The 288358-nt window shown below is 39.0% G+C and overlaps 1 long non-coding RNA gene and 1 pseudogene across 2 annotated transcripts; both read right to left on the bottom strand.

Moving 5' to 3' along the window:
* Positions 1-51496: 51496 nt before the first annotated feature.
* LOC122454919 lies at positions 51497-52481 on the bottom strand (annotated as a pseudogene).
* A 7134-nt stretch (positions 52482-59615) lies between these two features.
* Positions 59616-266857, bottom strand: LOC122455197. 2 transcript variants are annotated; one of them, XR_006273611.1, is made up of 6 exons: positions 266790-266857; positions 161609-161767; positions 118287-118433; positions 62562-62638; positions 60636-60719; positions 59616-59894 (listed from the first exon to the last, which is right to left on the bottom strand). It is a non-coding gene; the product is annotated as an uncharacterized LOC122455197 (long non-coding RNA). The 2 variants fall into 2 exon arrangements; XR_006273610.1 differs by lacking the exon at positions 266790-266857 and adding an exon at positions 162653-162732.
* Positions 266858-288358: the final 21501 nt, after the last annotated feature.

Below are 288358 nucleotides of genomic sequence, written 5' to 3'. Positions count from 1 at the left end.
AACTGGAGATATCAAGGGAACATTTCAAGCAAGTATAAAGGACATTTCAAGTACAATAAAGGACAGAAGCTGCAAGGACCTAACAGAAGCAGAAGAGATTCAGAAGAAGTGGCAAGAATACACAGAAGAACAATACCATAAAGGTCTTAATGACCCAGATAACCACGATGGTGTGATCACTCTCCTAGAGCCAGATATCCTGAAGCGTGAAGTCAGGTGGGCCATAGGAAGTATTACTACAAACAAAGCTAGTGGAGGTGATGGAATTCCAGCTGAGCTATTTAAAACCCTAAAATACTATGTGTTAAAGTGCTACAATCAATATATCAGCAAATATGGAAAACTCAATAGTGGCCACAGGACTGGAAAAGATCAGTTTTCATTCCACTCCCAAAGAAGGGCAATGCCAAAGAATGTTCAAACTACCATACAATTGTGCTCATTTCCCATGCTAACAAGCTAATGCTCAAAATCCTTCAAGCTAGGCTTTAGCAATATGTGAACCAAGAGCTTCCTTTTTTAAGTTGGGTTTAAAAAAGGCAAAAGAACCAGAGATCAAATGCCAACATTCATTGGATCATGGAGAAAGCAAGGGAATTCCAGAAAAATACCTATTTCTGCTTCACTGACTTTTGTGTGGATCACAATCAACTGTGGAAAATTCTTAAGAGATGGAACCAGCCTACCTTACCTGTCTCCTGAGAAACCTGTATAGCAGTCAAGAAGCAACAGTTAGAACTAGACGATGAACAACTGACTGGCTCAAAATTGGGAAAGGAGTACAAGGCTGTGTATTGTCGCCCTGCTTATTTAACTTCTAGGCAGAGCACATCATGTGAAATACTGAGCTGAATGAATCACAAGCTGGAGTTGAGACTGCCAGGAGAAATATCAACAATCTCAGACATGCGGATGATATCACTCTAATGGCAGCAAGTGATGAGGAACTACAGAGTCTCTTGATGAGGGTGAAAGAGAAGAGTGTAAAAGCTAGCTTGAAACACAACATTCAAAAACGTAAGATCATGGCATCTTGTCTCATCACTTCATGGCAAATAAAAGGGGGAAAAAGTGGAAGCAGTGACAGATTTTATTTTCTTGGGCTCCAAAATCATGGCGGATGGTGACTACTGTCATGAAATTAGAAGATGCTTACTCATTGGGAAAAAAAAGCTATGAAAAACCTGGACAGCATATTTAAATGCAGAGACATCACTTTGATGACAAATGTCCATATAGTCAAAGCTACAGTTTTTCCAGTACATGTATGGATGTGAGAGTTGGACCATGAAGAAGGCTGAACACTGAAGAATCTATGCTTTTGAACTGTGGTGTTGGAGAAGACTTGAGAGTTCCTTGGACTGTAAGAAGATCAAATCAGTCATTCCTAAAGGAAATCAGCCCTGAATATTCACTGGAAGGATTGATGCCAAAGCTCAAATATTTTGGTCATCTGAGGTGAAGAGCTGACTCATTGAAAAAAACCCTGATGCCGGGAAAGGCTGAAGGCAAGAGGAGAAGGGGGCAACAGAGGATGAGATTGTTAGATAGCATCACTAACTCAATGGTGATGAATTTGAGCGACTCCAGGAGACAGGCGAGGAGAGAGGAGCCTGGTGTGCTGCAGTCCATGGGGTCGCAAAGATTTGGACACAACTCAGCGAATGAACAACACAACAACATGGCCAATAATGTTGAGCACTTCTCATATGATTCTTAGCCTCTGTGTATCTTCTCTGGTGAAATATTTTGCCACCTTTTAAATTGGGTTGTCTGTGTTCCTATTAATGAGCTGTAAGAGCTTCTATATATTTCAGATTATTAAGTATATTATTTTCAAATATTTTTCTCAGTCTATAGTTCACCGTTTTGTTTTTAGTGGTGTCTTTTAAAGAGTAAAAGTTTTCCAGTTTTTTCTTTATGGAATGTGCCTTGTATATCATACCTAAGAAACCTTTGCTGCATCCAAGATCACAAAGAATTTTCTCCATTTTTCTCTGAAAATTTTATAATTTTAGCTTTGTATTTATGTCTACAACATTTTTATTTGACTTTTATGTACAATAAGAAGAAAGGGTCTAATTTATATTTTTGCATATGAATATTTAATTGTCCTAGCATCATTTGTTGAAAAGACTATATTCTTTCACCAGTGAATTGCCTTGACATCTTTGTCAAAAATCAACTGATCATAATTTAAGGGTTTATGTCTGGATTTTGCATGCTATTTCACCGATGTATTTGTCTATTACTATGCCAACTGCACAGTTTTGATTACTGAATCTTTACAGTAAGCTTTGAAAGTGGATGGTGTAAGTTATATGTTCTTCTCCTTTTAAGGATTTCTTTGTTCCAGGACTTCTGTGTTGAATCCATAGACAAATTTGTGGAGAACAGCTATCTTAACCCTCCTACACTGTTAATGGGAATATAAACTGTAAAGTGTAAATAACAACTATGGAGAACAGTATGGAAGTTCCTTAAAAAACTAAAAATAAAATGATTATGATCCTGCAAATCCACTCCTGTGCATATACCCAGAGAAAACCATAATTTGCAAAGATACATGCACCTCAATGTCCATTTCAGCACTATTTACAATATCGAAAACATGTAAGCAATCTAGATATCCATTGACAGAATTATGGACAAAAAGATGTGACACATTTATTTATGCAATGGAATATTACTCAGCCATAAAAAAGAATTAAATAAGCTTATTTGCAGCAACATGGACCTAGAGATTGCCACACTGAGTAAAGTAAGCCAGACAGAGAGCAATAAGTATCATATATATCACTTATATGTGGAATCTATAAAATGCTACAAATAGGTCTATTTACAAAACAGAAATAGAGTCACAAATGTAGAAAATAACCTTATGGTCACCTGGGGAGAAAAGTAAAGGTAGGGATAAGCTGAGAGATTGGGATTAACATATACACACTACTATATATAAAATAGATAACTAATAAAAACCTACTGTATTATGATAAGAATTACTAATAACTAATAAGAACCTATAGGGAACTCTTCTCAATACTCTGTAATGACCTATATAGGAAAATAACTTAAAAAGAGTGGATATATGTATAACTGATTCATTTTGCTGTAGAGCAGAAACTAACACAACATCATAAATCAACTATATTCCAATAAAAATGTAAAACAAAACAATATTGAGTCTTCCAATCTATGAATCTGGAATGTCTCTCTATGGATCTTCTTTAATTTCTCTTAGCAATATTTTGTAGTTTACAGTGCACAGGTCTTGCTCTTCTTTTGTTAAATGTATTCTTAAGTGCCTTGTTTTTTATTTGAGTATGAATAACACAGTTTTCTCAATTTGAAATTCATACTGTTCATTGCTAGTATACAGAAAAAGTATTGATTGTTTTATACACTAATCTTTCATCATATGAATCAAAAAATAAAAGCTTACTAGATCAAGGTCTTTTTCCCTTTTTGGTTCTTTTTTAAGGATCTTCTACTTTGAGGATTATGCTCTTTGAATAAAGAGTGTTCGTTATTTCTTTGCATCTTGAATTTGCAGCTTTCATAGCCATACCCTTAACTCCTTCAATCTGCCTTTTGCTCTGAACCCTCAATAGCAATTGTCACAAGGATCTGTCCTTTGCCTTGTGACTTTTAATAGCCTTAACTCTGGCCTAAATGATGCTGTAGAAAGAAAACTTTCTAGAGAACCAAAAGTCTGAAGTGAAAACTAGTGATACCAAAGACAAAGATCAGGAATCAAAGAACTGGTAGAAAAACAGTAAGGAAGAGCAAACACAAAGACAAACATTTAGTTTCTGAAGACTAATTGCACAAGCTTCAGGGTGTGGATTCCAGCCTCTCTGCATTGCTTTTCTTCCCTTTTGCATCTTCCCAAGTACCCCACCGGGGGGATTTATGTAATGCCTAGGTGCAAGTTCACATCCTCTCTCTCATGTTTTAGCTCTTCTATCAGATGATATTCATGGGTGTGTGTATGGCAGTGCTTGTCATAGATTACACTCAACAAACGGACTCTTCTTTATTTCAAACCAGCTGTTCTCTGAGGGCTCTCCTGACTCCTTCCTATGCTTTCTTACTAAAAATTGTAAGCTTCTGTCTGTGGAATCACGATTTTTCCTTACTGTGAAAGAAACCCAGGAAAAATGTTGGTTCCTCCTTATTTTTCAACCTCATACCCAGCCATTTATCCATCTTTTGGTATTAGTCAGATCAGGCTGGTATAATACATTTCATAGACTGACTTAGACAACAAACACCTATTTCTCACATTTCTGGAGCTCAGACAGTCCAAGATGAAGGTACCAGCATATTGGGTATCTTATGACTTTTTCCCTGTTCTTAACATGCCCATTCTCTGTGTCACAGAGAACACAAACTCAGGTCTCTTTTCTCATAAAGACACTAATCTCATCTTGAGGACTTTTCCTTCATGACCTCAGCTAAACTTAATTACCTCCTGAAGGCCCACCTCTTAACACCATCCCACTGAGAGCTAGAATTTCAACGTATGAATTTAAGGAGACATTTGGTCAAAAGCAAGTTATGTTAATTACTCTATCTCCAAAATCTTATCTTTTTAATTTCTGCTTCCACTACCCTGACCAGGCTTATAGTACCTTATGTCTGTATTATCACAATAGCCTTTACTACTTACCTGAAACCAGAACATAGGCTTCATAGTTTTATATTGAAGAATAGGCAAGAATGAGCAGTTCAAGTTCTTTATTTCATCTTACTGTTGAGGTATTTATAAAGCAGTGCAAAGTGTATTAAAAGGAAAACAATATGAATATGTGTTTTACCAGCTTTCTTTTGTATCTTCTGGAGGCATGAACTTGGCAGCCCACATTGATCTGAGATGTTCATTAGGTGAAAGAGGCCAAGGATGATGATATAACTGTCATTTACATCCCAGTCACATCTGTATCCAGAAGCAACTTACTTCATCATGTAAATTATTTCTGCTACTCTAACATTTAAGCACAGGGCTTTGAAATTCTTGCTGGGCTCTGGAGGAGTTGTTCCTAGCCTGCCCTCAATTTTTTCCCATTTACTCTTCAATTTACTCTAATCTAGCTTTTGTCCCCAATGTTTTATCAGAACTCCACTTTTCATGTTCTGCAGGGGACTCCACATTGCTAAACCCTATAACAGATCTCTGTCCTCATCTTATCTGTGGTACTTGCAGATTTTGGCACAACGTATCACTCCATCCCCCTAGATACACCGTCTTCATTCAGCTTCCAGGATATGGATACCATTTACATTTCATTTGCCCTTCAAGAGCCCCTCTTTTCTCCACAACTCCTTTTGATGCAATGAGGCTGACCTGCATGGATAACATTGATAGATTGTGCCCCCTGCCTTCTAGTGGCATCTAGTGAGAAGGGAAGGATCAGAGGAGAATGAGGTCAAAGTATGGATGCTCTGGCTTCCTGTCTTCAAGGCTACCTGAACTGGCTGTGTGCCTTCTCTTACAGAATAGACTTTACAATAAACACTCCCCTGATTGTCTCATCAAGTCCAGAGACTATATTAGCACCTGGTCACCCCACTATCTCCAGAGGCTTCCAAACACACACATTTGGGAACAATTCTGATTACTTCTCTCCACTTCCACTACGCCAGGCTGCATGACTCACAGGGATGTTTGCAACAGTCTCATAATTTATTTCAACCTGTACCTTCCCAACATCACTCATCATCTATCCTCAACACAGCAGTCCAAGCAACTCTTTTAAGATCTAAGGTAATGCCACATATTAATCTGTTTGAAACTGTTTAGTGTGTTAGTCATTCAGTCATGTCTGACTCTTTTTGGCCCCTTGGACTGTAGCTCACCAGGCTCCTCTGTCCATGGGATTCTCCAGGCCAGAATACTGGAGTGGGTTGCCATGCCCTCCTCCAGGGGATCCTCATGACCCAGGGATCGAACCCAAGTCGCTGGCATTGCAGGCAGATTCTTTACCGCCTGAGTTACCTACAAGGCCCTACATGGTCTGGCCCCTTTACTTTGGTGATCCCATCTTCTATTAGTGTCCACTGGCTGGATCCATCCCAGACTCACTTCCCCAGGTGGATTTCTTGCTGTTTCTCCTCCAAGTTGTTCTTCCCTTGCTCTAGGGCCACTGTGTTGACTGTTCTGCCTGAAGCACTCATCCCCCAGACGTCCGCAAGTCTTTGCTCACCTGACACTTTATTAACAAAGCCTATCCTACTTAACTTTTAAATTTAAAACCCACTCTCTCCCCTTTATTGTCAACCCCCCCTATTGAGCTCTATTTTTTTCCATATCTCATCACTTCTAAACTACTTGATTATCAAACCATGTACTTAATGTTATATTTACTGACTGTAACTTTGTTTCTCTTTGTTAGAAAGTAAGTTCCAGGAGGTCAGGGATCTTTGCCTACTACACTGCCTGGTACACAATATAAGTATGATAAGTAATTGTTGAATGAACATCTAAGCCCTGGGGCAAACTCCTTTTATCCTTGCCTTTGGTTCGGGCACAGGGGCATTTTCATTTAGGCCCTCTGGGGCTTTGTACTCTTCCTAGAGATGTTTTCATTCAAGCTTCCCACAACGTAATTTACTTTCACATTGTTATTACTCTTCCCTGCTCAGGAGCCTTAAAGTGATGTAAAGTAAAGTAGTAGTTGTTCAGTCACGTCCAACACTTTGTGACCCCATGGATTGGAGCCCACCAGGCTCCTTTGTCCTTGGAATTCTCCAGGCAAGAATATGGGATTGGGTTGCCATGCCGTTCTCCAGGTGATTTTCCTAACCCAGTGATTAAACCCTGGTCTCTTGCATTGCAGGCCAGACTCTTTACCATTTGAGCTACCCAGGGGCCTTACTGCCTTTTATATAATACTTCAGTCTTCTATCAAGATTTCCATTCTGGTCAAATGGAAATCTCTCTCATTTTTACCAAAATACATTCTAACACTAGACAAAATATCACATTATACTTTTATGGTATTTGCACTATTATAGTCCTAGATCCAGTCTTTCCAACAAGCTTATAAGCTTTTTGATAATAGTCATACCATGCCTTTTTTTGTAATCTCCAATTGTCATATAGACAATATCTAAACTATGCTGTCAAATTTAATTGGAAATTTAACAATACTTGATAAATCCTTGATTCATCCACACAAAATATTTCTCTCAAATATAAGATGAAATTTTGCTAAATTTATATGGCTTGTTAATATGAAACTCTCATAATATGCTTTTCTAAGAAAGTTGATTTCTTACAACCATGCTTTGAAACATATTTTATAAAATTTGCCAAACATTTTTTGAGGTGTGTACAAAATGCATACATTTAATTTGAATTCTGAAGGTTAAAGCCCTTAGAATATATGTTGTGTGCATGTTCTGGGTCAATCACATAATGGCAAACTACATAAAGATGCAGAATAACATCTAAGAATTCTTGTCTTGAATAAATTACACGCTCATTAATGTTGCATAAGTGATTCCACATATGTGTCTTGGGACATGGAGTCACTTTTCCAATTTGTGTTTATTACCTAAAAGTGTTAATGTATTATTAATTCCACACAGGATTTGGGAGGTCTGGGACTTCATTGTAACATCCAGTTTAGTTAAATTAATAATATATCTTTCTTTAATGATAAAATATCAATTAATAAACTTATACATATGAGTCTTAGAGGCCCTGGTGAGAGTCTCAGATAAGTTAACTCCAAGATGTACTGCCTAAGAAATTAAATTCTTTACCAGCATTGTTTCTAAAGCAGAAAGGAACAGAAGTGTGGGGAGAGATGGAAGGACAGAATTGCAGTTTGGACATATAGACCAGCACTTTGGAGCATATATCTCTTTTTTGTAATTAGATTTCTTCACTTCTCTTGATTAATAATTCGTTCATCATATAATCACCCCAGAATTGGTCACTTAGTTTTATTAATTTCCTTCAGTTTTCATTCTAATGCTTAAGATCATTAGAGTGACTTAATCTCCTGTTTAAAAAAATTAATGTGGTTGTATTAATTTTTAATATTTTAATATTCATTCTAATGATCTGATAGCCAAGCAAAGATTTAATATCTGTGTTGTTGTGGAAACAGTAAATATTTTAGATTAGATTATTAATAATTATGCAATTTTCACACTCCTTCTTCTGGGAGGTACGCTCAGAATTATTTTCTTACTGCTGGGGCCAGTAGCCAGAGTCACAGTTTGTGAGACACTTACCTGGCTTATCTGCACTCCCCATTTCCTTCACCTGCCTTCCAAGCCAACTCGGAGGTATCTGCCTGTCCTTCATCTTTCCTCTTCTCTCTGCCCCTCTTCCAGAGTTTTTATACATCATCTGCCAGGATTCCACGAGGTTCACATGAAAGAGACATGTGGTTAGGAGAATCCTGTTGAAGTCCTCTCATAAAAAGCTAGACACCAATGAGAAAAATCTTGCTTTAGTTTAATCAGCAGCAGAATAGCATAGTGGTTAAAACCATAGAATCTAAAGTTTGGATTCATATTCTGGCTCTGCCTCTAGTATATGATTTTATTTATTAATTTCTAAGAGGTTCAGTTTTCTTAATTGTAAAATGGAGATAAAGTTCCTACCTCATAGGGCTATATAGGATTAAATATGTCAATCTTTAAGCTAATATATAAATACTTAATTTTAACATACAGTGTATAAAGTACTTAGAGTTATCCTTGGCACATAGTGAGTACTAGTTATGCTATTATTTTGTAATCATTAGCATGCTATTATGCTATTGCTATTACTATATCTAAGTTATAGCTATATACATTTTAGTCAACACTACTATTAAACTTACAATAATGAAGAGAATGGGTTTTCATGGCAATCATGCTAGACTGTGTTCTCTATTATAGAAAAATGAAAACTTATAAACAATGTCTCCATGATCTTTAAGCCCATATATAGCTTCTACTAAGACAAAACAAACTATAATTATTTTTAGTAATTACAGTCACTGTAAAATCTTGATTAGCTTTTGTGTTCTTTGCTTAAATTTATAAAATTTGCTTTTATCTTTGAGAAACATGATATCAAAATTCCCAAATCTATAATTTGATTGTGGTCTACAGTTGTAACTAAGGAAACTTTATCCAAAAAAAAAAAAAAAATGCAGGTACAAGTACATTGGTAAAAAGAAACTGTAGAAAATTCAGTCCTTCTGTAACATTCATTCCTTCTTACAATTTGATATTAGAAATCAGAGTATCTTCCTTCCCTATCACATCATCACTATGTGCCTTTCATCACTTAATACTATTTTCAGAGTCTTGGTTGAAAAACTAAGAATCTTCTCTCTCAATAAAAGCTAAATAAAGAAAAACAGGCATGTATACAGATTATATACTAAAGATTGGCATTTATGGATTGAGATGTCAGTAGCAGTATTAGAGATATAAGTTAATATTTAAAATAAATTTGCCATCTAAGAATCAACACACATTTATAATGGGCTGATAAAAGGCAGGCTTTGTAGAAGTCAGTCCTATGGTGGATAAAGAGATGGCACTATTTCATCATGATCTTAGGCATTGCACCAGGTGCTGGGGAGACAAAGATGAATAAAACACAGTCTGGGCCCTTGCAGCCAAGCGGGAAACAAAGCCATAGCTGTCAAGGGTCTTCAGCTTAATTTTCAAAAAATCCCATGGCTTGCAGAATCTCACAAACAAAGTGCTGCATGAGAGAAACGTGGCCCCAACTTTGGGTTTGCATTTGAGCAAGGTTCAAAAAGAGGCAAGACCAAGCTATGGTGTTAAAAATAAATGACTACCCTTGTAGGAATCAGAAGGGAGCACAAAGCAGGCTTCTGTGATGCTAGTGAGACTCATTTTTTAAAAATATGAGTACTGATTATAAAAGGTTCCTCACTTTATGAATGTACACCTAGGATTTGTATACTTTTTGGTTATGAATATTATGGGGCTTCCCTGGTGACTCAGATGGTAAAGAATCTGCCTGCAATACAAGAGACCCGGTTTTGATCCCTGGGTCAAGAAGATCCACTGGAGAAGGGAATGGCAACCCACTCTAGTATTCTTACCTGGAGAATTCCATGGACAGAGGAGCCTGGTGGTCTACAGTTAACAGGGTCACAAAAGAGTCAGACAGGACTGAGAAGCTAACACTTTCACTTAAAAAAAAGAAAATCCCATTACTTAGAATTCTAAAATATTCTTCTGATATTTCTCCAATTTCTGGGGAGAGGCATGATAAGATTCTCTTGATTTTCACTTCCCCTAGGCCTTCTGCCTTTGTGCTTTTAGAGATTTGGGAAGTATATGGGAAACTACTTTATACCGTAGGAGTGTACTAAACATTCAATGTAATAAGATCACTGTCCAAGAACAAGTTCTTTGTGTACCCCGCCATTATGGAATCCAGCTCCAGATTCCCCACAGACTCTCCCCACCAGATTCCCCACCAGACTCTCATCTGGTCTTTTTCCTGTGTATTCTCTTCCTTTCCTCTGGATTGGCTCTCCCTGTGCGCCTTCTCCAGTCTCTACAATGTGCCTGACTCCAGGTATGGAGGTCCGAGTTTGTTTTGACTCACTTCATTCTGACAGCATCTCCCTCAGTCACACATCAAAAGTTCTATGAGGCCCTTCCCAGCCATGGGGTGGGAGGCAGAGAAGCTGATGCACTGGAATAGGCCAAGTGTGTGTGTTGGGGGGGAAGTAGAAGGCAAAGCGCTGGGCTATTCCGTGGTTCTGACACATCAGTGGACAATGTTGAGTTTATGATTATGAAGTTGGCTGATGTTTTGCACTTTGGAAGACCTGAGCCAAGAAAATGACATCATTAGATCAGACAACTATCATCTCAGGACATGCTATGAAAGACAGAAGGTCTTCCAAGGCAGCGCCTAGAAAGACACTCACTTCCTGCAGCTACTGGGCAGATTTTGCTCAAAATCAGTCTCAGGAGTTTCAAAAGAAAGTATAAGTCTAGCCTTGAAAGGTTTCCCATGCTCTATCTTGTGGAGCTATAGCTTTTCTCTCTAGTCATTGCAGTGCTTACACAGTAGGCCATGGAAGAAAAGGCAAAGCGGCAGAGTGCAAATGATACACGGTTTGAGAAATATGAACCCTCTTCTCAAGACTGATCTACCTACTACACATCTGAATACATGACTGTCAGCATCAAAGATTAATGGTGACCTCTCTCTCTGGTGTTATCCTGGAGAAAACCAGCCAGCCATTTGGGTGGCTTGCAGATTTTGCCAAAACCTATCCACCTTGGAAGTGGCAGCAAGAGTTTATAGAGGGACTGACATCTATTCCAGATTTGTTTTTACCTTTTCTGCCCATGTTCCTCCACCCCGCCATCACATAAGATGCCTTATTGACTGGGATGGTTTTTTGTACAATGTTGTCTTCAAATAAGGGACCCAATTTATAGCAATCACTTTGTTGAGCATGGAGCAGACTAGTGCTAGCATAAATACATGTATTCCACAGAAGCAGTCAGTCAGGATGACAATAGCCTATTCAAATATCATTTGGGTGCTAGTCTAGAAACAAAACCCTGAGTGTTGAAGTGCTAAATCAACAGTCAATATACGGTACTGTGTCCTCAAAATTTGCAATACCCAGGTTGAAAATAAGCCTTGGATGTAAGATTGGCCCTCTCACCACCATTTCCAGGGATCCATTTGCAGAATTTGTGTTTTCAACTTTAAGTTATGTAGATCTAGAGGTCTTCATTCCCAGAGGTGACTCCTATCAAAGAACACAGAACTGACAAGGGGTAACATCCCTACTTTCCCTGTTGGTTGAAGATTGTGCTAATTTTCCTGCACTTATGGGCTTTGCATGTGTGTGGGTCTAGTGAGCTTCCTCTGCAATCTCATGCCACGGTTTAGGTTTTCTGCTAGATTTAAGATTTCTACTGACCCTGATTCTATGGTTATTTCCAGGTCACTTTAGGATGGCCATGCTAGTGTCCATGCCAGCAGACAAAGAAAGAAGATCCTGATTGCCATGAGATGCTAGGAATGCTACATATAAGGGCAGGAAGGAGACTATCTGGAATCCAAGGCACTAACTGGAACATTCCCTGATACTTTTTATCCCTCAGTTCAGTTGCTCAGTCGTGTCTGACTCTTCGTGACCTCCTGGACTGCAGCACACCAGGCCTCCCTGTCCATCACCAACTCCTGGAGCTTGCTCAAACTCATGTCCATCGAGTCGGTGATGCCATCCAACCATCTCATCCTCTATTGTCCCCTTCTCCTCCCACCTAGTAACACTGGTAAATGGCAACTGCCATTCAACAATGGAAAAACCACTGAGGCATCATACCTTTCAGGGGTAAAGGTTTATGTCGCCCTATAGGCAAGTAGCCAGACTAGATGAAACTATGGTTCAGCTTGAGAAAATTTCGAATAGGTTATGGAATTAAGGTGATGGATCTGCTTATGATCCATATAGCAGAAAAAGGGGATCTTATTTCAGAAATCCTTCCCCTACCAAGTCCTTTGAAAGACTGGACTTAATGAAAGGCAGGAACATTACAATGGGTGAATTGTGTCAGATGACTCTTATTCACCAACCACACTTTCTTGGCCTCCCTTATCTGTGATATCAGTCATGTCCAGAGCAAATTCATTCTGTGTAGGCTTCAATTTACCTTCAGCTGACAGTATCTTATCTCAAAAGCATGCACCATACTCTTTCAAGCCCTTTGTGACACGGTCTCATGGGGATGCTGATGGGGGTTCATTCAGGGGAGAGGCAGGCACAACCTGAACAGTGAGGGAGCTGAGTCTGTGCCCACTGGGGCAAACCAGAGCTAATGGGGTCTGGGAAATAATCAGGAAATTCTTATCATTTTTTCCCAATTCTCAGGTAGAAGTTTCTTTGAAGTTTCTTCTTCCTTCCCTAACTAAGCAGAATTTCAGGCACTTCTTTCCTTTCTTTATTGATTGATTTTCTTTAGCCTATAAATGGGCTCAATTTAATCCCAACTAAAACATTCATATACCCATATACACAGACACATCCATTCACACAAATTCCAAGACAAAACAAAGTCACAAAGGACAGAAAAACTACTCACACTTGACTTTCTTCTTCTCAAACTAAATGTGTTAGTAGCTTAGTCGTGTCTGACTCTTTGCGACCCCATGGTCTATAACCCGCCAGGCTCCTCTGCAAGAATTCTCCAGGCAAGAATACTGGAGTGAGTTGCCATTTCCTTCTCCATCTCAAAATAAGGGCTGACATTTATTGAGTACTTACCATACGCCAGGTGTCATTCTAGCAGATTATATGTAATATCTCATTTTATTTTCACAAAACTCTAGGTGGTACTATTATTATCCCCAAATATACAGAGAGAAATCTGTAGCTGTTTGATGTTAACTCACTTGCTCAAGGCCTACCTTCAATGTTTGAGGAGGGATTAAAACCTATATCTCTCCATCCCAGGAGTATGCATTCCAGGGCTAAGTATCATGGTTACTATTTTCAACTCCTCACTTCTTATTCTTTTCAATTTATTACCATGACTTCCCATCAAAACAGTATGTTCTAGGGTCACCAATATTGTCGATATTCAATGGATACAATTTATTCTTATATTACTCAAAAGTCTTCCTATTTGATAAATAATAAGTCTCTTATCTCTATCTGAGTTTCTCCTAACTGATGACTCTTACTACTTGTTCATCGTCTTTTTTTATAAGCTCCCCACTCCTCTCCTCGAAGTTAAATACTATGATTATGCATTTTAGTTCCCAACTTTCTTTTTACTTTATCATTTCTTTTTGGGTGGCTGCAACTACTATCTAATGTTGACCTCTTAACAAGCATTTTCAAGAACCAAAATTTTACCTGAATTTCCTACTAACAATTTGCATTTAAAATTTAAATAATTAATGTTTTCTAAAATCGCCATTTTGTCTTTTAACTCGGTCATCTACCTACCCAATGTAGAAACATGGAATCTTCACTGAGGCATGTAGGAAAGCTCATTTCACATTGTTCATGTTCTTAAAAGATTATCAGCATTAGGAGAAAGGTGGGGAATCATCAGAGAAATCTAAGTTTATTCAGACTCTTAATTGCAAGAACTGGGATGTAAGTACTTCATGCTCAGTGAGAAGTAGGAGTAACTTCAGTGGGTAATGACTAGCTGTCTCAGATTTCTTTTGCAGGTGATTCTGAAAATACAGTTAGTCTAAAGAGTGAGGAAAACTCCATATAGGGAGAAGGGACTTTCTGTTTAGATAGCTTTTGATTGCTTGCTGCTATTACCATTTTTACTAAATAGTGGTGCTGTTTATTAAAATGTTTTCTCATAATCTATTTCCACCTAAAAGCTTTGAACTGTGGGAATATATGAAAAATCTCTTCTGATTTGCCTCAGCTCTGGGACTAGCCTTAATAGAATATGCAGCAGTGTTTATTTGCAAGCTGATTATGAAACTTGTTTTCATATTAACTCTTCTTGATTTATTAACCTCATTTAGAATTTTAGAGTTTCAGATCCTTCGCAAGTGATTAAAACAAAATACTGTTGTCCTTCCAAGAATAGAAACGGTGCCTTCCTTCCATTCTATGTAAAGTCAGCTTTACAAAAGCAGGTTTGTTTTTTTGTTTTGACCCTTGTATCTTGTGAACAGTTGTCCTTTGCCAACTACTAAAGTAAACACTGGAAATAAAGATATTGGAGATAGTTAGGAGAGCTTTCTGGAATTATTAAATGCAAGTCCCCTCCTGGCTTGCTTTTTCAACCAAGTCTACTTGCTAATCGTATATTAAAAAAAAAAAAAAAATCCTACCTAATAAGGAAAGAAGAACTTTAAGTTCTTATGAGTAGAATCAGGTGAATCTAACTATTTGTACTGCTTTCATAAGCTGCAATGGACCTCTTCTTGGGGCACATCAGACCATTGGGAAACCCAAGACGCTATGATTAGGTCACCTATGGGCTCTGTGTGTTTGAACTCAGTATAGACCTTGTGTTGATCTACATGTTCCTCGCTTGATATCTACTACAAAAAGCATTTCACTTACTTCATTAATAGTATTATTAGTATTCTGTATTCTTTTTCAAAGAATAAAACTGGGAACCTCATTGACTTAATGATATGCTAACACTTGCTTATTTCATCACTGTTTCTTAAAAAAAAAAAAGACTGCTTTATGACTGAGGCTAAGAGTATCAGAAAAAAGTCATCTGAAATTATTTTCAAAATTCATAGTCTTATTGAAACCAGTGCTAAGAATTTTGGTTCTTATTTTACCCTTCTTCCATATTACACTGCTGTTTTCAAATGTCATTCTCATAGACCAGTGATTGGTTTTTAAATCTTTTCTCTCCCCATTAAAAGCAAAAGCTTTTAAATGTAGACCAGAAATATCTTTTTAAGCAAAGATTATTTAATCTGACTGAATTTTTTTAAAAAGAATTTAAATTATAAAATTTTCCTGTTGACTACCTAATCAACACTTTGTGCTTTAGTTGTGGAAGAAAAAGACTCACTTTATCTGTGTTTGGTAAATATTTTAAAATGCAATGCCCATACACACAGTTTGGTTCTTCAATTACTTTTCCTCCACACTGACAAACCATCTAACGCTATTTAATGGCCTTTCCTAGAGCGCTTCATGATTCAGAGTCTTCCAGCTGTGACAAATCAAAAGGCACCTATGTATTCTTTGGGGTTTTTATTTGCAAAAATGTCAAAAATTCAATTTAGTTTTGATTTTGATGTACATTAATCTTCACAACCTTTTATGCATCAATTAACTGGTAAAAGTTATGAGGGCATCTTTTCACGGAATGTGTCATGAAGGCCTTTTAGTCTATTTTTTTTTAGTATATATTCTTTGCTATTTTTGCAGTGAGCTACACTTTTAAAGGGCCCATTCTTGCCTTCTCTTTTTGGAAGTCTGCTTTATATGAAAACAAGTTCAGTTGGAGTTCCCTAAAAGTGCACGCTCTCTATCTAGAATGGTTCTAGTGAAGCAGGATCATAGCAAGGACACTCATAACTAACTGAGCTTAAAGATGTTGATTTACATTTTACTTTTTATAATTTTGAAGTATTATTAATGTATATTATAGAACTGTAAGAACTTTAGAAAGCATTGAGCCCAACTCATTTTTACAGATGAGAAAAAAGGGACAGAGTTAAGCTGGACATCTTGTATATTCAAGACAAAACCTCAGGTCCTTTTAGCTTCTCTAGAGTATCACTCTGCTCGTGTCAGCCTGAAACAGATTTTGAGAGTAAGAGATTACAATCCTTTCTTGCCCACTTTCTTACAGTTAACTGAGCTTCCGAAACTGAGCAGGACCCTATGGGGCTCCTAGGCATGGAAACCTTTCCGTGTCCCTCATTTCTTGTGGAGAACAGACTCCAGCCTCCATGGCCTTCTCAAAGGGTAAATTCCAAAGGGTAGATCTGAACAGTTGCTAATCGGGGAATGGAAGGGATGCAAAGTTAAGAGAGAAATAGCCAAGAAACAATGGTGCAGCCTTGGGGGGCACAGTCATATAACCATGTCTTTAAGTACTTTATAGAATTAAAACCCAGCAAATGGAAGATGTCAACCTTCTTCATACCAGAAAGACCACCTGAGCCAGTCTAAAGGAATCAGAGAAGTTCAAAAACCATCATGATATTGTAAAGTAATTATCCTCCAATTAAAATAAATAAATTAAAAAAAAAAAAAAGGATTACCTGAGACCAGATTAGAGGAGCACAGGCCCTGTACACACCATAATCTTATCGGCAACCTCACCTTTGAAGCACCTAAAACCCCTCACCAAAGAGCCCTGGGTTGGAATACACAGGGCAGGAGCCTGCTGTGTCCCTTTTTGCCTTGCAGAGCAGTAAAGCTATTGTTTTCTGCTTCATCTAAAACACTGTCTCCAAGATTCAATTTGGCACCTGTGTACAGAGGCCAAGCTTTTCAGCATCACTTCCACATTGATCTCCATTAAGAACTGTGAGCTCCTCAGAACAAAAGCTGTTCACACTGCCTAGGATGTCTCCAGCACACTCAATAAGACATTCTGACTTTAGCCTAACTAGCAAGAATGAGAGAACTTCTAAGTGTGAGCAAAATGTGGAGCTGCCCCTTAAAAATGAATGCCCTTTTAATTTGATACCATTCCTTCGGCCTAACCCCTGTAGCATAGAAGCCTGGTGTGGTTACTTGGCTTTCTTCCCTCAAATTCATCAGTAGGACATAAATCACTTCTGGATACTTCTTGCTTCTTCCCATTCTTTAACTTTTGAAGCCAACTTTCCACTTAATCTATTATTCCTGGACCCTAGACATGGTAATTAACCTCAGAGATGGAATTTAGTCAAAAATGCACTTTGCAAACTGCTTTACATTAGAAAAACTTTAATTGTGTTCAGCAACATTTCTTAATTTAATCTGAAAGGTTACAGTATCTTCCATATCAATCAATAACCATTTAATTTCTGGATGAAGGTTGAAATGATTTTCTCTGACTTAGTAGCTTGGCATAAGGTTGTGTTTTGGGCTGTTAATTCACCTTGCAAAGGCTTCACCTGAATTCCTCTGGGTTCTGAGAGAGTGGGGCACCTTTTAAAAAGTGGGTCATCTTATTATCATAAGTCATAAGACAAACTCAAGAGCGTCTCTCTTTGAGGAACATTAAGTATAAGATGGTGGGCTTTAAAAGTATGTATAACACTTGGAATGGGAGGATCCAGGGCTTGGGGGAAAGGCTCTGGGATTTATTATCTCTCTCCCTCATTGCAGAGCCAGAGACTGAGTGATTTTAGATCGTTTTTGGAAGACTGTTGTTGTAAGATTTTACATTGTTGTAAGAATTCAATGTTCAGATGTTATATCCTACTTAGAACATAAGCTCTTCAAATAATGAAGAAAATTTTACATTCTGTATCATCTCTGATCACAGACACTATTAATGATGACCGTTATGTCACTAAATTAAAATGACAATTTGAGGAAACTTCCACCTAGACAAATTTTCTTGTATTCCCAGTGTGTCACATCATCTTTCTAGTCTGTAGAATTTGTTCTCTATAACGGGAGAAATAGAGAGAAATGCCAAGGTCTAATTACTGATGACTTTGAGGTGCAAAAGTCTGAAACTTCTATAGTCATGAAGTTGGGATCATCATTAAAATGTTTTTTCCCATCACTAACATTTGGGAAGCACATGGCACAATGTATCACAAAGCCTATGATATGCTTCAATTAAAATTCTCTAATCAAAGAAACAAATCCAATGAGAATCACTGCATTTGAAAGCAGGAAACGGAGACCTTGGAGATCTAGTTTCACAGATGAGGATGCCAAGTCTGACTTACATTAAAGTGATGTGCCAAAGGTCACATAATTAATTAGTGGCAAATTTGGCACTGAAATCTTACTACGTCAGAACTCTTTCCATTAAAACCTTACATTTCTTGAATATTCAGAGCATTTATTTTAAGGGAAAAAATATCTTCAAGTCTGAGTGAAGACATGCCAAGAGTTCCATTATACTAAAGATTTTAAATGTTGCTCTTCTTTTGGCCTCTGCTCCTTGGCTAGCTTCTCTTCTGCCTGTATACAGTTTTCCCTGAATGATCTTATACGAACACTGATGACCGCACTGAGGCTGTGTCTCAATTTCCTGTAATGTTTACAGTCATCCCAATCCACCCATCTTGCAAAATAAGGACCTAATCATACACTTTGTTATCTTGTCAATAAAGGTCTTGTATAGTTAAAGCTATGGTTTTTCCAGCAGTCATGTATGACTGTGAGAGTTGGACCATAAAGAAGGCTGAGTGATGAAGAACTGATGCTTTTGTACTACGGTGTTAGGGAAGACTCTTAAGAGTTCCCTGGACTGCAAGGAGATCAAGCCAGTCAATCCTAAAGGAAGTCAATGCTGAATATTCATTGGAAGGACTGATGCTGAAGCTGAAGTTCCAATACTTTGGGCACCTGATGTGAAGAGCTGACTCATTAGAAAAGACCCTGATGCTGAGAAAGACTGAAGGCAGGAGGAAAAGGGGATGACAGAGGATGAGATGGTTGGATGGCTTCACTGACTCAATGGACATGAGTTTGAGTAAGCTCTGGGAGATGGTGAAGGACAGAAAAGGCTGGCGTGCTGCAGTCCACGGGGTTACAAAGAGCTGGACATGACTGAGTGACTAAACAACAACAATACACTCATCTGCCTCCAAACATACCATTTGCCACCAGTTTCTGCTAATTTTACTTCAAGAGCGACTCCAAAATCTGTGCCTTGACCTCTATGGCCTTAGCATGTTTCTCCCAGATCTTTGCAGAGCAACCCTGCCCCCAGCTTGTGTCTTCCCATCGCATGTCTATCTCCCTGAGCCTATACTCCATTTTCCCTTAAGTTAATTCCTCTTTAACACAAATCTGATCACAAGCATTTCTGTACGTACAGAACTGCATGACTCTGCAATGCCTTCACATCCTGGCTCAACCCACCTCCCCAGGGTAGCCCTGCTCCCTGGCAGACCCATGCTGTGGTTAGATAATCCAGCTTCTCAACCTCCTCTGCACAAGCCACAACCTTTCATAACCCCCAGGCTTGCTTTCTGACTTCCTTCTCCTGGAACACCTTTCTTCCCTCCCATTCATTGATTCCAAAACGCTTATCCTAGTTCAAACGCAGCTTTAAAAAAAAAAAAAAATACTTTTCAGTATGACATTTCCTGAGACCTTTGGCAGTAGTGAGTCCCTGCTCCTATCTCATTCTGTTCATGCATTTCTTATGACACTTATGGAACTATTTACTGCAATTTAATACCACTCTCATATTATTCTATTTAAAACATATTGTGTATTCATGTTGTGTATTCAGTCACTCAGTCATGTCCAACTCTTTGAGACCCCATGGACTATAGACCACCAGGCTTCTCTTGTCCACGTGATTTCCCAGGCAAGAATACTAGAGTGGGTTGCCATTTCCTTCTCCAGAGGATCTCCCGACCCAGGGATTGAACCCAGGCCTCCTGCATTGCAGGCAGATTCTATACCATCTGATCCTCCGGGGAAACCCTTAAAGCATATCAGTTCAGTTCAGTTGCTCAGTCATCTCTGACTCTGCGACCCCATGAATCGCAGCACGCCAGGCCTCCTTGTCTATCACCAACTCCCAGAGTTTACTCAAACTCATGCCCATTGAGTCGGTGATGCCATCCAGCCATCTCATCCTCTGTCGTCCCCTTCTCCTCCTGCCCCCAATCCCTTCCAGCATCAGGGTCTTTTCCAATGAGTCAACTCTTTGCATGAGGTGGCCAAAGTACTGGAGTTTCAGCTTCAGCATCAGTCTTTCCAATGAACACCCAGGACTGATCTCTTTTAGGATGCACTGGTTGGATCTCCTTGCAGTCCAAGGGACTCTCAAGAGTCTTCTCCAACACCACAGTTCAAAAGCATCAATTCTTCGGCGCTCAGCTTTTTTCACAGTCCAACTCACATCCATGCATGACCACTGGAAAAACCATAGCCTTGACCAGATGGACCTTTGTTGGCAAAGCAGTGTCTCTGCTTTTTAATATCAGGGCCTAACAAATAAAAAGCAGTTACTTGGCTTTTTTAGAGGCAAATAGATCTGAGTTTGATATCTACTCACCAGCCACTAACAATGACTTGATACAATCTTAACAATCCTGTTCATTGACTTGCTGAAGGTTGATGATATTATTAATGTCCACCTGTGAGTCTGATGTAAGAAACGGCAATGACGTATGCAGCGTGCTTCATCCTGCATCAGCCCCATTTGTCAATTAATAAACAGAGATGTTCATCCTTGTTTTCTCAGCCTTTAATTAAGTGCCAAGTTTATTTCCTGAAAATAACATATGTATTTACTCTTTACAAACTTAACTTATGTGAAAATATATATCATATTTGTTCCTTTACGCCTGGCTAAAGTTTAGCCTCCAGTTCTCATTTCTGCTGATGGTGACTCAGTGTTGAGATGACGCTGTTTCTTGTATGAGAACTAGTTTTTTGGAAACTACACATTCTATTCAGGATTTTCTCCCTGATCCACTTTCCTTCCCCCAGGGGCAGAGTGGAAGGACTTATGTACTCTCCAGGCATCTGAGAGATACCGAATTTGTACGCATTTCGTGCTGCTGTCTGCCTTTAGTTGAGGTGTGGCGCTTCTCACCTGGTCTTGGACTTTAGTCTCTGGCCCTGTTATTTTCACTACTATCAGATGACAGAAAGATCAGTGGAAACCCTGAGTAAATTTGAGAGGATCTCAGAACAGAAAGAATCATAGTCTGACTTTCCAGGCTGTATTTCCCCTGGAAGACTGCAAACTAAGTCCCATTTCCACTTGATATTGGAGGCTAGAAGTCGGAAATCAAGGTGTCAGCAGAACTGGTTCCTTTTGAGGGCTGTGAGGAAAGGATTTATTTTGGATCTTTCTGCTTGGCTTAGAGATAGCTGTTTTCTCTTTGTGTTCCTTCACATTGTTTTCCTGCTATGTTTGTCTCTCTCTGCATACAAATTTCTCATTTTTTAAAAGGACAACAATTATATTGGATCAGTGCCCACTCTAATAACTTCATTTTAACTTGAGTGCCTTTGTAAAGACTCTATCTACAAGTCAGGTCTGTCTACAAGTGAAGTCCTAACTAGGGTTTAAGGTTCCAATATATCTTTTAGAGAAGGGGCAGCACAGTTCAACTCTGACCATTTGGTTATTCTAACTGCAAGATCTTCATATTGGTTGCCCACCCTCTCAGGCACCATTACACCCTCTGAAGGTGCCCCTGGTATACACAGGACTGTGAGGCTTTCTAAGGCACATCCCTATCTGTGCCTTCACTGGCTATTGCTCTTCTATTACTCTGGAGTGATGGTGAAGTGGGTTTTCCAATGAGGTCTGTGGCATCCTGGAGGTGAAACAATCAGGAAATCAACTCATGGTTTGATCCTGTCTGCTTTGGAACTTTCCCAAAGGCACCCAGGTTTCCAGGGGTGTTTCTGTTATCCTACCATCTCCCCTGGTTAGCCCAGGTGGAGTTCTATACCTTGCTCAAAGACCCCAAATCGCTCTACACCAGTCATGTGCTTCCAATAGTCTGTTTTCTGGTGGGCCTACTCTTATCTCTATTTGAGTGGGAAAAAAATGACTACTTTATTGTGTCTTTTCTGTAATAAAAGCAGAACTACTCAAAATTTATTACAGGTAAAAATAATTAAGCTACTTGAATTCACATTCCTGTCCTTGTCCTTGTAGACTCAGCGTAGGGCTTTATAACCTGCATTTTTATGACATACCCTAGATGTTTCTGAGATGCAGATCATGCTTTGAGAAACACTGGTTTTAGTTATAAACTCACGCTCTGCAATTTGTTTGTCTCTTAGTATATAAAACTAAGTGTTTGAAATAAGAATGTGAAAAAAAAAGAAACATTTTCTTTCTTAAGTACTTGGCTCTTGAAAATAAAAACCATGACTATAAAGATCATTACTTTAGCTAGAGATTTTCAAAATCTATCTAAAAAATCTAAATCTAATAAATTGACCCTTTGTTCTTTCACATGAGCTCTTCTTTCACATTAGATCATGCCCTATATGGGCATGAGAGAGAAAGAGCAAAAAATGGAATATGGGAAAGAATGTGACGTACAATGGAGAAAAAGAATTGTACATGCAACCAGTCACAACTTATTTGAAATTCTGGCTCTTATATTTCTCATCTGGGTCAAGAGAGAAAATAATTTGATTTATTTTAGTTTCAGTCAGTTTCCTTCTATATATACAAGATTCTTTCAGAATACAAGTACATTTTACTTTAATTTATATTCTTTAATCTGGCACACTATAAATTGTCATTATTTGTTGAATGAATAAATGGGTGATGTTATTTCTAATGAAAGGCAATAGAAGAGTTCATTTTACTCCCAATTTAGTTCTATTCAGTCCGAATACTGTGTTTAAGGAATAAGCCTCATCATGGCCTTATTTTCATTTCAAAAGCCACATGACAGTCTTTAGGAACGTGTTGACGTTCTGGCTACTCCAGTGAATGTATTTTTCCTCCTTTGAATGTCAGTAGAACTTACTTTTTTCACTCATGACTTAACGTGTCATGAGTGCAAAGAAGGGGTCATTGTCTCTCCTGGAAGAGATATCCCCTGGGAATGCAAACCCTGAGGTGATTCAACTATTGGAACCGATCTGGCGGTGCTAGGCCTAATTGGGTCTTGCAGCTAGGGGTGAAGCGAGGAAAAAGAAAGGATCCTCCATGGGTTAAGGTTACCTTTCCAGATGGTCCAACAACTAAGTTGCCAGTTTCCAAGGACATTTGCACCACCTATGGAAAACATCAGATCAGTGCACACCGGACCTATCCTTGGCAACTCATCCCACCATCCCCGTGCACAAGAGTTACTACACCTGCGGACAAAGAAGGCGACCACTGAGTTTCTTTTCATTACCAAATAGATATAATATCCCTGCCAAAAACAACAAAAAAAGTACATCAAGTGTCTCTTCATGATATTGCAACCAGTTGAGACCATGCTAAGAAAATCAGCTTGTCTAAATGATGACCCCTGCTTTTCTTCGGTAGCCCGGATTTGAAGGAGAGACTCTGACCTGTGTCACTGGAGGCTATTGGAGGATGTGCTTCATTAAAACAAAGGAGTAATCTAAGTAAGAAAGCATGGTGTCCTGAAAATATAAGATCTCACAAAGGAAAGCAATGAAAGAAAGTCCCACGATGACTACTGTGTCAACCGCTATAGGTTCAAATTGGAGAAGGAAATGGTAACCCACTCTAGTATTCTTGCCTGGAGAATCCCCCAGACAGAGGAGCCTGGCAGGCTACAGTCCATGGGGGTCGCAAAGTGTCTGACACAACCAAAGCGACTTAGCACAAGCATGTCCTCTCTCTACTAAGCACTCAGCTTCTTGGCAGAGACCATAAAGACCTGTTATTCACATTAGCGAGCAAACGGCCCTTTACTTAGTAGGTATTGAGCGGGTTATTGTCCTTGATGGTGATAGTGATGACAGTAAATTTAAACAAGTAAATACGCTTCTTTAACAAATAATGCTGATATAATTCTTCTCTCAGAAGAAGAAATCCAGACTCACATGAGTTCAGTGGCTTGAAACAGGCCCACAGTTAGGAAGAAACAATTCATTACAGCATGATAATAAGGTCTGTTTTGTTTGTTTGTTTTTTTTAATTAGGATATTCGATACGAAATTGTTAGGTCTGACAAGATTTTCTTCTAATAGGAACGACTGAGATATCCTTGAACAGGTCATCAAAATATTTTGTGTTATTTACCTTCTCTTTCTGATTTTTACAAGGAAAATTGATTTCTGCCTTTCAGGCATGGTCTAGGCATTGCTCTGCAGAAGTAGAGAAATTAACTAAATGTTTCTCACATTCATTTTGGCTCTGTACTCTTTTAAATTGAATTCTATTCAAAACACTTTTTAAACTCTGAGTTCTATCTTTTCCTGGGCATTTTGTAAATAATATGCAAGTAACAAAGTGAAAATAGTATGGATGAGTCAAAGTTAGGAGGTCAGGGAAAACAGAACAGTTACTAGCCAGTGGAGTTTAGTATACATGCACCACTATTAATGGATTGAAAAGGAATAAAAATACACAATATTGCTCTTCATGCCTGGGCACAGGATTTTGAAAGTGCTCTGGCATATTCCAGATATTAAACCCCAAAGTGGAGGAGTTTGTGGAGGTCCCAGGAACTTGGAAAAGTCTTGGTTGTTTGCTTTTGTCAATCTCCAATCCAAACTGTGCTTTCCCCACTCTGAATGTAACTTCATTTTAAAATCTCTACCTCTTTTGCAGCTATTTTTACTCATTTGTTGTATTGCAGACTACAGTGGTCAGTGTTCATAAAGGGTGAGATCAGCTGAACAGTTACTATTCTATGCAGCCATCACAGGAGTTTTGAAAAGCAAAGCACATGGAGCCCCATTAGCAAATAAAGAACACAGGACTGAAAGAGCCAAAGAACAAATATTAATAGTTTATTTCAGTACATCTTGTATAGCAACGCATTACCGGAGGCAATGGGTATGAAAATTCAGATCGGCACTGGAAGTGCTAAATGATATTCATTTGCCACCATCACCAAAATAATAAGATTGCCTGGGAATATTTTTTGATTGTCAAAGATAATTTAAATAATGTGATTTTTTGTGACCCACAATCTAAGTCAAAGCCTTATCCCACCAGGTAATAGAGATGAGATGAATTAGAGGACTATAGCCAGACACAGAAATGGAAAAAAAAAAAAAAGGAAGAACCTTTTAAATTCTAATAGATGAAACAGGTAGTTCAATACAGATAAAAGTAGAATAATGATGCTTTTGATGGGTCTTTATCACAGAAGACCATGTTATTCAGAAATTATGAACCATAAAAAAAGGAATTTTAGTCAAAAGACAAGTCTGTTTGTATTATAAATGAATGATATGAAATAGAAAAAAAACACATAGGAAAACATGATAACTGCTTGATAACTCTATCAGCTGTCTCTACGCATTAAAAAATACAGAAGAATGAAAGATTACTCAGAATAAAATTCCAAAGACTATCCAAAATGGCCCAAGTACTTTCACTTTGGAAAAACAAAGAAAGAATGGTTTTTGTGTAAAAAAATGGTCTGTCTAGCTTCTACTGAAGTCAATTTCACATGTAGATTTTCATAATACTGTCTTATCTCAGAGGCCATATGAAATATACTCAAAGTTATATTCTTTAACGTGGACTGGTGTTGATTTTTTTAAAATATGAAAATACTTCAATTTATACCCAGATGTGCTCCTAAATATTTTGTCAGTAATTATCACATAAAAAGTTTGATAGTGATTTTCTTTAATGTAAAACTAACTTGAGTCTCTGGTAGATATCTATATAAATTGGAGCTTTGCTATATATTTTTATTAATATACCATGATGAATCTTTGACAGGTAAGTAACCACTCTTATATATTAAGAAACAATATTATTTGGAGAAAGATTTTTTAAAAGCTATGTAAACTTCTTAGTCAAAAGGGCCACGGTTTAAGAAACAAGAGTCCTAATTCCTGCCTTAGCAGGATAGCTATATAATCCTGGGAAAGTTCTAGTTCTCTGTGCCTCATTATTTTCAGGCTTAAAATAATGTGGCTGGAAAAAAAAACAAAAACACTAAACTGTTTTTTAAAGCTTATTACCCTATGTTTTCCTGCTGGTATATTTTTTGTCTTTTTTTTTTTTAAATCAGTGCTTAATCCTACTTTCCAAATTTATTCCAACTTGTCTCCTAACATCAAAAGCAGCTGTCTTTTAAAGTTGACAGGTGTGGGGGAAGAGAAGATTTCCAATCACCCAAAGGGCTTTTCCAGCCCCCTCACCCTTTCTGATCTGCCTCCAGAACTCAGAATCACTGCTGCCAGGGGACGTCAGTGTTGATGAGTCTCTTTCTCCTCCCCATGGTGTGCTGGGGTGGAAAAAGATTGAGGACCATCGGTCTAAGTCCTTCACAGAGAGTGTTCTCTGAGGACAGAAGTGCTTGTCAGGCATAGGCATTAAGGAAAGCATCCCTGTAGGGGGATGTTGTCTTCTCAGCATCACTTTTACCTCCCACGACTCCTGTAGTAAGTGTGAGGACCGACATACAGCAGCTTTCTTTATTTAATGGTCTGATTTAAAATTCTGTGTTACTGACATTGATCCTTTCTTTTCCACTCCACATTTTATGTCCTCTCAGTTCCTAAGCTGCCTTAAAGATTCCATATGTCATAATTCTTTTGTTGAAAGCAACAGAAATGGACTCTGGCTAACTTTAGCAAAAGGAAATTTATGGGACAGATATAGTAAGCTCAGAGAATGTATAGGAGCCTGAAGACCTGGGCTTGAGGGTGAACAGGTACCAGTGCAGTGGTAGAAAAAAAGCAGGAAACACAAAACTTCATCATCATGGGGACTGGTTCTAGGACCCCTGTGGGTACCAAAATCCAAGGATACTCAAATCCCTTATATGAAACAGCACAGTACAGTTGGTCCTCCACATCCACTACCGGAAAAACTGTGGACATAGAAGGCCAACTATAATAGCAAGAGATTCTGACCAGGAGACTGACTCTCAGTAGAGAACTCCAGGCAATTTCTGTCTCTTTATCATGTTGTTCCTGTTAGATTCCAGGGAGTGAACATCCTTTTGGCTTAGCAAGGCTCATATCACCTAATATGTAAAGGGAAAGAGGTTCTTCTAGAATTCATTGGGAAAAAGATAATTCCCAGGAAGGATCCAGGAATTTTCTGTCGGGAAAGGCATGCAAATGCTGAGCAGATACTAAAAGGACAAACGTTCATGTGTGTTCATATATCTTTCTCCTAGTTAAGGCAAAGCTATTTCTAAGAATAGGCACCTAGTCCACATTTTCTGTTGACAAACTGGGTTAATTTCTCTACTCATCACTTCTTTTCTAAAAGCATGATTTATCTTCATTTATGATTCCAATTTCATCTAATAGTGTTTTTCTTAGGAAAGTACAGGTGTACCCCCAATGAGAAAACTGCTATGTAACCATGCTTAAAATCTGTTCTACATTAGTAGTCAAGAGAGATTTAAAAAGTTCAAAAGTTAGATGGTGCAAGCTTTCTTTAAAAATAGAAATTATTTGATAACTCTTTTTTTTTTAATCACCTCTAAGGATATTACTGTCTACATTGATACGTAAGGTGGTCTCAAACTCTAAGTAGCATAAAAGAACACGGCATGTAGGTAACATGTAATAGGAGTGTTCTGCAATATGTCCAGATGGGGTCATACATTATCCCACATCTAACACTTTCACAAAGTGATAGTGTTTCTCACGTGTTTTCTGATATACCTTTGATAGAAATACCGTGGCATATTTTTCCCTCATTACTTATGTTCACCTATTGGACTTTATGGTATTTTTTCCTCCCACTACTACAAACAATCTCCATGGGATTTAGCTACTTTTAAAAAAGGCTTCTGTGTTTTTTATGGTACTCTATTATTTTCTTTGATCATTCAGTCCTTTTTCTTACCTTTGAGATAACTTCTTCTGTAAAGACCAATCTAGATTGTACTCGGCGCAAATCCAGTCACATAGAAAACCCTATTCAAGTGAATCCAACCACTAAGTAATTTCTGTCAGGATTCTGGATAACCTTAAGATTGGAATTTGCTAACTATTGGTATGAGTCTGATGAAAATGAGAATATGAATTCACCCATACTAGATTCTTCAAGGATTGATTATTTATTCGGTGGGGTTTTCAGGCCTTTTGCTTCTATGCTTTGACCACTTCCATTGATCAGACTCTTTTCGGGATGAAAAAAGGAGGTGAGATGAAATTCAAGCTGATTTGTTTCGTTGTTTAGCTACAGCTCTGGTTAGGGAGAATAAAAAAGATGTTTTGTTGAAGAGAGATGATGAAATGTAGAAATTATTGGCTCAACTTAAATTAGGAAAATCACTTTGGAAGCTGTTGATTTATGCAACCCCTGCTTGTATTTGCATAGATAACTGAGTTAGCTTTATAAGAGTTTAGAGTTCCCTCACTCACAGATATTTTATTCATGGGTTATTGCCCTTAAAAACACTTAACTATGAAGGAAGTCCTCTAAAGGAAATTCAGCCTCTGCAATGAGGCTTACAACTATTACACTGAAGATCTGACAGGCACAACTTGCCTCCTTCGGTTTAATGATGATGATGTTGCCTTGGTCACAATCTTTCTTTTGTTCATTTAAATGGCACAGGAACAAAAAACGCCACTTGCCATAGTGGTTTGCACGTTAAGAAGTGCAACATAAGGGGCTTCCCAGGTGGCGCAGTGGTAAAGAAGCCACTTGCCAATGCAAGAGATCAGAGTTCAATTCGGGGTCCAGAAGATTCCCTGGAGAAGGAAATGGCAACCTGCTCCAGTATTCCTGCCTGGAAAATGGAACGGACAGAGAAGCCTGGTGGGCTACAGTCCACTGGGGAGCAAAGAGTCAGCCATCACTGAGCACGCATGTATTCATAAGACCAAATTACAAGGCTGTACTCTTCCTTAAGCTGTTAGCTCGCTCTAATGTTTTTCCGTGGCAATGACAGATGCCCTGATACCTATATAACCTCCAGAATAGGAGTTCAGTAAATGTAGTATCTATACAACTTTGGAAGCCTTGAAATCAGTGAAATTCATTTCTGTGATTCCTTAAAGTGAAAAATTAACGTTTTTGCAAACAATAACTTTCTAACATTTTACCTCATATCTTAAAAAAAAGACAGTTCAAACCGAGAAATGTAAAGGAAAAGAACAAAATAAAAACCACTTTTAATGAACCACACCACTGCACTCTCTGATGAATAGGGAAGTCTCAGCTTCTAGGTGCCTTTAATCCCCTATCCTGTCACTGCCCTGTTTGTCAAACAAAGCAAGCACCTGTTGAGATGGAGGCTCTGCTGGGAGTCTCCACAAGTTCCACGATCCAAATGATGGAACATCATGAGCCGCAACTGCACTGGCAGAACATTATCATAATAGCCCGACCTCCTGAGTTTTTCCTGATTACCTGGATCTTACCTCCCAAAGGGAAAATGACTTCAAAGACTGAACCTCTTGCCTGAGTTTTTCAAGGATTCAGCAACTTGAAGCTACAGATTCTCCCAGCTTGTTTTCAACATGCACAATAATGCCAGAAAATGAGCTGAGTCCCCTTAAGAGTCCAGGAGGATGTGGCAGCAACGCCCTCACCACTGGCCAAGTCTTTTTACACAGAACTGCATACTGGCCTCTGTCATTCTAGGTGCAGGAAGAGGAAGGCTACAGACTCCTTTGTATTTCCTTCGCCGGTTGTTTTTACTTTAACATATTTAAAAGGGAGCTGTAGCTTCCAAAGTCCATTTGGAAAGCCTAACAGATTAAAAAGAGTTTCAAAAGAGTGCTAGCCCAAATCCTGTTGAAACTTTTAATTAGTCTGATGTTATTTTTAGACTCTCTCAAAGCTCCATAATTGAGCCCTTTGCAGTTGTACAAACAAACAGAAACCTTGTAAGATCTTGAAATTCATGATAGTTTACTAATGAAGTCAGCTTGGAAAACTCGTCATTGAATATTGTAATTTGATTGCCATCTTATTCTGATTGGACCCTGGTTTTGCATTCAAATGAGTATATATTATTTGAAATGCAAAACAGCATGTTATCTGGGGTATTTTGCAGGAACAGACAAGATTAAAAACATCTAATGTTCCATTTTATAAAAACATTACAAAATGGAAGTGTAGAGCTGACTTTTAAAATTTATTAGTTACAGCTTACAATAATTGGACATTAATTAATCCTAAATTGCAAGACATTTCTGCGGAAATGCATATTACATCCTTCTCATCAGTACTTAGCAGATACATTAGTATATTATTTTTGTTTGGGATACTGAAGGCACGAAGGGCAATTTCTTCCTAAAGCATTTGCTGCTACAGAATTGACTGTTGCTCGTGTGAGTTTAACACAATAGATCACCAATTACTGATTTGCAACAACTGACCTTGAGTATCCAATTAAAAAAAAAAAAAAAAAAAAGCTGCAGCCGGAGCTGAGGCAAGCTGAATTCATGAATTAGGTTATGTGTCGGCTTGTTCCAAGCTTTGATTTTTGTCCGCCTTTGTGTTTTGAGATGGCTTGGAAAGAAATTTTCTGATGCTGTAACCCTTTATTATTCTTCTCAACTGTGGCTTTTGTGTCTTACATAGAAAATTGTTTTCAATCACATCGTCCAAAAAAGAAGGTCTCTGCTTGAGAAGAGCATGGAGGTCTCTGGCAGCTATCTCTTTATTTGATTGTTCGGCTGTCAGAAGTTTCCACGACATCTATTCTCAGACACATGTAGTTATTCATAACCTATTATGCTGATTTTTTTCCTCTCTTCAAGATCTTGCTGACAAAAGATTGTCAAAATAGGACCCGGGATTTATAAGTATGTTATCCAGGTCTGTGATATAATTTTTAATTATTTAGATATTATATAGAGTGAATTGTAATCTGTGAAAGAAAACTGTATGTGGAATTTAGACAAAGACATTCCTTCCCCTCTTTCATATTCCTGAGCTCAAATCTAGGGATAGAGGAAGAACAGTTCCTAGTGGCTTCAAGAGTAAGTAAGATGGCGGCAACGACAATGTCTACAACAGTGGTGGAAATAGCAGAGAAATGGCAGGACTCTACACCTGCATTTTTGTCAGGCCTGTGCCAGCATGATGTCAACTCAACCTCAGGTCAGCCCTAATGGGCAGTTCTAAGATTTTTCACGAAATTTTCTGCCATCTGTAAAGTGCACACAAGTACCACTGTCATATAATCCATTTGGAGAACTCTGCTGAAGTAATTTTGATTTCTGAGATTCTAAGACTAGGAAAGTCTGCACTTAATCCTTCACTTTCAACCCAGTGGCCAAAATGCATGAAATACCAATTTTTTAAACTAGGATAAGTCGAATTTTCTGAACTCAAATAAAGCTTAAAATCAAACTGTCCTAGTTTAAATAAAAGATGCTTAAATGTTGAGAGAAAATCTAAATGATCTTTCTATTAGATAGGGATCATGTACTCGATCTGGACAGATGTGGGCTTGAGCGAGGTACTACATAGGCCCACATCTTATGAAACTTATTATAAGTGAATGAGAGCTGCCAGCTTCCTATATGGCCCTATATGCCCAACCAAGCAAAATGATATGAGGATTAACATATTAGCTGGTCCATCAAAGTCTCTCCTAGTTTTTTTTTTTTTTTTAAAACTGGAACGGAGGAAAATATCCTCTTTTCTCTGTTGGAAAAAGTGAGGATATGTGAACCCAGGTTTCCAGTTGCTATGACTCAAGCATCATCAATAAAGGTGACCAAAGAGAATATAATTGAAGCGAAAGAGAAGTATGGGCCAGGGATAAGGAGCCATGCCATCTGAGTCAGTTGTTCCGCTTGTCCCAGAGTCACTGCTTTTCTTCCCCAGGTTTACTTATTCTTGCCAACAAATCCCCCATTTTAGCCTAAGCTTGTTTGAGTTGTGTTTATCTCACTTGCAAGGAAGAACTATCCTCTTTCATACATTGAATGCATTTCTCCTTTCTCTGCCCTCTGTGGAAAAGAAGTGAAGGGAAGACTGGTCATACAGTATGAGTTTTCTCTGAACTAAATCCCCACCCAAAAGTAGAGGTAGAAGATAAATATGCTTAAGTATTATCTCACTTGTCATATGTCAAATACAAAACTGCTTTTCTGTTTTTCAGATTCAGCTGCATTCTTGATTTTAATTTCTTATTTATTTGAGGTTTTCCAGAGTATGCACCTTGGACATCTCAGGCTTCTAAGAAGAGACTGAAATGTTCAAATTGAGTAATACATGGCAACACAACCAGCTAAATGTGTATCTTGCCCCCTAAAAAAACACTTTAAGACTTGGTCATTATGGCACAAGGGGTACAAAGGCAAGGGAAGAATCAAAGTTCATTATGAATCTGTGTGATTAACAGTGTAGGACAAGAAGCCAAAAATGGGATTTTGGTAAGAAGTAATTGAAAAAGTAATGGAATCAAAATGTGATGGTATCCTAAAAGTTATTGTTAAAAAGGATTTAAAAATAAAGTGATAAACAAGGTGCTAAAATGCAAATGTTTAAGAGAAATACAATTTTAAAAAGGCTTGGCTTTGACAGTTGTGACATTATTAACCTTCAAAAGAGCTACTTTTGACATGTGAAGCAGATGAAATCAAACTACAACAGACAAACAACAAACAAAAACCCAAGAGAAAAATGGGAAGAGGAAAAAAAAGGGGGACACACAGAAGAAAGAGTCAGAAAAAGGTTCTTGAGATTATGGGATAGAAAGGAACCAATGGGTAAGTGTATCAATTAGCTGACAAAGAAGGACAAACAGAAAAATAAAGAGAAGTAATCACACAGTGATGTTATGAAAAGGGAAACAGGGAACTAAGGGAACTTGAGTTGGGTCATCTAATGTGCCTGAGGAGGACGAGTATGGAGTGCTGGGGAAGCTGAAGATCAGGAACATTTGGAGGACATACCCTATGGCAGAGTCAATAAGAATCAACTGAATACTATCATTACTATATGCTTATGAAACATCAGTTACTATTTTATAATGTATGTTTCTTTAGAAGTAATAAATATGCCTTTAAATTTTTTTTCCCACCAACTATTGACAGTCTAGGAACTTGGTCAAGGGAGACGGAAGACAGGGAAATGTAAGAATTCACCAACATGGCTGACCGTAGGGCTCAGGTTTGGTAGTGAGGCAAACGGAACAAGAAGGAGGCTGGCATCTTGGAATTAGAGATAGGGCGTGAGGGACTGGAGAAGGCAATGGCACCCCACTCCAGTGCTCTGGCCTGGAAAATCCCATGGATGGAGGAGCCTGGTGGGCTGCAGTCCATGGGGTCGCTAAGAGTCGGACACGACTGAGCGACTTCACTTTCACTTTTCACTCTCATGCACTGGAGAAGGAAATGGCAACCCACTCCAGCGTTCTTGCCTGGAGAATCCCAGGGACGGGAGCCTGATGGGCTGCCGTCTGTGGGGCTGCACTGAGTCGGACACGACTGAAGTGACTTAGCAGCAGCAGCAGCTTGAGGGACTGGAGGTCACCAATTATTTATGTAACTACAAATAGGTTTTGAGCTCCTACAGTGTTCAAGTAGTGTGCAGAGGACCTGGGGTAACAATGATGAACAAGATGGGTTTCCCCTCTGGCAGCCACAGTTTAGTTAAAGAGATAGCTACGTACAGGCAGATTCAGTAGAAGTGAGGAACTGAGAAATAAGGAAAGAAATGGTGGTCAGAGAGGAGAAGCTCCGAATTAGGTATGTAGGGGAAGAAGGCTAAATAACAAGGAGATTTTAGGTGTCCATTTTAATTGTATATACTGTATTTGTGCAGTTTGTATACGTATCAAAAGAGAGTTGAGGGCAGGAGTGGAGGGAGGAGGGGCTTTGACTTAGAAACCAACACTCTCTTTTTATTGTTGTTCTTGTTGTGACCACAAAAGGAATTGGCTCCAAGTCATTTTTGGCATTCTCATTCCTTCTACTCTAAACTGAATTATGATCCAATGTCAATTTCTTAATCCATAAATCTGGCTTGACATTTCATGTGCTTCTAATAGACGGTACTAGAAAAGCTATTTCTGATTTAAGCTCCATAAAGGAAATGAGGAAAATGCAGAGAAGGCTTCAGGCTAATCTATAAAGTAATTTGAGTTCTTTGCCAGAAAACTCTTCTTCATCTCAGTAGGTGATCTGAAGAACTGTCGCTTCTTTCTGACACAAAGAGGTCTAAGACCATAAGTTCAAAATACAATCAACCACATTTCTGTGTCTATAGAGCATCACTGGAGATTTCTGGAAAGTAAAACAGTTAAACCAGTTGCATGGCACCATGTAGCCAATACTCCTCACCCCTACTCACTGTACCATCTACTTTTGTTCAATTTTTAAAAAACTGAATTCAGGTGTTATCAGTTTGGATGTGGACAAAGTTTAAAGGCAAGCTAAGGTTGCAAATGTAAGTATCTACAAGGGTCAGGCAGTTGATAGAAGTGAGTGAAGCTTAAAAAGCAAAAGCTGGACAATAAATACCGCCAGCTTCCGTGTTCAGCTGATGTTAGGTAGGGTGGGGACTGCAGCAAACTGGGGAAGTCCTGGGGAAGTTGCCAGTCCATAATAGCCTATTATTGCTATGGAGAAATGTCAGCCCAGTGTCCCCAGATCTTCCAACTTTTTCCACAGAGTCCAGAAAATGGAATTTTTACTTGCAAAGTGATTTAAAAAGTTTGCTTCTAATTCAATTCAAAGTAAATTATAGGCTGAACTAAACCCACTTGTCAGCCTCATTAAAGTTTTAAGTGGTTTGTATTCTCTGCTTCAGAATTCAGTTCTCACATGAATGTTTGGGAATTGCATGGCCATGGTCTAAAACCCTGATGTGCACACTCAGGTTACCACAGCCAATCTTGGATGAGCTGCATGGGAGGTAACCAGATGCAAGGGACAGTTTATTTTAGAATGTTGCTTCAACATCTGCTCTATTTAAGAAACTATCTCAGTGTTGTGTATGCAGGCTCTTAAGATACACAGATCAATTGTAGAATGGCTCTGTTCCAAACGTGTAACAAAGACAGGTAATTTCTGTGTTCATCACTACCACTCTGGAACTGTTTTCTCCTGTTGCCTTGGTTTCCATTCTGAAAATCAGAAGCATTGAACATCTCCTTCCTATTCATCCTCAGGGACAGAGTGGAAACTAACTTTTGAAAAGAAAGAAAAGCTTGTGTGCAAGTCACTCCAAAGTTTGGTCCACTAATGCTCTTATCCTAAGAGTTAATTTAGCCCCTGGCTTCCAGGAAATAATAAAAACATGGGCTCCTTAAGTCTGATTATCCTTCAAGTTCTAGTTCAGCCTCCTCATTTCTTAGAAAAATAAAACTGAGTGAAAAGTCAACTGTCGTGTAGTTGTAGTTGCTAAATCATGTACAACTATTTGTGACCCCATCAACTGCAGCATGCCAGGCTTCCCAGTCCTTCACTATCTCCTGGAGCTTGCCCAAGTTCATGTCCATTGAGTCAGTGATGCTATCTAACCATCTCATCCTCTGCCACCCTCTTCTGCTTCCTTCAGTCTTTCCCAGCATCAGGGTCTTTTCCAGTGAGTCTGCTCTTCACATCAGGTGGCCAGGGTATTGGAGCTTCAGCTGGTAGGTTATCAGATGTCAATTCCACAGACTCTCATATGCTATAAAATTAGTGCTGCAAAGCCTTCTGAAATCAATGCTCCTTAGGTAAAGTAGCACTCGGAGTCAGAATTCATTTAAGTCACAGCCTGATGGTGTTTCTATAGTATCCACGCACTACCCACAGGCTTCTCAGCCTCACCTAAGAATTTGCAAATAATAGGAAAAATGAACACAAAAAGGCTTTAAAAATAGAACCAGTTTGTTGGCTCTTTACTACTAAAATTTCAGAGGTAGGGTGGACTTCAAACACAATTTAATCAACCATTTCATTCCCTCCATCATGGTGATGACCATCTTTATCACCATCATAACAAATTGTTAAATTACATTTATATGTGCTAACTACTGTTTTAAATATTTCACAAATATTGACTCATATAATTTTCACCATACTCCCATGAGATGGGTACTGTTATAATCTGATTTTTATCCTTGAGAAAACTGAGGCACTGAGAGCTTAAACACCCCAAATTTGCATTGTAGGGCCAGGATACAAACTCGGGCTACTGATTTCAGAGCCGTTGCTCTTAGCCTCTGTACAAAGATTCAGACTGAACTAGTCAAGGATAATCCTTAGGGGTCAGTGGTTTTAAAAATATCTCTCAGGTAGACTGTGATATGCTCCCAAGATGGAAAACTAGTGCTGTTAACAGCGGGTTAAAAGGTGAAACTGATGTAGAGTAGGCAATCTGAAGGTCCACGGCAAGGAACACCATGTTGGAATTTAGGCCTAACTGCTGCTCTGCGATGCTTACATCCCAATGGAAGAGAGGAGTAAACACTATCCACTGATGGAAGAAACTTCTGGATGGAACTGCTGAGCACTGCTGAGCACAATGACTGCCCCTGCAGGGATCCTTTGCCCGAAGAACTCAGATATTACAGCCACAGTGTGTTTGCAGGGTGTCCATTACCTGGGTATTACAATTTTTATATTATGGCAGTCAGAGACTGATTATAATTAGGAAAGAGAGAAAAACTTCCCAGGGACATGGTGCTTCACTATAGATCCCCTGCCTCTAACTCTCGATGCAGAAATCTTTGCAAGAGTACTTTCATGGATCTCAATGACAACAATTAAGCTTGAAGAGCATGAGAAGACATTTTAATCAGAAGCTAATTAAGAACAATGGGGGCATATGTATCACTGATGTGTCTCGAGTACTCTGACTGATCCGGGAGATTATTCCATTAATATCTGGATGTAAACAGACACCGACATTTTCTCAGGATGAAGCAACTGCACTCTGAAGTTTCCACCTCCAAATCTGGTTTTTACTTATTAGATGACAAATAAAAATGAGCAACATTTACCTTTCTGGGGAAGATGGCAGGTGCTGATTCCACATTTTAGGACAGCATCAAGTGTAATACATGAAAAAACAGTAGTCAAGAAACCAGTGCTAATCATATTTAACTGTTGCTCCATTATAAAATAAGACTAAGAATATATCTGGCCATAAACACAGAGGGATAGATTCTGTGAGTAATAGAAATAAAAATAAATAAATAAGCTAAAGTAACCATGGTAGTATTATGCGTAGGTTTTACCTTCTGTTAGCGTTGGCCACAGTACAAACACAATATGGTATTTTTAGGGAGGAGGAAGTTCTCCTTGGCATACGGTCTCTGCTTCAATCCAGCAATCAGTCCACAGTGTCTCCCCTTACCATAACAATTGGGTTGTCTCCCTCTAAATTAGCTTGGCATTTTTTAGTTCACGCTCTCTCAGGAACCATGCTTGCTAATCAATGGTACTTGCTTTGTGACCCCAGTTTCCTTGGTCATGCTTCTCAAAGAGGCTGTCCAGGAAATTTCATTCTAACCTTGTTTACACTGCTGGTAACAGATAAGAGAGATCCTCATTATGTAAGGAGTGAATTTTGCGTATGGAGAATTCCACCAAATGACTTCTGACTGACTTCCCAGCATTTCCTTCCAGTCCGTTCTCAAGTGAGCATTGAAATATGCGTCAGGCAATCTGGGTTGTAGTCTCACCGGTGCCAATGTCTACCACTGTAAGTTATTTAAACTCCTCTGAGCTTCACTTTTCTTGCTTCATGAAACAAAATACAGATGAGATGATTTTAGCGTCTTCTGAAATTAAAGGTGTTTGGATGCTATTTATTTTTCCTTCTGGTTTTCCTGTCTCCTCGTTAGTCCCTGTCATACTCATTTTGGTTTCCATGTTTTACCAGGTCTTTTTGTTCAAGGAGTACTTTTTTTCTCATATTCATTGATGAATTAATATTCTATCCATTCTTTTAAAAAAAGTTATTTTTTTAAATTTTTTATTTTATTTATTTATTTTTTTTTATTAGTTGGAGGCTAATTACTTCACAACATTTCAGTGGGTTTTGTCATACATTGATATGAATGTGCTGGTTACAGTATTTTCTTCTGAACACGAGATCTTTTTGTTTTTTTAATTCATGGCTCTGCTGGCTCTGCGTTGTGGTGCACAGGCTCTGCGTTCTGGTACACGGGTTCTTCGTTGTGGTGTATGGGCTCTTGTTGCAGTGAGTGGGCTTTTTCTAGTTGCGGTGAGCAGGGGCTACTCTCTAGTTCCGGTGGGCGAGCTTCTCACCGCCGTGGCTTCTCCTGTTGTAGGGCACAGGCTCCAGGGTGCACACGCTTCAAGAGCTGCAGCTCGCAGGCTCCAGAGCACAGGCTCAGCAACTGTGGTGCAGGGGCTCAGCTGTCCTGCAGCGTGTGAGACCTTAGTTCCCAGACAAGAAACAGAATCCATGGTCCCTGCCCTGGCAGGTGGATTCTCAACCACTGACAACCAGGGACGTCTCCATATTCTACCTATTCTCCAAAGTTCTTCTCAAGTCCCAATTCCCTCAAAGAATTTCTCCAATGTGTGTGTGTGTGTAAAGGCAGGTGGGCAGGGCAGCTACTTGTTGGGCCACGTGCCAGGGTTATAAAGATGAATGAGAGACATGTGATTCTTTCATGGAATTTAATTGAATGAGATAATAGCGTCACTGGTAAATCCCATTAATAATTCTTGGGAAATAAAAACAGGATCTAGGTAGCCTAACTTTCTTTTCCTTTGTGCTCATTCTAGTTTCTCTTGCTCATAGAGCACAGCATGCATAGGCCCTGCACTTGGCATTTCAGATCAAGTTTTTACTGTGAAATGGCTGTGTCCATCACTTCAGCTCATGGACCATGACACCTCAATTCAAGATGGTGAAGGCAGACTATGTGCACTTCAATCTGGAGTGCCATGGGCAGTACAGCTATAACTGACCAGTAAGAATTCTGCCTCCTCCCCACTGACAAAAACCCTATGAAAAGAGCCTTGCTGATGGCCTTTTGGGGAGAGCAAGTACTCCAGCATATAAGCTTGCAGCTCTCTATTCTTTGATTAAAGAATAAAGCTTTCCTTTGCTTCTGAATTGAATTCTATTGATTTGAATCACACTAGGCAGAAGGACCCATGTTTAGGACCAACCCAGGAGGGGAGGTAACAAAATTCTGGTGACCCAGATGCGATGGATCATGGCCTTTTCCATCTGCATGTACCCACTAGGCTCTTGACTCACCCCAACTCCAGAGATAGCATGGCAGAGGCTTTGGTAGGTTTACATGAGGATGACCGACTCTGGTCTTTGAGTTCACTCTGATGGGGTAGAAGAGTGGCACCCTTTGGCCAAATCCAGAGCAACTTGGACCAGCACCCTGATATCCAAGTGGTGCAGCACAGCCCCCAGAGTATCCTCTTGAATGGACCATACTGCGGCATCACTGAGGATCAGAGACTGAATCTCATGTGTGCCTGCCTGCTGCATCTGGCCGGTCTTCCCGAGGTGCCAGACACCTGGGGATGGTGAGGATGTGTGGATAAGAGAGAGCCGCAGCAGTCTTGCCTACTGTTTCACCAGTAGCTCTGAACTCTTGACTCCTGTGCAAGGCAGCAGTGGCTACACCCAGGGCTTTACAGTTCTCACCAATGCCCAGGAGTCAACAGTAGCATTCTCCATGGGCCCTTTCAGTTTGGTAAAGAAAAGTAGCCAACCTCATGAGCCAAGAGGCAAGGCTGGGAAAGGGCTCAGGTAATGAGGACTGCCTAACAATATGGAATGAGAACACACAATCTGAGTTCAAGAAAAGGCGCAAGGGATGCCTGAGTGTGAGAAAGTCCCAGGGTAGGTCCGCAACCCGTAACCTGACCTTTTCTAGTCAGGGCTGGGGAACCCTGTGAGCCACTCACAAGATCAGGAACCCCATTATTGCGACGCCCCAGGAGCTACTGGCAAGAACAGGAAACACCCACCACCCAACCTCTCCTCCTCACACTGCTTATGAGATGAACCTTGGGTGATTCTTTACTGATCGAGATTCCACAGGCTCTCCTCCCAGTATCAGTACAGGATACCAGCTGCCTCAGCGATCTGTTGAGCACCCCCCTGGGAATCCTTTCTAGCCTTCACTTTGTGTGAACTCTGAAAACTCCTTTTCAGCTGAAAGGAGGAAGAAAACCTCTGTCTCAGACAGACAGGATACTCCCCAACAGACCAAACCAGTCAGGGATTAATGTTGCTAAGCTGCTTTGTCTAGATGTGGCCTCATCTAATCTCCCATGGGACATCTTCACTGGGGAGGGATTGACACTCTCAAGCAAGTTCAAACTACAAATCCAAACTACAAGGGGAGCCCCAGTTATATCAGGTGTACTATTTGGATACCTCCTACTGTGGTCTTTTGAGGAATCCAGTTAAGAGTCTGGTGCTGGTTCCAAATCTCCTGAACCAGACAATCTTATTTGGGTCAAATCTTTTGGCATTTGCATGTCAACAAATCACTCCCTCGACAGTTGGAAACAAATTCATAATAGAACACCTAAGAGACAGAGAAACAAATGTCCACCAAATTGAAGGACTGACCATTAGGGTACATCCTGAAGAACTTCAAGTTTTTTGGTTATTACTCCCTGACTCCAAAACATGTAATCTTGAGTAATATAGCCTGGCCCCAGTACTGCTAGGAGATGGGGAAAGGTGGCCTGTTCATGGGTCTCTAAATTACAACACCAATAATTTTATAATTGGACCTGCTATGTCAGAGACAAAAGAAATGGGATGAAATTCCCCATGTCTAGTTTGTTATGGTTTTATATCAGAACAAAGAACTTCAAAAGAGATGTGGGCTCTTCCCCACTGAGGAAATACCGAAAGAGACTGAAAGCTTCCTACCAGTCCCTTGACCTTCCGCATGAGGACCTTCTTGATCTCTTCCCTAACCCTCTCACCCACCCTCTTCCCACCCTTCCCTCTTCCTTTTTATGTCACAATTTGGGCCATATACCCAAGAGGCTCCCTCCATAACAAGCCCTCTCCCTTAGAACCCAGCCTAGCAAGTCCACAAAGTGGTACTAATTACCAGTCAGGGTCCACAACCCTCTAGGAAAAGTACTCCTTTTTAGGCAGGTCCCTGATGGAGAAGCAGGGCTCATTCAGGTATACATCCCATTGACCACTTCTGATCTGTATAACTGGACAAGTCCTAGTGAGGGATTGAGGGAGGAGCCAGAGACGTTCCTGAATCTGAGTGGGAGAATCTTTCAGATCCATGACCCAACCTGGGCTGACATCTAGAGCCTCCTCAAAGTATTCCTAAGAAAGAAAGAAAACCCTATGGTATTTTCAAAAGCATGAGATGAAGCAGACACAGAGAACAGAAACAATGCAGGTCATAATATTTTCAGACTGAGGAATCAAGAGGTCCCAGATAATAAACCTAACTGGGACCACTGAGACAATGGAGAAAGGGGGTGAAAGATGCACTATAAAAGTATGATCCTGAGATCCTAAAAAGAATCCAGACAGCAGGAGAGAAACTTGTCCACTGGAATAAGATAAAGGAAATCAATCAGGAGCCAACAGAAACCCTTCGGCATTCCTAGAGTGCCTTGGGGAATGCCTCTGAATCTATACTTCCACTGACCCTGAGTCCTTGCAAGGGAATGCAATCCTGAGATCATATTTTATTTAACAAACTGCCCCTGACATTAGGCATAAACTTCAGAAATTGGGAATAGAACCAGATAACCCCTACTTCTTGCCTAGCCAAGGCTGCCTCAGTTCAGTTCAGTTCAGTTGCTCAGTCATGTCCAACTCTTTGCGAACCCATGAATCTCAGCACGCCAGGCCTCCCTGTCCATCACCAACTCCCAGAGTTTACTCAAACTCATGTCCACTGAGTCAGTGATGCCATCCAGCCATCTCATCCTCTCTCGTCCCCTTCTCCTCCTGTCCCCAATCCCTCCCAGCATCAGGGTCTTGCCTACCAGGTGTTTAATAATGAAGATATACAGAAAGAAAAGTCAGAAGATGAAAAGTCTGGAGACCAGCTCACATACCAGTTGCCCTCCAATGTCAACTGGTTGGCACGGGAATCTGGACTAACCACCTACTGGGACTCGATTCCAGTGAGTGACCCCCAGTCTCCACCAAGGGCTAGCAAGCCACAGAAACTGGAACCCAAACAGGGCACCATCTGTAAACAAGGAGGACCTGGAAGAGAGAATGTTTTTGCCACCCTCAAAGGGGACAGAAATGGCAAATCCTGGCCACCGCTCTTCAAGGTAGATGGTCCAGATGTAGAATGAAGGGGCCAAGGGCTCCTAACCTGGAACTCCAATTGATCCCTAAAGAGCCTCAGCTGACATTGAACACAGGAGTAAAGCCTGTCAAATTCTTAGTTGACACCAGTGCCATTTATTCCATTATGCATACTAAATCAGGCAAACTCAGTCACAGGGGTTGTAAAATTATGGGGCTATCAGGGAAATCCCAAGAACAGGCATTCATAGAGTCATCAGAATGTAAACTGGACAAACACATTCTTATATGCCCCCCAAGGTCCTATATCCCTGCCAGGAAGAGATAAATCAGGGGCTACTATTCACTTAATGGGAGACTAATTAGAGACTGGCGTCCCCTTAGACAAAGGGCACAGTACAACAATGCTAATGTCCGAGGACAAAGCTCCCAGACAGAGCAAGTCAATCTCTCTGGGATAAATCCCAAGGTCTGGGCCCAAGAACAGGTAGAATGAGCTGCAGGCACCAGGCCTGTGTTAGCCCATCTAAACCTGGACACACATGACCCAAAGGAAAGCAGTACCCTCTCCACTGAGAGGCCTTATTGGGCACCACCCTGTTATACAAGACCTAATTGACCAGGGACTTAGACCATGTCAGTCAGTCTGTAACATCCCCATTCTTCCTGTTAAGAAAACCCAATGGGGAATACTAGATGGTATGGAGCTCTAGGCAGTCAATGAAACCACTGAGGATATATACCCAGTAGTATCTAATCCCTACACTCTGCTGGCTACTTTACTGTCCACCAGGACCTGATTTTCTTTATTAGAAACCAGAGTCACAGGAAAGTTTTGCTTTTGAGTGGCAACACCCAAACACATGACAAAAACAACAATACAGGGATTTCCTTGGTGACCTAGTGGTTAAGACTCTGCGTTCCTAATCCAGGGGACTTGGGTTTGATCCCTGCTCAGGGAACTAGATCCTGCATGTCTCAACTAAGACCTCCACAGCTAAATAAATAAAAAATGAAAAATACTGCTGCTCCGAGGGTTCAAAAATTCCCCCACCATCTTTGGGGAAACTTTTGCTAAAGACCTAAAGGATTTGGAGAAGAGAATCCAGAATATAGACAACATCCTGATTGCCAGTTCTAACTTACAGAGATCTCTGAAAAAAATTGCTAACCACCCTGAACAACCTAGTCAATACAGGATAAAAGGTGTCCAAGACAATGCTTCATTCTCACAGGTCAGAAAAGCCTGTCCCAGGAAAGAAGACTGTTTGTAGCTCTGCCCTCCTAAAGCTGTAAGACAGTTTAAGGGTTCCTTGGGGATAGCCAGATTTTGCGGCATCTGGGTCTCTATCTATGGTCTAATAGGTAAGCCTCTATATGAAAAGTCAAAGGAAAAGATAATAATCCCTTTATAGAATTGAAAATACAAAGGATTCATTCAAGAATTGATCAACCAACTACTTTATGCCCCTGTTTGGTTCTCCTAGATTTAGCTAAATTTTTTGACCTATATATTCATGACAGAAGGGGAACTGCCCTTAGGGTATTAGCTCAAAAACTGGGACCCCTTACTGGAGTGGGTGCCTATTTCTCCAGTTATATCTAACTGCTAAGGGATGACTTCCTTGCCTATGGGCAGTAGCAGCTACTTAACTCTGCTTAAGAAGATTGAAAAGTTAATGCTTGGTCAGCCAATCACTATATGGCCCCCACATCAGGTTCAGGCTTCACTGAAGCTCTAAGGGAACACAATGGCTATACTCCAGAAGTTTGGTTCAAGTTCAGTCTATGCTTTTAGACAACCCAGGGACAACCATAACCCTGTCACCCACTAAATCCTCTCACCCTGCTACCCACAGAAACAGGACCCCTGGAGCATCACTGTATAGAAATCATTGACACGATCTATTCCTGTCATCCTAACCTGGGAAGTGAGCCTCTCCCAAACACCTAAGAGCAATGGTTCACAGATGGAAGCAGCTTTATGAGAGAGCAAAAAAAAAAAAGAAAAAATGGAGCAATATGTAGTGACCTTCCAGAGTCAAGTCACAGAAGCAAGAAGTCTACCCCGGGAACTTTTGCACAAAAGGTGGAGTTGAGAGCCCACACCTGAGCCCTGGAATCAGGCCAGGGAGAATCTTTAATATTTACATAGATTCTTGGTATGCTTATACATACCATCCTACACATACACGAGACTATTTAGAAGGAAAGCAGTATGCTTACTGCAGAGAATAAACAAGTAAAACATGGTTTAAGCATATTAAAGCTCTTCAAAGCAGTATAGCTTCCAAAAAAGTAGCAGCGATTCACCATCAGGGTCACCAAAAAGAGGATGCAGAGGTGACAGAGGGAAATAATGAGGCAGACGCAACTCCTGAAAGGGTAGCCCCAGAACTAGTAACTTGGCAACTATCCCTCATGCCTTAAAGACAGATCCATCCAATCGTTCTCCCATCTACACAGAGGAAGAATTAGACAAAGCGTGAAGATGGAGCTTCAGTAGACATCTATCTAGGAGGCCATGTGTGGCTCGTTAATGAACATGGGCGATACTTCTTTCCTCAAACTGCAGCTTGTCAAGCCTTCAGGGAGGCTTATCAAGGAACTCACTATAAGAGGGAAGTCCTAGGTAATTGGTTAGTTGAGGTCATGGTAACTTCTCGCATGAAAAGCATAGTCAGTTGGTTACATGAGACAGGCCTCATCTGTATTATGAACAACCCCAACACCAGACCCCCGCCTCAGAAGCCCCCAGGTAAGACCTATGCAACCAGAGGGTCACATGCTAGAGAAGACTGGCAGATTTTCACTGTCATGCCAAGAGTATTGGGCAATTTCAGGTATCTCTTGGTGCTAGTAGACTTACTTTTCTAGGTGGACAGAAGTATTCCCTGCTAGGACTGAAATGGTGGCTGCAATGGCTAAGACATTACCTAAAGAAATAATCCCCAGGTTTGGGCTCCCAGGATTTCTACAAAGTCATCATAGTCCAGCAGTTTTGTCTCAAGTGACAAAGGGCATGATAACGAGTGCCCTGGGTGTAAAATGGAGCTACCATTCAGCCTGGAGACCCCAATTGACAGGGAAAGTAGAGAGATCCAATCAGACTTTGAAACAACCAGCCTTAGTCAAGCTAAAGAAAACTGGACTAAGTTGGTTCCGACTGCCCTACTTTCACAGCAGTTAGCTCCAAGCTGTAAGTTAAAGCTAAGTGCATTTGAACTCATGTATGGTAGACCCATTTCCCAACCTGAGACAGGACACCTTAGCCCCCCTGAAATGAAACCACTCAAGTATGCCTTCAAGGTAAGGAGAAACCATGAAATCTCACACACCATAATGGTAACTGAGGGCTGCCAGCACCCTCCCAACCAGGCCTTCCACCTCTTCTGGCCAGAGTCTGGGTGAATCTGAAAACCTGGAAAACCAGCAGCCCTCAAGGTCAGCTCACTCCTAAACGGAATGGGCCTGCCTTAGGCCTGCCACACACTCAGTCCTGAAGCTGCAGGGATCACTCTGGGGACATCACACTTGAGTGAAGACGGCCCCAAAGCCCCAACCTCCAGAGAGACAACCTGAGGCAATAAACCCCTTGACTACTCTAGTGAACCCCTCTCTGACCTGAAGTTCTTATCTTTCAAAAAGCAACACAACTCCTGCAGCTCAATTCCAGAAAAATAAATGACCCAATCAAAAAATGGGCCAAAGAACTAAACAGACATTTCTCCAAAGAAGACATACAGATGGCTAACAAACACATGAAAAGATGCTCAACATCACTCATTATCAGAGAAATGCAAATCAAAACCACAATGAGGTACCATTACACGCCAGTCAGGATGGCTGCTATCCAAAAGTCTAACAAGCAATAAATGCTGGAGAGGGTGTGGAGAAGGGAACCCTCTTACACTGTTGGTGGGAATGCAAACTAGTACAGCCACTATGGAAAACAGTGTGGAGATTTCTTAAAAAACTGGAAATAGAACTGCCATATGACCCAGCAATCCCACTTCTGGGCATACACACTGAGGAAACCAGATCTGAAAGAGACACGTGCACCCCAATGTTCATCGCAGCACTGTTTATAATAGCCAGGACATGGAAGCAACCTAGATGCCCATCAGCAGATGAATGGATAAGGAAGCTGTGGTACATATACACCATGGAATATTACTCAGCCGTTAAAAAGAATTCATTTGAATCATCCTAATGAGAGGATGAAACTGGAGCCCATTATACAGAGAGGAAGTAAGCCCAGAAAGATAAAGAACATTACAGCATACTAACACATATTTATGGAATTTAGAAAGATGCAAACATAACCCTATAATGCAAACAGAAAAAAGAGACCAAAAAAGAAACAGAACTTTGAACTTTGGGGAAATGTGAGGTGGGATATTCAAAAGAAACAGCATGTATACTATCTACGGTGAAACAGATCACCAGCCCAGGTGGGCATGCATGAGAAAAGTGCTCGGGCCTGGTAAACTGGGAAGACCCAGAGGAATCGGGTGGAAGAGGGAGGTGGGAGGGGGGATCGGGATGGGGAATACGTGTAAATCTATGGCTGATTCATATCAATGTATGACAAAACCCACTGAAATGTTGTGAAGTAATTAGCCTCCAACTAATTAAAAAAAAAAAAACAAAAAACAAACACCACAAGGGAGACCTGGGATATTCAACCACGACATTGAGCCTCACCAACAGGGCACACTTGTGCCTACAGGCAAAAGATCTAGGCACTGTCATTTTTAGGAAAAATGTGACATGTGACCATAATTCTCTTGCTAATATCTGAACCATATATCTTAAATATATCTTGGCATCCTTTGTCTCCAAAAGGTGGTCACCAGGGATACAAATGGTCAGGGGTGAGGCCTGGTCACAATCAAACAGACGTAAAGGCAGCTGGGGAGAAGCTCTATTCATTCACCCGGGGTTACGATGACACCTCAAATTAGCAGGAAGTAATTATAGGAGATGAGAGGAGGAATAAGGAGCAGGACAAAAGACAGAGGAGGGATTTGTCACTGGCAAAGCCCATTAACAATTCCTGGGGAATAAAATTAGAATCTGGATAATAAAGTCTAACCTTTCTCTTTTCCTTTATGCTTCATTTGGTGTCACTTGCTCATAGGTTCCTGCAGGCAGCGGCCTTGCGCCTGCCTGTTCAGACCAGAGTTTCTCCTGAAACTGTACCTAGAATCTCAGTTTGGGGGTCTATGAGCAGAAACTCTGTGCCCCTGCCACCTTAATTCAAGATGGAGGCGGAGTCGCTATGCTGGGCACTGGCATCTGAAGCCACGGGTAGTGAGCACCTACACACAACCCATGAGAACCTGACCCTCTCCCTGCGGACAAAAACCAAACAAAGCAGCCCTGCAGGCCACCGTCTTTTAGGGAGAGCATGTACTCTGGAGTGCAACCTTGCAAATCTCCATTCTTTGATTAAAGAATAAAGCGTTCCCTTTGCTTCTGAACCAAATGTAGTCTCCTATTGGCACAAATGGCACCAGCCAGAGAGACCCTTGCTAGGGACCGACCTGGGAGAGTCGGTAAACAACAGTACCCTCCACTTTCCATTTAAAAAAATTGAGACTCAGACAAGTTAAATAAATTGCCCAAGGCCACAGAGTTAGCCTGGCGTGCTGTAGTCCATGGGGTCGCAAAAAGTTGGAGATGACTGGGTGACTGAACAACGGAGTTAGCAAAGAGCAGAAGTCAGGTCTTTTAGACTGCAGAATCTTTTCTTAACCATCCTGCTATGATGTAGCTTACTATGGAGACAGCTGTTGTGCCATGCTGAGTCCTGTCTGACTCTTTGTGACCCTATGGACTGGTAGCCCTCAGGTTCCTCAATCCATGTAATTTTCCAGGCAAGAATACTGGAGTGGGTTGCCATTTCCTACTCCAGGGGATCTTCCTTACCCAGGGATTGAACCCATGTCTCTTGCATCTGCTGCACTGGCAGGTAATTCTTTACCACTGAACCACCTGGGAAGCCCACATAGCTGGCACATCATGGCAAAGATGCGGCAAGTGCTCACACTTCCCATTCCTGTGGCATGATGAAGATGAGTCTCGAAGTTACTTCTTTCTGAGTCTGGCAAAGTAAGATAATCACTGGCTACACAGTTTTCCAGCTATTTACTTCCAGCTGGTAGGACATGGCGCTTGAGATGAAACTTTCAGTATTTGCTATCTTAACTGATATCTGTTCCAGAACATCAAGAATCACTGATAGAATAATTCACTGAGAATTAATTATGTTTCATTTCATTGTTACTTAACTATTTCTGTTGTAGGATACATCTTATCTTTCAACAACCTTTAATTTCCACATGAACAGAGACACAATGTCTTTTATTAATATAAACTCCATTTTACCTAACGTTATTGACACGGATTGTGTGTGTTCAGTAAGCACTTTGCAGGAGGCACAGTGAAGAGAAGTGAATGCATGAATGCACTCATGCTGTTTTCACAGTGTAAGTAATGCCTGAAGGAAAGTTTTCCTTCCTGTGACCCAAGTCCCCAATATGTGAGGTAGGGAAACATTAGATTTCCGCTCCCCTGTCCTTTGAGCACTGTAAAAGTGTGGAGGGATATAGTTCCAGGATTTTTAGACAGAAGAGAAAGAAGACTTTGTCCTCTAACTAGTTAGATGAAACTGATGCTATCATTAAGTAATCCTAGGAATTCTGCATTGACAGATGAAGAGGAGCCTTTCCTGCCACCATCTCCTCCCCTACAGCAGACTGGGTTCAATTCCCCGTCCTGCTGTTCTCACGCTCCCCAGTAAGTACTGAGCATTCCCCTGCCTTGTTATCTTCGCCCTCTCTGAACATCCAGGAGTCTCTGACACATAGAACACTTCAATAAATATCTGTTGCATAAATGAACGTATATTGCTGTGACTTCAGAGGCTTTAGGTATGGGCTGGGATAATAGGCCTCCCATTTGATTAGTAACATTGTGAATTCCCTAATTATTAAAAAAAAAAAAAGCACTTTTCTTCCTACAGTAAGAAATAAAAGGTAAATAAAAAGGTTTCTGTTGGGGCAACATTTTCTGAGGACACAATTACACAAACATAAATGACTCAAACTCTTGCTGGACATGAGAAGAAGGAAGATATAGGGGAGCATCAGAAATATGCAATGAGGGAGTCTGGAAGTATGAGCGGATAGTTACTGAATTAGTGAGGTAGAGACCCTGGAGACTATGAGAATGGCTAATAGTTATTAAGCTCTTACTGTGTGTCAGCATTATTCCAAGCAATATTTCCTGGATTAACTTTCCATAGCTTTATGGATTAACTAATATTATAATCTCTGCTTTATAGAGGATGAGCCTGAAGCATAAAAGATTGAACAATGCAACCAAAATCACAAAGCTAGGAAGTCTTCAAGTAAGGTTTGGAATCCAAGTAGCTTACCTCCAGCCCGTGCCCTTGACCTCTGCATTCTCCTCTCTCCGTAGAAAATCAGCTTTTGCCTTCTTTCGCATTCTGCCTAGAGCCAGCCCTTAAATGATTCCATCTGATAAATTCAAGGTTTCTATTCCTAATATAATACGAAGGCAAGATCTACTTACAATTGTTCTCTTACAGTTGTTCCTAATTCTATTCTATTTGTGTTTACTTGGAACGCCTGGGGGATTTAATAAAGGTATTCCAATACATGTGCACAATCCTGAAAAAAAAAATCAATAGATGGAATGGAAACGAAGTGAGATGTAAGCAAAACTTCTGTATTGAAATCATATCATTCACTGGAGACTACCACTCTGCTTCTGTGGGGAAAGAAGCAACCCCACGCTTCTGCGTGTTTAAGACGTCCTAGCCTAGAAAGCTGTTCTAATCAACTAGTAGCTGCAAGCTATATTACTGAACTTTGTGTTACAAGCCATGGTGGATGCAATGCTGACACACCATAGTTTTCATCTGATGATCTCAATCTGCTTAGAGTATAATAGCGTCTCTCAACCTTTACCATCTTAAGCGCCACTCAGAGATTGAATCATCACAGGGAGGCCAAATGGAAGGCATGCAATGGGTCGTATAATGGGATGGTTGTTTTGTTACATAACGTAACAATCATTCCAAATAAAAAATGCTGGGTGTCTCAGGAGTATATTTATGCTGGAGCAAATCTGTAGGCTGGGGTCACCGCAGGACAAGCAGAATAGGCAACTATGGGATCTAGCTATGCAATAGTATTTAAGGCCTTTAATCCTACTGCAAGAAACTCTCTCCCTGTAACACTTAGACATTTATTCTGCCAACAACAATTCACTGAGTTCTTGTTATGGGTCAGACATTTGCAGCTGAGGTACAGAGTCATGTTTGAGCTAATACATAATTATGATAATGCGTGATGAGATCTGTAATAGGAGGGAGGTGTTGTCCGTCCCAGGAACTCAGCACAGCATATGAGATCTTTCCCTTCTGGGTGCCGCCAGCTTCATCTTCCTCCTCTTCTCCCAATCTGACCTAATTCTAGACACACTGGAATTCTGGAAATGTCATTAAAAGGCCACTGTTTTTCACAATATCATGGTGTCTACAGCTGTTACTTCTGCTTTAAATGACACTCTTCATCTTCTCTGCCTGCTGAACTTTTACTTATCTTTTAAGGTTTAGTTCAAATGCAAACTCCTTGTTGAAGATGTCCCTTATTTCTCCATCTTTCTCATTCTTCCATCCCTCCGTTAACCTTTCCTTCTATCAACTCCAGAGCATTTTGTTTCTACCTCTCTCATGACATTTATTATTCGACGTATATTCTATTTTAGCAATTTATAGACATTTTGATTTTACTCTTATTGGTTTACAAACTCTTTAGGTCAGAAAACATGCATTTCTTTCCCTCTGACACTATTGGAAATTGCATATTGTTCAAAATACTTTTTGATTAAAAAATGTCATTTACTTAAAAGCTATTATCAAATTTACATGTTACATCATTTAATTTTCAGAATCATCCTGCAAGATAATTTTTTTTTTTCTGGCTTCATTCACTTTATTTTTCTCATAAAACTAGGTAGTGGCTACCAGCTAGAGCCTGGGCTATCTGCATGAAAAGTCTGAAAGTTCGCCAGTGAACTCCTGATATGGAGACTTGGTGAACACTTGATAACAAGGTCAGGGGTGAACTGCCTATAGATCTTGGAAATGGCATCAAAAGAGGCTTCAATGAAGTTTCCAGGCTGGTGGTGCAGCCCTCATGAGAAGTGTAGCAGTTGTCAATTCCGGCCATCAGCAGTAGCTTCTTGGGCACAGGGCCTGAGATGATGCCAGTACCCCTGGGGCAGGGATGAGAGGTACCAGCACACAGCCACAGCGGGCAGTCACCTTGCAGGGGACGGTATGGGGTTTGCTGATCTTGTTACTACAGGAGCCTCATCCAACAGGGTCAATGGAGAGCTGGCCAGGATGATGGCCCCACAGATGGCAATGGCTACCTCCTTAGAGGACTTGACACCTAATGCAATATGTCTGTTGTAATCCCCGGGGGGGACAAATGCCTTTAACCTGGTTCGCTAGCCAGCACAGGTCTGCTTCTGCACAGCCACAGTCTTCAAATGCTGGGAAAGATTGAGGGCAGGAGGAGAAGGGGACAACAGAGGATGAGATGACTGAATGGCATCACCGACTCAATGGACATGAGTTTGAGCAAACTCCAGGAGATGGTGAAGGACAGGGAAGCCTGGAGTGCTGCAGTCCATGGGGTCATAAGGAGTTGGACACAACTAAGCCACTGAAAAACAATCTTCAAAACTCTGTCCTTGAGAGATGCCCCCAGGAAAAAGTCAATGATTCCTTGATGAGCAAAGAAAAGAGACAGATCTCCAAAGACGCAATTTCCTGTCCTTAACCAGGTAGAACAGCTTGGTAACAGGGAGCCACTCTTTGTCCTTGCCTCCATAAACTCTCCAGCTGAAACCTAGGTCCCAGATGCCATCACAGAAGCCTCCACAGAAGCTATTGTGGCTTCCCATTCCAGGGATCCCAGAGCCTCAAGCCCTCCTGCAGCACCAGCATCATCTACCATTTTTTATTTTTATGGAGAAGAGCAAGAGAAATATCATCATCATTTTACAAATGAGGAAGCTAAATGGGTTAAACGAGTTGCTCAAAGCCACACAGATCAGAAATGGTGACCTGATCTGGTTTTAATGGTCATTTTTATTCACCAGCCTACAAAGAATTAATGAGACTGGTTGTCGAGCTGCACCTTCATTTTTATATCCTTGCTACTCAAAATGTTATTGACAGATGATCAATCATAATGGCATCACGTGGAAGACTCTAAGAATGCAGTCTCAGGCCCATCTTACACCTAAGAAATCAGAACTTACATTATGAGCACTCACCCCAAATATTCTTACAGACATTAATGATTCAGAAGCACCAATCACTTTCAGTTTTAATCCTAGGTTCATTATGCTTCCTGTTTTTTTCAAAACTTCCTAGTTTATACAATTTACCTCAGACACACAGAAAATTGATGCTCATTATGACATGCAACTGATAAGCAGATGAAAGCCTACAATTATGGATTTGGGCATATCTATCCCAGAAGAATAGTAGAATCTTCCCTAACTTTCTTCTTGTTTTTCCATCTCCTCCAATCATTCTTCGAAAGAAGAGGGTTGGTTAAAAGTCTGAGTGATTCACAGATGTGAAAATATTTTGAGTGCCTCTCATTAGGATTCTTAGATTGTAAGGAATAAAGTATGACTCAAGCTAGTGACAAAGAGGGGCAGCTTAAGAACACATCTGGAATGGTTTAAGTAGTGGGCTAAGTACATCATTGTACTAAACACAGTCCTCTGGAAGTGCTTCTGAACTCCGTATCCTTTACAGACCTCAGGGGCAGGGGTTTGGGGGTCTTCTCCTAGTGATCTACCATTAATGAAGTTTAGCCACTCCATCTCCTCTCTCCCCATCACTAAAGTTACCATTGTCTGTTCCTGTGTCATGACTTTAAACCCAACTCTGACCTTGATCAAAGCACACGCTTTCAAAGTATTATCACACACTCACGGTGGTGGTTCTAAGTAAAGTGACTGAAATGGGCTGTTCTACTCATTCAATATCTATTTTCTAGCATGGTTAGAACTTGGTAAAGGTTGAACTAGAGTGAATATTAAAGATTATGCTAATTATACTATTATTATCAGATTATTATGCTGCATACATTTGCAGGGAAAGTATTTTTAAAAGCACTTTTAAAAAAGAGCAAGTGGGAAAACTGGGTAATAGGTGGGAGAAAATGTCTAAAAAGGTCATTTCTAAGATTCATCTTGGTGTCCTCTATCTTGGAGGAGAACTGAGCTTATAGTAAATATACAGCAAGGAGTTGTTCTTATTTTTGCTTTCTCTTTGATTCAGTTGATTAGGAACAATTAACCAGCACAGAATATTCACCACAGGGCTCTGGAGGAAACATAGGGAAAGCACAAGAGTCAGCTCTTGACTTCTTTTTCTGAATGATGGAATTCTTTTTCCCTCTTCTATCTGTTGGGTGGCTTTGTAAGGAAGAATGTTCACCCTCATGGCACCTCAACACTGACAAGAAATTCATGTAGCTAGAAATTCAATAGCTAGTTTTTAGTTTGTTCTTCCTTTCAAAGAAATCTTATGCAATATGCCTTCTCCTATATCAGCAGCAGATGACATATCTATAGCAAATTTGCTCAACATGCTTACTACTTTCTGGGTCCATCACAAATGGCAATCCATTTTGGCAGACAGACCCAGAAAATGAAAGCTTCTTTGGGAATTAGACTTAATAGAACTAATTTAGATCTCATGGAGGGAACTGGAGCAAAAGCCACTAGTACAAATAAATACTTTGGTTTGTTTTCATCAGGTAGGTTACTTTGATCCACACTTGCTTAGGCTATTTCTCTTTCAAATGAACAGTCCTTCTAGAACCTATATTTTTTTTCTCTAAATGTTACATATCATGAAATAGAAAAATGATCAAAGAGTAAACTTCCAAAATGGTCACCAAACTAGCAGTGGATTTTAGAAGTGACAAAGGGTAAGAGTGGGAGACTTTTGCAACTGTCTATAATCCCCTTTAGGCCAACCGGTGTTATCCCCTCATAGACATACAGTCTTACTATTAAAACAGTAGGATCACACAATTTCTCTGCTATCTCTTTTGATCAGACTGCCACCTACAATCCGCTACAAAACAGAAATGTTAGAAGTACCATTGTTGCTCTTCCATCAACATTAGCTGGAATAGTCAATTGTTAATAGTCAACTGTCACAAATACGTTCCTAATGGTTTGTTATCCTTGACTCTCTTGCTCAGGACAAAAAAGAAAATAGTAAAAGATCTCTGACAAGTTCCTCTAGTGCAGACTTAGTCAAAGATGTTTCTCTCTTTTTTTAGCCATGTTGTGGACTTTTCCAAATATAAGAAAAGCAACCATCAGAAGCCAGAAGAATCTTCAGATTCAGGGATGTTGTTATAACTGGGTCAGTTGAGCCTGCTTTCAGCTCATTCCACACTGCAAAGCTGTCATAAGACCAACAGTTTCTTTGGAGTGAATACATTCAAATACCACCAGGTTGCAAGCCTAGGGCTGCAAAAGGTAATCTAGTGTCAGTGAGCACATCGTGTTGAAGAAGCGTCATAATAATTGTATAGACAGCAAAAGATTGCTTTTCACTACCATGCAGCAGCCAATATATAAGGCAAATGCAAACAAGCTATTGTCACCTACTAGGATTGAAACCCAAGAGTAAAAACTCCTAAGCTGTTCATTACAAGCTTAAGTGAACCCATTAGACTTACATTAGACTTAAGAGAAAAGAGAAAATAGTGCTACTGAACTGTCAGGGATATAAAATTTCCAAATGCAAGAGAAAGATCACCACAAATTCAAAAGCTGAGCCTTATTGTATTATCTATCGTATTTTCAATTTGGAAAATTCATAAAGCCAACACGGGTATTGCTTTTATGAACTTGTTAAAAGAGATGACAGAAGAAATATCTTAGCATCATTTCCATATTTGTCTTTGCTTTTTATTTTTTTCCTGCTAGGAGTACTGCTGAGACAAAATGGGATTCAGAAGGAACTTGTTTGTTTCTAGTGTATCTGGTGCTGATCAAAAAGAATCAAACAGAAAAGAAACCCATGGTAAAATTTTGAAACCTCATTTTTGTCAGAAGTTTATTTTGATTTTATTATGTTTGATGCTAGTGAGGGATAAGACAGACATGAAAGGTTTTGAGTATAGATTTTTAGAACTGAGTGATGAGCAAAACTGACAATTCATATTCTTATCAAATCCTTTTGAGTCTTACAAAATAGAAGTTTTCTTGAATTTTCTGACATTTTCACATCTCATCCTGCCCCAAACTTGGAGACTCTGACAAACATAAGAGTTGAAAAATATTAGTAAAAAAAAATTTTCAGCAACAGACTTGTTTAGGAAAAAAAAAAATTCTTATTTAGTTGAGGTTGAAGTCTCTCTTTATTGTAAGGTGTTTGGCTTCACAAGGGTATTTGACCTAAAATCTAACTATCATAAATAAAGAATTGAAGCAGAACGTAAATTACAATGCTGAGACAGAGTTTTATATTGCTAGTTTCAGGTTAAAATACAAACCCAAATCAAGAGAAAGTTATCTATGTTGTCTGGGAACTGGTTGCATTTTTGCATAGCCAGGTAATCCCAGGAAATCTTCAAGATGATTACTCTTAGATTTAAAAAAAAAATTATAAAGCAAAGAAACAACTAAATAATCTTTCTGTGTTCTGCACATAGCTCTCGGAAGTCCTCTAAGCTCTTTTGACTTTCTTTGGCAAAATGAAAACTTTCCAGTTCAAGGATGCTTTCTTCTTCATCATGTCATCATTGGGCTATCATTACCACTATTATGACTACCACAATTATCTGAATATTTAATAAGTGTACATCTAATGAGCTCCATTAGGCAGTGGAAGCATGAAAGACCTCCACGTCATTAGGCAGGGTAAGTTATCAGAGTTAATCAACAACTGTGGCTGTGGTATCTTCCTATTCCTATTGCATCAGCTCCACGGATGCCACATGATTCAGGAAGACAGCTCCCAATTCAGAGAGCTCCGAGGATATTATGGTTTCTGAGAACTGAGCAAGCATTCTCTCATGAAATTCTATGCTCCTTCTCAAAAGCACTCCCTCTCTTCCGGATACAATCTCAGAAAACAACTGAACAGTTTGTGAGTTGGAATCATGAGACAAATAGTGGAGGGAATTATATGCAGCAACCAACAGGATTGTTTCTTATACTGTGCAGTCTGGAAGGGGACTATAATTTTAACCATATTCCCAATGCAAGAACAGATCTAAAGAGTGTTAACACCACTGCTGTTAAGTGTGTGGCCTGCCTTTTGAATGCATCACACCATTTAGAGAACTATTTGGAACACTACAGGAGAAATGTATGAGGAAAGCAGGCTTGAAGGGGTACTGGCTTTAATTTTCATTTCTTCTGAATTAGACTGCATTCTAACATCTCAAGTGTACAGATTAGTCTACAAAGAGGGAAATAATTACGAAAGTGTTCCAGTCACCACTGCATATGGCCAGGCTGCTCGCCAGAAGCAAGGATAGGCGGCAGTGCAGAGTGGCAAGAACATGTTGTCCTGCATTAAGCCCTGCTTCCCTCAGAGGTGGTGTGTCAGACGCCTGGTACCCTGGTTCTTCGAGCGGGCGAGCCAATTAGCACATTCCCTAGTCTGGAACTGTGGTTGCTGTGTATGTGATCTGCATACTGATTCAGCTGAGATTTGACCTTCTGGGTGGAGAAAACAAGAATCCCAGGTGAGAGAGAACATTGGCCTAGATTTTCCTATCCTTCTCCCCTGTTCTTTATTTCCAGGCATACCAAGTAATTTTTTTCTGACTACTTTAGAAACTAGAAAGCAGTTCTATTTCAATTGAAATTTTAGATCAATGTATACGCTAAAAACTATTAAAAATCATGATTTTGACTTCCCTCTGCAAATGTCAAGAACGGAAAGCAGGTAGTTCCCTGTAATAGTGACACCCTTGGCCCACATGAGGGCAGTACTAGGTAGTCAAAAGTCTCCAGGAGCTTCCAGGGTATGCGAAGAGTCTGGCTGGAGATGAAATGTGAATGCATAAGGCAGAATCAGGTTAGTTTTTCATAAGCACGAGATTCCTTAAAGCCAATCATTACACTCTTCTAAATGTTCCTGCTGAAGGAATTAGGAAGGAAAAATGTCTACCAAATTTTCCACCTGCTGGTGCAATCACTTGCCAAGAGATGTTGGAGAAAGTTGTTGATTATTCTATTTAATGCTACTCTTAACATGCAAAATATGAAACAGACAAACAGACCATTTTTTTAAATTACATTATCAAATGCTATTCTACATTTGTTTGGAACAGTAAAGGTATATCTTAGGTACAGATTTTCAGTTTCTTATTGTCTGATATGATGAGTTGTTTTTTTTTGATAAATTTTCGAATAAAGAATTCTAGGGAAGATGGAAATATAAGTGCACATCCATTGCCAGTGGAATTATACCAGTATATTTAGTGCATGGAGGTTATAAGTGGCTTAATGACATTGAACAAGTCTTCTTCAGACAGGTCTCTTTAAACAGTTACATAAATGAACATTGGTGTAATTATGCATTCATGTGATCTGAAGAGTTTTCAACGTTGGGAGGAGAAATCTTTTCTACCAAGACTGTTAGGATAGATAATCTTGGTTATCTGTTAGGCATTCTTTAGAAATTCAAGCAAAGACCCACTTTTTAGATGGTAATGTCCCATTCCAACCTCCAGACCACAGACTTGGAATTAGCTGATGGGCTCCTGATAACCTGAGGTCACGTCAAAGCAGTGGCAAAAGACTCTACTAGCCTGGGGCACAACATTACAGTGCAAGCTGGCCAACTTCTTAGAGAGGACTCAATAGGCTCCCCTGGTGATAGTTTGCACTGACCTGAAGAGAAGAGCATTTGCCTCTGATGTCATTAACATTGGCTCTTGAAGTCCTTCTCCCTCTCTGAACGTCCTTCCTTCTCTTCCTTTCCTAGTCTCTGATCTCTGGGATAAAAATGAAACACTGAACTCTCTCCAACTTTTCCCTTAACTTTATGCCCCATTCTGCTGATACACACACCGGAACATTCACTCACACCCGTGGAAACTGTTTATCCCTGAGGGGGTCATTTGGTACTCAAATGGTTACTCATCTTGTGCCAGAACAATAAGATTATTGGAGAAAACTCAGCGTCTGCCTTTACATTCATTTTCAAAATCTCGTTAGTACAAAGGTTATTTCTCCCATTAAATGGCTACTTAGAATAAGGTATATTAAGAAGTACATCTTTTTGCTTGCTTTAAAATGGTAGCTTGGAATAGCATGATAGGAACTGTCTTCCTGTTCCATGAATGCTTTAAACATGGGAAGGATCTATTTGCTTTGCCTCCGTCTGGGATTTGGCAAGTAAAATTTCCCTGACTGATTTTTCCCTTCTAGTTTAGAAAATGACTAAAATGACTATGAATTTGAACCCTGCCATAAGGTTACCTTAGTGTCATCTGGCAAGTTGTGATAAGCCAGTGTTATGTAAAAATTGCTGCCCCTACCCCAGCCCTTCTGGAAGTCAGTACACAAGCTCCATTAACACTTGAGCATTATTATACAATCGCTTTGTCTGTGTGGCTATACTATTTTAATGAGCATACAGGGAAGTGAATTGCATAGAAGATGTAGTGATAAACAACAGATTAATCTTTTTAATAACTTGGGACTTTGGCTGGCTGGATTTTAATTTTCCCCTCTTCTAAAATACTAAGTAGAATCTATAACATGGTAAAATGGTTTCCTATTGCTTTTGGGGTAGAGAAGATGGGATTAAGTTTAACCTATCTCTTTTCACTTGTCAGGTCCCTTAGGGCACCCACATTAAAGCACGGGCTCCTTTGTGTTTTCTGCTCTCGCAGCACCAGACTCCCACCTCCCACTTCTTCCCACCCCACTTACTTCTTCCTCTTCCTAGTTCTAAGTTGATCATTAGCAAGAGAGAGGAATGAATAAAAAGAGAAAGACAAAAAGTAATTAATTCACTGAAGTGCAGCTGCAAATGAATTTTTGATATAAATTATTAATTTTCTCTTTAATATTTCTGCATTGATACTGCTCTGTATCTGGGGATCGGGAGCGAGAGACTCTTCGCTTCACAGCAACAGTGCCTTGGGTAGAGACAGCAGCGCCTCACAGTAACTAGAGGGCCTTGGGCTAACATGATATGACTCCCGTTCATCAACACCATGCTCTTAGCCAGCAGCATTTCAAACACGCGTGGGTTTTAAAGTCTACGGTGGGGAGAGCAGGCACGAAGGATCGGAAGAGTTGCAATAAAAGAGGTTGAATGCCTTATCTTCCGTGTCTTCTGGTGTCAGCTTCCTAAAATACTGAGACCAAGACAAAAGCTTAACATGTATGATGATTATTAAGGAAAAAGGTGGCAGCGCAAATTTTGCTCACGTAGGAGGGAGGAAAAAAAATGCTGGATTGTGAAGCAGAAGTTAGAGTAGGTAGGGCTGGGTGTCAAAGGCATGATAAAGAGCTATAACTCTTTGCGCTTGCTGACCAAGCCTGCACAGAGGTCTGGGAATGGTTGTGGGGTGACAAGACCACAGGGCTCCTGGACTACCTCCTCTGGGGTCCACATCTTCAGTCGGCTCTAAACCCAGATTACAGAGCGCACCTTTTATCATTCCCTTTGCTCAAATCAAATGTTATCAGGAAATCTGCTTTTCTGGACCTCGGCAGCATGTGGATGGAATGTAAACCTAAGCATGCTATGGAAAAACTAAAAATAGTAACAGAAAGCAATAGTACTGTTTCTGTGTTCAAAGATGTTGGCTCTAAATGGCAGAGGAACGATTGTTTCCACTTAAAGTGATTGATATGTCTACATACACTTGAGAGATAGAATTTCATTACCTATTCTTTCTGCGGGGACTGACTGAACACAGTTTCAAAGGAAATAGGGAGCATATTTGTATAACAGAGTACCACTTTCTTCCACAAAATGGGGGAAAAAAAAAAGGCCACCATATAAAGGGAAAAATTGTGGATGTTAAATAAAGAAAATAAAGATATTGAAAGAGTGAAGAAATTACTACCACAGAAGAACGTTCAATACATACAGTAATTAGGCTTTTAGCTTTCTGTTCAGTGACAGTGAAATATTTCTATTGGTTCACTTGCAGAAGTATTTATTTTTAAATTACCTGTAATGATTAAGCACAGAAAAAAATAAGGATTACAAAAGGCAACCTAACAAAATTCAATTTATTCCATAATAATACTTAAGAACTAATGCTTTCATTTTGTGTGAGGCATTTTGAAGACTTGGAAACTCAAGTTTCCCAATATCTTGCAGATGATTTTAGAAGAGAAAATTAAGAAATCCAAACTCTAATTTGGGGTCAAACATAAGGGAAAACAACTTAATGAGCTCCTAAAAATGCAATGTTCTTTTATAAAATGAGAAATCCTCCTGTAACCTAAAAAATCTGTTTTTTCTCAAATATTTTTCTCTAATGCTGTTTGGTTACCTCCTAAAGTCATTATTTCCAGCAGTCACAGAAATCCTCAGCTGTGTAGGCGGTCCCAGTAAATTTAGCAGCCAAGCCACACTGTGACATGTTAAGAATAGGCGTCCATAAATCTTCTCCAGCTTCTCTTGAAAAGATTAAATCTTTCTTTTCAAGAATTTGCTAAATTTCTGGAAATGCTGTAATATAATAAATGACTTGTAGACAAGTCTGAAGAGAGAGTAGAAGATAATGGAATCCCTTTTCTCACAAACCAAAGCAGAAGCGGAGGAAACTTCTGGACCTTTCACTTTACCCAGTAGTAAAAGGGGGAGCAGCTGCTTGCAGTAGCTCTTGGACATGAGCAGAGCCCTGTCAACACCTCCGAAGAAGCCCCTCTGTTGTGAAGACAGGTTCAGGGATCGAACCCAGGTCTCCTGCATTGCAGGCGGATTCTTTACCAGCCGAGCCACCAGGAAGCACTTCAAACAAAAGAGAGCTTCAAGAATCTGAATTTCATTGTTCTTCCTTATACATATTTGAGGAAGATGATTTAGGATCATTTGCTCTGTCCCCCCAAATATACTTCAAATATATTTCCTAAGCTTCCTCTGAATAGGAGGGCTTCCCTTGTGGCTCAGATGGTAAAGAATCCGCCTGCAATGCAGGAGACCTGGGTTCAGTCCCTGGGTTGGGAAGATCCCCTGCAGAAGGGAAAGGCTACCCACTCCAGTATTCTGGCCTGGAGAAATTGGAGAATACTTCAAATATATTTCTTAACCTTCCTCTGAATAGGAAAGGCTCACTGCATTGAGCTATACATGGAGAAGGCTTTATCTACTTAATATGTGTCTCTGTTAGTTTGGGCTGCCTTAACAAAATGCCATAGACTGGTGGCTTAATACCAACAGAATTTTATTTTTCCCAGTGCTAGAGGCTGGAAGTCTGATATTAATAGTGCCAGTATGAATGGGCTCTGATGAAAGCCTTCTTCTGATGTGCATACTTCTCACTGCATCCTCCCAGGGTGGAAAGAGGCTAGAGAGCTGTCCAGAGTCTCTTTTATAAGAGTGTTAATCCCATTGGTGAGGGTTCCAACCCTCATGATCAAATCACCTCCCAAAGGTCCCACTTCCTAATACCATCCCACTGGAAGTTAGCATTTTAACATATGAATTTTGAGAGGACAGAAACATCTAATCTATAACAATGTGAGTAGGAGAAGCCTAGACCGTCTAGCATAAGCAGATGAGGAATTTACTCATCTGAAAGAGAGAGTCTGAAGAGAGAGTAGAAGATAATGGAATCCCTTTTCTCACAAACCAAAGCAGAAGCGGAGGAAGAGACAGGTAAGAGAACTGAAGAGAGGGACTGAAGGGGCTCTGGGAAAGGGGGATGCAAAGCTGCTTCAACGTAGTCAAAAGAAGGACATTCTCACTGGGGTTTGCAACATGGACGCCTACATCAGCTGTTTTCAAAGCATGTATTTTGAAACTTTGATACTTCTAAATGCCAAGGAAATACAGTCTAACTTACCAGGAGTCATGGGTTCTCTCACCGGCTGAGGAGGGCACAGCCATCAGGGTCATGTGGAATGATGAAGGCAGAGTTCCCTGGAAGAAAAAAAAAAATACTCCTCTTACTGAAAGAAGAAAGTGGGGATTTTGAACAGCAAGAAATGAACATATAGGAAAAAAGAAATAATGCCATAAGAAAGCAAGTTGAACCACTCAGTCAGATAATTCTGGTTTAAAAAGCTAATCTTCAACTCTCATTAGCACTTGCTCCTTTCCCCTATACTGCATTTTTCCTAAAATAAGTAAAGTTGCTCTTATAACTCATAGAAACTTATATCTCATTTGATGGAACAGTGGAGAAGAGTCTGAGAAAGAATAGGAATGCTCGAGCAGGTACACACTGGCTCAAGATACCATGTGAAACCATATCAACTAGACAGATCCATACATATTAGACACTTTAATCTAGACATAGCTCCAAACCCACTGAAAGACCCTAAAACCACATGGTTATTCTTCTCTCAAACCTCTGAGTATCTTCTGACTCTTACCTTAAGAGGTAGAGTCTTGCTATTTTATTTTAGATCATTCTGTTACCAGGATGTCTATTTAACTGCAATCTATTGGCACTACTCTTTTGTTAAAAGTCCCCTGAAGTGTGGTTATGTTGTGACCCTCAGCATCTACAGTTTCAAGATTAGTTTCTCAGGACATCACTTTGGACAATAAATGTTTTTTCTCCTCTCCAGCAACCTCCAACCCCACATGCCAAGTCTGACTCATAAAAAAAGGACCTACAACCTGAAGAAATGGTTCTTGAGAAAATACATTTTCACCTAGGGAAAAATATATATCTCAGTTCCACTAGTCTCGGAGCTCCTTATTTATCCCTGTATCCTTGAAGCACCTAATGTGTGCTTAGCGTCATCATTAAACAAATAACTGAAGAATCAAGTTAGCATATGAATAAACATTTACATGTGGCTGGCTATCAACTAACTTTCATCCAGAAATGTTTAGAGAAGAAATCTTAGAGATTATCTCATATAACTCTATCACTTATTATAAGCTTAGACATAGAGGCCTAGGAAAGGAAAATGACTGTAGTAGGACAGAAAATTAGAGTGAGATTTTCTGATTTTAAGTTCAATACTTTTGCCACTATAACATCCAGGTAATTCATAATATGTTCTCAAAGTGTGGCATCTCCCAGGTATACATTTTTTTTTTAAATAGATACCTCTGTAGACTAAAAACCAGGTTATATTTAAAAGAAGAGTGTTAGAATAATAAAGAAGCAGCCTTTGAGACTGAGGTTTGGGACAGAGACTGCCTAATTTTAGTCTTAGCCCTATACATGGTCAGTATGAGCTGCTCCATTCGTATAGAAGGGACGAGCACTTCCCTGACTTCTCAATCTACCCATAATCTTCACTGTTCAGGCCCTTCTAGACTAGGGACACCTGACTCAGGGGGATCTTTCCTTGGGATGCCATGATAACCAGAACCTCTATTTATTGACAAGCTTAAGTGATTTCTGAGGGAAGGGGGTTGCATTTCTACAGTCTCTGTCTTATATTTTTGCCCCCTTCAAAGAAGAGGGCTGCTGCCTGTGCCTCAGTTGTGAGAACGAATGCCTGGAGACAAGAGAACCACTCCAGCAAACACCTCTGATCTGCCATTGATCACCTTCACAGTAGGGTGCTATCTTCAGCTCTGTACCTTCCCTCCTCCCTACAATTAAAGTGTCTCTTCTGGCCCCATCACATTTAATCTGCTAAACACCCTTCAATTTAGGCTATATGCTAATGACTCACAATTATCTATTTCAGAACCAGACCTCATTTTTTAGTTCTAGACCCATTTATAATATATCCTAATAGACTTCTCATAGACATCCCAAGTTTGATCTACCTAAAATGAAATTCATGATCAAATCTACTTTTTATATCCTATTCCCAAGTCAGAAATCTGAGTTTCATCCTAAAATCCTCCTTTTACTTATCAATCACATCCAATTTATTGATAAGTCTTACTGACTCATCGGAAAAGACCCTGATGCTGGGAAAGATTGAAGGTAGGAGGAGAAGGGGATGACAGAGGATGAGACGGCTGGATGGCATCACTGACTCGGATGGACATGAGTTTGAGCAGTCTCCGGGAATTGGTGATGGACAGGGAAGTCTGGCGTGCTGCAGCCCATGGGGTCGCAAAGAGTTGGACAGGACTGAGCAACTGAACTGAACTGAACTGACTGATTCCAGTGGTTTGAGGAACTGATTTCAATGCCTGGTCTCTCTTGTCTAACTGTACAGTGGTTTTCTCAGAGTGTGGATATTGGCATGATTAATACATAAAGCTATTCTGAAAAGAGATCTGGTGAAAAGTAACTCTAGCTTTGAAAAAATTCTCGGGCCAGTTAATCACCTACCCAAATGGGTTTCAACCTATCTTCCTTTCAACCTACCCAAAATGGGTTACCTAAATAATTTTTTTCACTTTGAACAAATTTATATGAACAGTATGGAAGAAAAAATGTTATCAAATATTCAAAGCAGAAAAAAAGAAAAACTTTTCCTCCTCTGATCCTTCTGGGTTAATCATGTTGCACGGGTTTGATATCACTGAATCTATTCCAACACAAACAGGCAACACGAGAGTCACCTGCCTGATCTAAGAGGAAGGGTTATTTTGAATCTTAAGCCAAACTCTGTGTCTTCACCAAACACCAGGAGGGTAGAAATCAAATCTATTTAACTTTTCTGTTTACAGGAACCACAATGATACAGGTAAGTTACATTAAAAACTCATTTTGGTGATTATATATAACTTCATTTAAAGGTACAAGAGCCACACAAAAAAATCAAGTGATAAAACACCTAGGTTACTACTGGCATTATAATGTCCACCATTTTTATATAGGCTCTAAACTAAGAAAAATGAAAAGTCAAATTACATTTGTCTATACTGCCCATGAAGGGCTCTGGTAATGCTTCTCTAAAGCAGAGACCTATGACCTAATCTGCCAATACAGAGAAAATGACATGGATATGAACCTCCACTCTTAATAGTCTAGGAGCTGCTTGGATATACTTTATTCTCATATTCACTTTTGAAAATTGGGGTCTGGTTAAAAAAAAAGACAGTCTCCAAAGACTTTTCATCACACCTACAATTTAGAAAATATTTTCAAGGCAATTTTCAGTACAACCTTCTGATACAAGAAACAATTCCAGACCCATTCCCAGCCCATGAAGGGAAAGTATGTCACCACTATTTGAGCCTGAACTGGAGGATCATTTTAAATCTAATCCATTCTTTGTCACTGAAATAGTTGTCTGAAGCTCTTTCTCCTCATCTGCTAAACGTGATCATCTTCACCCACTTAAGACTTCTTGATGAAGTGTGATGGCTTTTAAGGAAATTTAAATATAGCAAATATGTTTTTAAGAATACTCTGAGTATGATTTTGTGCTTTCTACCCAAAAATGTAAAATGATATTTAATTTTAGATTTGTGTTTCCTCCAAAAAGCATTCCTTTTCCAAAATAATGTTTGCTGGCTTGAATGGTAAGGTTATGGATGATTTTGGTCCCTCTACGTTATAAACTCTGTAATACTGTGTCAACTTAAGAATTAAAATAAATTTTAAAAATGAAAAGGCTTCCCTGGTGGCTCAGATGGTAACGAATCTGCCTGTAATGTAGGAGACCCAGATTCGATCCCCTGGGTTGGGAAGATCCACTGGAGAAAGGAATGGCTACCCATTCCAGTACTCTTGCCTGGAGAATTACATGGACAGAGGAGCCTGGCAGGCTATAGTCCATGGGGTTTCAAAGAGTCAGATATGACTGAGCAAAGTATGTATTCAACACTCATATGTTGGACATATTTTCTAAATCATGCCCCATATAATAAAGTTGTAACAAATAATGAGTAAAAGGGAGGGAGGACCAGTAAAGAGATGGTAAGTATAGAATGGGGTAAGCATAAGAATTATATGGAGAGAGGGACAGGCTGTCCTAGAGGAAAGAAAAAGCTAAACATTGCAAAGTTCAGATGAAGGATAGTTTTTTTCATTTAGCATCTGCTACAATTCTACCTTGCACAGCACTGTGATTAAAAGAGTTAATTTAATTTCTCTCATGACAGGAAATATTTTCCTCCCAGGAAGAGTTAACCTCAGTTCTCATAAGGACATAATTCCAAAGAATACATCTCAAGGAAATGTTCTCAACAATGGACGTCCCTTCCTCAAATAAACACAGCTATTTAGTGTCTATAGTCTTTCAGTGTTTGCTCATCTTTTTCTAACCCTCTCACATAAAAGGCACTGCAGCAAGGGCCCAGAATCTGACGTTCAGCTCTATCTGTGTTCCCATCTACCTTTCTGTAAGTAAGCTTCAAAGAGAGGTCTAATTTAAGACGTACGGTGTGTTCAAACCTGTAGTTCCAGATAAGGATTCTCCCTCTTACATAATGCATTTTAAAATGAGAGCAAAAAGCCCATGTCAGTGTTGGATTTTCACTGCTTGGCTCTGAATATTCTTGAGGGCTTAAAGTGAAGGAGATCAGGGTTTGTGAGCCACAGTAATTAGTGCTGGTGGCAGTAAGACTCATAGCAATGTTGATGAAAAGAAACCATAATTTCTGTTAAACTCCTTAGGGTCTTTTTTCTGAAAGGGAGCCTTGCTATATTTCTTTTTAAAGCTTGGATCAAATAACTTAAGCAGATGCTATGACAATACTATTTGAAGGAAAGAAATCTATGGTATGACTCACTCACCCACCAAAAGAGACTCACTCTATACACCTACTTTTTCCTTGGCTTTACTTTCTGAGTCCTCTGAGTCAAAGCCTTTGAAAATCAGTTTGCATGTCAAATCCCCGTGAAAATCTACTTGCACACATCTTTCCTGTTCATCCTTGTCCATTTCACCTTTTTCACTGTAGCCTGAGTTATTAACAATTTAGTGATTCATTAATAAGGTTTACATTTACCAGAAATCTCATTTTTCTCTCCAAGTTACCACTGCTTTAGTGCCCCATCACTTCATTTGCTGAACACTAAGAGAAAATTCCTTTATCCTCAGAATTTTACAAATCCTCCAGTTCATCTCAACTCTCCTCCCTGAGAGCCTTGGTTACTGAAGAGACAAACTTGCATATCAAGGTCAGAAAACTGTCCTTAGCAGCTTCTACTCAATTATACAAAATCACCTGATTTCACTTGCCCTTGAGAGTACTGGGAAATTTTTTAATTGAGTAGAGGGTACTCTTAAAGAGTTAAATTTGGTGCTCATATCATATCCAAATACTACTGCAAATAACAGACATACTGCCTGCCACAGAATAGGTTTGCTGAATGAGTGCTTGAAAAGATTGTAGAGCTACTATCTGAAATTGTCTGGTTTTGCAATATCTTATTCAAAAAAGTCTTATTGAACATTTGCATGGCAGGCATAGATGCAATGTGTACTGTGACCTCGAATCCATCATTCTGCCTCCAAACTGAAAAGTAGCTTCGTCATTTTTAGATAGGTGAAAATTTGTATTTCAGACATACTTCATCTTGCAAAGTATGTCTGATTCTAAATTTAAAAAAGTATGAAAATATCCCTTTATTTTGTAATTCTAGAGATATCTTAAATCAGAAAGAAACCAACTGCTTAAAAATTATCCTAAAATAAGGTAATTCAACAATCCCACTTATATACAAGGAGACTGAGGACTAAACTAAATTTATCTAAGGTAAAGAGGGCAGTTATAATACCCTTTCTTGGGAGGTAAGGTGAAAAGGAAAGTTACAAGATAATAACTCTTATCCTTTCCTCTCAATATTAGGCTATCTCTGTGAGTCCTTTCTTCTTATTAATAGTTTTCTAGTTAATCAAATAATTCCCCATACTTGTCATATATTATTTTAGGAATGTTAGTGTAACTGCAGGTTCTCATTGATTCTGCTGCCCTAAAATGGAACTATTCCTGTCTTTCCATAAACCTCTGGGCATTCTCTCCAAGAAAAATATTCTAGATTTTAACCATTATTACTATTAGGTTTTTCTTTATACATTACTTGATTCTAAACACATTTCATTGTGTCTTTCAGCAGAGGTGAAAACTAATAAGAAACCATAATTTATTGAATGAAAGCAGTTCATTTATTTGAGGACAATTAACTAACCCCTTTTTAGCATTCCATTTTTCCAGTTAATTTATCTCAATTACCTTGCTTCTTTATGAGATAACTTGTTGATACATTTTTGACCCAGAGTGAATGCTTATTAAATGGGGCTAATGTATTAACATTATTTCCCTTTACCAAATATTTCCAAGACATTTCATTCATGAATATCAACAAAGAATGAGAGAAACAGGGCATGCACTGGGAGTCCGTTATACAACAGCAACATTTTAGTTATGTCCTCACATTTAACCCTCATGGTATCACAGTGAAAATTGCTTCTGGAAGCTTTAAATTTTGAAACATGAGAACAGTGGGGCCCAGCAAGGTTCAACAGCTGGTCCAACGACACACAGTTAATGAGGGGTGGGGACAAGATACAAGTCCAAGTCTGACGATAACAAAGCCTATTATCTTTCCAACACAGTACTCTGACTCACAGGCAAATGAGAAAACAAATCCCCTCTAGAGATGAGATCCGGTGTCTGGAAAGATTAAATGACATACAGCAGAGGGACACTTTGAGTCATGGAGAGCCAGGTGCCATTCCTGTGTTCTGGACTGAGGTCTGCCTTGAATGTGTCCTTAAAGCCCAATCCTCCGCAGGGAACCGTGTTTTCCATCTGCGTGTTGAGAGCTTCCCGCTCAGGAAAGGTTCCAGATTGACATCTGGCAATTTAAAGTTCCCCTAGAGTTATATAGGATGAGAATCTGGCTTATATTTTCTTTTCCCAACATAGCGGCTCATCATGACTCGGCTGTCACTGGCTGTTCCAGTGGCTGGCAGGCCTGGTGTTTGCAGGAAGTCGGGGTGACAGAGCCAGGAAGCCTCAGTGGTTAAGGATGAGAGCAGAGGGCCCAAGCACTGCCGCTGAGTCCAGCCCGTGCTTTAGGCAGTCGCTTAACCTCTCTCTGCCCAGTCCTCCCATCTGTAAAATGGAAAGAGGAATACTGACAAAAATCCTCAGAGAAGCTATGAGGCAGAACCCCTCCACAATTAACACACAAAAAGGACAATGGAAAAGTTTAAAACCATTTCAGTGTGAGATCATTTGGTATAAATGTCATTAAAATGATTACTGCTTGGCAATACTGGTCCTGCAAGTCTTCAATATAGCATTGGCTGTTGTGTGTAGCCAGCCTTTTAGGAACTGCTGAGGCAAGAACTGCTTTATGGAGATTTTGAAGGACAATAATAGAAACATATCAAATAAAAAAAAATGTGCATTAGATCCTCTGTTCTCCCGCTTTCCAAAGGCTTCTTGATGCCATTTACTATGTCTTCTTCAAGTTTTGCGTGATCCATAGTATCTACATTAGAGTTTGCATCAAAGAAACTACCGGTTGAGAGTCATTAGTTCAATGAATCAACGGTTCAAGGCCAAGAGAAACTATAATGAAAGGTCCTTGGGACTTTAACTTTTGGGTAGAATGGCTAATGGCTTTGACTTTCCTTGTATTACATAGAAATAATTCCTAAGTGCCAAATTGTTAAGAGGTTTCATATTTCTATTTTCCAGTTTCTTTGGGCTCTCTAAATATGCAGTCAGTTGCACAGGTGTATAGCTTGGACAAACACCCAATAAAGCTTTGCTGGACCCTCAAGCTCATAAGAAAGTGACCATCCACACCTGTTCATGCCTGGGTGGAGTCGTCCTTTACAGCTTTGCTTCTCCCATCTATGTGAGAAATGAGACTTGCTCTCTCCATAAGATGTGGTTCATATGCTATGACTGCAATTCGGACCCTCTATTTTTTTTTTAAGTCAAGGTAATGAAAGAAAGAAAATGTGAAGGCTTTTTAATAAATGCCGCCATGGCCCAAAAATGTGTTATGCAGTACTGTGCTACTGACAAGGGTTGGGGGTTGCAGGCCACTTGCATAGGTATCACCTGGAAGTTGTATTCAGTCCCACCAAGAGCTTCAGAATCAGAATCCTTGGTCTAACAAGATCTCCAGGTCATTTGTATGTACATTAAGAGTGAGAAGCACTGGTCTAGGACCTGGGTTTTAGGATAACTAGGAAAGGTTAAGATTACAATTAAAAACCAACTACTTTTACACTTAGCAGTTAGTACTGAGCCCCATCATTACTACTGAGCATGTGTGCATGCGTGCTCACTCGTGACCAACTCTTTGCGACCACATGGACTATAGCCTGCCAGTTCCCACTATCCATCGGATTCTCCAGGCAAGAATACTAGAGTGCATTACCATTTCCTTCTCTACGGGATCGTCCCAACGCAGGGATCAAACTGTTGTCTCCTGCACCTCCTGCATTGGCAGGCAGATTCTTTACCACTGAGCCACCTGGGAAGCCCCATTACTCCGGGAGCTTTGTCTTATATATAAAAATTGTTCACTCTTGTCTGAGACATTGTGAAGAGCCTGAAAACTAATAAGGCATAAAGACCATCTTTCCTCCTGTGCAGTTTTGATGACCCCCCTCTACTCTTCCTATTTCTTTGATACTTGAGGATTTCTCCATATATACCTGATCCTACTCTCCCCTCTTTTCTAGGTAAATAAGAGGCCAGAGTGTCTTCCTAGCTTCCAATCCTCTCTTCTGTCTCACCTGCATCAGACTGACAACTCTCTGAAGAGCTCAGACTAGTTTGCTTTATAAATAACCCTGAGTCCTTTAGACTTGTCATAAGAGGAGGGAGAGAGAAGCAGTGGAACTCTCTAACTAGCTTACTTTGGCTCCTGGATGCCGAGGCAGATGTTACAAATGACACAACATCTCTGCTCAGGGCCTCAGTGTGGAAATTACTCAGCAGAGCAGACACGGGCCTTTCTGTTTTACTGCCAGTTATGAGCTTGTGAATAGCACACCACACTGCCCTGATTAGTGGGTGCTTTCCCTCCCTCCTCGTAATCACAGGGACTGGAGCAGAATGATAAGAAGAGTCTCCATGACAGAGTTGGAGGTGTGGGGCTGCCCTCTCTCTTCTCTTTTGTTGTGCTTTTCTTAATGCAGACAACCCTTTGAAGTGTGATTTTTTTCTTCCTTTTTTTTTTTTTTTTTGATTTTGACCGACTCACCTGAGCCATCAGAAGCTCCATATTTCCAATATAGTTCCCTCGTCACTGTCCTGACTGAGGCTTGAAAGCGCCCGTGGGAGAGCTTCGATGTTAGTGCACAGCTGTTGGGTTGGACCATTCCCTGCTGCCTACCAGGAAATGGTGGTTCTCCTATTGTACTGCAATGAATAATCACCGTAATTTTTATTAGAGGTTTATCTGCAGACCTTGCCTAACTTTTCTGAAAAGCCTGAGGGAATTTGCCAGTTGATTAAGAGTCCTGTTAGTATAGCTGAGGGATTTCTTCTGGGAAGCTCATCCAAGATTTCAACTCTGTCCTTTTCTTTTTTTGAGTATGCAGGCAAGGGCAGATGAGTGAGCAAGAGAGGATGTCTGGGCTGGAGCTCACAGAACTCAGGTGTGTATGACTCATTTTCTTTGGATCCCGGTAGTATAGAGCTCTGACGCTAACCTTCCTTGACTTACTGAAGGGCACAGAAGAAAAACAAGTGGCAAGTGGCTGCATTAACGTTCTGAGAAGAGGGCACAGATGCTGTCTGGTAATGGACGATTTACCCTGTCTGTGTGATTAGGTACAGAGTTAACCTGTTAAGCAGTGTCGGACTATTTCTTTTACGATAATGAGCATCCATCTAATCTTAAACATGCACAGCTCAGAAATGTGATCTTTCAATATGTAATTCTAAAAGAGAAAATAGTTCTTGAGTCCTTTACAATGATGAAGACTTACTTTAAACCAGAGAAGAAAACTGCTTTCATCTTGAATTGCTAACTGTGATCAATTGGTAGTGGTACTTGGAGTTCTGTGTTGAAAAGAATATTGAAGCAACCTCAGGGCTCATGGAAAAGAAAACTACGGTAAACTACATAGAAGGGAACAGCATCATTGTACCTCATGCTTTCTCTATACCATTCATACATATTCTAACTCTTAATTCATTACTGTTTGGAAGAAAAAGAAAATCTCCCAACTGCTGAGAGACAGCTAGCTCTGATCAACTCATAGGTGTTTTATTATTTCAAGATACAGGGTTACTAGGGGAAAAAAAAAAAAGATACAGGGTTTACTGGATAGACCAAAGCAGCTTGTCTGGATAAATGTTACCAGCCTGTTCTAACTATACTATACTGTTTGAACAAAACTATGCAGTTTTCTTTTTTTTGTTCTGTTCTCATATTTCTCTGGATTTGGTGTTAGAAGTCTCAGGCTAAAACTCAGGCTAAAACTGCATGACTATGGGCTAGTCCCTCAACTTCTCTAAGCTTCAGTTTCTTCTTTTGAAGGCAGATGGAAAGTACAGATATGTCAATAAAGTCACAGTAGACGTCACTAGACATGAATTGTCTCAAAAGACTTGTGAGATGGCAAAGGAGAAAAACAGGATGGACTTAGCTTGAGCATAACATAGATACTGAGTAAATGGCAGTTTTATCTGAATCCTACTAGTCTCCTTATGAAATGGAAACATCAAAATATATGGAAAAGCAAACGATTTCAGCTGCAGAATGGGTGTTAAATATTTGGAAAGAATATGGGCATTTATGTGTGGACTAGGTCCCTCTAATGACGGGAACAGATGCACATAAATGGTTTATTCTCTAATATTTGTGAGTAAATATGTGACTCTCTGGAGTCACATAGAATTTCTTATATGGTATATCTTTTTTTTTTAATGTCTAGAGGCAAAGCCTCTCCTCTAGTTTATACTTAACAGACACATAAATGCACCTATATTTTTTACATATCTGAGTGAGTAGGCAGTGACTGTTGATAAAGTTCGTTGTAAAAGATCATCTGTAAAGAAAACTAAGAAAGCTAAAGCAATGGATTTGGTTAAGCTTCTTCAACCAAACTGAGATAAAATGAAAATGATGCAAGTAAGGAAACAGATGTTTATAGAACAGGTATTTTCTCCATTAAGAATAACTAAAATCCAAGTACTGTCAAGACAGGTTGATAGTGTTTATCCAGGCAAGCATAACCTTGATAGACAACTTTCCATTCACTATTCTTGCTGGTGGACCATCTCAGATGTCCCAGGCTTCAGTTCCTAGGTGATGCCTCTTCCCATTGCACACATCTCTCACTTACAGAAAAAGGTCTGAAGGATAATTCTTGCTTTGACACACACCAACTTTGTGATCTTGGGTGAGTGTCTTAACTTCTTTCTACCTCATATCCCTCACTTGTAAAATGGAGATAATAATAAGTATTATCACTCTCATCTTCTGGTGAGGCTTGAATGAAATATATTTGAAACTCAAAAAATTTGTGGCACAAAAATGTTAGCTTCTCTCTTCATGTTCAGTTCAGTTGCTCAGTCATGTCCAATTCTTTGAGACCCATTGACTGCAGCATGCCAGGCTTCCCTGTCCATCACCAACTGCCAGAGCTTGCTCACACTCATGTCCATGTCCACTGCGCTGGTGATGCCATCCAACCACCTCACCCTCTGTCATTCCCTTCTCCCCCTGCCTTCAATCTTTCCCTGCATCAGGGTATTTTTCAATGAGTCTTCATGGTAATAATAGCATTAACTTCAACCTGAACTCCTCAATACATGACCACTGGATGGGGTCCATCAGAGGTTCTCAAGGTACAGTCTGCAGACCCCTAGGTTTCCGATGCCCTTTCAGGTCTGTGAGGTCAAAATTTTTTTCAAAGTAATACTAAGGTGTTATTTGCCTTTTTCACTTTATTGGTTTTGCACAGATAATACAAAGGCAGTGACGGGGAACTTCCACTTTCTGTTTCCACATCACTGCTCATTCTACCACCACCAAAAAAGCTGAACAGACTGAAATATCAACTCTTATTGGATCTCAAAGAGCGGTCAGGACACAAGTCCCAAGACTGGAGAGACAGGCGAACACAAGGAGTCACAGAGCAGAGAACTCAGAGCAGAAAATGCAGCGGAGAGCAGTGCTGGAGTAGAAAAACCTGGACAGTAATTGATGAACTGCTGGAGGCTGAGTGTGAACAAGTTCTGAGAGCTAAAACTCTAGGAGGACCAAGTCATAGGGGCAACTTCACAGTTTTGTAAGTTCTACCTTAACCAGGTTCCCACAGTAAATAAAAATCTTTTTACACTTCTTATAGGGTACAGGTGGGGAAAAGGGATCATTTTGAAATAGAACACTCTTTGCTTAACAAGGCCTCAAGAGAAACTAGTTAACCAGGACCCACCTGATGGGGTTAGGTCATGAGAGCATGACTGATCTAGGGGCAAGGGAATACCCACTTCCAGCACACTGTAACCATCCTATCCCACCTAAAGGGGAGAGGAAAAAACTGAGAAACACTTGTGAAATTCACAGTCCACAGGCATAGTGTCACCAAAGGCAGTGGTGGGAAAAACTGCGATCATTTATGATGGATCAACATAGCACTGCCAAAATATACTAGTAGTTATTGTATTCTTTACCAACATAACCTCAAAGTTTTTTAAAAGTTTGTAAAAATTAGTAATTTCATTAAATCTCAATCTATGAATACACATCTGAAGATTATTTCTATCATGAAATGAGAAATAGGAATAAAGCATATTTACTGTACATGAAAGTAAAATGGCTGTCTCAAGAAAAAGTACCAGTTTTTGAGTTGCAAACTGAACTAGCTACCATTTTCATGGAATATTTATTTTTAAAACACTTCAAAGAATGACTGACAGATTTATGTATTTGTCATTCATTTTTCTAAAGTTAAGTGAATTTGTTTCTTCAAGAAAAATAACTTTCAGCATTTGTTGCAAGCTATAACGTTCAAGCTTTCACATAATAATTAGAACTGTGGGAAAAGTTTATCCATTATTACAAACTTGGCGGTTTCTCTATATGTTAAGACTTTTCTCCTAAGAACAGTGGTGAAATTAATAAATGTGGTATGACTGTTTGCTGTTGCATGATAAAAGTGTATCAATATTTAGAAGGTTTGTATAACTAAAAAATAAGATTTCACAAATAAATGCCTGCCATTACAACAATATGCATGGGTAAAGATACACACAAAGTATAAGACAAGCTAGTGTAATACCTCAGATGTGCAGATAACACCACCCTTAATGCAGAACGTGAAGAAGAACTAAAGAGCCTCTTGATGAAGGTGAGAGAGGAGAGTACAAAAGTTGGCTCAAAGCTCAACATTCAGAAAACTAAGATCATGGCATTTGGTCCCATCACTTCAAGGCAGATAGATGGGGAAAGTGGAAACAGTGGTTGACTTTATTTTTCTGGGCTCCAAAATCACTGCAGATGGTGACTGCAGCCATGAAATTAAAAGACGTTTACTCCTTGGAGGGAAAGTTACAACCAACCTAGACAGCATACTAAAAAGCAGAGACATTACTTTGCCAACAAAGGTCCATCTGGTCAAGGCTATGGTTTTTCCAGTGGTCATGTATGGATGTGAGAGTTGGACTATAAAGAAAGCTGAACGCCAAAGAATTGATGTTTTTGAACTGTGGTGTTGGAGAAGACTCTTGAGAGTCCCTTGGACTGCAAGGAGATCCAACCAGTCCATCCTAAAGGAGATCAGTCCTGGGTGTTCATTGGAAGGACTGATGTTGAAGCTGAAACTCCAATACTTTGGGCACCTGATGCGAAGAGCTGACTCACTGGAATAGACCCTGATGCTGGGAAAGATTGAAGGCAGGAGGAGAAGGGGACGACAGAGGATGAGATGGTTGGATGGCATCACTGACTCGATGGACATGGGTTTGGGTGGACTCCGGGAGTTGGTGATGGACAGGGAGGCCTGGTGTGCTGCAGTTAATGGGGTCACACAGAGTCTGAACTGAACTGAAAACAAAATTTCCCATTTTAACTTTCTTAAGCATACAGTTGTGTGGCATTAAGTACATTCACACTGTTGTACCACCATCACCACCATCCATTACCAGAATATTTTCATCTTCCCCAATTGAAACCCTACACTCATTAAACATTAACTCCCATTACCCCGTCTCCCAGGCCCTGGCAACCATTCTGAATTTCTTCTGTCTACCATTCAATGTGCAGGACAATTGTGGCAGATGGTAACTGGGATGAATCTACAAGAGAACACCTACATCAAAGTGATAGATATGAAGACCCCCCTGCCTTAGTAGATACATATTTTGGTTAAGTTCAGTTCAGTCACTCAGTTGTGTCTGACTCTTTGTGACTCCATGGACTGCAGCACACCAGACTTCCCTGTCCATCACCAACTCCCGGAGCTTGCTCAAACTCATGTCCCTCGAGTCAGTGATGCCATCCAACCATCTCATCCTCTGTCGTCCCTTCTCCTCTCACTTTCAATCTTTCCCAGCATCAGGGTCTTTTCCAATGTGTCAGTTCTTTGCATCAGGTGGCCAAAGTATTGGCATTTCAGCTTCAGCATCAGTTCTTCCAATGAATATTCAGTATTGATTTACTTTAGGATTGATTGGTTGGATCTCCTTGCAGTCCAAGGGACTCTCAAGAGTCTTCTCCAACACAACAGTTCAAAAGCATCAATTCTTCAGTGCTCAGCTTTCTTTATATTCCAACTCTCACATTTATACATGACTACTGGAAAAACCATAACTTTGGCTAGATGGACCTTTGTTGGCAAAGTAATGTCTCTGCTTTTTAATATGCTGTCTAGGTTGGTCATAGCTTTTCTTCCAAGGAGCAAGCGTGTTTTAATTTCATGGCTGCAGTCACCATATTTACAACTTATTAGATTAAGAAGGGTTTAATAAAAACCTGTTACACATGCTAGGCAGACAAACTTGAAGCTCTGGCATTCAACTGTCCAGATGCATTAGGGGTTTATGTTTTAATGTATCAGCCCATTATATATTTAATTACTTTGTGCCACAGATAACTACAGGTGTTCTGGAGCAAATTCTAGAATCACAGAATTATAAATGCAATTTGGAATTGACTTCAAAGGCTAAATAATTTAATTACCCATCTGAAAATTGGATCCAGCCATGGAGCACTCACTATCTACAGAAGCAGAACATTTCTCTTTGGAGTACTAAGACTATTTAAAAGTTTTTAATGTATTCCACAGGGACTTCATATCAATAACCTCAGATATGCAGATGACACCACTCTTATGGCAGAAAGTAAAGAAGACCTAAAAAGCCTCTTGATAAAAGTGAAAGAGGAGAGTGAAAAAGTTGGCTCAAAGCTCAACATTCAGAAAACTAAGATCATGGCATCCAGTCCCATCATTTCAAGGCAGATAGATGGGGAAACAGTGGAAACAGTGGTTGACTTTATTTTTCTGGGCTCCAAAATCACCACAGATGGTGACTGCAGCAATGAAATTAAAAGATGCTTACTTCTTGGAAGGAAAGTTATGGCCAACCAAGACAGCATACTAAAAAGCAGAGACATTACTTTGCCAACAAAGGTCCATCTGGTCAAGGCTATGGTTTTTCCAGTGGTCATGTATGGATGTGAGAGTTGGACTATAAAGAAAGCTGAACGCCAAAGAATTGATGCTTTTGAACTGTGGTGTTGGAGAAGACTCTTGAGAGTCCCTTGGACTGCAAGGAGATCCAACCAGTCCATCCTAAAGGAGATCAGTCCTGGGTGTTCCTTGGAAGGACTAATGTTGAAGCTGAAACTCCAATACTTTGGGCACCTGATGCGAAGAGCTGACTCAATTGAAAAGACTCTGATGCTGGGAAAGATTGAGGACAGGAGGAGTAGGGGACAACAGAGGATGAGATGGTTGGATGGCATCACCGACTTGATGGACGTGGGTTTGAGTAAACTCCGGGAGTTGGGGATGGACAGGGAGGCCTGGCGTGCTGCAATTCATGGGGTCGCAAAGAGTGAGACACGACCGAGCGACTGAACTGACTGACTGACAGGGACTTCCCTGGTAGTCCAGTGGTTAACACTCCATGTGCCCAATGCAGGTGGTCCAGGTTTGATCCCTCGTCAGGGAACTAGACACTACAAGCTACAACCAAGAGTTCAGATGCTGCAACTAAAGATCCTCCAAGACACAACTACAAAAGAAAAAAAAAGATCACACATGCTGCAACTAAGACCAAGCGCAGCCAAATACAGATAAAATTTTAAAAGTTATGTCACAAAAAACCTGGCCTCTGTAACTTCAAAACATCAGTCTTAATTTTTTCTCTGAAGAAATTGTGAGGACAACTATCAGTCTTCCCTTGGTCTCCTTTCTCTAGGCTGAGCATTACCAGCTCTATCAGATATTCACCATGGAATAGGCTTTAATTCCTCCTGAACCCTCCTCCCATTTCTGGTATAAACTCCTTTAATTTGTCTGAGTCTCTTGCCCAGGAGATGCTGTATCAAGAGGTGTAGGTGATTCTTAACATCAGTGGGGTGAGCCTATTAGAGAATGTTTGACCAGCTGGATTACAGACAAACCAACACTTTCTTTATTCAGAATATCATAATTATGCCCAAGACCATTTTCCTCTTTTTATCAGACACACCACCAGACTGTTATTCTTATTAAAATCTATAAAAAATAATATTTACATCTTCCCCTAGATGTTCTTTCACAGATGTTTCTATTTAAAAAAATAAATCAAAGATTAGGCACATACATTACTACTAAACTTAACTTTGTTGGCTGTAGCCACTGTCCCAAGATATTAATATCTTTTTGAAATCAGATGCTACTGTATAATATATTTTCAATTTCTTATAGCATAAAACATACCAGTTGAACATTTGATAATCATGCATTTAATACTCTAAGTAGCTAGAAAAATCTGTGAGCAGGACAAAGCCACAGAAACAGAATCTCTGGATACTTTGTAAAAACCTTTTTCCAAATTAATGGAGACGACACTATAATTTACATCCTTAAGATTTAATCAGTCAGATTTTGTTTTTCTATTTTACCTGTAAATAATTATAGACAATTTGACAAATGTCTTGATGGGGCTATTTTATATCTCTGGGTTTTATTTATCCCCAGCAATTTAATGGAAAATTAAAGTGTATCATCTCTCAGAAACAGGGTATCTGTGAGATAAGGTCAATTGGATGCTTCAAGTTTCTTAGAGGAAAAAGGACTATATGTCTATGATTATTAAGAATAACAAAATAAGTTACTTTGGAGAGTCCTACTAATCTTTCTGTAACAATTATCATTTATTGGGGAAGTGACTACACTGGACAAGGAGACTAAGTTACTATAACCCTGAAACTCACACTGTGATGAAAAGATTTTGAACTTAAGAGGTGTGTGTGTATGTGTCTGTATGTGTGTGTGTGCATGTACATGTATGTGTTTAGATCAAAGACATTCCATTTTCTTGTTAAAAAAAAAGACAGTAGGGAGCATCACTAACTTCATTTTCCCATTCATCTTTCACTTATCCTTTATACACACTTAGATCAATTATTGCTAGTATGTCTTCATGAAGGGGAAAGAACAGACACTTTGAGACAAGGACCTGATTTTCAGACTCAAGTGAATCATCTAGTTATAAAGACTGGGAAAGCAGGCCTTAGAGCAGAGAGCCCAACAGACCCTTTAGCTACTGGAGTGTGCTCTAGATTTGAAGGTCGAAGTTCTTAAGTATTTTTCCTGGTCCACTTAACTGCATCATCTAAACTTGATAAAAATGACCTGACAATGGCAGTCATTTTCTTGAAAATATTAGGAAGTGCTGGGAAGCAACTGAGAATAGTAGGAAGGCCAGCACTTAATGGGCTGGACTGTCATAAAGACTATTCGTTTGTTAGGGGTGGTGGGGAGTGCTCTGCTGAACAGAATCTGAATCAATTACAAACACACTCTCGCCTTCCAGGTCCAGGAGCCCAGAAACCCCTTCACACCAGAGTAAGGATGCCAGGGAAAATCAATAAGCTATTGAACTGGGTTCTCTTGGGGAGAACACAGTGTATTTTGTAATTTCAAAATAGCTCTTTTATTAGAGAGCTGAAGAGTGTATAGCAGACAGTACATTTATATGAAATATAAGCCAAGCAAGGTTCAGATCTGTTTTAAAATTAATAGAGCTTCAATCTTTTTTATTTTGCCAATAGATTGAGTTGTGATGCCTGCTAACTCTGTCCTCATTCTGATTTAGTAAGCATTTATTAAGAACAGTTTTATATTTCTCTAACTGCATCACCAAAGCCTCTCTCTGTCCCCTGGACATTAAATTAAATATAAAATGGATTGCACCAAAGCTAAATAAATAGATCCTTAATTTTCTCAAGCAACACATACACACATGTATAAAATAAAATAAACATTATAGTGTTGGGCGTTGGGAGTAGAGAAAAGATGGTTCACGTGTAGGTTTAGTTATCAAAATCCACAGCATATAGGCTGACAGCTTTTGAAATACATAAACTGTTTCTCTCTCTCCTGTTTCCATAGCAACAGAGTGCACAAAGCCTTCGTTTTTGCACATAGAGAGAAAAAAAAAATTGGGAATGGAGTCTGGAATTGTCTGAAACAAAAGAAAAATGTAGAAAATGGAAAATTAGGTATGTATCATCCTCAAGACCTTCATACTTGCTCATGCCTGCTTCACGTTTGTTATTTAAAATATGTAATTGAATACATGTTAGCATAGCTTTGAGGAGCTGGGTCAGGACCTAAAAGGTTAGAGCATCACACCTCCCCTCTGCAAGCCAGAAGTCATTGTTGTCTTTGTTTTGGGCAGTTTCATTATGACTACCTCCTACAAGGCATTCTCACCAGAGTTTTGTTGACCAGCTTTTGTCTGTTCACCACACTTCAGATTAAGATCTATTTTCCCATCTCCAGGGTATCTTCCCAACCCAGGGATCGAACCCAGGTCTCCCACATCACAGGTGGATTCTTTACCAGCTGAGTCACAAGGGAAGCCTGAGAATACTGGAGTGGGTAGCCTATCCCTTCTCCAGGGGATCTTCCTGACCCAGGAATCCAACCGGGTCTCCTACAATTCAGGCAGATTCTTTACCAAATGAGCTACAGAAGGAGTAACTAGAAAACAGATCTTAATCTGAAGTGTGGTGAACAGACAAAGATCTATTTTCTATTTACTCCTCCAGTTCATTCACTTTAAAGGGCCAATGACTATGCCCCAAAATTCAACAAATAATGGGAGATGTGACACAGCATTTAAAGAAGAGTGTCACAAAGCAAGGCATGGAGACCAGCAAAGCAGCCAAAACCTAAGGGGCCCCTCACTGGGGACACCCCTGAGAGGCAAGCGTTTAAACGGCTGCATCACCCTGAATGATTGCATCTTACTTACTGCCCCATAATCTACATATATCTGTTTGAAGGCTCCTTCATATGCATTCATAACCATTTTTTCTGAGTTTGCCTTAGATTTCACTTCCCACAGAGTGGTGATCTTGGGGATGTATATACAAAAAGGATTAACATATAGCCAATAAAATAAATATTTTACCAAAGTCTCCCTCCTTCAGCTACAAGAAAAAAAGTTCAATAAGGAATATCAGTGTTTTAAAAAAGAAACCACAACTTGTTTTTTATCTTTTAAACCTTTAAAAAAAATTTTTTTTAGCTGAAGGATAATTGCTTTACAGAATTTTGCTGTTTTCTGTCAAACCTCAATATGAATCAGCCATAGGTATACATATACACCCCCCTTTTGAACCTCCCTCCCATCTCCCTCCCCACCCCACCCCTCTAGGTTGATACAGAGCCCCTGTTTGAGTTTCCTGAGCCACACAGCAAATTCCCATGGGCTATCTACTTTACACATGGTAATGTAAGCTTCCATGTTACTATTTCCATACATCTCACCCTCTCCTCCCCTCTCCCCATGTCCATAAGTCTATTCTCTATGTCTGTTTCTCCATTGTTGCCCTGCAAATAAATTCTTCAGTACCATTTTGCTAGATTCCATATATATGCGTTAGAATATGGTATTTATCTTTCTCTTTCTGACTCACTTCACTCTGTATAATAGGTTCTAGGTTCAGCCACCTCACTAGAACTGACTCAAATGTGTTCCTTTTATGGCTGAGTATATTCCATTGTGTATATGTACCACAACTTTATCCATTCATCTGTCAATGGACATTTAAGTTGCTTCCATGTTCTAGCTATTGTAAATAGTGCTGCAATGAACAACGGGATACATGTGTCTCTTTCAAGTTTGGTTTCCTCAGGGTATACGCCTAAGAGTGGGATTGCTGGGTCATACAGTGGTTATGAAGGAAATAAAACTTAAAAGAATCTCTTATAAGAAGCCCAGTTGAGATTAAGTGGAAATGAGCACTACCCACTTCCTAAAATCTCTTCTCTGTCTGGGGACCCCAAAAGCAATGCACTTCACAGATACCAAATAGCTGATAGTTACTTTGGTAGTGACAAATTTGTGTCTGTATTCGCCCTTGACACCACTCAATGTCCAAAAGTCTCTACTATTACCTGTCCAGCTGGGGAAAAGTTCTGGACAGTTACTGAAAAGTAATTGAAACCAGGTATCTGAATTGTTTTTGCTTGAGTACTCCTGGAGCAAGAAGTGAATTGCTAATCTTTGCTTAGAGGAAAAAAAAAAAGACAACAATGCATGTAACACCGCAATCAGGAAATTTGATGAATACTATTGTGGTTCTTGGCACTCTGTACCGGGTTCTCACAGGGATTTTTTTCTGAATGCAGGACATGCCCTAAATATATAATGACATAATGAACTAGATTAGCTCAGATAAAGTCATTACTGTCTGTCTGTAAATAACAGACCTTTTAAAGAAGCATATGAATGAAACCATACTTAACCAACAGACTACAATGGTTCCTAAGGGGCTTTTTGGTTGGTTGAGAAAATAAATAAAACATGCTTTCTAAAACTTCCAAAGCATGTATTGACCTGCTAGACCACAAGGAAAATTACTGGGTTCAGAAAACCTGCTTTTAAACATAAACAAAGAAAGAAAGTAAACCCAAATACAAATCCTCCGTAACCAGCAGCTCTTGGAAAAGCAGCTTTAGAAGTTTTCAACTTTCACAACACTGAAGACATGTTACCTTTTGACTTGCTGAATGAATTTTTTTGCTGGAGATGGGAGAAATCTATAGTGGTCTGTCTTCAAACAGTCAATGCCTTCTCTGGCACTTCCTGCTATTTCTCTTGCCATGAGTTAACATGACCTGAGAAACAACTTTTTTTCTTTGCTAACCTCTTATTTTTAGATTCTTAACATAATGTTTTATCTCTGCTACTAAAAGCAAGACCAAAGGACTTTTTTCTTGGGAGTCGACGCTGCACCTAAACCCCAGCTACACACCTGGCCCTCATGTTTTAAAGCACTGAGAAGAAGTGAGACTGAGAGGTCATAGCCCCGATTTTGTGGGAGTCTCTTAGACCAACTGTGGTCCTGCAGCAGTATCTATTAACCCTGTGGCAGGCATATGACCTGTTCCTGTGAGGATGGGATAAGTCTAAAATTCTACCCACTTTCCTGCGGCCCAGACCCCACTTGTCATAGCTGACTCTCATTTTTGGCTGTATAAGAACCAATGCTCTTCTCTTTAGTCATCCTCTCCCTTTTTAGGCTCTCAAATCATACCTTTTAAAATCTTCTCTGGTTTTTCTTTGTATTCTTTAGTGCTTTTAAAACTGTTCACCTCCACGGGCCAGCATTATTCTCTCCTTGTCATTACATGCTCCTTCCGTTTGGTAACCTCTTTCACATTCTCAGTGAAGTGGCTCCAAAGAACTTGTGCTGAGAATCCAGAAGGTAACACTGCAATCTCAGTTCATCTGCATGCGGGTCAAGTAAGAAATTTAAATTTTGTTGTATGTTTCTCTCTGATTTTCAACATTGGATATACTATTCTCCAATAGGCTTCCTCAGCATTTTCTTTTCTTTCTTTCTTCCTGTTTTAGTAGCTTCTCTTAAAGCAGTGCTTGAACTTCCTGAAGAAGCCAGCTGCTCCTAAAGTCTCCCACATGTTCTTCTAAAAAGCAATTCACGAATGTGGTTCTTTTACTTGCGCACCTGTTTTTGGCTGAATGCTTCTATGTGGGCCAGTGTTTAATATGACCTGTACAATGCCTGTTCCCTCTCTAGAAATACAACCCTATTTTCAAGAAAATATTTTATAGAAATCAAATACTGGAGCCTGCGTTGCTGAGGCTGGGGTGGTGGCTGGAAACAACTCCTACCTGGTCTCGTCACAGCCTCACCAGCAAGGCTACTTGGCCACCCATACTGAACCCTAGGTCTTCCAGAACAGTGTTTTAAAAATGTTGCCATGAACCATAAAGTGACCATGGATGAGTCAAGTATGTTATTAGTCAAAGTGTAGGGTTACATAAACAATTCTACCAGTTGCTCCTAACTCACTCCTGCTGACACTGTTTTTAGCAGCTCTGATCATGACACTCTCACCATTCATTCCATGGTGAGTAGCACAAGATGGCTTCCAAGTTACTGGTCAATGAGATCCCTCTTACAAGCCTTGTATGGTTCATCAGCCACTGGCTGTCACATTTTAAGTTACTGCATTTGTATTCAACAAATGATATCTTAATGACCTGAAATACTGAATATCATTTCCAAATTGCCACAAGGAATTTATTGTTTTGGGAAAAGCTATCCTACTTAATCATAAAAATAATCATAATATCACCTTTTCACTAAATATTTTCTATGATGTCACTCTTTCTAAACTTAGTGAATGGTCAAGAAGAGAAATATAGCAGTGAGAGGGAAACAGTATATTAAAATCAAGACATCTATTTTCTGGATTTAGATTCTTATTCATTATTTTTCTTTCTTAATTTTAAATTATCTTTAATTATCATACAGGAAAATTACTCCTGATGTAAAAGAAGTGTTACAAATTTTTAACATATGTATACATTTGCTCCTAGATGGCACTAGTGGTAAAGAACCTGCCTGCCAATGCAGGAGAGGCAAGTTTGATCCCTGGGTCAGGAAGAGTCCCTGGAAGAAGAAAAGGCAACCCACTCCAGTAATCTTGCCTAGTGAATCCCATGGACAGAGGAGCCTGGCAGGCTACATTCCATAGGGTTACAAAGAGTCAGACACCATTAAAGTGATACACCACACATACATATGTGCAATCACCATCAGAATCAGGATACAGAACAGCTCCATCATCCAAAAAAAATTTCTCCATGCTATATCTTTATTCACCTTCATTCCTGATGTAGAATTCTGAGTTGACAGTTGCTTTCTGCTAGCACTTTAAAGCTATTTTGCCAGTTCCTTATCATCTCCATGGTTTCTGATGAGAAATTCATCTTCATGTGAATACTGTTCCCCTCCAGGAAATTCACCATTTTACTTCGGTTGCATTCAAGACTGTATTCATCTTCTTTAGTTTGCAACAGTTTGATTATACCATGTATAAACATAGATTTTGGGAGGTTTACACTGGGGTTTACGATTGATGTTTGTCATGTTCCCCCAAGATGGAGATCTTTATCTTTAACCAAAAATTTGAAGCTTTCAGTCATTATTTATTCAACTATTGTTTAAAACATCACACTCTTTCCCCTCTTCTTCTAGGACTCTTCATGACACAAATATTCGGTCTTTTATATTACCCCATAGGTTTAAGGCTTAGCTTATATTTAAAGCTCTTTTTCTCTGTACATCTCAGACTGGATAATTGTTATTAATCATTTAAGTTCACACTTCAGATTTAAGGTAGTCTCCAATCTGCAATTGAGTCCATTGTGAGATTTTTATTTATTGTATTTCCAGTTCTATAAATAACATTTGAGTCTTGTACATATCTTATACTTCTTTGCTGTGCTTAGTCACTCAGTTGTGTCCAACTCTTTGCAACCCCATGGACTGCAGACCACCAGGCTCTTCTGTCCATGGGGACTCTCCAGGCAAGAATACTGGAGTGGGTTGCTTATCCCTTCTTCAGGGGAACTTCCCGACCCAGAAATCGAACTGGGGTCTCTTGCACTGCAGGCAGATTCTTTACGAGCTGAGCTACTGAGGAAGCCTAATTCTTTGCTAAAACTTTCTATTTCTCCATCCATTTCAAGAATGTCTGTCATTATTTATTGGAGCACTTATATATATATGGGAATACCAGACCACCTGACCTGCCTCTTGAGAAATCTGTATGCAGGTCAGGAAGCAACAGTTAGAACTGGACATGGAACAACAAACCAGTTCCAAATCGGGAAAGGAGTATGTCAAGGCTGCATTTTGTCACTCTGCTATTTAACTTATATGCATCATGAGAAATGCTGGGCTGGATGAAGCACAAACTGGAATCAAGATTGCTGGGAGAAATATCAGTATCAGTAACCTCAGATATGCAGATGACACCACCCTTATGGCAGAAAGTGAAGAAGAACTAAAGAGCCTCTTGATGAAGGTGAAAGAGGAGAGTGAAAAAGTTGGCTTAAAGCTCAACATTCAGAAAACTAAGATCATGGCATCTGGTCCCATCACTTCATGGCAAATAGATGGGGAAACAATGGAAACAGTGGGAGACTTTATTTTTGGGGGCTCCAAAATCACTGCAGATGGTGACTGCAGTCATGAAATTAGAAGACAGTTACTCCTTGGAAGGAAAGTTATGGCCAACCTAAACAGCATATTAAAAAGCAGAGACATTACTTTGCCAACAAAGGTCCATCTAGCCAAAGTCATGGTTTTTTCCAGTAGTCATGTGTGGATGTGAGAGTTGGACTATAAAGAAAGCTGAGTGCCGAAGAATTGATGCTTTTGAACTGTGGTGTTGGAGAAGACTCTTGAGAGTCCCTTGGACTGCAAGGAGATCCAACCAGTCCATCCTAAAGGAGATCAGTCCTGAGTGTTCACTGGAAGGACTGATGTTGAAGCTGAAACTCCAATACTTTGGCCACCTAATGCGAAGAGCTGACTCATTTGAGAAGACCCTGATACTAGGAAAGATTGAAGGCAGGAGCAGAAGGTGACGACAGAGGATGAGATGGTTGGATGGCATCCCCAACTCAATGGACATGAGTTTGGGTAAACTCCGGGAGTTGATGATGGACAGGGAGGCCTGGCGTGCTGCGATTCATGGGGTCACAAAGAGTCGGACACGACTGAGTGACTGAACTGAACTGAACTGAACTAAACTGAGCTCTTTCCCCTTACAGTTTATCATAGGATAGGGCATTTAGTTCCTTATACTATACAGTGGGATCTTGTTGTTTCCCCGTTCTATATATACTAGTCTGCATCTGCTAACTCCAACCTCCCACTCTATTCCTACCCCACTGTCCCTTCCGTTTGTCAACCACAAATCTGTTCTCTGTGAGTCTGTTTTGTAGGTAAGCCCATACATGTCATATTTTAGATTCCACATATAAATGATATCATATGATATTTGTGTTTCTCTGATTTACTCCACTTAGTGTGATAATCTCTAGGTCCATCCATGTTGCTGCAGGTGGTATTAGTTCACTGTTTTCATGGTTTTGTAGTATTCCATTGTATATATGTACCATGTCTTCTTTATGCATTCACCTGTTGATGAACATTTAAGTAGTTGTCATGGCTATTGTAAATAGTGCTGTTGTAAACACAGGGGTGCATGTATCTTTCTGAACTACAGTTTTGTCTGGATACATGCCCAGGAGAGGGATATCTAGTTCATACGGCAATTCCATTTTTAGTTTTTTGGGAAATCTCCATACTATTCTCCAAAGTGGCTGCACCAGCTTACACTCCCACCAACAGTGTAGGAGGATTCCCTTTCTCCATACCCTCTCCAGTACTTGTAGACTTTTGATTGATGGCCATTCTGACCAGTGTGAGGTGGTATCTCATAGTTTTGATCTGCATTTCTCTGGTAATTAACAATGTTGAGCATCTTTTCATGGAAGCACTTATATATTAACTGCTTCAAAGTATCTGTCAGAAAATCCAGTACATGTGTCTTCTTATCACTAGTAACTACTGTCTTTTCCCATGAGAGTTGAGGTTTTGCCTGTTTTTTAAATATCTTGAGTAATAATGGATAGTGTCCTGGACATTCTGAATATTATGGGACTCTAGACCTATTTAAATTTTATGGAAAATATTAGGATTTTTGTCTTAGTAGGCAATTGGCATGGTTAAGTTCAATCTGCAGGTTCCAACCAGTTTTGCTTCTGTGGACTGTGGTTCCCATGGCAGCTCGATTTTCAAAAGCTTTGTAGTGTTATTCAGATCTGCCCTACATATGAACCACTGTTAGCAGCGATCTATTAGTTTGATTCTCAAAGTCTCTGGTATGCTGATTAGATCCATACATGCACAGCTTGAGTGAATGAAGGTGTTCATAAACAACATTATCTTGAGGCTCTCCTTCTCTGCCATCTCTCTGTGAGTTTCCTCTTCTCTAGGGCTCCCCTGTCTGGTCCTCCAGCCAAAAGTCTGAGCCTCTGGTTGCCTCATTTTCCCAAGTATTTCCATGACTGCATTGGGAGCCAAAAGGCAGACAGACAGAGACAGGACACAAAAGCAACAAAGGTTCATCTCACTTTTTTGGGACCACAGCTCCATCAGTTGAAGAGGCGGGGGGGGGGGGGTCCCTCCTCATCTTTTTGTTTCTGTGGCCACCCCCTAGATTTCAGACAAGATCTTGTTCAGTTGCTAAGTTGTGTTCAACTCTGTGACTCCACGAACTACAGCGCACCAGGGTACCCTGTCCTTCACTGTCTCTCAGAGTTCACTCAAATTAAGGGCCATTGAGTCAGTGATATTGTCCAACCATTTCATCTTCTGTTGCCCCCTTCTCCTCTTGACCTCAATCTTTCCCAGCTTCAGGCTCTTTTACAGTGAGTCAGCTTTTCGAATCAGTTGGCCAAAGGCCAATGTACTGGAACTTCATATTCAACATCAGTCCTTCCAATGAATATTCAGGGTTGATTTCCTTTAGGAATGACTGGTTTGATCTCTTTGCCATCCAAGGGACTTTTAAGAGTCTTCTCCAGCACCACAATTTGAAAGCACTAACTCTTTGGCGCTCATCCTTCTTTATGGTCCAACTCTCACATCTATACATAACTGGAAAAACCATAGTTTTGACTAGATAGACCACTGTCAGTAAAGTTATGTCTCTGCTTTTTAATATGCTGTCTAGGTTTGTCGTAGCTTTTCTTCCAAGGAGCAAGTGTCTTTTAATTTCATGGCTGCAGTCACTGTCTGCAGAGATTTTGGAGCCCAAGAAAATAAAATCTGCCACTGTTTCCACTTTTTCCCCATCTATTTGCCATGAAGTGATGGGACTAGATGCCATGATCTTAGTTTTCTGAATGTTGACAAAGTGGATGGTGCTTATTCCTCTATCATCTCCTAAACATGGGAAATCCTCAAACAGGACCATCTATGATTCTACAGAGGTGCACTGTCCCTCTATGTGAGAGTTTTATCATATTAACTATGCTTTGAATGGCAACACCCGAAACTTGCAGTAGATAATGTGTAATAAATGCACAAAGGAATCTTCTGTCCATGTTCTCCCATTTTTTTTATGTACCATCCCTTCAGTGATCACATCAGTTTTTAAGCTTTATTATGCACCTGCATCTCAGATATATTGTGTCTACATCTTCACACTGACTTCTAATTCCATATTTTCAATCACCTGATGAATATTTCTATTGGGATACCTCACTGTTTCCCTTACACACAACACAAAGCAAAACAGATCTTGTTATCTTGCCCATAACAGCTCTTTCTAACTTCATTATTTCCATCTGGAGCATCATCATTCTTCTTTCGTTCACCAAACTGAAAATCAGCACTGACTTATTTTCTCTCACTCTGCAGATATAACTAGTCATAAAGTACCATCCATCCTTAATTCTGCAGTTTTTATTCACCTGTTCACTTCCATTCTCTGAATATCAGCCTAAGCCCTTAATAGCCCAAGTCAAGATAACAGCAGTAAGCATTATGACTAAAATTACTACTCCTATTGCTGTTCACTATCACCATCACCATTGTAATCACCATCACTGTTACTCACTGGACATCTAATACAAGTCTCCTCCACAACCCCTGGGTATATGACTTAAGCACAATCCTGAAGGTAGGATCGATGGTCTCAATTCACAGATAAGTGAAACATGATTCCATACATGACTAAGTGGAGAGTGAGGGATAAAACTCAACCTGGGTTACACTCAACATGTTCCCCACACACATCACACTGCCAAAATCTATTCAGCGACCTGAAGGAAGTGTTTTCTTTGTACAAACATGCTGTATGGCTCTGCAGTGTGCTTCTGGGTGCTGCCTGACCCACACGGCTCCTTTTCTAATTCACACAAAGGTCTATTTATGTTGGTGGTAGGATAAATCCCACAAAGGAGAGGAAAAAACTTTTTTAGGGCAACATAAATAGTTTATTGAGATGGGCTTGGAATTTTGTCTGTCTCTTGTATAAACTTCCTAGATACAATTTCCCACAAAACTCTTTGGCACAGTATTATCGGAATCATCTTCCTAAAGTCTGACTTTGTGTCATTTTGCTCTTAAAGACCTTCAATGACTTCACATTCCCTCTAAGATTAGTTAAATACTTGGCCTTAAACTCAGGGTACTTGATGATTTGATCTGATCTCATCAAAATTCCTTGAGTTTTTCCCCCAAACTGTCCACTGTTGCAATCTAATCTAGGAGATTCCAATATTCCTATTGGAATGTAGCATAATTGAATGTAGCATAATTTTGTTTGCTACATTTGTTTTTTATAAATTTCTGTATCAGAAAATCTGTCCGCATTCTTGCCCATTTCACCTGTCCTACTCATTTTTCAGGCTACTTTCCACTGGAACCATTTTATTCTTGCTTCACCACAAGTCACCCACTCTGGTCTTTCATCAGTGTTTTTTTCTGTTTCCCTTATGATTACATTATTGCAGTCATGTTGCATTACATATGACTTAATTGTATTATCTCCTTTTGCTGCTGCTGCTGCTGCTAAGTCACTTCAGTCGTGTCTGACTCTGTGCGACCCCATAGACGGCAGCCCACCAGGCTCCCCCGTCCCTGGGATTCTCCAGGCAAGAATGCTGGAGTGGGTTGCCATTTCCTTCTCCAATGCATGAAAGTGAAAAATGAAAGTGAAGTCATTCAGTCATGTCCGACTCTTAGCGACCCCATGGACTGCAGCCTACCAGGCTCCTCCATCCATGGGATTTTCCAGGCAAGAGTACTGGAATGTGGTGCCATTGCCTTCTCAGATTATCTCCTTTTACGAGACCCAAATTAAGGTTGTATCTGTATTTATCATTAAATTCCTATCCATCATACCCAGAGTAATACTGGATATATAGTAGGTATCAATAAATATCTCTTGAATAAAGGACTCTATTAAAACTATCAAAAAATATCAAGCAGGGGCAGTTCAAAGGCCCTAAAAAATGCCACCTTGTGAATTTTAAAGAATGGCAGTTGAACTACATATTCTCACAAGGTGCAGACTTAATGGAATCCTAGAACTAGGCATGTTTTTATTTTTTTAGGCATGTTTTTATGAAACAGATTACTTCAGTTGTGAGAATGGGAACAAGTAGATTCCTAGAATTGATATTACCAAAGTCAAAAATCTTAATAAATATTTAGAATATTTGAGATTTTACTGCATACTAAGGCTCTTCTATTTCACAAAATTTGCTCTGGTGGATAGCCACTTTGTTTTTATCTAGTGAATTGAAAATCTGAAAGTTCAAGTGTTTCTGAATGAAGTTCTGCCTTTATATTTCATTATATTTGATACACTAGATTTATTTAGCAGTATTCCTATTCCTGGCCATTCAAGATCATGCAAAAGTTGATTATGATAATAATTCTGTACTTTGATGTATAAATTATTTTTACCATATCTCTTTTTATTTCCCTAAAACAGATTCCTAGAAGTGAAGTTACTGAGTATAACAACACTTTTTAAGGTTCTTAACACATATTTTTCAAATGCTTTATAGAAACTGAGTACCAATTTACACTCTCCTCAGCAGTATATCATAGTGCCCATCTCATTGCACCTTACCCATCACTAAGGATCATAGTGAGAAAATAACTGCCAATATGACAGGTTTTATTATTATTTAACTTTGCATTTTTAGTAATCAGGGATGAAGTCCTTTCCAAATGCCATATATTTCCTAGAAATTTATTATATGACTTTAATAAAGGGTAGACAAAGCTCAGTTATTTTTTTCCTGCCAGGGAATTTTGGTTCTCACAGACTAGTGTTATGCTGAATTAGATGAGGACCTTGATATAACATATTAATAACTAACATTAACAACATAGCACTTTGTAATTTATGAAGCATTTCAATGCATTACATCATTTGATCTTTCAACAATTCCAGGAGCTGCAAAGGTTAAGGTAATTCTCATTTATAGGTAAAGACACGTATGTTAGGTTGTCCAGGTAGTTAGAAGAGCCACATAAGGACATTTGTATATTCCTAAAAGCACAGAACTAGGACACAGACTCAAATTCAAACATTCTGATCCTTAGGCTGGCATCCTTTCTTCAGTCTGTAGCAACACCTGGCCCCTAGAGGCACAGCATGGGCATCACTTGGAAGCTTTTTAGAGCTAACAGCATCTCTGGCCCAGGAGCTATCTATACAAACTGATGTCTGCGAAGAGCTGCTCTGGATCATGCCGAAAGTACGCATGCACTCAAATGTGGACAGACCTCACAGATAAATTACACAAGGAGGAAGGGAATTACCAATTTGTGTATTTGTCAAGTAATTTGTAAACTACTAATGGAACTGCAAGGAGATCCAACCAGTCCATCCTAAAGGAGATCAGTCCTGGGTGTTCATTGGAAGGACTGATGCTGAAGCTGGAACTCCAATACTTTGGCCACCTCATGCAAAGAGTTGACTCATTGGAAAAGACCCTGATGCTGGGAGGGATTGGGGGCAGGAGGAGAAGGGGACGACAGAGGATGAGATGGCTGGATGGCATCACCAACTCGATGGACATGAGCATGAGTAAACTCCGGGAGTTGGTGATGGACAGGGAGGCCTGGCATGCTGTGATCCATGGGGTCGCAAAGAGTCGGACACAGCTGAGCGACTGAACTGAACTGAATGGAACTTTAAAGGAACCAAATTTTTATTTTTCTTTAAAGAAGGAAATCGAGGTTAAAAATAATTCTATGACATCCATCAACTGGTCTGTTTTTTCAAGAAAACATAGGCATTAACCAAGAGCTCTGTCTACTCTTCAAAATGTTGATGGTTCCATGAGAAACATGTTCCTTTCTACATACAGGAATCACTGGTGGAGGTTTTCCAAACTACAAAGGTATCTTTGCTAGGCTTCTACTTTAAGCCCCATTGAACACTGAACACATACACAGAATCACTGCACTGATGTGACCCACATTTTCACAATTAGTAATATACACTTTTGGCTTAATGATTTACCTGCTATTAATGAAAACAATACCAGGGGAACATACTGCATCTTATCAACAAAGGAGGTGCCCTGTTTGAGAATCTGATATGAAGCATCGGAGTGACGTTGAGTGATTCAGATAACATGTCAGAATGTCTTTCCTTACTTTTAAAAGTAGTGTGTTGAGCAAGTTAAATAAGAACATTTCCAAGTCCAACAGTCTGTTATTTTTTTTTTCTTGTAAAGAAAGTGAGCACCCTAGCTGACTGGGCCTAGGATAAAGATATCAAGTAGCCAGTGGGGAAAGTAGCCAGTTGAAAAGTAGAGTAAAAAATGCAAGTCATGGAGAAAACAGAGATAAATTTTATTTGAGTTATAATTTTGAATTTGAGTTATAATTCTGCGTAGAACCAGACCGCAATTACAGGCAATAGGTTATATTAATTTGTAATCACTATGGGCACTAAATTTAATTGCAAAGCTTGTCACTATTTACATGTAGCCATTTTAGAAGTCTTACTCTAACGTCTATTTGATATTCCTCCAAATATAAAAGTCAGTGGATACTGATCTCAACAGAACTTTTTTTCCTTTTTTTGCTCTTGGAGGACATTATCTACTTAAATGGTTTCTCTATAGCACTCAGACAGAAGTGCTTACCAATTTTGTGTCCTATGCCCACGAATCTAACTAACACGTCTCAAGAGGCCTGTGCACAGAAAATTTCTGGTCAGCAACACCACGCCTCATGTGATTCCAGTAGATTTATAGCAGCACAGTCCCCTGGTCAAATTTGGCTTATTGCTCTGAATCCATTTTTGTAATAATGATGCTGGTAATGCTGTAATATATTACTTTAATAGGATAATATATTAAACTCTAATTTCTAGGGAATAAGTACATTATTCAGCCTTGGCAGCAGTTACTATATTGTGCCCAAACAAAGGGAGAGGAAACCAAAAAGAGGTCTCACTAAATACATGTGTAAATGTCAATTATGAAAAAGTAGTTAAGAAATGGTTGGATTATCACTTGTTTATATTGAATAGCTGCCTACTTTTCATTCCTGATTCTCTTAATATTGCATTTACTGGCATTTGAATTGACATTTTTGGCAAACTGTAAGGCCCAGAACAGTGGTGATTCTAACTACAGGATCTGACATGCAGAATATACCTCTGTAGTTAGAAAATCTCCTTTTTAAAGTAAACAAAGGTGTCATATGTGCCAAGAACTATAATCATGAGATATATAAATTGTTCTAGCATCTCCCCTTCTAAATTTTTTCTAGTAAGTGTCGCCAGGTAAAGGTCATCCAAACAAGAAATATTTGTCATTACTCTAATCTTAGACTTTATCCTTTTTATGTTAAGAGTTTGCAAACCTAGAAAGAATGGGGCTTGTGTATGTCTGTGTGAGTCATGTATGTTTTACGTTTTAATTATAATTTGAATAGAATTACCAACAAGCAAATGGTTCTACCTGGATAATAATCCCATTTTGAAAACATATTGGCTTTAAAAAGGTATTGGAACTTAGTTTGTCTCTAATATGATTAAACACATAAAATATGGCATGCTCTTTCATGTGATTTTACTCTATCAGAAACCGTAATCTACCTATAAAATCCATGAGTACAAAACTCTGTGTTCACAGTGTTTTTAAAATTTTAGAACTTAAAGAATAATCACCTTACTTAATATTGCTTTCACTCTTTGCATAGCTCACACCTGATTTCATCTCTATTTGGGATGCATTGAAGAACAATAAAAACAAGTTAACACAAAATGAAATATAACAGAGAAATCAGAGAACCTCTATTTTCATGTTTCTTAAGACAAAAAAGTTGTAAATATAGTGATTTCTCTGTGTAGGCATTTGGCAAGAACTAGGAATTATATTATAAGAGCTTATAATATAGCCTCATCTTCTTTACACTTATAATTTAAAAAAAAATATTGTATTTATCAAAAAAATTTGGGGTCAACTAATGGCTGTTTATTTAGTAAATATGAAAGGCTTGGGTTTCTCTCCCCTTGACCTTGGAGGGGTTTTCTGGCCCCTGCTTCAGAGCAGTTTTCTTCCACCCCTGATCTGATCTGTGCCCTTTCTTCCTTGCCAGTTATTATTCTCAATTAGCAATTGCTATGGGCGGTCATTATCTATCGAACCCATTTAGAAACTTGGCCACAGACTTCATCAACTCTAACCTTTCAAGGATGCTGAGTTTGCTGGTAAGAAGCACGGCCTTTGAATAAACAAGCTAGGTTTGCTCCCAAGTATTATATTTTCAAGTTTCTTTTCTCTGGGAGTTAGCACCTGATTAGAGCTGTTCTTTTTGCTAATTCAGCTCTCTGGGTAATAAATATTTTATCTTATCAATAAACATGAATTTCTGTGATCCAAAGATATTTAGATCCTTAATTAGATAGTACATCTAAATTGGTTAATCAGAGTGTTTTCTGGCAGTTTCTGAGTCAAAGTTACACTTCATCTCTGGTTAGCCTTTGTAATATTCAAGCTGAACAACTTAAAATTCTTAGTTCAAACTACTTACAATCTGTGTTAATCAAAATGCTGTAATTAAATTGGGCATGGACTTATTCTGTAACCTTATCCACTTTGCATTTAAGTTGTCTCTACATGAATGTTTGACACTAGTACAGTCTTTAAATATTAATGCACAGGGAAAAAAAGAAGATGAAAGAAACAGTTGGAACCAAGAGAAAGAAAAACATAGCAAGGGGCAATTGTAATAAAAAAAACCTTTAGAAAGTTAGGAGAGTATGTGGGAAAAAAAAAAGCTTGTCAAAGAGGATCGTAACCAGTATAAAATAGCACAATTTATACACAATCTAAAACTCTAAGGCATGAGTAGTCATAACAAGCTTTTGTGCAATACAGATTAGAATCTCTATGAAGCAGCTTCCTGTATTGTTTCCTCTGCTTTTGAATTTTACTTTCAAATGGTCACAAAACTACATGCTAAAAATGAAACAAAGCAAAACAAATAGAAAAACCTATTTTTTTCTTTCGCATATAAAGAAAACTGTGTGCACCTGAAAGTCTGATTTTGCACCTCTAACCTCAGGCTCCCTGTGATGTTGGTATAAAATGGTGTGGCTCCAAACAACATCACAAAATATTGCGTTTCTGTTCCACACACAATGGAAGGCTCTTTTGCATAATTTGTAAAAGTTTCAAGTGGGTATATTGCCAAATAGCTTGGCTTCTACTATGAAAAAAGGAAGGAGAGTGTATGAAACTAAATGTATAGCTGGTGTCTCCTTACACCAGATAGAGAAATTATATTTGTTGAGACATTGCACTGTTGAGATTCGAGGAGAGAGTATGCCCTCAATTTCACTGCACTATACTAGTGTTCATTCAACTGATGAAGTTCTCAACTCAAAGGGCAGCATCCACTTTGTTCTAAGTTCCTGCTGGAATGGAAAAGCTGACAAGGGAAAACTTACACAAAGGATATTGTGCTGTTAAAGTTTGTTCAAAGCCACACTTGTCAGATCTCTTTGAAATGAAATTGAAAAGGAAAAACCAATTTTCTTTGAGGACAAAGTTCATCTCATTTGGTGTGCTGCACCTGTCTAATTTTCTTCTTGGAGAAAGAAATCTTGACTAGGAAAATTTTAAAAAATAGTTTATACTAGTGCAGGTATGTATCATAATGTTTAATTCAAACTAGTGTTACATTCTGAGAAAATAAATATAAGTGAGTTACCGTCTGTTTGAAGCTGTGATAAATACCTAGCATGGCTGAAATTATTAGATACCATTATTCTGTTTCCAAAACGTTGGTGAAGGGCAACAGTCTGAACTGTGCTGAAATGAGAACTCTCCCATGTTTTCCTTTGTTAGTGATGTGCAGGTGCATTGTATGATGGTGGGTATTATCAAATTGAAAACCAACACATATCCCTCAAAGGTGTTCCAAGTAAATATCTTGCATGCTTCCAAATTTGGGGAAAAAAATCAGCATCTATTTTTAGAGTAGCATGTTTATAAATATTAAAATTCACAATTGAGTTTTTTAAATGCCACCAAATAAATGCTTTAGGTAAGTCTGTCTCGGTAGCAAACAAGAGGGTTTTGCTATCTGAAGTTACGACTTCCTGTAAATAAGAATGCTACAAGATTACAGATCAACACAAAATCAAATACAAAATACGAGTGAATATGTCATCTAAACTGGAAGGAAATATAGCTGCGACCCCAGACAAGGATTTATGTTCAAGATAGAAAAATGATATTTTAGTCAATGGAAAAAAGAAAGTAATGAAAAACAAACCCAAGGGTAATCCTCCCCTTTAATGCATCTTGTCTCCTATTTCCTTGTCTCTTTGGTCTTTTTCTGTTTCCACGTCAGCTTTCCTTGTTCAATCTTACCTGTGCGATTGGCTACATGTTTACATATAAATCCCATATACTGGAAATAGATGCATGATCAAAAATGAAAAAGCATTTGAAAATGAAAAGGATAAGCAAAATTTTATCTTGTCTGTTAGATCATGGGAAACAGACGATCTCTGCTTTTGCCAAATTCGCCTCAAAAATTTATATTCCCTAGCTTCCTTCTTTGTGAATGTTTTCCATTTGGAACTACACTGTCAGTGCCTTTTTATTTGTTCTGTGTCCAAATGTGGATTCAGCTGGATTCCTCTGATTTTGTTTTGATTCCATTTGTAACTCTGTAGAAGACTGTTCCACATATCCACACCCTTTATGCAAAATTTAATAGCTATTAAATACATTGTTCACCATGACCCTGAAAAATGAAGACCTACTATTTGAAACTTTTGGACAGTAGCTACTTTCTTTTTAAAATCAAAACTCAACCAATGTCCTGATAATCAAAGGAGAATTGTCTTAGGGTAGAAATAACTACATGAAAAGCACACTTACTCATTTTCATCCCTCTTTTAATTTTTATTTCCTTTGTGCTCCATCTGTCATAGAGTAAATGTGTTTCAATTTAGTGAAAACAAATTCAGAACTGAAACATTCCTCTTATAGCTTAAAAGCTGAATGTTATTTGTGTTCAGTATTTGTCAGAAACACAATTTATTATGTGCTTATTTAAAAACTAATTCCTCAGTGTTTTACCTTCAAAGTTCATGAGTTGAAGGCAGTGAATTCTGGAGAACAGCATCTTTGCCTCACACGTGCTTTATTTCCTTCAATGCCTGTTTATATACTCAATAAGTATTTGTTGAGTGGATGAAAGTATGTGGCTTCCCCTCATTCCCTTGAACATCGCTTTTTGGTCTGTCCCTTTAACAAAGCCCAGGGTACTAAAGTCATGTCACAGGAAGACGTGGTGCTTCCTCCTTCACAGTCCACACACTAATTAGATAGTCCTCTTTCTGCCCCATCTTCCTCCAGGGATAGTTCAATGAAGCACCTGCTGTAGGAGAGCCAATCTTTTGCTATCTCTGGGAGAATGTCTATAGCCTACATGCTTACTTTACTAGAGTTTTTCCCTTTGTAGTTCTATATCTTTAGAATAGGCATTAAAGGATCTCTAGCAGAAAGTGAACCAGTAGTATTGCACTGTATTTCATGTCTCTAAAATGGAGCAGGTCATCACTATGCTGTGCTTTTTTTTTCTTTTCTTTCTATAAAGGCTTATGACTTGGGATCAAAGCATGGGTACACTTTATAGTACACATTGGCTACACAGCACATAGTATCAAAGCATGCATATACTTTGTAGTACACATTTACTGGTCATAGTAAACACCCTCTGCCAACAACACAAGAGAAGACTCTACACATGGACATCACCAAATGGTCAACACAGAAATCAGATTGGTTATATTCTTTGCAGCCAATGATGGAGAAATTCTATACAGTCAGCAAAAACAAGACCAGGAGCTGACTGTGGCTCATGAACTCCTTATTGCCAAATTCAGACTTAAATTGAAGAAAGTAGGGAAAACAACTAGACCATGCAGGTATGACCTAAATCAAATTCATTACGATTATACACTGGAAGTGACAAATAGATTCACGGGATTAAATCTGATAGAAACAGTGCCAGCAGAACTATGGATAGAGGTTTGTGACATTGTGTAGGAGGCAGTGATCAAGACCATCCCCAAGATAAGGAAATGCAAAATGGCAAAATGGTTGTCTGACAAGGCCTTACAAATAGCTGAGAAAAGAAGAGAAGCTAAAGGCAAAGGAGTAAAGGAAAAATATACCTATTTGAATGCAAAGTTCTAAAGAATAGCAAGGAGAGATAAAGCCTTCCTCAACGATCAATGCAAAGAAATAGAGGAAAACAATAGAATGGGAAAGACTAGAGATCTCTTTAAGAAAATTAGAGATACCAAGGAAACATTTCATGCAAAGATGGGCTCAATAAAGGACAGAATTGATATGAACCTAACAGAAGCAGAAGATATGAATAAGTCGCAAGAATACACAGAGGAACTATACAAAGAAGATATTCATGATGCAGATATTTACAATAGTGTGATCACTCATCTAGAGCCAGACATCCTGAAATGCAAAGTCAAGTGGGCATTAGGAAGCATCACTATGAACAAAGCTAGTGGAGGTGATGGAATTCCAGTTGAACTATTTCAAATTCTAAAAGATGATGCTGTGAAAGTGCTGCACTCAGCAAATGTGGAAAATTCAGCAGTGCCCACAGGACTGGAAAATGTCACTTTTCATTCCAATCCCAAAGAAAGGCAATGCCAAAGAATACTCAAACTACTGCACAATTGTACTCAGCTTACACTCTAGCAAAGTAATGCTCAAAATTCTCCAAGCCAGGCTTCAACAGTATGCGAACCATAAACTTCAAGATGTTCAAGCTGGGTTTACAAAAGACAGAGGAACCAGAGACCAAATTGGCAACATCTGCTGAAGCATCAGAAAAGCAAGAGAGTTCCAGAAAAACATCCACTTTTACTTTATTGACTATGCGAAAGCCTTTGACTGTGTGGATCACTACAAACTGTGGGAAATTCTTCAAGAGATGGGAATACCAGACCACCTTACCTGACTCCTGAGAAATCTGTATGCAGGTCAAGAAGCAACAATTAGAACTGAATATGGAACAACAGACTGGTTCCAAATCAAGAAAGGAGTACGTCAAGGCTATATATTGTCACCCTGCTTATTTAACTTATATGCAGAGTACATCAAGTGAAATGCCAGGCTGGATGAAGCACAAGTTGGAATCAAGATTGCCAGGAGAAATATCAATAACCTCAGATATGCAGATGACACCACCCTTATGGCAGAAAGTGAAGAACTAGAAAGCCTCTTGATGAAAGTGAAAGAGGAGTACAAAAGTCGGCTTAAAACTCAACATTCAGAAAACTAAGATTATGGCATCCAGTCCCATCACTTCATTGCAAATAGATGGGGAAACAATGGAAACAGTGGCTGACTTTATTTTTCTGGGTTCCAAAATTACTGCTGATGGTGACCGCAGCCATGAAATTAAAAGACGCTTGCTCCTTGGAAGGAAAGTTATGACCAACCTAGACAGCATATTAAAAAGCAGAGACATTACTTTACCAACAAAGGTCCATCTAGTCAAAGCTATGGTTTTTCCAGTGGTCATGTATGGATGTGAGAGTTGGACTATAAAGAACACTGAGCACCAAAGAATTGATGCTTTTGAACTGTGGTGTTGGAGAAGACTCTTGAGAGTCCCTTGGATTGCAAGATGATCCAACCAGTCCATCCTAAAGGAAATCAGTCCTGAGTATTCATTGGAAGGACTGATGCTGAAGCTGAAACTCCAATACTCTGGCCTCCTGATGTGAAGAAGTGACTCACTGGAAAAGACCCTGATGCTGGGAAAGATTGAAGGCAGGAGCAGAAGGGGACGACAGAGGATGAGATGGTTGGATGGCATCACCATCTCAATGGACATGAATTTGAGTAGGTTCTGGGAGTTGGTGATGGACAGGGAAGCCTGGCGTGCTGCAGTCCACGGGGTTGCAAAGAGTTGGACATGACTGAGTGACTAAACTGAACACATTTACGACACAGCACATAGTATCAAAGCACGGGTACACTTTGGAGTACACATTTACTACACATTGGTACAAGGGTCATTCTCCTGCCAAAACTTCTGTGTCTACCCTCTCACTCAGCAAATATTTCCAGCCCCTACTGTGGACTTAATACAATGCAATGTGAACTATGAGAAGGCATAAACAAAATAGTACCTACCCTTAAAAACAGAATTTTGCATTTTCTAAAGTATTTCCATATTAATTATCTCATTTGATTTTCTACAAAAGCCAAGAGAAGCAAGGAGGATAATTATTACTATACACATTTTCCAAATGAGAAACCTGCAGCCTAGAAGTCTAAGTCACCTACCAGTTATGCTGGGACCTCAATAAAACACCTAGGGGTTTGATTATACCATTTAATAACTCTTCCTTTCTACTCCAGAGAGAACCAAGCATTTTTAGTGGTAAATTGCCTCTCAGGCTGCACAAAAGTATTTCTTCTGAATGTTTCTTCCTTACAGAATTTAAGGCAGGTCAATAATTAAAAGTACTATGGATCTAAATGGAACCATTTAGTTCCTACAGCTTGCAGTTCCTAGACCTGTAAAGCTTCAAACCACAATCTATTATTTGAGGATGAGTGGTAACAATCCTCTGGGTTTGTGGAGTTTGGAAGACAACGATGGTACACAGTCCCTCCTTCCCCTTCCTACTTCCATTGTTCCAGTTCAGATCATTATCCTATTACATCAACAGTCTGTCACAATTATTATCTTTCAGTCTCCCCCCACCCCACACCTGTCCATTTACATGCTGTTGCCAGGTAAATCTCCTGGAGTACAATTATATTTCAGTCATAACGCTCCTCAGAAAACATACATGGCTGCCTGTAACCTACTGGGTTAAGTCCCAACTGCTTAGCACCTCCATAAACTAAGCACATCTTTCCATCCTTCACTTAATCTACAAGGAAAATATATAATTTGCTGCTTTCTGTACATACTCATCTCTTTCTTTTGTGCCTTTCCTGTTATTCTTTCTACCTGGAACACTTACCTTTTTCTGGAAACTTTACTAACCCTTTCAACATAAATACCACTGAAGTCTTTATTGTAAGCTCTCCCTTGCAGTATCAGCCAGGGATAATTACAACTTACTTTGAATCCACACAAAACTTCCTCAGAGTTGCTTCCCTGAAACTTATAAAGCAGCAAGTATTTTATGGTTAGACAAGCATATGGAATTAGGTTTAAATCCTGACCTGGTTAAACTTGGGCAAATAATTTAACTTCTCCAAGCATCCATTTTGTTATCTGGTTTTTGGTAAATATTAGTAATTATCCATACAAATACCTTTGGTAATTCTCAGCATATATTAAGAACTAGCAATAAATGGCTGCTTTTATTTTTAGATTCTGCTTTGCATTGTAATTATGTCTGTACATGTTGTGTAAATGTCCATACACTGTCTGCTTTCAGGAAAGCTGAGACCATAATCGTTATTTTTATTTTTCATCTTTGTACCATTTAGATCTTGATACAAAAGAAAGAGTCTGTTAGTGATGATCATCACCTTCATTGTACACCTACCTCATCATTGGAGAATTATGGACAGTATCCATATTGATGAATTACAATTCCCTAATTTCCCTTAGTCCCCTGAAGTAGGAAATGGCAACCCACTCCAGTATTCTTGCCTGGAAAATTCCATGGACAGAGGAGACTGGCGGGCTACAGTCCACGGGGTCACAAAGAGTCAGGCATGATTGAGTACAGGACAGCACATGGTATCCCTCAGTAGTAATGTCATGGAATACACTTCTCTGCAGTTCCAGAATAAGAAAAACAGTAGGCTTATTTTTATGAATTTTCCAATTACAGCTTCTTAATTAAAATTTGGTGGTGTAAGAAATTTAAGAAAGCTTAAATGCAATTAATATAGCCCAGGAAATCAAGCATTTCTATAGCATCATAGCCTATAAAAATGGAGTAGGGCTAGAAAATTGTATGTTGTATTTCCTGTATCACTGGGTCTGCTTTTATGTATCCAGGCTGTGCCCGATCATGGAGAACATGTAGTGGTAAACACAAAGGTTGTAAAGCTGACTGCACCCAAACTAAACTGGGATAAGTCTCAAACATCACAAATAAACTCTCTGTTGGACTGAAAAGAAATGGGATGTCATAAAGATTTACGGAGGAGATTAGATGATGTAATTGCAACCCTCTCTGTGGAGGAGCTATGAGAACATTCTTAATAATAATTTTATATAATTATATAAATCATATGCAATTATATGTTACATTATAAAATATCCATAGAAAAATATGAGGACATTCTTCAGATTATGTAAGCTATATATAATCCTGTGTGTGTGCACGCACACAATCATGTCCAACTCTTTGGGAACCCATGGACTATATAGCCTGCCAGGCTCCCGTGTCCATGGAATTCTCTAGGCAAGAATACTGGAGTGGGTTGTCATTTCCTTCTCCAAGGGGTCTTCCTTACCCAGGGATCAAATCCATGTCTCCTGCATTGACAGGTGGATTCTTTACCACTGAGCCACCTGGGATTCAGCCTGTATACACATACACACACACACACACACACACAAATATGTATATATAACACTAATCATAAATAACGTGTATTTATCAGTTCAGTTGCTCAGTCATGTCCGACTCTTTGCGACCCCATGAACCACAGCACACCAGGCCTCCCTGTCCATAACCAACTCCCGGAGTCCACCCAAACTCATGTCCATTGAGTCGGTGATGCCATCCAACCATCTCATCCTCCGTTGTCCCCTTCTCCTCCTGCCTCCAATCTTTCCCAGTCTTTTCCAAAGAGTCAGGTCTTTGCATCAGGTAGCCAAAGTACTGGAGCTTCAGCTTCAACATTAATCCTTCCAATGAACACCCTTTAGGACGGACTGGTTATACACATATTTAATATGAAAATTAATTATATACTATTTATGACTACATATATGGTTGAAAATGAAAGTCACTCAGTCCTGTGATTCTCCAGGCCAGAATACTGGAGTGGGTAGCCTATCCCTTCTCCAGCGGATCTTTCTGACCCAGGGATCAAACTCAGGTCTCTGGCATTACAGGAAGATTCTTTACCAACTGAGCCACGAGGGAAGTCCCATATATGGTTATATACAAACATACAATATAGGGTCATTGAAAGAATATTGTCATTGCCAGTTTGGGTTTTTTTTTTTAGCTTTAGAAGTGACATATCTCATAGAAAGATAAACAATTGGCCTAATGAAATAAAGTGTTTAAGCAACAAGACTGATCTCCTGCACAGATTGGGAAGACTAACATAAAGCAGCAGCCTAAATTTCAGAGTCTTCCCAATCTGTGCAGGAGATCAGTGGCTCTTAAAAATATTAATATGTACATCTAATCTGGAATTATTTTAATGCTTTTCTGGTCCCAGGGGAATATGGAAGTGATAGCATATATCAAAGACTGAGGGGACTCAAGTTCTCCACACTTCCTTTCCCTGGGTCACTGTAATACTCCTACAGGCCTAAAATTAAAGACAGAGAGAAGCAGAGACTTGAGACTTTTCAGGCAGAAAAATAAAAAAACTGATACAGTTTGAACATGAGGCAGGGAGGGGAAAAGTGTAGATGAAAATTTCACCAAGTTGCCAGCTTGGGCAAGCACCATTTATTGAGACAGAGAAGGGACAGTAGACTTTGGAGTTGATGAAGATACTAAATCCACTTTTGAACAATTTAAGTTTGAAGTAGGGCAGGAAAATACACATGAGCTGAAGGCAGTTAGGCTTTCTGAGTTTAAAACTCAGAAAAGAGTTTCTGTTGTATTAAGAGTCATCAGCATATAAATGTTGAATGAGATTTCCCATGGGAAAATTATGTAAGTCTAGAAGAGAACAGAACCCTCAGTAAAACAAACATTTGATCTTCAGGCAGAGAAAGGGATGCCTGTAAAAGGAACAACCAGGGACATGGGGAATTGGGTGTCACTGAGGTCAAAAGAAGAAAGTACTTCAAAAACAAGGTGGTCATCAGTGGTGCTCAATGTTGCTAAGATTTCAAGTAAGCTGAGTTCTAAGAAGTTTCCATTTGTTTTACTGAAAGAAAAAAAAAAAAAGCATATATGACTTTCAGTAGAAGTTCCAGTAGTGTCATGGGACTGGGACAGCTTTTTGTATAATGAAAAGCGTCTCTGGGAGTTCCTGGTGGTAGAGTGGTTAGGACTCCATGGACTGCATGGGGCACAGGTTCCATCTCTGGTCCTGGTTGGGGAACTAAGATCCCATGTACCTCGTGTTGGAACCAGAAAACAAGAAAAGAAAAGTGTCTTATTAAACATACTCTTCTGTAATTAAGAAGTCTGGCTGTTAAGGGAAGGATAAAGACATGAAATAGAAGAAAGTTTTATAATTTCTTCCTCCTCTGTTTCTGATCTATTCTGTGTTCTTTTATTTATGGTTCACTGATATAGGAATGAGTTGGCTTGTAATGGCAAAAAAGAACTTTAAAAAAAAAAAAAATGACTGACACACTGCCTTGGCATAGTTCTAGTTCTGGGATTTTATATTAGGCATCCAGTCACCAAGAATAGGAAAGTTTTTAAGTTAACCCTTCTGCTGACTTCTTAGGAGTAAAAAAAATCAAAACTTACATATATTCCTTCCTTTGGCTATACTATACTCAGCAATCTAGTCACTGGAATTTGCCTCCACTCACCTACAGGCAATGAAGAGGTTCTTTAATAGATTTCCATATTGAGTCATAATATTTTATTAATTCTCAGAAAACAAGAATAGAGAATAAAAATGTTAGCAATGAAAATTTTAATGATTTTAGTTAGAATTTTTTGGTTTTTCAAAATATGTGTTGAAAGAGATTTGGGAAAAACTAATGTACCATCTCTCACCTTTATGGAAAATTCAGTGAATCTAGATATTGTAATTATGAAAAATATTCTGCTTAAAGAAACATTTTCTTCTTCAGAAGATAAAGCAGGTTTTATCTCATCAATATGAGGAAATATATAAAATTATATTTTCAATTATCATGGTCTATAAGCTACAATTAGAATTACATGAAATATTTTAGAAACTGGTTTTTTTATTAGAATATAATTGCTTTACAATGTTAGTTTCTGCTGTACAACAACATTGACCAGCCATATGTGTGCATATATCCTCTCCCTCTGGGACCTTCCTCCCAAGCCCCCATCCCACCCATCCGTCTAGATCATAGCCGAGCACTGAGTTGAGCTCCCTGTGCTATTTAGCTGCTTCCCACTCGCTACCCATATTACACATGGTAGTGTATGCTACGCTCTCAATCCATCCCCCGCTTCGGCCTTCCCCTCCTGTGTCCACAAACCTGTTCTCCACACCTGCAGCTCTAGTCTGGCTCTGCCCACACCAATCAGAGTGGCCATCACCAAAAAGTCTACAAACAGGAAATGCTGGAGAGGGTGTGGATAAAAGGCCACCCTCTCACCCTGGGAATGTAAACTGACAGAGCCACTGTGGAGAACAGTATGAAGATCTCTTAAAAAACTAAAAAACAGAACTGTCATATGACCCAGCATTCCCACAACTGAGCATATACACTGGGAAAATCATAACTCGAAAAGAGACAGGTACCCCAGTGTTCACTGCAGCTCTATTCACAATAGCCAGGACATGGAAGCAACCTAGATGTCTCCTACTAAGTGAATGGATAAAGAAGACGTGGTACATATATACAGTGGAATATTACTTGGCCATAAAAAAGGAATGAAATTGAGTCATTTGTATTGATGTGGATGAATCTAGAGCCTGTAATACAGAACACAGTAAGTAAGAAAGAGAAAAACAAATATCATGTGCTAATGCATGTATATGGAATCTAGAAAATGTTACTGATAAAGAAACTGCTTATTTTTTTATATCATGAATAAAAAATTATTTCAGAGAACCAAATGTTTAGCTACCAATCTCATTATAATAATACCACACAAAACAGAAACCACTTTTGGATGTCAGCTATCAGAATAATAGCACTTAATTTCTGTATAGGACTTTAAAACTCAACAGGACTGTTGAGATCTGATATCTCATTCAAGCCTTAGAATGAGCCTATAAATTAATCAAGGCAAGTATAATTAGAAGTATAATTGAAGTTCAGTGTTATTTGTAGTTTGTCTTACCTCACTGGATTTAGTAAGAGATAGAGTTGGGTTAGGACTCAGTCTTCTAATTACTAAACCAATATTTTCCACTATATGTCAACAGTAAGCATCAAACATTGTTACAAATAGTGAAAGAAACACCTAGAGGTGTTTACAATTGGGCTGGGAAGATCAGACATGTAAAACATTAGCGGCCAATACAAACAACATACAATCAAGTGCTAAATATACTTCACTCTATAAAAATTTGATGTTATTAACTGGTGTCACAGTCTTACAAGGTCTCTTCCTGTGATCAAATGGCTACTGTGATGGTTAATTTTATGGATCAATTTCGCTGGGCTAAGGAACACCTGCCGGAGAAGGCAATGGCACCCCACTCCAGTACTCTTGCCTGGAAAATCCCATGGATGCAGGAGCATGGTGGGCTCTAGTCCATGGAGTTGCTAAGAGTCAGACATGATTGAGCGACTTCACTTTCACTTTTCACTTTCATGCATTGGAGAAGGAAATGGCAACCCACTCCAGCGTTCTTGCCTGGAGAATCCCAGGGAAGGGGGAGCCTGGTGGGCTGCCATCTATGGGATTGCACAGAGTCGGACACGACTGAAGTGACTTAGCAGCAGCAGCGGCGGCAAGGAACAACTGCGGTTCATGGGGTCACAAAGAGTCAGACATGACTGAGTGACTGAACTGAACTGAACTGAAGGAATACCCAGATAGCTGGTAAAATATTATTTCCAGTGTATCTTCAGAAAAGATTAACATTTAAATTGAGTAGTAGAGACTGAATAAAGCAGATGGACTTCACCAATGTGGACAGGCATTATCCAATCCACTAAGGGCTTGAATAGAACCAAAATGTGAAGAAGGGTAAATTTGTTTCCTCTGTCTGAGTTGAGACATCTCCTGCCCTTGGACATTGACTGCTCTGGTTCTCAGACCTTAGGACGCAGGTTGAATTACACTAGCAATTTTTCAGGGTCTCCAGCTTACAGATAGCAGATCTTGGGACATCTATGCTTCCATAACTGAGTAAGTCAATTCTCTGATAAATCTCCTCTTATCACCAGTTATCTGTCTATCTGCCATCCCCTATCTATTATTTATCTGATCTATCCTATTGGTTTTGTTTCTCTGCAGAACACTAATGAAGCTCCTAAGGCCTTCTGCTAATAAACACTCCTTAAAAAAAAAAAAGAGGTCTGCAAAACATAATCAGATTAGTTAAATTTCATGGTATCTGAAAATATACATCCTAAATAAGAAGAAACAAAATATGGATCTAGGATGTCAAATGGAGAACTGAATCACTGCCAATGTATGCTTTTATTTTCCCAAAGTCAAGAGTGTTTGAAAAGTCTTAAAAATGATAAAAGTAAACTTCATTTAATTGTCTGGAGTTTTTTCTATCTTTTGATTTATCATGTCCAAGGTGCTTCTTCATCTAATCTAGAAATATCATATTACAAATGTTTCTATTTATTGGTGGTTTAATCCAAATAGTATTCAGTATGACATGACCACAGGAGCCTGTCTTAAGCTTATTCATGCTAACCATGTTTTATTAAGGATTATCTCTTAATTATTAATATATAAGAGAGTACAGACTGTGGTAACAGGCTAAATATTTTAGGGGGTTGTGAGGAAGGTGAGACACAAGAAAAGTACAAGTCATTGTTTCCACCACCAAGGGGGAAACAAAACATGATTCAACCAGAAAAGGAAAGGCACTAATTATAACAAAAGTTCAGAGAAGCAACATAGTCCAGAGATTGACCACTGTGTAATAGAGCAGTTAGAAAATGCCTCATAGAGGAAGTAGGATATAGTCTGGACCTTAAGATATAAACAGAATTTACTTAAACATAGGGGAAGAAGGAAAATATTCCAGTTACATAAAAATGGATTGAAGGAATCTTGAAATGTGTGGGAGGTCAGACAGTAGAAATTTCTAAGCAGAGAAAACCCTAGTAACAGAAAACACTTTACTACATTTGAGCACATGAAGCATGACAGAAACTTTAGAGGCAACTTCCCTGGTGGCTCAGATGGTAAAGAGTCTCCTTGCAATGCAGGAGATGGTTCAATCCCTGGGTCAGGAAGATCCCCTGGAGAAGGAAATGGCAACCCCCTCCAGTATTCTTGCCTGGAAAATCCCATGGACAGAGGAGCCTGGCAAGCTATAGTCCATGGGGTCACAAAGAGTCAGACACAACTGAGCGACTTCAATTATTACTTATTATTCCTATTTGTGTGTTTATGTGTTTTTCTTATGAAGCATGTATGACCCAGAGAAGTTTGATAAACTAATCAATATCCTATTGTAAGTGGTATATTTCACCATCTAGTTCAATTTTACCATCTAGTTCAGTTCTTCCTGCTATATAATGCTGTCTCTATTACACAAAAACAATGCCCTGAGCTATCACAGAATTCCAGCAAATCCAGCCTTGCAATTTAAAACCAGTAATAAAATAACACAAAAGCAAAATAAGGATGGGTACATATTCTCTTTGCTTTCCATAAATAGAGCTTCAGTGGAAAGATAAAGTCTAGGGATGTAGGTGCCTTATAGTTTATAGTGAACCAAGGTAAATGTAATTCCAAGAGCATTCTGGGCCATCAGTATATCAGGAATAGAGTTAAGAATACCCCAAGTTTATCAGGGTGAAAACTCTACTTGTTTACATTGAATCCTCACACTCACAGACTGCAGAGGGTCCTTGATATGGTCACACAATTAAATGTCAAGAGACCAGTTACCCTGAACCTCATTAACCTTCACCATTTCCTGTCTTTTACACACCGTAGATGTCTACATCAGTAGTTTTTCAGATTTTCTGTTTCCAGACTTCATAAAAGAAGAATTTGCAAATAAGTTTTTATCATCATGAACAATACTATCGCTAAAGGGCATATGTGAAGTTTTATGATGGTTTAGCACATTAATATTTTACAATCAGGCTTTAACATGCTTTTATCTTTTTTACACAAGATTAATATCCTGCCTGAATTAGTTTTATTACATGCATTTTCAATTTTCACTAAGCTGATTTTCCTGCACTAGAATTTAAGTTTTCTTCCTTACAACTTTTCCTTCTCATTTGTATAATTTAATTCATTTTATCATCTTAATTTTTTTCTCACAATATTGCAAAGATTTTCCTATTGCACTGCCATTTGCAATGCAGTTCCATTAGTTAATCACACTGTTTGGTGTTAAATCTTTCATTCTGTTACAACATTAACAGTTTCATTCTTTCTGAAGCCTGTACACTTACTGCCTTGTCCATCAAGTCTAGGCAAGAAGGTAGATTTAGTAAGTAATGAATTTGATAAATACAGATGGTCTAATCAAGTAATTCAGGATCATATTTTTACTTTATGGCAGGTTAGCCCTTCTATCAAAGATTGCCAAAACTGGCATCTTATATCTTATTTTGGAACCATTTTAAAATACCAAGAAATATTTTAAAAATTAAAAAGTATTTATACCTTGAAATTAGTGTTCCTCATTCTAAAAAGTCTTATTATCTCCAATATCCATTTTATTGAATGGCAGGGTATAGGCATAGTCTCTCAGTCTGGTCTACATTTTGGTGGATCAGAATGTGAAAATCAAGTTTGGGGTCTCAATGGAGACTGAAAATCTATTCTTGATTGAATCTCAGTCTGGCCAGAAACTAAGGATAATAGACAAGACAGAACGATTTATGAGTCAAATAACAAGAGCAAAGAATGACTTCTGGAGTGAACTAGTTGCGGTGATATAGATGGGGCTTCCCAAGTGGTGCAGTGGTAAAGAATCCGCCGAGCACTGCAGGAAAAGAGGGTGCAATCTCTGGGTCTGGAAGAACCTCTGGAGTAGAAAATAGCAACCCACTACAGTACACTTGTCTGGAAAATTCCATGGGCACAGGAGCCTGGTGGGCTACAGTTCTTGGGGTCGCAAAGAGTCAGACAGGTCTGAGCATAGCACAGCAACAGTGACATAGATACAAAGTTAATATTGAGAAAAATCAACCAGTACATCCATGTCTATCTTCTTTTCCCCAGTAGTTGCTGTGATTTCTTATGCTCTGAGGCCTCACAAAATATACCCCTCTACCAACACTTCCCATGTCCTATCCTACTATTACTTGATCACCGGCTGGATGGCTGGAGATACAATATATTAATAATTAATATTCAAGGCTACACTTTTGTTGGTTGAAAATTACATCACATCTCCTACCATCAAAAGGAAATTATTGTATGAGAGGAAACCTCAGAATTGTGACACAAAGGATTAAGTATTCATCAATCACTTTCTGCTTGACAATGACATTACTTCCTCAATGAACAAGAGTAATTTCAGGTGATGCATATATTATACACAGATAGATAAAAGGTCCCTGAGGCTGCATAGGTCAGTTCCCTGGATGGTGTTTCTTATTATTATCTCTGTGCTTTCCACCCCACTCTACCCCAACCTACCCAACCCCAGCAGGTAATTTACTAACTGGCCTTAGGTTAAGTAGAATACGTTCAGTCCCTCAGTCCTGTCCAACTCTTTGTGACCCCATGAACTGCAGCTTGCCAGGCTTCCTTGTCCATCATCAACTCCCAGAGTTTACTCAAACTCATGTCCATTGAATTGGTGATGCCATCAAACCATCTCATTCTCTATCATTCCCTTTTCCTCCTGCCTTCAATCTTTCCCAGCATCAGGGTCTTTTCCAATGAGTCAGTTCTTCACATCAGGTGGCCAAAGTATTGGAGTTTCAGCTTTAGCATCGGTCCTTCCAATGTATATTCAGGACTGATTTCCTTTAGGATTGACTGGTTGGATTTCTATGCAGTCCAAGGGAATGTCTAGAGTCTCCTGCAACACCACAGTTCAAAATCATCAATTCCTCAGTGCTCAGCTTTCCTTATAGTCCAACTCTCACATCCACACATGATTACTGGAAAAATCACAGCTTTTACTAGATGGACAACAAAACTATTACTTTGTTGGCAAAGTAATGTCTCTGCTTTTTAATATGCTTTCTAGGTTGGTCATAGCTTTCCTTACAAGGAGCAAGGTTTTTAACTCCATGGCTGCAGTTACCATCTGCAGTGATTTTGGAGCCCAGAAAAATAAAGTCTCTCACTGTTACCATTGCATCCCCATCTATTTGCCATGAAGTGATGGGACTGGTTGCCATGATCTTGGTTTTCTGAATGTTGAGTTTTAAGCCAACTTTTTCACTCTCCTCTTTCACTTTCATCAAGAGTCTCTTTAGTTCTTCTTCACTTTCTGCCATAAGGGTGGTGTCATCTGCATATCTGAGGTTATTGATATTTCTCCCAGCAATCTTGATTCCAGCTTGTGCTTCCTCCAGCCCACCGTTTCTCATGATGTACTCTGCATATAGTTAAATAAGCAGGGTGACAATATACAGCCTTGACCTTCTCCTTTCCCAATTTGGAACCAGTCTGCTGTTCCATGTCCACTTTTAATTGTTGCTTCTTGACCTGCATATAGATTTCTGAGGAGGCAGGTCAGGGGGTCTGGTATGGCATAAGCCCTCTTGGAGGAGGTCACCATTAACTCCACCATAGAGCTGCCAGAACTTACACAAGACGGGGGAAACAGACTCTTGGAGGCACAAACAGAACCTTGGACCAGGACCCAAGAGAAAGGAGCAGGGAGCCCACAGGGGACTGGCCCAGATTGGCCTGTGGGTGTCCAGGAGTCCCCGGCGGAGGCGCGGGTCGGTGGTGGCCCACTGCAGGGTCGGGGGCACTGAGTGCCGCAGTGTGTGCAGGGGGCCTTCTGAAGGAGCTCGCCATTATCTTCATCACCTCCACCATAGTCTGGCCTCAGGTCAAACAACAGAGAGGAAACAAGGCTCCACCCATCAACAGAAAAGTGGATTAAAGGTTTAGGGAGCATGGCCCCATCCATCAGAGCAAGACCCAGTTTCCCTGCTCAGTCAGTCTCTGCCATCAGGAAGCCCCTCTAAGCCTCCTACCTTTATCCCTTATCAGAGGGCAGAGAGAATGAAAACCACAATCACAGAAAACTAATCAAACTGACCTAAATCAAATCCCTTATGACTATACAGGGGAAGTGAGAAATAGATTTAACGGACTAGATCTGAAAGACAGAGTGTCTGATGAACTATGGACAGAGGTTCATGACATTGTACAGGAGACAGGGATCAAGACCATCCCCAAGAACAAGAAATGCAAAAGAGCAAAATGGCTGTCTGAGGAGGCCTTACAAATAGCTGTGAGAACAAGAGAAGTGAAAAGCAAAGGAGAAAAGGAAAGATATACCCATTTGAATGCAGAGTTCCAAAGAATAGCAAGGAGAGATAAGAAAGCCTTCCTAAGTTATCAGTGCAAAGAAACAGAGGAAAAAAATAGAATGAGAAAGACTAGAGATCTCTTCAAGAAAATTAGAGATACCAAGGGAACATTTCATGCAAAGATGGGCTCAATAAAGGACAGAAATGGTATGGACCTAACAGAAGCAGAAGCTATTAAGAAGAGGTGGCAAGAATACACGAAAGAACTGTACAAAAAAGATCTTCACGACCCAGATAATCATGATGATATGATCACTCATACTCACCTAGAGCCAGACATCTTGGAATGTGAAGTCAAGTGGGCCTTAGGAAGCATCATTATGAACAAAGCTAGTGGAGGTGATGGAATTCAAGTTGAGCTATTTCAAATCCTGAAAGATGATGCTGTGAAAATGCTGTACTCAATATGCCAGCAAATTTGGAAAACTCAGCAGTGGCCACAGGACTGGAAAAGGTCAGTTTTCATCCAGTCCCAAAGAAAGGCAATCCCAAAGAATGCTCAAACTACCACACAATTGCACTCATCTCACATGCTAGTAAAGTAATGCTCAAAATTCTCCAAGCCAGGCTTCAGCAATACGTGAACCGTGAACTTCCACATGTTCAAGCTGGTTTTAGAAAAGGCAGAGGAAAAGAGATCAAATTGCCAATATCTGCCGGATCATCAAAAAAGCAAGAGAGTTCCAGAAAAAACATCTATTTCTGCTTTATTGACTATGCCAAAGCCTTTGACTGTGTGGATCACAATAAACTGTGGGAAATTCTTCAAGAGATGGGAATACCAGACCCCCTGATCTGCCTCTTGAGAAACCAGTATGCAGGTCAGGAAGCAACAGCTAGAACTGGACATGGAACAACAGACTGGTTCCAAATAGGAAAAGGAGAAGGTCAAGGCTATATATTGCACCCTGCTATTTAACTTATATGCAGAGAACATTATGAGAAACGGTGGGCTGGAGGAAGCACAAGCTGGAATCAAGATTGCCGGGAAAAATATCAATAACCTCAGATATGCAGATGACACCACCCTTATGGCAGAAAGTGAAGAACTAAAGAGACTCTTGATGAAGGTGAAACAGGAGAGTGAAAAAGTTGGCTTAAAGCTCAACATTCAGAAAACTAACATTTGGTCCCATTAATTCATGGCAAATAGATGGGGAAACAGTGGAAACAGTGGCTGACTTATTTTTTGGGGCTCCAAAATCACTGCGGATGGTGATTGCAGTCATGAAATTAAAAGACACATACTCCTTGGAAGGAAAGTTATGACCAATCCAGAGAGCATATTAAAAAGCAGAGACATTACTCTGTCAACAAAGGTCTGTCTAGTCAAGGCTATGGTTTTTCCAGTGTTCATGTATGGACGTGAGAGTTGGACTCTAAAGAAAGCTGAGCACTGAAGAACTGATGCTTTTGAACTGTGGTGTTGGAGAAGACTCTTGAGAGTCCCTTGGACTGCAAGGAGATCCAACGAATCCATCCTAAAGGAGATCAGTCCTGGGTGTTCATTGGAAGGAAAGAATGCTGAAGCTGAAACTCCAATACTTTGGCCACCTGATGTGAAAAGCTGACTCACTGGAAAAGACCCTGATGCTGGGAAAGATTGAGGGCAGGAGGCGAAGGTGATGACAGAGGATGAGGTGGTTGGATGGCATCACCGACTCAATAAACATGGCTTTGGTTACACTCCAGGAGTGGTGATGGACAGGGAGGCCTGGAGTGCTGCAGTTCATTGGGTCACAAAGAGTCAGACACGACTGAGTGACTGAACTGAACTGAACTGAATCAAACTGATCACATGGACCACAGCCTTGTCTAATTCAGTGAAACTATAAGCCATGCTGTGTAGGGCAACCCAAGACAGTGGGTCATGTTGGAGCATTCTGACAAAACGTGGTCCACTGGCAAAGACAGAGTGCCTGAAGAACTACGGGTGGAGGTTCCTATCATTGTAAAGCAGGCAGTGATCAAGACCGCTCCCAAGAAAAACAAATGCAAAAAGGCAAAATGGATGTCTGAGTTGGCCTTACAAATAGCTGTGAAAAGAAGAGAAGTGAAAAGCAAAGGAGAAAAGGGAAAATATACCCATTTGAATGCAGAGTTCCAAAGAATAGCAAGGAGAGATAAGAAAGCCTTCCTAAGTGATCAATGCAAAGAAATAGAGGAAAGCAATAGAATGGGAAAGATTAGAGATCTCTTCAAGAAAATTAGAGATACCAAGGGAATATTTCATGCAATGATGTGCTCAATAAAGGACAGAATCAGTATGGGCCTAACAGAAGCAGAAGATACTAAGAAGAGGCCTTAGGTTAAATGTAGTTAATACCTCCTTTTTTTTTTTTTTTGCTGTAGCTATTAAAGCAGAACAGTAAGAGAGAAAGGATTTTAGCAAGCAAAATTCCCACTCCTCAAATACAGCCTTCCAACTAGAGACTGCTAAAACAAAATAAATACTGCTCCATATATTCAAATTGGAAAGAACTTCAATATAGTCAGAATCATCTTTAATTATATTTCCCAACCAAAACAAAGGATGATGATCAGAGGCTGAATAATTTAAACTGACTGGAAAACATGGGTTAACAATGTTCTCCTCTCCATGAAATGAATATATTGCATACTAAAATAATATTAAATGAAGAATAATTTTATCACAAACATTCACGTTCAGATAAGTTATCAGCAAGTATCTTGCACGAACAACATGCACTAGTTGGGATCCCTGAAGATACACAAAAAAGAGAGAACTTATTTTCAGAGAATCAGATACTTTTGGAGATGGAGTTGACACGAAGCAAAGTTCAAGATTTTCTCAAACACAGAAACCAAGACAAACTTGCTAGAAGGCGGCAACCGAGCGCATCCCGGAAGTGGACGCTGACGCACTTCCGGGCCTGCCCCTTCTTCCTGACCATCTATCGCATCAAATAGAAACATATGTTCTTTTTTCCAAAAGCGGGAGGGAAGGGTCCCCCATGGCGGTGTACGCAAGAAGCGGATGGCATTTTCAAGGAGGATGTGGAGTTAGTACTGACCAGACCCCTTCAGGAGAGCTGGGCGCCTCTCCACACATACTAACTACTTCGGTCAACATCAGGATGGAGGAGAGGCGTAATGAGTATAATCCGGACTGAGAGAAAACAACTGTGGAACTTTTGAATTGTGGCAATGCAGATAAGATAACTCTTAAGTGCCAATTCAATTACTATTAGAATTCATCTGCCACTCTCCACTCCACTTCATATTTAATTATTACAATGAAATGTGAGTGATTTTTATCATTTTCATTCAATTCCCCAATGCACTTATTTCCTTCCTGGACACATTTTTCTACTGTATTCTCACTGTCTTATTGTATAGATTTGGAAAATGAACTCAAAAGACCAAAAAGCTGAGGATAGTATCAGACGTCTTTTCCCTATAGATTTAAAGAAAAAAAATTTACCACTTGTGGTTGCCTCTTTCCAAATGTAATTATTTAACTGGGCAGAGAAACCCCGGCTTTTGTTTCTCAGTTTTGGAAGCCCCATGTATTTGTTTTCAGTTAAGTCAGCCTCTGCTTATCAAAGGTGTCTCCAAGGTTCTGTTTTGAACACTGTGTATTAATTTCAGGCACTCCATTTATTACTTTTTGTGGAAAAAAAAATCAAGCATTCAGCAGCATCTTACCTTTGGAAGTCTACAGAGATTATCTTCTTAGTCTCCCCATGAAATGAACAGGTGTAGAGAAAATTAATTTTGTGTTGATAAACTGGTCCTGGACAAGCAGGGAGTGAGTCTGTCTCCAAGGAGCTCCTCATCTAAATCCAGTGGCATCTGGAAGGCAAGGTGAAGATGCACACAGACTTATTCCATATTTTCAACCTACTTCGTAACTGTCACAGAGTTTTTGGTTTTTCTAAAATTGGCAATTAGATAGTTAACTCTGTAATCTAGTCAACACAGCACTAAGAAAACAGAGCCCTTTCTATCTCCTAGACAGAACCTGTTTTCACCAGCACTGACTCCTTCATAAATATCAAATGATCAATCAATTCAAATTCAAAGCCCTGAAAGAGGTACAAAAGCACCCCCTCATCCTAAAGCTGCCACTCTGCACCCCCTCCTTGAGTTGCTTGAGAAAGTAGATAGTAGGATGAAAAAAACTTGCTCTCCAGGTATAACGACATGGCTTTAGGTTCAGACTACCCAGGCCTAAATCTTAACTCTTTTACATACCGGGAGTACATGTGTGAATTAAATAAGCTAAGGATCAGTGCTATAATATTCTAAAGCAAACAGAACAGCAACTGGCATCAAGTAAGTGTTAAACACTAACTACTATTATTGTTTGTAAAATTTGTCTTTTGATAACTTGTTTTTCCTTCACAGGCTGCTCTTGGTGTTTTTATTATCCTATGAAATCCATTGGGGTTAGGGGAGGTAGCACAGAGGGACTATGACTTGCAGGTAACTGTCCACCCCCCATGTTTTATCCTATCCAGTCCTCATTTGTTGTTTTGGTTGGGGATTAAAAAAAAAAAGTAAGAAGCAGGGATATCCATGGGGCATTTAAGGACCAAATTCAGTTAGGGAGAGGGACAGGAACTGGAATGAAAGGAAACTTTCCTACGAACATGATTTTACTAAGATAGTAGGCTTACTGGGGGTGATTCTGTGGACAGATTGAAGATAAAGGGAGCGACAAATTTCATCAACTCCTTCCTGTTGCCAATAGGAGGAATGAAGATGAACACAAAGAGATCTTGGAAGAGACATACAGCACACATTGTGGTGAATCAGTATTGCTACTTCTGCTGAGAAGTAGCAAAATATGATAAATGGTCCTAAAACTTTAGAAATTTTTGAATCTTCTCCTAGCTTTCCCTGCACTCCTGTGAATCCTCTTTCATTTATCTCCCATGAAGAGACCTTGTTAGGAGTGGAAAACCATGGTGGTTCTGTCCATGCCTTAGCAATATTTGGCCAGATGAGATAGGATTCTGCAAATGTGCCACTGGGAACCACAATTTTGATCTTACTAGTTAAAGTTGTTCACCAGGTTCCAGTATTGTACGTACAATAGCTAAAAGATTCTTTAACTTGGCATTGTATGAAGATGACGAAAATAATTTTCTAAAGATGGCTTAACAATCTGAAAGAAAAGTGTATAGACTCCAATAGACATACTTAAAGAAAACTAAATTTGAAAGATATATAGTGTATCCTTAAATGAAACTCCAAACCTTCACAGTAAGGAAATGACCATAAATTTTAAATGATGTGACTAAGAGAATAAGAGTCCAACCTGACTCTTCTTTTCTGTAGTATATGCTTTTTTTTTTCTTTCTATATTAACTGATCTGGTTTGCATTTGTTGATTCTTGAAGTCATCGATACAAAGCCATGATCTTTGCTAAGGCATTTACTGAAAGTGCCCTTCTAAGGCTTGAATGATTACCAGTTGATTTCTATGAACACTTTCCTTCCACCCATTAAACTCAGAAAGATTCCATATATTCATCTTTCTCTGCAACTGAACTATGAGTATTTTAAGGACAGGGACTCACTATTGACATCATCATTTCTATCCTAGTCCCTGACATGCAGAGCTCACTAAGAATTTATGAAATAAATGAATTAATGAAAGCAATTGCAAGTTTCCAACTTTAAGTGTGTTTTTCCTGGTACCCTGCAACAGGCATATATAGAGGAGGCTTTTCCAATTTTAAGCCCACACTTCCTTCTCAGGAGGCCATTTAAAGTAATTTGGCCTAAGTTTCCCCAGCTGCTATTGGTTTCTATTACCTATCAAAGGTACCTGACACTGCTCCAAAGAAGAAAATACTTCATCCTCATTCTGGAAGAAAGAGACTCAATCAAAATCAAAAGATTCGTTTCTCCCCAGAGAGGCTATACAATACTGGCAACAGTGATCAAATAGGGGAAGATTTCCTAAAATACTTTCCCGTAACGAGCCACTAAAACTGTCTCAAATGACTGATAAAGGAATGAAAGTTTTAAAATCCTTACCCATGCATCAATCCTGCATTTTAGAGTGTCTCATTTTATTGTACTGATTAATCATATGCTCAGAGGAAGTTGGCAAAAGCTATTAAAGCCAACCAGTATAACTGGAATGCCAACTTCACAAAATAATCAGGGTCTGGTGGGATATGTCATAAAATATGCCAAGATGGGTCATTCTAATGCGCTCTTGAAAGAATTATACATATTCATCCTCCTCGTTTAGCACCTGAATGACAACAAGCAGGTGAAAGCATCAGAACCAATGTATCAAGCCAGACAGTTGCCATTATGAACAAAACATAAAAAGAGAGTGACGGTGCTGAAAAATGGTAGGAGTCTTCTACTCAGACCTTGCAAGCACTGCTCTCTTTTGATAGGGAAATGAAGCTTGCTGGGAGAGAGAGAGAAAGCTATGTTTCATTGTCATGAAGGCTTTCAGCTTATGGCAAATTTACATGAAATACACTTTTCTTAATAGAATTCACCATAACTTTTTAGTTTGTTTGTTTTAGAGACATCCTAAGAGTAGAAAAACTGTCAATCTAAACTAAATGCTTTCCTTAAATATCTGAGATCATCTCTGAGCAATGGCGGGCTCTATTAATCGCTAATGAACTCCTAAATGCCACCTTCAGCTGAAATAATGATAGGTAAAATTATACCATGACATACTGAGTGACAAAAACAGCCCCCTTACCTAGTTTCCTAGTGTGTTACTGGATTGCAAGGCACTGATTTAAAGGAATAAAATAAATAGCTAATGGGCTCCAGTAGAATCATTTGTATTTCACTGTGTGTATGAGTTTATATATATGCATTGTATGTGTATTCTTTTGCATAATTTTAACAGAGAGTTGTCCAGAATCCTTCGAGCCACTGTCATTATAACTTCTCTCTCCTTCTTTGCCATGTTTCAATGAAGAGAGCCTTCTTCTCAGCTATTAAAACAACACCTCTTAATAACTGGGACTGTGCAAAAGCACAGATAAGCTAAGCGCAAATAATCAGTCAAACTCTGGAAAGCATTAATATTTTCACACACCTCCAGTGTTCTTTTAATTGCTCTATATTGCTTTGGAGAATGGGACTGGTTGAAAGAAGATCCAACTACCCAATATGACTTTTGTATTTCAAAAGATACAGTGAATGGGCAAGTTGCCCCTTTAAGCAGAGTATGAAGAGGCCATTCTTAGACCTTAACAAAGAATGCTAGTCCCTATAAATTAAAGAGAACATGTAAACTGCCCTTGTATGACCCGAGTGCCTGCCCCTGACCAGCTTTTGTTCCAATCAGCCTTCACCCCAGATCGCCAAGGGGAGGGGGCCTCATGTATTTGATTGCTGGGAATCTGGTGTGTCTTCTTGGCTCTTCTAGGAATGGCTTCCTGGCCATGGCCCCCAACATCTCTCCTTCAACTGGGCCTGGATTTGTTATTCAACTGCACCCATTCAGACTCTTCCATTTTGACCTAGCTAAGGTCCACAGTAGATGTCTTGCACCAGCCTCACAGAGACACCACTAACACTGAACTGAAAATCAAAGCAAAGAAACCAGACGGCAGGCTAGACTGGTGAGCTCATCTAACAATAATCTCTATACATCAATGGGGAAAGTTCCCAGAAAATTGTGTGTGCTACAGAGATAGGAAAAGCTCTTTGGAGATATTTAACTTTAGCCTTTTATTTTTTTGCTTTCAACATTTCCTATAGTCTAACTACTTTATAGCTAAAGCTAATCCTTTTCTTTCCCTCTTACTGTTAATTTGAAGATATTTAGAGAAGCCATAATAGAAGGATCTGAAGTTAGAACCATTGCCTATAAACTACCTGGAATACTTGGTTCCTGCCTGTGTTCTTCACCTTTTTTAACCCCTGCCTTCTTTTCCAATTATTACGGCTCCTTTTAATTACCATCTAATTTTGAAACCACAAGTATTACAAACTGCTACCTAAGTTGAGACCTCTTGTGTCCTTTGAAACAAAAGCAGTTCATGTAAACCCTGTTCCCCTGGGCTGTAGAGGATTCTAAGGATTTCCCTGCAACTCCTCTATGAGAGGGTCAGAGAAAAGCACCATCTGAATGAGGAAAGTTTTATCTGGACATTTACTGGTTCTATTAATATCTTCTCCTATTGAGGTTTGAACCAACTTAGTAACTCACTGTTTCTTCCGGGCAGCCCATGATTGCATACTAGGTGCATAATCACAGGTGGTCTTTAACTATTTTTCTCTATACCCAAACAAAGTCTCATTATCATGGGGGAGTTGAGAGAATTAGAGGGTGGCAAATAAGAGAACAAATTGAGTGAAGGCTTGTCTATGAATCTGCAGCTCTTTCCTATCTTCATCTTTTGCTGCCCTTCTGCCAACAAATATTTCTGCCTATGTCTTTCCTTTCTCATCTCCTTGCTTACAACTCTGGCCTTAAAAAAAGGGTAGGCCACTTTATTTGCCTCTTACCAAGCTTCCCTGGTGGCTCAGATGGAAAAGAATATGCTTGCAACGCAGGAGACCTGGGTTTGATCCTTGGGTCAGGAAAATCCCCTGGAGAAGAGAATGGCTACCCATTCCAGTATTCTTCCCTGGAGAATTCCATGGACAGAGGAGCCCGGTGGGTTACAGTCCATGGAGTCTCAAGGAGTCAGACATGACTGAGCAACTAACAACACAGACACACACACACAGACACACACACTCACACACACACACTGAAGCCATCATTAATTCCTTCATTTAAAAAATATCTGTTGAATATCCATCAGACTTTAGGTATTGTTAAAGATGCTGCAGAAAAACAAAGAAAATCTCAGTTCTCAAAAAACTGACATTCTATAAACTGCTTATATTGCTAGTGGTGGAAGATAGAAAAATAGACAAGAAGAGATTTATTGAATCTTCTATTATATCCATATATTGAGTTCTTAGTTATGATTATTGTAATTTTCAATTCTATAACTTTCATTTGATTCTTTTTAATAGATTCCCCATCTTGTCATCTGTATTCTTGGACATATTTATCATGGTTATTTAAAGTCTGTGTTTAATAACTGCAAAATCTGTATCTCTCATGGGTGTCTTCCTACTGTCACTTACATTCCCATAATTTTTTGCCATTTGGCAATGTTTTTTGCTGTGTATGGTAACTTTTGACTAAATAATAATCACTGTGTGTGAAAACCATGAGGTATTTTGAGAGTCTGAAAGATTCTGTCCTCTTCTATCAAGGATTTAATAGTTTTTGTTTTTATTTTTGACAATTTTAGCCTGTGAGGAAAACGTATTAATCCAATCTGTGACTGAGCTGATTAAAGCTAGGTTTCAGTTTCACGAAGGCTGATCAATTTTGTGATTTGCTCTTTCTCATAAGATATTCCACGGCTCTCTCACTCACACTGTCACAAAATGTACCTTTAGAAATCCCAACTCAAAGCCCAGGCATCTGGCTTTGACAGTCCCTAACTCCAATTTTTGTCTCCCAAGCTCTAGGACACTGAATAAAGTTTTTCTTAGCTTTTTCTTGGCCACTTCCATGAGTGAATAAACACTGAGGAGGAAAAAGCAAATCTGAATATTAAGCTCCCCTCTCTGTTATTCCATTCTCTCCAGTATTTCTCTAAGATCTCAGCCTCTCTAGTCCTTGCTGACTTTGTATTATTTCCAGTGCATTCAAATGGACTTCTCTTCATCTTATCCAGTCTTACTTATTCTTATAGGAAGAAAGGCTAGTCTTTACAAATTAATTCACCATAGCCAGAAATATAAAACTCTTACTACAAGAATTTTTTAAAAGTAGCCAAGGTTCATTTTATCACCATAGGGCCTGGTGGCTTTATCCTATTCTCTAGTCAATGATGATAGCTCTCTTCACCATCACTTATCTTATAAATAAAGGCTATCATTCTAAGGAACAACTAGTAAGATGCTATGGATGGATCATGTATCTTCATCACTGAAATAAAAATGCAGAGTACTGCACTATTGAATATGCATCAATAAGAAGCTTCTATAAAGACAACAGTTTAACTTTTAGGTCCCTGTAAATATTTCCAGACTACCAAAATGGAGCATTTTGTTTTTAATATGTCAAGTGATTTTATGGCTTTTGAAAAATGGCTACAGATAAGCAATTTAGTCACTAGAGGGATTCTGAATGCTGAAATATGTTCTTCTTTGCTTTACCTGACAGTAATGTACAAATAAGACTCAGGATAGCTTAGTAGACCTTTCACGGTATCTAAGTAACTTAGCTGGGTTCATCTTGAGATTGAAGTTCACTTATCTTCTCTGACATAAATATGATTTATCATTTCAACACACACACACACATGCATGCCCATTTGTTTCTGTTTCCAAATTTTGAGTAGCCATTATATTTAGTGACCTTGTTAATTTCTTTCAAATATCCAAATAGGAAATATTTTTAGCTACACAGTATGCTAGTTGAACAGTCAGCTTAGAGTGCATTTCCAGCACAATCCTATTGTAATGCAAAATTACAATTTCAAGATCTAGAATACTCCATTTTGGGTAATTCATTTTTCAGGAATGAGTGATAATTATCAGAATTCTTTACAGTAGCAGGATGCAAGAATTTTATTTGCCTGACTGCAATGGATACTATTAAAGATTCTCATAAGCCTTATAACTACACAAAAAAATAATGAAAAAAACAGGCAAGAGGCAAATGGTACAGAGTACCATGGTATTAAACAATCTGATTAGCCAGCTCCATTTTTACATTTTTCTGACTAAAGTAAAATGTAATATGAAAAGTGAAATCCATCGACAGAGGAATGGATAAAGAAGATGTGGTGTGTGTGTATATATATATAAAATGGAATATTATTCAGCCATTAAAAAGAATGAAATAAGGCCATTTGCAGCAACATGGATGGACTACAGAGTGAAGTAAGTCAGACAAAGAAGGAGAAATCTCATATGACATCCCTTATATGTGGAATCTAAAAAGAAATAATACAAATGAACGTATTTAACAAAACAGAAAGTGACTCAGGCTTAGAAAACAAACTCATGATTTCCAGGGGAATGGGGCAGTTAAGGACTTTGGGAAGGTCACATCCACAGTGCTATATTTAAAATGGATAACCAACAAAAACCTATTGCATAGCACATGGAACTCTGCTCAATGTTATGTGCCAGCCTGAATGGGAAGGGGTGGGGGAGAATGTATACCTGTATATGTATGGCTGAGTCCCTTCACTGTTCAACTGAAACTATCACAACATTGCTAATCAACCATACCCCAATACAAAATGGTTTTTTGTGTTAAAAAAATAAAGTAAATAAAAATTCAAGAAATCAATATAATCATAGACAAGCTTTCAAAATGCAGGGCATGAAAGAGTTAAACAGAAGAAGTACTGCAGAAACTGGAAGACAAGGTAGAAGATGGAAAAGAATAAAAGGGTCAAGAAATGCTTCACTAACAAAGAGGGACTTTAAACAATGTAGAAGGTAAAAGGTTAGATATTATTTTTGAAAGTCATTTTCAAATGTTGCTTTCCATTAGAGATTCCTAAAAAGAGTCTTAAAAGCAATAGAAAAAAATGGATGGACTAGAAAATGGGCACCAAGGCCTCTCATCCTCCACTTCAATCATTCGATTTATATTTTATGTTCTATAAGATTGTGGAGTGGAAAGGGTTTCTAAGGTGCTCTCTCTCTCTCTCTCTCTCTCTCTCTCCCCCCCCTCCCCCCTAATTTATTTAAACATAAAATCAAAGTCAGAATTTGTACTCTGGAAACCTAAAGCCCAGCCTTTTCTCTTTCTACTTCTACATTTCTCTTCCTACTTCTTCCTATAGCAATAATGAATAACACTCACTACTGATCACCTTTTCTCAGTCATCTGTTATGAAGGAAGATGTATCTATGTATCTGTCTCTCTATCATCTATGTTATCTATCTATAAGAGCAAGCATGCCCTGAAATATACAAACTCATATTAAAGTATATGAGAAACCACTAGTCTGTTCCTCCTTCAAGAGTTGAATCAATGAAAGTTCAGAGGAGTTGAAACATCTTTCCAAGGTGATTTAGCTAATTAAAATCTGAATCTGAACTTCCAACTGTCCCTGTAGTCATTGAGTAACATCCACCACTGATCAGCTTTTCTCATATCCACCTCTGAGAAGGAAAGTGACAATTCTATTCGAGTTTCTATCCATAGACTTTAGAGACTCTTCGTTCATTCAGTTCCCACTGATTTTCCAGAAGTTTCTTAAAAGGAGGTTTCTATGTTTGTCAGAGACTCAGTACATGAATGGATAGGTGATTTCAAAGTATAGCTTGTTTAACTCTTCCTTTAACTTGAACACCCATATCAATAGAAGAGTGGGAGTTTCCCAGTGATTGAAATACTGAGGCTTAATGAGAATGTACTGACTAGAATTTATACATATTTTATCTACCCATACATCTAATACAATTTAAATACAAAATGGATAAATATATTACACATTTAAAATAAAACATAAATTTATAATATATTAAAGTATATTATCTTTCTAATACAAATCATTAGCAGATAAGACAATACACTATCCAAATAATATGATAAAAACTGAAACCTACCCTCTAAGGTACCTGACTAGTGGTGGTGGTGGTTTAGTTGCTTAGTTGTTTCCGACTTTTTGTGACTCCATGAACTGTAGCTCGCCAGGCTCCTCTGTCCATGAGATTTCACAGGCAAGAATACTGGAGTGGGTTGCCATTTCCTTCTCCAGGGGGTCTTCCTGACCCAGGGATTGAACCCAGGTCTCCAGCACAGCAGGTGGATTCTTTACCGCTGAGCCACCAGGGAAGCCCCTAATAATATGATAATTATTATCTAAAATGAAGGGAATTTAATCAGTCATTAAAACTGAAAATAAAATAATATGCGATTTTTTAACAGGTAAGATTAAAAACAAAGTGTGTCAAATGTCATTGTTCAATTAAAAGTATTTTTGTGCAAATTTTTCTAGCTACTGATAAACCTGTTCCTGACTTTACATGAGTTGGTAGAAAGGTGAAGAGACAATTATTTATGTAGTACAGAGAGCAGTAAAATTCTTCTATTAAGGGCTAGATAGAATATGCTTTCAACTTTGCAGGGAATACTACTTAACTCTGCTAGGCAACCATAGGCAATATGTAAGTAAATAGGCATGGCTTTTTTCCAAGAACTTTATTTGCATTATAGTCTATAGGCCAGACTCCTCCTATAATTTTGGCCATAATTTCTCAACCCTTTCTCTAGTTTCAAATATTTTCTTTTGACTCAATTTTTTTGGCCCAACTCTTTTTTTGTCTCATGCATGTGCCTATTTAGAGTTCAGGGGTTTCCCTGGTGGCTCAAATGATAAAGAATCTGCCTGCAATGCAGGAGACCTAGGTTCGATACGGAATTCCCTAGATAAGGGAATGCTACCCACTCCAGTATTCTTGCCTGGAGAATTCCATGGAGAGATGAGACGAGCGAGCTACAGCCCACTGGCTCACAAAGAATCGGACACAACTGAGCAACTAACGCAAAACTTTCTTCACTATACTTACTTTAGAACCTGAATGAACTATTTATTGAAAAATATTTTTAAACTTATAATGGATTGTACATATTTTAAAAATTAGATTTCTTTATTTTCTTCAATTTTATCTCATGTAGATGGAACTTCTATTGCAGAATAACTGATATCAATTTCCATACTAGTTTTGGAAGACTTCAAATTCAGGAAAAGTATTTTTCTAAAACAAACTTTTAGTAATGCAGCTATACAGATATATATCTGTCTAAACTTGCAATCTATGCAAATGTGTATCCATTTACACAGTTACAGTGAGTCACTGATCTTGATTTTAAGCTGTAAATAACTGAGTTTTCAAATTTTGCTTAAACACATAAATAAGGGTATTTGTGGCAGAAATAGCTAACTGGATACCAAAGATCTCTGATCCTATTTCATGCTGTAGCATTGTTGCTGGGCAGCAGCTGCCAGGACAGGGACTGCATTTTCCAGATCCCTTGAAACCCAATGGAAGCACGGGACTAATGCTCACTGCTCTGTGTTAATCCCAGGGAAGGACATTCAAGAAGCAGGTGTGCTTTCTCCAGGCTCTCTTCTACCCAACAAGCTTGATATCAAGGACTGGATTGGCCTTAGAAGACACTCTGTCAAGTGGACTTTTCTTGATTAAGAAATAAACTTCTGTTGAATTCAGTCACTAAGACTCAGGCTTTATTTGTTGGGGTAGTAAGCATTATCTTAACTAGTGAAGTATTAAACAACAAAAGGAAAAAATTCTGATTTTTTGGTGATATATATACTGGTATTTTAATATTTAAAAGTAGCACATTTTATTTGAAATACTGACATCCTGAAAGTGACTGTTACAAGCATTAGACTTCGCAGTGAATGTTGTTCTCCCATGTAATTCACCTCTTATCAATAATTGATATAGAGTGATACAGCATGAATTTTTGTTTAGACAGAAAATGTGAGGACTGTTATAAAAATGAAACTCCAAACCAAGGCATACAAACTAAAAATACTGAATTAATATTATATTAAATGTATCTAAGAATAGACCACTGCTTAAAAATGTAAAATGGTTTAGATACTATAGTTGACTCCATATCTAGAAAAACTCAATAAAGTAGCACTATAGGCATTCCCCAGAGAAACTGGTTTTGTTCTAGATCACCTACCTCAATAAAGCAATTCATATGATTTTTTTTATTTCCCAGGGCATGTAAAACTTATGTTTATACTATACTATAGTTTATTAAGTGTGCAATAGCATTACACCCAAAAACCAATGTATATACCTTAAATAAAAAATACTTTATTGCTAAAAATGAGTCATCTGAGTCTTCAGCAAGTCATAATCGTTTCACAACAGTAACATCAAAGATCACTGATCACAGACTACCACAGTAATACCATAATAAGGAAAAAAATTTGAAATACTGTCATAATTACCAAAATGTGAAATGGAGACACAAAATGAGTAAATGCTGTTGGATACAGGTGCTGATAGGCTTGTTCAATGCAAGCTTGCCATGAATTTTCAACTTGCGAAAAATTCAGTATCTGGGGAGTACAATGAAATGAAACAATAAAATAAGTTATGCCTGTATTTCAGAAAAGATAACTCTTCTATTCTGATAGAATCGGGGGTATTTCTTGATCTATTTGGCTTCTTGTCCTTAAATGAAGCTACCTAGTTACACATTGACCAATTTAGTTTCTGTGAATTCTTTTCCTTTTGCTGACTTTCCATAGGCCAACCTTGAACACTTAATGCATACACATAAACACATATGGAGAAGCTTGGCATCTGTGTTCTGAGTACCTAGAATGGCATGTTCATTCTGATTTTTACCATAAAAATTAATACTGAAATGAAAAAATGCCCTGGAAAATGAAGTACAAAGAAACCTGAGGAGTTGGCTCAGCCTAAAAAACATAAGTACATTTCTCTCCGAATTGCATTTTCTCTTCCATGGCTATCTGTGATTCCAACTGATCCTGCAAGGAACATTAGTAATCCTAGTGTTTTCTTCTCACTGAAGTTTAAGTAGCTGATTTTACCACCTCTTCTTGATTGCAGACAAGTTTGTGAGTAATTTTATTTCATAGTCATATGACTGGATTGACCAATGAATAAATTTCCAGGAGTCACTTTGCAAAATGGCTTCCAGTTTTGTTTGCATGTATATAAATTGATACAAGTTGCTTTTGGTTTAGGTAGTAGAAAACATTAACAGATGAATAAGCCCATATGCACTGGGGACAACAAAAAGATAAATACTAAGATCTGACCTAATGGAGGATTTTTAAAGACCATGAATGGAGATACTGCCTTCTTCTCTGAAATTCTTTCTTTGGTTTTCTTACTATCACTTATTATACCATTGTAAAGCCACCATTCCAATAAATCTGGGTCACACTCTCTTCCTACTACTATTTTTCTTACTTACTACAATTTTAAGAATTCCCCAGTCACCCTAAGTGGTTAAAATCAATAGGGTCTTTTATAAAACTAAAAAATCTTGATAACTTGAGTGTTAAAGAGTATTTCCAGTTCTAGAGTGGATAGTCTTAGGACCAGGCAGATAATGGAGAGTCATTGAAGATTTTATACAACAGGGATGTGCTTAGAGTAGTATTTTAGGAACTTACCATAGGGCTATTGAGTACAAAAGAATGAAGTTGGGAAAAGGGTTAAAACGGCATTTAGTTAATAAAAGCAGTGACAGTAGAAATGAAAAGGAAATGATAAATATAAGAAACACTTCAAAAGAAAAGAAGGGTAACTGCCAATCAAAACCACAAAACCACTTCACACTAGTTAGAATGTTGTTGCTATTGTTCAATTAGTCTTGTCTGACTCTTTGTGACACCATGGACATCACCATGCCAGGCTTCCCTGTCCTTCACCATCTCCTGGAGCTTGCTCAAACTCATGTCCATTGAGGTGGTGATGCCATCCAACCATCTCATCTTCTGTCGTCCCTTTCTCCTGCCTTCAATCTTTCCCGGCATCAGGATCCTTTTTAATGAATCAGCTCTTCGCATCAGGTGGCCAAGGTATTAGAGTCTCAGCTTCAACATCAGTCCTTCCAATGAATATTCAGGATTGATTTCCTTTAGGATTGACTGGGTGGATTTCCTTGGAGTCCAAGGGACTCTCAAGAGTCTTCTCCAACACCACAGTTCAAAAGCTTCACTTCTTCAGCACTCCGCTTTCTTTATGGTACAACTCTCACATCCATACATGACTACCAGAAAAACCACAGCTTTGACTATATGGATGTTTGTTGGCAAAGTAATGTTTCTGCTTTTTAATATGCTGTCTAAGTTTGTCATAGCTTTTCTTCTAAGGAGAAAGTGTCTTTTAACTTCATGGCTGCAGTCACATCTGCAGTGACATTGGAGCCCAAGAAAATAAAATCTGTCCCTGTTTCCATTGTTTTTGCATCTATTTGCAATGAAGTGATGGGACCAGATGCCATCTTCTTAGTTTTTTGAAGGTTGAGTTTTCAGCCAGCTTTTTTACTCTGCTCTTTCACTTTCATCAAGAGGCTCTTTAGTTCCTCTTGGCTTTTGGCCATAAAGGTGGTGTCATCTGCATATCTGAGGTTATTGATATTTCTCTGAGAAATCTTGATTCCAGCTTGTGCTTCATCCAGCCCAGGACTTCACATGATATACTCTGCATATAGGTTAAATAAGCAGGGTGACAAAATACAGCCATGACACACTCCTTTCCCAATTTGAAACCAGTCTGTTCCATGTCCGGTTCTAACTGTTGCTTCTTGACCTTCATACAGATTTCTCAGGAGGCAGATAAGGTGGTCTGGTATCCCCATCTCTTGAAGAATGTTCCACAGTTTGTTATGATCCACACAGTCAAAGGCTTTAGTGTAGTCAATGCAGCAGATGTAGATGTTTTTCTGGAATTCTCTTGCATTTTCTATGATCCAATGGATGTTAGTAATTTGATCTCTGGTTCCTCTGCCTTCTCCAAATTCAGCTTAAACATTTGGGAGTTCACAATTCATGTACTATTGAAGCCTGGCTTGGAGAATTATGAGCATTACTTTCCTAGCATGTGAGAGGAGTGCAATTGTGTGGTAGTTTGAACATTCTTTAGCATTGCCTTTATTTGGGATTGGAATGAAAACTGACCTTTTCCAGTCCTGTGGCCACTGCTGAGTTTTCCAAATTTGCTGACATATTGAGTGCAGCACTTTCACAGCATCATCTTTTAGGATTTGAACTAGCTCAACTAGAATTCCATCACCTCCACTAGCTGTGTCCATGGTGATGCTTCCTAAGGCCCACTTGACTTCAGACTCCAGGATGTCTCACTCTAGGTGAGTGATCACACCATCATGGTTATCTGGGTTATTAAGATCATTTTTGTATAGTTCTTCTGTGTATTCGTGCCACCTCTTGTTAAAATCTTCTGCTTCTGTTGGGTCCATACTGTTTCTGTCCTTCATTGTGTCCATCTTTGCATGAAATGTTCCCTTGGTATCTCTAAATTTCTTGAAGAGATCTCTGGTCTTTCCCATTCCATTGTTCTCCTCTATTTCTTTGAATTGATCACTTAAGAAGGCTTTCTTGTCTCTCCATTCTATTCTTTGGAACTCTGAATTCAGATGGGTATATCTTTCCTTTCTTCTTTGCCTTTCATTTCTCATCTTTTCTCAACTATTTGTAAGGCCTCCTCAGACAACCATTTTGCATTTTTGCATTTCTTTTTCTTGGGGATGGTTTTGATCACTGCCTGCTGTACAATGTCACAAATCTCTATCCACAGTTCTTCAGGCACTGTTTCTATCAGATGTAATCCCTTGAATCTATTTGTCACTTTCACTGTTTTAACTGTAAGGGACTTGATTTAGGTCATACCTGAATGACCTAGTGGTTTTCCCTACTTTCTTCAATAGCCAGTTAGAATGGCTATTATTAAAAGGATAAGAAATAGCAAATGTTGGTGAGGATGTAAGGAAGAGGAAATTCTTATGCACTGTTGGTAGGAATTTAAGTTGGTCCAATAGCTATGGAAAACAGCATGAAACTTTCCAAAAAGTTAAAAATAGAGCTATAATATTATGTAACAATTCCACTTTTGGGTATTTATCTGAAAAATACAAAATCACTATTTGAAAGATGTCTAGCACTGCCATGTTCATTGCACATTTATGTAAGTAGACAAGGCATGAAAACAGCATTAAGTGTTCATTGATGAAAAACTGATAAAGAAAATATACTCTCTGTCTACATATACACAATGGAATATCATTCAGCCATAAAAAGGAGGAAATTTTGCCATTTGAGACAATATGAATGAACCCCGAGGGCACTATGCTAAGTAAAATAAGATAGAGAATTGCAAATACTATATTATCTCATTTATTTGTGGAATCTTAAAAAAATATAATACTCATAGCGGTAGCTCATCCACAAAGAATTCTCATGTGTACATGGAACATAATCTAGGGTAGACCACTTGTGGTGGGCCACAAAACAAGTCTTAGCAAATTCTAGAAGACTGAAATTGTACCAAGTATCTTCTCTGATCATAATGGCATGAAACTAGAAATCAATAACAAGAGGTAAATTGGAGCATTCACAAAAACATGAAAATTAATCAACACTCTGCTGAACATCCAATGGATCAAATGAAATGTAAAAAGGAAACTGAGATCAAAGTTACCAAAAGAAAGGAAATAAAGTTTAGAACAGGAATAAATGAAACAGAGGATAGGAAATCAGTAGAAAAAATTAATCAAATTAATAGTTGGTTCTTTGAAAAGATAAACAAAATAGCTAGACTAACCAAGGAGAAAAGAGAAAGGACTCAAATGAATAAAATTATAAATGAAAAAGGAAACATTACAACAGATATCATGGAAATTCAAAGATTTATAGAAGGCTACTATGAACAGCTATATACCAACAAACTGTACAACCTAGAAGAAATGGGGAAAAAAATTAGAAACATACAACTTACTAAGATTAAATCAGGAAGAAATAGTAAATCTGAATAGATTAAATACAAGGAAGGAAATTAAACCAATAATCAAAACATTACCAACAAAGAAAAACTCAAGATCAAATGGCTTCACTGGTTAACTTAATCAAATATTTAAAGAAAAATTAAACTGTCCTTCTCAAGCTCTTCTAAAATGTGGAAGAGAAGGGGACACTCCTAAACCTATTTTAGAAGGCCAGGATCATACTGATTTCACCAGAGACTCCTTGGTGGCTCAGATGTAAAGAATCTGCCTGCAATGCAGGAGACCCCGGTTTGATGCCTGAATTGGGAAGATCCCCTGCAGAAGGAAATGGCAACCCATCCCAGTATTCTTGCCTGGAGAATCCCATGGACAGAGGAGCCTGGTGGGCCACAGTCCATGGGGTCACAAAGAGTCAGACATGACTGAGCAACTAACACATATACTGATATCAAAACCAGAAAAAGATGATACAAGAAAAGCTCAATACTTTTCTCAATACTGCTCAATACTTGGCTCAATACTGCTGATGACTACAGATACAAAAATTCTCAATAAAAATCTAGCAAACCAAATTCTGAAGCACATTAAAAGGATTAATCACCATGATCAAGTAAGATTTATCTATGGGGTGCAAGGATATTTCAACACACGCGCGTGCTAAGTCAGTTCAGTTGTGTCTGGCTCATTGCAGCCGTTTGAACTGTAGCCCACCAAGTTCCTCTGTCCATGGGATTCTCCAGGTAAGAACCCACTCTCCACGTGGGTTGCCATGGCCTCCTCCAGGGGAATATTTCAACCCACATCTCTTCTATCTCCTGCATTGGCAGGTGGGTTCTTGACCACGAATGCCAGGTGGAAAGCCCCGTATTTCAACATGTGCAAATCAACTGAGGTGATACTTTACATCTCTTTCACAGAATGAAAGAAAAGGATCATGGTAATCTTAATAGATACGGAAAAAGCATTTGACAAAATTTAACATCCATTCACAATTTCAAAAAAGATCATTTACAAATTAGACATAGAAGGAACATACATTAACATAATAAAGATCATATATTACAAGCCACAGTTAACACCCTGTTCAATGGTGAAAGGTTAAAACCTTTCCTCTCAGATCAGGAATATGACAAGGATTCTCACTCTCACCATTCCTATTCAACATAGAAGTCCTAGCTAGAGCAATCAGGCAAGAAAAAGAAGTGAAATTCAGAATTGAACAGGAAGAAGCAAAACTGTCTTTATTTGCAGATGACATAATTTTATATGTAGAAAACCCTAAAGATTACCTCCCCCCAAAACTGTTATATTTAATCAATGAATTCAGTAAAGTTCACAGGATACAAAATAACATAAAAATTCATAATTTTCTGATACACTAACTATACATTTTGTGAAAAACAAAGAAAATGATTTCATTTATAATAGCATCAAAAACAATAAAATACTTAAAAATAAATTTAACTAAGAAAGTGAAAGATCTCTACTCCAAAAACTACAATATACTAGTGAAAGTAATCAAAGAAGATACAAGGAAATGAGGAAGGTATTTCATATTCATGGATTGGAACACTTAATATTTTTAAAATGTCAGTACTACTAAAAGCCATCTATAGATGCAATGCAGTATCAATATTCAGTTCAGTTCAGTTCAGTCACTCAGTCATGTCCAACTCTTTTGACATTTTTATAAAATGACATTTTATAGAAAAAAACACTCCTCAAACTTATATGGAACCACAAAAGATCCTGAATAGCCAAAGAGAGTCTGAGAAAGAAGAAAAGAGCAGGAGATATCAGACTTTCTGATTTCAGGATATACTATAAATGTATGGTCATCAAAATAGTATGGGATGAACATAAAAACGAATAGACCAATGGAAGAAAATCGAGAGCCCATAAATAAACCTAAGTGTACATGGTCAACTAACATTTGACAAGGGAAGTAAGAATACTCAGTGGATTCATTTTAATAAATGGTACTAGGTTAATTGGATATTTAAATGTAAAAGAATGAAACTGGACCCGTATCTTATACTACTCACAAAAATTAACTAAAAATGTATCAAAGACTATAATGTAAGACCTGAAACCATGAAACCCTTAGTATAAAACGCTGGAATAAAACTCCTTGACGTGAGTATTGTTAATGATCTTTTGGATATGACACCTAAAGCATAAACAATAAAATAAAAAACAAAAAACAAGTGGAACTGCATCAAGCTATAAAGCTTATACACAGAGAAAACAATCTTCAAGGTGAAAAGACAACCTATGAAATGGGGAAAAAATATTTGTAAACTTTAAATCTGATATACATATACATACAGTTTAATAGCAAGTAAACAAAGATTTAAAGATGAGCCAAGAGCTGAATAGACATTTTTCCAAAAAAGATATATGAGTGGTCATAGTTACATGAAGATGCTCAATCAACGTCACTAGTCATAAGGGAAAGGGAAATCAAAACTACATCACACCTGTTAGAATGGCAATTATCAAAAAGACAAATGTTGCAATGGAGTAGAGAAAAAACCCTTGAATACGATTTGTGGTGAACTGATGGTTGGTGGGATTAAAATTTGGTGCAGTCACTATGGAGAGCAGAAGCTTCCCTGATGGCCCAGTGGTAAAGAATCTGCCTGTAATGCAGGAACCACAAGAGACTGCATGGAACTGTGGGCTCAATCCGTGGGTTGGGAAGATCCCCTGGAGGAGGGCATGGCGACCCACTCCAGTATTCTTCCCTGGAGAATCCCATGGACAGAGGAGCCTATTGGACTATGGGATCACAAAGAGTTGCACATGACTGAGGTGACTTAGCACACACACACACAGAAAGCAGTATGGAGGATCCTTAAAAAATTAAAAATAGAAATACCATATGACCTAGCAATTCCACATCTAGGAGTATATCCAAAGGAAATGAAAACATTAACTGAAAAACATATCGGCAATCCTAAGCTCACAGAAGCATTGTTTATAATGACCAAGGCATGGAAACATCCTCAGTATCCACCAATGGATGAATAAAGAATCCGTGGTATATCTATAGCTACAGCTGAATATGATTTAATCATTAAAAAGTGAAGAAATCCTACTATTTGCAACAGTATGGATGGACTTTGAAGGCATTATGCCAGGTAATAGGTCAGACAAAGATAAATACTGTATGATCTCACTTATGTGTAGAATCTTAAAAAAGAAAAGAATTAAAAAAAAAAAAACTAATTCATAGGAAGAGATCAGACTTGTGGTTACCAGAGGCAGAGGGTGGAGGAAGGTGGTCAAAAGTGACTTGCAGTTATAAGATACTCAGATGCTAGGGATGTAATGGACACATGGTGATTATAGCTAATGTTGCAGGAGGACATATATGAAAGATGTTAGGAGAGTAACTCCTAAGAGTTCTCATCACAAGAAAATTTCTCATTTTTCCTTTATTTAAAACTGTTCCTATATTGAAAAGATGGATGTTAGCTCATAATCATCTCAGAATACATGTAAATTAGACCATCTAGCTATATGACTTAAATTTCTACTGTGACCTGCGTCAATTATTTCTCAATAAAACTGAAGAAAAAAAAAACCAAAAAATGAATTCCTAGGTACATAAAATAGATTAGTGGTTCAGAGGCATTGGGGAAGGGAATAAGAGAATCAGCAAAATGGATGGAGGTGGTCAGAAGGTACAAACTTTCAGTTATAAGGTAAATAAGTTGTGGATATATAATGTATAGCACAGTGACTATAGTTAGTGATAGTGCACTGCATACTTGAAAGTTGTTAAGAGAGTAAATCTTAGAAGTTTTCATCCCAGGAAAAATATTTTAACTATGTGTGGTGATAAAGGATAACTATTTTGATAATCATTTTGCAATATATACATATATTAAATCACTACTTTGTATACATAAAACTGGTATATGACAGCATATGTCAATTCTATCTCAATTTTTTTTTTTAAATTCTATCTCAATTTTTAAAAAGAAAAGAAAGGTAAGATTCAGTTTTAAACATAACGAGTTGGATGTGAAAATGGGATACTCAGTTGGAGGTATTCAACAGGCAACTGAAAATGCAGGATATAAGCTTGTCAGGGCATCAGGTCTGCACATACAAATATGAAAAGAAACCTGATAAATGAATCCAACCAAGATGACCTTAATGTTCCTCTCAGCCTAACTAAACTTTAGACAGATTTCTTTTAGTCTAAATACTCTAACTTCATTTTTCTTAGAGCATTTACTTTAGAAAATGTGCAATTGTAAATTCTTGGTCTGGCCCATCAAGATGTAAATTTTCTCCCAGCCTCTCTTGCTAGTTTTATAACCCAGGAAAGTCTTGTTCAAGGACCTGGGAGCCATCTCTTTGAAATGTAATCTTCAAGAAAGATAGTGTTTTTATCCCTCAGTCTCTATGGGAGGGTATGAGCCTAACTTCAATAAGCACCAATTAGCAAACACAGATGGTCTATACACATTGATCAACCTCCCCCTAGTACTCTCTATGAGTTTTCCACAAGCTCACCCCACTGCTTTAAGCTCTCTTGCCTTTTGTCTCAGCAGACTTGAGTTCAATATCTCTCATCTATTGCAAAGGTTTTGAATAAAGTCTTCCTTTTCTCTTTAACTTATCCAGTACAGTTTTGCAGTTTTCCTTTGTCGCATGCATCAGAGCCATGGGAGTATTTGAAATACCCAAGAAAGACAATGAGAAAGAGATGAAGGACAATTATGTAAACTGGGGAAACTCAACCATTTAATTATAGGACTGGAAAAGGAACTGAAGAAGTAGGAAGAAAACACAGCATATATAAAATAGAATTTAAAGGCCAAGAGAATTTCAAGAAGGAATATGTCAACAGAATCAGTTCTGCATTAAGATATGGAAAATTGATTACTGAAAAAAATGAATAAAAAGCAATTAGACAAAATTAGTAGGAGATGTGTTGATATTTTTTCTAATACCTTTATTGAATGTACACTGTGTGCCATGAGATTTTTAAAGTTTGGGTTTCAAAGGTGAGTGAGACAAGCAAGATCCCTGCTCTCATACAACTTACATTAAGTTGGAAAAGACAATAATAATAATAATAGTAATAAAATGACAATACCAATAATAAAAGAAATATCAGAAATGATAGATGCTTATCAAGGAATTTGAAGAGAATGCTCCAATAAAAAGTGACTCAAAAAATACTTTTCTTTTTGATTGGTTTGGCCTCTCTGAAGAAGGGGTAATATGGCTGTGATCTGACTTACTGGGAGGATCCAGCCATAAAAAGCTGACACGCTATGGCAAAGATCCTATTGCAGGAACAACTTGGTTAAGTTCAAAAATGCAGAGGGTGGCTATACTGCAGTGAATGAGCCTGAGAACTGTATGAGATGAGATTGACAGAGACCATAAAATTGCAGACCAGAGTATGGTATTGGGATCTTATTTTCAGTGTCAAGTGAAGTCAGTGGAGGGTTTAAGCATGAGTGACATCATCAAGTTTATGTTTTAAAAGGATAAATCTGACAACTTTATGGAGACTGAATTTTAGAGATGCATGATGGGAAGTGAGAGATCCTTTAGGACTCTGCAGCCCTCCAGGCTAGAAACTGTAGTGGCTTGGACCAGGGTTCATGAAATAAGCAGTTTCAATAAAAAAGAGAGGCCAGGAGTCAGATTTGTGTGGGAGGAAGTAAAGATGGGTTATGTGGGAGCAGGGACAGCAGATATCATCTCTTCTTACATGCTTTGAATGTGAGACTTGGAGGCCAGAAATGAGAAGCATTAAAAAATCTTTTTCATGTAAAGGAATAATGGGATTTTCAGAAGAGGAAAAAAAAAATGATGTAAAGGAGAAAATGAGTTTACTGCAGAAGGAAATGGTTTAACTTTTGAAACAGAAAGAGTAAGAATAAAGAAAGCTGTTCCAAAGAATGTAGATGATTCTCGGAATGTTGTAAGCCTTTCTACAGTTTAATAAATGAACAAGAACTCCTTCCGTTCTTTCCTTTCTACTATGGAAGAAGAAAATACAAAATGGGTGAGATAAATAACAATGGAATATAAAGCCTAGCAAATGTTAATTTGTACTGCTAGAACCTCAGTTATTCTGGAACTTTGCAGATCAGCAACAATGACTTCATCCCGTATGAGCTGTCACTGAACTCTCTCTATGGATCTCAGAGGAACTGCACAGGAAAATCACAGTGTAAGAGGACCAAAGTGAAAACCAAGTAAAATAAAACTCACTGCTGCTGCTACTGGAACTGCTATTCCTACTACTACTACTGATAGTAAAAACAATAATAACCTGTTAAAGATTGAGAAATTCCTAAAGATCTCCCTTTTGAATAGAGCTGGTTTACAGAAAAAGGCCTAAAAAGACTGTACCTTTCCTAAAAAAAAGGAAACCAGTGAAATTCTGAAGGTGTTTCTGAATATGAAATTTATGCTGGAAAAGTAACTCAGAGCATGTGACCCAACTCTTCACTAATATGTCCTTCTAGCTCCTCAACTAACTTATGAGAGTAAAGATTATGAATACAATGGCCAGAGGGGAACTCTTCTTTTTCCATAATCTATTTTTTAAAAAAACTTTCAAAAATAGGAGACTCTCTAGCAGTTGCAACAGCAACTATAGCCCACAGGATGAAAACATTTTTTGCCTTGGTGACCCAAAAAGACAAGGCATGTTGAGCTTTGATATTTTTCTTAGAGGATATTCCCTCAAACGGAAATTGATCTCTCAATGCTTTTTATTGTCACTCTAATAGATACTTTCTGGGAAGCTAGACTAAGAGGTAAAATATTTTGGTGGCATTATATGTTATATGAACATATTATCATTGTCATTCATTTCTGAAATCACGTCATGATAATGATTCCTTATCAGGTATACCTTTTGTTTCAAGATCACTAAGTTCTGCCAAACTTCCAGTATATAGGGTTTATAGTTGTACTACTGACAAGGAGTAGAGAGATGTTCATAGTAGCTTAGAGGTCGGACCAGAATATCACCAGTATCTCTTAGAGTTCCAAGATTATATGAAGTTTGTGCTTCCTATGAGAAGCAAAGGGCTGTGAACCTGTGTCATCTTAGCTCCTAAGCTAAACTCACAAGGCCTGACTCCTCAGAAGATATTGTAAGTGGGGGGCGGAAATGTTTACAGTACTCCAAGCACAGTCTGCTGCTTGATCCTTGAAGCTCCCAAGACATCTAGATGATTATTTCTTTCCATAATAAGCTTATGAAAGGTGAATTTTTGTGGCCTGGGGATTGGTGTGAGCTTCATTCACAGCCTGCTTTGCTGTACTCCCTTTAAGAGTGGAAAGTGTATATGTCATCTCTAATTGGAACTCCCAGACAGAAATGATGCCATCAGGGAACTTAAAATATGTGGCCATTTGAATCACCCTGCAGACCAACCATATTGCTATAAAGCAAATAATTTACATTTAAATAACTTATCTGCATTCACCTAATTTAAAAGTAATCTTTATTCTTTCTCAACTAATCCCCAAACTTATGGACTAGTTTGATCATATTTGTGCAATAAAATTGAAATTTTCAGATATGGTAGGTAATCAATTTTAGTCACCTCATCTGCGTTTCCAATCTCATTACAGATTGCAATTTTCAGTGCAGATTACATGATGACCCATCAGTGGCTTTGTTGTTTCTGAATTACCGATTCCTTGCCTACTGCCAGATAAGAACAAAGCCTATGCATCAGCCTGACAGCTTGCAAACAGAAAATGGGCTTGTAGGATTGGATTTAAATCCCAGGTGTAGGGGATAATTACCACATCACTCATGCAGTAACTGAAAAATGGTATTTCAACAAGAAAAATTACATTCCTTTTATAGTGCCAACAGAAATCATTATTTGAGGCTTCACACTGATTCACTGTATCATTACATGTACACTGTACTCATTAAATGTAATGTTTGTTGCAACATAAAAAAGTTATTGTTTTTGGTACTTTGGTGGAGCAGGTAGCTTAAATTTAAGGTTTGTGGAACCTTGATGGTGTAGAGGTCGTTTGGACTCTAATATATACCGTGCAAGAGAAATGACAACCCAGACGCAGAGCTTTCCAACCGGCTCCTATTACAGGAGGCGTGGATGGATAGTACGAAAGAAAATGCAGTATAAATCTTTTGTTTCAAAAACCCCAACCATTTAACCCTACAGTCTGTCCAGAGGAAGAGGACAAATAATGATTCAAATCTTCTTGACAGAGCGATGCTGCAGAGTGCATATTTTACCATTAGCTTTGAAATCATTGAAGCTCAACACACACATTCTAAAGGACGGAAGGATGGAGACCGTATTCATTTGAAAAATCGTTCAAGAAAACAGTGGCAGACATACTGGAAATGCACTCCTCACCCTGGCATTTGGTCCGTCAGCCACGAGGCTGCAGTTGTTTCTCAATGATTGTGCAAGCAGCACAATAATGAGAGAGATGGGCGGATCATCTGTACATGCAGAAGGCTATGTGTCGACCGCTGAGAGCAGCAACCCAAGCTGTATTCATCGGAGCCCTAGTTATGTTTATGGTCAACTGGCTTTCTCATGAAGATGATCAGAATAGTACAAAAGAGGACATACCCTCAGATTTGCTGTGTCCCTGCACACACTCCAAGGGGAAGCACTGATGATAGATAGACAGACAGACAGACAGACAGACAGATAGATAAATGATAGGATTTTAGGTGTCAGCTCATAGCTTCTCTGCCTTGAATTCATAAATTCATGAGCCTAACTCTGTTTCTATGGGTAGAGAATAAGATACTTTGTGAAGAGGCTTAAAGTGCGAGTGTGAAGAGCTGAAATGTCTTTCTAATTCTCTATTTCTCTCATCTTTATAGTCTTTTTTTCTTGACAGTCTCTTTGGAGAGGCTAAGGGCTTACCAATGCTGACGAAGGCTGTGTGTGTGGAAATCATGCAAGGTTTTCTAATGTCTTTCCAAGACTGGGAAGATACTGCCAGCCACAGACTTAATTTTCTGAGAGTTAGTTTTTATCCACTTGTTTTCTAGGAGAAAATGCACCTAACAAACCTTAAATTGGTATGTATATAGAGATATGCTACCTGCCCTCAAAGAGCTTATAGTCTATTTCAAAAAGAGGGATGTGGGAAAAATATATATACAATAACAAAAGGTTAAAAGTATCAGGGGCTGAATAACAGGGTCAAGGGTCCTACAAGAGAGGCAGTAACCCTGGTGAGGGAGGGTGCATTCAGGAGGAGGAGCAGTAGGGGAGACAGCACTTATGTGAACCAGGGAGGCCCGAGGGAGCTCCAATAATAAAACCTTCTTTCATGATAAGACCACAAGGTACTATGCTACTCTCCTAGACATAAGTTTTCAAAGATAAAGCATTCAAAATGCATTAATCTGACCCTCAATCACAATAAAAGTAAACATTTATGTATGTGCACATTTTATGTAAGGCATGGTGCATAGCCCTTAAGCCAATTTATCTCAGTTAATTCTCATGCCAATCCTATGAGGCTACCATCACCCCATTTCAAACAGGTGGAATTTGTCACTCTGCCAAGGGACAGAGCCAGGATTTGAACTGAGCGAGCCTGTTCTCTTAATCACTCCCCTATATAGTTACAAGGTCTTCACAGGCATTATGCTGTAACATTTTGTTCTCATGTATAAAGCTAACACTACCTGAAAAGCAAAAGTTTTAGTTACTACATCGTGTCCAACTCTTAGTAACCCCACAGACTACAGCCTGCCAGGCTCCTCTGTCCATGGGATTCTCCAGGCAAAAATACTGGAGTGGGTCGCCATTCCTTTCTCTGGGGGATCTTCCTGACCCAGGAATCAAACCCAGGTCTCCTGTACTGCAAGCGGATTCTTTACTGTCTGTACCACCATAGGATTTTCAACACTACCTAGCCCCAGTCATTTGATAACTAAAACACTCATGGCATTGACAGCCATTTTAAAATGATTTGAGGATCCAGTTAGCAGTCATAACAACACACATCTCAGGTGTGGGTCAAATCAAATTTTCTTTGAAGAGCACATTCTGAGCTCCAGCTATGCACTATTTAAATTCTGTGTTGTTGGTGGCATTTTGTTCTATTTCTTGAAATGCAAAGCATAACCTATTCCACCCACTCAGAAACTCAACAAACTTAAAGAGATAAGTCCCTTTGCAAAGATGCCTGAGAGGAATTTTTTCCCCTAGGCTTATCAGGAAGAACAATGCGCGTTCGATTCTGGATCAGGTGGTCATATTAGAAAACGCATTAAAATGCAGGCTGACAAACAAGACCAAATGCAAAATTACCATTCTGTTCTGCTCCTGACAGCACTGTGGAGAATGGGATTTCTCTGTATTCATGCCACTGGGGCCTTACATGGCATGGTTTAATTGGGGGTCAACATGTGGCTGAACTGCAGATTGTAAGCTGTGTTCGAAATTAAAACTGACCAGACACGAATGCCGTTTCCCACCTGCGTAGTCCCTGTAGGGCACAAGCTAAATTTTCCACATGAAGATTCCTGCACCTTCCCAGCACTCCATCTCTGGTCACACTTCCTCTGCAGCTCCTAATTTACTAAGAAACCGAGCAGCCACATTCATATAAGAACCCCTGTGCAGGGAGGCTGATCAAACGCCTCCCCCATGTGAATAAATTGGCTGCGCCCAGAGTAAGAAAACCTGCTGTGTATTCTTAAAAGGAATGCGATCAGAGCGTTTGTGATTTACAAACTATCCAGTATTTTTATTGCAACATGAAAATAAATGGATTTGGTCCCTGTTGCCGCTCAGTTCTTTCTCCCGAGGCTGGAGGGGTTGCCTGTTTGGCCCTGTGGCGTGCCCTCGTGAGAGCGGTGAGAAAGCAGCTGCTTACATGACCTGGGAGGACTCCCTTTAAAAGCTTCTCTTGCTCTAAAGAGCTTTGCTGCTTAATTTTGTTTTTCCTGAACATGTTAGATTGCGCCCGTTGGTGCTGCCTCCTGCCGCCTCATTGTTCACTGCGGGGTTGTACGACGTTTCCATGCTTGGGAAAGGTGCTGGACAAATTACACGGGATACCTCACCGTGTGGAAGTCAGGGCCAGGCCAGGAAGACCTCACAGCATTAGCAAGTGGCGCTCCTCCAGCCTGGGAGGTCGGGGTAGGAGTGGGGAGGTGCTACTAACCTCAGGCCATGGCCACGCACAAGTAAGTGAAATGACTAGCCTGACGCCACCCAGGAAGGGAAAGCCAAACACACAGTGAAGTTGAACAGAAATCATATGAGTCCTTCCCACACCGCAAAGCTGCATCTTTCTTGCTTTGTTAAAAGTGGCAACATGGCTTTACGTTGTTCATGACCGGAAGGAGGTTTTCCTTGCTTCCCATTTCTGATCCCATGGTTAATAACTGCTTCCATGATTTTAACTCGCCCCTCTGAAACACTACTGGGGGAATGGGATAATGCAGTCTGCCCGCTCTGGGCAAGGCCAGAATGCAGCAAAGGAGACAGAGAAGTTAACTGTCTGCCTGGTGTTTGCAAGTAGCAAATGTAGCAATGCACCTTCAAAGAATGTGTTCCACTTTGAATTGTTCAGCGGTCTAAATATGAGGAAATTGTTGGATCTTTCACAATGAAATACAAATCCTGTTACAGTTTTCAGAATTCTGGGGCAGCCAATATAGCCATTTTAGACATATTCACTGCTTAACCAAAGGCATGAAATTTACATTTCTGTCTTATCCTTAAGTCAGATGCTTCTTAAGAATCAATCTGAAGAGATTTCTGGCACAGTAGACTATTTCTGAGGTTTCCCTAACTATTCTTAAACCCAAAGACTCTGTACAATTGCTCTTAGGCTGGCTCTTTCACTTAATATTTATTAATCACTTACCAACAATAAAACCCTGTGTTGGGTACTCAGGGGAAGGTAAACAGTACCTGATTCTACTGTCAATCAGTTTATAATCTCATAGAGGTTTTAAGGCTCCCAAATTGACTACAATGTCCGTAGAAAGAGGTCCGAAATACAGACCCTGGAAGACTGGGGTCATTTTTAATGGAGGTGACTAGAGAAAGATTCTTAAAGGAGGTGCCTTTGAGTCAAGTCTTAATGAAAGGGGAGAATTTTTTGAAGGGCACAGATGAGGAAATGAATTATTGATGGAAGGAAAAGAAAAGATAACTTATGCAGTGAGCCTGGAACGTAGGTTACATGATCAGCAGTTGGGGAAGGCGGATGCCAATGTTGGCTTGTATTTCATTTGCTTGTTAATAGGAACGCAGGATGCTCAAGCCCGTTGCTCAGGAGACTGCTGTAAGCAAAGCAATGTTTTAGGAAGGTACATCTGGAACTAGAAGCAGGGGGACCAGTAAAAAGAAGAAGGGCTCAAACGAGAGTAGGAGTGTTGGAGAAGGAAAAGAGGAGACCAGTGTGAGAGGCATGAAGACTTGCTGGACTCTTTGCCAGGACACAGCCCACTGAGCCCTGAGCCAGAGTAGATGGCCACGCCTAACAAAGAGCAGGAAGGTAGGAACCAAAGAGGAAGGCAGAGAAAGGGCAGAAAGAGAGGATTCAAATCAGCATTGAGTATTTTAAGGGACCAAGAAAGAAGAGAGTTGTTTTCTTTTTTTTTCTCCCCCAAATAGACCTTTGAAGTCAATAACATCAAATGCTGTAAGGTCAATGATAAGAATGATAAATAGCCATTGGAATGCAAAATCGGGAAGTCATTGTTCACTGCCAAGAGAACTTCAGATTACAAACAGTAAGGGGTGAGAAAATGGCAGGGGAGTCTGCTCGCAGCTCTGTCTTTAAAATATTTGGGCCTGTAACTTGGACAGGATGTGAGGAAAATAAGCATTAATATGTGGATAATGGCAAAGGGAAAGAGGCACCATTTTTCCTGAGAGCATTTTTTGCTTTGGCTGTGCCATGAAGCATGTGGGATCTCAGCCCCCGGACTAAGGATCAAACCTACACCCCTTGAATTGGAAGCACAGAGTCTTAACCACTGGACCACCAGGGAAGTCCCTCTGGAGAGCATTTTGGTGGTAAGAACTTGAAATGGGAATCCCCTTGGATTACAAAAGCAATGACATTTTATTTGAATTTGTTTTAAGGAAATGTATATTGTTGATTTTAAAAATGATCTACAGGAATGCTTATTACAAGTCTTTATATAATGGCGAAAAATTTGAAGTAACCTAAATGAATTCTGATACATCTGCCACAGAATTTAGGACTACATAGCTCTATGAAGATGTGCTTAAAAGAAAAAAAAAAAAACCTCATGACACAAATAAAGAGGAGTTTATCATTTTTGTCAGTTATTAAGTCAGTTAAACAGGTTATAAGGCAATAATCAAGGTGTGATTTCATTTTTGAATGCAATTATACATACTGCAAGCATACTGCATATATATATATATATATATATATACACATTTATGTGTAATACACACACATACACACACATGTGTGTATATATATACACACATTAAGGGGCTTCCCTTGTGGCTCAGCTGGTAAAGAATCTGCCTGCAATGTGAGAGACCTGGGTTTGATCCCTAGGTTGGGAAGATCCCCTGGAGAAAGGAAAGGCTACCCACGCCAGTATTCTGGCCTGGAGAATTCCATGGACTGTATAGTCCATGGGGTCGCAAAGAGTAGGACACAACTGAGTGACTTTCACTTATACACTAAGAATGTATATATATGTATACTATATACAGCCAGATATTTTTGTTTGCCTTGTCAAACCCACGTTATACACATCTCTACCTTATTTTCTGCCTCTTGCTTTCTGATATATGTGAACGGCCTTGCTAGGTCCCTTGTGCTATAGTAGGGTTAGGAAAGTGGAAGACTGAGTCAGGAGATTGGAGGGAGTGAAAGGAGAGGTTTGTGTATGTAATTCACCAACTCCATCCCAGTGTTATTACCTTGGTGTCTTTGCCTTCCAAAGTACTCAACTCCTATCCATGCGGCATTCTTGCCAAAGTTCTTGGTTCTGAGTTCTAGTGCTGCTGTTTTCCCTCACACCTTTAGGTTCAGGGCTGATTAAAAAAACAGGTAATAGATACGATGCACTATGCCTTATGGTTCCTCTATATCCTGTTCACATTTTTATAATATCTCTTTATTGAACTCTTTAATTTAGTCCAACTTGAGTTTGCCTAATTTTAGTGGGATCTTGCATCATATGTGACAACAATCTTATACAAACTATTTCTTCAACTTGGAAAATTCAAGGTCTGCCTGGAGACGTTTAATTCATTTAGTCTGGTTTGTGCTGCTAGAAGTTTATACAATTTTAGGGGCCCTCATTAAGAAAAATAATACAAATTTATAAATATAGATCTATGTATAATAGGTATTTAGAATGAGAAAATAAATGATAACATGCTACACATTTAAAAAACTATATTACAAAATTTCCCAAACTGGAGAAAATAGAATAATGTTTTTATTTATCAACCTTTTGACACAGCTCTGTGATAGGCTTTTGCCAACATCTGTTGCTCAAATATTCTTTATTTCTTTATATGACAACAATTTTGTAATCTTGTTTTCACTAGAGAAAACACAAAGATAAGCTGATCTTTCCTCTAGTATGGATGAAAAATATTTTGATAGTTAGAAAAGTTCATTAAGTTTCATAACATTACAAGATCATGTCATTTTTTAGGAATGTGAAAATCTGAGAAAAACCTCTCTCTAATATTATTCATATATACATATTCTAAGATTTTAAGGCACTAATGAGTGTATTCCTGCGAGGAGAGAATACACTATTTTTTCATTTTGGCCACTCATCAATGAGATCAAATCCTCTTAGGTTTATAATTTTATACACTGAATGACTAGAAGAATTTCCTACAGATTAATTTCTTGTTCTGCACATTTTAAATCTTGCTTCTCTTCCTCCATCCACATTCTTATAGTGTCAGTTCCATAGGAAATATTCGTACCAAGATATGAACTCTGGCCCTGCACCTTTGTGTCCCAACCCTGAGTGAGCTGACACTGTATTGGAGGAATATCCTAGAACTTGTATATACATTGTGATGGCTAGCAATAACTTATCTACACAGGGATATGACTGCAAACCACAGAAATGTTTCCCACCAACCCAAACTATTTCCAAGTCTACTTTCTCCTAATCACATTCTAAAAAGGATGTGGCCCCTCCAAGCCCATCTGAACCAAAAGGAAGTGTGTTGGAGGGGATGTTGGAGTAAGAAAAAAAGAAAAATGATCTTAAATACCAATGGGTAAAATATACTGCACAAAACATAAGACCATAAGAACACAGTGGAAGAGATCCATGCACCTGCAAGGCCCTGAAGTATAAACTTCATTAGTAAGTCCACTTCTGGGTTTATTCAAACCACCTCAGTGTAGATGCTCTCCTTGAGTCTCCTGTCTCCTAGACCTAGCTCCTTACATTCCATACACCATAAGCAGAATTAGTCCCCTATCTCTGTATTCTCATAGTTCCTTGAAGATTCTTCTTTATAAATACCTTCTTATTATAGCAGAATTAATGGTTTAAAAACAATTTGTCTATAAGATCTTGATTTTGTCTTAGTTAACAAAGATGTAGAACCTGGCAACTGATGAAACTTACACCTTTGTGCAGATGTTCAATAAATGTTTTCTTTTAAATTAATAGACTGACTAAATGATATGTGATGAGATAAATAATCGTCATAAAAGGAGACAGAAAAATTCAAAGCATGATCATAGAATGGAAAAAATCAACTAAAAGAGGATGAAACAAATCTTAAAGAAACAGAGCAATGATGCAGTAGAGAAGAGAAAATTAAGTTTTCAAAAGATACCTTGATCCTTCTCAGAAAGGGAAGGTGGATAAATCATAGCTAAAATGAAGGGATATAACTGAGATTTCAAGTATAAGAGACTAATCAAAAAAGACACTGACAGAAGTATATCATGGAATCAAAAAGGAGTAAACAATAGATGGTGACAAAGGACTCAAAGCTGTTTTGTAACTAGCTCAAAATTTGTAATTCTTTTCAGTAATTCTGCTCTTTACAAAAATCTATTTTGACAATCCAGCCACTATCATTAGACAGAGATTATCAAAATGTTTCAATAGAGAATTCAATCTCCTGAGCCATTACCAGGAGAACCAAAGTTCTCCATCAAACATCTTGACAGCATTATGTGGACCAAACAAAATGTATCTGCAGATTCAATCCTGCCCATAGGCAACCAGCATGAAACCTTTATTTCAACACCATTCAACATCTATAAAAATTATGAAGAAGGACTCTGCTCCCTCCCCATCACCTCCAATGAACTACATTACAGATCCACAGGTGGGGCCAAGGAAAGCTGGAGAATTGCATTACTGTGAGAAGTTTATTAAACATGTTAATTTGTTTATGTCAGAGTGATACATTCATTATTCTAAAACTAACGTGATTAGCCCTTAATAATGGTGACATGTGTCAATAGAGGGGATGCCAAATTAAGAATTGATGGGTTAAGAGAAAAACAATTAAGAAATCAGTCAATTGATGTGATTTGCACAGGGCATCTGACCAATAAAGGTGTAAAGACAAGGGTATTAATAATAAGGCAAGTTCCCATTTCACCTATTTGTAGCCTGCCTCTAATATAGAGCTCTGTCCTACCACAGCTAGAATTCTCTCTCCAATTACAAATCCCTTGACTGATAGACACCACCATTCTGCTAGCAGAATGCATCATGCCTTAGCCTGCAGGGAAAAGAGATGTGATTTCATTGTTACACTTATTAGAGAACTAACTCCATTTAACAGCATTATGAACAGAAACTAAGTGCTAAGTGTGTATAGATGACTCCACTAGGCCTTATAAAACAGTCATAGACTAATAGCTTCAAACAAATCCTTCAAAACAAATGTGTAGTCCAGGATTCAAAACAGATACGGAATTTCATCATTAGTGATAAATGTGGTTTTTCAACCTCGTTCCTCGGAGTCACAAGTAGATGCTTAAAAACAAAAGAAGAAATTTTATATAGGATATAACATGAAATGCTTCCTTTTCATAGGATATTAAATCTCATATGCAAGTAATATGGACTCTTCCCACCTTTTCATTAAGGTAGAAAAATGACTGAATTGTCCCTATGAAGTGGGGACTCTTACTGAACTTCAGTCTGACTATGCTAAAAAAAAACAAAAAAACAAAACTTATGATGATGAGATTCTTAAATTCACAAAGGAAACTTGTCCCGTGTCTAAGTGACCTTTTCTCAACATGTCTCTCTTTAACCTAAATCTCCTATTGTTTCAGTTTAATACCATTTATTCCGTTTTGCTCCCCAGTGGCCACACCAACTAAAGGTAACCCTACCTTTGGGAGTGAAACTGCAGTCCTGGACAGGCAGGTTTATCAAGGCCACTAGTGAAGGAGAGGAGAAAAGAAAATGCCTCAGGTGGTCACAAACAGTTCAAATCCAATATAAATGGCATGACACATTCAGTATTTATAACAAATCGTCTAAACCAATAAAAACTCTAAATGTTTCAGTGGGCAAGAATAGGGAAATGAGGAAAGAGAAGTCAGAGATGACATACTATTTATGAGAACACTTGAAATGATTCTCTGAAAATTTCCTATAACTGATTCTTAAATTGATATTTTTAAGTTCATGGAAAAGACCTTTGAGATGTAAAAGCTTATGAATTCACAGAGTACAATTTAAGCATGATGAATTAATTTCCTTATTGCATAGAAGTGCTAGACCATGGACTAGATGAGATTATTCCCAGGTTTCTGGGCTCCCTATCACTTGGTGGATAACTGGGTTGACAACAGACTGGTTCCAAACCAAGAAAGAAGTACGTCAAGGCTGTATATTGTCACCCTGCTTATTTAACTTATATGCAGAGTACATCATGAGAAACGCTGGGCTGGATGAAGCACAAGCTGTAATCAAGATTGCCAGGAGAAATATCAGCAACCTCAGATATGCTTATGACTTCCCTGGTGGCTCAGACAGTAAAGCGTCTGCCTACAATTCAGGAGACCCGGGTTCAAACCCTGGGTTGGGAAGATCTCCTGGAGAAGGAAATAGCAACCCACTCCAGTACTCTTGCCTGGAAAATTCCATGGATGGAGGAGCCTGGCAGGCTATAGTCCATGAAGTTGCAAAGAGTTAGACATGACTGAGCAACTTCACTTCACTTCACTTTCAGATATGCAGATGACACCACTCTTATGGCAGAAAGCAAATAAGAACGAAACAGCCTCTTGATGAAAGTGAAAGAGGAGAGTGAAAAAGTTGGTATAAAACTCAACATTCGAAAACTAAGATCATGGCATCTGGACCCTTCACTTCATGGCGAATAGGTGGGGAAGCAATGGAAAGTGTCAGACTTTATTTTTTTGGGCTCCAAAATCACTGCAGATGGTGGCTGCAGCCATGAAATTAAAACACGCTTGCTCCTTGGAAGAAAAGTTATGACCAATCTAGACAGCATATTAAAAAGCAGAGACATTACTTTGCCAAGAAAGGTCCGTCTAGTCAAGGCTATGGTTTTTCCAGTGTTCATGTATGGATGTGAGAGTTGGACTATAAAGAAAGCTGAGCACCAAAGAATTGATGCTTTTGAAGTGTGGTGATGGAGAAGACTCTTGAGAGTCCCTTGGACTGCAAGGATATCCATCCATTCCATCCTAAAGGAAATCAGTCCTGAATATTCATTGGAAGGAATGAATGCTGAAGCTGAAACTCCAATACTTTGGCCACCTGATGTGAATAACTGACTCATTGGAAAAGACCCTGTTGCTGGGAAAGACTGAAGGTGGGAGGAGAAGGGGACGACAGAGGATGAGATGGTTGGACGGCATCACCAACTCCATGGACATGAGTTTGAATAAACTCTGGGAGTTGGTGATAGACAGGAAGGCATGGTGTATTTCAGTCCATGGGGTCACAAAGAGTCAGACACGACTGAGCAACAGAACTGAACTAAACTGAACTGAAGACTGAAGGAAGACAAGGTTAGGAAGAAAGAGAATAAATTAAATTTGAGATATCATGAGATACCCATGTGGCTTCCCAGATGGTTCAGTGGGTAAAGAATCCACCTATAATGCATGAGATGAGGGTTCGATCCCTGGGTCAGGAAGATCCTCTAGTGGAGGGCATGACAACCCACTCCAGTATTCTTGCCTGGAGAATCCCATGGACAGAGGAGCCTGGTGGGCTACAGTCTTTAGGGTTGCAAAGGGTTGAACATGACTGAAGTGACTGAGCATGCATGCATGCATGAGATACCTATGTGGAGCTATTAGATAGACAACTGGATACCAAAATGTGGAGATCAGAAGTCAAGCTTGGGTTGGAGAACTACAGTTGGAAAAACATATATGGAGACAAAGGAGAAAAACTAACTGGATAGGTAAGAGAAAAATTTGGACTGGGTGGTATCGTAGGAGTCAGAGAAGAAACGTTTCAAGAAGGCTATGATGGAAACTGTATTGAGTGCTGCCAAAGAGTTGACCTGGATGAGGAAGGAAATGTTTCTATTATGTTTGAAGATGTGGTATTATTCTACTGACATGCTATGGAAAAATACCTTAACTGTAATTTTTCTTATTTGTAACTTCAGTTTCTCAGCTGTTACCAGCAATGACAACTGATGTCGTTTTGTTGCAATGAATACCCAGCTTTTTCTTGTTGCAAAATATCTCACGCTGGCCAAAAGAAAATTCACACCTTAGTTAACTGGGGAATCTCCAAGGATGCTGACATTATCTATAAAACAGTATTGGCTATTCTTTGCTACCAGTAGGGATGGAAACTTACCACACCTGCTGCCGGTGAAATATGAGAGCGGTGCACACCACCAATGACCTAGCAGCTGCAGGGAAGCGTCTCTGAATATACGGGCGGATCTATCCCCCAGTTGTATTCAGTTTAGAATACGCCACCATAAAGCTACGTGGACACTAAAGTTTATAGGACATACTGAAGCAGTTCTAGCCTCAGAGGACACACCTGTCTTCAGGATGGCTGAATTTAGCATGAGCTCAGCCATCGCTATTGGAGAAGGAAATGGCAACCCACTCCAGTATTCTTGCCTGGAAAATTTCATGGACAGAGGAGCCTGGCAGGCTATGGTCCATGGGGTCACAAAGAGTTGGACACGACTGAGTGTCTGAGCATCAGCCATTGCTGTAGCTGGCAAACTATTCCTCTATGCACCATCATTGAGCTTCCTCTCTTTGGGAAGTTCTATCTCAGGGGATTCTCCATCCTTCTAGCTATCCAGCATCTTTCACTGACCTCCCAGTGCATCAGATTTACATGAATACAGTGGAAGCTCACTGAACTCATCAGTTTCCTTGCGAATTAAAGGCTACAAACAGGGAGGTTGGAACATGCACCATTTCATTGGTGTAGGAGCTCTCTCCTTCACTCTTTTAAGACACTTTATTACATACATTCACATCACTTCTATGAATCTTGAAAGGATTCTAATAGAATCAAAATAAAAATAAGCCTCAGAGAGGCCAAATAACTTGTCCAAAGGCACATAGTGTTTGAGTGGACAAGGTAAAACTTAAATCTAGAACCTAACTGATTTATTTTTAAAAATAGCTTTTTTGAAGTACAATTGTCATGAAATACACTGCATATATTTAATGTGTCAAGTTTGATAAAATTTAAACACATATACCCATGAAACTGTAACCACAATTAAGAAAATGAATATATATGTCACTAAGAAACATTTCTTCATGCTCTTTTGTTATACTTCCCTTCTACCTCTCCCTTATACCCTAACCCCAGGCAACCAATCGCCTATTTTCTGTCAGAATAGATTAATTTGCATCTTCTAGGATTTTATACAAATGAATATTTATAGTATGGACTCATTTATCAATTTTTTTCACTTGGCATAATTATTTTGAGATTCATTCACAGCATTTTGTACACTAATATTCTTATTCATTGCTGAATAGCATTCCATTTTATAGATACACCAAAATTTATTTATTCATTCACTGATGGATGGATATTTGGATTATTTCCAATCTGGGGTCATCACAAATAAAGCCACTCTGAATAGTCATGTGCAATGTGAAGTCTTTATATGAACATATGCTTTCCTTGGGCGATTCTGTGAGTACATGTTTAACTTTTTAAAAAACTTCAAAACAGTTTTTCAAAGTAGTTTCTAAGATTTTCCATTCAGTTTGAGAGTGTATGAGAATTCCCAGTTCCTACACACCATCACCAATATTAAATATAATCACTATTTTAACTATTTTAATAGTTTTGTTGAAGTATCTCAATATGAGCTTCATTTGTGTTTCCTAGTGACTAGTGAGGGTGAGCATCTATTTTTGCATGTTTACCTTCTATCAGTGTATCTTTGAAGAAGTGTTGGTTCTTTTGCCCTCTTTGTATTGGGGTACTTCTTTTATTATTAAGTTTTGTGTTCTGAATATAGTGTTTTAAATCAGATACATAATTTTCAGATATTTTCTACCATTTAAAAATGGTATCTTCTAAAGACTTTCATTTTCTTAACAATGTCTTTCAAAGAATAGGAATTGGTCATTTTGATGAAGTAGAACTTATCAATGTTTTGTTTCATTGATCATATTTTTTGTTTAATTAATGAAATCGGCCTAACTCAAGGTCACAAAGATTTTCCTGCACGTGTTATTCTAGAGGTTTTACAGTTTTAGGTTTTACTTTTAGGTATATGAGCCATTTGGAACAATTTTGTTTCCAGCTTAAGGTATGGATTTATGCTTATTTGTTTTGCTTATAAGTATCCTTTAGGGCTTCCCTGGTGGCTCAGTGGTAAAGAGTCCACCTGCAGTGCAAGAGATGCAGGAGATGCTGGTTCAGTCCCTGAGTTGGGAAGATCCGCTGAAGGAGGGCATGGCAACCCACTCTAATATTCTTGCCTGGAGAATCCGATGGGCAGAAGAGCCTGGCAGGATTCAGTCCATAGCATCGCAAAGAGTCAGACACAACGGAAGCAACTGAGCACGCATGCATCCTTTAGTTCTGCACAAATTGTTAAAAGATTCTCCCTTCTCTATTGCATTTTCCTTCAGACTTTTAATTCTGTTTCTTTGATCTATTTGCCTATATTTAAGTCAGTTCTACACTATCTTGATTATTAGTTTTTAATTAAGTTTTGAATTCAGGTATTGTTAATCTCTCAATTTTACTTTTTTATTTTTCTAGGTTGTTTGGGCTAAGCAACATCTTTTACATTTCCACTGGACTTGAAGAATCAATTCACCAATTTTCTAAAAAAAAAATCAGCTAGGATTTTAATTGTGATGATGTTCAATCTATAGATCAATTTAAGGGAAACTGACATCTCAGCAATATTGAGCCTTCCAATCCATAAAGGTGGTTATTTTTTTCATGTAAGTTCTTTTTAATTTCACTAAGTAATGTTTTACAGTTTTTGGTTTAGAGGTTTTACATATCTTTTGTGAAATCTGTCCTTAAGTTTTTAATATTTTTGGATGTTATTATAAATGGTATTCTTAATTATAATTTCCTTTTGCTTGCTAACAGTATATAAAAATACAATTAGTATGCTTGATATTGTATCCAGAAACTTTGCCAAGACTACTAAATTGTGTCATTTTAGATATACTGTACATTTTCTTCAAAGATGATAATGTTTCAGAATGGAGTTTTACTTCTTCCTTTTCAGTTAGATGCCTACTATGTCTTTTTCTTGCTTTATGCACCACCTAGGCTTGTATTCCTACTTCTTCATTTATTCATTCAACAAATATTTTTTGATTGCCTATTATGCATGAGTCATAGTTACAAGTAAGATGAATTCAGTGTGAATGAGACAAGGAGGGTGGGTACATGTTGTCATGGAATTTACAACAATTATTCAATTGTTTAGCAAAATAGGTATGTTTAAACATGAGTGTTAATAAAAATAGTGTTAGTCACTCAGTAGTCGTGTCCGACTTTTTGCAACCGCACAGACTGTAGCCCACCAGGCTCCTCTGTCTATGGAGTTCTCCAGGCAAGAATACTGGAGTGAGTTGCCATTTCCTTCTCCACAATATACATAAGGAATAGCCAATAAAAATAGGGATATTTAACCTAAAATATAACATAGAGAAAATAATTATGCTTTTCAAATATTCAAAGGAGTATCTGGCAGAAGTGGATTATTTTCTTCCTGTATAATTTCAGAGAAGTTAACTGGGGTTAGTGGTGGAAAGTGGAGGAGAGATATTAAAGCATTTGTTGCCACAAAAATATGTGAGATTAAAGCAAACTGCTTAATAATAATCTTGCTATGAAAAGTTTATCAAGAGACTGGATAATATTTCATGAGTGACACCATAGAGAGGCACCATTCTCAGGTAGAAGACATAGCTAAAAGGATTACCAGAGTGGTTCCCAATTTGGATGATCTGAAATTCCTTTTTTTCTTTTTAAATAAGATTACCCCCATTCCTGCCCCACTGTGGGTTGTTTTTTTTTTTTTTTTATTATTTATTTATTTGGCTGTGCAGTCTTAGTTGTGGCGCCTGGGATCTTCAATCTTTGTTGCAGCATACAGGATTTTTAGTTGCAGCATAAGAACTCTAAGTTGCAGCTTATGGGATCTAGTTCCCCAACCAGGAATCTAACCCGGACCCACTGCACTGAGAACATGGATTCTTAGCCACCAGATCACTAGGTAAGTCCTAGAAATTCTTTATCTGCAAAGATTAATGGGATAAGGCCTTTGCTTTTATTATGCTTACAATCTCCCCCTCAGAAAGAAAGATAGGTTTATGATGGAGACTAATAACACAGTTCAAATTATGGTTCAAGACAACAAATGAAGATACTTAGACAAAGTAGGATGAAATTCATGGCTAAAATAAATGGGACAGATCATGTACTCAGTAAGAATTGTTCAGACATTTTCTGTCAATCAAATTTATATATATATATATAAACATTATTTTGTTCACACATTCCAGCCTCTCTCCCAAATTCCCATCTGGCTTGTCTTGAGTGTCCCTTCCTTTCCTTTATATAGGTTCTAATTCTTAATTCCTCCTTCAGTGTTGATCTTAAATCCCAAAAATATCCTCCATGAAGATCCTCTCAAAATTCTAGTCTTCTGTGGTCATTCTCTTTTCTCATTGATTGTTTGTACTTTAGTTAAATCATCAGGAAAGAAAATAAGTCTTATATCTCTAAGTAGGTCTAACATTCAGAACATGCACTCATTCAATGGGAGCTAATATTATTACAATGGCAACAATGCATAAAGGGGATTCCCAGGTGGTGCTAGTGGTAAAGAATCTACCTGCCAATGCAGGAGATGCAAGAAATGTGGGTTCAATCTCCTGGGTTGGAAAGATCCCCCGGAGGAAATAGCAACCTGCTCCAATATTCTTGCCTGGGAAATCCCATGGACAGAGGAGCCCGGCAGGCTATATATAGTCCATAGAGTCATAAAGAGTTAGACATGACTGAGCATGCATGCACCTAACTTAACAATGCAAAGGAGACCGGGGAGAAAAGACCATCATGATAACTTTGGGTAGCACAGTTAGAAAATATTCTTTAGAGGAGGTGGAATTTTACCTCCTACTTCTCTCCTGATTCACTGATACATTTAGTCATTCAATAAATATTCATTGATGACTTCTAAATCACATCCTGTCAAAGACTGGATGACACAAAAAGGAACAAGGCAGACATGGCACCCTGACTCAAGAGCTTACGTTCTAATTATAGAAATAAGGACAAAGACAAAGATAAAAAAAAATTACAAATCATTAAGGAAACAAGCTAGAGACTAATTTTACGTAGAATGGTTAGGAATAGATTTTTTGAGGAAATGATAGGCTGGAGCTTGATGACATGAACATGCAGACAGTGTTGGGAGCAGGGCAGTTAGGGTACATTTAGGCAGAGTAACGAGCTTCTGTAAGACTTGCCATGAGAGAATGACCTTAAGTTTTTTTTTTTTTTTCCTGGCAATGAATAGAAGGCTATGTGGCTTCATCTGGTGGTGAAAGGGGAGGTGGGGAAAAGATGATCTTGGAGAGGTAGATGGGCCCAGGTTGTGTGAGGCTTTGAGGGCCATGGGGAGGAGTTCAGATTTCCTTTTAAGTATAAGGGAAGACATTACAGGAGTTTAAGCAGGAGAGTAACATGACCTCCTAGTTTAAATTTTTTTGAGAACATTGGTTGCTCTATAAGAAATGGACAGACAAGAGTATGGAGTTAGAAGGTAGTTGGCGGTAACCCAGAGAAGAAATGACACTTTCTTAAACACCTGAAGTAGCAGGATGGAAGAGAAATCATTTTGTTCTGCAACCTGATGTGGCTGCTTTAAATAACGCTTTGAGCTTTAAGAATATTAGAATTCTGCTCTTTCAAGACTCAAATTCTGGCTGGAAGCAGTGCTTTGTTTCTACCAAGGAAATAACTTTGTTCTCTATTTGGATGCTGTTTATATATGGTGGTTTGGGAGACGGCTGCAGAAGGATGAGGTTTAGGGACACCCCAGGTCTCCATCAGCCAGTCACTGGTGACGCCTCAGATGACCCTCCCAGCACAGCTTTCTGCTACACTGGCAGCAATACAACCTGGTCGTCTGCAGTGTCAAGGAGCCCCAACTGCTACAGGATCTAGTCTGGCATGATGCTTGCTTGATTCAGAAACACCATGAGGCTCCTTTCATTATCAAAGGCAACAATCTGGCCAAGACCGTGACTCACCTTGCCTAGCTGGAGGTCAAGCTGAATACATGGGCACACCCAGATGGATAAAAAAATAAATTTCATAGTTTGGGGAACACTGCCCCCTCCAATGACACAACGTTGTCATTTGAGCAGAAACAATTCTAAAAGGACAGGAAGACCATACATTTTGGGACAGGGCTGCTTCTATAGCTAGGAAATACCTTGGTCCACTGATAAAGGAGGTTCATTCATGTCCAAGTCCATACTTCCACTTTCTTACAGCCCATCCTTTCACTTCCTTCAAGCCCAATCTCAGTCCCAAGTTTTCATCAGCTGCCTTAGAACTGTAGGCAGCAGGACTGGGTCAGAAGCCTTATGTTAAACCCAACTAACTGTGTGCAGATATTTTGAGAATAAGAGGTTCATTGTTTCAGTAAAATCTTGTGGCAAAGCTTTGTTTATCCAATCCTATCACCTGCTATACCTGATATAGCATAGGAGAGAAATTGCCTACTAAGCTTTTAGCACAGTGACTATAGCCTCACTGGTTCAGAGAATAGGATCCTTGCCCTCCTGTTTTTCTCTAACAAGATGGGCACACATCTGTTTAGTCAATTGCTTCAAAAATTGGGCCTCCAAGAAGTATATTAGTGCTGTTTAGTGCTTCTCTGGTGTCTCAGTGGTAAAGAATCCACCTGCCAATTTTATTTTATAAAACTGGAAACGCCAGTTTTATCTCTGGGTTGGGAAGATCCCCTGGAGAAGGAAATGGCAACCCACTCCAGTAATCTTGCCTGGGAAACTCGATGGATAGAGGGCCTAGCAGGCTACAGTCGCAAAGGGTCGGGCATAACTGAGCAACTGAATACACACATGTCATAGCCCACATCCAAAAGGAAGTTAAATGGAAACTGAACTTTCAAAAAACCCAGTTCATTCAATTCAAAAACTTCCCTATGAGGACATGACAAAATATGAGAAGGTAGCTGCCAACACCCTTTCCGGAAAATCTGTTCAATTCTTTTTTTTTTTGGTAAAGAACAATTTTTTATTAAATAATGTAAATGAAACCTAATAACTGATAACAGAAACATTAAAAACTTCTGGATTCAATTTTTAGCCTTGGATCCTAGGAACCCAATCTAGTGGTCTGGATTCATGACTATCCTCTCCTTTTCTTTCATCTGTTTTATTATTTGTCATAGAGTTTCTGAAGTATAACCCAGCATGTATGTGTGCTAAGTTGCTTCAGTCATACCTAACTCTCTGCAACCCTATGGACTGTGGAAGCAGTGGTACATATACACCATGGAATATTACTCAGCTGTTAAAAAGCTGTTCCATGCTTAAAGCCATAGGAAAGCTGTGCCACATCTGTGCCTCTGAACACCCTGCCTGAACATGGTCATCGGGATGGATGCCTATAGCAGCCTCGGCGCTGAGAAGAAAGTTGGAGTGGATTAGAAAGGCACAACAGACTAGGGTTCTGGGTGTCCTCAAGGAAATCTAGGACTACTGGACTCCTTTTTCCTTGGGGAGGGGGGCTTTTTCATGTGAGATACTTTTATTGTTGAAGTCAGTTGTTACCTCAGCTTCAAGTTTTCCTCCTGGTGGAATGGGTGACTCCTGGGAGTCAACTAGAAGAGTTGACTCAAAGTTTTAAAGCACAGAGGGACCAAGGCCATTAAGGATGCTCCTAATGAAACTAATGTGTCCACACGGCAGACGGTACCTCATTCCTCAGCTGATTTGCAGGAGGACTCGGCCCTTCTCAGGTGAATTCATGGGCTGCTGCTCTGATATTCTCCAAGTTCCTTCTGACCTTGTGTATGTTCCTTCACTTGCACTCACTCTTCCTTGGTGTTTTGTTTTCTATTTGCACAAATTCTACCTGTTAATGGGAAAAAGATGCAAACATTTTAAGGAATCACTTGCAATCCTAGCATTCAGGCAATGTTTAATATTATCTTGGCATGTATACATGTATATGTGTTTCTGATTCATATTTACCCCCCTTAAAATTTGAGTACCATATTGTATATAAAGTTTTGCATCCCCCCATTTGAACTATATAATAAGCATCTCTATATATTTCTAAGAATATTTTCAAAGCTTAAAAAAGTGTCCTTTGATTTGGGTAATGTCTCCAGGCCCTGTTGAAGGTATTTGGGGATGAGGCAGATAATTTTATGTCTTAATTTAAAAAATTTATTTCTCACTACCATGTCTAGATTTAATCTAGAAAAGTAGATTGATGGGACTTCTCTGATGGTCCAGTGGTTAAGACTCTGCAATTTCATTGCAGGGGGCATGGGTTTGATCCCTGGTCCCCCTCCCCGCCAGTCCCCCTGGTCCAGGAATGCCATGCCTAGTGTAGCCAAAAAGAAAAAGAAAAGTGGATTGATAATTCTGGACGCCTATGCTAGGTCACATTCTCTCTACTTAGAAGATGATTATTTTTCTAGCCAACATGATGACAGTCCATAGGCGCTGAGCTCACGGCTCTTCAGAGGTATACACTGTGCAGTATTTGAGAGCGAAGCCACAGGCTTTCTGGATTTCCCCTTGATTTGCTAACTGCCTGTGAGATGAACTTAAATATGCTAGTTAGCACCTCTAATCCTCCTTTTCCTCCTTTGTAAAATGAAAATAAAAATAAAATCTGTTTCATACGATCGTGGTAAGAACTAGCATAATTCTGAATACAAGGCACTCAGATATTAGCTTTTTTATTATTATCAAAGTTTTAGGAATATTACCATGAGTTGATACTTACCTTCTTTATTCTTCGAAAAAAAAAGCAGGAATTAAGGAAGGATTCAATATGCAGTTTTCCCCTCTCTGCCTCACTCGATCGACTCTCCTCTAGAATGTCTATGTGCCTCAGATTCTTATCATGTACAAATCCTCACCAATCCCAGAGTACAGCAGACCTTTCCATAAATGATTTCATAATCACTTGTCTACACGTGATTTCTTCTGCTAGAATGCTCACCCCCTCCTTCACCCACCTGCCAAATGCTTGCTCATCCTTTAATATCTCCTCTGTGGAGCCCTTTCCCAAATCTCCAAAGAGCTGTTGTTCCACTCTACACTCCCGCAACACCATTTTTAAACCAATTTCCTTAACATAGCACTTGCCATGATATATTTGTAACTGATCTGTTTACATGACAATTCTTCCACTGGAGTGCAGGTGTTCTTTTTTTCGGGGTGGGGGTGGTCCAGGAACATGTCTTTGTCACCTCCAGAGTGCAATAAATGCTTAATGTGTGGGGGAATAAATGAAAAAAAACTATAAACCATACATTTGCCCCAGAGGAAAAAACCCAGGAATGTTCAGGAGTCTGAAGGGCAGATCAGTTCCCCTACTCTGCTCTCCATGTGTTCAAGACTAGAAAAAGCCCCCAAAGGAGTCGGAAGGAAGGGTTCCATTCAGCACACACCTAATTACAGTCCTCGCTCGATTCTCTCTTATAAATGACAACCATCAAATGCCAAGATGTGACAGAATGACATCTGGCTCTTTGGCAGGCACCCCCGGCAACGGCGTTAATGACTTGGGAGATGGCTCTGGGTATGTAACGCTGTTAAGTTTGTTGTCTGGATTATATTATCCTCTTTGACATCTTTTTACATTGTCCTCTAACTCACTTCTGATTCTGATTCAGTGAAACCTGGACACATTTATCCAAATTTGCCCAATGCCCTTCATGGCCTTGACATCCCAGTCCTTTAATATATTTTCATCAGCTCCTGTACATCGTTCACAGAGAGTTGTGAGTGTACTTCACAGTCGGTTTGTATTCTCACAGGCAACTCAAAGGGGAAGGTTTTTGTCATCTGGGAAAAAGTTCTTTAGTGCTCAACCAAATTACATTTTCTAAGATGACCACATTTGGGGCTCCTTTTGAAATCACGCTGTACAAAGAAAAAAATGCCTCAGTGACTACATATGCTTTGAATTTGAAACCAATATGTAATGCTTCATTAGCTCCCAGGATGAACTATAAAAAGGCAGGGGTTGCAACCATAACAGTCTTGCCTCTGACTGAGAAAAATATATACATTTTAATTTTTTCCTACACATTAAAAACAAAGCCTGTATCTGAATGTCATCCAGTTTTCAGAAATGATGCATTTAATTTCAGTCCTGAATTCTTTTATTTTTTCCTTTATTTATTTATTTTTTTACCTCTCACCATATAGAAATAGGAGGCCAAACTAGGAAAACAGCATAGTATGAGAAACAAAATCCCCAAAGCTTTCTCTTCCATACCAGTTGGTTATTGTGATTTTGGAAGAGGTCAAAATTTATCAAACTGGGCATATATGAAAATGTAAAAAATATTAAAAGGAATGTTAGAGTTCAAATAGTAAATCATTATAGCAAATCCTTATAATGTAAATCAGCCCCTGGAATCAATAGGCTGAAGTGTTAGCTTCATTCTATGGGTATTTTAACTATTTAAAAAATTTTTGCTTACAAAATAACTGCAATACTCACAACTGAAAAAAATCATATTATCTAGTACTTTGACTTATTGGAGAAACATTTATGTGTAGAACCAATACATTCATCATGTGTAATTGGAAATTAATGAAACAGTATTTATATTGCTTATATTTTTACTTTTTTTTTCATTTAAGCATGCCATCTTAAAATGTATTATACCTATTTAAAATGCTGATGGAAATCAAAGATATAGTATTATGAAATGTCAAATATAAAATTAAAAAGAGAAGGATTATTTTCAAAACTCTATACAGTAGTTCTCAATTATATCACGGTACTCTCTAATTCCTCAAAATTCTGAAGTGATTTGTAGGAAATAGAAATGTCCATGGTTCAAATCCTGTGAGTTTCAAATAGCATATATTTTGTTTGTTTCCATGAAAGAGACAATAGACATTAGAACATAAAGTACTAAAATGGTTTTTTATTAACTAGCTTGATGAGGAATAAATAATGGGATCTTTCCAAAAGTCGTCAGTCTTCGGCCAAAGTTTCCTGTACCTTGGTTAACAAAACTTCAATTTCCATAAATATATTGATGCCTCCAGAAAGGTGTGAACAGATGCTTCATCTCTACATTGTGTACATAAATGTACATTCTGAGATGTAAATTGATCAAACTGTAGAAACAAATCATTTAAGATTCGTGCAGTGATTAATAACAGAAGCCAGTAATCAAATCTCCCTGCCACCAGCACATCTGTTACAGAGAGTTTCTAGTTTGCCCTATTATGCAAATGTGCAATAAAACAAATACATTACTTAATTTAGCAGCTGGTTCAAAAACATTATTTTAGGTGATTTCTTTAGGTTTTGTGTACTTTTGCTATTGATAGTGGTTAATGTGAACTAATTCAATTGTTTATGAGATGAGGGCTTCTACATAAAAAGTAGCCCCTGGGGAAAGCCAGCCTTTTGAAAGTCATTTTGACCCTTGTCTCTGAGAACCAAACACTGAGGCAAACACAAGATAAGTCATGGCTCTCAAGGCTTCCACTCAGAAAGCACAGGATTCTTAAATAGTTTAAAATGGAAACTCCCGTGATTTCCCTGTTCTTGGGGATAGAGGAAAATCCTCAGTGCTAGAACTTGCTGGATCTGGAATTTAATTTTTTTAAACTGAAGTTGTTTTTACATTATAAAAATATCTGGACACAAAAAAAGAAGTTTTACAGGTACCTTGTACTGTATGCACTGATGTTTTCCTGACAAAAGGTAGGAGGATCTCATGGAATCAGTGGGAACCATTTAAACAGCTGGTATACCAAAAAGTAGGAAACATGTTTCTCATGAGCTTGAGAATGATGGGAAAAACCACAAGCAGGTGGGCTGCACTCATAGGAAATGCTCAGAGAAGCGCCTTTTGTGTAGAGGAGGCAGTGACCAAACTTGCATTTGTGAGGCCAGCTCAGGGAGGAGATGGGGAGAGGGAACTTAAGCACAGCCACCCACAGAGTCTTCAGCAGCTGGACCGCAGGCTAGAGAAGAACAGCCCTAGTTTTCAGCAGTGGAGAAATGGTAGCTGGATAACAAGGAGTCATATGTTACTCTAGAGTTGTAAGTTGTTTGAAGACTGCTGCCTTACTCGGTACAGGGGATAGGTGAAAAGCAATATCTATGCCCAGTTCATACTCAGGGTCTCTTAGTTAATATGCAGAATCTCAAATCCCTTCCACTGTGGGTCCCTAGGACAGCTCTAAAGGGACCCTTTAATCAGTTGTTTTTAGATCCATCTTTACCAATGGCTGAGCTTCCCTAGTGGCTCAGATGATAGAATCGTCTGCTTGCAAGGCTGGAGACCCGGGTTCAATCCTTGGGTCGGGAAGACCCCCTGGAAAAGGGAACGGCAACCCACTCCAATACTCTTGCCTGGAAAATTCCATGGATGGAGGAACCTCATAGGCTATAGTCCATGGGGTCGCAAAGAGTCAGACACAACTCAGCAATGTTGCTTTCACTTACCAATGGCTAAAAATTATGGCTTTAAGGTGAGGAATTACATACATGCTTACATGTTTAATAATATAATATCCACAATAATCTAAATAATCAATATTTATCAAATACCTGCATTAGCACCACCTTGTAAAACATTCTTACAAACAATATCTCTTTTGAGCTTCATATTTTACCAATGTGGGAAGTGGGGCTCAAAGTGACTCACCCAAGAGCACAGCCTGTTCGGACCGAAACTAAGGACTGATTCCAAAGCCCGTGTCCACACATATGTTACTGAAGTTAAATTTCAGTAGAAGACATGAGGAAAAAGACAAATTGTGGAGTGTTTCCTCAGCACCATAGATGGAAGAGGGAGAAACATCAGTTTTCTTAGTAAATACTCAATTTCGTGCTCTGCAAACATACTGAGACTTCAAATTCAAACATTAACATTAAAAGAGAAAATACAGGGACTTCCCTGGTGGTCCAGTGGTTGAGAATCCACCTTCCTATGCAGGGTATGAGGGTTTGATCCCTGATCCAGGGAACTAAGATCCCGCATGCAACTAAGCCTGAGTACTGCAACTACTGAGCCCCACATACTGGTGAAAGGTAGGAGGATCTCACAGAATCAGTGGGAGCCAGTTAAATAGCTGTTTATATTAAAAAGTAGGAAACAAGTCTCTCATGAGCTTGAAACTGATATGAAAACCCTCAAGCAGGTGGGTTGCACTTCTAGGAAATGCTCAGAGGGGCGCCTTGCACCCCAACAAGAGAAGTCCACGTGCTATAACTAGAGAAGCACCCATGTGCCCCAAGTAGAGAAAGCCCGTGCACCTCAAAGAAGACCTAGTGTAGCTAAACAGAGAAAAAGGAAAAAAAAAAACCAAAAAACAGATTTAGGACACATGACTGAGAGTAGGCTTTTTGGAAACATGGATTACCCAGCAGACAGACTGTATTATTGAGGATTCTCCAGAGAAACAGAACTGATAGGATGTGTGTATATATATAAAGAGATTTGTTATAAAGGAATCGGTTCATGTGATTATGGAGGCTGGCAAGTCAAAATCTGCAGTGTGGACCCCCAAATTGGAGACCTAGGAGATGAAGGTGCAGATGAAATCTGAAGGCACTCTGCTGGAGAATTCCTTCCTGAACAGGGAGGCCAGTCTTCTATTCCTGCATTCCATGATTAGGTAAGTCTCACCTACATAATGGAGGGCAATGTGCTTTACTCACAGTTCCCCAATTAAATATACATGTTCAACTCATCCAAAAATGCCTTGCAAGTTAACACATAAAATTAACCATCACACAGACCAAGTTTACACTTAAGTGACAGTGCAAGTGGTTTTGCTCAGTCATGTCCAACTCTGTGATCCTATGGACTGTAGCCCACCAGGCTCCTCTGCCCATGTTAATTCTCCAGGCAAGAATACTGGAGCGGGTTGCCATGTCCTCCTCCAGGGAATCTTCCAGACCCAGGTCTCCTATATTGCAGGCAGACTGAGCTACCTGGGAAACCCTTATACTTAAGACACCAGCAAAATATGGTACTTTAAAAAAAAAAAAAAAAAAGACTTTTGAAAATAATCTGATATGTGATATTTCAGAAAAAAACAATCATCATCAGGAAAAATTGGACTCTGGCTATCTCATCCTTAATTTTACAGTTTAGCATTTTTAATATTTTGGTTAGATGCAGGGTAGGGAGGGACCAAAAAAAAATCTCCATAATCCACTCTAATATTGTAGTCCTTGGGACCTTTAAAGGCCTTGCTTTCTGGTCATCACTAGAAAGTTCAAGCCATCACCATACGAATTTTTTCTGTCCAATGCTTTAGAAGTGATAATGAAAGTGAATTGAATTCATTTGGCAAATATTAGGCCTGCCAACAATATTCTTACTTTCTGTAGAGATTGTGAGGTCAGCATAGCATAAGGGGCAGGAGCAAGACACTGAAGTCACAGAAAGCCTTATTTCCTAACTCTTTTCAACACTTTTCTATCAGTGGGATTTTTGGCAAGTTACATAACTCTCTAAGTTGCAATTTCCATATCTTTAAACTAAAGATAATTGAGCCTATTTCCCACTGCTATCATGAGGATTAAGGGAGTTAAAGCACTTGGAACTCTGGGCACAGTGTCTGACATATGATAACTCAATAAACATTATTCTTGTGATAGCCATAAGAAGAAGAAAATGAGTTAGGGTAAAAAGCATAATTGTTGGACCAAATCCATCCATACTTTCTACATGTTGCACAATGGATATTCCTGGTAAGGTGGCCACTGAAGAACCATCATGGACCCTATATTCTCTATTTTTGGAGGCCATATTCTACATATCAAGCATATTAAAATAAACTCAAATCCCATGTTAAGAGAAGCATTCAGAAGGTAAACTGTTTTGAAAGAGTTTCTAAAAATAATTTTGCTATGAAAACCATTTGAAAGGGAATGTGTTAGTCGCTCAGTCATGTCTAACTCTGAGACACCATGGATTGAAACCCACCAGGCTCTTCTTTCCATGGGATTCTCAAAGCAAGAATATTGGAATAGGTTGCCATTGTCCTCTCCAGGGGATCTTCCCAACCCAGGAATTGAACCTGGGTCTCCTGCATTGTAGGCGGATTCTTCATTTCTTATTTATCAACTTGGAATTTCAGGAATTCCTTAAAAGCCAAAATAATCTAAAATGTTTCTTACAAACTGGAATTATCATAGAATTTAATGTTTAATGAAATTGTTAATATTTTGTGTGATTAACAGTTTAATAAACATTTAAAAATTTGACTGCAGTTTAAAAAATATTTTGGAGACAGTAAAGCTGTATACAAGTAGCAAATATTCTTGAAAGTTCACAGATCCTAGATATTCTTCTTACACTGCATAATGGTTCAACTGTCTTGCATAAGTTTTAAGTTCTTCAGAAAAGTAGAAAGAGAAAGGGTGGGGGTGGGGAGTCAGAAAACCATGCTTCCATCATGAGTTAAAAAGGTGTTTATAAATTTTTATTTTTAATCATGAAACATTTCAAACATACAGCTGCTGCTGCTGCTAAGTTGCTTCAGTCATGTCCGACTCTGTGCGACCCCACAGACAGCAGCCCACCAGGCTCCCCCCTCCCTGGGATTCTCTAGGCAAGAACACTGGAGTGGGTTGCCATTTCCTTCTCCAATGCATGAAAGTGAAAAGTGAAAGTGAAGTCGCTCAGTCGTGTCTGACTCTTAGTGATCCCATGGACTGCAGCCCACCAGGCTCCTCCGTCCATGGGGTTTTCCAGGCAAGAGAACTGGAGTGGGGTGCCATTGCCTTCTCTGCAGACATACAAAAAAGTATGTAAAAGGTAAAATTCATTCCGTTGCTTATTGCATCTCCTGTTTTACTTATAAGATAATGTACTTCCTTCCAGAAGTGTATTCATTAATATCAGTTTGGGCTTATGTTTGAAGGCTAGGTTAACTAACCATAAGTTTCTAGTCTCAAAGAACATTTTATTCAGCAAATTTGAGGATATCATTCCATTGTCATCTGACCCCTGTTACTGTAGTTGAAAAGTCTGTAGTCAGTCAAGTGGTTTTTTGACTATGCTCTGCCTATTAGCTTCTCAGGTTTACTCTGTCTTTGGCATTCCATATTTGGTCTATAGCGTACCAAGGGGCAAATTTTCAAAATTTATTACCTGTTTATTTTTTTCTTTCTGGAACCCTATTAGTGGAATGTTGAACAATCTTATTTTATTTGTTTATTAAACTCCATTGTATATTTTCTATATTTTTATTTCTCTTGCTTCTATCTGGTAATTTCCTCAGATTTGTTTTACAGGGTACAAACATATCCTCATATTTATTAAGTCTACTATTTAACTCTACCATGATTTTCTTTTCTAGTCCACCCTTCCAAGTTCTCAGACTTACGTGTACATCATAGTGCCAACACTTTGTTTTATCTGGGTCCAGAGCTTCATATTCTTTCTCTGATGGGGGTTCTAAAATCCAATCTATTATGTTAGTTGGACAATAACCTACTCTGGTCAACCTATGTGTAAATTTCCCTTCTCTGTTTAAAGATCTTTTGTTTTTAGCATCTGAAGATTTATTTTTCTTTTTTGCTAATTCAATTGACATTTACACTTTTTTTTTGGTATTAGCAGTATTAAATTTCTTTGCTGGAGGATACATTTTAGTCAGTATTACTGGTTGAATTGTATACCCCCTAAATTCATATGTGGATGTCTTAACCCCCAATATGATGGCATTTGTAGATGGGGGTCTTTGAGAGGTAAACAGGTCAAGAGGATGGGACCCTTATGATGGGATTAATTCTCTGATAAGAAGAGACTCCACAGAGCTTGCTCTCTGTCTCTCCTTGAAAGGGATCATAGCGAGATGGCAATTGTCTACAAGCCAGAAAGGAAGTTCTTACCAGAACCAGAACATGCTAGCATCCTGATCTGGACTTCTGGCCTCCAGAACTGTGAGAAAATGCATTTCTTTTATTTAATCCACCCAGTGTATCATATTTTGTTATGACAGCCATCTTTCTGAAATATTGAGTCTCTAATAACTTTTATTTGTTCAATTAATACTGACAAGTTTTAAGAAGAAAAAGTCTTGCTGCTTTTACCTTTAACTTATCAACTAAGGCTCCCTAATATGGATTTGTAGTAAAGTTTGACTTCACCTGAATTCAGATAAACCACAGTATCTGAGCAAGTAACACATAATAATTTAAAAAACCTACTGATTCACGTGGAATTGACAGTTCAATTCATGTTAATTCCAAATGGACCACAAGACAACGAATCAGATTTGGAAGAATAGCCAAGAAGAGAATGATTTTACTTTGTTGGGTTGAAAAAAACCAGAAATAAAGACAGCTTCAAAATGGCTTCTGTTTGAATCCAGAAGGCAAGCCATGGAAACCTAATAAAATGAAAACTTCCATCAAGACTGCAAATAAAATCTTGAGGGTATCTGTATAATTAATTTTAAAAAATAGGATGGAGCTATCATTATTGTGGTAAGTGTAAATTATTACTAAGTGTCCTCCAGCTAATTTGAAGGACCTTTCACTTTTCTGTGACTAGAGTAAGAAATGAGAAATTTACTACAGTAAAATATATAGTATCTATTGCAATCTTAAAAAAATCTGTTGGCTGGCAGCAATATAACCCTGAAGCATTCTGATGAACTGTAAACAATCCAGGCTCTACTGTGTGTGCAAAAAAAAAAATAGCTTATAATCATATAGGACTGCATTCCTGCCATATGACCAAAGGCTTTAAAAGCACCTTTTCCTTGCATTCCAGAAGCTGATATTAACAAAATTACTTGGCAATTTGGCAGTTGTAAATTGCGACCTCTTGTCATTAGTTGGGTCACTGATGTCCTCCTCTTTTCCTTTTTAAACACTGATGGATTCAATAAAGTAAACACTGACTTTATAAATAAGCAGGGAGTCAGAGCACTAGATTCTAGTCACTTTCAGAATGGGAAGGAAGCAGAGCAATTACTGAGAGGGGAAGGAAGGGACGCTAGGACTGTAGTCAAGCAGATGATGGAATGAATACCCTATTTAAGTATGCCACATGTCGCCATGTGAAAGAAACGGTGGGTCACAAGAAACAACAGGAATGCCATAGTGCGTTGATCCCATAATTAAGGGAGAAGCCATAAGTCAGAAGCCTCTCAGACCGAATGAGTTTCTCTACCATACACTGTAATTAGTACTCTTAGAACGCTCATTCCAACAGGCACTTCACACTGATGATACAGAATACTTTCTTTCAGTACCAAAACTCAAAGAATAAAGTATGCAGCAGATTGGAAAGTCAGCTAAAGCTCCTGCTCTTGCAAAGACAGACTGCAGTCATTACTCTACCTTATCAAAGCCAGAAAAGTAGGGATTTCCACAGGGCAGCATCAAAATTAGCTGATTCTAAAAGAATCCACCACTTTAAAGACATCACATACCACATGAATTTCTGCCAGCCTTTTCCCAAACTAGGCAGTTAGTAATCAAGGAAGAAAAAGGTTACACTCCCACTACCACTATCACCACACACAGGTACACATGTCCAGAGCAAACACTAGTGTATTGCTTTTCTCTCCTTCTAAAACCTCCCTCCTCATAACATCTCCAGCATGTATGTGGAAGACATGAACCCCTCTTAGCATTTTTTCTGGCTTACTGTTTTGTTTAGAGCAGAATATGCCCAACCCTGGGCTTCCCAGGTGGCACAGTGGTAAAGAACCCATCTGTCAACGTAGGAGACACAGGAGTTGTGGATTTGATCCCTGGGTCAGGAGGATCCCCTGGAGAAGTATTCTTGCCTGGAAAACCCCATGGACACAAGAACCCGGTGGGCTACAGTCCACAGGGTGGCAAATAGTTGGACACAACTTATCGTCTGAGCACACGAAAACACACATGCCCAACCCTAGACAATGAAATGATTGGCTAAAGCCATTCTCGACAGTCCCTTCTGTTACTTTAAAAACTCCTAGACATAGTTATATAAAAACTTCTGTCCAATGAGATCTGAAAGAAAGTCTGCTATGTAAGTTTCTAGGGAAATATTAGCTTTCTGGATAAAAGAAAACACACATCTCATGTCAATTTTCCTCTTCCTACCTACTTTGTTCTAGAACACGGTACGGCAGCTGGTGCTGCTACAGTGATCTGTCATCATGAGAGGAAGATGAAGACCATTCAGGCGACATGGACCCTGACATCACTGAGCTGCTGACCAACACCAGCATTAGCTAACCTCTGGTTTTTAGATTATACAGGAAAAGTAAACTCCTCCTTGTTTAAATGACAGAGAAATTTTCTGTTACTTTCAGTCAAATCCATTTCTAACTGATGCAAAATACATGGTACTACCATTTTACATGTTTATTACCTAGTTACCGTGAACAAGTATGCAGTACTTAATTTCACAATAACACCAAGGTGAAGGTAGCTATCCACTTCAGATTCCAGGTTTACATATGGGGAAGCTGCCAAGTGAAAATTACTGATTCACCTTGGGATGGTATAAAACCAGGTGACTATTTCCAGGCAAAGAAATGCCAGTATTATCTGCATCCAGTGGTATCAATAAGGAAGCCTGAGTTGCCCAGCACCACCAGCACCATTTGGTCCAATGGAACACAACCAGTGAGAGCAGAGAGTCCCCTAACTACCAAGGTGAGGTACATAGTTCAATGCCTAAACTTACGCAAGCTACCAGGATCCATCAAAGAGAGACAAATACAGATGCTGAACTTTCTCCACTACCCAATCACAGCTGTTCAATGTGATCTGCTATCCCAGGTGCAGACAAAAGAGAGGTGCACTGTTGGCAGAGAATTTTAAATTGTATTTACTATAAACTTATTACTATCGAACCTACTAAAAAACTGTCCACTTTTCATAACCACCATGACAGCTGGCTCAGTGGTAAAGAATCCACCTGCCTATTCAGGAGATGCAGGTTCAATCCCTGGGTTGGGAAGATCCCCTGGAGGAGGAAATAGCAACCCACTACAGTATTCTTGCCTGAATAATCTCATGGACACAGAAGCCTGGCAGCCTACAGTCCATGGTGTTGCAGAGAGTCGGACATGACTGAATGGCTGAACACACACATACATTAGTAATTCTAAACAATGTAGAATGATAAAATACTCCACTGAAAAAAATTTCTTGTTGACTTAATTCCTAAACAATCATTGAGATTATAGTTGAGTTCTAAATGTGCTGATGGTCATATGTATATTTTATTATTTATTCCTTAATAAACACTATGCATAAAAGTTACTTTAGAGAACTCAGTCACACAGAAGCCCCTGACACATGTGGACTGAGCTGCATAAGTTTGGTTCAAAAGCAGTTTTAAATGGTTTGACAACCTTCACGTTTGTCTCCAAATGCTATGTTCTACACATTCCTAGGGTTAAACAGTAGATGAACAATGACTGCACATGACTGTAAGATGAAGAAAGAGACCATGAATCACTTAGTCTAGGTGACTATTTGAAGTTTGTACCTGTGTTTAAAATTTGCAAGAGTGAAACAAATGAACTGCACATTGCTGGTAAGTGCAAATTTTAGATTATACATGAAATAATGTAACAAATTTGAATAACTCACTTAAAGTTGAAATACATTCTTTTTTTCTACAAGGTGTTGAGTAATATATTTAAAGACCACCCTTCCAAATTATCATACTAGAATTGTATAGACAACAAATAAAAATGTATTCTTTTTAAGTTGTTACTTCTTTGCTTTAACAATAAGAGATAAATCAAGCAATTAATGACTATTGCTGGTTATTACATGATCATTACTGAAAGTAACTTAATTGGTCCATTCAGAGGATCAAATAACCTAGGTACAATAGAAGAAGAAATTCAAAAGTTCCCTAAGCACTGTTTTTTTGAAAGGTTAGTGCTCTGTTTGTGCTATTAACTGACCACACTGCTGAACACTTAGCAGATTTTAATTCACAGCCAGTTCTAGACATGTCCTAGGAGTGGAAACATGTTCTCTGATACATTGTGCCCTATCTTCCCTCCGGCCACTTAAAACAAAATCTATGGCTTTGGAAAACTCTTCAGTACTGTTATTTACACTATGAACAGAAAACAGTGCAATATTGAGAGATTGCTTTTGAGAGGTGATACAGAACTTAAGTCATTTTGTTTGGAAGCTATAACTGGGAAGTTTCAACCAGAAACATGAGTCCAGGTATGCTTTCTGAGGCTTGAATCTAACTATTCTCATACGCTTGTTTGGATAAGAACTGTCTGGGATATTCCCAGCTGGACAGACTCCTGGAAATACAGGACTCCTGGAAGTGCAGGACTCCTGAAGTCTGTCCCTAAGGCTTCCAATTCAGAAGATTTGGGGTAGAGCCTACAATTTGTGTTTTAAATGACCAACAATCCCATTTAAGTTATTCTTGAACTAAACTTTAATAAATGTTAAGAAACTGTAGATATCAGAAAAGTGGAAGCCTTTTTGTAACTTTTTTTCCTATTGACTATTAAGACTTCTAATTCACCAGGTCAGCCCTTTTGTTTAAAGGATAAACAAACATGTAAATAAGGAAATAAGTAAATAAATATTACTTCCCTCCCCCCAAATGATAAGAGAACAAAACAAGCATGGTAGATAAGGAGATAAACGGCTGTTAAGAGAGATGATTCAGGGGAAAGCACCTGTAACAGTGAAATGGTCAGAGAGTAAAACACCTTGCCAGATTCAAAGGGAAGAGAAGAACTTACTTGAGTCTGCTGTGGTCTGAGTGTCTGTGTGCCCAAAGCAGAACCTTCATGAATGAGGTTTGTGCGCTTATAAACGAGACTCCAGAGAGCTCCCTCACCCTTTTTACTGTATGAGGACACAGTAAAAAAAGCCCATACCTATGAACCAGGAAGTGGGCTCTCACCAGACAGAATCTGCCAACACCTTGATCTTCCCAGCCCCCAGAACTGAATTTGTGTTGTTTGTAAGATATCAAGTCTCTGGTGTTTTGGTGTAGAAAGCTGAAGGGACTAAGAGAGAGTTTAATAAGTATAATGAAATGTGGGCCTTGAATTCTACTTCAAGGAGATTTTAGAAAAGCAAAAATTACATAATTTAAGAAGCTCAAAATATAAACCAAGACATTTATTTATTTTTTCTTAAAAGCTTACATCTTACTTTTAGGAGTAATGACTTTTATATTCGGTTGAGAGTTTAATTCAGAAATATCTACAGGGCACCCATTAGGTGCCAGACATGGAGACAGAACTGTCATCAACTTGGAAGGAGCTTGTAGTCGAGCTGCAGAAATGGTTGCGTCAGGAAGTAGAGACCCAGCTGGCACCTTGCTATGCAGACACCAAGCTGCCCAGAATATACTCACTGGCCTTTCGCTGGTTCAGGCCTCTCTGGGGTTTAACGTGAGTGACACTGTGGGGCCGTGTGTGGCATCAGTGTGTGTGCGTGTGTGATCACACATGCTGGTAAGGTAGACTGGCGCTTGTCTCCCAAAGGGGGCATCTCTCAAACACAATAACTAACGCTGTCACTTGGATGTCCCTTGAAGGTAGCAGTCACATGCCAGACTGAATATAGACAAGCATATGCCAGAAGGATGAGTGGAGAGAGGAAGTTTACTCCTTATATAGATGGAAGTCCCAATAAGCCCTTAGAGCCGCCTCTCAATGCTCTGTACCTGGGACTAGGGGGATGTAACTGCCAGCCTCATCCACTGGACAGAATTGTGGGCAGTTTCTATTAGATATCCTTTTCCTTCCTGTCACTTCTCATTTTTCCACAGCGGCCGGACGACGCTGTTACTGCCACGGGCCTCTCCCCAGATCTAGTCAGGCACGAGGGAAGCAGGAAGACCATTTTGTTCTGATATTAAATAGGAGCCTCTGGGGTGATGTACACGGCACACCGTGTTCTTTAGACTTGTTTCCGATGAGAAAAGAGTAACGTCTGTGTGTGTTGGGTGGTGGTTTTAAGACATTTCATTTCTGAAAACATGGAGATAATAACAAGTGACAAAAAGAAAGGTTCCCCCGGTTCCTCCCCCGGCTTCTAATGAACCAGAGCTAGTTCTCCCCCTGGGGAGTCCTGTCCTGCTTGGCTTTCACTGAGCCCTCAGGAGAGTGTTCCTTCTGGTAATTTCTCACACCTTGCATGTGTTTTCCTGGGGGGCCAATGTTTTCCTCTGTTCCAGGCTTCTCCCTCTTCCCCTTTGTTCCTCTGCACTCCAGAAAATCAGATTTGCTGGGAATACCAGGGACTGCAGAGAGAGCTGACCTGGGGAAAGGAAGGCCTTTGTGGTCTCACAGGAACTGTCTATCGACTGAGCCCTGGGTCACCCTGTGTTAACTGCCTCTGCTGTCTCTCGGAGAGAATTTTCATACCAATTCCGCAGGTGACCAAATATGACAGAATTTCGATAGTAAATTTAAAAAGCTGTTGCTCCCCAACTCTAGTTACTTCAGCGATTCTGAAATTGATATTTCACTTTTACAAATTATATTAAGACAAAACATTTAAGTTTGAAAGATACAAACATCCTCAAAGGACATAGAGACAAAATGCCCATCCTTTGTGCCTTCCCATCTTGCCCCACAGCCCCCTCCTCAGACACAGAGGTGTGTAGAAGGGAGCCAGAAATTGCCCATAATCACGCTCTGCCTTTCTACTGTATGTCCAATATGTGCTGTCATTATTTCAGTGTTTGAAGCTCTCATGGCAGCATTGCCAGGGAAGATAATGGGGCCTATTATTTTCAATGAGCTCCATCAGAGGTTTCAATGGGCCTGCTATCACTCGAACAAAGACACATTGGGAAGCAACACTACTTTCTTGTCATCAAAATGGCTGAGTTTGTGTGAAGCTAAAGAACACCCCTTTTATTTTTCCTTTTCAGCCCTGTTGGATTTGAAAGGGCCAAGAAAGGCAGTTTACAAAGAAGCAGGCCTGACTCCTTGCCGAGTGCCCTTTGCCCTGGCCAGATGTACATACGTGTTTTATTGAATCAATAAGTTCAGCAAAGTGAAACCTGCCTTACCATGATTTCCTATTTCTACCCAGAAATATGATCCCATGAAAAATATCCTCAAATAGAATTAGAAACAGCAACCAAAAAAACAAAAGCAAAATAAATAAATAAATAACCTGCCAACATGGAAGTAGTTTAGAGAGTGGTTGAGTTTAAGGTGAATTAAAAGATTCTGGCTCAGCCTAGAAATCTCTTTTCCAACCTGTTTCTGACCCTGCTTCTCTAAACTTGAGAACTTCTTTGTCTTTACGTGTGTTACAACTTGAGCTGAGTCCCAAGGCTTCTTTGGTCTGAATATTTACAAAACCTTACTAGTTACCCTTTATGAGACTGTAACAAGACTACTTGTCTAACTTCCTAACTGTTGGGCAATTTTAGGATTGGTAAAATGTATTTTCTGAGGGTTATAAATATGTGAGTCTGTAAAACAAGTACCCATATATTAATAGTTCTAACAGTTCATTGAAGCATTTCAATTTTTGAGTGTTTATTATGTTCATGATGTTACATATTTACTCATTTAATCTTCATAACAACTCATGAGAAAGAGAGCTATTGTTATCCTCATCTGTGCACCAGGACATCCGTGAGGCCTAGAAAGATCCAATCACTTGTTGAGAGTGACTCCAAGAGCAAGCGCCAGAAGAGGAATTGAAACCTCACAACTTCACTCCAGGGTCCATGAACCATGGAGGCCTCTATGTGTAACTGAGCCACTGCACAGCTGTTTGAAATACTAATCAATTTTTTCTTCTCCTTGCTTATACTCTTCACTCCTCTCAACCTGTCCCTTCTCTCCCTTAAGTATCTCCATTCAAGCAGTTAGTGGGCTCCTGGTACGTGTCCTCAAGTTTACAGAGTAGGAAACAGAAGTAGCCTGCCAATCTGCCTTTAGTGTATACAAATGTATAGATTTTCTTAGATGCATTATTTTAGATGTCCGTGTCAAAAGCATAAAAAATGGAGGCAATGCATTTGAGAGGGAGAAGGAGAGAAAATAAGGATTTTGAGAAACATGGTGAATCTGTAGGATTCATACAGGAATGAAAGATGGCTCAGCCAAGTTACTTCCAGAAGGGAACTCTGTGGTGTGTTCAAAAGCTCTGTGAACACTGTATCATAATTTGCAGAACATCCAGGCTTTGCTCCAGTGAGGTATGTCCAAAGTCCGAAGCCAAGTTTTCAACTGGGCTGCCTTCCCCCGAGTTGCAGGGGAGCACTGGTCTTCATGGGAAACCCCCAGTGCAGTCCCAGAGGATGTGGTGCGTTTCTCTGCCTGCGGACGCAGACCTGGTTTGGCCCTTTTCAATTTATCCCTGCAATTTAATCCTGCAATATTCCAGAACACCCGTCATCCCAAGAGAAGGAGGGATGATGGAGGAAAGGGAGTGGTACTGAATAGAAATAGTTTAGTAGCTTTTTTCTGGGGGGGTGGGGCACTGTGTCATGTGGCATGTGGGATCTTAGTTCCGGACCAGAGATCAAACTTGTACCCCCTGCATTGGAAGTGTGGAATCTTAACCACCAGACCACCAGGGAAGTTCCTGAATAGAAACAGTTTAAGTTCCTCTGAGATAGGATTAGACAGTCGTATTATGCCAGCCTCATTTTCTGCTGTATTTGAAAAAATTACAATTAGACTTTGGATATAGGTAGGAAAGAATGCTATATAGCTAGTCTGACCATTTCAGTGGTCAGCTTGGTAAGTATAGGTTACTTCAAGGTAAATTGACTTATAATAGTATTGTCAATGAAGAATGATTGGAAATGTTTAAAATGACCATAGTATGGCAGTGAAAAAAAAAATCAATGTTTTCAAAATGCTATTTGACCTCTGGTTTATGTGGGGGTTGCTGGGAGGCACACATAGGAAAAGGTATTCTATTGATCTGTGTGTCAAGTATGCTCAGTTAAATGTGGATAAGGTTATGCTATTTATTTATTATCTCATTGCCAAAAAGGTTGGAGATGACAATGTCTGAAACAGTCTAGCAAAGATAACTTCCATGATGAATAAATATGGCCATAATTACTTATCAACATTAGTTTGGCTCTATCCCCACTGTATTCTAGTCATCTCAGCACCCAAGAATTCTCATTTATTTCTGACAGATCAAGAGTGCCTACATTTTTAAGGACTTATTTTTAGGATAAAACACATGATAGTCACCACCTTCCTACCATATACAATAGTCATACTTCTAGTAACCATTTTTAAAAGAAAATATATAAATAGATATAGGTGCTCAGATACTACAATAACTTCACAGGTTGGGAGTCATTGATTTGTTCACATAGCCTATGCTATCATTGATGATTTAAGCACCTTTAAAAACCACTGGATTTTAAATCTTTTCCATAAAGATCATTCTATCTTAATTGTGTATAAGCACAAGTTAAACACAGTGTCTGAATACAGTAGGTGCTTAATAAATGTTTCCTGGGGGATGATCAAATATTTTTATTCAGATGAGGGTAAGCTAGAGAATATAGACTATGAAAGGGGTTGGGGAAGGTTGCCTGCATAAGTTTGTAGTAGTGATGGAGAGAATGACACTTGCTTAGTTAACAAACATGTACACTGTGCTTACTATATAACGCTTTTTATAAGACTGACAGAATTCTAATTATCTCATAAATATGATTAATCCTCACAATGACCCCCATGAATTATTGCTATTTTCACTGCTGCCTTCTGTACTTTACAGATGAATAAACTAAGGTACATCTGAGAGGAAGATATGCTGAAGGTTACATTATGAGCTTATCAATGAAAATCTTTAGTTTTTTTCACCATCCTGTATTTATATAGATGATTTTGGTTTACTGGAAATGATGGGTGAATTTGTTGACGACCTACAAATCAAATGAAGTCTAAATGCACTTTTTAAAGTAAGACTGCCCATTTCTCCCACACATTCCTCTGCTGTAAAATAGCTGGGGGAGGGGGTATTTCAGAGCTAGGTGTCTTGGACTCCAGATTTAAGATAAATATTTTGAACCATGGCTTACTCTACAGAAGTCCATGCCAGCAGTTTACCAAACAGCTTAATAGATGTGGTAATTCACGAATCACTTTCACTTATATAGCAGCATAAGCTATTTTAAAATATAACTGTCCAGGGATTTTCCCAGACACCTGCCCAACTAATTCAGTCTGTCAAATTATCAGATTATGTGGACAAATGGGAACCACGCAAATTAAGTGCTAAAAGGTAACTTAACGACTATTAAAGCAAAAAAAGATATGGGGGTATTGGTTGACCACAGGTTCAAAAATTATGACAAGACTTTTAAAAAGAGAATGCCATTTTATAATAAATTACTAGATGTACATTATCTGGCTGGTGGGGGGTGATGAGTTTAAATCTGAAGTATCAGTTTTAATTTAGGCTCCTTATTTGAAAGGAGGAAAATAACAGATTTAGGTTACTCACAAAAAGTATGCTAGGGAGGACAGCAACTCTAAATTGAAACAGTTAAAGGGCTAGGAAATGTTTGCCTTGACAAAGCGAAGAAAACTGACAACAGTTGTCTTAGAATATATAAGAGAGACTCTGTGGGGAGGGATAAAAATTTTCACTTCAGAGTCTTGCCTTTCTCTCTCTGAAATACACCTTCATCTCTCTCTTTCCACTGACTCTGACCTAAAATGCCTCCTTTTTGCAATAATTTTCTAATTAGTGTCCCTGCATCTCATCTCAAATTTCTCCCACATAAACCCTTCACAACATACCAGAATTATCTTTCCAAAACACAAATCTTTCTGTGACATTTCCAGGCTTCAGAACCTCCCAGCGGCTCCATGGTGTGCAGAGTAAGCGTGAACTTGTCAGCCTTACAAGGTCTCTGACTGTAATTCCATTCATATCCTGCTACTGCTCTGCTCTCCCAACCCCACAACCAGCTCCCTTTCCTTAAACCCACACGCTGGTTTCTTAAATCTACTCACGCCAAAGAACTTAAACCTGTTTTCCTCTACACACATGGTTCTTTCTCTGTGTCTGGAATTCTCTTCTCCCAAATCCCAATGCCCAGGTAATGAACTTCTACTTATCCTTTAGAACCTGTGAAAATATATCAGCTCTTCTACAAAGCTTACCCCATCCCTACAGTCAGGATTCAAGACCCTCTCCTCGGCACACCTCTAGCACTTTGTAAATAATTACCAGATAAGTGTTAGAAATTCATGCAAGTCCACTTCACCACATCTTCAACTTCTCAAATCAATGTCTTCATGACCTACAAACAATGCCTGAGTCAAGAAAGACTCAAGCATTTTCTGTTGAGTCATGAATGAGGATAATACACTAAGGGGCAACACATGAGAGCAGATAGTGTTTCAATACAGCTAGAATATTAATGATGACATTGATAATATTAGCTACCATTTATACACATCTAGAAGGTGCCAAGCAATGTCTTAGGAACTATGAATGTATGATCTTGATCCACACAACCCTAGGCAGTAGGTTGTGTGTGCTAAGTTGCTTCAGTCATGTCTGACTCTTTGTGACCCCACGAACTGTAGCCCACCAGGCTCCTCTGTCCATGGGATTCTCCAGACGAGAATACTGGAGTGGGTTGCCAAGCCTTCCTTCAGGGGATTTTCCCAACCCAGGGATCGAATCCATGTCTCTTATGTCTCCTCCACTGGCAGGAGTATTCCTTACCAACTGTGCCACCTGGGAAGCCCAGGCAGAAGATCACTTACAAATAAAGAATCTGAGAGTCAGAGAGGTAAAGTGGCTTGCCCAAGGTCAAACAACAAATAAGCATTGGAACTGGGACTTAAAAACAGGTCTCTCTGACTCTAAAATCCATGCCCCAGGCCATAAACCAAATCATCTCCTTTAAACTTACACACACACACACACACACACACACACACACACACACACACACACACAAATAAGAGGTATCTAATTGATTCCATGGCTTCCTCTGGAAGTTTCTTTCTAACCACTGCAAGTGAGTTTCTTTCTCAGAAATACTTCAGAATAGGAACCTCAGTCTTTGGAAGACTGCACTGTACATTCTGCTTGATGTTGATTATGTACGTTTGCTATCACTCTTCTATCACTGTCCACAGATAACATTGTGTCTGATTCTGCCATGGATGTTTTTAAGTTATTAAGACTGTGGGCTCTTGCTTATGTTTTTGGCTATTTGAAAACCTAAAAAACATTCTCAAGTTGTTTACTGAAAAATTACTTACCATTTGCTTATCTCCTTACCATGGGATACATGCAAGGAGTTTAATGCATTTATCTTCTCCCTCTGATTGCATCTTGCTATCTGTGGTGCAACCAAGAAGACCAGAGAGGCCTGCTTCTGTAATGATTGTACTTTAATATTTTGGATGCTCTATAGACACCCTCTAAAGATTTGGGAGGGAACTGAAGCCTAGGGAAATATAGGACTGAAGTCAGCTCAGTTACCTTCCTTTAGATGACCTGCCTGAAGAAGAACATTCTGAAGTTTGCAAATTGGTACGTGACATCTTTTAAAATAGCTCTAGATGTGCAGCCGGCTCTGTTCAAAAAATGGAACGTCAAAGGTGACTCAGCCCAGCTGAAGCAGAGAAAGTTTAATTCAGAACATAATTTGCTTTCCTTTATTTGCACACTGCAGTTCTGGGGGAATAAAAGCCATTATGGAATCAAAGGACAATTTGCTTTTTTGTTTTGTTGTTGTTCTGCATCGAATTTTGAAAGGTTTTTTTTTAAAAAAGAACATAAACAGATGAATGATACTAGATTCAGTGCAGCTTAAAACTAAGTACCTTGAGCTCTTTTCCATGATAAACAGAAACCAATCCTGGCTCTCTGCCCCCAAGCATAGTTTCTATGTGTTCTCAGTCAGACAGATTAGATCTTTTCCCGGTCTGGGGGAGGGAGTACAGGCCGATTGGGTAGTCATACTTAGAGAGATGGGAATTTCAAAAGATATTTAATGATAAATGTTCCCCTCTCCTCACAAAATGAAGTCCCTCACTGCCTTTTTGGTCTCTCCATTTCCAAACACTGAAGGGAAAAGTTGAACCTTTCTGAGAAGTCTCTGGGCCTTTCTATGCATCATGTGAAAGTGCAAGTCACTCAGTCCTGTCCAACTCTTTGCGACCCCATGCTCTATAGAGTCCATGGAATTCTCCAGGCCAGAATACTAGAGTGGGGAGCCATTCCCTTCTTCAGGGGATCTTCCCAACCCAGGGATTGTACCCAGGTCTCCCTTATTACAGGTGGATTCTTTACGAGCTGAGTCACCAAGGAAGCCCATGCATCAAGTGGGGGAGGGGGAATATCACTAGGGTGGAGAGAGCAGGAAAAACTACACTCATACTAAAAACTAAATGAAAGAAAAGTCTGATAGAGTGAGGAAGACAGTCAAGATTCCAGGAAACAAATAGCATGTGCTTCTATAACGGATTTTGTAGGATGTGGATTATACAGTGTGGACACCACGGTTTGGGGGGCAGTGACAGAGTATGAAGATATTGACATGAATTAACCCCCTTGGACCTTCTTCAAGAAATATCAGTAAAAGGTGGGATTGCTTTTAATTACTTTTTGATGGCTGAACTACTTCTCTGAATGTGACAATGCACAAAAAATAGACAATGTCAGGGCCCAGCTTATAATAGGAATTAAAGAAGAAACTAAATCTAAGTTCAGGAGGGAGAAAATGAGTCTCTGTAGCCCTTCTTAAAATGGGAATACTGCATGTGGCCTTAGGTTCTCCATGAAGTCTTGGACATGACGTTCCCAGTAAGAATGACCCAGAGTATGATGAACACCTCCAGAAAATTCTCTGTGCAAACATTTATTCTACAGCATAGGACAGGACTTCACTGCTGGCCATGGGATAGCAGGACTGGAACTACCATTAAGATATTGCCTGCTGTAGTTAAGGACAAAGGCTAAGAACAATTAATGATGTGTCGAGGATCTGCCAAGGGCTCAGGACTGGAGTGAACTAAGAAAGTGTAAAGCACAGCTACAGCCACCCAGGGGCTTATTGTCGGACTAGGGAATTATGATCACACACAGATCACAACTAGAGACTAAATGGAACTGGAAGAGTCAGAAAGGGTACATCCAGTAGCAGCTAAGTAGATGTTTCTCAAGCACTCCTGATCCAGGTATGAAGTGTGTCCCGGCACAGAGGTGGCAATCCCACGGCGGATGGGGAGTGGGGTTCACCCATTGCCATGGGTTGGGGTGATGGTCCCATCAGAATGGGAGATTGACTTTTCAACCATTGGTAAGGGTCCCACAGGTTCACTCTGCACAGGACACCAAAAATTATGTAGTTGACCCTGATAAATAGTATTCATATTGTAGAAACATAGAAGAACAGAATGGATTTCAGGAAGGGAGAGTGGGACTGGAATGGCAGAAAGAGATATTTTTTCCTTCTGTGTTTACGAAGAGTCCAAAGTTCTTTCTCAACTCCAGACAGGAGAGACTGCAAAAAGTACATATAACTGTTTACCATATAATCATACTCTTTGTTGAGTCTCCAGATTCCATTTGTGATTACATTAACCCTTGCATTAATCTACTAATAAGGCCAGAAAGTTGAAATACTCAGCCTTTCACTCCATCCTGCTGCCAGAGGCAGGCTTATGACACAGTTCTGGCCAATGAGATGTCATCAGATTTTCCTTCTCAAATCAAAAGGCAAAATCTAATGAAGCTTAGGTTTCACCCCTCTGCTGGCCAGAAATGCCAACATAAAGTGAAAATTCCATTTTTCAACCTTGATACAGGAAATATAAGGGTGAATAAGTACATGATGACAGAGGGGCTGAGGATGGAAACAGCTTTAGTTCCTAATGATACCACTGAACTATCATGGCAGTCATGAATTTCTCACTTTTAACTTCCTGCTTCATGAGACAAAGAAAACCTGTTTAAGCCATGGTAATAGAATTATCTATTATTTACTGTCAAATGGGTTCATAACTAATACACCTTTCAATTCAACAGGAATGCCATTTATTCCCTTGCTTGTGTCACTGACATCTTTCCACAGGGGCAAATATAGCTTATGTTTCCTTCAGAAACCCACAATGTCCTTTTGAATTTGCAGCAAAATTTCCATTTTTCAGAGGAGATACATTAACTCTTGTGTTGATTTACAGATGCTTCCAAAGGTTATGACCCATTGCCTCCAAAACTATAAAACCATATTTAGCTCCAAGTAATACTAGACACTTGCAAAGTCAAGCTTGTATGCTAGGTAAATTTTAAAATAATTACTATGTATTTTGTATTTTCACATTAAAGTGGTGATAAGCCATGAGTAGAATGTTTCAATTTATGATTGATTTTGTGCAGTTTTAAAACAGCTGGTTGACACATAATAAATATTTAAGCTACTTCTTTGAGTCAATGTAAGTAAAAATCAAGTTAATTATTTCCTAAAATCCCCCCCATTTTTGTTGCCGCTGTTGTTGTTCAGTAGCTAAGTTGTGTCTGACTCTTTGTGATCCCATGGATTGCAGCACACCAGGCCTCCCTGTCCCTCACTGTCTCCTGGAGTTTGCCCAAGTTCATGTCTGCTGAGTCAGTGATGCTACCCAACCTTAGTCAATTCAGTTTATTTATATTCTAGTATTTTAACCATATCAAATATCCTGGCAATATGCCAAAATTATTCTCTTAATTTGTATTCCTTATGTATGTCACATATTTTTGAAACTTGTTGTACTATGAAATGTTATAATTTATGAGTTTTTTTGACCCAAGTGATCTGTCTCAGTTAGGATGCATTCAGCTACTAGAACAAAATACCTAAATTATAGTGTTTTGAACCACTGTTTAAGATTATGCATTCTTTACTTACTAAGAATTCTCTAGGCTGGCAATTGCAGGGTGGTTCTGGGAGTTTAATGATGGGACAAAGGACACTGGCTTTTTCCATTGCTCCAATCCTTCATTCTCCATGTGTCTGTCTTCACCTCATGTTTGTCCATGGTCACATTATGACTGCCATAATTCCAGTCATGTCATCTTCACCCAATGGCATCCAAGATGGAAGATAGGGAGAGGAAGGCTAAAGAAGATATTTTCACTATGCAACTCTCTTTCATTAGGAAGGAAATTAATTCCAAGATGTCCTCGGCAAACTTTTCCTCCAGGAAATCATCCCAGAACAAACTCTGTAAGGGGGAAGAGAAGAAAAGTAATGCCATTATTGGCCTAGACTAATCATGACACATTCCTTAGGGTGAGGTGCACTGCTATATGGATGCTGTTAACAAAAGAAACATTCCCAAGGCAAGTAGCCAGTAACAAAGCTACAGAACCAACTGCAAATCCACACCCCTGATCACAAATGTCAGAATGGATGTCATTCATTATCCTCCAGAATATTCTAACATCCTCACTGAAAGTTAAAAATCAACAATAAATTAACTGCCAGAGAAGCCTATAATCTTTTTTTTTAAGTAATAGATACAACATTCACTGTATCCATGGCAACTCTGGGGCTTCCCAAGTGGCGCAGTGATAAGGAATCCGCCTGCCAATGCAGGAGATGCAAGAGATGGGGGTTCGATCTCTGGGTTGGGAAGATCACCTGCAGAAAGAAATGGCAACCCACTTCAGTATTCTTGCGTGGAAATCCCCACAGACAGAGGAACCTGGCAGGATACAGTCCATAGGGTTGTAAAGAGTCAGTCACGACTGAATGGCTGAGCACAACAATGACGGCAACTCTTTAAGATTTTGGATGGTTATGCGTTGCAAAACCATACAGAAAACTGTATTTTCTCTCATTCATTCATTCATCCAATAAAATTTTACTTACTAGCTACTATGTGACAATCTCCATACTAGGTACTTCTATTTATCAGGGAAAAAAACAAACACAATAGATAAAGAACCCTGGCCTTGAGGTACTAGTGGGAGAAGCACACAATAAATAATAAACATCAACTAGTATTAAGCCCCCTTCTGTGGAGGATTTTACTTCCTACATTGCTGACCTCAGGCTTGGACATGTTGTTTGTTTTAGCTAATGAAATGTCAGTGGGAGGGATGGGTGTTATTTCTAAGCAGAAGTTTCTGCTGTCTCTCCTCCTTGTACCAGAAGAAAGGCAATTCAGCATATTTTCAGAATGACGAAGACACTGCAGCAGAGCCTCAGTCAAGCCAGGCAAATACAAGGTTGGTATTGTAAGTCACTGTAGTCTTTTTGTTTTACCACAGTATGACAGAATTATGATAGACTAAGCTGACCAGTAATGTAGTTAATATAGTATTTGTTGTTTAGCTGCTCAGTCGTGTCTGACTCTTTGTGACCCCATGGACTGTAGCCTGCCAGGCTCATCAGTCCATGAGATGTCCCAGGTAAGAATGCTGGAGTGGTATCAACCCTGATAAGCACTATGGGGCAAAGGGGAAAAGTAGAACAGAGTGCAGAGGGTCAATAGTAAGATATGGTGTGCTCAGATGGCAGTGTTAAGTAGGATAGTCAGGTAAACCCCACTGAGGAGATGAGATTTGAATCTGCCTTCTGGATTAAAGTGAGAGAATTTTGCCAAGAGGACATCTGGGGAAGAAGTACTCCATATAGTAGCACCAGCTAGGGAAAAAGGCCTCAGGGGAGAAGATGTTTAGAATATTTGGGGAGCTCTGTGACTGGAGAAAATAAGAAAGGGAGAGAGTAGCAGATGAGTTCAGAGGGGTAATGGGGCCAAGTGGAGTGGGCTTTTAGACACTGAACAAGGATTTTGACTATTACTCTGTGTTAATTAGGGAGTCACTGCAGGGCCTCCAACACAATTAAGGAAGGGTGATAACTTAAATTTTTAAAATATCAGTTGGCTGCTCTACTGAACATAGACTGTTGAAGGACAAAGGTAGGGCATGGAGACTACTTAGGAGTCTGTTGCAGGAATCCAGGTGGATATGCTGGTTACTTGAATCAGAGAGGTGGCCAATGAAGTTGTAGATATGTTACGATTCTCAATAAATTTTGAAGGTATGGAAAATAGGATGTGGTAATGAACTGGTGTGGGGTGAAGAGAAGATCCTGTGCTCCTCTGACAAAGTGAAGTATGCTCCCTTACAAATGGTAACTCTCATGCTCCCTAGAAGACAGGCCATTCAGCACTGTCATTCTTGCTGACCATTCATGTGTGTGTGTGTGTGTGTGTGTGTGTGTGTATGTACACAGTACCAACAAATCTTCAGACAGCAGTACTGATAATCACAATGACCTGTGAAATAAAAGGGGAAATCAGAAATGGACTAGTCCTATCTAGAAAAGATTCTGAGCTTTCTTATTATCATGGTTTTATCATTTAATATATGTCATATTGTATGGCAGAAATCTAGATCTTTTTTATTATCTTGTAACAATTTCATAATAGTTTTCAACAAACTATTTTGGTTTTGTGTTAATCACTCAGTCATATCCAACTCTTTGCAACCCCATGGACTGTAACCCTGCCAGGCTCCTCTGTCCATGGGATCCTCCAGGCAAGAATACTGCAGTGGGTTGCTATTTCCTTCTCCAGGGGATCCTCCCAACTCTGGATTCAAACCCTGGTCTCCCACATTGTAGGCGGACTCTTCAGTGTCTGAGACACAAGGGAAGCCCTATTTTGATTTTGCTAAACTACAAAACAACAAATTCATGTTTAATAATAACAAAAAGTGCTGAGTTTTCATTCCTCAAGAAAGTTGATGATAAATATGCCACCTCTACAAACACTTGCTGATATTTACCATCTCTCATGGTGGTGACTTAGCACCAGCACCAGGGTGGTATTATTAACACCATAGGCCACATGAAAAGCAGAACACATAAACTTGATGATGAAGCATCAGTAAGGATTTTAAAGACTTTTCCCCCAAATTACTTCCTAGTTGACAAACGTAGATTTATAGATGACTAAATGAAGAATGACTTTCCATTTAGATCAATGCTCATTATTTTAAACTACTTTTACTTATCTTCTATTTCAAGTTTTCTTGTGGTCCAATAGTTGAAGAGATTTGTGAATAATTAAGTGATGCTGGTGTTATATGAGTTTCATTAGATTCTTCAAATAGAAAATCAGTTAAGCTACTAATGGTTGGATTACTTTTTTCATCTAGTGCAAATTAAAGCTTTTAAAATTTCACTCCCTTGTAGGTATTCAAATGCCACATGGTTAGATGCAACAATAAAAGTTAAAGTACTTGTTTTGCAGTGAAAATCTGAATGCAAATTTTGGGGAATATGGTATTATAATCCTAATGAAAAGAACAATGTTATTAATTAAGATCCTTATGTAGTAGAAATATGTTGCAATTGACTGTAGAACATATATAATACAAAATTCAGTCCAAATTTGTGATGATATTTTAAAGAGAAAATATACGTTCTGAAAATTTATTATAAATAGTATATATATACATATATACTTTTTTTTAAATAAAAAACTTTAGCAATACAGTGTATCCCACATGAGTAACTACTGTGTTGTAAATGGCAATGGACATTTTCAGAGAGAGTTTTCTTAATGATTGGTTGATTTTCATTCAGATCAGTTGGAAATCTTTAACTGATGTATTCAATGATTATAAAACCTAATATAAAATAAACCCCAGCTACTAAGATTTTATTAAATTATAGCTAATTATGAAAATTAAAGCCTGAAAACAGAAAAACTTCCAAAATTATTCCTGTAAAAGCAAAGAGATAACAGAAAAATATAAGTTATAACAGGTCAAATGATGTATACAATTTTATTTTAAAATTTGACAACTTTATTTTGCAATATCCTGTAGTGTTGGAGAAGACTCTTGAAGTCCCTTGGACTGCAAGGAGATCCAACTAGTCCATCCTAAAGCAGATCAGTCCTGGGTGTTCACTGGAAGGACTGATGCTGAAGTTGAAACTCCAGTACTTTGGCCACCTCATACAAAGAGTTGACTCATTGGAAAAGACCCTGATGCTGGGAGGGATTGAGGGCAGGAGGAGAAGGGGACGACAGAGGATGAGATGGCTGGATGGCATCACCGACTCGATGGGCATGAGTTTGAGTAAAATCCGGGAGCTGGTGATGGACAGGGAGGCCTGGCGTGCTGCGATTCACGGGGTCGCAAAGAGTCAGACATGACTGAGCGACTGAACTGAACTGAACTGAACCATGGAAAGGTTCTCTTCATAGATCTCTTATTTTTAAGTAAATGTGTATGTGTGTGATATATATATATATATATATATATATAGAACCAATGGAATAAATATGCAAAGCCCTACGGTTTTACAGCATCTAAACTTCATGAAAAACTCAAAAGAATCATATGTAGAGAAAATACTTTGTCAAATTTTTTACTGTAAAAAAACTTCATTAAAAAAAGGTCTTCTTAATGGAGGCAAAAGGAAATTGTGCCACATTTTAAATTAATTATAGATATACCTTAATTAAAAAAAACAGAATTGAAGCATCTTCCATTTAGCAGAATTTTCTCTGAGCTTCCTAGAGACCTCACTACTTACAGTACTTTTCTCACTTATAAATGTTATACTGTACAGAGTAGAATTCATTGACTGTATCAGCAATGAAAAAGTTACTATTTTGCACATTTTAAAATATAAGAATGCATATAAATTTTATTTTAGGAAAACACTATTTTTGAAGGTAGTTTTGAATAATTTCTAGATCCATAATAAGATCAAATTTTTAAAAAATACCTACTTCAAAAATTAGATTATTTAATTTACTTTTCATGTCCATTTCTTTCCCCATGTGAAAAATATATTTAAGCGCCACTCTAGAAAAAGGTATTCAAATAACTGTGAACAGAAGAGAAGTGAAAGGCAAAGGAGAAAGGGAAAGATATAATTTGAATGCAGAGTTACAAAAAATAGCAAGGACAGATAAGAAAGCTTTCCTCAGTGATCAGTGCAAAGAAATAGAGGAAAACAATAGAATGGGAAAGACTAGATATCTCTTCAAGAAAATTAGAGATACCAAGGGAACATTTCATGCAAAGATGGGCACAATCAAGGACAGAAATGGTATAGACCTAACAGAAGCAGAAGATTTTAACAAGAGGTGGCACGAATACACAGAAGAACTATACAAAAAAGATCTTCATGACCCAGATAATCACAAAGGTATGATCACTCACCTAGACCCAGACATCCTGGAATGCGAAGTCAAGTGTGCTTTAGGAAGCATCACCATGAACACAGCTAGTTGAGGTGACGGAATTCCAGTTGAGCTATTTCAAATCCTGAAAGATGATGCTGTGAAAGTGCTGCACTCAATATGCCAGCAAATTTGGAAAGCTCAGCAGTGGCCACAGGACTGGAAAAGGTCAGTTTTCATTCCAATCCCTAAGGAAGGCAATGCCAAAGAATGCTCAAACTACTGCACAATTGCACTCATCTCACACGCTAGTAAAGTAATGCTCAAAATTCTCTAAGCCAGGCTTCAACAATACATAAACTGTGAACTTCCAGATGTTCAAGCTGGTTTTAGAAAAGGCAGAGGAAACAGAGATCAAATTGCCAACATTCATTGGATCATTGAAAAAGCAAGAGAGTTCCAGAAAAACATCTATTTCTGCTTTATTGACTATGCCAAAGCCTTTCACTGTATGGATCACAAACTGTGGAAAATTCTGAAAGAGATGAGGATACCAGACCACCTGACCTGCCTCCTGAGAAATCTGTGTGCAGGTCAGGAAGCAACAGTTAGAACTGGACATGGAACAACAGACTGGTCCCAAATAGGGAAAAGAGGCTATATATTGTCACCCTGCTTATTTAACTTCTATGCAGAGTACATCATGCATAATGCTGGGCTGGATGAAGCACAAGCTGGAATCAAGATTTCTGGGGAAAATATCAATAACCTCAGATATGCAGATGACACCACCCTTGTGGCAGAAAGCAAAGAACTAAAGAGCCTCTTGATGAAAGTGAAAGAGGAGAGTGAAAAAGTTGGCATAAAACTCAACATTCAGAAAACTAAGATCATGGCATCTGGTCCCATCACTTCATGGTCAATAGATGAGGAAACAATGGAAACAGTGACAGACTTTATTTTGGGGGGCTCCAAAATCACTGCAGATCGTGACTGCAGCCATGAAATTAAAAGACACTTACTCCTTGGAAGAAAAGTTTTGACCAACCTAGACAGCATATTAAAAAGCAGAGACATTGCTTTGCCAACAAATTAATAGTTTTTTTGTCCATCTAGAGAAAGCTATGGTTTTTCCAGAAGTCATGTATGGATGTGAGAGTTGGAGTATAAAGAAAGCTGAGCGCAAAAGAATTGATGCTTTTGAACTGTGGTGTTGGAGAAGACTCTTGAGAGTCCCTTGGACTGCAAGGAGATCCAACCAGTCAATTCTAAAGGAGATCAGCCCAGAATATTCTTTGGAAGGACTGATGTTGAAGCTGAAACTCCAATACTTTGGCCACCTGATGCGAAGAGATGACTCATTGGAAAAGACCCTGATGCTGGGAAATACTGAAGCCAGGAGGAGAGGGTCAATAGGGGATGAGATGGTTGGATGGCATCACCAATTCAATGGACATGAGTTTGAGTAAACTCCTGGAGTTGGTGATGGACAGGGAGGCCTGGTGTGTTGCAGTCCATGGGTTCACAAAGAGTCGGACATGACTGAGCAACCGAACTGAACTGAGACAAAGGTAACATCATGGATTTTACCAGGGCAGCTAGAAGGATGGATTTGCTATTAATCGGGATAGTGAATGTGGTGTGTAAAGCCGTTTTCCAGAGTAAGAAAGATGAGGGGTTCAGTTTTGGACATGTTCATTTTAGACATCCATTAGATGTCAGGTTGGAAGTCAGATTATATAAGTCTAATCCTGAAAATGATGTGTGGGTAGAAGATAAAATTTTGACAGTCTTTATCATATAAACTGCTTCTTTTTTTTTTTCCTGTAGATAGACACAGGCTCATTCTGTCCCAGTTTGATTGCACCTTTGTAACATAACTTTGGTCTCCTTCCATCAAGGAGTGAAATCTATTTTCCCATCTCTTACTTGTGCATTGGTTTCATGACTTGCTTTGACCAACAGATTGTGGCAGAAGGGATAACACAACTTCGGAGGTTGTCTATATAGGTCTTTGAGCTTTCCCTTTTACTTTCTTAGAACACTGCCCTGAAACTGCCTTGTAAGGAAGCCCATCATCTGACCTGTGGGATGATGTGAGGTAACAGGGAAGAGAACCAAGGCAACGCAGATGACAGCCAGAAACAGCTGCCAAACCTGCATAAGAGGTAACCATGGACCTTCCAGCCTATTGTCTAGCTGAATAAAAGTTCACTGCACAAGTGAACCTACTGTCACCATAGGAGTAACTGTCAGTCACCCCACAGAACCATGAAAGGTAATAAACTTTTTTACACCACTAACTTTGAGGGTGGTTGGTTATGGAGCAATAGATAACTGATAGAATATTTAAACAATGTGATTCATTAAAATTATCAAAAGAATGATGGAAAAGGGATAAGGATCAAGAATTAAGTCCTGGGCATGCTTAGTTGCTCAGTCGTGTCTGACTCTTTGTGGCCCTTTGGACTGCAGCCCACCAACCTCCTCCATCCATGGGATTTTTCAGGCAAGAATACTGGAATGGGTTGCCATTTTCCTCCTCCAGGGGATCTTCCTGACCCAGGAATCAAACTCACATTTCCAATGTCTCCTCCACTGTAGGTGGAGAGCAATCATGGAGGCCCCATGTCCTGGGCACTCGATAACAGTAATAAGATAGCCAACATCTATATTATACTAATATATAAACATTGTTACTGTTAAGTTACAAGTTGTGTCTGACTCTTGCAGCCCCAGGGACTATAGCCCACCAGGCTCCTCTGTCCCATGGGATTTCCCAGGCAAGCATTCTGGAGTGGGTTGCCATTTCCTGCTCCAGGGGATCTTCCTGACCCAGGGATCAAACTCATGTCTCCTACATTGGCAAGTGGATTCTCTACCACTGAGCCACCAGGGAGCATATTATTTATATGCACATAATATTAATATCAAGAAATTATACTGAAATTTGGCTATATCAATGGAAAATATATTTGCAATCAAAGATAGGTATGGAAGTGATTCTCTAGAATTCCAAAAATGCTAACAATGTGATGATTTATAGCAACAATGTAATCCTTGTTTGCATCTGTTACCTAACAAAACCTAATATGTTTGCAAATGGGAAAACACAAAAGGTATATTAGTGAAATTTATATATATATAAATTAATATAGCACTTCCCTGGTGGCTCAGATGGTAAAGAATCTTCAGTACAGGAGACTTGTGTTTGATCCCTGAGTTGGGAAGATCCCCTGGAGAAGGGAAAGGCTACTCACTCCAGTATTCTTGCCTGGAGAATTCCATGGACAGAGGAGCCCAGCAGGCTATAGTCAATGATGTCACAAAGAGTCAGACACAACTGAGTGATTAACACAACACAACACAAAATAATCACAATGACTGATCTGATGCCATAGAATGTATACTACAAGCTCTACTTGTAGAGCCTACTACAAGTAGTAGGCAACCAAGAATATAATGACAAACAAGAAGATATGGTTTATGCTATAATGAAATCTGCAATCTAGTGGCAGATATAGACAATTAAATAAGCAATCAGAATGAAAAAGGAAGTTCAGTTTGCTATAGGACAACATAGACAGACAACTTAACCCCAGACTAGGGGAAGATCAAGGCCAGAGACATTTTCTGAATAATGTCTCAACTGATACTTGAAGAATACAAAAAATGCTAACCAATCAAAGTCACAAGACATGAAATATCAAAGTCAGAGAAGGAGACAAATCACTATATGTTCCAGGACTGAAGATGTGGTGCATACTGTCAGGGGAGGGAGAAAGGTTGGGCACATGAACACTGAGGAAGGCGTGAATAGAGATGGGAATCAAAAGGGAGCCTTCTTCAATCCTACAAATTAGGACTTCATCCCAGATTTACAGTAATGGTCTCACTGTAGTGCTAGAGGCAGAAGTTAGAATATAGTAGATGGAGGAATGATTGGAAAGAAATGAATAACCACAAATATGATAAAGAGTTTCAAAGTGTGTACCTATGAAAGAAGGATGATAAGAAAGGTGGTGGCGAGATAATACTGTGATATCAAGAAGAGGCTATTTTAAAGTTTGGTGAGCAGGTTTAGTACTGATGAAGGAAGCCAAAAATGATCATAGAGCTGAAGATATAGGAGAAAGAATTTGCCCTGATTCATACAGTGAGAATACCAAAAAGGTGAGGAGATCAAGAGCACAGGTGGGGACAGTAGCATTAGGCAGCTAACTCATACACCGAAATGAAAGAGAGGAGGAGAGGGTAAGTGTGGGTGCAAATAAGCTGCTTCAGTTGCATGAAGTTGAGAAAGTCGTTAGTAGGCTTCTATTTTCTCCTCGAAGTAGGAGGCTAGAACATATGCTGTGGGGAGAGAAGCAAATTGGCAGGAACAGAGGTTTAAGGAGCATGCAGAAGGTTGGAAATAGCTGTTGCAAAGAAAGGGGGGTGAGAACTAACTAGGAAATCCACAGCTACCCAACTGAAGATGGACATCATGACTTTAGAGGAGCACTGATCAGCTAGATTGTGAGTTTGCCCCTTAGTGCTCAGCAGTATGGACTTAAGAAGACAAGTAGTTAAATTCGGGAAGAGTTGCTTTCCCCAGTGGGTGTTTTAGAAAGTCAGTGGCACCACAGGACACACATATTTATTTCAACTACAAGGCACGTGAGGATAGATCTCACAATGAATGATATGATCATGTCTGTAAGTATAGGCAGATAAGGAAAGTCAGTACTGGCCACATGTGTTAAAGGGAACAATGAGCATTGTTCATTGCTCATTGGGAAAATTCATAGGTGATGGCTTGGGTGTAAAGAGAGCATAGCAGAAATGATAGATCCTTGGTGAGAAGTGATATGAACTATGTTAGGTGGGTGTGCCTCAGTCTGGAAAAGTGTGTGTCTGTGTGTGTGTGCCTGTGTGTATGTAAATTTGGAAAAGTTAGGAACCTTGGAACACAGCGTGGAACACTATGAGCAGGAGTGGTGACTGAAGAACACACCTGTGCACATAACCTCACACGCCTTTATTCACATCGCTACTGAAATAGACCTTAATACTTTGTTTGGACACCTAAGCGTATGATCAAAAATATGATATTCATGTGTGCATACATGATAAGTTGCTTTAGTCCTGTCTTTGCAATCCTATGGACTATAGTCCACCAGGCTCCTCTGTCCATGAGATTCTCCAGGCAAGAATACTGGAGTGGGTTGCCATGCCCTCCTCCAGGGAGCTTATTCATAAAGCTTATAATAATTCAAGTATAAATGTATTTTTAAAAACAATATATTGCTCAGCTTATAGATATATTAAAAAAACCCTCATTTCTTTTATTCTTTTAACAAACATTAAGTACCAAGTACTGTTTGTTGTAGAAGCTAAGATTACAATCTGGGACAAAACAGTAAAAGGAAGAAGCCCTGTTCTCAGTGAGTTTATATTTTATTGGGAAAGGCAGACAATAAAAACTACATAGATAAAACATATCTTATGCAATGATGTGGTAAGTTATTTGGGAAAAAAAGATTGACGAGAAATAGGAAGTTCCAGGGCTTGGGGTATATTTTACAATATTAAATTGAGTGGTCAGAACTCTGTGGAGCTGACATTTGGAAAAAAGCTGAAGGGTGTAATGAAAAAAGCCATGAGGCAATCTGATGTGATTGTAAGGATGTTGGCTTTGACTCTGAGAGAAAGGGCAGGTCATTAGTGGTTTTTGAGAAACAGGGGGAAACAGAATGGGATTTAAGTTTTGCAAGAATCAGTTTAGTAACTGTACAGAGCAATAAGTGGGAGGGACAGAGTAGAAATGGTCACTCAGTTGTGTCTGACTCTTTGCAACTCCATGGGCTGTAGCCCGCCAGGTTCTTCTTTCCATGGGATTCTCTAGGCAAGAATACTGGAGTGGGTAGCCATTCCCTTCTCCAGAGGGTCTTCCTGACCCAGGGATCAAACCCAGGGTCTCCCGCTATTGCAGGCAGATTTTTTTACCACCTGAGCCACCAGGGAAGCCCCAGTAACATAAGTAATTAGACTATTACAGTCATTCAACAGAACACCGATGCTGACATGCACTCTTGGTAAGACCATTGTGGTGGCAACCTATTGGAATACGGACATATTCTGAAGGTAAGGCCAACAGGATTTGCTGAGGGAATGAATAAAAAGTATGTAACAATGGGTGAAATGAAAGATAACTCCCAAATTTTTCACTGGAGCCAAGGGATATATTTATCATTTATTAAGATGGAGAAGATAGTGGATGAGAGACAAAGATCAGAAGTTCAGTTTTGGGCATATAAAGTCTAAGATGCTTATTGGGCATCCAAATGGAGATGTTTAATGAACAGCTAGATACATAAACCTGGAGTTAAAGTACAAGCTCAAGATGGAAATATAAATTTTGGAAGTGTCTTATAGATGAGTATAGCTAGATCATAAAAAACCCTGAAGATTGGGCTCCAGAGCTCTGAAAAGTTTAGTGGAAAACTGAGGAGTATGTTGGTGAGGTGGTTGTTGTTCAGTCACTCAGTTGTGTCTGACTGTTTGTGATTCCATGGACTGCATGTATCCCTGTCCACCACCATCACCCAGAGCTTGCTCAAACTCACATCCATTGAGTCGGTGATGCCATCCAACCATCTCATCCTCTACTGTCTCGTTCTCCTCCTGCCCTCAGTCTTTCCCAGCACCAGGGTCTTTTCCAATAAGTTGGCTCTTTGCATCAGGTGGTCAAAGTAGTATAGCTTCAGCTTCAACATCAGTCCTTCCAATCAATATACAGGGTTGATTTCCTTTAAGATTGACTAGTTTGATCTCCCTGCTAGACAAGTGACTCTGTTCTCTCCAACATAAAAGTTTGAAAACATCAATTCTTCAGTGCTCAGCCTTCTTTGTGGTCTACTCACATCCATACAGGACTACCAGAAACACCATAGCTTTGACTATACAGACCTTTGTTGGCAAAGTAATGTCTCTGCTTTTTAACATGCTGTCTAGGTTTGTCATACCTTTTCTTCCAAGGAACAAGCGTCTTTTAATGTTAGTAAGGCAGGAAGGTCCAAAGAAGAAGGTGGCAACTTGAAGCCATGTTGCAGAAGTATTTTTTTTAAAAAAGGAATCATCAACTCTGTCAAATACTACTGAGAAATGATAAAGGATGACGTCTGAGAGTTAACTTTTAGATTTAGCAACACAGGGATTAATTGGTGGATATTACCAGAGCATATCAGGTGGAGAGGCAGACTGATTGGTATGGAGTCAATAGAAGATAAAGGAAGAATAATGGGAGACAACACATGTAAATGGTTCCTTTGAGCATCTCGCTATATAGAACAAAGATGAAGTATGAGCTTGAGGGGGATTTAAGATTAGGAGATTTGGGATTGACATGTACACACTGCTATATTTAAAACAGATAACCAACAAGGACCTACTGTACAGCACAGGGAAATCTGCTCAATGTTACGTAATAAACTAAATGGGAAAAGAATTTGTCAAAGGATAGATATACATATATGTAAAAAAAAAAAATAATTAGGTCAAGATAATGACCTATCTTTTTCAGTCAAGATACTGTCAGCACTTTTGGATGCTGATGGAAAATGATCTGGTAAAGGGAGAAAACACAGTGACTCAGAAGGGAAGTATCAAACTACTGTTGTGATATCTTTCCGTAAGGACGAGGGACTGGGACCTAGTGGACAAATGGAGGAGCTGTACTGAGACAACAGTATGGTTCAGTTCAGTTCAGTCGCTCAGTCGTGTCCGACTCTGTGACCCAGTGAATGCAGCACGCCAGGCCTCCCTGTCCATCACCAACTCCCGGAGTTTACTCAAACTCATGTCCATCGAGTCGGTGATGCCATCCAGCCATCTCATCCTCTGTTGTCCCCTTCTCCTCCTGCCCCCAATCCCTCCCAGCATCCGGGTCTTTTTCCAATGAGTCAACTCTTTGCATGAGGTGGCCAAAGTATTGGAGTTTCAGCTTCAGCATCAGTCCTTCCAATGAACACGCAGGACTGATCTCCTTTAGGATGGACTGGCTGGATCTCCTTGCAGTCCAAGGGTTATTTCATTCATAATACCAGGCAACCAGGAAAAGTATAAAGTTGTGGGCATGTGATAAAAGTGGTAGTAGAAAATTGTGGCAAATTTCTCCTTGTTTCAATTTTTTCAGTGACACAAGAAGTGATTTATAAATTTTAAAATGATAGTGGTAGATAGAATAGTATCATCTATCTGGAAAGTATCAAGGGTATATTTGAGGTTAGTCTTCATCAATCAAAAAGTTAAATCAGTTTATAAAACATGGATATTTGCATACACACTGACCTGCATTAATTTAAGAATGGAAAAGTCAGGGATTTAGGTTCAAGAATGACTGAGGTCATGTCAGGTGAATGTGATGAAGCCAGAAGTGCCAAAGGGAAGTGAAGGTGCATGCCTCAGGTCTTAAGAGAGACAGGGAAAATGAGGTGGATAAGGGACAAGGGTGGGGTCAGGAAGATCTCCTGGAGAAGGAAATGGGAACCCACTCCAGTATTCCTACCTGGAGAATCCCCATGGACAAAGCAGCCTGGTGGGCTATAGTCCATGGGGTCACACAGAGGCGGACACGACGGAGTGACTACGCAGCAGCAGAGGCAGCAGCAAGGGACAAGGGCAAAGGACGAGCCCAGCAGGCAGCAGGAGCGGTGAGTTCGCGTTTCGAATCAAAGCCCATTTCCGCCAGAGATGCTCAGAGGGCGCCAACAAACCCTGTGAACACCAGGACCCAGAGACCCCACAGAGACTGAGACAGAACTGTGTGTGAGCGTCTCCTGTGGAGGTACGGGTCAGCAGTGGATGCTGCAGGGGCGGGGGCTCTGGGTGCAGCAGACCTGGGTATGGCATAGGCCCTCTTGGAGGAGGTCGACATCAACCCCACCACAGAGGCGCCAAAACTTACACAGGACTGGGAAATAGACTCTTGGAGGGCACAAACAGAACCTTGTGCACCAGGACCCAGGAGAAAGGAGCAGTGACCCCACAAGAGACTGACCCAGACTTTCCAGGGAGTGTCCAGGAGTCTCCAGCCGGAGGCGTGGGTCAGCAGTGGCCTGCTGCAGGGTTGGGGGCGCTGAGTGTAGCAGTGCATGCTTAGGACCTTTTGAAGGACGTTGCCATTATCTTCATTACCTCCACCAAAGTTTGGCCCCAGGTAAATAACAGGGAGGGAACACAGCTCTAACCATCAGCAGAAAATTGGATTAAAGATTTAGGGAGTATGGCCCTGCCCATCAGAACAAGATCCAGTTTCATCCTCAGTCATTCTCTCCCATCAGGAAGCTTCCATAGGCCTCTTATCCTTCTCCATCAGAGGGCAGACAGACTGAAAACTACCATCACAGAAAACTAACCAATCTGATCACATGGACCATAGCCTTCTCTAACTCAATGAAACTATGAGCCATGCTATGTAGGGCCACCCAAGATGGATGGGTCATGGTGGAGAGTTCTGACAAAATGTGGTCCACTGGAGAAGGGAGTGGCAAACCACTTCAGTATTCCTGCCTTGAGAACCCCATGAACAGTATGAAAAGGCAAAAAGATAGGACACTGAAAGATGAACTACCCAGGTCGGCAGGTGCCCAATATGCTACTGGAGATCAGCAGAGAAATAACTCCAGAAAGAATGAAGGGATGGAGCCAAAGCAAAAACAACACCCACTTGTGAATGTGACTGGTGATAGAAGCAAAGTCTGATTCTGTAAAGAGCAATACTGCATAGGAACCTGGAATCTCAGGTCTATGAATCAAGGCAAATTGGAAGTGGTCAAATAGGAGATGGCAAGACATTTTAGGAATCAGCGAACTAAAATGGACTGGAATGGGTGAATTATCTCAGATGACCATTATATCTACTACTGTGGGCAAGAATCCCTTAGAAGAAATGGAGTAGCCATCGTAGTCAACAAAAGAGTTTGAAATGCAGTACTTGGATGCAATCTCAAAAATGACAGAATGATCTCGGTTCATTTCCAAGGCAAACCATTCAATATCACAGTAATTCAAGTCTATGTCCTGACCAGAAATGCTGAAGAAGCTGAAGTTGAACAGTTCTATGAATACCTACAAGACCTTCTAGAACTAACACCCAAGAAAGATTTCCTTTTCATTATAGGGAACTGGAATGCAAAAGTAGGAAGTCAAGAAACACCTGGAGTAACAGGCAAATTTGGCCTTGGAGTACAGAATGAAGCAGGACAAAGGCTAATAGAGTTTTGCCAAGAGAACGACTGGTCATAGCAAACACCCTCTTCCAACAACACAAGAGAAAACTCTACACATGGACATCACCAGATGGTCAATACAGAAATCAGATTGATTATATTCTTTCCAGCCAAAAATTGAGCTCTATACAGTCAGCAAAAACAAGACCGGAAGAAGACTGTGGCACAGATCATAAATTACTTATTGCCAAATTCAGACTTAAATTGAAGAAATTAGGGAAAACCACTACACCATTCAGGTATGACCTAAATCAAATCCTTTACAATTATACAGTGGAAGTGAAAAAAAGGGATTATATCTGATAGACAGAGTGCCTGAAGAACTATGGACGGAGGATCGTTACATTGTACAGGAGACAGGGATCAAGACCATCCCCAAGAAAAAGATGCAAAATATAAAAATGGCTGTCTGAGGAGGCCTCACAAATAGTTGTGAAAAGAAGACAAGTGAAAAGCAAAGGAGAAATGGAAAGATTTACCCATTTGAATTCAGAGTTCCAAAGAATAGCAAGGACAGATAAGAAAGCCTTCCTCAGTGATCAGTGCAAAGAAATAGAGGAAAACAGTAGAATGGGAAAGACTAGATATCTCTTCAAGAAAATTAGAGATACAAAGGGAACATTTCATGCAAAGATGGGCACAATCAAGGACAGAAATGGTATGGACCTAACAAAAGCAGAAGATATTAAGAAGAGGTGGCAAGAATACACAGAATAACTGTACAAAAAAGATCTTCATGACCCAGATAATCACAAAGGTATGATCACTCACCTATACTCAGACATCCTGGAATGCGAAGTCAAGTGCGCCTTAGGAAGCATCACTACGAACAAAGCTAGTGGAGGTAATGGAATTCCAGTTGAACAATTTCAAATCCTAAAAGATGGTGCTGTGATAGTGCTGCACTCAGTATGCCAACAAACATGGAAAACTCAGCAGTGGCCACAGCACTGAAAAAGGTCAGTTTTCATTCCAAACCCTAAGGAAGGCAATGCCAAAGAATGCTCAAACTACTGCACAATTGCACTCATCTCACACACTAGTAAAGTAATGCTCAAAATTCTTCATGCCAGGCTTCAATAGTACATGAACTGTGAACTTCCAGATGTTCAAGCTGGTTTTAGAAAAGGCAGAGGAAACAGAGATCAAATTGCCAACATTCATTGGATCATCGAAAAAGCAAGAGAGTTCCAGAAAAACATCTATTTCTGCTTTATTGACTATGCCAAAGCCTTCGACTGTGTGGATCACAACAAACTGTGGAAAATTCTGAAAGAGATGGGAATACCAGACCATCTGACCCGCCTCCTGAGAAATCTGTATGCAGGTCAGGAATCAACAGTTAGAACTGGACATGGAACAACAGACTTGTTCCAAATAGGAAAAGGAGTACGTCAAGGCTGTATATTGTCACCCTGCTTATTTAACTTCTATGCAGAGTACATCATGAGAAACACTGAACTGGATAAAGCACAAGCTGGAATCAAGATTGTCAGGAGAAATATCAATAACCTCAGATATGCAGATGACACCACCCTTACGGCAGAAAGTGAAGAACTAAAGAGCCTCTTAATGAAAGTTAAAGAGGAGAGTACAAAAGTTAGCTTAAAATTCAGCATTCAGAAAATTAAGATCATGGCATCTGGTCTCATCACTTCATGGCAAATAGATGGGGAAACAGTGGAAAGAGTGACAGACTTTATTTCTGGGGGCTCCAAAAATCACTGCAGATGTTGACTGCAGCCATGAAATTAAAAGATGCTTGCTCCTTGGAAGAAAAGTTATGAGCAACCTAGACAGCACATTAAAAAGCTGAGACATTACTTTGTCAACAAACGTCCATAAAGTCAAAGCTATGGTTTTTACAGTAGTCATGTATGGATGTAAGAGTTGGACTATAAAGAAAGCTGAGCACTGAAGAATTGATGATTTTGAACTGTGGTGTTGGAGAAGACTTTTGAGAGTCCTTTGGAATGCAAAGAGATCCATCAAGTCCATCCTAAAGGAAATAAGTCCTGAATGTTCATTGGAAGGACTGATGATGAAGCTGAAACTCCAATACTTTGGCCACCTGATGCAAAGAAGTGACTCATTGGAAAAGACTCTGATGCTGGGAAAGACTTAAGGCAGGAGGAGAAGGGGACGACAGAGGATGAGATCATTGAATGGCATCACCAACTCACTGGACATGAGTTTGAGTAAACTCCGGGAGTTTTTGATGGACAGGGAGGTCTGGTGTGCTGTGGTCCATGGGGTCACAAGGTTTGCCACAGATATTCTCAAAGTTCAGGAATTTCTGTTTCTTAGATATTTGTAAATACTATCTTGTGCTTGTGCTAAGTTGCTTCAGTCATGTGTGACTCTTTGTACACCCATGGACTGTAGACCGCCAGTCTCCTCTGTCCATGGGATTCTCCAGGCAAGAATTTTGGAATGGATTGCCATGTCCTCTCCCAGGGGATCTTCCTGACCCAGGCATTGAACTGGCATCTCTCATGTCTCCTGCATTGGCAGGGGAGTTCTTTATCATCTATTAAACACAAAATGATTGGTTTCATCTTTTTAAAAATTTGGTCCTTTATCAACACTTCCAACTTTCGGCCCTTTATAGATAATAAATACACATTTTATATGTTTTCAGAATGCATGAAACCCATTTACTGCTGATAAGACTAAAAATTAAATATAAACTTTCAGATGATTAATCATAATGAGGGAGCCTAGGAAATGTACAAGGGGTGTACTTTTTATTCTATACTCCCAAATGTATGTCCTCCTGGAACTCGCATATAGAATCAAGCAATTCTGAGGCACAGTAGTGTTTTTCTTTGGGATCAACATATGGTAAAAGTTCTGTAAATGAATCCAGGAATTGCAAGGCTGTTTTCTAGAAATTCTGCAGGAAAATAGATACGAAAACAAGAGACATGTTCTTTGGTATGGAACCTTGGCTTTCTCTTGCTGTGACTGACACACCAAGATAAAAATTTCTACCTTTCCCTTTGTATCATTTAACAGCTACTTGAGGACCCATGAATAAAAATAAGAAATAAATATAAATGATGAATCCATAATGGATTTTTGAGTCCCCTAACCTGATGATAAAGCCTCTACTGTTTATGTATATTGTCACTGACTCTCAAATCAAAGATAGCAGAGTATACCAAGTTTAAGAGCTAAAGGATGGAACTGTACTATTAAAACTTCTCATGTATCAAACTAAAGCACCTGGTACCCCTAGACTTGAGTAGACGTCCCTAGAAGTAAAGCTAGTTTCTCACACCTCATTTTCCTATTCATATTTCTATTCTGCCCTGTTTTTAGGCAGACACATATGTTCTCAGTCATCAGTCTTGGGCACAACTTCAGAAGGGATAAGTCAGAAAGAAAACATTTTCACAAAAGTCATAAATAAGTTGGTTATGGATACAGGATAAGCTGTAGGCACACATGTCAGCAGGTATAGATTATTTTCAGGGACCACTCCCCACAAAAACTCTATACTTTAATCAACTAAAAAAAATTATACTAAATATATGGAACAGTTTTCAGCAATTGGAAAATAGGCAGACAGGACATGATCCCTCAAGGAAGAGAAACAAATGAGGTGCATACTACCACTGTTTCAGCTTCTTACATAAAAGCCGGTTTTAGGTCACATGTGGGGGTAGGAAGGGCTTCCCAGGTGGCATAGTGGTAAAAAAACGGCCTGCCAATGCAGGAGACATAAGAGATGTAGGTTTGATTCTTGGGTCAGGAAGATCCCCTGAAGGAGGACATGGCAACCCACTTCAGAATTCTTGCCTGGAAAATCCCACAGACAGAGGTGCCTGGTGGGCTACACTGTGTAGGATTGCGGAAAGTCAGACACAGCTGAAGCAACTTAGCACCCATGCACATGGGGGCAGGAAATGGGGCCCTGGTCTCACTGGGTAGAGGAGATACAGCTCAGAGTTCAAGGAGGCCAAGCAGCCAGAATTCACAACGCAGAGTGCCAGACAGAAGAGAGCTATGCAGAGACAGAGACAGCAAACTTGAGAGATCTGTAAAAGACACCCCTGAGCCTTCAGCTGAATATTCATCAACACATCCACAGGAAGAAAATAGTAACACTGGAGAGAGAACTACCGAAAAGAAGCAGGTCAAGCAAATCTTAGAGACCCCATAGCACTAGAGACAGTTTGAGTTTTCAAACAGTAGAGTGAAAAGACCTCTCAAACCGAACAAAATTATAATGATTCAGTAAAAGCCCCAAACAGTCCTATTACTAAGTCCTAAATTACTAAGGGTTCTTCTAGATCTGCCTAACAAAGCCTGAAAGCAAGACTTGGAAGGATCAAATTGTTTACAAACAACTTAGCATAAAGCCCCACTATATTTAAAAGAAGAAAAAAGTCCAGCATTCCAAAAACCAAAATTCATAATATCTGACATCTATCAAAATGAGGAGATAAACCAATCAGTAGTGACAGACCTAGAAATGACATGAATAATTTAATTTGTAGGGAAGTATACCACAGTAGCACTTAGAAAGGTACTTCATTATGTTCAAGAAAGTAGAGAAAAATGAGCAGGACCAAGAGAGATATCACACACACATACATACAGTTATAAATACATACATGCATAAAAATAGATACATAGATACACAAATCATACTTCTTGAGATGAAATACAATAAATGAGGCTAAGAGAAGATTAAATACTGCAGAAGAACAAACTGGTAATCTTAAAGACATAAATGGAAATTATCTAAAATAAAGGAAGGAAAATAAATGAATCAAGCATCAGTGAGTCGGAAAAGAATATTAAGCTATCTACATGCAATTAGAATCTCAGGAAGAAAGAATGGGAAGATAGAATCAGGAAAATATACTTGAACAAATAATTGTAAGCAATTTCCAGAGCTTACAAAAAATTTGAACACTCGGATTCCTGAAGCTCAACAAAGCACAAATAGAAGAAACATGAAGAAAACTACAGTGAGATACATCATAATCAAACTGCTTAAAACACTGACAGGCATAATTTGAAATGCAAACAGAACAGAAAGACATATTAGAGGAACTTAGAGGAACTAAGATAAGGGTGGCAGCAAATTTCTTTTCAGAAATAACACAATCTAGACAGGAGTGGAATATTGCCTTTAAAATACAGGGGAAACTATTAACCTGAGGAAAAATCTTTCAAAAAATGAAGGTGAAATGAAGACTTTTAAAGAGATACAAAAGTTGAAAGAATTCATCACCAGAAGCACCTACACTATAAAAAATATTAAAATAAGTCTTTTAAGCATAAGGAAAATAATACTAGATGAAAACCAGATCTAAAAAAATGAATGAAGGGTAATAGAAAGAGCAAATACACAAGCACAGATAAATACAAAAGATATATTTTTCTTCTGTTTAAAACTCTTGAAGATAAATGACTGCTTAAAGCAAAAACAATAACAATATTTTGAGTTAATAACTCATGTAGATATAAAGTGTATGAAAACAACAGCAAGAAGGCCAATGGGGAGGAAATGGAAGTGTACAACTATAAAAGTTTTATCATATATGAAAAGAAGAAGAATATTGTTTGAAGGTGCTCATGACACTGTGAAAATATATACTATAAGCACTAGAGCAATGACCAGCAAAAAAAAAAAACAAAGAGGAAAACAAAACAAAAAGGTATAGCTAATAAATTAATAAAGATGATAAAATAGAACTATGAAAACTATTGAATTAATTCTGAAGAAGGGAAGAATAGAAAGAAAAAATGAGACAAATAAAACCAAGTAACAAAATGATAGATTTAAATCCAATCATATCAATAATCCTATTGAATATAAATGGTCTATGAAAGCAATGATGATCATAATGGATAAAAAGGAAAGACATGTTGTCTGCAAGAAATTCAGTTTAAATGTAAAGAAATAAGCTAAAAATAAAAGGATAGTAAAAGCTTCCATAATAAATACTAATCAAAATAAGGCTAAAGTAGCAAATTTTAATATCAAAGTAGAATTTAGAACAATGAATATTACTGGAAATAGGATTATTTCATAAAGGGGTCAATTTGTTAATAAGCTATATGAATTCTAAAAATTTATGCATTTAATAATAGGCTTCAAAATAAAAACAAAAACTGAAAAAGACAGCAAGGAAAAACAGAAAGCAATTATAGCAAGACATTTCAACATTCCATTCTCAATATACAAAATTATATCAAAAGTTGGTCAGCATATAAAAGACACAAATATTACTATAAGAAGTTGGCCGAGTTGATATTTATAAAACATTTCAAATAACATTTCTCTCAAATACACATAAGTATTTTCTAAGACAAACCATGTTCTGAAAGTCCATAAATAGCTCTTAATAATTTTAAAGTAATGAAATGTTACAAAGAATGTTCTCAACCAAATTCAAACTAAATCAGAAATAAATAACAAAAAATTCTTTGGAAACTCCCACATATAAGTTTGAAAAACAAATTTATAAATGACTTGTGGTTCAAATAAGAGATCACAAGAGAAATTAGAATACATGTTGAATAAAAATGATAGTATAATATGTCAAAACTTGTGGTATACATCTTATTCAGTACTTAAAAAAAATTATAGCATCAAACATTTATATTAGTAAGTAGAAAGGTCTCTAATCAACAGCCTGCATTTTTACCATAAAGAACTAGAAAAAGATGAACAAATTAAACCCAAAGTAAGATGAAGGAAGTAATATAGCTAAAAGAAGAAATCAAATAAGTAAAATAAAGAATAAAAGCAAAAACTCATTCTTCTAAAAAAATTAACAAAAATAATAAACCTTTAGCCAGATTGTACAGGGGGGAGAAAGACATAAATTACTAACATCTGAAAGAAAACCTATCATTACAGATATTATAGACATTTAATAGACAAGAAAGGAATATTTTGAACAATATTATATTAAACCCCACATATTAATGCGGGGTAGATGGAATGGAGAAATGCTTTGAAAAAGACAAACCACCAGAACTCTCTCAAGAAGAAATAGAAAACCCATTTTCATTTATCTATTAGAAAAACTGAATTTCTAGTTAGATATCTTTCAACAAAGAAAAGTCCAAACCCAGATGAACTCACTGGTGAATCCTGTCAAACATTTAAAGAAGTAGTGATGCTACTTTTATACAAGCTCTTCTTAAAAACAGATGTGGGAGCACTTTCCAAATCATTCTGTGAAGCTGTTACCATGATATGAAAACAAGACAAAATCATTACAATAAGACAAATCCATGCACCAATAGTCTTCATAACTATAGACACAAAATTGTCAACAAAATTTTAGCTGCATCAAAAACATACCAAAAATGAAAAGACATTGAGACCACACTGGCCATGCGATCTTGGTCACAACTATTTAACAATGTACTACAAAGGCAGCCACGGACAATGCATAAATGAATGTATATGGCTGTGTTCCAATAAAAGTTCATTTATGGACACTAAAACCAAATTTTACACAATTCTTACATTTTACAAAGTGCTATTGGTTATTTTGAGCTTTTTTCCAACCACTTGAAAATGTAAAACCCATTCCCAGCTCATGGGCCATACAGAAATGGATGGCAGGCTAGATTTAGTCAGTAGGATATATTTTGCCAATCTCTGGTATGGAGCAACCAGAAGTCTCACACACTGCTGTTGAAAACTGAAACAGTACAATGGCTTTGGAAACAAGTTGACAGTTTCTCTGAAAGTTGAACATTCACCTCCTATATGATTCAGCCATCTCACTCTTAGGTATTTATCCAAGAGGAAAGGAAGCATATAACCTCTGAAAGCCTAGTGCAGGAATATTCACAGCAGCTTATCTGTAGTAGCCCCAAACTGGCAACAACTTACATTTCCATCAGCTGATGAATGGCTAAACAAAGTATGATATATCCTTCAATGAAATCTCAGCGGCAACAAGGAACAAACTATCAAAGTACACTACAACATAGACTGCATCTTAAAATAATCACGCTGAATAAAAGAAGCTAGTTAAAGAAGAGTACATGCAATATGATTTCATTTGCATTAAACTTTACATAATGCAAACTTATCTACAACAAGAGAAAACAGTAATTTCCTGGGGGATAGCCACACAGCTGAGAGAAGCCTGGACTACGAAGGGCTATGAGGAAACTTTTGTGAGTGTCAGAAATGTTCACTGTGTTGACTGTGATGATGGTATCAATACACATATATTAAACTCATCAAATTGTATAGTTTAAACATGTAAATTGAATTTTATGTCAACTATACCTTAATAACATTATAAAATATGAACCTGTGCTGGGAAATAATTTTGTAAACTACATTCCACTCTACATTTAAAATAATCATTGCCCCTCTAAGGGCAATTGCTTTTTAAAACTTCCTTCTAATTATAAACAGTGGCCTTTAATTTCTTTAACACAGCATCAAAGTTTAGCAAGCAAATGGGAAATATACTTGCAGAGTCAAACATATAGCAGGCAATTACAATGATTTTTTGAATTGCAGAAGGAATGTGTTAAAAGAGACATATACGTGCTGTTTAAGCATTTACATTCTGGACTGTTTATAGAACAAGTCATCTAAGGAAATAAGAGACTAGGATGAATAGGTCCTCTTTCTTTCCAGTTTGATTTCCTTTGCTTTTCAATTTTGATTTTTCTCAAGTCTCAAGATTTCCAATGAGAAAAGGTAAGTTTGTTGTAAATTATGCCAACTGGTGGTTGAGAGTGAACAAAGTTGTACCACTAAAAATTCTACTTGCCAAGTGAGAACTTCAATATAATCTATCCTAACTCCTTTATTTTGTAGATCAGAAAACTGAGGAACAGAAAGGTAAAGTGACATTGTAACACATTCTAATATTTTCTATTACACACCAATCAGGTACCAGCCCAGGTACCATGGGCAAGCAGTAGTAGATAAGCTTATTTATATTAACAAGAAAAATATACAATCATATGAAAGTTCTTAATGATCAGTGAATTATTATCATAGTCAGTTCCTTTTCTTTATGTATTAAAACTGCTAATATGTGCACATATGAAATGTTGCATATATAACAATTTTGGTACAATAGATTGCTATATATTTCCAAATATGTTCCATTTTAAATAATTTGATACATACAAAAAAATTTTTTTTAATTGTTGGACACATATAAATTAACACATAGGCCCTGAAATCAGTAACAATGGTTTCAGCTTTAGGTATGACCTCATCCTGAAAAATACGATAAGCTTGAAGAGATCACGCAGTGTTTTCTATTATATGTATGATCCGATTTAAATTCAGCATTGATTAAATGGTTGAAATAAGTTTAATATCATTGCTTTCATTTATGTGGGTGAGCCCCAAATGGAAACTCTGAAGCCCAAATTGATTTAGAAAGCCCTATTATTCTCATGTTTTTTTCCCCCTTGTAAAACGTCTAACCCAGCATGGTATTATTTCACAAACAAAAGCTTTGCAAGGTTATCTTTTTTGTCTGATTTGTAGGGTAGCTCCCTTGTCTCCAAGGCCTGCATTACACATTCTGAATAGGACCCCGTGAACATAATTAAGGGTCACACATATGGTATAAAGAGTAGGGGATGAAGAATTAATTTCTCAGTTTTCCTTCCCTGGGCTACAGATTGGTTTCAAGCTACTATTCAATTCAGCAACAGAGAGCTCAGAGGAAAAGACCAAACTGCTACAGTTGCTCTGCATTGTAAAGTGAGAGACAGAGCGAGCGAGAGGGAGAAAAAGATCAGAGTTTATTTGCACACAAAATGAACATCCACAGTCTGTACATTCTGTTTGGGAATAGCTCCACATTTTAGGTTAGGTAGGTTTTTTAATGTTCTTTATCTTTTCCTCCAAAGTTCTACTCAGTTCATGAAAATTATTAAAACTCAGACAGAGTACCCTTCTGGGTCTCATTCATGCAAATTGTGGACCATTCTTAAGGAGGTGATATCACCAGAAAACTACACTCTGAGCATGGTTATTAATGACATGAAAGAATTTGGGGAACAGGATTAAACCATGTCTATACCGAGCCACTATCAAATATCTTGAAAATGTGGTTTTACTGTGATGTGCCTCTGACATCGACTGAGAAGATGAAAATTAAAATGCTTCTGTAGACAAGAAAACATTAAAATGGGTGGATCTATCTACTAATTGAGAACATTACAGGCATTAATACTGGGAAGACTTGCTAACATATTAAATAGACATTAATCACTTCATCATACAGAAAAGGGGACCATGGAATTTCTCATAGTTGTCATCTTGTTCTTATCCATGGTTGATTGGTTAGGTCTCCAGGGAGTCAAATAAAACTAGACTAGCCATTTCTGCATGACTAAATGCATGGGTTGGTGCAAACATATTTGCAACATCTCAATAGCAAATCAATGATAACACTTTAACTTGTAAAACTCCTTACTTAACATTTGGATCCATTAGCTACACAGCTTTAATTGAAATTTTATAGGTTCTGTTTTAGGAAAGGCTTTACATTCCTGCCCTTTCCCCCTAATTATCAATTGATTCAAGTCTGGTTTTGTTCCCTCCTTCTTACAGGGTACTCAGTTCCTCTCATGTTATCCCAAATGAGGTTCCACAGGAATCCAAGCAACATCTTTTCCTTTTTTGCATCCTCCCAACAGCTTTTATGCTGTCTTCATCCTTATCTACTTGCTCAAGAAAACAAACTGAGGATGTACATCTGTTTTCTTGCTCCTCAATGAAAGAAATAATATTTGCAAATAAAAAGAAGCCATAATAGTTCTGTGATGGTGGGAGGTGAGGGGAGGAGTAGAAATAAGGATTAAAAGGGAACCATAAGTGAAACACAAGTTTTACTGAAAGAAAGAGAGTCTAGAGGAACTGGATCAATGAAGAAAAAGCAGAGAGAAATCTTTAGGAAAGACAACTGACATACAAGTGGGTCATCCTTGTACTCTGAAAAGGCTCCAAAAACTCAAAACAACACATTTACAACAACAATTTACTGTGGGTGAACAATTATTCTTTTAAATTAAAAATATGAGGACAGACTTTTTTTTTGTTTTTGAAAATCTAATGAAGAGACAAAATAATCAAATAGGAAAAGCAGCAAGAAGTTTCTAACTTAAAAGATAAAACTGAGGAAATTCCCCAGAATGAAGTTTAGGAGAGAATGAGTCAAAAAAAAAAATTGAGATTCTTGAATGATATATAGACGAGATTCAGGAATTAAAGAAGGGCAGAGGGAAGAAAGAGGAAAAAGCAATAAAATCATATAAATGCAAAATAATTTCCCTGAGCTGAAGAACAGTAATTAACAGCCCTTCTGATTGAACCAAACCATCAAGATTTAAGAAAAATACATCTTAAAGATCCACATTTCACAGATCTTGGTGAAATTTCAGCATTTAAAGATACAGCGGAGGCAAAGGGCACAGGTTCCTTACTAAGTACTGAGAATTACCGCACCATCAGACTTTTCATCAGCAATCTGGGATGCTAGAAAACAACAGAACTAAGTCTTCATAGTGTTAAAGGAAAAACTCAACTGAAATGTGGTCAGGTTTCAAATCATTTTGTAATTATAACAAGGAGAGAAAGGAAAACCTCTTATTTTTCTTTTAGACAATAGATCACAAATACGAAAAAGATGAAAGTGGTAGTCCTTGGTACTGGCTGATTCTTTGAGACCCCAAGGACTTATCCCGCCAGGCTCCTCAGTCCATGGAATTCTCCAGGCAAGAACGCTGGAATGGGTTGCCGTTCCCTTGTCCAGGGGACCTTGTGAACCCAAGGACTGAACCCAGGTCTGCTGCCCTGCAGGTGGACTCTTTACTGTCTGCCACCAGGGAAGCCCGCAGGACAAATCAGGCCTGCTGCCTGTCTTGTACAGTCTTTCAAATTAAAAAGAATTTTAACATTTTGAAATAATTTAAAAAAGAATCACTTTCATGGCACATGAAAATTATATGAAATTCAAATTTCAGTGTACATGACTGTAGTTTTATTGGAACAAGCCCTTGCTCATATCTATATATCATCTATGGCTGCTTTTGCGCTACAGCAGGGGAATTGTGACAGAGACTCTATGGCCTGTGAAACCTAAAATATTTACTCTCTGGCCCTTTACAGTGGCCACCCCTGTTTTAGATCCTTTGTTTTTCAAACTATATCAGCTTAATCTTCCTTCTCCTCACTCCTCCCCCCACATTTATTCAATCCCATGTCCTATTTCCTCAGGGCTGCCTAAATCTTGTTGGCTAACATGAGTAGCAATAAGTATATTAGTAGGAATCGAATAAACAAGCTAAAAGGTAATAGAATTCTAGCTAAAATGAAGTCAACAACCAATATGAAGGCAAAATAAAGACATTTTGAAGCATGCATGGACTCCTAAATTGTACAACCTCTCAAGACAACATTCCAAAGCAACAGAAGAATAATATAAGAAAAAGGGTGATATGATGCAAAAGAAACAAAGGCAGCAAAATATGAGCTCAACAAAAACAAGAGAGCAGAAAGGAAATTAGAAAGAAATGCATTGAAACTTTGCACACAAATCCTTTTCATTTGAGCAGAGATTCAACATAAGAATCATATTCTTTTCTCTATAAGTTCAGTCATACAACATAGATCTAGAGTGAATAATACGTATATGACAAACTTCAAAGAATGCTTTTATTCTGTTTAAACTATTAGACAACCTATGAATAAAATGAGAACTATCCATAAGTCAGAATATAAATTTTACATGACTTGACAGTGAAACAGTAACAATACAGTTAAAAAAAATCAGGGTTACAATGCTCAAATCTTCATACTTCTAAGAACTGTCTGAAGTTTGTCAAGAAATAAAAGTTGAAATAATCGCTACCAGAAATGTTAATTGTGTTTACCTATGGAGAATGTGAGAAACGCTTTTACTCTTTATTTTAATTTTAGATCTTTATTGTTTGACTATGTGCAGGTACCCAGAATGACAAATACACAGCGTTGTTTCCCATTCTCTCAGAAAGGCTTAACATTTTGATGGGCAGTAAGGGTAGAAATAAACACATCAGTGAACATTAGTATGGATCAAATAAACAAGCTAAAAAACAATATAATTTCAACTAAAATGAACTGGTTTCTATATGTTCCTTCTAGGGAATAGAATTTCACCTCCGGTGAGGGCCCAGTGGGAGAAAGAGACCTCCTGGTCGGTGTAGGATTTTGCTAGTCTTCAATGATTATTTGTAGGTAGGAACACATTTCTTTGGCCCAAGTCTACTCTGGGGTCAAATGATTACAGAAAATGATCAGTGGGAAGCAAAGCATGCTTGAGTCAAATGATGGTTATTTCTGGGTTAAGGGTATAGATTAAATCTGGGCCTGACAGTTCAAGCCGGCATGTAGATTAACGGATGACCACTCTGAGAGTGGAAGTGAATCAGGGTCTGTTCTGGGAGACTGATGGGGATTTTGGCCACTAGGTAATGACCCCTGGACCCCCATGTAATCCAAATATTCTGGAACCAGCCAAGGATGTCCTAAATTAACCCACTTCATGAAAACGGCCAGGGAAGGACTCCTGGTTTCTTGAAGTCAAGATCTCTCCTTAAGGTTGCACATCAGGCTAAAGTCAAACTAGTCCCTACTGAGCCCAGGGAAATGGCTCACTCAGCGTGAAAAAAGTACAGCCCAGCAGGCTTCCTGCCTTCAAGTGTTTTTCTCTGACTAAAGCAACATGAAATGGAAAGGGAATAGCAACCAAAAATAAATAGTTCAAGCAAATGTCTTTTGCAGATAAATTACCTGGAGAGCCAGGCTGATTTTCATGGCTTCTCTCCTCTCAACCCTGTTATTTCTTGTCTTCACCCAAACCTATGGGATAGGGATCTATCTTGCAGGGTTCATGCTTTGTTTATCATCCATTCGTCTGAACAATTTCATGAGAAAGTCTAAATCCTTGAGGGGATTTTTCCCTGCTTGTTTTTATGGACTTTGGCCTTGCAGTATTTTAAAAGTCATTTTTTGTTTCCAAATACCACTGCCACTGACTTCTACTCCCTTCTGCTTTTTCCCACTTCCACTTCCCATGAGCAGTTTTTTGTTTTTGTTTTTTTTTCTTTTTTTGTGCTTGAGGAATTAAGTTCTGACTCTCTCACCTCTTTACTCTAGTTAGCTTCCCCCTGCTGGTCCCAACTGCTAATCGGACCATTTCTCTGCACTAAATTACAGAATTATCCTGAGGCAATAAAACTTCAACGTGAATGTTTCTGTGCAGTTCAAAGTATTTTAGGCACTAGGTGAATGCCTAGTGAGAGTTCATCCCAAAATGTACACAGCAGTATTCTTTGGGGTTTAATTTAAGCTATGAAAGCAAAAGATAAAGAAGTATTACTTCACCAACACGTGTTCCCCTCCTTTGCTTGGTGTTTATCATTGCTTCAAGGTCATCCTCAGACACTGGCAGCATCAGACACATTCTACAGCCTCCTCTATTAACAAACAGCCCTTATGAGCCCCTCTCCTTAGCTTTGCAGGGTCCCTCTTTAACCTTCTGTGAGTGAAAAATACTAGACCGCCTTGTTTCCTCTTTCCACTGTCTCTCAGATTTGCTCCTGAACCTCTGCTGAATTCTATTTGAATAATTCATCCAACTCAATTTTTACTGAGTGACTAATGTGCTAATTAAAAGAGGAGTCATTTTAAGGTTGGATTGGGTGCTCATTACTAAACATAACTATAAAATATTCATATTATATTTGAGATTTGGGGGGGGGGAATATGGAAAGGACAGACATATATAAGCATGTTAATACCTTTTAAGAAACCATGAGCTGAATCACCGTTTTTCTGATTCTGGGAGTGTTGATGTTATAAATCCTTGGGCTCTGCCATTTCTTGCTGGCTAAAAATGCATTTAGGTAATGGATGATACAATTTAAAACAAAAGGATCCAAAAACTGTACCTCTGCCTGAATCGCTCAAGTGTCTAAAGAGCAAGTGGATCCAGTAAACAAGGCTATCTTGATTCCAGGAAGATCTCTTCATTTTTTAAGCCATGTCTTGAATATATCAACACATCTCTGCATTTTATTGTGCCTTCATATGTATCTAGCCACATGCAATCACAGAATAAGGCCACTCCTGTTTGACAAGGAAATCGGATTATAGTGACAATTGTTTAAGGTACTATGCGACACTGTATAGGCAAATGGTCTTTTGACCAGAGAGTGTTCCCTAAAAGTCATAGTCTAAAAGCTCTGCAAAGCATATTTGAGATCTTTAGTAAGTGACATTCCAATACCCTGAATTCTCAGATAGTTTTGATTAGACTTCCTCTCTAAAAGTATAGTAAAACCTTGATTAATGGAAATGCTTGAAGAATGGGATGTTCTGGTCAATTTAATTCTGTGATGAAACAGACACCTCTTTCTATTTCAGTTTTTATTACTGAAAATCTTTCTCAAATACAGTATTCCTCTTTCCTTAATACCATAGGGATCAGATATGCATTTTCCTTTGATCACTGAAAATTATGGAATTATCACTGTGAACACCTTGGATCATCATAAATTCCAATACACAAAATTAACTTTGTGATACATATGTCGCAAGTTATAGATTTTATAATGTCTCTACAAGATTATTAATCTGGCTTTTCACCTATTTTTCCTTGTGCATGTTCAGTTGCTTTAGTCGTGTCTGACTCTTCGCAACCTGATGGACTGTAGCCCATCAGGCTCCTCTGTCCATGGGATTCTTCAGGCAAGAATACTGGGGATGGGTTGCCATGCCCTCCTCCAGGGGATCTTCCTGACCCAGGGATCAAACCCACATCTGCCTGCATCTCCTCATTGCAGGTATTCTTTACCCACTGAGCCACCTGGGAAGCCCGTTTTTCCTTAGAGGGCATTTCATATAAATAATTTGATTGGACTATCTACTTGATCAAGATTTACTGTGTAATATTCTCATAAATTAGTAATGGACTCATTCTCTCCTGATAAGCCAGTCCTTGGGAGCCGATTACCACTTAAGGAGGCACATAGGATGCCTTGAACATTGTAGCTGTTTGGCATTAAATGGAGACACAATCTAAGTGTTTTAAAATTATGGGAATAAACATATGAATATGCAGATAAAGCCTCTACAAAGTGGCTATAATATGGTAAATATTCAATATCTCATGACTAACTGAGAGTAAGGGATAGAAGGATATTGTTTCATAATACGACAGTACCTCATGGGAAATATCAGAACATCTAGGATTTTTTGCAAAAGGCTTTTTTTTCTTTTTGAAGATTAGTATTAACCTGAAAGATGCTTTTTCTCTGCCACAAAGCCAGAAAGTGAACGTCAAAGTGTCAGTCCTTCAGTCATGTTCAACTCTTTGCGACCCCATGGACTGTAGCTCGCCAGGCTCCTCTGTCCTTGGGATTCTCCAGACAAAAATACTGGAGTGGGTAGAGATTCCTTTCTCCAGCAGATCTTTCCAACCCAGGGACTGAATCCAGGTCTCCTGAATCACAGGCGGATTCTTCACCATTTGAGCCACCAGGGAAGCCCATGCCACAAGCCCAGAGGGCTCTATAACTCCTCCCACCAAGACTGGAAATTAGAGAAATACCCTCATATAGTGCTGAACTAAATTAGACAAGTAATAGTCAAATTAAGATGCTTAGATGTGAAAGAAGGGATTTTTACAGGGAAGGCAAACTTCCTTGGAAATAAAAACAAAATTAGTAATTCTGAACTCAGTATAAACTTGGAGGAATTCCAAACAGAGAAATTGAGAGTTTTAATGTGAATATTATTTAAAAGTTCTGCCAATTGTAAGAAAGGAAGAATGTAGAGTTCTAAAGAATAGCATGGAAAGATAAGAAAGGCTTCCTCAGTGATCAATGCAAAGAAATAGAGGAAAACAACAGAATGGGAAAGACTAGAGATCTTTTCAAGAAAATTAGAGCTACTTAGGAAACATTTCATACAAAGATGGCACAATAAAGGAAAGAAATGGTATGGACCTAACAGGAGCAGAAGATCTTAAGAAGAGGTGGCAAGAATACACAGAAGAACTATACAAAAAAGATCTTCATGACCCAGATAACCAAGATACTGTGATCACTACCCTAGAGCCAGACATCCTGGAATGAGAAGTCAAGTGTGCTTTAGGAAGTATCACCATGAACACAGCTAGTGGAGGTGATGGAATTCCAGTTGAGCTATTTCAAATCCTGAAAGATGATGCTGTGAAAGTGCTGCACTCAAAATGCCAGCAAATTTGGAAAACTCAGCAGTGGCCACAGGACTGGAAAAGGCCAGTTTTTATTCCAATCCCAAAGAAAGGCAATGCCAAAGAATGTTCAATCTACCACACAATTGCACTCATCTCACTCACTAGCAAAGTAATGCTCTCAAAGTTCTCCAAGCCAGGCTTCAACAGTACTTGAACCGTGAATTTCCAGATGTCCAAGCTGGATTTAGAAAAGGCAGAGGAACTAGAGATCAAATTGCCAACATCTGTTGGATCATAGAAAAAGCAAGAGAGTTCCAGAAAAACATCTACTTCTGCTTCATTGACTATGTCAAAGTCGTTGACTGTGTGGATCACAACAAACTGGAAAATTCTGAAAGAGATGGGAATATCAGACCACCTGACCTCCTGAGAACATGGAACAACCAATTGGTTCCAAATTGGGAAAGGAGTACATCAAAACTGTATATTGTCACCCTGCTTATTTAACTTCTATGCAGAGTACATCATGCATAATGCCAGGCTGGATGAAGCACAAGCTGGAATCAAGACTGCCAGGACAAATATCAATAACCTCAGATATGCAGATGACACCAGCCTTATGGCAAAAAGCAAAGAACTAAAGAGCCTCTTGATGACAGTGAAAGAGGAATGTACAAAAGTTGGCTTAAAACTCAACATTCAAAAAATTAAGATCATGGCATCCAGTCCCATCACTTCATGGCAAATAGATGGAGAGACAGTGTAAACAGTGGCTATTTTTCTGGGCTACAAAATCACTGCAGATAGTGACTGCATCCATGAAATTAAAAGAGGCTTGCTCCTTGGAAGGAAAGTTATGAACAACTTAGACAGCATATTAAAAAACAGAGACATTACTTAGTCAACAAAGGTCCATCTAGTCAAAGCTATGGTTTTTCCAGTAGTCATGTATGGATGTGAGAGTTAGATTATAAAGAAAGCTGAGTCCCCAAGAATCAGTGCTTTTGAATGGTGGTGTTTGAGAAGACTCTTGAGAGTCCCTTGGACTGCATGGAGATCCAACCAGTCAATCCTAAAGGAAATCAATCCTGAATGTTCATTGGAAGGACTGATGTTGAAGCTGAAACTCCAATACTTTGGCCACCTGATGTGAACAACTGACTCATTGGAAAAGACCCTGATGCTGGGAAAGATTGAAGACGGGAGGAGAAGGGGACGACAGGGGATGAGATGGTTGGATGGCATCGCTGACTCGATGGACATGAATTTGAGTAAACTCCGGGAGTTGGTGATGGACAGGGAAGCCTGGCATGCAATAGTCCATGGGGTTGCAAAGAGTCAGATATGACTGAGCAACTGAACTGAACTGAAGAACTATAAAAAGTGAAATCACAAAAGCAGAAAAGATTAAGTGATACAGAACAGGGAAATACAGCACCACAAAACCATGACAGTGAGAATAAAATAAAGCTCTGAGAGCAGATTCATTACCCTTGGTCACAGCTGCTTAAGTAGATTCTGTTGATCCCCTTGTGATGATCCTTTAAGGTCATATGGTGGAGTGAGAGGGCTAAGTCTTAGGTTCTGGTCTATGTTTAGGCCCTTTCTAATCAGTAGATGTTCAGCAAGTTATTTAACCCTAGTTTCCCATAATGACCTTAAGAAAGCCACCTTCTTTAACTGAATGGAAGATTCTTTAAATTCCATAATGCTTTACAAGGTCACTTATTTCTTGATATTGTTGATTTAGGATGAAATAAGAGATGTACAATGCAATCATGTATGAAGTGTTCAAAGCCTATTATCCATGGGACTGCTGCCAATTCTGCTATAATGATGGCTAAATATGTAAACAAAGTACATAATGACCATGGAGGAGAACATCACTTTCTCTGCCTGGAAAAGAAAGGAATGCTTCACATAAGAGGTAACCTTCAAGCTGGGTCTTGAGAAATGAATAGGAGTTGCTTAGCCATGTCCAACTCTTTGTGACCCCATAGACTATAGTCTACCAGGCTCCTCTGGACATCACTGAATGGCTAAAAGTCTCACTTTTAGGTCATTCACTAGGAGACTCATTTATGCATTGGAATTGTTAGTATCCAGGCAAGAATAGCAACTAGGGTTGCTATGCTCTCCTCCAAGGGAGCTTCCCAACCCAGGGATCGAACCCAGGTCTCCTGCACGGCAGGTGAATTCTTTACCATCTGAACCACCAGGGAAGCCCAGATTGAAAAAAATATAGAGATTATTTCAGGGAATGGGAAAGAAGTGGGAGTATATGTGAAAACATACACACACACACGTACACACATATATAAGTTTAAAAAGAATAAGAAGCAAGGTCAGAAAAGATATTATCTTAGGGACTTGCACACAGGGATGCACAAGAAACTTTATAAGGAAGCTTCAGTTCAGTTGCTCAGTCATGGGGTCAACTCTGCGACCCCATGGACTGAGGCATGCCAGGCTTCCCTGTCCATCACCAACTCCCGGAGTTTACTCAAACTGAAGTCCATCGAGTCAGCGATGCCATCCAACCATCTCATCCCCTGTCGTCCCCTTCTCCCACCTTCGATCTTTCCCAGCATCAGGGCTTTTTCCCATGAGTCAGCTGTTTGCATCAGGTGGCCAAAGTATTGGAGTTTCAGCTTCAGCATCAGTCCTTCCAATGAACATTCAGGATTGATTTCCTTTCAGATTGACTGACTGAATCTCCTTGCAGTCCAAGGGACTCTCAAGAGTCTTCTCCAATACCACAGTTCAAAAGCATTGATTCTTGGGGACTCAGCTTTATTTATATTCCAACTCTCACATCAATACATGATTACTGGAAAAACCATAGCTTTGACCAGAAGGACCTTTGTTGGCAAAGCAATGTCTCTGCTTTTTAATATGCTGTCTAAGTTGGTCATAACTTTCCTGCCAAGGAGTAAGCATCTTTTAATTTCATGGCTGCAGTCACCATCTGCAGTGATTTTGGAGCCCCCAAAAATAAGGTTTGTGACTGTTTCCACTATTTCCCCATCTATTTGCCATGAAGTGATGGGACCAGATGCCATGATCTTAGTTTTCTGAATGTTGAGTTTTAAGCCAATTTTTGTACACTCCTCTTTCACTTTCATCAAGAGGCTCTTTAGAAAAACAAAAAAAAAATAGGCTCTTTAGTTCTTCTTCGCTTTCTCCCATAAGGATGGTGTCATCTGTATGTCTGAGGTTATTGATACTTCTCCTGGCAATCTTGATTCCAGCTTGTGCTTCATCCAGCCCAGCATTTTGCATTATGTACTCTGCATAGAAGTTAAATAAGCTGGGTGACAATATACAGCTTTGATGTACTCCTTTCCTGATTTGGAACCAGTCTGTTGTTCCATGTCTGGTTCTAACTATTGCTTCTTGACATGCATACAGATTTCTCAGGAGGCAGGTAAAGTGGTCTTGTATTCCCATCTCTTGAAGAATTTTCCACAGTTTGTTTTAATCCACACTGTCAAAGGCTTTGGCATAGTCAAGCAGAAGTAGATGTTTTTCTGGAACTCTCTTGCTTTTTCTATGATCCAACAGATGTTGGCAATTTGACCTCTAGTTCCTCTACCTTTTCTAAATCCAGCTTGAGCATCTGGAAGTTCACGGTTCACATGCTGTTGAAGCCTGGCTTGGAGAACTTTGAGAGCATTACTTTGCTAGTGAGTGAGATGCGTGCAATTGTGTGGTAGATTGGACATTCTTTGGCATTGCCTTTCTTTGGGATTGGAATGAAAACTGACCTTTTCTGGTCAAAGAAGCTTAACAGAAATTATTTCATTTGATTTCCTTAGCAGATTTGATAAAGTAGGTTAGCAGTTTTTACAAATGGCAGAATTCTGTCTCTGAAAAAATTTTCCCAAAGACAAAATATTTAATAAATAATTATCTGATATATGATCCCAGCCATACAAAGGTCGATGTGTATCAGCGACTAGTTTGCTTTGGCTTGCAGAAATGGAGTTGTTTAATCTAGAGTCAAGTGAGAGTTCTCTCCTGAGTAGTAAGTTAAGATTAAAGTCAAAGATTTGTCCTAGTTCAGTTGAGAACACTGAGGCCATATGAAACAGAGAGCCCTAAAGAACACCAGCTCTTGATGGGTGAAAGGTTAGTTCAACGTCAGGACATAAACACCAAAAGTTTAAAGCTAAGTGAAACTGGATTATAAACAAAATCACTGGGGGGTTAGGCAAACAGGAGCCCTGGGTATTAACATCAAACACAGGCCAGTATCCACAGGACTTGCTTTTGCGGACTGCCACGTATGTGGTGTACAAAATAGCCAGGCTCATTTAGCGTTCCAAGGAAGAAACTGAAATACTTAATAGGAGCCTAACAATTCCAATGCATAAATAAGTCTCCTAGTGAATGACTTAAAAGTGAAAGTGTTAGCCATTCAGAGGTGTCTGACTTTTTTCAATCTAATGGCCATAGCCCACCAGACTTCTCTGTCTATGGGGTTATCCCAACAAGAATACTGGAGTGGACTGCTATTCCCTTCTCCAGGGGATATTCCTGACCCAGGGATTGAACCCAGGTCTCCTGCATTGCAGGCTGATTCTTCATCATCTGAACCACCAGGGAAGCCCATGAATGAGTTAATAAACTTCAAATTTTAAGAATCATCTAGAACACTTCAAAGGAATTTTAGCTATCATCCAATTCAGCCCTGACATTTTTCAAATGAGAAAGCCCATTGGTCAAGAAGTCATGTAGCAGGAAACCTACAAGAAAACCCCAGGCCTCCTGTATCCAATTGCGCTACTATAGAGCATTGGATTAGGAATCATGGATTACAGTATTTTTTTCTGCCTAGATTCTGCCAGCATTCTCTACTTGCAAATACATCCTCTCCCTTTCCCATTGCTACTCCCATATTTCTAAGAAATACAGGAAGATGAGAATCAAAATGAAGATATAGAAACTCTAGCAAATGGAAAGAGCAAGAGACTTGGTTAGAAGCATTTAGGAATGGTCGTGATCTAGAAGCAGCTCTTCCCTATCTAGCTCCATGCTACTTACCTCAGGCCTACACATTCTTTCCTCAGATGACCACAGTTGCTAAAATTGCTAATATTTTCAGTTTAGCAACTAAAATTCTAAACCTTGGCTTTCCTATGTGCCCTGGCCAAGGGCATTGTTAAATTATGCTCTTTATCAGCCTAACTGATAAAACTATTATGAATATCTTCACTAATTAAGGATGAAGAAATAAATCGTATACAGTAATTCATTTATATGATGTGGAATTATCTCCGTTTTCTTTCTGCTATTACTTCTGTTGGTATTTTAAGACCAGAGCAGATTTAAAATGTATTTGAAGAATGAGGTGTGCAAATATGAAGTGTAAATACAAATGTATTTTAACATCTTATATTAAATTCAATGAAGAAAAATTGCTATTTGGAATAAAGAGAGAGATACATCAATTAAACATAGGAAAGCTACCAGTTATGTAGAAAGAACTTAATAAAGCTAGTGAAGGGAACTCAAAAAAAAAGGCATTTTACAGATACTGCACTGAAAAAGAAGTATCAGAGAGAAAATAGGTCCACTAATAAATGAGGAGCATGAAATTAATGATGAGTCTAAAATGGTAGAGATAATGAACTCATTTGTAAAATCGGTCCTTAACAAGAAAAATGAAGATAGGAAGTTTGAACAATTAAGAAGTAATGAAAACCTTGCAAAAATAGCTGTTGACAAAGAAACAGGAAAGAAAAGGCCAATTCTATTTTGGGCTGGATCGAAAGAATTATCTCACAGTAGTGAGGGAAGAGGGCCTTTATTATGTCAGGGATGACGCACCTAAAATCCTACTATAAGTTTGTGGCCAAATGGTCAGTTTCATTCACACACACAAGACAAGATGTAAAGAGACAAGAACTATGGAGTTACCACTCGTCAGGCTTGTGCTCAAGTAGAAGAAACTAGATACACCACGTCTAAAAGGATGATAAGTGAAAGGCTTTTTTTGTGCTGTTTCTACCCTCCAGGGAGTATGGGTAGATATGGTGCTCTTGTAAACAGCTGGAAATACATTTTGCATATATAAAATGTAATATCGTTTTCTCTTGAATTAAAGTGGTGGAAGTTGAAGAAATGTGAATCAACCATCTCAAATAGGGCAGCAGAAAGGAAGATAGGAAGATAGCATTATAAATCACCTTGTCTGCCCAGTAAATATCTGCTTTCTACTTATTGTGGGTAATGTAGAAGCCATACGACTATGAAAAATACTCAAAGAAATACTTTGATATTAAGAAATACTCGATACTTGCAGCATCAAAGCTTAACTGCCTCTTTCTGATCCTCCTCACAGATTCAATCAGGTGCTAGTTATGTTTAAAAAAAAGATTACATTACTTTTTCCATCTTTTTATCAAACTTTACTCATGTGGCTGAAGTGTCCCAATAAAACAACAACCCTACAGGAAAAGAGACACAGATGGACAGAACAGACTTTGGGACTCTGAGAAGGCGAGGGTGGGATGATCTGAGAGAATAGCATTGAAACATGTATATTATCAAGTGTGAAACAGATCGCCAGCCCAGGTTGGACGCATGAGACAAGTGCTCAGGGCGGGTGCACTGGGAAGACCCAGAGGGGTGGGGTGGGGAGGGAGGTGGGAGGGGGGATCAGGATGGGGAATACATGTAAATCCATGGCTGATTCATGTCAATGTATGGCAAAAACCACTACAATATTGTAAAGTAATTAGCCTCCAACTAATAAAAATAAATGAAAAACAAAACAGTAACACCGAAAAAAAAATAAAAAAATTAATTAACTGAGGGAAACACACACACACACACACACACACACACACACACACACACACACAAAGAACAACAGAAGGACTGCAGGATCTGATGGAACCAGGACACGATATATAGAATGGCTTTCTCCTTCCTCCCACCAGAAAATTTTGGACCACTGCTTTCACTCAATGGGAGAACACAGTAGATGACATCATCAAGGTCAACAGAAACAAAATATATGCTATATAGAAATTAAATGCATTAGCAACTTTTAATTGATTGACTCAACAAGTATTTATCAAGCACATAACATATACAAGGGAAGACCTGCAAAGGGGTGGATGGGATTTGAACTAAGATATGACTGACAAGGTGAGACCCAGGTGGTGCTAGTGGTAAAGAACCCACCTGCCAATGCAGGAGACATAGAGATGTGGTTCGATCCCTGGGCTGGAAAGATCCCCTGGAGGAGGGCATGGCAACCCACTTCAGTGTTCTTGCCTGGAGAATCTCATGGACAGAGGAGCCTGCCAGTTTATAGTCCACAGGGTCTCAAACAGTGGGACATGACTGAAGCAACTTAACCCATGATTGACAAGAATTTAGCCTTTCTGAAATCCGGGGAAAGGACTTTCTAAGCAGAGGAAACAGCAAGTAGGAACAGCAAAGGCTTTAAGGCAGGGGTGAATATGGTGAGTCTGAGAACCTTTAAGAAGGACCGTGTGGTTGGAGCATGTTAAGAGAGAGGAGCAAGCGCCAAGGTTATGTGAGAGTTAGGCAGGCACCCTGTTAAGCAGAACCTTATGTTGTGCTGTGCTGGGCTTACTCACTCAGTCCTGTCTGACTCTTTGCGACTCTGTGGACTGTAGCCCACCAGGCTCCTCTGTCCATGGGGATTCTCCAGGCAAGAATACTGGAGTGGGTTGCCATACCTTCCTCCAGGGGATCTTCCCAACCTAGGGATCGAACTCTGGTCTCCCAGGCTGCAGGGGGATTCTTTACTGCCTGAGTCACTGGGGAAGCCCAAGGATACTAGAATGGCTAGCCTATTCCTTCTCCAGATCTTCCTGGTCCAGGAGTTAAACTGGGGTCTCCTGCAGTGCCGGGGGATTCTTTACCAGCTGAGCCACCTGAGAAGCCCAGGAGAACCTTAGACACCATGACTAAAGATTTAGATGATAGGCTGAACTTGGTGGAAGCTACTGGAGCATTTTAAAGTGGATCACAATGATCTTATTTACAGTTTTGATCTCATTCTAATAAATAAGGATGGTTGCCTTGTAATTTGAGGGTCAAAAATGAATATGACATCCTAGATTATTAACAGAATCAAAAGACATACCGAAAATTAATAACTTCAGTTACAAAATTAGGAATTCTTTCATGTTAGAGAAACCCAAACCCTCTGAGCATGCCATGACATCAAAGTGGTTAAAAAAAGCTGTTGATAGGGGGCCTGGGTTTATTAATACAAAGTTCAGACTCTTTCCTGGAGTGATAAACAAGCAACCGGGAGCAGGTGAAGGCATGGATGGGTTTCAAAAGAAAAGAGCAGAGAGAATACGCACGTCAATTCAGGAGACATAAGAGACCTGGGTCCGATCCCTGAGTCAGGAAGACCCTGGAGGAGAACATGGCAATCCACTCCAGTATTCTTGCTTGGAAAATCCCATGGATAGAGGAGCCTGGTGGGCTACAGTCCATGGAGTCACAAAGTTGTGACTCATCCTCCAAAAAGAGCTGATATTCACACACACAAATATATATTTGTATTTCCATTCCCAATCACCAGAATTCATCTGCAAAAAATCCTAACATAAAAATAAATGCTTGGCTATTCTAAGTAATTCTCAGGGTAATTCTTACATACAATCTGAGAAGAGTCAGTGTTCTGAGAAAGTAAAAGGAGGCCTGGAGTGACGAGTGAGACAAGAAGTTTGACTTCTATTGAGGGTGGATTGCAGACCAGCTTCACCAGTGTCAAAGGTGTCTTTTCAGGACTACCCTACCAGAGATCCCTGAGGAATCATGAGGAACATAAAACTATCAGGCAGAAGAGATATGAACACAGTGAGACTCAAACTGGCTGAACTGCTAATACAGGGCATATAGAAAAACACTACTAATGAAAGAGGTTAAAAGGAGAATTGGAAACAGAGAAGGGCCAGGCAATTTAAAATGGGAGAATTACAGAGACAGTAAAGGAGAGAGGAGAGAACAATGAGGAAGAAAAGGGGCAGGGAACAGAAGGGGGAAAAAGTACGGAATATCCTTTCCAGGGTAGAAGAGAAAACACACCTCTTTGGGTTCTGCTGCTCTTGAATTCAGCTTCATAAGAAACACTCCAAGACCAATACGTGTTTCTGCAGACTGCGTTAAAAGAATGTTGTCACATGTATTCAAAACGGGCTACTATAAAGCCACCACACTCTCAAAGGAAAGGAGTATTTAGTGCTCACACAGATCTTGCTCTTTTAAGAAACAGTAATCAGTCTGTGTATGTAATTTGGAGAGTAGTGTAAATTTGGATAGGGCTTGTTTATAATTGGGCACTAATGTGGGAGTATTGTGCTAATGAAAGAGTCAAGAGGGAGACAGAGGCTGCTCTTCAATAGATAGTTTGTAATAGTAGTAATTGAAGACCCAGCAATTTTGCTTAACAATTGCTCCATCCGCTGGTTTGTGAAGGCCTGTTATATTTTTCTATGGCATCTTTTTAATCATGGTGCATGGTGGTGAACTGGCCTAGGTTTTAGACGGGGGATGGATTCATGGAGTAGTTATTTCTTTTTATGGGTAGGATGTCTCCGGAAAACAGGTGCCCTAGGTGATGCCAAATGAGGGTAATTGCCTCTGTCCATGTGAGGCAGTGGGGAGATGGTAACCCTGGGGGTTGCATTATTAAGGCAGCTTCTGCACACTTGGGAATCACTGTTTCTTACTCTGCGCCTTGCCCTGGGCCAGGAGTCTGGAGCCTTGATCTTGAAGAAAATTGAATGAGATGAAAGTTGGGATTCAGTATAGGTAGGCAGTACAGCATAAAAGAAAAAAAGTGCAGAACTAGGGTTATAAATACGCACGTTGGAATTCCAGCTCTGCTATTAACTATTTGTTACTTCATGTTAATAATTTAAACTTTCTGAGCTTTAGCAATAAGAATAATCAAACCTAGTGTTTAAGATTAAATAAATTAATATGTGAAGTGCTCAGTTACAGGGCCTATCTCATAGAACCAAGGTATTGTTATTATTTTTACTATCAGCATTTCAGAAGAACATTTTAAATGTTTTCACTTAAAAATCAGGAGGTATACTTACAAAGGTATAAGAATCTAAAAAACATGAAGTTGAATGAAAAAAAGTATGTTGCCAATGATAGAATGTATATACTGATTTTACATGATAGAATGTCTACAGAGATTTTAAAAGTCTAAAATATTACTATGTATTGTTGACCCTAACATGGATTTGAACTGCATGGGTCTACTTACACGTGTATTTTTCCAGTATTAAATACCACAGCATTACACAATCTGGTTGATTGAACGCATGGATGAAGACCACCAAATGTAAAGTTTTAGGAAGATTTTTGATTGCTGGGAAGAGAGGAAAGTAGGGGGCCATTCCTAACAGTGGTCAACCATACAGCTTTCTTTCACTATTCAAAAGTAGAGTATTCCTAGGAAAACTTCTGTAAGCTGAAATGGCATAGAGCAAGGAAACAACTACCTCAGGACATACCTTGCTAAGGAATACACAGACTAAATCATGATGAAGACAGATGCTCACAGACACAGTTCAAAGCTACGGCAGCTTGATGCTGAGATACTGAGTATCGATCCCAGGGAAGGAGCTTGGCAGCACCATTCTGCCTGAGTGAGTGAAAGTCGCTCAGTCTTTGGCTCACTCTTTCAGACTCATTGTGACCCCATGGACTACATAGTCCATGGAATTCTCCAGGTCAGAATACTGGAGTGGGTAGCCTTTTCCATCTCCTGGGGATCTTCCCAACCCAGGGACTCAGGTCTCCCGCATTGCAGGTGGATTCTTTACCAGCTGAACCACAAGGGAAGCTCAGGGTGTGCTGCCTCTATAAAGACTCACTGCAAAACCATCAATGAACACTATTTTCACATTTTATCTTTTTTTCCTAAAAGTAAAAGCCCTCTTCAACTTCATTTGATTAGCAAAAACAGATATCAAAGTAGGTCTTCTGTAAAAGCCAAGTAATGTAAAGCAAACTTCTGAAAAGTGGGGGATATCTGTATTTCTTATGGATCAGAGAAATAAATGAGAATGATAAATCCCACATTCAGGATAGCGGTTTTCTCTGCAGGAAGATGTAAGAAAGGGTGGGAAGGAACGTTAAGTGACAGGGGAGAAGTACAGACAATGCAGCACAGCTTTAACAGGCGGCGCTAGTGGTAAAGAACCCGCCTGCCAATGCAGGAGACATAAGAGACACAGGTTCTATCCCTGCGTCAGGAAGATCCCCTGGAAGAGGGCACGGCAACCCACTCCAGTATTCATGCCTGGAGAATCCCATGGGCAGAGAAGCCTGGTGGGCTACAGTCCATAGGGTCGCAAAGAGTCAGACATGACTGAAGCAACTTAGCAAGCACAAAATGTTTTGGTTCCTGGGTTGTGTTGTGGGAACATGGGTATGTAATTATTATTTCATCTCTATCTCTTCATAGGTCTGGTAAGTTTTAAATTGTTTAACTGTTCACTTCTGTTTACTCCATGTTAAAGGAAATATAAAGTCATTAAATACGTAGGAAAACTATCCTTGGGCACTGATATTGTTGCTGTGCAGTCACTCGTCGTGTCCGACTCTGACCCCATGAACTGCAGTTTGCCACAGGCTTCCCTATTCTTCACCATCTCCTGGAGCTCGCTCAAACTCATGTCCATTGAGTTGGTGATGCCAGCCAACCATCTTGTCTTCTGTTGGCCCCTTCTCCTCCTACCTTCAATCTTTCCCAGCGTCAGGTTAAAAATACTATATAGATACTTTTGTGTACACTGTCTTACAGAAACTACAAACATCAACACATTTAAGCAAACTAGTGTGGTAGAAAAAAAAATGTAGCTCTAAGTTAGAGTAGGCTCAAAACTTGGCTCTGGTGACTTGAGCCCTGTGATTTAGACAAGGTCCTTAGCCTTGATGATTTAGTTTCCTAATCTACAAAACCAGAATAACAATACTTACTTCACAGGGCTTGTGATGATTCAATAAAATAGCACATTGACCTTATATATAGAACGCTCTCAACTAACATAAGCTTAACTAGTACCTTCCCCAGAGAAAGCCACAGTGACACTATGAAGCTCTGCTATTGTCCCTACTGGGTAAATGTGAATTTATGTTTGTTTAAATATAATTTGAGGCAGGAATATAGTATTTTTTAAAATCATCAGAGCAGAGGTCCCATGTCACCTAAAAGCCTGGAAGGGGAGTTAGATGTGGGGATTGGAGAATGAGTCGGAGAACTATTACTAACATCATTTAGGAAGAATTAAGTTGATTACTATTTTGCTGATGAGATATCCATGTTCTATCAACAACAGAGTCAGGAGTAGAGAGACAATGAATCTAAGTAAATATAACAGATAAAATGAAGTCACACGAAAAAAATACAGCATCCACTCAGCCTGGAAACAGGATTCGTTTTTCTCAGAGAAATCCTCCTATTTCAGGAGGACGCTAACAAAACAGAGACCCAAGCTTTCTTCTCCTTAAGCTATTTCCCACTTCACCTTTGTAATCCCTCCTTCTCTCTGTCCCAGCTCCTCCCTCCTTACTTTTGTCTTCCTCCCTCCCTCCAAACTTGTAAGAATTCACCAGCTTTTAATTCTGGATGAAGAAGGACACTGGATAAAGAATTATTTAAACTTGAAATACTACAATTATTAGACAATCTCTATGCTAATCAAAGTATAACCGACTAAAAAAAAGTGAAAGAAAAGTAAGGGTAACACCATGAGTCATAAACTGGTTCATTAAAATAGGTGACCTTTAACTATGCCTCATTGGCATTTTCTCCTCACAAAATATGACTACTTATATAAGACACCATGAAATTACATACCTGTTATAGCTAGTATTGCTCTTTGCAAATGGAGCTGCACATATTAGAAATTAGAATAATGTTTTGTATCCAAGTGCATGCTTTTTTAAAGAAACCTAAAAAGTATGTTTGAATTTGAGGGTTGAAGTATGAGGGTAAGAACAGAGAATTTACACACACCTTTTTCTATAAAGTTCTTTCATCAAGAGTTAAATGAAACTGATACATTCTTGTCGCTTTGATTTTCATATCAAACAAAAAGGTAAATAAGCTATACCCTGATGGCATTTGTAGCATCAACAAGAAAATCTAATCTTCTTTTCAAAAAGTAAAGTTGTTAAGATCAAAATATTTGATATTATGCAATATTAGAAAAGATATAGAGAAACAGGCATTCTCAACTGCCATTGGTAGGAGAATTCCCTTTAGAAAGTAATTTGACAATAGTTGTAAGTATCAAATTTTAGTTCCACTTACTCTTTGATACAGCATATTCACTTCTAGGAATGTGGGCTACAAATGTACTCACTCACACAAAGGGTATTAGTGAAGCAGTGTTTCAGTAACTAAAGAAAAGACCCAACCTATATGTCAATTAATAAGATACTGGCCAAATAAGTACATTAGTACAGCTGTAACATGGAATACATTTCTGCAGTCAGAAAGAATGAACTAGCTCTCAAATATACTGTATTGAAAGATCACCAAGATATATGTTTAAGTGAAACAAGGAAGATTAACAAACAATTTATTTAAAATAATTACACACATACAAATGCACAACTATATGCAGAATATTTCTTGGGAAAAAAAACTAGTTTTTAACTCTGGGAAGGCTGATTAGAACCAGGAGTAGGAAGTGTAGTAACTATTAAAAGTATAATCTTTCATATGATTTCATATTTCATCATATTATGGATTAGCTTTTTTCAGTTAAAAATACTACTATTGGTGTTGGGAAGGGCAATATATAAATACAATATTGATTCTATTTGCCTACCTGAATTTGAAACAAAATAACACAAAAGGAAAATTTGGCATTAGGGTTATAGACAAACTGCCTTGCTATCATCCTACCTCTGAAATAGGTACACTAGACCATTCAATCACAGACAACACTGGAGAACCATAGGTCTCCTCACAGGAGCCTGAGAATAAAGGTCTGTGCTGTATGGATAGGGAAACTGAAATAGAAAAAGATCCCAATGGAAACTAAGCAAAATATGTTTAGTTCCTTATCCTAAGTACTTATCAAAGAAGTCACTCTTCCTATCCACAGTAAGTTTCCTCTCATATGAACTCTTACTTATTTTTGCTGGGAATACCAAATGGCACAGCAACTTTGAACACTGGCCATTTCTTACAAAATGAAACATACTCTTTGTATACAATGCAGCAGTTGTACTCCTTCATTTTTACCCAAATGGGTTAAAAATTTATGATTACACAAAAATCAGCACATGGGTGTTTATCTCAGCTTTGCTAATAATTGTCCAAACTTGGAAGCAACCAAGACGTCCTTCAGTAGGTGGGTAGATAAGTAAGCTGTGGTACATCCAGACAATGCAATATTATTCAGCACTAAAAAAAGAAATGAGTTATCAAGCCGTGAAAAGAATGGAGGGATCTTAAATGCACATTACTAAAAGTTAAAGAAGCCAGTCTGAAAAAGTAACATACTGTCTGATTCCAACTCTATGATGGTCTCAAAAAAACAGTACAAAGATTAGTGGTTCCCAGGGGTCAGAAGACAGTGAGGGATGAATAAGTAGAGCATAGAGGACTTTTAGGGCAGAGAAACTATTCTCTATGCTACTAAAATGATGGACACATGTTATTATATATTTGTCAAAGCCCACAGATTGTACAGTGTCAGGAGTGAATTCTGGACTTCCTTGGTGGTGCAGTGGCTAAGAATTCACATGCCAATGCAGAGGACATGGGTTCGATCCTTGGCTAGGAAGATCCCACATGCCACAGAGCAACTAAGCCCGTGCCACAACTACTGAAGCCCACAGGTCTAGAGCCCAGGCTCCACAACAAGAGAATCCACCGCAACAAGAAGCCTGCGCACCACAATGAACAGGAGCCCCAGCTTGCTGCAAGTAGAAAAAGACCAGGGGAAGCAACAAAGACCCAGCACAGCCAAAAATAAATACATTTTTAGAAAGTGAATTCTAATGTAGACTATGGACTTTGGGTAATAATCATTTGTCAATCTAAGCTCATCAACTGTAATAAAGGTACCATTCTGGTGAGGGATGTTGATGGTGGGGAAGGCTGTGCATGCGTGGTGGCAGGGCTATATGGGAACTCTGTACTTTTCAATCAGTTTGGCTGTGACTCTAAAACTCTCCTAAAAAATACAATTTATTAACAATAAAAAAGCAATGCTTTCTCCATTATTATCTACCTAGCTACAGACAATATTTTAAAGGTAAAATTAAGACAGTAATTTTTTACCTGTTGATGTTTATGACTATTTTATGTTTCTTTTAAATCTAGTACAAAGGTAAATTTCTTAATGACCATTGAATCACTATGCTAAAAGGAACTATTCATGGTAATTCAGTAAATAATATGTAGAAAAAGTTAAGGAAAAGTGACATGAGGACAATAGAGTTTTGTAGAGACTATTACACTTTTATATCATTGCTTCAACCTTAGATTGCCTGAAAATTGATTGAAATCTTTCAGCAGTGAAACAGTTTTAGACTACTCATTTCTTGAGTTTCTTGATTTGATATTAAGGCTTCCTGCATGCCATCAATTTTCAAGTAAAAGGAAAAAATTGCAGTCATATCAAAAACTATTCACCTTGCTTTAGGTTCATTTATGAACAAAAAAAACATTTTTTAAAAAACAACTCACAACATAACTACAGAAGTTAAATTACCAAGGGCTTTGTATTGGTGAAGGATAGTATAGGGGAAGCAATACCATTTAGATCTTTGCATGAAATTGGTTTAACTCGACTAAGACTATAAAATAAACTTTTGTATTTATTGTTTACTCCAAGGCTTTCTGACCCTGAAATAGCAGAGAAAACTACTGACTTGGAAACATTACTGTTTACAACTCACCACTCTGAGAACCAGAGGGATTTACAAGGTTAGGATGACAGGTGTGTCATGTATTTGCATCATGTTTGAAATGTTAGTAGCATATCACACACATGGCCAGCATATTTGTTTTGCAATATTCATCTCAGTTCCTCCTGTCAAGCATAGAAGTACAGGCAATGTGACTCTCAGATATAGATGGTAAAAGAGCTTTCCTTCTCCAGCTCCTCTGCTCAGCGACCATGAAGCCACACCTCTAGAATGCAGTGAGACTCTAAAACCTTCAGTGATTCAGCATACTCTTTGCTTCTCCATTTATTAAAACCAGTGGCCACATCCAGGGATGAACACAGCATAGGTCCTTTTTTTTTTTTTTTTTTTTTTTTGCCACCTATGTGGTAAGAGTAAAGGGTTCCATATCTTCAGCTTGTTTAACATCTCCTAAATCTCTTCACCCCTATGCATTGGTTAAGAGGAATACATTATATTTTTATAAGCTAGCACCTAAATTCTTTAGGTTAGCTGGCCTGGATAATGTGACTTAAGAGGGCCTTAAAAACATTGGGTACAAGTCAGGTAAACTTTTGATTGGAGAGAAAGGGAAAATTCTGGAATATAAAATGCAATTCTGCAGTATATCTGCAGTCTCAATAACAGCAAGCACGAAAGTTGTTCTCTTCCTTGTCCTAGTAATAGTTAAGGAGAACAAAGAGAAGATGCTAAACGTGGGTAAAGAAACCATTTTAAAAAAACAAAACACGTTTTCCCTCTGTTACAGTTTTGCTAAGTTTTGTAAGGGTCACTCAATACAATGTCATCGCAATAATTCTTCAGGTTACTGATTTTCCAAAGGATTTTGTCTGAGAATGAGAAGAATGCTATGATCCCTCACAGTAGTGATATTGTGTGGAAGTTCTTAAAAAACAAAGAAATTAATTATTTATAAATGCCAATATTTAGCTGCAATTTCTCCTGATGTAAAAGCTGTCAGAGGCTCCCTTTTTTCTATGATAATCAGCCTGAACTCTTTTCTTGGCTTCCAGATACTCATAATTTTGCCCGAAATTTGTTTTCTACTTTTCTTCAACCTGAATCTTTCCTTCACATATGGCTGCATGAGCATCCCGCTGTGCTCAGAGTTTCCCTCTTTCAGAACATCTTCTTTTTCTCTACTTATCTAACAATTTGAAGAACTAGTTTAAGACCCACCTCTATAAAGCTTCTCATATCTATTAATTTAATTTTTAAATAGATCCCTATAGCATTCAATCTGATCAAATAACTCAGCTATATAATTATAGTGGTTAGCAGTGGTTCTACAAATGTGGAAACTGTTACAATTGGTGAACCTAGACAATGGATGTGTGTGTGTGTGTGTGTGTGTATTGGGCTATTCTGGGCACTTGTTCACGAACTGAAAATTTTTTCAAACATTTAGGGAAGAAATGTCTTATGATTGACAGCCTGTTTTCAAATGTTAATGCCCCAATCTACCAGCTGTGTGTCCTTGCACAAGACCTGTCTTTGACTCAGTTTCCATTGTAAAACAACAATAAAAAAATGGTGTTTACCCCATGGGGTTGTTGTGATAATTACATGTGATAATGGCTATTAAAAGTTTATCTTAGTAATTGCAAGATAAGTTTGTTATTTACAATGTCTGCAATGCAGTACAAGCCTGAGGTTAAGAATAGACTCCCCGCAATCAGATCTGTAATTTCACATCCTGACTCCACCACTCACTACCTATATGTGTGCACAAATGTTGGTTCTGAGTTTTGGTTCCTCTTCTCCTTTAAAAAAATTTTGATGAGGATTATAAAGGTAATATAGAAAGAATTTTACACAGTATTTGGCAGGAGAGTGTGTGTGCTTAGTCGTGTCTGACTCTGCCACCTCATGGACAGTAGCCCGCCAAGCTCCTCTATCCATGGAATTTTCCAGGAAAGAATATTGGAGTGGGTTGCCATTTCCTACTCCAGGAATCTTCCTGACCCAGGGGCTGAACCTGTGTCTCTTGGTTTCCTGCCCTGGCAGGCAGATTCTTCACCACTGCGCCACCTGGGAAGCCCTATTTGGCAGATAAGTAATCCAAAAATTTGTCTCTTTGATCTTAGCATTTTTGATAGCAACATGTGAACAATTTTTACCATAACAAATTCTACATTTCTTAAAGTCAAAGATCCCTTCTTATACTTCTAAACTTGCCACATGATCAAGCAAAAGACTGAACACGTAACAATTATCTGATAATTATTAGTTACCTCACAACCTGGCTGAATTCATTTCCTTTATCATAGACAGGAGACCTAGAAGGCCTCTGATAATCACTTGAAGGAAGAGATGGGTAGGGGAGGAAAAATTACTCATATTCTTTTTTTTTTCTTCTTAATCAGCACAATGAGTAACTTGGTCATAGATTATGGTTCTTAAATATTTATTACAGCAAATTGAATAATTTTTAAGGAAATAATTAACACTGTGGGAAAGCAAAAGGAAGAGAAAGACAGAACAATACCCAGGCTGGGGGAAGAAAGATGCCAAGGATGTCCCTGGAGCAAGAATGGCAAGTAGTTCTGTTCCATGTGCCAACTATGATGGGAGGCAGTGGCCTGGCGTTTAGGGCTGAAAGAGATTTGGGACTCATTATGAAACGAAACAAATACTCATACTCATGAGTATTAATAAAGGTAACGTTATCTATTCTAGCAGATGCACTTCGAATTTTCAGTGGCTTGGTACACTTAAGATTGTTTCCTGCCACTGTAAAGTCTTAAAATGGATGTTCCTACTTAGATGGATGAAGCTCTCTGCTCCATGAAGCCACTGAAGGGCCCAGATGAATGGAGACTCATCCACCTTCAAAATGTTTCTTCTATGGCTCCCCTGGGTATTACCCTCATTCTAGCTCATCAAAGGGGGAAAAACCAAGGCAGCTCATAGACAGGTCGTTTTATTGTGTAAGAATGAAAGTAAAGTACATCACTTCACTTTCCTATGCATTTCACTAGCTCTCGACTTTAGTCACATAGTCATACCTAAGCATAGCTAAGAACAAAGACACCTGGAAAATTCGATCTGACTGGTCCAAGAAAGGGATCAGCTAGCCATACTTGACACAATAGGGCCAATCAAAGACACCTGCATGAAGCAGGGAGCTCAGTTGTGAGGACATAGCGTACATACACAAAAGGATATCACAGAACTCAAAGCCGGGTCTTTTGTGCTTTAAGTACGGGGATTAAGGACTTGAGAAATCTGGAGAATCTGAGGGCATCTGGCTTCTGAGGTTTAGAGTGAAGCAGAAGGAATCTGAGAAGATTAGTGGCAGATGAGTATCCTTTGCAGGGGGAGTATCTTTAGGACTGTAAATAGTTCCAGGAGGAAGTATGAGTTAACAGCAAAACAAAAAAACAAAAACAAAAAACTTCTCAGGACTGACTTTAGGCCCAAGAGATGTAGGAAAGTAAAAAGTTCAGGTTTCCTTCTAGGTTAGGAATGGAAAGGAAAAAGAATAAGATTGTGTACTGGTCTAGGGCACAATTTTTCATTTGTCTGTTTCTCTTAGTTATCCACTATAGAACTCTTCACCTTGGCTGAAGGTTCAAAAATCAGCCTCAAATAAAGTCTAAAACATCACTAACTCTGTAATATTGCTAACCCCTCCATAAAATTAATGTATCTTTATAGAGGTTACTGTTAAAAGAACCAGTTTCATCCTTTCTTGGCATGCCCAACCAGGCCAATGAAATATTATTTCCAATTCCTGGAAATTTGGGGGAAATAGCTCATGCTTCTGATTCACTTTCTCCTCCCAAAGGAAAAGACATTACTTGTCTCAATAGTAAGGGTAGAAAAACCTGCAAACATGACCTTGGGCTTCAGAGTCTTGTTTGGGTTACTCTGATCTTAGAATTCCCAACTTTGGGGGCATAAAATAGGGGTAGGGATAGGAAAACCTGTGGTTCTGACTGTGACTTGGTCACTTGTTTAATTCTGAGAGATACATATAAAGAAGTCATATATGGTCATATTTTCAACCTACCTTTGCTAATTCAATTTTACCATCAATAAAGATTGTATTTTTATATTTATTTGTCTGAATCTTGTGCATTATTCCTCAAATAATTCTTAAACACACAGGGAGAGGGTATCATTTACTGGCTACCAATTCCAACAATTATCAACATTGCTATTTCTTCTCCAAACTGTATATTGTCCTACTGCTATAAAGGCTCCAAATAATAATAAGAATAAAATAATAATAATCCAAACATCTGCAATTTTATGACTTGCCTCACATGTTCTCTGAGAAATGTATAGGGAATATGGAAAAAAGCAGAGTATTGAATATTTCATTTCTGTGAGATATAGAAGCTTGATTTCCCTATAGACCTAATTTCTTTCAAACACAGAATATTAGTGCTAGTGTTGAAGTGGCAGGGAGATATACCCAAGTTTAGAAAGCCATGGTCTACCCAGTGAACATTCCTGAGTAGTTTACCTCTTCCCTCCTCTGCATACCAAACCAGAGAGTTTTTGATGAAGTATATATTTCAACTTGAATGTTCGGCCCGTAGAATACAACTTGACCCTTGACCTACTTCATTAGGGCTCTCATCATGGTTGGAAAGCAAGAAATAGTAATAAAGTCATAAGGATAAATAAGACGTCTGTGCCAAATAGTCCAACTTATTTGCGACTAAAGACAAACAGCAATTTCATTGGTAAAACCACGTAGATAGAGAAATTTGCTGCTCAGATTAACTCTACTTAATTCAGTCTTTTATACATTTGGTAAACACTGATCCTAGTTTACAACACAAGGGTTAACTGACCTTCCTTAAAGTAATCTATGGAGGAAAAGAAAATCCTCCCCAATTCTGTGAACCAGCATTTCCATCAATCAAGAATTTCTTTACTATCTTTGCTTTGCTTCTCCTCATTCACTGTAAATGATCTCGGGCTCCTCTTCATAGGCAGAACCAATAGCACTATCTAAGAGCTTCCAGTCTGCACTGAGAATAAACCAAGCATCAATAAGGCAGATACTGAAATTCTAACTAGATGCAAAATTCAGAGCGTGCCTATTTCATCTAAAATTTCCCTCAAGGAGGTCACTGTATTCCAGTTTGACCTAAAAGAGAAACGTGTGTGTGTGTGTGTTGGTGATAGTAGGGGTCTTTCCACAAGGAATGCAGTCCTCTACTCTCCAAAGGGAGGGGGGCAGGGAAAGTCTCCTGTTCACAAAGTCTCCTGTTCTTTGTGAGTATCCACACCCATCACAAAGATTCTAAAGAAAGCCTTTTATGCTTCTTTGGCTATTGCTTTTCCCAATCCTCCAGAATTTATTTTAAAAATAATTAAACCTAATTAAAACCATCTACTTGACTGCCAGAGTGGCCCTCCAATGCCCCGGAAAGACAGAGATTGCTCAGAGAGGGGCTGGGAAACAGGAGGAAACACAGAGCTCTGAAGCTTTTCATATGCAAGAAAATAAGCAGGAAGAGAGGTTAATGTTATTGAAAAAAATAGAGAGTGAAGACAGGTGTTGGGACCCGAGGCAAGATTTGAGACTGTGGGAGATGATGCGCCTGGAATGAGGGTGTAGGCTCGTCTCGGAAGATTCAGCTAGCAGCCCTGACCTATTTGCTTCACAGGAGTGACCGCATTATTACTTGCAGTTTACTGTGTCAGCCTCCATGCTTACTGGACCCTGGATGCTGAAGGGTACGAGCTCCGTGGCAAACCTGGCTTGCTTAGATTGGTGGTTTAATTTTCCTGCTTCTCTCTAGAGAGTCTGTTTCTATACTGTAGCATATTTACTATGAATATTAAGTGATAAAACTAGCTGTATTTGAGAAAAGAGTCATGCCCACTGAAGACTTCATGTTAATTAGCTGCAGATAAAGCCCAAGTATCTCTAGAAAACCTAATGCTTTACGTTCCAAATCTATGAGCTGTTAGGTTTCTGTTTCCCCATCACCACAGAGCCACAGGGTGAAGATGTTTCCCTGTTAATGTGTGTAATAATATTTTCATAGAGGTTCTTCATGTCAGTTTGTTCCTCGATTTAAAAACATTTAGAAATGTTTTAGCTCTAACAAGGAAATAGAAGACACAGGGGCACATATGTCATGAAACTGTACGGAGGCACCAAATTTCATTTTAATTAATAATTTTGATATTTCACCTCCTGAACAAAGCCCTGATGTCAGCTCATTGATAAAATCATCCCTGTGATTTGTCGATGTTGTTCAATCACTAAGTCGTGTCCACCTCTTTGCAAACCCCATGGACTGCAACATGCCAGGTTTCCCTGTCCTTCTCTATCTCCCAGAGTTTGCATAACTCATGTCCATTGAGTCAGTGATGCCTTCCAACCTTCTCATCCTCTGTGATTAAGCTCAATTATGAAAGCCCCAAAGATCGAAAGAAGATAGCAAAGGATGTGATATGAGCATGTGTGTGCTGGAGATACAGGCAGTACAGAAGAGGCAATGGGAAGGGGTAAGATTGAAAGGGCAGAGAGAGATGTGTGTAGGAAAATACACCCCAAGAAATATTGCCTTTGAGCAACAGTAGACATAAAAATACTTAAAAAAGAATTTCACTAACAAGATTTCCCACTTTAGAACGTTTGTCTCTGGAATGTAATACCCTTAATTTAGAGAAGGTATGAGTATTATAAAAGAGGCTGCACAATTGAAAAGTAAAAACAGTAAAATCTAGGAAAAATATAAATCAACACTGTAAAATTTTTTTTCTAATTTGTATGTCAGTTCTTTTAGAATTCCAGAGACATGGTTAATATTTCTCCATTTACAAAAGTGTTCAGCAGGAAGTATTCAGCAAGACCTACTTTAGAACCGCAGATCTGGATCTCTCTAGATATTAGGTGCTAAGTTATAAAAGAGTCATTCTTAAGTTCAGTTCAGTTCATTTCAGCCACTCAGTCGTGTCCAACTCTGCAACCCCATGAATCGCAGCACGCCAGGCCTCCTTGTCTATCACCAACTCCCGGAGTCTACTCAAATTCATGTCCATCAAGTCGGTGATGCCATCCAGCCATCTCATCCTCTGCCGTCCCCTTCTCCTCCTGCCCCCAATCCCTCCCAGCATCAGGGTCTTTTCCAATGAGTCAACTCTTCACATGAGGTGGCCAAAGTACTGGAGTTTCAGCTTCAGCATCAGTCCTTCCAGTGAACACCCAGGACTGATCTCCTTTAGGATGGACTGGTTGGATCTCCTTGCAGTCCAAGGGATTCTCAAGAGTCTTCTCCAACACCATACTTCAAAAGCATCAATTTTTTGGCGCTCAGCTTTCTTCACAGTCCAACTCTCACATCCATACATGACCACTGTAAAAGCCGTCGCCTTGATTAGACGGAACTTTGTTGGCAAAGTAACGTCTCTGCTTGTTAATATGCTATCTAGATTGGTCATAACTTTCCTTCTAAGGAGCAAATGTCTTTTAATTTCATGGCTGCAATCACCATCTGCAGTGATTTTGGAGCCCAAAAGAATAAAGTCTGACACTGTTTCCACTGTCTCCCCATCTATTTCCCATGAAGTGATGGGACCAGATATCATGATCTTAAGTTCAGTTCAGTTCAGTCACTCAGTCATGTCTGACTCTTTGCGACCCCATGGACTGCAGCACGCCAGTCCTCCCTGTCCATCACCAACTCCCGGAGTTTACTCATGCTCATGTCCATCAAGTCGGTGATGCCATCCAGCCATTTTATTCTCTGCTGTCCCCTTCTCCTCCTGCCCCCAATCCCTCCCAGCATCAGGGTCTTTTCCAATGAGTCAACTCTTCACATGAGGTGGCCAAAGTACTGGAGTTTCAGCTTCAGCCTCAGTCCTTCCAATGAACACCCAGGACTGATCTCCTCTAGGATGGACCAGTTGCATCTCCTTGCAGTCCAAGGGATTCTCAAGAGTCTTCTCCAACATCAGTTCAGTTCAGTTCAGTTCAGTCACTCAGTCATGTCCAACTCTTTGTAACCCCATGAATCACAGCACGCCAGGCCTCCCTGTCCATCACCAACTCCTGGAGTTTACTCCAACTCATGATCTTAAGTTAGTCAGCTCTAAATCTGAAAACTCATACACTGCACATACTACCCTGGTAGGTAAATTTCTAAAAGTGACTAGCCCCTGTCGCTACCATCGCGACAATCTGATACATAAAGGCATACTCAAATAGTCCTCTTCACATTCATGTTGCCCATAGGCAACTGGGTCTCATTGGTTGTTTGGCTGGTTAATTATGTTGTTGTTGTTCTTAGGTTGCCCTCCCCCTGCTCTGCTTTGTGATATGAAAATAAACATAATCTAATCCAAATTGGGAAAGGAGTGCATGAAGGCTGCATATTGTCACCCTGCTTATTTAACTTACATGCAGAGTACATCATGCAAAATGCTGGGCTGGATGAAGCACAAGCTGGAATCAAGATTGACAGGAGAAATATCAATAACTTCAGATAAGCAGATGACAAGACCCTTATGACAAAAAGTGAAGAAGAACTAAAGAGCCTCTTGATAAAGTGAAAGAAGACAGTGAAAAAGTTGGTTTAAAACTCAACATTAGGCAAACTAAGATCATGGCATCTGGTCCCATCACTTCATGGCAAATAGGATGGAGAAACAATGGAAATAATGACTGACTTTATTTTGGGGGGCTCCAAAATCACAACAGATGGTGACTGCAGCCATGAAATTAAAAGATGCTTGCTCCTTGGAGAAAAGCTATGACCAATCGGATTGCATGTTAAAAAGCAGAGACATTACTTGACCAATAAATGTCCTTCTAGTCAAAGCTATGGGTTTTCCAGTAGTCATGTATGCATGTTGAGAGTTGGACTATAAAGAAAGCTGAGCACTGAAGAACTGTAGTTTTTGAACTGTGGTGTTGCAGAAGACTCTTGAGAGTCCCTTGGAATGCAAGGAGATCCAACTAGTCCATCCTAAAGGAGATCAGTCCTGAATATTCATTGGAAGGACTGATGCTGAAGCTGAAACTCCAATACTTTGGTCACCTGATGTGAAGAACTGACTCATTGGAAAAGATCTTGATGCTGGGAAAGATTGAAGGTGGGAGGAGCAAGGGATGACAGAGGATGAGATGGTTGGATGGCATCATCAACGTGATGGACATGCAGTTGAGTAGGCTCCGGGAGTTGGTGATGGACAGGGAAGCCTGGTGTGCTGCAGTCCATGGGGTCACAAAGAGTCAAACACAACTCAGTGACAACTGAACTGAAATGTCTACTAGGGTCTATCTGTGAGAATAAATGAAACTATACTACTAGAAAAACTGAATATCTACCACTTGTTGAAAAGACAGATCCTCTCTAACATCCCTTCCCAAACTCATGGTTTCACATGTGTTCCATCCTGGGGCTCTCTTCTCTGACTGAAGGTTGTTAGGCAGCAACTTTCCTTTAATCCCAGCTCTGTCAGCAGGTCAGTCCTTTCAACTTGGCAATAGCATCCTGTGGATCCCAGCCTTAGGAGTCCCTTTCAACCCAGTTCAGTCGCTTAGTCACGTCTGATTCTTTGCAATCCCATGGACTGTAGCATGCCAGGCTTCCCCGTCCATCACCAACACCTGGAGCTTACTCAAACTCATGTCCATTGAGTCGGTGATGCCATCCAACCATCCCTTCCTCTGTCATCCTCTTCTCCTCCTGCCTCCAATCTTTCCCAGCATCAGGGTCTTTTCAAGTGAGTCAGCTCTTTGCATCAGGCAGTCAAAGTATTGAAGTTTCAGCTTCAACATCAGTCCTTCCAATGAATACTCAGGATTGATCTCCTTTAGGATGGACTGGTTGGATCTCCTTGCAGTCCAAGGGACTCTCAAGAGTCTTCTCCAACACCACAGCTCAAAAGCTTCAATTCTTCGGTGCTCAGCTCTCTTTATAGTCCAACTCTCACATGCATACATGACTACTGGAAAAACCATAGCCTTGACTAGACCAATGTTTGTTGGCAAAGTAATGTCTCTGCTTTTTAATATGCTAAGTTGGTCATAGCTTTTCTTCCAAGGAGCAAGAGTCTTTTAATTTCATGGCTACGGTCACCATATATGATATTGGGGCCAAAAAAATTAGTCTCTCACAGTTTCCATTGTTTCCGCATCTATTTGCCATGAAGTGACGGGAGCAGATGCCATGATCTTAGTTTTGTGAATGCTGAGTTTTAAGCCAACTTTTTCACTTTCCTCTTTCACTTTCATTAAGAGGCTCTAGGTTCTTCTTCGCTTTCTGCCATAAGGGTAGTGTCATCTGCATATCGAGGTTATTGATATTTCTCCCAGCAATCTTGATTCCAGCTTGTATTTCACCCAGCATGGCATTTCACATGATGTACTCTGCATAGAAGTTAAATATTCAGAGTAACAATATACAGCCTTGACGCTCTCCTTTCCCAATTTGGAACCAGTCTGTGTTTCCATGTCTGGTTCTAACTGTTGCTTCTTGTCCTGCATACAGATTTCTCAGGAGGCAGGTCAGGTGGTCTGGTATCCTCATCTCTTTCAGAATTTTCCACAGTTTGTTGTGATCCACATAGTCAAAGGCTTTGGCATAGTCAATAAAGCAGAAATAGATGCTTTTTTGGAACTCTCTTGCTTTTTCTATGATCCAACAGATGTGGCAATTTGATCTCTGGATCCTCTGCCTTTTCTAAATCCAGTTTAAACATCTGAAGTTCATAGTTCACATACTGTTGAAGCTTGAGTTTGAGAATTTTAAGCATTACTTTGCCTGTGTATAAGATAAGTGCAATCATGCAGTAGTTTGAGCATTCTTTGACATTCCCTTTCTTTGGGATTGGAATGAAAACTGACCTTTTCCAGTCCCGTGGCCACTGCTGAGTTTTCCAAATTTGCTGGCATACTGAGTGCAGCACTTTCACAGGATTTGAAATAGCTCAAGTGGAATTCCATCACCTCCACTAGCTTTCTTCATGTGATGCTTCCTAAGGCCCACTTGACCTCGCATTCCAGAATGTCTGGGTCTAAGTGTGGTCATACCTTTGTGATTATCTGGGTCGTGAAGATCTTTTTTCTATAGTCAATCTGTGTATTCTTGCCACGTCTTCTTAACATCTTCTGCTTTTGTTAGGTCTATACCATTTCTGTCCTTTATTGTGCCCATCCTTGCATGAAATGTTCCCTTGGTATCTCTAATTTTCTTCAAGAGATCTCTAGTCTTTTCCATTCTATTGTTTCCCTCTATTTCTTTGCATTGATCACTGAGGAAGGCTTTCTTATCTGTCCTTGCTATTCTTTGGAACTCTGCATTCAAATGGGTGAATCTTTCCTTTTCTCTTTTGCTTTTCGCTTGTCTTCTTTTCACAGCTATTTGTAAGGAGTCCTCAGACAGCCATTTTGCCTTTTTGCATTTCTTTTTCTTGGAGACGGTCTTGATCTCTGCCAAGTACAATGTCACAAACCTCTGTCCATAGTTCTTCACGTACTCCTTTGGGTCAGGCTATATAGCCATGCCTGCCTCAGTGGCACTGCTCCTTATTAGGACCCCCTGGCACTCCTTACTTCCCCACCTACCTATTATTGAAACAAATTTCCAGGTCCAATTATGAGCAACTCCTGCCTAGAATGGCACATCAGCAAATCAAAACTTAGATAATTTTTGTCACCTTGCAAATGGACAGTTGACCAGAAATTCAGATATATTCAGCCAGTCAATCCCCACACACCAAGCCAACTCGACCTGCTCACTTCAAACAAGGCTTGACAATGTGGCCTCAGCCAGTCAGATATTTTCCATTTGTCTCTTATTTTAGACTTTATCCTATATAAGTGTCTTACTTTCCATCCATTTTGCAGTTCTCTGAGACTGTCCACTTCATGAAGTATTGAAGTTTGTACCACCTAAATTTTCTTCTTTAACCATTTTTTAACAGTATGAAAGACAACTCTTTCCACACTTGACTGGAGGCCCAGATATAGGAAGAGAGAAGTTCACACAGGGGTTATTTCATAGAAGCAACCAGAGATAACTGCAGAAGCCACAATACCAGGCCCTTGGCTGTGACGATCCTTAAAGGCTGCTTCCTTGCTTGTCCAGTGAGGGAAGTACTTATACTCAAGTGTCTTCAAACTTGGCTAGAGTCCCTAGAGATAAGACATCCTAGGCAGATGAAACTTTCCCCTTTTTTCCTCCTGAGGAAATATTCATTTCTGGTCTCAAAATCGACAGAGTGATTGACTGGAAAAATCTATCCTGTGAGAACAGGCTCAATAAAACATTCACAAGTCAGAAAACAGCCATCCTACCTCCAGGTGATTCCATACAGAAGATGGGGACTCAAGAGAAGCTGCTTCTTTTTATGCCTTGCTTCCAGATTACTAAAAAACATCAATAACTTCTTTAGTTTTTAAAGTCTCACAGGTCTGGGCTTGCAGTCCTGAGCCTATCTCCTATGCAAGCTAAGTTGCTTCAGTCATGTCAGACTCTTTCAGGAGTGTTTTATGCTCCTTTGGTGAATATGATTCCTGCCTATCTTTTTCAAAGTCTCAGGATCTCAGAGTCTCATTGCCTCCAGGAAGCTACTCAATATAAGACGCAAGACAGTTCCACAAGGACAAACAGCAGTTTCCAGGCATCTAAATCCATACTTAGAAACATTTTTTTAGATCAAGCAGCTTGCAGAAATGCTGTTCAGTTTACCACATAGATGACCTTTTCCAAGATCACCCAGAACAGTTTAGCTCCCTACATCTACAGCTTCTCAAACACCCCGCTTTCTAATTATGACCTGTGATTTAGATTTGCATAACTGAAAGGCCCGTGTGATGATTTTCCTCAAAACAGAGAAATGTTCTGCATCAACACTGTGTTCAAATCTCAACTTGTAGCGAAAGAGAAAAGCTGCTTGCAATTCTGAAATGACTTTCCCCAAGTTCTGTCAGTTCTATCAATGTTGCCAATAGTTTGGGGCCAAATTCAAGTTCAAAGTACCATTTGCTTTTCCATAGTCCCTTCAGCAATTTCTGCAAGAAGCCATCCCAATAATAGGAACTCAGACCACAGGTGATGGCCAGGGAGTCATTCTCATACTTTTTTAAGAAATTGCTTCATTTTCTCTTTATAGTCAGCAAACAACCTTTCTAGAAAGCACTCAATTAGATGTCAGTTGAGTAACAATAATAGTAAACACCTAATAACAATTACTGTTATTAGGTGCACTGTTCCAAGTGTGCCACATATGTGACTTAGTCTTCAAAACAACTCTACTGCATTTGGACTACACGCTCATACACACACACATGCAAACACACACATACACACAAACACAAACATGCACACACGCAAATCCTGAGTGACTGACCACTTTATAGGCCACAGAGATTAATGTGACTCCAGATTTGATCTCTTAATCACTCCACTCCACTGCCTCATGAGATGGGCTATCATGCTACTTTTCATAAGTTCCCAATTTAAAAAGCTGACCAAATTGACTTGGAGTATTCCAGCCAATATCCTGCTTCATTTAGTTTCTGCATACAATTTCAGAGTCATGCTAATACAAGTTTGCAGCACACCATTGTAGGAGGGAGATGAATACTTCGGTGCCCACCTCATGGGTATTATTATAGCCAATCACCTGCAACTATCATTTGTGGAGTTCTAACTGTGTCCCAGGTATTGAGCTGACTGCATATGATGAACTGCATGTCATCCAATTTTTCAGAAGTCCATGGAACAGGTTCTTTATTGTTCTCTATTTTGCAGAATAGGAAGCTGAGTCTCTAAAAGGTTAAGTAATTTGCTGACTGGCTACCGAATTTGAGAACAAAATATCTGAACTAAGTAGTTAGATTTCAGATTCAAGACTTTTGACTGCTATGCTGCACCATCTCCTCAGTGTTACTTTGTTATTCTGAGACAATAGGATGTGATGTGAATCATCATGGTGTGGTGAGGCCGTTCAAATTATTTTAAAAAATGAAAATTCACTTTCTCTTAGGCATGCAACACGGCCTCAGATTTTTCCTTTGTGATTTATTTTCGTACTACTTAATACATCATACCTAAACTTCAGAAGCTAGTTTTATAGAGAAGAAAAAGCAAGATACTTTGAATTAGGTTATCTGAGGTATGGAGCTCTGTTATTAGTTTTTCCATTTGTTTATTCATCTCATGAAACCTGAGATTGTATTCATTACCTCCTTGGTGCAAGCCCCAATTTACATGCATGCAGGCAGTCTGGTATGAAAACTGTTGTTCTTTGTTGTATAATTACTTTGACCTGGGATTCAATAAATAGAAACATGTTTATAAGACTGTGATGCTAATTTACATGAAACTGGAAAATTTCCAATGCTAAAAAATTAACAAAGGACGTATGACATCAAGAATAGCTGGAAGAGTCAAAATAATCTCAATACTGCTATTATGTTTATATACTTTTATTTTCTCTAGGTTTTCTTACCAAAAGAATTCAAAAGACTTTTTTATGTACCAGTGCATTACAGTCTGAGGGACTCTAACATAAGGTAATAGAGTTGTGCAATAGAAAATGCTGTGTACAGTGAAATAGCCCAGCATAGTGAGAAGAGCACCAGCTTCAGAGGCAAGACATTTGGGTGACATTTACGGAAAGCAAGCATATCAAAATCTTACAGTTATTTTTGTCACAACAGGATTGCAGTGCTTGGTTTTGCTTGTCTAAATTGGCTGCAAGAAGGCAGTGAGAACAAACCAACGGTTTCAAAGAACCACTTCTTCCAAATGGTTTATTGACATACACATTTTCCACACCTGATGCTGCCTCCCTGGGATCCACAGGGTCAGCACAATTACTCATTAGGACATATTTCAGTCACCTAATGACTAAAATGGATGTGAAACTATGCCTACCTATGATCTTTCTTCTTCCTAACTAGCTTGGTGCTCAGTATGAGGATTTTAAGCTTGGGAAATACATACATAAATGTATACATGCACACACGCATAATGTACCTGGACTGGTGCAAGGCTCATACACTACTGGTGGGGTGCAAATTGATACAACCTCTTTGAGAATCTGTTCACTAATATCAGCTAAGGCTGAATATTTGTATGCCCTACACCCAGCAATTCCACTCCTAAGAATATGCCCCTCAAAATGTGTACATATTTTTACAACATTACACACACAAAAATTTCAGAGCACTATTTTTAATAATCAAAAACTGAAAAATATTCAAGTGACTTTTAATAGGTGAATGAATAAATGAAGGGAACAGTAAACAACAAGAAATCACAAACTGCTGCTACATAGCAACACAGAAGAATCATAAAACTGTAAAAGTGAATAAAAGAAGGCAGACACAATAAGCACATACTCTATGATTTGATTTCCATAAAATTTGAAAATAGGCAAAACTAACCTGGAATCAGAATTCACAATAATGGCTGTCTATAGTGAGAAAGAATAACTAGACTAGGTCATAAGAGAGCTTCTTGAGTATCAGAAATGCTCTATTTCCTGAGCTGGCTACTGTATTACACAGATGTGATAACTTTGTGAGAATTTATTGAGATGTACACTTAGCACTGTGGACAAAGGTCCATCTAGTCAAAGCTATGATCTTTCCAGTAGTCATGTACAAATTTAAGAGTTGGACCATAAAGGAGGTTGAGCACCAAAGAATTGATGCCTTCAAACTATGGTGCTAGAGAAGACTCCTGAGAGTCACTTGGACAGCAAGATCAAACCAGTCAATCCTAAAGAAAATCAACTCTATGTATTCATTGGAAGGACTGATGCTGAAGCTGAAGCTCCAATACTTTGCCCACCTGATGCAAACAGCCAACTCACTGGAAAAGACCCTGATGCTGGGAAAGACAGAGCAGGGGGAGAAGGGGATGATAGAGGATGAGATGGTTGGATGGCATCACCGACTCAATGCACATGAGTCTGAGCAAGCTCTGAAAGATGGTGAAAGACAGGGAAGCCTGGAGTGCCTCAGTCTGTGAGGTCACAAAGGGTTGGACATGATTTAGCAACTGAACACCACCACCACTTAGGACTTCTGTACTTTTCCACTTATATACTATACTTCAAAATAAATTTATATTAAAATTATTCTATATATTTGTATTTTGAAAATTCTATACTTTCTTTCTCAGATTACCTTACAGAAGGATTTCTTAATTAGAGTACTATTGAAATCTAGAGGCTGGATAATTCTTTGTTATTGAGGCTGTCCTGTGCCTTGTGGGATGTTTAGTAGCATCCGTGGCCAGTAGCACTCCCCCCACACAACCTTCCTAAATCATAATAACTTGCGTCTCTTATATCTCCTGCATGGGCAGGCAGGTTCTTTACCATTGCGCCACCTAGAAAGCCCCAAAAGCTGTCTCCAGACTTTGCTAAATGTTCCCTGTAAAGCAAAACTGTCCACAGTTAAGAACCCATAGCTTTAAAGTAACAAAAGGGTCACATTTTATCAAGGTTACTAATAAGTTATGCCATCCACATTGTTTTCCCGACCATTAGTGAAATGCTAAGAAGAACTATCAAATGGGATCAGCCTGAATATTAAAAGAAAGAGTCGTTCGCATCCCAGAGACAGAATTATTCACATTACATGTTATGCAGATGGAAATAGGGACAAGGAAAATTCTAAAAACTAGGTCAATATTCTTCTCTGAAAAAACTATGTGATAATAGAAAATAATAAGGCCTATCTGGACATGACTCAAATTCCTTAGTTTGAAAAGACGAATACTGGAAGGGAAGGTGGACAGTAGAGCAAAATGTGGAACACTCCTCAGGATCTCTTTGGTCTCTACAGCGTGTGAGGACACACAGAGGTCAACGGACCACACTACACAAAAAGTTATGGCAGAAATTCTTCCTAACACGGGGGGTCATCTCTTATATGACAAAAGGCTGAGGCCAAAACAGGTCCCATCATTCCAATCTTAAGACGTAATAATGCAAGGACACGGTTTCCCTGCCAGAACTGCTCCTGGACCCACATGTCTCAGCCCTCAGTCCAGTGCTCTATCACTGATCAGATCTTTAACTTAAGATGCCAGAGGACAGTCTGTAACAGCATTGTCTAGGAGAAAGACAATGTAACTGCAAATTATACATGTGATTTTATATATTTTAGTTGTCACAGCTTAAAAAAGTAAAAAATAATAAGTGAAATTAATTTTGATAATACATATATTTACCCTGGAGGAGGACATGGCAACCCACTCCAGTATTTTTGCCTGGAGAATCTCCATGGACAGAGGAGCCTGGTGAGCTAGAGTCCATGGGGTCAGAGAGCTACTAAGCACAGCACAGCATATTGTATTTAACCCAAATCTGAACTATCAACATTTTTATATAATAGAAAAATGATTAATGAGATTTTTGTCTTTTTTCATAGTCTTTGGAACCTAATGTACGATATATAATAAATAACATCACAGTTCAATTCAAACTAATCACACTGTAAGTATTCAAGGGTCACATTTGGCTAGTGGCTGCCATATTGCACGGCGCAACTTTAGAGTTAATAGCAACAAGGTGGACAGTGCAAGTCATCTGGGGAGAATCTTTTTTTTTTTTTTTTTGAGACTTATAAAAGTCATAACTAGTTTCTCTAAGAAAAAAATCAATAAATAGAAAGGTTGATGTGCACTCTTCCTAATGTAGTTTTCACTTCTAACTTTTTTGTATGTGATTCCCGTTATAATTTCTTCTTTGATCCATACATTATTTAGAAGGGAATTCTTGAATTTCCAAATTCATTTGGCAAGAGATTGGGAGAGGATGTTCTTATTTTGTTATTTTTTGTCACTTTTATTTACTTGTGGTCTGTATTATATAAATCTTTGCTGTTCGTTGAGCATCCCTTCGTGGCCTCAGACATGATAAATCTAGCACATGAGTTGTTACTATAACTATTCCATGCATATTTGGAAAGAAAGACCAAGACTAGTAATTATATTGTTCAGTTCAGTAATATATTTATTAAATTTTGCACAATGCAAAGAAGTTTGTTAAAATCTTATAACTATAGATTTACCTACTTTTGGTAACTTGTAGTATTTTCTTTGTATGTGGACTGAACTATATGAAATGGCCAGTATTTCTTCAGTTTTAATCTAAAAATATTTCAGCTTTATATGGCTCAATCCAACATTTTAACTGTTACAGGCATTTAAGTATAGAGTACAAATATCTTTCTGGTGCTTTTTTCATTTTATAATAATACATATTTAACCCTTTTTATAGTAATAAAATATATATAAAATGTATAGTAATGACATATAATAATGTACTGATATACTGACCCTTTTTATGGTAATATTTTTGCATTAAAATTTTGTTATTTGATAATATTGTAGATAATTTTTATTAGTATTTGTTTTGAAAACATTTTATGTATCTTAAATTTTATCAAACTTCTGTATTTTTATCATTATATTTTAGGCATATTTCTAATGAGCAAGATATTGCTAAATAATTTTAATCTGAATATTTATCATTTAACTGTAAGACATTTTAAAATTATATTTGGTGTGATTATTGATACTTCTGGATTCATTTTGTAATATTCTATTGTTCTTTTTAAAGCTATCATAGAGTTTTTTGCTATTTTTAGTTTACTATCTTCTTATTTTGCCTTCTGTAGGACTTTTTTCTTCATTTGCTTCTTTTTACTGATTAAAAATTACCACTATTTCTATATGTGTGATGGTTGTTCTGAAACTACCTATTACCATAGGTTCTTGATTTCAAATGTAAAGTTAATTAATAATTCTGGATACTTCTTGTAGAATAAACATAAACAAAACCCTTGATCTCTAATCACAGTGCTCTTACCTGGTCTTATTTGTCTATTATTTTATTTTCTTCCCAGTATCTTTTCTGTACCTCCCAAACTAATTATTATTATGGAGCTGACTGTCTTAAATATTAAGTGTTTTGCTGGCTTCTTAACTGAAACAATCTACTGATTCTCTGTTCACAGAGCTCACTGTATCCCACTACTTCCACAGAGATCAGTTCTCCTTTGTCTTGAGATCATTTTTTTTGCAGGACGTTTTGTGAAATATCATCATGTTCAGTACTGTTTTTTCACCTCTCATTTATTGTGGTGCTTTATTCCTATACATAATTCTAGATCGGCTGTTATTTTTGGTTGGCACTGTAAAAGACAAAATATCTGTCATTTTTCTGCACTCAGTTGTATACTCTGTCAATTTAATTCTGGCTCTTTTGTAAGACATCTGTCTTTTCTCTCTAGTTGCTTTGATTTTTTTTCTCTCTGGCTTTAGTGTAGTTTCACCACAAAGGGTCTGGGTATTCATATGTTTGTATTAATTCTGCAGGATTTTCAAATATCAATTCTGGGAGATAGGTAGCTAAATTCTTCTCTTGGAATTGTCGTTTTCTAATCACCAAGTTGTGTCTGATTCTCTTTTGACCCCATGGACTACAGCCCACTAGGCTTCTCTGTCCATGGGATTTTCCAGGGAAGAATACTAGAGTGGGTTGCATTTTCTTCCCCAATTCAATATTTAGTTATTAATTTATTTAATATATTAATTTGGTTTTTAATTTATATTATTAAAATTTTCATTTTCTAAATCTGTTTAATCACTCCTAGTTTATTTCACTGGATTTTAATGTCAGACATTATCAACAATATACTCATTTTATTTTCTGTTTAAGTCTATCATTTATTATTTCAAGTTCTTTAGGTTATAATCATTCTATTACCTATTCACTAATAAGACTAATAATTTTTAGAAATATTTTGTTGTGACATTAAAATGTTGTGATATTACTTTTACATGGGTTCAATTTTGCACTGGAAATCCACATAAGATGGATTGTAAGAATGTGAGAAAATGTAAGAAAAGAGTATGACAGGGCTGTCTGTTGTCACCCTGTTTATTTAACCTATACGCTGAGCAGATCATGAGCAATGCTGGCTGGATGAGTTACCAGCTGGAATCAAGATAGGCAGGACAAACATCGACAACTTCAAATATGTGCGTGCTACCACTCTAATGGTAGAAAGCAAAAAGGAACTAAAGAACCTTTTGATGAGGGTGAAGAAGGATAGTGAAAAAGACGGCTTAAAACTAAATCTTAAAAAAAACTAATATCATGGCATCAGGACCTATTACTTCATGGCAAATAGAAGGGGAAGAGGTGGAAGCAGTGACAGATTTCCTCTTCTTGGGCTCTAAAATCACTGCAGTTGGTACTGCAGTCATTAAATCAGAAGATGATTGTTTCTTGGCAGGAAAGCTACAACAAACCTAGACAGTGTGTTTAAAAGCAGAGACATCACTCTGCTAACAAAGGTCCATATAGTCAAGGCTATGGTCTTCCCAGTGGTCACGTACAGTTGTGAGAGCTGTAACGTAAAGAAGGCAGAGCACCAAAGAATTGATGCCTTCGAACTGTGGTACTGGAAAAGACTCTTGAGAGTCCCTTAGACAGCAAAGAAATCAAACCAGTTAAAGGAAATCAACCCTGAATACCTGTTAGAAGGACAGATGCTGAAGCTGAAGATCCAGTACTTTGGTCACCTGATGGGAACAGCTGACTTACTGGAAAAATCCCTGATGCTGGAAAAGACTGAGGTCAGAAAGAGAAGAGGGCATCAGAGGATGAGATGGCTGGATGGTATCACTGATGCAATGGACATGAACTTGGGAAAACTCCAGAAGATGGTGAGGGGCAGGGAGGCCTTGCATGCTGCAGTCCATGGGGCTGCAAAGAATCAGACATGACTAGGCAACTGAACAACAAGACATTCTTCATGGTAAGAATGTCCATCAAGAATAGTTATGCTTATATATGAAACCTAGTAGAAATGGTACTGATGAACCTATTTGTAGGGCAGGAATAGAGATGCAGATATAGAGAATGGACTTGTGGACACAGCAGGGGAAGAATGGGAGTGGGTGGGATGAACTGAGAGAACAGAACTAACATATCTACACCACCATATGGAAAGCTGCTCTCTAACACGGGGAGCTCGGATCAGTGCTCTCTGACAACTGAGAGGGATGAGAAGGACGGGGAGGCTCAGGAGGGAGGGATACATGTGCACCTAGAGCTGACTCATGTTGTTGGACAGCAGGAACCAACACATCACTGCAAAGCAATTATCCTCCAATTAAACATTTTTAAAAATTTAAAAAAGAATAGTTACGCTTGCTTCTATCAAGTAAGTCACTAATACCGCCAGCCAGAGACCAATTTTTATATTAATATTTTGGTTTCTTGTTAATGGGCTAAGTGGATAACAAATTCAGACTTCAAACTCATATTTGATTTAAATTTTTTTTTTTTATTACTGGAGTATAGTTGATTTACAATGTTGTGTTAGTTTCAGGGGTATAGCAAAGTGAATCAGTCATACACATACATATCTCCACTGTTTCTTTTTTCGATTCTTTTTTCATGTAGGCCATTACACAGTATGGAGTAGAGTTCCCTGTCATGTTTGATTTCTGAGCTCTTAATGAGACTTGCAAATCCTTCCCCACCTTTTTAGAGGAAAGTTTCTGCCATCTTCCTGTCCTACTGACTAGATTTTGTCTTATTTGAGGATGAAGTCATCCAAGGGTCCCACCTTTATGAAGGGATCTCACTATCAAATATCTAGCTCAAGTGTTCCCATGCTTTACCTCAATCCCTCAACAGAGGTGAGACCAAAGCTACCTTTTCCTCTGATGATAAAGCCATTCAAAGACCCAACTTTATGTGGGGATTTCACTCCCAAATAACTAGTTTGAAAGAGGCTAAGACTTTACCTCTGTCTCATAAGTGAGGTGAAATGAAAACTTAGCTTACTAGCTGTCAGCTGTTAATTCTCACTTAACCTCGCAGTCCGGAACAGCCACAGATTCAACATGTGCATACATTCTGGTTTTCTGGTCTCATACATTCTGTGCATATATTCTGGTCTCACCTGTGTTTGTGACACCTGGTGATGTCTCTTTCTCTTTTGAAATTTTGGCTATGCATTAAAGAAACACTGCTTTTTTACAGTTTATGGATAAACAATTCTAGCTGCCAGGTTACCTTGATCTAACATCCTGTAGAATCTAAATGTTCTTTGAACATTTTCTCTACCTCTCCATTCAGGAGAGCTACGATATACTCCTATTCATAATTGTTAGTAATGCAGTGAACTGTGCTCACATAAATAACATGTATTTGCAAAGACTCCTAGGACAGTACCTGTCAATCTTTAATTGGCTCATAATTCACCTGTGGAATCTCATTAAAATGCAGATTGTAATTCAGTAGGTGAATCATGCCATGCCAAGGCTGCTGGAGACTCTACTATAAGGAGAAAGGCCCAAGGAGATTCTGATATACATTCTCTAAGGAGGCATCTTCTGAACAAGTACTTGCTATTTCAAGTGGCTGTTTATAGCAAAATATTTGTAGGTAAATTTAGTGTGGATGATCTGATCAGACAAGCAAAATACTACATATTTAATAACACATAAACTTGATTCCTGAAGTCTTTGCTGTTGTTTTCTTGTTACTTTGTATTTTAGAAGTGTCACTTCCAATTAGCAACTTTGACTATTTCACTTACCTTTAGTATGCTTCAGCGTCCCAAAATGTATGTGTGTGTGGGGGGACGGGGTTAGTAAATCTTTGAATTTAGCAATATTATCCACACTTTCTATATCCCACAAATTATCTACATAAAGAGGACCACATAGAAGACACTCAATACATAATTGCCAATTACCAAAAATGAGATAATGTACCTTTATTCAGAAATGGACTCACTGCCCTTGGCTTTATTCTATAGTTTTATGAAAACAGAAATGCTTACCACAAGAAGACCTGTCCATTACCTATGCTGGGCACTTTAAAAATGAGGTACAGTCTGGGAAGGAGAGACTGGGGACTGAGTCTGCTCTCCTCAAAGCTTGTCCGTCTTCAATTCCTCAAGGTGAACACCATTGCCTAGACGGGAGCATAATAAATTGCTTCCCCAGCTGGGATGTTAAGGACACAGTTTCGGAGTCTAGTAGTTTCATTACTCTCTAACCTGGTGGGGAAGGAAGACCTCAAAAGGGATTTTTATGGGGCTTTCTTTGCCCTTATATATACCCTAATGTACATGACTGACTATCCCTACCAGAAGATATCAATAAGAAGGAAGAAATAAGTTTGGAATACCCAGAAGAATCTGGGCACCCAAGAATCATGTTAGTGTTCATCCTCAGAGCAGTATTTGAACTGTTTTGCTTGCTCTTCATCAGCTCATCACTGAGCTCCATTTATGACTGAATATTTTTTTAAAGTGTGTATGTATGTTTGTATATATTCACACACACACAAGACCACAAAACTTCCTAGAAGAGTCAACATTTTAGTGCCACATGCTACAGGAAGAACCTGGGGTGAACTATAGCCAACAAAGTAAGCAGGCATCAGAAAATCTGGAATTGAGTTCTCAGACTGTTGGTGGCCATAGGTGGTCTCAGCCACCCAGGGGCAGAGCTCTAGGCTGCACACTTTACACCTAGTATTTCCCCTTACTGCGCTTCACTAGTCCATGTCTAATTTAAATGATATCCTAAAGCAGTTGCAAGAAGAACAGGCCAGCTTATTTCTACAGGCCCTGCTTCCCCTGGAGGCAGTCTGGCTGGAATTCACTCATCACAGAGGTGCTCTGAGCTATGTGGACAGGCATTTCAGTGTTGCAGTGGTGAAAAATGTACTTAAAGGCATCAACTCTTTAACTAACTTACCGGGGAATCTGTTAAAGAGTAGAGTTGGTTATTTTCTTTTATTCCAGTCAGTATTTCAACTCATTTTCTTACTGTTTCTCCTGACCACTGATGATCTATAACTGACTGTTCTCAAAAATGAGACAGGTAGAAGAAAGTCCAATTAGTGCACCATTTTTCAAATAAAAGTACTCTGGCTAAACTTAAGAAAGAATATTGTTTCCTTTAACCTAAAATTAACCAACTGAATTTTATGGCTTTATTTTCACAGACATCCAATTCTATGTGCCTGAAAAGTGAAAGTGTTAGTCACTCAGTCATGTCTGAATCTTTGCGACCCCATGGACTGTAGCCTGCCAGGTTCCTCTGTCCATGGAATTCTCCAAGCAAGAATACCGGAGTGCAAGGCCATTCCCTTCCCCAGGGGATCTTCCCAACCCAGGGATCAAACCCAGGTCTCCTTCATTGCAGGCATTCTTTACCATCTGGGCCACCAGAGAGAAAAGAAGAAAAGAGAGCACTGGCAAACAAACAATTCTCAAATACTGCTGTAGTCAGTGATTCCTACTAAAGCCTTTGCCAGAAGAAAGCCCAGGTGACTGATGGGATGTAATCTCCTCTTCTGTTCCACCATATGGTAGAAGATCTTGGGTGAGGACAACTCAGAGGTAGGCAGCCCCAAGAATAAGAGATCTGAATGAACAGAGAGAACAACTGGTTGCCATGTTATACAGAACAGACTGAACTCTGTGTATTGTGAAATCTGAGGTCCTGGGATCATTCAGTCTATAAGGAGACCCCCTTCTGTAGAAATCTCCATAGAAAATCCTACTGAATTGAGGGCTTCAGAGGGCAGCGATGTGTCTGTTCTTATTTTACCCACCTACCTAGCATACTGTCTGACACGTGATAGGTACTCAGCAGACTCTCAGTATAGTTTTACAGAAGGAAGAAAGTGAAGGAGGGGAAAATGAGACATTTGTATCTGGTTATACATTAGATTTTCTTGCTTCTTACTGATGGAGCAGCACAGTGACTATTTTTTAATTTCACAAAGCTGCTGGCATTTTTTGAGCATTACAGTATACTCTTGACTGATCCTTTATCACCATATGCCCTGGTCACCCATTGCGGTCTGAATTGGCAGTTACTCAGTATGTCCCAAGGATAACTTTGTGACCATAGGAACCAGTGTTTTCTGTAATTATGCTCCTGGGCTGTGAAATCTGTTCCCTGTTGAGATTAAGAGAGGCATGTCTGTTGTAAAAATTAGGTTAAAGTAAAGGAGGTACATGTATTTGCTGATAGCTCTAATCCTTGCTACTGTTTTAATTCTATTTTCACTTGATTTTCTTTACTGCATCATCACTTGATACAGTGGTAATAATTACAACAGCAACCAACACATATAATTTTACCAAGTACCTAACATTGTTTAACTCTCATATAAACTCTAATGGAGGTACTGTAATTTGCTTTATTTTACAGATTAAAAAAAAAAAAACTGAGGGACAGAGAGATTAAGTAACTTAAGCAACACAACAAGGATTCAATCCAATTAATCCGCTTCTAATATTCTGATATATTTAAAATATATTTCAACTATATATAAATATGTGTTGTGTATATGTGTATATGTATGTATAATGTGTATATTTTAAAGTAGATTGCACTTTTAAGTTGGAACAATGGCTGACATTCTTGGAAATGGTATATTACAGCAACATATGACCAATCATACAGCGACAGACATCCCCATGTTCCAGGCACTACACTGCTTTATACACTGGATCTTAATACACACAGATGAGATTACATGCAGGTGAGATACATGCAGGTGAGATCACTGCAGATGGTGACTGCAGCCATGAAATTAAAAGACACTTATTTCTTGGAAAGTTATGACCAACCTAGACAGCATATTAAAAAGCAGAGACATTACTTTGTCAACAAAGGTCCATCTAGTAAAGGCTATGGTTTTTCCAGTGGTCATGTATGGATGTGAGAGTTGGACTATAAAGAAAGCTGAGCACCAAAGAATTGATGCTTTTGAACTGTGGTGTTGGAGAAGACTCTTGAGAGTCCCTTGGACTACAAGGAGATCCAACCAGTTCATCCTAAAGGAGATCAGTCCTGAGTATTCATTGGAAGGACTGATGCTGAAGCTGAAACTCCAGTACTTTGGCCACTTCATGCGAAGAGCTGACTCATTTGAAAAGACCCTGATGCTGGGAGAGATTGAGGGCAGGAGGAGAAGGGGACGACAGAGGATGAGATGGCTGGATGACATCCATCACCAATTCAGTGGACATGGGTTTGGGTGGACTCTGGGAGTTGCTGATGGACAGGGAGGCCTGGCGTGCTGCGGTTCATGGGGTCACAAAGAGTTGAACACAACTGAGCAACTGAACTGAACTGAACTGAGATCCCATTTTACAAAGTAGATCATTGGTTTGTATGATACTCTCTCAAGGTATTTTCTAGTAAATGGTATTGCCATAAACTAAACTTAAGCTAATTCCAAAGTCACACTCTTAGAAAATAGAAATATGTAACAGTTTGGTCAAATAATAGTTAAAATCTAAGACCAGTTCATTAGGAATAAGAGTCAAATGTTGACAAACTGGGACATATTTTGGCAAATATATTATAGACTTTGGGTCTACTTTCAGATTCCTTTGTTTCCTTCTCCATCTCCATTCCCACAGTCTGCAACCATCTCCATGTATGGTCACAATACCCCTCCACTACACACACACACACACACACACACACACACAGAATCAAATGAAATGAATCCCAGAGACTTAATTAAGCCACTAAAAGGAGCAAGAAATAAGAGAGTCTTTGGGAAAAAGAGCATTGGGTGTGTCATCATAGTTAATGAGTGTTTTCTTTTTTCAAATCTTGTGTCTTGACTAAAGAAGGAGTCCTTGACAGTTTGAAGAAAGGGGCTCCAGAATACCATACCCCCTGGTCAGACACTATTCAAGAGTCCCCAGGCTTTGCTCATGGCAAGCTTGGTTCAATAACCAGAAAATTACAGGATTTATAAATATTCTCTTAAGGGGTTAAGAGAATTCTCTTAAGATACAGGGGTTGTTAGTTCAAGTTTCTCTTGGATGATGATCTAGGACCATGTATAAAGCAAATTGGTTAGAAATACCTGAACTTTCCCTATCAGGCTATACAGAGTACACTACACAGACAGTTTCAGTATCTGGGTGTCCCCAGTGAGAACTCTAGAAGACAAAAGCAACTATATGGGGACATATGTGTCTGCTCTAGGCCCCACTCACTGGTCCTGTTCCTAGGACCACTCTTGTCATGAACTGTCTCTTGTCAAGTTCTCCAGGAAACAAATGCACATGCAGGACATTTACTAAGTGATGATGTTTGGAACAATGCTATGAGAGAGTGAGGGAAGCATGTCTGGGCAGAGAGAGATATTGAACTGAGATATATATTCACAAGTTAAGATCCAAACTGTTCATAATGGAGGCCTGAAGCTAGGATTGTCTTTTATAATATTCCTGGATTGAGCCATGGAGGCTGGGTGTTGGTACTCTAAATATAGCAGTCATTGAATGCAAGCTGCTCCTAGAAAGGGAAAGTATAATCTTGGGCAAGGCAGTTTCTTTTTGCTGAAGTTAATTCCCAGGAAATTACTCCATTATGAACCACCAGCAACTAACATTTCTACCAGTTAAGAAAATAATATCCTGCATAGGGCATCTGGGTGGCACATCACAGCATGTACTGACATTTATCAGGCAGGTGGTGGATATAGATTGTGAACCTAACCTCATTTTCTGTTCCTAATCACTGCCTCCAACATCTCTGATTCACCTTCTCCCTTCCATTATTCCTAACTACCACAGACTGGACCTTCATTACCTTTTTACTAAAATATTGTGATATTCTGCTCCTCCTTACTCATCTCTCTCCTCATTAGTCTGGCTTTTACATTCCTACCACAATGACCCTCCTAAAGTGCAAATCCTCTATACACTACTCACATTTGTTCAGTGGCACTCCACTGCCTATAAGATAAACTCCAATAACTCAACATAACATGAAAGCCTTCATCTAGTTTCTATCTCCCTGCACAATTTCATCTTCAGCAGACTCTCCCAAGTGCACTGACATTCTAGCCAAATTTTAAACCATTTAATGGTTCCATCTTCTTTCACAATTCTTGACATTCTCGAGCAGAATCTTCTATCAGAAAACACCTTTCTCCCATCATCAATCATGTGAACTCCTAACATCTCTTCAGAACCCACCTCAAACTTAGGATACCCTGAAGCAGTTGAGATGGCTTTGTGCACTGTTTTACCGATTTTTCTAGGACATATCTATATTGATTACACAGCCGTCATAGTGATTTGTCTATTTCCAAAGTTCAAACATGAATCCCTTGAAAGCAGGTACCATATCTCATTCATCAGTGACTCTGCAGTGCATGACTCTTATTTGGTGCTCATGGATGGTTACTGAATAAATAAATGAATTAGTGAGTGAACCAGTGAATTAATGTGACTTTCTTCCTCTTCTCTTTACCTAAATGTACTCTGTAAGTTTCATGAAATCTTTATGTAAACAGAGTAAGCTTCATAGGCAGTCAAATACATTATCTTTCCAAATTTCTTTCTAAGGTTTGATTCTATACACTATAACCTTTTCTGCTTCTTCATTTTTCTCTTCCTTCCAGCTCCTATTGGCCTTACAATACACATATAAGTTAACAGACCAAGTGAAATAGTTAACAGATAAATTATTTGGTAAGAATGAGTTCAAGAAGAGAAAAATTCTTATTGCTAATGCCTGCTATATCACTGCAAATCTTAAAATACCACCACACTTGTAAAATCAGTAAAGCAGATAAAAATGCATTTTCTAAATGCATTTCATCTTCCAAAGATAACTACAATTTTTCTCTTAATGGAATTTCTTCTGGTCTTTGCATGCATGCAGGTGTATTTATTTTTCACAGAGTGTGGATCACAGTATGCACAAAGTTCTATATCCTGAAAATTTACTTACCATTTTACTGTGACCATTTTCCCATATCTTTCCAAGCATGAATTTTAATGAATACATAATTTTCCTTTGTGGAATTTGTATAATCAACTCTTCATTTTTTAGACTTACAGAGTCAAATTCTACTGAAAATGAGATGGCTATCTAATACTACTAGGATAACTAGTTTGTCAAGTATCATCTGCAGTATAGAGAAGTTAAAAGGAAAGAGAAATGTTGAATCTAAACACACAGTTGTTGAGCTTTTTCTTCTCATGGAAGGAATTTATTGGTTAGCATTTCTTTGATATTAAATAGTGAAGAAGATTTTAGCAAGTTACCGAAAGGTCCTAAATTAAGGGTTGATTGATTAATATTTCTATATAACTTCCCCCATTTCATTTCATCAATATGGCACTTCAGGCCTTTTCTCTCTTGCATCATTATGCACTGACCTTTCCATTGTTAATGCTTCTATTCTATGCCTGAGTAGAGAGAATTTTTTCCTTCCTTTTCAGAGATTAGCTGTGAAAAAAATTTATGTGACATTCAAAAGACTTATTTCCAACCTACCCTTTCAAATGCCTTTCTGACATCTAATGATGTAATTGAGCTACATTAATTTTAGGGAGCATGTTATTTGCATAATAAAATTTTTATTTTAATGTACTTAAAAATATGCATTGTTTCAAAATTAATGCAATATTTTTCTGCAAAAGATACTAAACTGCATTTAGCTTGATACTCTATTACAGTATACCTTGCATTTCATGGTTGTTATAAACCTTGAGTCAACTTCAATATTGTAAGGTTTTTTTCACTTTATCGTGTCACCTATATGCAAATTTTCTCACTAGGAACCATACATTGATGCCTAAAAACACCAAAAATATTTTTAATACAGAGTATTACACAATAATATTTTCTAAAGCCCAAGCTTCTCAATATTTATGTAGCTCTACTTCTTTAGGTTGATAAAGGGAACCATGTGAATGAAATAGGGACTTTTGACTACATAAATTAGCACAAAATTAGGTTTAGCAAACTACATGTTTCTTTGTGGATAGTACTTCTTGGAGCCATTAAAGGAATAACAGAACAAGAATAAATAAGAACAGAATAAAGTTCACTCTGCATCTCAAAAGGGATGTAGTACTCCCTCTTCTCCAGCCATCTATCAGAGTAGTCTATTCTTGCACCACAGAACTGATTATTCAGCAGTATGTTGGTCTACAGGCTTCCCTTGTGGCTCAGCTGGTAAAGAATTGCCTGCAATGTGGGAGACCTGGGTTCAATCCCTGGGTTGGGAAGATCCCCTGGAGAAGGGAAAGGCTACCCACTCCGGTATTCTGGCCTGGAGAATTCCATGGACTGTATAGGCCATGGGGTTGCAAAGAGTCAGACGTGACTTTCACTTTCACAGGATACTGGTCTACAAATGTCTTTTCCTACTTCAAACAACATTTCTGTTTTCCAATTTTCTGTTTGATTTTGAGGATTCCAATCGACATAGTAAGAATACTATGAGTTGTGGGAGAGAGAAATAGATTTTGGAACACTAAAAGAGAAAGTTTCAGATGTTCATCAGGAAAGAGCCCCGGGCCCACACTGTCCAAAGATGACTGAGTCTCCATGCCTCATTCAACAGGTTTCTGCCCAGGCCTAGTATGAGACACTTCCCAGTTTAGAGCAGCTTAAAATTTGTTTTTCTTTTCTTTCTTTGAAGGATTGACCTTCAAAATATATCCTGAATCTGATTGTTTCTTGCTACCTCCATCACTACAGTTCTAGGACAAGCCACAATCATTTTTCTAAGTACAACAATAGTTTTTTTTCCACAGGTTTCTGGACTTCCATTGTTGCTCCCTAATGTCTATTCTTAACAGCCAGAATTATTCCTTTAAAATGTAAGTATTGTCTGACACTCTAACAGCTTAGGGTTAAAACCAAAACCTCTGCCATGAGCTATAAACATATGCATGACTCAGCCTTTGCCCTCCCCCATCACATCTCCACAAATATTCCTTCCTGCACTTACCCCATACTGCTTTTTAAATATATCGAGCACACACCCATTACTGTGTGTTTGTACTTATAGTTGCTCTGCCTAAATGGTTCTCCCCCTAACTATCTGTGGCTTGTTAATTCATTTCTTTCAGAGAGTAAATGAATGAAAGAATAACTTTTAAAACTTGGATAGTTGCTATTTTCCACGAAGAAAGCCGACCTGCATGAGAGAATACACAGTATCAGCTTTGACCTTAAATTCTGTATGATTACATACATGTAAGAGCTTAAAGAATCCTAATGCGAATATAAAAGAAAATTAGGAAAACAAAATTTGAGAGGAAAAAAGTTTGAATTTTACCTTCACCATTTAGGGTTATATATATCATAACAGACTGAGAAATCAATGTAAATGTCCTTCTGTTCTTCTTTTTTTTTCCAATTCATAGAATGCACTGTGATAGAGATAGAAATGACTCTGGAGATTTTCTACAATAACCTCCTTATTTTCAAAGTAAAATGCGACACCGAAAATTAAGTGACTTCCCCCAAATCTCACAGCTACTTTTAAATGAATCACTAGTAGGATACACATTTTCTACCTTCTAATCCAGTGTGCTCTGCACTCCCCAGATGTTTTCCATCTTCCAAAATGGCTCCTGGCTTTGCCTCACATTCTGCAAAAAAAAAAAAAAATTTAAGCTCAAGTAGAAAAGCATGAGAAATGGCTGAAGGGGCTTATCATTGTATCCTTTTCCATATCAATATTCTTTATGAAACTTGAACAGTTTTAGGAAAAGTCTATACACCCCTCTGGCAAAGAGTACCCAAACCTTGAAGACCCCTTTCATGAATAACTTCTGAACATAAAGCAGAATAATTTCACATGTGAGATATTCCTTAAAGCAACCCTCAGTTTTAAAGAAAGCAAAACATTTTGTTTTTGACCAAATAAGTGGTTATTTTTATGCTCTTCCTCCACATTTTCATCAGCTTTCAGTGATTTGATACTTCAGCGAATACTCTGAGGCAAAGTTACATATATTCTTCTTTAAAAAAAAAAAAAAAGGAGTAGTATACTCAACCATGAAGGGGATGACAGAGGATGAGACGGTTAGATAACATCACTGACTCAATGGACATGAGTCTGAGTAAACTCCAGGAGATAGTGAAGGACAGGGAAGACTGGTATGCTGCAGTTCATGGAGTTGCAAAGAGTCGGACACGACTTAGCGACTGAACAACATACTCAATCATACAGCATATAAATCAACTGTAAGGCTCCTTTCTTCTCTTAGAATTGTTTTCAAGCCCCGTTATTGAGTACATGGGCAACCTCTTATGCCTTGAGCTGATGTAGGAGAGAAAAATATCAGAAACAAGGACTTGAAAAACTCTTTGTCAACCTCTTTAACAAGCTGTGCTGGGAAAACTGGTCAACCACTTGTAAAAGAATGAAACTAGAACGCTTTCTAACACCATACACAAAAATAAACTCAAAATGGATTAAAGATCTAAATGTAAGACCAGAAACTATAAAACTCCTAGAGGAGAACATAGGCAAAACACTCTCCGACATAAATCACAGCAAGGTCCTCTATGACCCACCTCCCAGAATATTGGAAATAAAAGCAAAAATAAACAAACGGGGCCTAATTAAACTTAAAAGCTTTTGCACAACAAAGGAAACTATAAGCGAGGTGAAAAGACAGCCCTCAGATTGGAAGAAAATAATAGCAAACAAAGCAACAGACAAAGAATTAATCTCAAAAATATACAAGCAACTCCTGCAGCTCAATTCCAGAAAAGTAAATGACCCAGTCAAAAAATGGGCCAAAGAACTAAACAGACATTTCTCCAAAGAAGACATACAGATGGCTAACAAACACATGAAAAGATGCTCAACATCACTCATTATCAGAGAAATGCAAATCAAAACCACAATGAGGTACCATTACACCAGCCCAGATTGGATGCATGAGACAAGTGCTCAGGGCTGGTACACTGGATGACCCAGAGGGATGGGATGGGGAGGAAGGTGGGAGGGGGGTTCAGGATGGGGAACACATGTAAATCCATGGCTGATTCATGTCAATGTATGGCAAAAACCACTACAATATTGTAAAGTATTAGCCTCCAACTTAATAAATGAAAATAAATAAATAAAATGACTAAAGAAATGTAAGGTAAAAAAAAAGAAAAACTCTTTTTCAGAGGCATTTATGAATAAAAACAAACTTAAGGGAATAATATATTCTTAGGAAAGAAAGTTTCATTAATTCTCAAAGTAGTCCAAAAATAATTCTGTTTCATTCGTGGGAGATCATTACTGGTTTTCCTTTCAGTGGTGCCATTCTCTTTCCATTTTCTCTTTCAGTCTACTCTGCAGGGTTATGGCAAAGAGGAATAAATTTTAAAGTAATTTCAGAAGAAGGAGCATGCTCTCCACACCTCTTGGTACCAATCAGCTTGTACATGGGCAAGTTAATTTCTATTTTCAGAGAACTGTATTGATATTGGTTTTCCCATAAAATGTTCATGGAAGTAGGGAGTTGCTCAGCATGATCAGCATTTCCATCCCTACAGCAAGTGAGGTGCAGCAGCTGCGTATATGGAAAATCAGTTGCAGTTTGAATGAGGTATGTATCTGTATCCCTCACTGCCATGTTGAGCACTTCCCCTTCTTACTATTTCAGTATTAACCTACTGAACACCTGGCAACTTCTTTTGCTCTCTTAAGCAGATCTGTTATATTGCTATTCTTTTCTGTCATATTTTTAAATCCACCTAGTTCCATGAAAACACAATTGCTTTTTAAAATAACTATTTGCAATAAATGGAAATAAAATAGCTGCCTTGCAACCAATAAACATACAAAATTATTACCAGAGGAGCTAAATGAATCAAGATGAGTCTTTTCCTACCTCTCCCTAATTCTATGTGTATGTGTGTATCTGTGTGTGTACTACTATCTGGCCAAACCCACTGGAAATTTTAAAGAGAGTAGGAGTAATGACATCCTTCCTAGAAGCCAGAAGCTTGGAAAGAGGCACATACCACCTACCAGGAGGGATTTCATTTGTGACTAATTACAAATTCTGTGGATTCTGGTATTCACAATCTCAGCTGGGGCGCTATTACTAAAATTAGATATTGAGATGGGCCAAATCCTTTCATTTTCTTTCCCAATAGTTAATAATTTTGGCAAAAGATACTGCTTAGTTTTAAAATGTAAGAATATAAAAAGAGGATCAACAGTTGGGAAACGGTACTGTGAGGTGGAATGAAATCACCAGGGTCGTCCACAGAAAACTCACAAAATGAAAATCTGAGTATAGACATGATTTCTGTGGCTTATATTCCTGTCTTCTCGCACCTCTGTTCTTTCCTTCTTCCTCACTTTCTTGGTCTGATACTGAGAGCTTTCCACTTCTCTTGAATAAGAAAAAAATGTGCTCGTCTCAATTTAGCCAGAAAGGTCACAAAGACATTTTAAAATAGTACTCCTTGGCAATATTTTAGGACAGTTAAAATCTCTTAATTCTCAGAGGTTTCACCAGAATCACTACACTTTTGTACTTGATGACTATCCACAAGAGGAAATACCAAATACCGTTTTCTTTTTTTACTCCTTTTTATACAAGAGAAAAAGTGTCAGGGAGAAGAAATGGGTTCTAAATGGCCTAGGTTAGGATTCTGCTGAGACTACATCACTGACACACAATAATCCATTTCAGTTATCAGATCAAATTCAGAACGGGGTCACACAGTTCAAAACAGCCTTTAAAATTGAATCAGAAGGTTGTCCCCATTTCAATGCTCTCTGAGAAGAATTATACTGTATCCCAGATATACAGTGACTTAGAGCTGCTTCACTTTTCTCTCTGGAGTTTCCTCCTTTCTGGAGAAATGACTTCAGAGGTCCAGCATGTTCCCTCAGCTTCCTCTCTCACCCTTGAAACCCATTCTTTGGCTTCTGATCTGTGGATGGGCACACTTAATAGGCTGAGGTTAATTGGAATGAAGCTTTTGAACATCTTCCCCAAAGATCTTTAAATCCTCAAACTGTAGTACAAAGAAGTGATTAATTTCTGTTTTCTCAAGCTCACCATCTGGATGCCTTACAATTTTTTGCTTCAGCGTGAGTCTAAAAGAGAAAGTATCCAGGTGTCATCTCTCTTTTTGTTTTTGCTTATTTCCTTGGTAAAAATGTATAATTGTCTTTATTTTGTGCTATTGTGCCTACCCTATCTCTTTCTAGTAATACAAATGATGAAAACTCTTGATGGCATCTACCTCTGCTTCACTGACTGTGTGGATCACAACAAACTGTGGGAAATTGTTAAAGAGATGGGAATATCAGACCACCTTACCTGCCTCCTGAGAAACTTGAATGCAGGTCAAGAAGCAACAGTCAGAAACAGATATGGAGCAACAGACTGGTTCAAAATCAGGAAAGGAGTATGTTAAGACTGTATATTGTTATCCTGCTTATTTAACTTCCATGCAGAGCACCTAATGTGAAATGCTGGACTGGATGAAACACAAGCTAGAATCAAGACTGCTGGGAGAAACATCAATAAATTCAGATATGCAAATGACACCATCCTAATGGCAAAAGCCAAGAGGAACTAAAGAGCCTCTTAATGAAGGTGAAAGAGGAGAGTGAAAAATCTGGCTTAAAACTCAGCATTTGAAAAACTAAGATCATGGCATCCAGTCCCATCACTTCATGGCAAAATACAGGGAAAAAAATGCAAACAGTGACAGACCTTATTTTCTTGGGCTTCAAAACCACTGTGATTGTAGTCATGAAGTTAAAAGATGTTTACTCCTTGAAGAAAACCTATGACAGAACTAGACACTGTATTAAAAAGCAGAGACATCACTTTGCCTACAAACATTCGTATAGTCAAAGCTATGGTTTTCCCAGTAGTCATATATGGATGTGAATGTTGGACCATAAAGAAGGCTAAGTGCCAAAGAATTGATGCTTTTGAACTATGGTGCTAGAGAAGACCCTTGAGAGTCCCTTGGATACCAAGGAGATCAAACCTGTCAATCCTAGAGGAAATCAACCCTGAATACTCATTGGAAGCACTGATGCTGAAGCTGAAGCTCCACTTTGGCTATCTGATGTGAAGAGCTGACTCACTGGTAAAGACCTTGATGTTGGGAAAGGTTGAGGGCAGCAGAAGGGGGCAACAGAGGATGAGATGTTTTGATGGCATCACTGACTCAATGCACATGAGTTTAAGCAAACTCCAGGAGATAGTGAAGGACAGGGAAGCCTGGAATGCTGCAGCCCATGGGGTTGCAAAGAGTCAGACACAACTGAGCAACTGAACAACAACTTGATGGCATGATACAGCTTAATGGGGTCACAACTGCACCACTTCCTGTGTCTTGGACTGACATAGGAGGTGGTCATCAGCTACACACAGCCACACCGGGGTCAGAGGCTGTGAAAGTAAGGGGGAAAAGAAGGGCTACCTGTTAAGTTCCTACTATGCCAGGTATTGGGATCTCTGTTTTATATCTAGTATTGTATTTACTCTTTTTCTAATACATTTAGATTAGACTCATATTATAGATGATTAAATTCAAGATCATGCTGTGTATGTGGTTTTAAAGCCTGTAGCATGAAGCCATTAGCTGAGGCACAGAAAGGGGATATTATGGACTGAATAGTGTATCCCCCCAATATTTACATGTTGAAGACCTAATGGTATTTAAAGGTAGGGCCACTGGGTGGAAATTAGGGCCTGATGAGGTCATGATGGGATTAATACCCTTATAAGAAAGCCCTTTCTCTCTCCCCTCACCACCCCGTCCACCTCATGCTCCCACAAAGATGAGATCATACGGGCACACAGAGAGAGGGCACCATCTATATCTCAAGAGGATTTGCCTCATCAAAAACAAACTATGTTGATATCCTGATCTCGGAGTTCCAGCCTCTAGGACTGTGAGGAAATAAACTTCTGCTGTTTGAGCCATCCAGCATTTTGTCATGTCAGACTGAGCTGACAGAGGATTTGCTTGGCAATATATTTAGAGAGAGTTAGAAATAATCTGTGGGACTTGAATTCTGTTCCAAAAAATCTGGAAGATGGTATAGAGTAGCTAAAAAATTGTGTAAGCAAAAAATTAATAATTTTAATTCACTGATTTAATGCCAAGAAATTAAGAGAAATCCATAGATATCAGAAATCTTAAAGGGCGAATCTTGAGAAATGTGAAAGTTCTGAAGGAGGATTTTGCCCTCTGGCATCTGCCAATTGTTGATGGCCTACAGAATTTTAACTTACTGAAAAAGCTGAATGTAGACCAGGGCATATCAAAGAAGGAAGCTCAGATCAGAGACTCACCAAAAATAAATTCAAGGCCCTAGAAAGGAAATAGGCACAGAGTGTAAACTTAACACACACACACACACACACACACACACACGCACAAAGTGGAGACCATGATGATAATCACCTTGGCTCCAGGAAAAATGGGGAAAATATTTTGTCTCTCCTGAAATTTCTTGAACACCTTTGTGCAGGTGGAGGCCAAAAACCGATTTACCTCCACTGCCCAACAAAAACACAAACTAGAAATTGACTTTCAAATGGTTCTGAGCCATGCCTTAGACAATTTGTGTAGCTGTTATCATGGTTCTGCATGTCAACCCCTGGCAAGCTGAGATAAGGGCAAAGAACCATGCTGGGCACTTGAGAGAATGAGAGTGAAGAAAAGATGAAGTAAAAATTAATGATCTCAGTAATGTGCCAGATGTTCTGTGCTCACCATTCTATTTAATTCTCACATCCACCTGAGGGATAAACAGTGCCTTTTCCACGTAAAGGTTAGGTCACTGACATTCAGAGAGGGTAGGTAACTTGCTAAGGTACACAGAGCAAGAGCCTGGTAAGCCACAGAGATAGTCCAGGTCTGTGCCCTCCAAAGCCTTTTATTTACAGCAAAAACCATGTATCATGATAACGGTTATAGTGTGTGCACTAACACTTGATGTACGAAGAGTATGTATGCCACACAGATGTCATTAAGATCTAAGTGGGCTTTTGTTTGTTTGTCTTACTGCCATATTGTCCTCAGGCAACACTGGAAAAATCTTTAAAAATTCCAGGTCATCAGGAGGTCATTTCAGTGGTTCTGGAAATTGTAAAACAAATGGTTGTGAACAGGCTTTTTAAACTGTTTCTTGGCAGGAATTGAATAATCAAGTGCAATGGATTTAATTGATTACAGAAGCATGTTCCTTTGAGCTGATGCAGCAACTGCTTTTGGTCTGTTTGTGGCTTGGAATGTGAGTTGATGCAATGTCTAGCCATGTTAGCGTATCCCTGTTGGAAAAGTCTTCAGTGAGAAAAACTGGAAATATTTAAAGTAAAGTGAATTGTTTCTTAAGAGATACCTTCCTAGTATGTAAAAGTGACTGCTCTCCATAGCCTCCTTGCTTAAGTCTTACCCGGATTCTTTTTTTTCCTCAGTCTTAGGACTTGATTCTCTGAGTAGAGAATGGAGACCATACAAATGCTCATGATTCTCAGGTCTGCACTAACTACAGCCAACCTTTGAACAACGCAGAGGGGAGGGACACCAAACCCCAAGTAGTGGAAAATTCATGTATAATTTACCCAGCTCTCCAAACCCATGGGTCCTGTGTGTCAGAGTCCACATCCGCAAAACCAACCATGAATCAGGTAGTAGTGCAGTATTTACTACTGAAAAACATACCCAGATAAGTGGACCCCTGCAGTTCAAATCCAGGTTGTTTAGGGTCAGTTGTAGTTGTGTGAGCTTGGTCAAGTTGTTGAGCCTCCTGCCTCAGTCTTCTACCTTCTAAAACGGAGGAAACAATAATACCTACTACGTTATATAATGTTGTAATGACTGAAGAAGTTGATATCTCAGTGAATTACCTGGGACTTCCCTGGTGATGCAGTGGATAAAAATCTGCCTGCCAATGTAAGGGACACAGGTTTGATCCCTGGTCCAAGAAGATTCCACATGTCAGGAAGCCACTAAGCCCGTGCACCACATCTGCCCAGCCTGTGCTCTAGAGCCCGTGAGCCGCAACTACTAAGCCCAGGTACCGCCAACTACTGAAGCCCATGCACCTACAGTCTGTGTTCTACAACAAGACAAACCACTGCAACGAGAAGGCCACGTACCACAATGAAGAGTAGTCCCTGCTCGCTGCAACTAGAGAAAGCCCACATGCCACAACGAAGACCCAGCACAACCAAAATAAGTTAATTAATTTAAAATATATATGTGTGTGTGCACGTATATATGCATAAATATGTATATATATATATAAAACCTGGAACATGGCAGATGGTCAATAAATATTGATATTTTTAGTAATAATAAAAATAACAGTTTCCCTTGAATGTGATGATAATATCTCACATTACTGAAAATTTGTGGCCATAACCCAGTTGGGACTGGCTGTTGGCAACTCTTTGGGATTTATAAAGTATGTGAGAAATCAGAAAAACTTATGGGAGAAAAGGGACTCAGGGAACTATCTCCTGGCACCATGGATGTGCATGTCTAGAAGACATCTGGGGCAGTGACTGAGGCTGGTGTGCCATTTGTTGGCTCCATGTTCCAGTCTGACCAGGTTGCAGCCTGGCCTCCTGTGCTAGTCTTCTATAGGCTATCATAACAAACTGTGGCTTAAACAACAGAAATGTATTGCCTCACCATTCTGGAGGCTAGAAATACAAAGTCAAATATTGGTACGGTTGATTCCTTCCAAGAGCTAGAAGGGAAGGGTCTGCTCCAGGACCCTGTCCTTGACATCCAGATGACTATCTTCAAATCACACGGTGTTCTCTTTGCATCTTCATACTCTTCCCCCATGCATGTCTCTGTGTACAAATTTCCCCTCTTTATGAGGACACTGTCCTACTGGACTAGGGACAACCCTTGTGTGCTAAGTCACTTCAGTTGTGTCCGACTCTTTGCAACCCGATGCACTTAGCCCACCAGGGTCCTCTGTCCATGGGATTCTCCAGGCAAGAATACTGGAGTGGGTTGCCATGCCCTCCTCCAGGGGATCTTCCCAATGCAGGGATCAAACCCCTATCTCCCATGTCTCCTGCACTGGCAGGTTGGGTTCCTTACCACTAGCACCACCTGGGAAGCCCCTCATTTTAACTCAATTACCTCTGTGAAGACTCTCTCTCCAAATAGGGTAGTAGTGTGAAGTACTGGAGAGTAGGACTTCAACATATTAATTTGATGTAGACATAATTCAACCCTTGGTCCTCAATGTTTTTATCACATGCAAATATATTCATTGAACCCAATACCTCCTCAAACCCTAACCCATTCCAGCAACAGCTCACTTAATATTGTCTAAATATCTTAATGTCACTTAATATTACTTAATATTACTATTACTTAATATCACTTAATATTATCTAAATCAGATAAGGGTAAAACTCAAGGTGTGATTCATCCTTAGGCAAAATTCCTCTCCAGATGTGAACTTGAGAGACAAACCCAAGTTATAAGGTCAGGGGTCAGAGTACATGTATAAAAACTAACAGGTGCAAACACTGGCCCATAGTAAGTCATGTGGTATGATTTCTAGGTCAGATTTGGGGAATAGAATGAATATACTACTCTTTTCCCCTTAAGACATTTACTACAAACATTGAAGGTAGGCATTCAAAAGAGAGATACAGGAAACTATATACTGAAAAGGTTGATGCATATATATGGAATAATTTTCCTACTATGCAATGTGGAATCTCAGAAAAAGTGACTCACAAAAGACTGGATGACAAAATTATGGACCACTGTAGATACAGGGTTTATTTCTGCAATGAACAGAAGGAATGATCATGTAATTGTAAAGTACCTAAAACCTCAAAATCCAACTCACAGCCTTTCTTTCTAAACAACACAATTTCTTACAGAAAGCACCAAAACTACCTAATATACAATTTTGCCCACATAATCACTCTGAAAGCATTTATGTAATCAAAAGCAACCTCTGGGAATGGAAACTGGAATCTGGAAGTGAAACTCAAGAAAGATTTCATCATTGCACAAACAATTTCAAATTAAGCACTAATCAGAGGGGAAAATTAGGTTTATTCACAAGGGCCACTCAAAATAACCCTCTTAATAATGTAGAAATTGGCTGTAGCTAAAGTCCCACAAGTCTAGACACAAATACATTTAAAATACAGCAAAGCCAGTCAATATAAAATGTAGCAAATACAAGAAGTCAATGTAAAATAGATTTCCCAGATATGAGGAACATGATTCCGGGATTGTAAGCAAACTGCTTAGAGAAAGAAAAAAAAAATCTGTGATTTAGCAGAATTTCAGACTTATAAGCAATGTCTTTGCTTTTATTAGTGTCTTGGTCTTAAAATGTCATTTCATATCCTTCCTCTACTAATCAGGATAGATGCTGACCAAAAACATAAGGATGATTGGGAACTGAGGACACATTTATCAAGCTGAAAAAAAATAAAAAAAGAAAGGGAAAAAGAGGGCACAAAATAGTAGCCAATCTATCTAAGGTGTTGTTAAGCTCACTTGGAGTTGAATTCAGATAGGCTAGAAAAGTATAAACAGAATTAGCAGGCTTCCCCCACCCACAACTGTCCACAAGCTCATGCCAAATTTTGAGACAAAGTTTTTGTGACTGATTCAAGTACAGGTTTTCGGGTAAGAGGGTCTGGCTTCCTGGGTGTAGACAATCAGAGGTAGAGCTGCAACTAAGATCACTGTGAGTAGCATTCTCACTCTCCACCTGAGTATTCTGACTCCGTCCTTTGCTATTTTAATCTTCCTTCTCCTTCCCTACCAACTCTTTTTCACTCCTTTGCCTTCTCATGCCTCCTTGGCTCAAGACCCTTGTGCCAACAGTTTATTCCTGCAGATGGTCAAAGAGGTTGCTGACCTCTGCCTTTTCTCATGAAATTTTCAAACACACCTGCTCCCGTGCCTTGCAAATGAGCCCTATCTGAACCTTCAATCACACCAAGGTGCCCTGCATCCCTAGCTGGAAAACATCTGGTCTCCAGGCAACCAAAAAGGAGCATTCTGTCTTCAGAAAAACTACTAAGTGCTCTCTTGCCCTGAGAGTCCTCTTACATTGAGGAAAAGGGTTTGGACAAGATGCAAACCAAACTTCATAAGCTGGACCAACTCTCCCTGGTAGTAAGTGATTTTGAAAAAAGAAAAAAAGAGAGTAGTTAGAGAGGGCCTCAACTCTAATTCATCAACACATGAGTAATACAGATTGGGTCAGAGATAAACAATTGGTCTAACTAAAGCTGCTGTGGCTAACTTGATATCCATTAGCCTCACGTGGCCATTCAAATTTAAATTTAAGTTTTATTCCTCAGCCACAACAGCCACATTTCAAGTTCTCAGTAGCCAACATGGGCTGGTGGCTGCTGCATTGGACAGTGCACACAGCATTTCCAGCACCATGGAAAGCTCTACTGGACAGCACTGGAAAGGCCTGCAGATGCAGGAAAAAGAGAAACAGAGAGACAGGGAGGAAAAAAACAAAGAATGCTTTGCTTGATCATTCCTTCTATTCACTGCAGAAATAAACCCTGTATCCACAGCGGTCCATACTTTTGTCATCGAGCCTTTTGGAATTCACTTTTTTTGAGACTCCATATTTACTCTTTTTGAGACATCAACATTACTTACTTCCTTTGGGGAAAAGAGGAGAAAAAGAGAAGGAAAGACAATGATAAAAAAGAGGAAAGAAAAAAAAATAACTGAAAGAGTAAAACTGCAGGTCTGAGATTGAGACTTTTTCCTCTAGGCTTCAGACACTCTGAGTCATGTGAATATGTTTAGAGAAGCACAGTTCCTAAGCACTTGATTTTAAGAGGCTGTCTTGGGTGTAAGTAAAGTCAGTGTGGAGACTCACCTACATGGGAAGTTAGAGTTCTTGCAACCAATTAGTTGCTTTGACCTGAATCTACTCATTTTCATTTAGATGTTTCCTTGTAGCCTACCAATAAGCATCCTATACCACTCCACTCTAAATTCCCCTAAATCTGCGAATGACCATGGAAATGAGGCTGGAACAGCACATGTACTAGAAGTGAAGAGCATCACTGAGAATTGAGAGACTGTTTCTAGTTTGGAAGAACCCAAGGGAACTTCAAGAAAAGTAATCAGAGTGAGTAGGGAAGAATACATAATACAAAGTGTTCCCTCCAGGAACCTTACTTCAGCAAGAACAACAGCATTTCCCCGAAGGACATGAGTAATGTTGACTGTAACTGTTCACCGTGCTTCTCCAAGGCACCAAACGGGCTTTTAAGTCACACATTCCTGTGGGTTTAACAGTGGATTCGAAATAGGAACCATGAATCTGCTCTCAGACTTTCTAAGTTTGTAATGAGATGCAGACAATATTACGGTTGTTGTATGTCCTGACTCTTGTAGCTCAGTCGGTAAAGAATCTGCCTGTGATACAGAAGACCTGGGTTCAATTCCTGGGTCAGGAAGATCCCCTGGAGAAGAGAATGGCAACCCAGTCCACTATTCTTGCCTGGGAAATCCCATGGACAGAGAGCCTGGTGGGCTACAGTTTATGGAGTCATAAGAGTCAGACATGACTTAGCAACTAAACCACCACCATGGCTAGTGATATCTGCTTATAATTCAATGAGAGGTTTGTCAAAAGTGGATTGGTTGGCATTTCAGAGGTCTCCACATTTTTGACCCTCTATTTTATGTAGTGAACCACAAGACCAACCAAGAACAGCAAAACTTCTGGCAGCCTCTGAAAATATTTGCTAAAGTTAGTTGCGGAGCGTAGGCCTGTCTTATGAATAAACAGCAATAATAAAGATATAATATTCATTTATAATCCCTTAAAACTAATGAAGCTTTGTCTTAGCTATTTCCTCAGAGGGCAGAACAGGTCAAAGTTTTTCTGTTTCATAAAACAGAGAGAACCACTCGTATTATACCTCAACCCTGATGGAAGGCGAGGAGGCCTCCATCCTTCACCTCTGTACCTTCAGCCCCAAAATCCAATTTGCATCAGCCTGTCCCTTCCCTGTGACTTTCCAAAGAGAAGCTCTGGGATTTCTCAATTACCAACAGATGCCTCTTGCTACAGACATTCCCAGTCAAAATGATTTGTCCTGCTCCCCATTATTATTGGGGCTTCCCTGGTGGCTCAGGCAGTAAAGAATCTGCCTGCAATGCAGGAGACCTGGGTTCAATCCCTGGGTCAGGATGATCCCCTTGAGAAGGGAATGGCTACCCACTCCAGTATTCTTGCCTGGAAAATCCCAAGGACAGAGGAGCCTGGCAGGCTACAGTCCATGGGGTCACAAAGAGTCAGACATGGCAACCATTATTATTAGCCCTGATATCTTAACATCTTTAAGGAAGACTGTCCCAATGTTGAATGTCCAGGCCAGGAGAGACACAGCACACTGAGGTTAGGGGAGGGACCCTGCAGCCACACTTGATGTGTGAATTCTCTGCCCTCTTTTCATATGTGGGGCCTTCAGTAAGTCACTTAGTCTCTCTGAACTTCAAGTTCCTTCTCTGCAGAAGAATGTTGTTAGGAGAACTGAAAAAGTATCTCTAAAGTACTTAGAACAGGCTAGATAGAGAGTTAAACAGATAGACAGATAGATAAATGTAGGTAGGAAGACAGACAGACAGTTGGGGAGTGTAGTCAAAGTCTGGCATTTATCCTTCATTTATTCATCTACTACATGAGCCGCACTAAAGATATAAAGATAGTGAAGACATAACCTGTGCACTTAGGCAACTCAAAGTTTAATGGGAGACAGACTTTTATAACACATTACAAAGGCTGTGATAGAGTCAGAGACTAATCACTTTAGGAGTCCACAAGAAGAAGTAATCAATTCTCCCTGAGGGTTTAAGGAAAGATTCATGGACAAACCTGTGCTGCCCTGCAAAGCCACTATACATCCAAAAGCCACTGGGAGTGAAGTCAAGGGCAAGGTGAGCAAGGACCAGATACAATAAGCTCATGAATGACACCTCTCCTAGTTCAGTACACCCAACAAAGTTATCTGTTCACACATATCCTCCCCAACTGAAACAACACTTTGCCTTGTTTTTGCCACCAACACTTCAAGAGTTAAAGCTCCTCTCCAGGACTAATGCTTTGAAAGCGGCCTTTATTCCTCTATTGAGCAGTCAGTTGTTAGATGCACAAGAGGCCATACACTCAAGTACACATACACACACACATATATACACACACAAACATCCCTACATAAATGTACATATGCATGCATGTATGTAAACAAGCATATGTATATTAAGTAAATAATATACATATATATGAAGTAAGTATACATAGTATGTATTAAGCACCTGAGTGGGTAGCTCTTTGCTAAGGCTCAACAGATAAAAACCAGTATAAGACATGTGACCATATAAAGTCTATAATACAGTGGGATACATGGCAAGCCATGCTATGTGCACTGCTGGCACAAAGGGAAAGAGGAAGGCATTCTGTAATATTGTCTAAGCTGCTACTTACAAAGTTGGGAAATAAACTGAGAAATGTCAGTATCCTCTACTTGTAAGCACCATTAGCACCAACCTGGGTGTTCACTGGAAGGACTGATGCTGAAGCTGAAACTCCAATCCTTTGGCCACCTCATGTGAAGAGTTGACTCATTGGAAAAGACCCTGATGCTGGGAGGGATTGGGGGCAGGAGGAGAAGGGGACGAAAGAGGATGAGACGGCTGGATGGACTCACCGACTCGATGGACATGAGTTTGAGTAAACTCCGGGAGTTGGTGATGGACAGGGAGGCCTGGCATGCTGCGATTCATGGGGTCGCAAAGAGTCAGACACGACTGAGCGACTGAACTGAACTGAACAAAAAGGTAAAATAAAAAAGGAACCACTATTAGATATTTCGTATCCAATACAAAATCCCTGGTGACTTGGTAAAGAATCCACCTGCATTGCGGGAGACCTGGGTTCAATCCCTGGGTTAGGAAGACCCCTGGGCCATGGCAACCCACTCCAATATTCTTACCTGGAGAACTTCCATGGACAGAGGAGCCCAGCAAGCTACAGTCCCTGGGGTCGCAAAGAGTCGGATACAACGAGCAACCAAGCACAGCACATCCAGTACCTACATTCTGTGACCATCAGGAAGCCACGTCCTCTCAGCAGGGCCTCACTGGGGATGGATACTGTCTTCCTAGCCACATGCGCCACTCTAAGAGAGCAATGCTCCCTTCAGGGTCCGTGATTATAGAGCGGCATCCTCGTTCAGGGGTTAGGAAAGCCACATTCTAAACCACAGGAAATCCACATACTAAACCACACATGGCTACAGAAACAGTTGAATGCCTTCAGCCATTTCACACCTTTTTGTTTCCCTATCTAAAGGTGAACAGACTATCCTAAATGATCATTAAAATGATTTCCAATTGTGACATTATTCTAAAGACAGGGGCAACCATTCCTGAGAGCCCAATCCAAATGGCACCTTCTTTGCGTCTGTGTTCCTTTTTTTCCCAGCCCAAGTATCCTCATTTTATTGCAGAGCCAGAGAATTCAAACTACAGATCCCCTTGGGAATGCAGAATCATCCTCAGACTTCTATGTGTTGGCTGATTCGAAATCTCTTCATCAGTTTATTTTCAAATGTATTTGGCCTGTGAGAAAGACATGAATTTGGGAGTTCCCGTGAGCAGAATATTATGGGCTGAACGATATTCATATTCATATGTTGAAGTCCTAAACCCCAATACTTCAGAATGTGATCATATTTGGAGCTATGGTCTTTAAATGGGTAATTAAGTTAAAATAAGGCTTTTAGTGAGGAGCACTAATCCAGTATGACTAGTGTCCCTATAAGAAGTGGGAGAGGCAACATGAAATGCAGAAGCAGAGAGAAAAGGCCACATGAGGACACAGAGAGAAAGTGGTCATCTGCAAGACAAAGAGAGGGACCTCAAGAAAAACAAAACCTGCCAACACCTTGTTCTTGGACTTCTAGCCACTACATTGTGAATTCTAACAATCACTGTTGGGGGGCCCAAAACATCTGAATCAATTGGCCTGCATAGACATTTCCCAAATGTATGAATCCTCTTGATGTAAGAACTGGTGCCTTTGTAAGTTACACTGAACTAAAGCAAAATATTGTTATCAGAAGATAATTTGATTCAGTGTGTTCTGAAATCCTCTAAGAAAAGCTGTCCTCCACAGCACAACTTTTTTTTTTTTCTGCTGAGAAACTTTGTTTTAGCAAGTTTTATTCAGACCATCTGAGCTAAAGCACAATTGTGACTTGATTAATACTTACTTCCAAGTGGAAACCACTGCAAAGTTTCTTCTACATTGATTAGTGTCTTCCAGATGCCTAAAAACCCACAATGAATTCACAACGCATTAGGGATCGCATCAGGGGGTTATTTATGGGTGAGGAACATGCTTATCACCATCTCTATTGTGCTATCTATATGTCAAAGGATCAGAGACTTATTATTGGGTCCTTTCAGGCATTATTCCCACCCAGAGTGAATGACTGCTTCTGATTAGTCTTAAATTAGCTTATCTGCAATTTATTTTTTACACGGGACGCATTTTCTTGCTTTTGTATGAATAAGAATATATACTTATCCATCACCATGTCTTGCCATAAATCTGTACAGAACTGCCTGTGGGCCTGAACTAGAGCTTAGTCACCAGCATTAATGGGTTACCCAATATGCTCACCACTGAGCATGAAGCCAGTCTCTTATCTGGCTCCACCATGAAAGTAAATAAATAAGCAAAATGCTAAAAATAAATGGAGCCCTATCTTATTCAAAACGTTATCTGCATCAGCTGAGGAAGAATCCAAGGGAATCAGCTCCGTCGTGGAGCTGTTCTGTGGTGTTAAAAACTGTAGGGCATTATGCCTGAGGAGACAACGAGGTACAGAACTGAGATTCCCCGGTATCTGATTAGAATTTACACAATATGAAGTAAATAATGAGCTCCATATTCTTAGCTAGACAGGCAACAGACCTAAGTTTTATCGTGGGCATGGTGATTTTTAATGAATGGGAATGGATAGATGAAATCAAAATGCAGGGAAAAACATGAAGCTCAATTAAACTGAGTATCTATTCTCTGAAAGAAGTTACTCTGTTTTCCCCAAACCAAGATCTGCAGCTTAGTCTATGAGTGCTACTGAGTAATCAATAATCAAAGGCAGGAATGCTTTCAATACCAAAAGCTTCTAAACTAACAAGAAAGAAGTGGATGGATAAAAGAAAATAAATAGAGAAATAGAGTGGCCAATTCTATCTTAAAATGGTTCTTAAATGCAGTCTTACCTAATGGGGCCTGAATGTCATGCCAAAAGAAAAAGAGAGAGAGAGAAAAATAACAATAACAACCAAAACAAACAAAAATTTTCTTTTGATTACATTTTCTAAAACATGCAGCTTTTTGAGCTACCTTCTCTTTGAAATAGCTAGAGTGTTTCTGAGTATACACATGCAATCTAGTGCATGCATTTTAGTTATTCTGTGTCTTTTATTCTGTTAGCCTTAGGGCTGTACAGATATCCCTCTAGGTTAATATCTCACTGTCAAGGATGGTGCCCCATTGGGAAGTTCAGTTGCTTCCTTCAGAAGTTCTTTCAGATCCTACCCCTCACTGTCAAAAATTCTGGCATCTTCTATTGCTTTTTCATTCCCTTTTATGTATCTTCTTTTTATTGTTTTTTTCTTCTTCTTTATCTGTTTTCCTCTCTTTCCTCCTGCTGTTCTTATTATCTCTAGTCCCACAGGTTCTCATCTTTAGTTTTCTTTGTTTTCTATGTTTGACTGGAAGTTTCTTTGACTCCATCTCAGTTATCTCTAGGATTCTCTTTCAGCATTAGTTTCCCCCCCAATCAATGCCTTCCTTGTTTAAAGCTACAGTGGTCTTCAATTAGTCTCATGGGCTATTTGCCTTATTGTGACAAGAAGGATAACTTGTCTTCTTCTTTTCCAACAAACCTAACATGCTGCCATCCATCAGTCTGGAGATTATTTCCTATATTTAGGATGTCAGGGGTCCGTATGATACTAAATAAACAATACTTGCCTGAAAAATCCCGAGGAGATTACTCTCACTCTCTGTGGGGCTCCTATTCCTGGTTAGCAGTATCTGCCAACAGGGAAATCAAGTACTGATCAATTTTATTGTTATTAACTTAAACTGTCAGCATTCATAGAGAATGTGGATCTGCCAATGTGTTTCAAAGCGTCAATAGGAAATAAATGTGGATACATAGTGTTTGCTTTTATGTACTACTGACTAGTCACATGACTAGTTTGTAATTGGTGGGACCATATATTGTATAGTATATATAGATGCATATACCATGAACTGATTTTATTCTCAAAACTATACAATACCGTTATGACCCCTGAACAGCCCTGAACACACCCAAATTGCTGAGATGAGCTATTTTACTTATTTGGTTGATTCCTAAGTAAACATTCATCTAAGCTGATGATTTCTACAATACAACATAGTTCTGAATGTCCTATTTTTTTTCTGAATAAGTATTCAGTCAATTTGAATTATAATCATTTTTCAGTTAATGATCACAATCCATGCTCCTCTTTCTGAATTCCCCCTCTTGCCTCTGTCTGAGCCTAAAACCCTTAAGCAGCCTTACTTGTTCTCATTCCTCCAGAAGCAAGAGCAGCAAAGGAGGAAAAATTCTCCTCGAATTAATAACACTGGTGATAGAGGGGCATCCCAATCTTGGCCCAAATCACTTAATGACTGTCATTTCTCAAAGGAGAGCCATGCCCTATTCCCATCACTGTGTGCACATCTTATGACATGAGAAAACCTCAAGTTAGGCACATGATATTGTCCTCTTTATTGACCTCCTCTTCTATAAATTCTGAGATCCAAGAGGTAACAGAAGTAGGCATTTCCCCCCATTATTTTTGAGGGAACAGTACCTCCTATTGAGGAGGAGTATATTTTCCTCTAGCTTTCCAATTTCCTCTGGATGATCTAAGAATTAAATTGACATGAGACAGATTAACAGGAGGAAATCAAACAAAAGTTTAATAACATATACACAGGACAGACCCAGGGGAATGAATAAGTCACCAAAATGGCTGAAACCCTCACCTTTAAATACTATCTTCAGCTAAAGACAAAAGAGGATAGTAGTACTTTGGGACTTTAAAGGGGAGGAAGGCAATTCACAGGAAGATGAAAAAACAAATGTTTGGTAAAAATTTCCTGGGACATGCAGAGACAATGGAACACAGAGAAATTTCAATAAACAGGCCTTGCTAGGTTTTTCCCTGTCTATCCCACCTAGTATATACTACTGTTTTCTATGATGACATCTCCCTTCCTAGACCTGTTCTTTAAGAACAAGTCCTCTGTCTAAATTCTTTTAGGCAGGTAAGGAGAAGGTCAAAGTTTCTTCTTGAGTCATCTTTCAGAACTTGATTATTTCAAAATGACCTACTCGTCGAAGAGACTTTGGGGGTGGCAGATTGTACTCCCCCTACAGTACCTTCATGACCTACTCATCAGTAGATGCTAGTGAGTCCCCAGCCTTCAGACAAGAAGCAAACACTGGCCTCTCTGTTCAAGAGCTCTAAACTGTAAGGACGTATGCCCAGAGAGTCAGTGCAAAATGAAAATGCAGGACGTCTTGTTTAAAAATTACTAAGAACATTCATGCAGCTACCACAGAGTATTAAACCAAGCTTCCTCTGAGTGCTGGGCCCTGTGCGACTGTACCAGTAGCAACTGATTACACTAGCCCTACCAGCACCTCACTTTCTGTACTAAGAGCTCCTCCAATTACTTGTTCTAAGAACAGCCCTTCACATGCTCTTTTCCAACTCTTTTGTTATATCTCTCAGTGAAAAACTGTTTCAGTCTCTCCTAAACTTGAAGTTTATCTGAGAATATCAAATTAAGAACAAAATTTTCTTTGAATTTGGATGGTCGGAATTACTGAAACTTGCATAAAAGTGCACAGTATCTTGGGTATGTTTTAAATACTTGCTGATTGTTGTTCTTCAGTTGCTAAGTCATGTCTGACTTTTTGCGACCCCATGGACTGCATGCAGCATGCCAGACTTCCCTGTCCTTCACTATATCCCAGAGTTTGCTCAAATCCATATGCAAGTCAGTAATGCTCTCTAACCATCTCGTCCTCTGCCACCCTCTTCCCCTTTTGCCTTCAATCTTTCCCGCCATCAGGGTCTTTTTCAATGAGTCCACTCTTTGCATCAGGTAGCTTAAGTATTAGAGTTTCGGCTTTGGTATCAGTCCTTCCAATGAATAATCAGGACTGATTTCCTTTAGGATTGACTGGTTTGATCTTTTTGCAGTTCAAGGGACTCTCAAGAGTCTTCTCCAACACTTGATGGTTAGTTTTTATTATTTGATAAGCCATATTTTCTCCATACTCCCTGGCTACCATTACAATCTCAGGGAAAAGGGCGGGGGGAGCAGATGACATCTCAACAAGCTGTACAATATTAGGGGCACAACCCTGAGTTCAGCAAAGACAAAAAGAAGGGGACAAACTACCTTTTCTAGTGCAATAGTCCTGGGACTAAAATGGATATAGAAGGATGGGCACAATCACATGTACATTCTGATTTTCCCTTTCCAAACTTCTTGGAGACTCTTGTCCTGTTCTCTGTCTGGGACTCAAAAGCACGACTGCTGCATATGGCAACCCTAAATATCCCAGTATAGTTAAGAGAGAGCACAGAGGTAAGATGAAGAGAGAGTCCAATTTTACATACCTTGTCAAACACGGCTTTGAGGTGGTGTGTGCTTGAAGAGTCAGGAAACCTTTTTGGGGGCCAACTGATGGCTGTGGGGGGAATGGTGAGGTGATTCTGTGGTAGAGACTATGAGGTGGGCAGACTAAGCCTTGTGCCAGACAGACTACATGAAAGAGACTCAACGGGTTTGTGGAGGCCACAAGAGAATAGAAAAGGGTAAAAAAACAAGGTGGGGGTCATTAGGCCCTGACCAAGACAGGAAGGTCCAGAGTTGACTATCCTTAGAAGTCACTGGTGGATGGCAACAAAAGAAGAGGAAACTATCCTTCTGAGTTCTTGTCTGAAAGCCCTATAATAAAAGACAGATTAACAAGAAAAAAGAAAATAGAAGTTTATGAACATGCATACTTCATATATACATGGAAATTCCCTGGGGAAAATGAGTAACTCCCTGAGCTGGCTCAAATCACCAGCTTACATACTTTTATTTTCAGCTGAAGACAGATAAAAGAAAAGATGTGGCAAGGTCAGTTATGGGAAAATGATCAGGGCAAGTATGGCCAACAAGAATAAGGTTTGTTATACAGATTTAGGTCCCTGCCTTCTCAATTGATAAGATTCTCTTGTGATTTAGAGTTATCCTTCTCTTCTTGATACAACAAAGGAGATACCCATACAGATGGAGATTTCCTTTATAAATGTAAATATCCCTTACAAAAGGGTAACTTCTGTTCTCAGGGATTCTTTGGTATCTACTCTATCTCGAAATAATCAGCTCAAAATAACTCCTATGCCAAAGAGGTATGTATATTTTGAGGTGGCAAACTCTGCTACCCTTCATAACAGTGTCCCATGTACTAAAGTTACAACTCCACAGAAAAATGTGGGCACAGCTAGAAGTACATCTCATGAGTAGCACCAGTTAGAGGGTCAACATCTGCTACTTCTACAAGCTCATATAATCTTCTTCCCCAGGAATTCAGATGTTGTTTTTGCAGAGAAGGGATTCAGAATTTGAAATACAGCATTTTGCCTAAAGAACCTGAGTTACTCAACAGAGATGCACTCGTGTAGCCATGATAGAAAGCTAAAATTTAAATAGGGTAAATGCAGAAATAAACAGAAGCTCATTTAAGCTAGCACAGGGGATACTCCTAATAAGTCTCCATGAAAAAGTATGTTTGAGCAAAGAACTAAGCAAGCTGAGGAAATGAGACATGAAAATAAGTATGCGAGGAATATTCCAAAGAGAGAGAAGAGTAAGCACAAAGGCCCAATGTGGGGAAAATTACTGAAAAGGTCCGGAAAGAGCAAGAAGACCAGGGCAACTAGAGTGGCCTGAAGGGAGGGGGTGAAAAATAAGAGATAAGGTCAT

The sequence above is a fragment of the Cervus canadensis genome, chromosome 17, assembly GCF_019320065.1.
Source record: "Cervus canadensis isolate Bull #8, Minnesota chromosome 17, ASM1932006v1, whole genome shotgun sequence".
Lineage (NCBI taxonomy): Eukaryota > Metazoa > Chordata > Mammalia > Artiodactyla > Cervidae > Cervus > Cervus canadensis.
This window is presented reverse-complemented; position numbering and strand designations above follow the sequence as displayed.